This window comes from Oryctolagus cuniculus, chromosome 13 (genome assembly GCF_964237555.1).
Source record: "Oryctolagus cuniculus chromosome 13, mOryCun1.1, whole genome shotgun sequence".
Classification (NCBI taxonomy): domain Eukaryota; kingdom Metazoa; phylum Chordata; class Mammalia; order Lagomorpha; family Leporidae; genus Oryctolagus; species Oryctolagus cuniculus.
Window position 1 is genome coordinate 71,410,877 of NC_091444.1, and position 288,358 is coordinate 71,699,234.

At 44.5% G+C, this 288,358-nt stretch overlaps 2 protein-coding genes across 6 annotated transcripts; one reads left to right on the top strand and one right to left on the bottom strand.

Moving 5' to 3' along the window:
- The first annotated feature begins 5,689 nt into the window (after nucleotides 1-5,689).
- Nucleotides 5,690-195,984, top strand: USP6NL (USP6 N-terminal like). 5 transcript variants are annotated; one of them, XM_051821561.2, is made up of 15 exons: nucleotides 5,690-5,997; nucleotides 31,771-31,854; nucleotides 116,677-116,744; nucleotides 119,118-119,200; nucleotides 126,683-126,722; nucleotides 138,734-138,814; nucleotides 147,334-147,441; nucleotides 154,236-154,345; nucleotides 156,844-156,892; nucleotides 158,278-158,398; nucleotides 162,111-162,205; nucleotides 163,351-163,416; nucleotides 163,515-163,614; nucleotides 167,045-167,197; nucleotides 192,298-195,984. In XM_051821561.2, the coding sequence occupies exons 2-15, from the start codon at nucleotides 31,851-31,853 to the stop codon at nucleotides 193,716-193,718; spliced, it is 2,499 nt and encodes an 832-aa protein (XP_051677521.2). In that variant the 5' UTR covers nucleotides 5,690-5,997; nucleotides 31,771-31,850; the 3' UTR covers nucleotides 193,719-195,984. The 5 variants fall into 5 exon arrangements, with proteins under 5 accessions (XP_051677521.2, XP_069911828.1, XP_051677520.2 ...); XM_051821560.2 differs by lacking the exons at nucleotides 5,690-5,997; nucleotides 31,771-31,854 and adding an exon at nucleotides 62,909-64,633; XM_017347673.3 differs by lacking the exons at nucleotides 5,690-5,997; nucleotides 31,771-31,854 and adding an exon at nucleotides 108,744-109,195.
- Nucleotides 112,569-112,844, bottom strand: LOC138845005 (cytochrome c-like). Its single transcript, XM_070055730.1, has one exon. The coding sequence runs from the start codon at nucleotides 112,842-112,844 to the stop codon at nucleotides 112,569-112,571; it is 276 nt and encodes a 91-aa protein (XP_069911831.1).
- Nucleotides 195,985-288,358: the final 92,374 nt, after the last annotated feature.

The following is a 288,358-nucleotide window of genomic DNA, read 5'->3' on the forward strand; positions in this document are numbered from 1 at the left end:
ATCACAACTGTTGGTTAAACAGGCAGAAGAAATTCTCCAAAGCTGTAAACATGTAGTGAGATATTTTTTTTCAAATGGTGTGGCATCATTATAGATTTCTGGTAAACCATGATAACCACTTTGGTATGTAATCAGGCACTGGGTGGTTTGTGAGTGAAAGAGCAGAGAGGCAGCCTTTATAGAGGAAAACCAGTAAGCAAGTCAGAGTCAGTTCTGTTTTTTCTTCACTTTTTTTTTTTTTTTTTTTTTTTTTTTGCGGGGGGAGTCACGGATCCCTTTTGCATATGCAAAATGTTAGGAACTTTCTGCCCAAATGCATATCTTATTCCTTCCTTCTCTCAGTCCTTTCCCCCTGCTCTCCTTTCCTGCTTTTTTTTCCTACTCTGCTCCTCTGCTCCCTCCCTCCCTTCTTCCCTTCATTCCCTTTACAATTATTTAAGAGCAATGATTCTTTTTTTTCCAACTTTTATTTAATAAATATAAATTTCCAAGGTACAACTTTTGGATTATAGCAGCTCCCCCCCCCCCCATAACCTCCCTCCCACCCACACAACCATCCCATCTCCCACTCCCTCTCCCAACCCATTCTTCATCAAGATTCATTTTCAATTATCTTTATATACAGAAGATCAACTTAGTATTTACTAAGTAAAGATTTCAACAGACTGCACCGACACAGACACACAAAGTATAGAGTACAGTTTGAGTAGTAGTTTTATAAAGGCAATGATTCTGTATCAGACACTCACCAATGAATAGGATAGAGCAGAAGACAGGTAAGTTCCCCAAGGACATGGCATGTATATTCTGAAGATGGAGAGCTAGGAAAACAAAACAAAACAAAACAAAACAAAACAAAACAAAACAAAACAAAACAAAACACCCTAAGCCCAGTGCAAAATAAGACAATCTCAAAGTCAGTAACAAACTCTCACATAGAATTTAATGGAGTTCGCTGAACTTCCATGGACTCTGCTCTGCAATCAAAAACTTCTCTTTTAAGCCAAAGGATACTTTTTTAAAAAAGATTATTTATTTATTTATTTGAAAGTCAGAGTTACATAGAGAGAAGGAGAGGCAGAGAGTGAGGTCTTCTGTCATCTGCTGGTTCACTCCCCAAATGGCAGCAATGGCCAGAGCTGTGCCCAGCTGAAGCCAGGAGCCAGGAGCTTCTTCCAAGTCTCCCACGTAGGTGCAGGGGCCCAGGGACTATGGGCCATCCTCTACTGTTTTCCCAGGCCATAACAAAGAGCTGGATTGGAAGTGGAGCAGGACCTATATGGGACACCAGCACTGCAAGTGACGGCTTTACCTGCTACGCTACAGCGCCGGCCCCAGGATAACTTCTTTATATTGCAGTGTGCACCTGATTGGTGATCAACACATCACATTTTCACCTGCACTGCACACATAGATGTTGATTGATGGAGTATGTTTTTACAGTAATGGAAAACAGACTAATACAAGCATTTCTCATCAACTCATTTCAGGAATCTGCAGATGTGTAAGAAACCACACTAAACTCAGTCGCTTAAGACAAGCAATCTATGTTGCTCTCATGGTTCACCGGGTTGACCAGGCATGTTTCAATAGCTCACAATGGCTTTCTTATCAACAGAAGGGCACTGGCTTCTTATCAAACTTCACAAGTTACTTGACTTGTGAGTATGTGTATGCGCCCTGCAAGGTTTTCCATAGCCTCACCTGCTTCCCTCCCCGACCTCAGGGAACTATCAAGTTATCCCTCTTAAAAAAAATTAAGTGGATCAGATAGCCATGGATTCACATTTCAAAGTCTCAGTTTACAGGAGATTCTAGGAACCAACCCTTTCATCTGTATTTTGAAGATGGATAATTTGCTTTGGGAGGTTTCTTTTTTTTCCCCCTCTGTGTTCTATATTCTTATGTTCCCACCACAAATTGTACTTCTGGCCTTCGTTAGTCCAGGATTCTGTACTTTCACTTTTGGCAACGTTTTAAGTGCTGTCATTAGCATTGCACATGACTTTTGCATAAATGAAGCGCAAGTGTGCATCTCTCTTATTCCATTGATAGGAAACGTGGGTTTTCAACCTTTGGTATTTGTGAGATATTTTAATTAGTACTGCAAATTGTGAGCCCTACCTCCTTTAACTTTTTGGTGATTCATTAAGCTTTTATCCTTTCTTCAACTGGAACAGCACTTTAGTATCACAATATGATGTCGGAACAAATATATTCATGGAGGGAATATAATCTAAATGTAATTATTAATTAAAATTACTAGCCTTTTAATCAAAATTATTAAGTGCAATTATTTAGAGCAGAGATTGGTAAACTATGGCCTTATGGGTTAAGTTCACCTATTTCCATAAGTAAAGTCTTTTTTTCCTAATATTTATTTATTTATTTTTATTTGAGAGGCAGAGATGGAAAGAGAGAAAGACAGGCCTTTGACCCACTGGTTCACTCCCCAGATGGCCGCAATAGCCAGAGCTGCGCTGATCTGAAGCCAGGAGCTTCTCCTGGGTCTCCCATGCGGGTGTGGGGGCCCAAGGACTTGGGCCATCTTCTACTGCTTTCCCAGCCCATAGCAGAGAGCTGGATGGGAAGATAAGCAGCAGGGACTTGAACAGGTGCCCATATGGAATGCTGGCGCCACAGGCAGAGGCTTAATGAAACCCAGCCACTCTTATTCTTGTACATATCGTCCATGGCTGCTTTCCAATGTATTATCTTCCCCGCTAAGAAAAAGTCTGTGCATCCCTTGTTTAGAGAAAAGGTGATTCTACCTGTATTTCTTCGATAATCATTGACATAGATACCATAGTACATTGACATATTGCCAATTATGCCATAGGCAGATGGCACAGGCATACTGCAGACCTGCCATATGTCAAGCACTGTGCTAGGGATGTGTAGTAAAAATTCTTTCATTCTTAATTTCTAATGGTATTTCCAAGGTGCTTAATAATGAAAATGATGGCAAATTCTTAAAGTTACAGTACTTAAGAACAGTACAGGATGTATACTGAGGCGACTGGCTGTCGACATTTGTTAATATATGGGGATTTCTGAATTTTAATAGCACGATAGAATCAGAGTGAGTGCTATTATTGAAGCATAAGATTGAGCCAATGAACTCACGATGGAGCCCCAAAGAAAGTGTTTTTTAAAGTGACTCATAATTAACAGCAAAGCATCTAAAATTTCCACCTCATTGTGCCAAATAAGACTGTGGCCGGGGTTGTCTCTCCAAAATCTCTTTCAGTCCGTTCACCAGTTACGGGGTTTTCTCTAGGCTCTTTGCAGTGAAGTCCCTTGAGTGATGCCTCTTGTCTCTGTGGTTCCCCAGGTCTCACTAAGTGATAGACGCTCAGCCACAAACATGGTTTTTTTTTTTTTTTTTTAAGTTTTTTTTAAAGATTTATTTTATTTATTTGAAAGTCAGAGTTACACAGAGAGAGAAGGAGAGGCGGGGGGGGGGGGTCTTCCATCCTCTGGTTCATCCCCCAATTGGCTGCAACAGCCAGAGTTGTGCTGATCCGAAGCCAGGATCCAGGAGCTTCCTCTGGTCTCCCACATGGGTTCAGGAGTCCAAGGGCTTGGACCATCTTCTACTTCTTTCCCAGCCCATAGCAGAGAGCTGTGTGGGAAGTGGAGCAGCTGGGACTTGAACCTGCGCCCATATGGGATGCCGGCACTGCAGGTGGCGGCTTTACCCAGTATGCCACAGTGCCAGCCCCAAATGTAGACATTTAATTCAGTAAATCTTTACTCAAGTTTTTCCATGTGCAAAGCAATCTGCTGGGTCCAGTGAGGGCCCCTAATGCAACACCAGTGAGAGTACAAAAAGTTGGTAGAAAAGCAGAATGAAAAGATACATTTTTTTGGTGTGTAAAGATAAAGGCTTATTGGGGCCAGTGCTGTGGTGCAGTATGTTAATCCTCTGCCTGCAGCACTGGCATCCCATATGGGCACCGGTTCTAGTCCGGGCTGCTCCTCTTCCAATCCAGCTCTCTGCTACGACCTGGGAAAGCAGTGGAAGATGGCCCAAGTGCTTGGGCCCCTGCGCCCACGTGGAGATCGGGAAGAAGCTCCTGGCTCGTGGCTCCTGGAGATCAGCGCAGCTGTGGCTGTTGTGGCCCTTTGGGGAGTGAACCAACAGAAGGAAGACCTCTCTCTCTCTCTCTCAGTCTGTAACTCTACCTCTCAAATAAATAAATAAAATCTTTTTTTTTTTTTAAAGATAAAGGCTTACTCATTTGATGGTAAGGGTGGGATAAGCTGCCTTGAGTATATTGTTGATCCTCAGTTGCGGGCACTGTAGAGGAAGACACCTTTTGTGTGTTATGTGCATCTTGTGTGAACATTCTTAAGTCCCCATGGAGTTCGGGCTTTTGGCTGCTGGAAATGGAGCATATCCCAATTTATGTGATCACTCATCTGAGACTTCAATAACTTTGGCACAAGTATTTGGGAGTTGAAAAAATGTCCCCTGTCCTTCAAATTCCTGGTCTGCTTTTACTCCATTTATGAAATTAGTTATACCATTTTTTTTTGTACCAGGATCATAAAAAATACACTAGTTTTCATAAACCTGGTTCAGAAGAAAGGCAGGTGTAAGTCTGTATTTTCTTAAGAAGTGTTCACATGAGATTAGAAGACTGGAGAGCTACAAGGAGCCGAGTCCTAACCTCACTCACTTCTTCAAGTCTGTGTTCTGGGGAAGAACCCGGGACTCCGCCTCCTCCTTCCCAGCCCTCCTGAGGAACACCGTGCACAGCACCCACCCAGCACCCAGTTTCTTCGTGTCAGTTTTCACCAGCTGGAGAAGAGAGATAGTAGCAACAGCACAGACCTGCCGGCTTTAGTAATTCTAGTTCAGGAAGCCTTTTAGTTATGTGCACACCCTAACTTTTCTAGTGTCTACTGAATAAATCATTTAACTGTCAGCTAATTACAGCGTTGGAAAGTTTACATCATTCATCTTTTTATGGCACCTCTTAATGGAAGACTGTGGAGATGGAGTCTCTTGACAATTTCCACGATATAAAAAAGGAAAGCTGACCTACAGAAAGATGGGACAAAGATGAACACTGAGGCACCCTGAAGCAGCAATGGGATCGGACACAGTAGCCTACTTAATGCCGCGATCTGTGCGCGTGGAGCCAGTTCCTGAGAAGCGACCCAAGTGTGACTTGTGTCACAAGCAATGCCATTTCACCGACTAGATTATCTCCAACTTGCCACCAAGCACTCCGCTTGCTCCGGCAACTACCCCTAAGAGCAGATACTATTAGTCCACTGTACAGAAGAAGATCTGACAGCAGATAAGCTCTGGAGCCAGAGAGGAAGAAACCAGCCAGTCTGGCTCCAGGAACCACGCTCTTGTCCCCTACTCTGCTGACAGCCCGCCAGGTCTCAGCCATTCTTTTTGACACATCAAGTCGCACACGCCAAGTGTCGGTCATTCCCGTTCAAACGCCTCGAAGCCCTGCTGTAGATGTTGGGCCTTCCCTGAACTCGCGCCTAGCGCTCAAGGAAGCCGGCTTTGCGCCCAGGGATTCCAGGGGGACCCCGCGCCTCCACCTGCAGCCCCGGGCCCGCGCCCCCGCGCCCAGCGGGAGCGCGCACGACGGGAGCGCGGGAGTGGCGCGCACGTGCCGCCGGGAAGGGGCCGCCCGGGCCGCGCCAAGATGGCGGCGGCCGCGGCCGCAGCGGCGACGGTTGGCGGCGGCCCGTGAAGCGGGCGGGGCCGGCGGCGTGGAGGCGGGGTCCCGGGCGAGCCGCCCTGGGAGGCGGGGGCCGTTTCCATAGCGGCGGCAGGAGGTGTCGCGCCGGGGAACTTCCTGGTTCGCGGGCTCGGCTTTGCCGGGATCCTCTTGGAAGGGAAACAATGGGGCGGAGGGCACTGCGGTAGCCGCCGCCGCCGCCGCCGCGCCGGACCAGCTTGGCCGCCGGGGACTGCCCGCCCTGCCCGCTGCCCACTGCTCTCGCCGACGGGACCGTCCGGAGGTAAGTTCCTTTTCTCATCCCTCGCCACAACCGGCCGGCAGCGGCGGCTTCCCGGGGCGACCTCCCGGGCGGGGATTCGGAGTTGGCCCCAGGGAGCCGGACGCCGCCATTCCCGGACCCGGGAGGAGGGGACGCAGCTGCGGCTCGCGGGCACAGCCCTGGAAGCGGACAGGCTGCGGAAACGTGCGCGGGGTGCCCTCGCCGGCTTCTCCCCCGCTTTGCGTGTTGGGGGGTCTACGGGGTGATTGGCAGGTTGGCGGGCGCCAGGCTGGGGGCCTCGCGGAGGGGGCCCAGGCAGGGGCTGCGGCTGCCCAGCTCCCGGGTTGGGGGGTGGGTGGAGCCCGCTGCCCTCTCCCCCGGTGCAAGTTTCGGTCCCGGGGGAGACGAGTCTCCCTTGCAAGTTTCGCTGGCGTCCTGCAGAGTGCGAGCGGGCAGAAGTGAGGCAAACTTCGTGCTCTGAAATGACTGCCTTGGTGCGGCGGAACTGTCTCTCCCTGCGGCGGGGCGAGCATGGGGGTGAATGAGGGGTGTGGGAGAAGCCTGGGAATCTGTGCACCTTGGCAAAGTTTTGCACAATAGTTTGGAGCTCACGAGTGTGGGGCGGCGCGGCGTTTGCAGTGCGGGAGCACGGTTCCTCGCAGGTGTTTGAAAGCTGGAAAACGCTGGAAGCCTGCGGACGTTTCTGTACTTTGGAGATTCTGTCTCTCCTCCTGCCTCTTTTCCACGCAGATGAGGGAGACTGTAGACTTGAGCACGCCTGTCCCGTACGGGACTCGGAAGGCTTGTTGAGTTGGAAAATACCCCATCTTTGGACATAATGCGACACGAATGGAGAAAATAAAAGTGGGGATACTGTCTTAAGTATTTTACTTTCTGGAAGAAAATGATTTCAGTCCTACATTAATCCTTTTAAAAAAGAAAAATCTTTGGGGGGTAAATATGGTTTTCTGGCTCAACTTTGAGAAGTTGCACAGAAGTTTATGATAGATCACCCTGGCTAAGTTGCTCCTATCCTATATTGAGTCTCTGGGACGAAGGCAAGGTGGTTTTTCCTTTCCTGAAGTCATCTTAATAAGAATCAATAAATTAGCCAGCATCAAACGAGTAGAAGTTTATTTGCTTTTAGTTTTTATTCAGCCAAACCCTAAAATTAACAGAAGTTATTTCTACATTTTGCCATTATTTTATAATTGAATTTGTAAAGTTGGTATAGTTCTTTACTTAAAATGGGTTTGGATTCTGTATTCCAATTAAAGTATGGCAAAGCAGAAAAGAAATATATTACACTCAGAAAAGTAAAAATTAACTTGCAAAGAAAAAACAGCCCTAATTGCAAATACAGGTATCCCGAGTCAACAGAAATTCCTTTGCAGATTGTGTAAAGTAATGAGTTGTCACACAAGCATTCACAGCGTGATTTGCCAAATAGTAAGAATTTGAGTCCTGAGACTTAAGTGTATATGCCTACTTACTGTTTTTAGCTGGGCTGTGTTTCAGGTAAGGATAGTTCATTGCCAGTTTTTTTTTTTTTTTTTTTAATAGATATATTCATTTATTTGAAAGGCAGAGTGACAGAGAGGGAGAAGCTGGGAGCCCACAATTCCGACCTGTTTTCCCATGTTGGTAACGGGGGCCCAAGTACGTTCCCAGGCACATTAACAGGAAGCTGGATCAGAAGCCGAGCAACCTAGGCTAGAACTGGCAATCTCAGTAAGCAGAGGCTGAACCCTCTGTGCCATAACTACTCCTCCCCTACCCCCCATTACTAGTTTTAAGAATGTTTTGAGATGCACATACCTCCTAGGGAGGACTCTGGTTAAACAAAGCGGTGAGCAGTAGTGGCTGGTTGGGTGCTGTCCGTTAATGGACTGACAACCCTCAAGTATTATAGGGCACCAAGAGAGACCTATCCGCCACAGCAGATGCAAGCTGGCTGGCTGGTCTGTCTTTGCTGTCTGTATCAAGTTACTCTTACATTTTGTAGCCAGTGAAGATGAGTGAAAAAGAGGCCACTAAGTTCAAGCTAGTAGCAAATGGAAAACAAAAACACCTGCTTTGGGTAAAAAGTGCCAGGAGTGTTAAGGCAGTTTGAAGTTGGAATACGCAAGCTTTTGGAATTGTTGCTTCAGCTAGAGAGAAGGAGACAAGTGATTATGTTTTCTGGTCTATCTTTGCAGTTTCACTGTAACCATTCTTGTATAACTAGTGCCGTTGAGACCATTAATTATCAGAAAGTTACTGTTTGTCCCTGTATCCCTCTGTGATTTTTGAAAAGGTATATTCCGTTCTCAGATGTGATTTAATTATATTTGTTGATTCATTTTTCCCTTGCATCTTTACAGTGGAAGTCAATATAGAAGTAATACTTTGAAAGAAATCTGATTTCTAGTGCACTTTTGGTTAGTATTTGGGGATTAGCGAATGGGACCCAGAGTTACGAAGACATGGATTCTCAGCTGGCTTATCTCATTTCCAGGCTCATGCACGTTCTTAATTTTTTTTAAATTTTTTTTTTTTAAAGCTTTCATGTACTTATTTGAGAGGTAGGGTTACGGATAGAGAAAGAGAGAGACACAGAGAAAGGTCTTACATCCGATGGTTCACTCTCTGAATGGCTGCCACTGCTGAAGCTGTGCTGATCAGAAGCCAGGAGTCAGGAGCTTCTTCTGGGTCTCCCACGAGGGTGCAGGGGCCCAAGCGCTTGGGTCAACTTCCACTGCTGTCCAGGCTATAGCAGAGAGCTGGATCAGAAGTAGAGCAGCCGGGACACAAACCAGTGCCCATATGGCATATGGGGGGTTGGGGTGGGGAGTGGGGTGCTTAGCCTGCTACGCAGGTCCCTCCATAATTTTTTTTTTTTTTTTGACAGGCAGAGTGGACAGTGAGAGAGAGAGACAGAGAAAGGTCTTCCTTTGCCATTGGTTCACCCTCCAATGGCCGCCGCGGCTGGCGCGCTGCGGCCGGCGCACCGCGCTGATCCGATGGCAGGAGCCAGGAGCCAGGAGCCAGGTGCTTCTCCTGGTCTCCCATGGGGTGCAGGGCCCAAGCACCTGGGCCATCCTCCACTGCACTCCCTGGCCACAGCAGAGTCCCTCCATAATTTTTAAAAGCTTATTTCTTTGTAAAATTGGGGAGAATTGTAAATTCTAATTTATTTGATGAATATTTCAACAGCGCCTTCTGTGCACCTGGGAACCTTGTGTTGAGTACTTGTTTTCAGCCATGTGGGATGAGTCCTTTGAAGTAGAGCACAGGAGGCTATAAAATCTGTAGCTTGGGAACCTAACTTGATTTTGGGGGAGTCAGGGCACGTTTTCCTGAGGAAGTGACTTGGAAGACCTGAAGGGTGTGGAGATCATAGGAGAAACGGAGAGTTGGGTGGGTGGGAAGCCGGGAGAAGAACATGTATACAAGTCAATGAAGAGGTGGTTGTGAGGTTAAGTAAGTCAGAATGCTTGTATGTTAATTCCCTACAGGGCTCGTAACTGATTACTAGTACTTATGCACATAAGACTCTTGGCACCATTCTCTAACCATCTGAATGAAGTGGCTCAGTTTTGTTCCAAAGCCATTATAGAAAGGGAGTCAGCGCAGGTGACTAACCACATTAGACCTGGCGTCTAAAGTCTGTTGGTTCATTTGCTTGCTAGTTTCTATAGCTGTGAAACTGGCATTAAATATTAAATAAAATATTCTTTGATTTCTTTACAGGGATATTTTATGGTATCTGTGTAGTTTTTGATTGCATTCTTCCTTTGAAGAGCTTAGACTACCTTATTTAAAATGCCTACTTCTCATTAAAGTAATCCATCCTAAAATAAGTAGCAGGTAGTTCATTTGCATCCAGAAGGGTCAGGAATGATTTTGGAGTTTCACACCTTACTTTTTAAATTGTTTTTGGATCTAAAGAGATTACATATGATTTAGCTATTCTGCAAGAGGTACATATTACACCTATGCACCTTGCTGAAATTGATAGGAGAATAAAAAAGTTATAATTTTATCCTAGAGTTTTCCTTTTACTGAGTTCACATGAATTAAAAACATTAATTTTCGCATAAAATAAGTGAAAGTGCCATTTAAAAGCTTCTTAATATATTAATTTTGTAAGGTTGTTACATAGATCACTGATGGCAAATTAATATTTTATTATGGATTAATATTATTTATCAGTCACTTGGCTCTCTTATGCTTTTAAAAGTTTGTATTTGTTTCCATTTTTATTCGAAAGGCAGACACACCCACATACACACAGAGACACACACATATAGAGATCTTCCATCTGCTGGCTCACTCTCCACATCTCTGCAACAACCGTTGCTGGGCTGGGTCAGAGCCAGGACCCTGGAACTCCATCTGGGTCTCCACTTGGGTGGCAGAGATCCAGCTGCTTGAACCATCATCTTTGCCTCCCAGGGTTTCCATTAAGCAGGAAGTGTGAATGGAAGTGGAAGAGTCAGGCTTTGATTTGGAACGTTGGCATGCCAAGCATCAGTGTAACCTTTGCACCTAATGCCTACCCAAGGCTTCTTGTTATTTCTTTTTTTTGATATCTTAATGTTTATTTGCATATCCATGATAATGGGAGAAAAGACAAGGTAAAGTATGATTTTGAGTCAGTTACAGGGGCCTGCACTGTGGCACAGTGGGTAACGCCCTGGCCTGAAGTGCCGGCATCCCACATGGGCGTTGGTTCGAGACCCGGCTGCTCCACTTCCGATCCAGCTCTCTGCTGTGGCCTGGGAAAGCAGCAGAAGATGGCCCAAGTCCGTTGGCCCCTGCACCCATGTGGGAGACCGGGAGGAGGCTCCTGGCTCCTGGCTTCGGATCAGCGCTGCTCCTGCTGTTGTGGCCAATTGGGGAGTGAACCAACGGGTAGAGGACCTCTCTCTTTCTGCCTCTCCTCTCTCTGTGTGACTCTGACTTTCAAATAAATAAATAAATCTTAAATAAAAAAAGAAAGTTACAGTGAAAAAAAATGGACTAGATGGGGAGGCTAAAGTGTAGAAAAGTTAGAGGTGTGTGTGTGTGTGTGTGTATGTGTGTGTTGGGGGTGCTGGATATTTTTGTGTATTTCCCTAAGGCATATATTAAAAAATAATGAATTGGTATGTAATAACTCTTTATTGACAATAATATTAAAGCTAATTTTAGGGGCCAGCGCTGTGGCTCACTTGGTTAATCCTCCGCTTGTGGTGCTGACATCCCATATGGGCGCTGGGTTCTAGTCCCAGTTGCTCCTCTTCCAGTCCAGCTCTCTGCTGTGGCCCGGGAGGGCAGTGGAGGATGGCTCAAGTGCTTGGGCCCTGCACCCGCATGGGAGATCAGGAGGAAGCACCTGGTTCCTGGCCTCAGATTGGCATAGCTCTGGCCGTAGCAGCCATTTGGGGGGGGGGGGGTGAACCAATGGAAGAAAGACCTTTCTCTCTGTCTCTCTCTCTCTCTCACTGTCTAACTCTAGCTGTCAAATTTAAAAATAAATAAATAAATAAAAAAGCTAATTTTAAGAACCTGTTTGTCTCATCTGTTCTGTGTTCATTTTTTTCTCTTTCATTGTTTTGGGTTGATTCTTCAAAAAGTTCATGGAAAATACAAATTATGGAATAACTGTGCATGGCTATAAAAACTTTGACGGTTGGGGCTGGTGTTGTGTGATATTTGGTAAAGATATCGCCTGCAACACTGGCATCCCGTATGGGCACTGGTTCGAGTCCCAGCTGCTCCAGTTCTGATCCAGCTCCCTGCTAATGGCCTGGGAAAGCAGCGGGAGATGGCCCAAGTACTTAGACTCCCGCCACCCATGTGGGAGACCCGGATGAAGCTCCTGGCTCCTGCTTCAGCTTGGCCCAGCCCCAGCTGTTGGGGAGTGAATCAGCAGATGGGGAATCTCTGTTTCTCAAACTCTTCCCCCACCCCCGTAACTACACCTTTCAGATAAATGAAATAAATCTTTAAAAAATTTTTTTACAGCTAAATGGATATGTCGATTTTGTTTCCATGAACTTTTTGAAGTATTCTTGTAATCTTATCAAAGTTTAGTGTTAATTGAGTTTTTTTCTGGACAATGCAGGACCTTTAAAACATTTAATTTCTTCCTTTCCTTAATTCATTATGGCCATGTTTAAAAATGCATATATGTCGGGGTGGGTGTTTGGTGCAGCGATTAAGCTGTGCTTGGGATGCCTACATCACCAGAGTACTGGCGTTCGAGTCCCAGCACCACTCTCTCTTCCGCCTTCCTGCTAATGTACATCCTGGGAAGCAGCTGATGATGGCTCAAATACTTGGATTCTGGCCATGCTTGTGGAAAACTCAGTTTGGGCTCCTGGCTCCTGGCCTTGTCCTGTCCTGGTTCCTATGGTTATTTGGGAAGTTGAACCAGTGGATGGAAATCTCTCTCTCTCAAGTAAATAGACTTATGTATAAAAAAGTAAATCTACTTAAAATTGCAGTGGCATATTTTTGTTGTTTATGCTGTTACTGTTCAGTAAGACTTGTTGCATTACTGACCTTCCATCTGGAACAATTTTCTTTCTGCCTGAAGAATACCTTTCAGGATTTTTCTCAGAGTGGATCTAGTTTTGAAAAATTTTCTAACCTTTTATCTGAGAAAAGAATTAGCATTCATCCTTGAATTATATTCATCCTTGAAGTATATCTTTTCCTGGGTATAGAATTCTGGAATGGAGGGGCTCGCGCTGTGGCAGAGTAGGTTAAGCCTCTGCCTGCTGTGCCGGAATCCCATAAGGGTGCCAGTTCGAGTCCCGGCTACTCCATTTCTGATCCAGCTCTCTGCTAAGGGCCTGGCAAAGCAGTGGAGGATGGCCCAAGTGCTTGGGCCCCTGTATCCATGTGGGAGACCCAGATGAAGCTCCTGGTTCCTGGCTTCAGATCAATCTAGCTCAGCTCTGCTCTGACCATTGTGGACATTTAGGGAGAGAACCAACAGATGGAAGATCTCTCTCTGTCTCCCTCTCTCTGTGTAACTCTGCCTCTCAAATAAATAAGAAAATCTTAAAAAAAAAAAAAAATTCTGGATCAGAACATACACTGGTTTATGTTAGTTTTTTGGAGAGATTATTCTATAAAGTTTTGGCATCCTTATTTCTATTCAGAAGTTAGCTGTGGTTTTTGCTTCTTTTTTTGGTTATTTGTTTCTTGGGCCATTTTTTTTTTTTTTTGACAGGCAGAGTGGACAGTGAGAGAGAGACAGAGAGAGAAAGGTCTTCCTTTGCCGTTGGTTCACCCTCCAATGGCCGCCGCTGCAGCCGGCGCACCGCGCTGATCCGATGGCAGGAGTCAGGATCCAGGTGCTTTTTCCTGGTCTCCCATGGGGTGCAGGGCCCAAGCACCTGGGCCATCCTCCACTGCACTCCCTGGCCATAGCAGAGAGCTGGCCTGGAAGAGGGGCAACCGGGACAGAATCCGGCGCCCCGACCGGGACTAGAACCCGGTGTGCCGGCGCCGCAAGGTGGAGGATTAGCCTATTGAGCCACGGCGCCGGCCTCTTGGGCCATTTTTAATATTTTCTTTTTGACTTTGAATTTAAGATGATTTTCTCTCCGTCTCTATTTCTGTCTCTGTCTTTTTGCCTTTTCTCTCTCGGTCTGTTTCTTGTTTGGAGTATCCAGACTGTTTTGATGCTATGACTTGATGTGTTTCATCAGTTTTAGAAAATTCTCAACCATCATCTCTTTAAATGTTGCTTTTCTCCATTCTCTTGCTTTGTTGCCATTCTCTTGCTTTGAGCTCTGTTGCACCGTGTTAACCCTACTCACTGAATCCTCTGTGTATTTTACCGCTCCTTTTGTTTTTTCATACTTTTGTTGCTTTTTTGTTTTGGATATTTTCTTTTGATCTGCCTTCTAGTTTACTAATTTTCATCTCTGTCTAATATGCTATTAAGTATATTCTCTGGGTTTTAAATTTTGGCTGTTATATTTTTCATTTCTAGAATTTTATTTATTTTTCAAATGTGCTGCGACTTTTTAAAAATAGCTTTTGGTTTCCTATCAAAAATTTCAAACTTTACACATTTCTTTTTGGACGGAGTAAGCATGGTAACTCTACTCCAGGGTCCTATGAATTTTTCCTTATATTTTCTGTATTTCTAAAGGAGTTTTGTCTCCTGTATACTTGCTTGTCTTTGATTGTGTGCTGCTCATTGTGCTTGAAAAAGTATTCTAGAAGTAATCCCAGGTGTAGGTAAGGATTTTTCCATTGCTCTTTTTTAACAAATTGAAATTTAAAAAATTATTTATTTTCACTTTATTTGAAAGAGAGAGAGAGGAAGAGAGAGAGAAGGGTATTGCCCATCCTCTGACCTACTTCCCAGATGCCTGCAACAGCTGGGACTAGGCCAGGCTGAAGTGAGGAATCAGGAACTCTGGGTCCCCACCTGAGTGGCAGGGTCCCCAATACTTGAGCCATTACCTGCTGCTTTGCAAGGTGCGTATTGGCAGGAAGCTGAATTGGAAGTGGGAGGTCCAGGACTTGAACCACTCCTCCACATGGAATGTGGGCATCACAAATGGCTTCCTAACTGGTACACCAATTGCCTACCCTGGAGGTTTTTTTTTGTTTTTGTTTTTTTTTCAGTAATGCAAGACTTGGTTTAACTGACTTCTACCTTTTCTTTTGTGAGTCAGTTTCTTGAGATTTTTATTCCAAAGCAAAGGATGGCTCTCCCTTGGGGCTTCTTACACTCTTGACAATTTTGTTCTTGGCCATTTGGAGAGTGAACCAGCGGATAGAAGACTTTTCTATCACTCCCCTTCTCTGTCTGTAACTCTACGATTCAAATGACTAAATAAGTAAATAAAAATAGCAAAAAAAAAAAAAAAAAGTTTTGTTCTGTATCCCTCAATACTACCTGATTGCTGTTTAGCCTCTTGGATACCATTTTGACCAGGCATGCTTTTTCATTGTAGATCCTTTACTTTCTTGGACTGTGGCTAATGTGTGAGAGAGAGAGAGGCAATATGAGAAAGAAAGAGAGAGCGCGAGTGAGCGAGCTCTCCCATTTGCTGGTTCACTCCCTAAATTCCCACAGCAGCTGGGGCTGGGTCAGGCTTAAGCCAGAAGCCAGGAACTCAGTGTGTGTCTCCCATGAGAGCAGCAGCTATCCAAGTGACTAAGTCGTCACCTGCTGCCTCGCAGGGTGTACATTAACAGGAAGCTGGGGTTGGGAAAACAGCTGAGATCTGAAGCCGGGCACTCTGATATGGGATATGGGCTTTCTAACTGGCATCTCAACTGCTATACTGAGTGCTGCCCCACTCCTTCCTTTTTTCAAAATAATTAAGTATAATGTACATACAGTAACACGTACTAATCTTAAGCACATACCTCAAAGAATTTTTAAAATTAGTTAAATTTAAAGGCATAGCATCAGAGAGAGGGGGAAGCTGCTCAGCTTCCATTCTGGCTCCCTGCTAATGTGTCTGGAAAGGCAGCAGATGATGGCTCAGGTGCTTGGGCCCCTGCCACTCATGGGCAGCCCCAAGCTCCTGGCTTTGGCCTGGTCCACTTGTGGCTATTGTGACCATTTGTGGAGCAAACCAGCAAATGGAAGACTTACCTGTCTCTCCTTCTGTCCCTGTCGCTCTGCGTTTCAAATAAATACATAAGTAAATCTTTAAAAAAAGTTTCTGTGAATGTTATTAGTTGTGTCACTATAGGCAGTTCATTATATAGAACATTTTTTTTTTTTTTTTTTGACAGGCAGAGTGGACAGTGAGAGAGAGAGACAGAGAGAAAGGTCTTCCTTTGCCGTTGGTTCACCCTCCAATGGCCGCCGCGGCCGGCGCGCTGCGGCCTGCACACCGCACCGCGCTGATCTGATGGCAGGAGCCAGGAGCCAGGTGCTTTTCCTGGTCTCCCATGGGGTGCAGGGCCCAAGCACCTGGGCCATCCTCCACTGCACTCCCTGGCCACAGCAGAGGGCTGGCCTGGAAGAGGGGCAACCGGGACAGAATCCGGAGCCCCGACCGGGACTAGAACCCGGTGTGCCGGCGCCGCTAGGCGGAGGATTAGCCTAGTGAGCCGCGGCGCCGGCCGAGAACATTTTTGACACCCCAGAAGCTTCTGTCACACTCCTTTCCAGTTGGTATTCCTGCCATCCTTACCTTAGATAGCAAGTTCTGAGTTTTCTGTCCCCACAATTTTGAGTTTTCTAGTTTTTCATAAAAATGATATCTTACAGTTTGGACTTTTGAAAACATGGCTTCTTTAATTCTATGTTGTGTTGTATCAGTGAATTTCAGTGATATTGTCTGTAGCGATGGTGTTCCTTTTTTTTGCCTTATAAGTATTCTGACTACTGTGACTGCCTAAATGTTGCCTGAAAACTTAGTGGCTTGAAAAGAAAAGAATGATGTTCGTTTTGCTCACGGATTTGTGATTTGTGAAGCTTCTCCGTGTCACCTGGTTTCAGCGAGGGCTGCTGGGAGGCTGGACCTTGTCTGAAGGCCGGCTTCCATGTGTGCTGGCTGACGACAGGACACCTAGGTGATGCCTAACTGTGTGGCCTCCGCTTGTCCACAACACGGTGGCCGTGTTCCCAGGGAGAGGGAAGATGGAGAGGGGGAGACAAGGTGAGGCACGCAGAAGTTACAGCGCCTCTTACGGCTTTGCCTTCGCGCTTGTGCAGTGTTACTTCCCCTGTGTTCTCTTCTTCATGGAGGTAGAAACCTACCCAGGTTTAAAGAAGAATGGGACACAGACTGTGCTTCGTGATGGGGAGAGAAGCTTCTGGAAGAGTGTGTGCAACCAGAAATATTGCAATTGAATGTTATTAGAAAATACAGTCTGCTGTAGTGGTAGCCTAATACTGTAATACATTACAGTATATGTATCCATTCTACTTTTAATAGACACTTGGGTTGTTTCCAGTTTTTCACTTTCAGGATAAAGTTGCTGTGAACATTCACATGCATCTATTTTGTTGGGACATCTGAATTCCTTGTATTTGAATATAATCCCTAGCAATGGAATTGCTGATTAATAGGTAGACATATACTTAGTCTTAGTAGTTACTATCAGTTTGCCAGAGTGTTTGTACCAATGATATTTTTAACAGTTTAAAACTCTACTCAGTATATTTTTTGTCCAGCTCTTTGTTTTTAAGCAAGAGGGTTGGTGTGTAACACCTGGTCTGCCCTTGCTGGAGATGCGGGTCCCTTGTTGTGTTTTATGTGTAACTTTCCATGTGCATGTGCTTTAGTTTCCCAGCCAGGTATTTGGATATTGAGAATAGGGAGGAGGTAGAAGGACCTAATTGTGAAGTAATAGAGTGATTTTGAATGCAGCATCTTAGAATATTAAATTAGTGCAAAGGATTCTAAGAATGCTAATAGTATTTTATTGTATAGTATTATAATTAAATACTAAATTAGCATTCTTAGAATTCAAATTAGTGCTGAAAGTAGTTAACTAATTTTCAGGCTATGTACATTAATCCCAGAAAAGAAATTTCTAGGTTTTTTAAAAAAGAGTATTGGAGATAAAATACCATTTCTTTTCACTTTATGTCACATTTTGATTCAGTGTTTTATTATCAATTTGGATTCTAAGAATTTATTTATTTGAGAGGTAGATTACAGACAGAGGAAGAGATAAAGAGAAAGTTCTTCCATCCAGTGGTTCATTCTCCAAATGGCTACAACGGCTGGAGCTGGCTGGGAGCTGGGAGCTTCTTCCGGGTCTCCCACGTGGGTGCAGGGGCACAGGCACTTGGGCCATCCTCTACTGCATTCCCAGGCCATAGCAGAGAGCTGGAACGGCAGAGGAACAGCCGGGACTTGAATTGGCGCCCGTATGGGATGCTGCTGCTGCAGGCACATGCTTAGCCAACTGTACCACAGCGCTGGTCTCTTGGTTTGAATTCTAAGCTTATCCACTTAGCTTGTTTGAACAATAGTTTTCTGTTAAAAAATGCCCTGGCCTGAAGTGCCAGCATCCCATATGGTGCCAGTTCTAGTCCTGGCTGCTCCTCTTCTGGTTCAGCTCTCTGCTATGGCCTGGGAAAGCAGTAGAGGATGGCCCAAGTCCTTGGGCCCCTGCACCCATGTGGGAGACCTGAAAGAAGTTTCTGGCTCCTGGGGTTCGGATCCACTCAGCTCTGGCCATTGCAGCCATTTGGGAAGTGAGCCAGCAGACGGAAGACTTGTCTCTCTCTTTCTCTACCTCTCTCTGTAACTCTTTAAAATAAATAAAATATGTCTTTAAAAAAAACACACTTCAGAAAAGACACATAAATACTGAAAGTGATTGTTGAAAAAGATATTCCATGCAAATGGAAGCCAAAAGTGAGCAGGAGTAGCTATACTTATATCAGACAAAATAGAATTTAAGACAAAAATGTTCAAAGAGACAAAGGTCACTGTATAATGATCAAGGGATCAGTTGAATAAGAAAGGATGATGATTTTGAATGCATGTGCACCTAATACTGGAGTACCCAATAAAACAAACATTATTAGATCTAAGGGGAGGTATGAGCTTCAATATAATAGCAATGGGGAACTTTAAAATCCTGTTTGCATCATAGGATAGATCACACAGACACACACACACACACACAAATCCACTGAGAAATAGAGTAAAACTGTGTTCTAGGCCCAGGATGTTCTATCCAATAGCTGCAGAGTACACATGCTTTTCATCAGCACAGGGAATGTTGTCTAGGAAAGACTATATGTTAGGCCACAAACAGGTCTCAACAAAATCTAAAAAAATCAAAATCAGATCATGTATTAGACCATAGTGAGATAAAACTGGGAGTCAACAACACAAGAAACTCTAGAAGTTGTACAAATACAGGGAGACTGAACAACATTTCCCTGAATGAACAATGGGTCATGGAGGAAATCAAAAGCAAAATTAAATTTCTTTAAGCCAATGAAAATGGAAATGCTTCATCCCAGACTTAGGAGATAGAACAAAAACAGTATTAAGAATTAAGGTTGTAGAAACAAGCACCTACAATGAAAGATACAAAGATATCAAATGAACAATTGTATTTCAAGGATCTGGAAAAACAAGTGCAAACCAGCCCCAAAGTGATTAGAAGGAAGGAAGTAATAAAGATCAGGCCAAGAACCAGTGAAATACAAACTAATAAAACATAAAAGATCAGTGAAATTGAGTTGATTTTTTGAAAAGAAACAAAGTTGATAAAACTTCAGCTAAGTCAATTAAGAAAAAACAAAAGGTAGAGATAAAAGGGAGATATTATAACCGATACCACAAAAATACAGAGTATCATTAGGGACTTTTATGAGCAAATATATGCCAGCAGATTGAAAAACCTTGAAGAAATGAATAAGTTTCTAGATACATGTAATTTACTAAGGCTGAATTGTGAAGACATAGAAAACACAATAGACCAATAAAGAGTAATGAGATTGAATCACCAATGAGTCTCCTAATAAAGAAAATCCCAGGACCAGCTAGCTTCACTCTTTAGTTCTACCATATTTATATGGAAGAACCAACACCAGTTCTTTTTTTTTTTTTTTTTTAAGATTTATTTATTTATTTGAAAGTCAGAATTACACACAGAGAGAGGAGAGGCAGAGAGAGAGAGGTCTTCCATCCAATGGTTCACTCCCCCAGTTGGCCATAACGGCTGGAGCTGCGCCAATCCGAAGCCAGGAGCCAGGAGCTCCCTCTGGGTCTCCCATGTGAGTGCAGGGGCCCAAGGACTTGAGCTATCTACTTCTGTTTTCCCAGGCCATAGCAGAGAGCTGGATCGGAAGAGGAGCAGCTAGGACTAGAACCGGCGCCCATATGGGATGCCGGTGCTTCAGGCCAGGGCGTTAACCTGCTCTGCCACAGTGCCAGGCCAGCCAACACCAGTTCTCAGAATAGTCCAGAAAATTGAAATGGAAGGAATTCTTTTAAGTGCATTCTATGAGGCCAGCATTGCTTTGATTCCAAAACCAGATTAAGGATACAGAACAAAAAACCATAGACCAATTTTCTTGATGAGCATAGATGCAGAAATTCTTAATGCAGTGTGGATAAATTGAATCCAAAAAACATCAGAAAGATCATGTGGGATTTATCCCAGGGATGCAGATTTCAGCATTTGCAAATTTTTACCCTTCATTCCACTGATATAACAAATTATGTTTATATCAGTGGAATGAAGGGTAGAAATCATATGATCATATCAATAGCTGCAGAAAAGGCATCCATTCATGTTAAAGAATATTGAGTAAAATCGTACAGAATGAACATACCTCAACGTAATAAAGGCCACATTTGACAAATTATAGCCAGTATCATATTGAATAGGGAAAAGCTGAATGTGTTTCCTCTAAAATTTGGAACCAGATAAGGATGTCTGCTCTCATTGCTCTTATTCAGTATAGTACTGGAAGTTTTAGCTAGAGAAATTAGAAAAGAGGAAGAAATCAAAGGCATACAAATATAAAAGGAGAAAGTCAAATTATCACTGTTTGATGATGTAATGATTCTGCATATAGAGAATCCAAAGATACCACCAAGAGGCTTAATGTAGTACAGTTATAGGATATGAAATCACCACACAAAAATTATTTGGACTTTTATATACTAAAGAAGAACTTGCTGAGAAACAAATTGTAAAAGCAATCTTATTTGCAATAGTCCACCTTCCCCTATACAATATGTTGGAATAAATTTAACCAAGAATGTGAAGGACCTCTGTGATGAAAATTACAAAACAGTAATGAAAGAAATTGAAGAATACACCAAAAATTGGAAAGATCTCTCTTAGAAGAATTAATATTTAAAATGCCTATATTACCTAAAGTGATTTATAGATTTAGTATAATCTCTGTTAAAATATAAATGACCTCATAGCATTAGAACAGTCCTGAAATTCATATGGAGTCACAAAATCCTTCGAACAGTTAAAGCAGTCTTGAACAAATACAACAAAGCTGGAGACATCACACAATACCAGATTTCAAGATACGCTACAGATCTATTGTAACCAGAACATCATGATACTGGCATAAAAAGGGACACATACCTCAGTGGAACAGAATAGAGATTAAGAAATGAGTCCATGTGGCTACAACCAGCTGATCTTTGACAAAGATGCCAAAAATATGTACCAGGTTAAGGACAGTCTCTTTAATAAATGGTGCAGCTAAAACTGGGTATCCATATGCAGGAGATTGAGAATTGATCCCTACAGCTTATCTCATATAAAAATGATTTCAAAATGGATGAAAGATCTAATTATAAGACTCCAAACTATGAAACTGCTAGAGAAAAACATAGGGGAGAATTCTCCAAAACATTGGCATGGGGAATGATTTTTTGGATAAGCTCCCAAAAGTACAGGCAACAAAAGCAAAAATAGACAAAGGGGATTATATCAAACCAAGAAGCTTCTACACAGCAAAGGAAACAACTAGTAGAGTGATAGAAGGAGAGAAAATATTTTCAAACTATTCATCCAACAAAGAATTAATATCCAGAATCTATAAGAAACTCAGAAAACTCAACAATAAAAAACCAAACACTGCAGTTAAGAGATGGGCAAGCAATCTGAATAAACCTTTCTTGGAAGAAATACAAATGGCCAACATTTACATGGAAAAATGCTCAGTATCACTAGCCATCTGATAAATGTAAATCAAAACCATGATGAGATATTATTTCATTCCAGTTAGAATGACTATTATCAAAAAGACAAATGCTATTGAGGCTGTGGAGAAAAGGGAACCTTTTCATACTGTTGGTGGGAATGCAGATTATTACAGCTATTATGGAGAAAAGTATGAAGGTTCCTCAAAAGACTTAAAATAGATATACCATATGATTCAGCTAGCCCACTTCTGGGTATGTATCGAAAGGAAATGCAATAAGCATATGAAACATATACCTGTATTATGTTGCTGTGCTATTCACAATAGCCAAAATATGGAATCAGTCTACATGTCCATCAGTGGATGAATATATATATATATACACGTACACACATCTTTTTTTATATATATAGATACACATACACACACACAAATTGAATATTAATCAACCGTAAAATAATCACATTTTCTCATTGCAGCAAAATAAGTAGGAGCAGAGATCATGATGTTAAGTGAAATAAGCCAGTTATGGACAAATACCATATGTTCTCTCTCATATGAGGAAGTTAAAAATATAGTAAATCTGAACTTAGAATAGCAGTAATTAGAGACTAAGGAGTGGTGAGGAGCTGTTGAGGGAGATTGGGTTACAAGTAGTAGAACACAATCAAAAGCAATAAATTCAGGTGTTCCATAGTATACAATAGGCTGACTCTAGTTCACAGTGATGTATTCTATACTGTATAAAAACTTGAATTGAGGAGCTGATAAGCTCCAAAAACAAGGAAATATAAGAAAGTGTGAAATGCTAGTTGCCCATATAGCAGCTGAAAAATTGTACTGTACCTAGAGAAATGTACAAGTATTTTATTTGTTAAATAGTGATTAAATAGGGCCGATGCTGTAGTGCAGTAGGTTAATCCTCTGCCTATGGTGCCAGTATCCCATATGGGCTCAGGTTCTAGTCCCTGCTCTTCCGATACAGCTCTCAGCTATGGCCTGGGAAAATAGTAGAAGATGGCCCAAGCACTTGGGCCCCTGCACCTGCATGGGAGACCTGGAAGAAGCTCCTGGCTCCTGGCGTCTGATCAGCCCTGCTCTGGCTGTTGGCAGCCATTTGGGGAGTGAACCAGCGGATGGAAGACCTTTCTTTCTGTCTCTCCCTCTCACTGTCTGTAATTATACTTCTCAAATAAATAAATAAACAAATATTTAAAATAAGAAATAATGATTAATGATTTAAATAATGATTCAAAAAGAAAAAAAAAGAAACGGTGACAGTGTGACTGATACAAGTAAAGAAGAAGTTGACATGCTGACCAGTGTAAAGCTACTAGCAATTGATAAATTCGCTGGAAACCTGACTTAAATTGTACCTGTAGCAGGGGAATTAGACCTCCTCCTTATCTCACACTTCATTAACATACACATGTAAACAAACCAATGAAACCAAAAGGCTTTTCCCTTTGCTCTCAGGCCCAACACAGCCTTTGATCTTATTAGCAGGAAGTACAGTGTTGATTTAGTGAACAGGAGAAAGAAGCCTCCTTTCACTCTAGTGGTGATAGAAGATTTGCTATACTTATGCTGGGAAAATAAGTTTCAGAAATTAAGCAATTTTTTAAAAAAGATTATTTATTTATTTGAAAGGCAAAGTTACAGAGAGGCAGAGGCAGAGAGGTCTTCCATCCGCTGGTTCACTCCCTAGATGACTTCAATGACCCGAGCTGCACCAGTCCAAAGCCAGGAGCCAGGAGCCTCTTCCAAGTCTCCCATGTGGGTACAGGGTCCCAAGGACTTGGGCCATCTTTTAGTGCTTTCCCAGGCCATAGTAGAGAGCTAGATTGGAAGAGGAGCAGCCAGGACTTGAACCAGCGCGCATATGGCATGCCGGCACTGGAGGTGGCAGCTTTACCCACTATGCCACAGTTCCTACCCCCAGCATTGTGTTTTTTTTTTTTTTTTTTGACAGGCAGAGTTAGTGAGAGAGAGAGACAGAGAGAAAGGTCTTCCTTCTGTTGGTTCACCCCCCAAATGGCCGCTGGCGCGCTGTGGCCGGCATGCTGTGCCGATCGAAGCCAGGAGCCAGGTGCTTCTTCCTGGTCTCCCATGCAGGTGCAGGGCCCAAACACTTGGGCCATCCTCCACTGCCTTCCTGGGCCACAGCAGAGAGCAGGACTGGAAGAGGAGCAACCGGGACAGAATCCGGCACCCCAATTGGGACAAGAACCCGGAGTGCCAGCGCTGCAGGCAAAGGAATAGCCAAGTGAGCCGCGGTGCCGGCCCCCCAGCATTGTGTTTTAAAGAATGTAAGTTGCAGCTAGAACATTATTTATGGAAAGCCCAAGATTTGTGAAGGTACATTAGTGAAACCTTCTGTGTGAATGAATCATAACTTTAATATTAACTGAAATCTTTTTAAAAAGATTTTTTCTGGGGCCAGTGCTGTGGCAGAGCGGGTAAAGCCACTACCTGCAGTGCCAGCACTCCATTTGGGTGAAGGTTCAAGTCCCAGCTGTTCCTCTTGCGATCCAGCTCTCTGCTATGGCCTGGGAAATCAGTGGAAGATGTCTCATGTACTTGGGCCCCTGCACCCGCATGGGAGACCTTGAAGAAGTTCCTGGCTCCTGGCTTCAGATCAGTGTAGCTCCAGTCTTTGTGGCTATTGAGGAGTGAACCACTGGATGTAAGACCTCTCTTTGTCTTTCTCTCTACCTCTGCCTCTCTGTAACTCTGCTTTTCAAATAAATAAACAATTAAAAAAATTTTTTTTTCTATTTATTTGAAAGGCAGGGTTGAAAGAGAGAGAGATATATATGTTGGTTCTTGCCCCAAATGAGCAATGGCCAGGACTGAAGCCAGAAGCCAGAGATTCCATCCTTGTCAGGGTATAGAGGCCAAAGTGCTTGGGGCCATCCTTCTGCTGCTTTCCTGGGCGCATTAGCAGCGAGCTGGATTTGAAGTAGAGCAGCCGGGACTCAACCAACGCCCATATGGGATGTGGGTGTTGTGGGCAACATCCAGCCTACAACAATGCAGCCCCCTATAATTAATCTTTATTATGAGAAGATATTACCTAGGAAACTTCCCTGACAATCATAGTCGAACCAGTCAACTTTGAATCTAAATTAAGAGCGGAAGAGACTAGAGAGATCATAATGTCAAATCCATAGGATGGACTTGTCTCTGTAGGCAGTGCCTAGAACACTGCCTGGCTTAGAAAAGCTGCTAGGTGAATGATTACTGAGTGAATAATTAGCTTGTATATTTTCTATTTTAAATTTAAAAACAGAACATTAATCATTTATTTATTGATTTATAAGCCTTTGAGGAAATAAATTTTTTTGATTGAGGCATCATTTCTGATACTTCTTTCTTGCTGACTGAGAAAGTTGCATAAAACACATGGCAGGGTATTCATTCATTGTCATGTTTCTTCAAGACATATTTAATGAGCATAAGAGAGTCCATTACATGTAAATTAACAATTCATTTAGTCAGTTGCTTATTCTTGGACATTTAAACTGTTTATAATGTTTGTGCTATTACAAATAAAGCTTCAATGAAGGAACTTTGCTTAAGCTGTTTTTTTTTTTTTTTTTTTTGTGGGGGTGGGAGTGGTGATGATAGTTCAACAAATAGCAGTTTAGAAAAGAGGATCTAGGAATTTGCTAGAAAATGAACTGGGATTATACAACTGTGAAGGTGAGATCAGAAGCCTCTGTGGTCAGACAGCTGGGATTCGTCAGCACAAATCATTCAACTCCTTGGGTATCCAGCTGCTTCTACATGTAGATAATATATAATCATGCATCTTTTCACATAAAGCCATCTTGCAATTTATGGTGGAACTGGCCATCATTTGTATTTGTCTTTTACTTTTAAGGATTCAGAGTCACTACAAGTGTTTCTGCCTCTTAATTGTGGCTTGAAGATTGTAAATGCATTTAAATCTTTACATGTGATTGGATTTATTTATGTTATTTTTATTCATGATTATTTCCTTCGAAACTTTTGGGTTTTTGCTTCTTCCTTTTCTTTTCTTTTCTTTTCTTTTCTTTTCTTTTCTTTTCTTTTCTTTTCTTTTCTTTTCTTTTCTTTTCTTTTCTTTCTTTCTTTCTTTCTTTCTTTCCTTCTTTCTTTCTTGTGTTTTTTTTTTTTTTTTGACAGGCAGAGTGGACAGTGAGATAGAGAGAGAGAGAGAGAGAGAGAAGGGTCTTCCTTTGCCGGTGGTTCACCCTCCAATGGCCGGTGCGCTGCGGCTGGCGCACCGCGCTGATTTGATGGCAGGAGCCAGGTGCTTTTCCTGGTCTCCCATGGGGTGCAGGGCCCAAGGACTTGGGCCACCCTCCACTGCACTCCCGGGCCACAGCAGAGAGCTGGCCTGGAAGAGGGGCAACCGGGACAGAATCTGGCGCCCTGACCGGGACTAGAACCCGGTGTGCCTGCGCCGCAAGGCGGAGGATTAGCCTAGTGGGCCGCAGCGACGGCAGGGCTTTTTCATTTTCAAAACTGTATACTACTACTTTCATACAATAGACTAATGTTACATAAGGACTAGCACAGTGCTGTCCATCCCATCTCCTTAAGTCACCGAGCGTTACCAGTGCACTCCTGAATCCCCTCTGCCATCCTCTCCTGATGCTGGCTTGAGGAAATCATCAGCCACAAAGTGGAATCTAGTGTTCCCTTGCTTCTCTTTGACAGTGCACTGCATGTGAATCTATCTCCAAACAGGATCTCATTAAGTTTACATATGCTGGGGCATTTGTCAGTAGTATCAGTTTGTATGTAAATATTACATCGGTCAACTCTTGGATTTATTAATTTTTTAAAAACTTTATTCCAGAATAATTTTAAATTTACAAAACAAAAATTGTGAAGTAGTACAGTTCGCACATAATCCACACCCAGAGTCCCCTACTGACACCATCTTTTATCAGTAGGGTATGGATGTCACAATTTTTAAGCCACACACAGTTTTCACTATTATTAACATCTCGTGTTAGTATAACATGTCTCACAATTAATGAACCACACCCAGCTTCCTCTAATTTTTTTTTTTTTTTTTGACAGGCAGAGTGGACAGTGAGAGAGAGAGACAGAGAGAAAGGTCTTCCTTTGCCGTTGGTTCACCCTCCAATGGCCTTCGTGGCCAGCGTGCTGCGGCCGGTGCACCGCGCTGATCCGATGGCAGGAGCCAGGTGCTTCTCCTGGTCTCCCATGGGGTGCAGGGCCCAAGCACTTGGGCCATCCTCCACTGCACTCCCAGGCCACAGCAGAGAGCTGGCCTGGAAGAGGGGTAACTGGGACAGAATCCGGAGCCCCGACCGGGACTAGAACTCTGTGTGCCAGAGCCGCAAGGCGGAGGATTAGCCTAGTGAGCCACAGAGCTGGCCTCCTCTAATTTTTTAATCCAAACTGCCTCTATCTCTCTCACCCTCCAGCCTCTAGTATTCAACATTTCTATTCACTTTTTTTTTTTTTAGCTCCGATGTGAGGGAGAACATGTGGTATTTGTCTTTTTGTGTCTGACTTATTTCACTTAACATGATATCTTCTAGCTCTATCTATTTTGCTGCAAATGACAGGACTTCATTCTTTTTTATGGCTGGATAGTACTCCATTGTGTATATATACCCCATTTTCTTTATCCGTTGATTTATCTTTTTTTATTTTTATTTATTTTATTATTTTTTTATTTTTATTTTTATTTTTTTGACAGGCAGAGTGGACAGTGAGAGAGAGAGACAGAGAGAAAGGTCTTCCTTTGCCGTTGGTTCACCCTCCAATGGCCGCCGCGGCCGGCGCGCTGCGGCCAGCGCACCGCGCTGATCCGATGGCAGGAGCCAGGAGCCAGGTGCTTTTCCTGGTCTCCCATGGGGTGCAGGGCCCAAGCACCTGGGCCATCCTCCACTGCACTCCCTGGCCACAGCAGAGAGCTGGCCTGGAAGAGGGGCAACCGGGACAGAATCCGGCGCCCCAACCGAGACTAGAACCCGGTGTGCCGGCGCCGCTAGGCAGAGGATTAGCCTAGTGAGCCGCGGCGCCAGCCCCGTTGATTTATCTTTTGATTTGCCTACCCATGGTTCGTTTGTTTCATTACTTCATAATACTTGATTATGTAATGATAACATAATTACTCTTTTGCTGATGAGAATTCCAGTTTTTGTTTGTGCTTTTACAAACAACCTTGCTATGAACATTTTTCTGGACATATCTTAGCATATGTGTAAAAGAGTATAGCCACACATCTCTCTTTTGCTTAGTGTTTACCTGGTCCACATTTTTAATGCTTTTAGTCCCAGGGTATCTGTGTTCTAATGATTTCTTATAAGTAACAAATGCTTAGACTTTTTAAAATACCATCTTTTTAACTTGAAAGTGTAGTTTTTTTGCACTTAAAGTTAATATATTTTCTCTCGTTAGTCAATTTTGGCTGCAGTGATGCTGTGTAACATGTGCAGATTTTCAGCGCCATGCAACCACAGACATTTATTTCTGGATCACAGGTCTGTAGTCTGCTGAGTTTGGCTGGATTTGGCTGTAAGCTGTTGGTTGGCCTCAGTTGTGTGTCAGATGTCTACTCAGTCTGGGCCCACAGCTGTCTGGGGCACGAGTGTGCAGGAGGGTGCGGGCACACTCAGTGCTCTTAAAACCCCCTCTCAGAACTCTCTTCCACCTACAATCCAACAAGGTGTATGACTACACCAAATCCACAGTGCCTGGGAAATGAGATTCAAGCCAGATCTGACAGGAATATTCCAGTGTATCTTATATATGAAATTGTGGGTTTATATATATTATACATACATATGTATTGTACGTAGACAAATTAATTTTTCTCTTGGGTGCTATGAAAACTAGAAAATAGGATTCTTCTCCTCCTCTTCCTCTTCTTCTACTATCCCCCCCCCCCCCACGCCTCCTTCCTTGGATTAGGGGAAGAGAAGGGGCATCTGAACATTTGGTCTTGTGTGTTACTGGACTGCCTTGTTGCTTGAAGGGTTTGGTAGACTACTTTGAAATTAGGTGGGAGGATCGACATTTTAAAACTGTGATGAGCATAAATTTTTTTTAAGATTCATTTTTCATTTATTTGAAAGAGTTAAAGAGGAAGAGGGACAGAGAGAAATCTTCCATCCATTGGTTTTACTCGCAAATGGACACATGGCTTGGGCTGGGCTAGGCTCAGAGCCAGGAGTCTGGAGCTTCTTCTGCTTGGGCCATCCTCTGCTGCTTTCCCAGGCACATTTGCAGGGTGCTGGATCAGAAGTAGAGCAGCCGGGTCTCGAACCAGCACCCATATGGGATGCCGGCATCGCAGGCAGGGGCTTAAGCTGCTATGCCACAGTGCTGGCCCCCATAAATAATCTTAAATGACTAAAGTTGTAAGTAGTTCATTGTTGTTTTTAAGAACTAATCCATGCCATTTTATGTTAATTGTAATACATGTATTGTTGCACATTTGTAAACTGTAAAATTTATACGCATTTATTACCTCAGATAGTAAGATATAAGTTCATATGTATAAGTTTGTTTTCCTAGTGTTTTTGAGGTTACTGTTTTTAGTGCTGAGAAAACTCTTGCTGTCTTAACTCCACTCCTTGAAAAGTATTTATTAGACTTCTTACGGTTATGGATAGAAGGGCATTCCGTAGTATGAGGTGCTTTGATATTACCATTTAGGAGTTTTAAATTTAAGGTAAAATTTATTTTGGTATAAATATGAACAAGGAAAACAGTCTTGGTCAGAGATCAGACAAGTACAGATCAGTGCCCTCCTAGGTCATCTGTGAGCATTCAATCTGTTTTGTGTATTTGCAACACAGGACTGCCTTTCCTTGTCATCATCTAGTGCACGCCAGGTCTGCATGTTCTACCTCAGATCCCAGGGAGGGGAAACACATCTAACAGACTCCCTCAAGCACCAGCAAGAAAGTGTACTTATCCTGAGTTACTTTCATCATATATTCCAAAACTGACATGCGGATTATATGTTGTTTTAGATTTCCCATAGAACTCATTTCCTTTGGGATAATTATGTTATCTGGAAATAGAATTCGTTTGCTAGTGTACAGATAAAGCAAGCATGTGGGATGGAGGTCAGGTGATAACGTGGCAGTGCTGTGATTATATGCTGCTGCTAATTACAGTGTGTGTACCATGCTGTGCATGCAAATGCTGATGCAGTCTGTTTTCACTTTGCAAATGTCCAGTTCTCGTGGATATTATACTACACTAGTAAAGTGTCCAGATGGGGCAAGCATTATTTTTCCAAACAACATTGCCTTAACTTTGATTCAAAAATAGAAGTCTTAGTATTATTCTCTTTTCTTAATTGGTTAAGAAAATAAAGAAACCTGGGCCAGTGTTGTGGCACAGTAGGTAAAGCTGCCGCGTGTGACTCTGGCATCCCATATGGGCACTGGTTTGTGTCCTTGCTGCTCCACTTCTGACCCACCTCCTGCTAATGGGCTGGCAAAAGCAATGGAAGATGGCCCAGATGTTTGGGCCCATGCTCCCCACTAGGGAGACCAGGGTGAAGTTCCTGGCTCCTGGCTTTAGCCTGGCCCAGCCCTGGCTCTGTGGCCATCTGGGAAGCGAACCAGTCAATGGAAGATCTCTTTGTCTCTGTAGCTCTGACTTTCAAATAAATAAATATTAAAAAAAAAAAAAAAACACACACCAAGAAAACAATCATTACTTGTGATTACAAGGAGTAGCCTGTTAGTTTGTAAAGCATGAGATAGCATGAAGTAATACAAGTGTAAATTTTGTACCTGATCTTAATTTATCTCTGGAATTTTTTTTTAAAGATTTATTTTATTTATTTGAAAGTCAGAGTTACACAGAGAGAGGAGAGGCACAGAGAGAGAGATCTTCCATCTGCTGGTTCACTCCCCAATTGGCTACAACGGCTGGAGCTGCACCGATCTGATCCGATCCGATCTGAAGCCAGGAGCCAGGAGCCTCCTCCAGGTCTTCCCATGTGGGTGCAGGGGCCCAAGGACTTGGGCCATCTTCTGCTCTCCTGGGCCATAGCAGAGAGCTGGATTGGAAGTGGAGCACCTGGGACTCAAATCGGTGCCCACATGGGATGCTGGCACTGCAGATGGTGACTTTACCTGCTACGCCACAGTGCCGGCCTTTGGAATTTTATATTTTAGATTTAGGCAGGCATTTGTGCATCTATGATTATGTTCAAATATATTTATGCTTCATTCCAATAGGAAGATTTGTAATGTAAATCTCAGCAAAGGGTTACTTTTATGTTAATAATATAAGGTGGTATTTTATGTTACACTCTGAACTGTTGAACAAACACAGAATTTTACATGAAGTGTTTACCAAGCATATTTTTAAAATATATAGAAAAGAGTGCCTTAAAACGAAACCTACCTGAAATGATTGGGTAAGGCTAGTGTGTTGTGAGACTGTTTTTCTTTCTACTTTGTCGTTGTTAACCATGTTTTTTTCCACAATGAATCTGTTTTATTCTTATGATAGATAAAGTGGCCATTATTAGAGAAAGACTATAGCAATAACTTTAGTGATCTTTATTTGCTGACTTACATAAGTCATTTATATGCAGTCAAAAGAGATTGAGCAGATGTGATGTGCTGTATTTGCCCTAGATGGAGTGCTTTCTAAGATTTTGTTTAGCAGTGGAGAAGACTCATGAATAAGTTTCTGTGTGATAATTACTTTATCCATGTTATTTCCTGTTTTTTTTTTTTTTAATTTATTTATTTATTTGAGTGTCAGAGTTACACACAGAGAGGAGAGGCAGAGAGAAAGAGAAGTCTTCCATCTGATGGTTCACTCCCCAGTTGGCCACAAGGTCCAGAGCTGTGCTGATCCAAAGCCTGAAGCCAGGAACTTCCTCCCTGTCTCCCACACAGGTGCAGGGACCCAAGGACTTGGGCCATCTTCTACTACTTTCCCAGGCCACAGCAGAGAGGTGTATTGGCATCCCATATGAGCACTGGTTCAAGTCCCAGCTGCTCCACTTCCAATACAGCTCTCTGCTGTGGCTTCAGACTTCCTTCTGGAAGTAGTGGAAAAGTTTTGAGGCAAAATTATTCCTCACTTCTTTTTAGAGAACTTTATTTTAAAGGTAGGGTTTTTTTTTTTGTTTTTTTTTTTTTTTTTAAATACTGTTTTTTTCTCTGTTTCCTGACTAGGACATGTATTCCTCTGAGAAACCTTGTACAGATTTTGGTGTAATATCTGATTGGGACAGCATCTGGAGACATTTCCAGTCATGAGTGAGTATGCTTTTTTGTTTCATTTCAGTTATCTCGGAGCATTTGCAGTGTTGTGCTTACAAAAAGAAAAGATGTGTTACTGGGCAAATTGGAATTACGTTATTTCTTCAGAGGCTGACTCTAATCTGATGTCACCCGATACTGTGCACTTGTCTCTATGGAAAAAAAGAGTTAAGTTCCAGTTGTTCTAAGACGGTAGATGTGGTTGATGAAATCTGCCGTTAGTTTTTTGGTTGATTTTGTTCTGTTACCTAAAATTTTCTGTTGTCTACCCATTGGAGGATGACTCTTTAAAAGTAGGAGCAGGGAACATTGCATGTGACCATAGTTAGAGGTTTCACTGTGTGAAATTTAGTAATTGTGTAACATGGGTTAATGTTATATTTAATTAAAAGAATTCCAGTGTTTTTATTAATGTCTTTGATAGAACGAAGAATGCAGGCTCTTTTGGACTTAACCAAATTTGATGCAGATTTTTTCTTAGTTCATAAAGGCATCTTATATGTAATATTTTCTATCCATTCCTTTCTACTTCTGCTTGTAAATGGAGAATGAGATTTTACTATTTTGTGTTAACTGTTTATTTTTAGAGGGTAAGGAAGGAATTGAAATTTCACCCAAACTAGTATCTTACAGCAGTTTTGAAATACAGATTTGCTGATTATGGAAAGTTTGGGATGGAATGAACATTTCCACAATGGAATAGAATGTTAGAAGACTTAAAATTTTTCACATAATATTTATATTGATTGTATTTACCTTAATATGAAGTAGGGCAGCTTTGCTCATCACTTTAAGTAAGTAGGTAGTTGATAATGGAAATGAAGCTGTTTAAAACCTTTGAGTGCGTTCTACTGAGAGTAGTATTGCAAATGATCTTTAATTTTTCAGTGGTATACTCTTGTGATTCACTTTGAATAAACAAAGATGGTTGCTACATGGGTTCAAATACAGATTAAGAAAGAAGCAGCTTTGTTGTTTCTGCTCCATTCATATGAAATTTTGTGATACTATTTGTTTACTGTAAAGTGCTCACTACTGAAGGTGGTGATGAGTTCATGAAAATTATGAGAATGTTTAAATCTGGAAAATTAACAAAATTTTATTTTATTTATATATATTTTAAAGATTTATTTTTTTTTTCGGAAGGAAGAGTTACAGAGAGGCAAAAGGCAGAGAGACAGAGAGAGAGAGAGAGAGATCCAGAGGTCTTCCATCCACTGTTTCACTCCCCAAATAGCCGCAGCTACTGGAGCTGGGCCATTTCGAAGCCTGGGTCTCCCACATGGGGCCCAAAGACTGGGGCTGTCTTTCACTGCTTTCCCAGGCTGTAGCAGAGAGATAGATCCTAAGTGGAGCAGCCAGGACTTGAACCAGTGCCCATATGAAATGCTGGCACTGCAGGTGGTGGCTTTACCTACTATGCCACAGAGCCGACCCCCAAAATTTTATTTTGTAATTTTGGTAGAAATTACACTTATACAGATGTGAGTTCTTTAAAGACAGGTGCCCTGTCCAATGTCTTTCATGAACTTTTGTGTTTGATAAAATTTATTCTGTGTTGCTGCCCTTGAAAAGTCAGCCCTGCCAGTTAAGCAGTTAATACCTTGTGAACCACATGGCATTTCTTATGTTTAAATTACAGTGGTTGTATTCTATTTGCAAGATTTTTAATTGGTTCTTCTCTGTATCAGTTTTTTTTCATTTCTGCTTATTTATAGTTATTTGGCCCCTTTTTATTATTTTACCTCTGTGAATCTTTTAAATGCTTATTTTAACGTGTTCTTCAGATCATTTGATAATTTAAAAATTTGTCTATAATGAATTTATGTTGTGATGGTTGATATTGTGTTTTCGTAATGTTCTGTAAATTTGCAGGCACATTCCAATAGAGGCTTTTTTTTTTCCTTTGTCCTGTGTCTCCCTCTGTATTTATTTTTGTGATTTTCCCTGCTGGTCTAGCAGATTTGTAGTTGTTTCTGCCTGGCTTTGGTGATCACAGATCAGAATCAGGTCTGTGTTGGTGGATCAGAGCCCCAGCCCCATGGGGACGCTGGGGACATCACAGATTTAGTCACTGAGTCAGCTGGCATTAGGTCAGCACCTTTCTATAAGCTGAAGTCTCAGTGCAGTTAGCAGAAGTCTTTTTCAATCTACTTTCATAACTGAAGACTGCCATCTCAGCCACTGGTTTTAAGCAAAGAGCTTGGCTACCCACCCTGCTTCATCTGACACAGTTTTAGGGGTAACTGTGCTTCTTCCAGATAAGGGCCTGAGTCCAGTCAGCTTTTGGGTTCAGCTTGCCTCATGCTTTGTGTTACTGTTAGATCTATGGAAATGTTTAACATGTTTTAGGGGCATAGCTATGTCACTTTAGTGATTTGTTTTCACATTTTGTCTGTTATTTTGCTGTGTTTGTTGTGAAGAAAGGAGAGCAGTGCCAGAGGTGGGGGTGTGTTAACTGCTGGTATTAGAAGAGCATCCAGACTCCTTATTTTATATTTAAGATTCTGTTTTTACAGCTTCTGCTCAGTTCCCCAGTTCCTAAAGCTCTTCAGTGTCATCTGTGTACCACTTCTGTGCCGGGTGAGCCCCGCTGTACTTCTGTGTAGCACTCTGCTTGCCTCATTCTAGTTCCTTGCTATTATACTATGCAGCATCTGCTTATATGTTTTTAAGGGCAAAGACTACTTTATTGCTTGTATCAAACACTGCTCCTGGTACTTAATAGGTGCTAAATATTGCAGAGCCATGGGTGTTCCCAAGTAATTTTCATAGTATGTGGTTAAAAGAATTGAAAACTATTCTATATGTCATTATTTTTAGGTGAAATGTGAGCTGTTTCATGAGAATGTATGTGTGTATAGAGGGTGGCATAGGATAATGTGTTCCAGGGGGTGGAGCAGTGTGGGAAAAGCATGAAGGTCTGACTTCACGTAGGTGTTTCTAAGTAGACATCCTGGATTCTAGAAATGGGAAGGGAGATTGAAAAAGCTGGAGGAGACCAAATCAGGACCCAAGTCATTTATATCCTAGGAAGTTTGGACCGTATCCTGTAGGGATTAAGGAGCTAGTATTAGAAGATTTCAGTTAGGGGAACACCTTACTAAGATTTTACTCTGAAAAAATTATTCTGACAGACATTTTGGTTAGATGTCAATTAAAAAGACGGATTACACATGCAGTATTTGCTTCTTTTAACTTTGTCTTAGTTTTCACTTCTTTTCATGTTCCCTTTAAATCAGATTGAGTTACAGTTTCTTTTTCTTGCCAATCTGATGATTTTCTTTAGCACAATAAATTGTTTTTAAGCAGACCACTGTAATAATAGGTTAGTGAGTATTGTAACAGACCTGTATGCAGCAGTTCCTAGGGAATTATAAGTCCTCCTCCTCCCCGCCCCTGAAAGTGGGAACTTAGTATATGCAGAATTCCTGTTTTGGGAAAGAAAATAGAAGTACAGTTAAACAGTGGGATTATATGTCATTAAAGTTAAGACAGAGTTTACAAATCTAAAATTTGGGTGAGAATAATGGGTTACTAATTTTTTTTCCTTAGTATTTCTCTGTAGATTAAAAGATTAGATACTTATGTGTATGAATGGATTTACCTATGAGGATTTCTCAGCTCTTTGCAGGTAATGAAACACAGAACTTGGTAGTAGTTGTTCAGCGCGTGGGAGAAACTGGTGAAGCTTGGAGGTGTCTGGCTCTGATATCTACTTTGAAAGCTGAGGGAATCAGTTTTTCTGCTTACCCAGACCATTCTTGAACCAGTAGATAAGTTGTCCCAACTATAAGGCCTATGAAATTTATAAATGCTTATGTTTTTCAGTTTCTATTCTAGCTGATATTTAGCCTTTCAAATTCTGAGGTTGAATATGTATTTTGTACAAAGTGTGTTTAGATGATGCTACTATGTTCTTGCATCTTTTATTTGGGGATGGTTTGCTACAATCCACAGAATATCTTTTGGTTTTCAATAAACTGTTCTTATTTTCCTACATGTGCATACTTTGCAGTGTTTCACACTTACCAGATTCATTCATTTTATTTATGAGATAGTAACAAAGATGAAATAAAGTCGTTATACTTGAAGTGTGGTCGTAATTTGAAATCAATCTCTTAGATCTTTAGTGGAGATTGTAATAACAAGGGAAGTTTATGTGAAAAGGAAATGTTAAACTAAATAATGATTATTTTGATGTAATATGTTTTCAAAAAGCCAAGAAAAAAAAAGTGATTAATGAAGATGCTACTTTATTTTCTTTTTGTCAGGGTGGACTGATCCTTTTGGGATTTACAGTTAAAGTTATCTTTGCAAAATTATTATAGTTAATTCATCATGCAAAAGTTATAAGAATCTAACTTTGCTTTCTTTTTTTTAATATTTTTTTTACCAGAAACCTTTTATTTAAGGAATACAAATTTGCTGCATTTCATAAATACCACCTTAGGAACATAGGATTCTTCCCTTCCGTCCCTGCCCTCCCACTCTTTGAATATTCTTTCATTGGTTCCGTTTCCCCAATACCAGGGAAGTTTTGCTCTGTAACGAGGCCTGTGATGTTATTCCTAAGGGGGCCTTTCTGGATGTGAATTGTCTTCTTCCAAGTGGACAATTTAGGAGTGAATCTGGTAAGTTGCAGTGTTTGATCCTGCCCTTTGGCCTAAATAATGGAATGAATTTTTTGAGGTCACATGTGGGTATGAAGCATTTCTCACTCAGCTGCAGAAAAGTAACTGGCAGTGAGTAATGTGGGATGTGGTATAACAGAATAGCAGTAGAGATCTTGACGCACTGGAGCAGTGCACTAAAAGTCCATGCAGCAGTGAAGAACAATTTGCTTCAACATTTGTTAGAGCAGGTAATATAAATGATTGAATAGATTACTGAGTCCCACCGTGGTGGCATAAAGTTTCTTCTAAATCTTAGGTAAAAAAAATCCTCCTGTAAGTAATAGGAGATTTTTACTAAGTATTGGCTAAAAATTCTCTCTAGGAAATAGCCTATATATATATTTGTTTATTTTACAAACCCTCGTGTCGAGGGCTGACTTTCAATAGGTCTCAGCTAGGGAGCTGCTCTGCTACGTACAAAACCCTGACCAGAAGCAGGTTGTCTATGAATGGTTTAGCGCCAGGTTCCCCACAAGTGAGCATTGTGTGATTGCATGACGGATGAGATGGTGCCCCGTCTCTCCCAGGATGAAGGGCTCTCAGCACCTGACCCTGGTCCTCACATGCAACGTGGGGCTCGGTGGGCTGCTGGCAGGAACTGCTGAGGACCAGGAAATAGCCTATTTAGATATATATCCTGTTTTATGGAAATAACTATATACCTCAGAAGTTGGCTGAAACAAAGCAAATTTAAGTTGAGCTGAATATTAAATACAGCTATATTGTTGCTGGTGTTGTGGTGTAGTTGGTAAAGCTGCCGTCTGTTACACCGGCATCCCTTGTGGGCCCTGGTTTGTGTCACTGCTGCTCTACTTCCAATCCAGCTCCCTGATAATGGCCTGTGAAAAGCTGTAGAAGGTGGCCCAACATTTAGGCCCCTGGCACCCACATGGGAGACTTAGATGAAGCTCCTGGCTCCTGGTTTTGTCTTGGGTTAGCCCTGGCTGTTGGCGGCTATCTGGGGAGTGAAACAGTGGATGAAAGATTGCTCTCTCTGTAGCTCTTTTAAATAAATAAATAAGAAGCCTTTTTAAGAAAAATACACTGTGTCATTTAATGGAATCTTAAAAGAAATGTGTAAGTGTATTTAGTATTCCTTTGTTATATTGAGACTTATGTTTGAGAAATTTAAATTTTTCAGTGTCAAACATTCTTTTTTTTTTTTTTTTTTCTTTAAAGATTTATTTATTTGAAAGGCAGAGTTAGAGAGAGGGAGAGATCATCCCTCTGCTAGTTCACTCCCCAGGATTGCTTCAGTGGCCCGGGCTGGATCAGGCTGAAGCCAGGAGCATCATGCTGGTCTCCCACTTCGGGTGGCAGGGTCCCAGGCACTTGGACCATCTTTGGATAATTTCCCAGGCACATTAGAGGGAGCTGGATTCCAGGTGAATCAGCTGAGACTGGAACCTGTGTCCATATAGGGTGCCAGCACTGCAGGCAGTGATTTAACCTGCTGTGCCACAGTGCTGGCACCTCTAGCATTCTTTTTTAAAAACTGTATTTCTTTATTTGAGAGACAGAAAGAGAGCTACCATCTGCTGGTTCAGTAAACAAATGCCTGCAACAGCCAGGACTGGCCCAGGACAAACCTGAGTGCCAGGAATGCAATTTAGGTGTCCTACATGGGTGACAGGGATCCTGTTATTTGGGCTGTCACCGGCTGCCTTCCACAGTGTGCATGCCCTAGCAGGAAGCTGGAGTTGAGAGTGGAGCTGGGAGAGAGTGGGACTAGCACTGCAGGTGGCCTATTGAGTGCTGGGCCAGACGCCTGCCCAGAGTAAGATTTTAATCCCCATGCCAGACACCCACCCTGTAATTTTCTAAATTCTGAATTGAAGTAAGAGTACCCTAAATTACCAAATGCCTTTTGCTCAGATTTACCAGTTGTTTGTATCTTGTTAGTTTGTCTTTCTCTTTCCTTCACACGTATACCTCTAAACCTCTGCTGTTGGTGAACAAAATGGGTCTGTTTGAGGTATTGCCATATAATCAACCTCAAGTGGGAGTTGCTTGGAGATGGACTTTATTTACTTGTGACATGTAAGGAGACAGTGGGAAGATGTATCTCTGGGAAAGCAACTGCCTTCCTGAGAAGCACTTTGCCCAGGTGTTTACAGTAAGGATTAGGGGAATGTCTCGGATTAGAAAAAGGGACGGGGGTGGGCCCTTCCTTCTTGTAGTATACATCTTCATACATTGTGAGTTCAGAAATCTGACTCAAATTGTTTTCCTCAGCTCTCTGTATTTGTGTGGCCTGGCCTTCTTAGTACAGTGGTGCAAGATAAACTTCCCTGGAATGTACTTTGAAAATCATGCTCAAGTTTAAATTGTTTCATACCCTTTGCTCACATTCCTATATATCCTTTAGACCCAAATCCTACATGCTTGGTTATAGTATCTATAAAATATTGGTTTGTTAGTGAAACATTTTCTGTGAAAATCTTGTTTCCTTTTATTAGAAGTCCCTTAAATTTTTAGCATAAATGTGTTTACTATAGTAGTATATGCTTAGCAGATCTTTTAAATTATTTGTACTAATTATATCTTAAAGTTTCAAACTGGTTAGTATTATAATACTATTATTGTTCAAATCTGTGTAATTTACCTAATTTTTGTAAGCCTATCAGCACAAGTTTTCTTGTAGAGCTACAGTCTGTTGCGTAATATAAATGCCTTTGGTATATAAATCAACTTCTATTAGAATTTTTCATTACAGTACTAGCCAATGCGCTCCAAATGATGTCTTTATACTAGTTTTAAGATCTGCATTCTTAAGGGAACTCTTTAAAATTCTCTCCTTAAATACTAGGTTTTCTGGTGGCAGTACTCTTCAAGTTACCACAGTTGCAGAGACTTGGGTTCATACACGGGTTTTACTGATAACTAGCCGTGTTTGGATGATGTGTAGCTTGATTTCTTTAACATCCTTCTCCCTTATAAATGGGAGGACTGGACTAGATTACACTAGATTAGAAAGAGAAGCCTTCTTCTAGCTCTAAAATTTATGATTAAGTCCTTGAGAATGTTACTGTTTCCAGTTTTGCCTTATAAGAGCGCATCTATTGGCTCAAACAAGAGTATACCCATATTAAGCTAAACTAAGAAAAAACACATGATTTGGGGCCTATTCCTGTTTCTCAGAGTTGGAGTTTGTGTCTTGGTTGCTTTCTGGAGTAATTGTTGCAAATGCAGTCCCACATTCTCTGTTCACTCTATGTGTTCTTGTTATTTACCCCCTGTCCAACTGGTTGGAGGAATTGTTACTGGATTCCCAAAACTGGGCCCACTTGCCCGGTGCACAGTAAGCCAGTTGTTGACACGGTGGTGGTGGACTGAGTAGATACATATTGCGAAAGAATAAAGGAGCTAGGCAGCTATCTCTTAGTTCCTGGGCTCCTTGAGGATTTTGAAGTTGGGATTGAGAGGCACGTGTTCCATTTCTGTCCAGGTCCCTGCTTGGTCTGCAGTGCTCGTGGTCCCCTTGGGTTGCTCAGTGATGTTAGGTTCTTTGGGGGAATTTTGATGATGGCAGAGTAGGCTCCAGTCAGGCAGGTTGTGCTTACTTCCTGGAAAAGAAACTCAAGACAAGACGGAACATCAAGATGTTATCTATAGGCAAAATAAATGACCTCATGGGTCTTGTCTTCAGGGACCTTGTAGAGCTGGCCTCACTACTCCCTCAGTTTAGTGAGTTTATCTCAGTAAAAACAGGGCAAGGAAACTTGAAGCGAAGGGAGGGAGGCCAGGAAACTATGGGAGACTAGGACCTGACAGTATCTGGCAGCTGCGTCAGAGTCACTGTGCACTGGTCTCGTTTCATTCTCTTTGGAATTAAAATTCAGAAAGGAATATATGAGGGGCTGGCACTATGGCATAGTGGGTAAGGTTGCCACCTGGGGTGCTGGCATCCCACATGGGTGCTGACTTGAGTCCCGGCTGCTCCATTTCTGATCCAGCTCCCTGATAATGTGGCTGGGAAAGCAGTGGAAGATGGCTCAAGTCTTTGGGCCCCTGCATCCACGTGGGAGAAGCAGAAGAAGCTCCTGGCTCCTAACTTCTGTCTTCTGACCATTTGGGGAGTGAGCCGGCGGATGGAAGATCTCTTTCTCTGTCTCTTCTCTGTAGCTCTGTGTTTCAAATAAAATGAATAGATTTATTTTTTTAAAGAGGGGCTGGAACTGTGGCAAGTTAAGTTGCTGCCTGGGGTGTGGACATCCCATATGGGTGCTGGTTCGATCCTTGGCTACTCTACTTCCGATCCAGCTCTCTGCTATGGCCTGGGAAAGCAGTAGAAGATGGCCCAGGTGCTTTGGCCCCTGCACCCTCGTGGGAGACCCAGGAGACATGCTTGACTCCTGGCTTCGGATTGGCCCAGCTCTGGCCATTGTGGCCATTTGGGGAGTGAACCAGTGGGTGGAAGATCTCTCTCTCTCTCCCTGTCTTTCCCTCTCTCTGTAACTCTGCCTCTCAAATAAATACATCTTTTTTTTAATGAAGGAAATATATGAATTCATGAAAAAATGGAATAAAAGATGTTTGTTTTTCCATAGGTTTTTTTTTTTTTGCAGTACCTTTGATTATGTCAAATCAATTTTCTTAAATATTCATCTTTTATCTTTTTCCATTACTTTCAAAAAATGGAGTTTGGTTTGATTTTTTACAGTTCTTTTCTTTGTTCTGTACTATTAGAACTGATGTACTGGTTGGGAAAAAAAATCCCTATCTCTTTTCCATGAACTTATTTAAAGCTAGATTTCTATTTATATTTCTCACTTATCAGAAGATGTAATGGAAAGCAGAGTTTGGTAAGTTATATTTCTTAATATCAACCTGAGTTTTTTAAAAAAATAATGTTTGGACAGATATATATTTTTGGCATTCAATACAAATAGGCATTTTAAAAAAAGAGTTATTTATTTGTGAGGCAGAGTTACAGAGAGAGGTAGAGACAGAGAGAAAGAGCGAGGTCGTCCATCTGCTGGTTCACTCCTCAGATGGCTTCAATGGCTGGAGCTGCACTGATCTGAAGCCAGGAATCAGGAACTTCTTCTGGGCTTTTCATCTGGGTATAGAGGCCCAAGTACTTGGGCCAACTTCCTCTGCTTCCCCAGGCCATTAGCAGGGAGCTAGATTGGAAGAGGAACAGCTGGGACTCGAACCAGCACCAATACGGGATGCCAGTGCCACAGGCAGAGGCTTAACTTTGTCACATTTTCTAGGCATTTTCTGCTAAGGAATTCACATTTTAGGCATTTTCTGATAAGGAATTGGAGGTTTTTGTAAAGGATTCTTCTTGTTTCCCAGAAGTATGAGATTAATATTAAAAATTTAAACTCTTTCTTCATCAAAGTTTATCTAAAGAAGTATTTTGGTCCTTTTTTTTCCTTCTTGGAAGTAGGCAAGGTGACTGACAGTAATTCTCGCTTCTTAACACTGGAGGTTAGAAAGAGTCAGGAATAAAGTGAAAACATCTTCCCAGTTCTTCCCTTTACTCCAGTCTGCCATCACCACTGCAAGCTGTTAGGCTTTTTTTTTTTTTTAATATGATTTATTTGAAAGGCAGAGTGACAGAGAACGAGAGAGCATTTCCATCTGTTGGCTCACTCCCCAGATGGCCACAATGGCCAGGCCTGGGCCAAGCTGAAGCCATGAGCTTCATGTGGGTCTCCCACCCACACGGGTGGCAGAGACCCAAGTGCTTGGACCATCCTGGTGCTGCCTTCCAAGCACATTAACAGAGAGCTGGGTTGGACTTAGACTGACACTGTAGCACGGGCTGCCTGTGTTGTAAGCATTGGCTCAACCCATCCTGTCACAACATCTGCCCCGAAGCACTGAGTTTGATCTCTTCACTGGTCAGCCTTATGTTCTAATAGATGCAAGGTAGAGGCTAATAGATTTGCTTGATTATAATGTAAAATGTTTGTGAAAAACAAATATGTATATGTGTATTGAGTTTTTGATGTGAATTTTGAATTATTATAATTGTGTATTATTGTCAATGATAGTAGATATAGATGAAATGTTTTGGTTTAAGAGAGGAGGAACTAGGTATTACAGTGTTGGTAGAGCATTATGAACGTATTTATTTTTGACAGTTATGGTACAACAAAGTTTGTATTTAATTTTCAAACCTGCATGAATTTGTTGTTTTAACTGCCACAACTTCAGTTTACATGCTGAGTGATTGATTCAGTCCATTCTAATAGGACCTCTGAGGTATAATTCATTGGTATGCTTTGTTATAAAAAATGTTTCTGGTAGCAGAAGTAACCTGGACGCTATGTAAGAGAGGATTTCCTTACTGCTCAGGGAAATCTTTGGGTACCATTAGAGGCACTCCTGTGGATAAGGAACTGTTTGTCTTTATTGCCATGCAGGTTGCTCATGGTCTCCTCCAGGTTGCTATAAGTGGAGACAATAGAGCCATTGTAGCTTTTTAAAAAAGGTATCTGCCATAGAAATTTTATGGGACCTTTATACTATGTACTTGTGGTATAATATGTACATGGATATGCGAGGAACTTAACACAGGACGGGAGAGAAACCCCACCCTACTCCTGAGTACCCAAACAACTTTGTGCTTCCCAAATGATTCCTTAGCAGGAAGTTATTTCTGCACTTAAAAAAATAAAAGTTACTTTAAAAAGTTAACTTGGTATTACAAAATTTAGTTCTGACTCTCTGATAACTAGAATATGATAGCAAAGTTGTTTGCCGTTAGAGATTTTAACTGAAAATACAGGCTTTTCCAGCTCAGTGATGAGTTGCTTTCTCATGGAAATTAGCAAAATCTAGAGCCACAAAATTTTCCTTTTCCTTTTTAGCTTTCATTAGTATGTGTCTTTTCCAAGCAGGTCAGCTTCTAACATCTATTGCCTTACCAATCAATTCAGTTTTATTTTTTTAGCAGGATCAGTTATTTGTTTTTCAGTTTTGTTTTTGAAAAATATATCTCGTTAATTGTTAAACCATTTGAGAGTTGGTTGTACCAGTCATTCCCCTCAGCCATTTATGTTTTAGCTTGTAGTTCTGGAAATCCAAGGACATTCTCTTGCATAGCCACAGTAAAGTGATCACATATAATTAAATTGATCTAATTCACGACCAGTATTGCCTTGTTGAAAATTTCCCCAATAATGTCCTTTATGTCATTTCCCTCCTGTAGTACAGGATCCAGCTGAGTGTTATTCATACATTGCATTTGATTTTCACATCTCTTTAGTCTCCTCTCATTGGGACCAGTTCTGCAGATTTTCTTCATGCTGTTTATGTTTCTGAAGACTGCAGACCAGTTCTGTTTTAGAATATCTCAGTAGAGGGCTGTCTGGGGAACAGACATGTTATGTTAGGTTTTCCATAACATTTGTGACTGGTTCGGCGGAAGCCTTCCTTGAAGAGAAAGGAGGACTGCTGATGATCTCGATATATTCTGCTGTTTTTGCTCTGTGGTAGAAAAATGGGCTGTTTCTTCTTTAATTGAAATAGGATTTAAGTATCTTACATTATAATGGGGCTTATTGTTCTGCTTTACTAGTTTTTGTTTTGCTTTTATTAGAAAGGCTTGAGGAAAATGGTAATGTTTTCTAGAATATGAGATGACTATTTTGAAAGGAGACAACACTTGACTTTATCAAGAAAGATGCCTTTTAGCAGAATTCTTCCTTTGAATTATGTTAACACAATCTCAAGATGCTACTGAACAAATATTATAAAGCTAAAAAATATTGCAGTATTGAGTGTAATTTTTTTTACCAATAAAATACTGTGGTTTTTCTTAAAAACATTGACATTGTTTCCATAAGTATGAGCTGTTCTGTTAACCTGATCTTTGTCCTGATTAACGTTCTTCAGCCAAAAATAGATTAAATGAACATCTCAGACTTCTGATTTTCAATTTCTAGAGATTTATAGGTCATATTAGATTTTAATGTGAAATGTCAAGATACTTACCGTCTATAGTTTAATAATTGTAAGGTGTGGTGAAAGAAAGTAAAGTTGCAAAGGATGGGAAATTCAAAATCAGAGTTAGACAACCCGGCTGCTCCACTTCTGATCTAGCTCTCTGCTACAGCCTGGGAAGGCAGTGGAGGATGGCCCAAGTCCTGGGGCTCCTGCACCTACATGGGAGACCTGGAGGAGGCCTCTGGCTCCTGGCTTCAGATCAGCTCAGCTCATATTAACTGGGAGACACATCATAGCATAAACTAATTGTTAAAAATATTTTGGCCGGCGCTGTGGCTCAATAGGCTAATCCTCTGCCTGTGGTGCCAGCACTCCGGGTTCTAGTCCTGGTTGGGGTGCTGGATTCTGTCCTGGTTGCCCTCTTCCAGGCCAGCTCTCTGCTATGGCCCGGGAGTGCAGTGGAGGATGGCCCAAGTCCTTGGGCCCTGCACCCGCATGGGAGACCAGGAGAAGCACCTGGCTCCTGGCTTCGGATCAGCGTGATGCGCCAGCCGTGGCAGCCACTGGAGGGTGAACCAATGGCAAAAGGAAGACCTTTCTCTCTGTCTCTCTCTCTCTCACTGTCCCCTCTGACTGTCAAAAATTTAAAAAAAAAATTAAAATATTTTAAAAGTCATGGTGTTTGAATCTTTGATTTTAAAACATTTCAGTGAAGAGAATTATGGTTTTGAATACATAATAATTATGTTTTTTGGTATAAGCAGAAATTTAATGAACTCTTACATGTGTATTGCTTCTGTGTGGTCTTTTGCTGAGAATAAAATAGACAAGGTCCTTTGCCTCATAGAGCATACAGTTAGAGGGGAAGACATCTATTAAAGGAGTGGCACCACATTGTTAATAGGAAAAAGGGAATTCAGGAGTCTGTGGGAGCAAGGAATCCTATTCTCAGGGATAGAGGGAAGTCCACCTTGAGGACATTGTGCTCCACCTGAGACCTGTCCATCTGAGGAGGCAGGAGAGCATTCTAAACAGAGAGAACAGCATGGAGGAGTGTGGGGAGCAACTCGGACTAGACTAAGTTACTGGAATTAAGACTTATTCTATGCATCTGCTCTCCCACAATATGGCGCTGGGAGAGGAGTAAACAACTTCTACACAGCTGCCTCCAGTTCGACCAATAACCTGCAGGAGCTGATCCTGCTCCTGATTGGAGGAGAGCAGCGTACTCGGCGTGTGGGTAGCAGAGTTGGGATTGGTGGAAGAGGACTATAAAGGAGGAGAGAGACAACATGCACCAGGAACTTCTATCTGAAGGAACACCTGAGCAGCCCCCGAGAGAGCCGGCTGGCGGTGTGCCGCTCCCCCGCGGAAGTGGGGAAAGTGGCAGGGGGAGCCGCCCTTCCACGCCCTTCCACGCCCTTCCACGCCCTTCCACGGAGGTGGAAGGATGGCAGCCAACCCGGGAAGGACCAGCAGCAAACCCGGGAAGGGCCGAGCAGACAAAAGAACAATGCAGGGTTTAGTGTTGTTCCTCCGCGAAGAGGGGGAGCGACAGAGGAGGTCTGGTGTTTCGAGATGGGAATAGGATTAAGAAGTGAAGGACAGATTCAGTATTGATAGAAGTACGTGGTTTAGAGGAGAGTATGTTTGTAAATTTAGTTCAGATAAAGACTCTACTTTTGCCTTCATGTTATACTATTTCTAGTCTGATTTGAAATAATCTGTTTTGTCTTCCCAAACTTTTTGTCTTTAGAATTATAATCGTAACATTGAAACAAATACATTCTGAAAATTAGGGGACGAGGTCATTGGTTACTGTACTATGTTAAAGAAGCTATTTGCATTTTTGCATATGACCTTCTGGTATTGTACAGATAGTATGTATTTTTATATAATTGCACTTACAGTTTGCATGCATCTTATATTCAGATTTCTAACACTGACTAGTGTTTAAATAGTTGTCTTTCTGTAGTTATTTTAATAATTTGAATTCATAATTATCATATTCTGTAAAAGTAATGATAATCATAGCTTATTTAGCCATTTCCCTAATTTTTGGTTGTTTAGGGAGTCTCAGTTTAAAAAAAAGTTATTTGAGAAGCAGAGAGCGAGAGAGACACACACACACAGACAGCAGAGACAGAGTGTGTGTCCACTGGTTCACTCCCCAGATGCCTGCAATAGTTGGGCGAGGCCAGGCTGAAGCCAGGACTCAATCCAGGTCTCCTGTGTGGACAGCAGGAGCTCCCACTTGAGCCATCAGGTGATATTGCCCTGGGTGCACACCAGCAAGAAGCCGGCGTTTAGAGTGCAGCTGAGGCACTCCGGTATGGGAGGTTGGTATACCATCTGGCATTTTTTATTTTATTTCTAGTAAGATTTATTTGTTTGAAAATCATAGCGTCAGAGAGTTGGCATATTAACTGCTAGGCCACATAACTCACTCTGTGGTTCAGTTTTTAAAAAGTATTTACGGGGGCTGGTGCTGTGGTGCAACAGGTTAACGCTCTGGCCTGAAGCGCCAGCATCCCATATGGGCGCAAGTTCGAGACCCGGCTGCTCCACTTCTGATCTAGCTCTCTGCTACGGCCTGGGAAGGCAGTGGAGGATAGCCCAAGTCCTGGGGCCCCTGCACCTGCATGGGAGACCTGGAGGAGGCCTCTGGCTCCTGGCTTCGGATCAGCTCAGCTCCGGCTGTTGCAGCAATTTGGGGAGTAGACCAGTGGATGGAAGACCTACCTCTCTCTCTCTGTGCCTCTCCTTTCTCTGTGTAAGTCTGACTTTCAAATAAATAAATCTTTAAAAAAGTATTTACAGAAAGAAAAACACTATTGAATTTGCTTTTTTTCCTTTACACTGGAATTAATTCCATAATCGAGATTTACATTATTAAAATCTGTTTTGCCTATGTCTATTCCCTTTCTAAGAATAATTGTACCCATTTATAATTTCTCTGGTAATTGGTATACAAAGATATCATTATGTAGCCTACTCAAAATGACATTATATAGCTTTCTATGCGATTTTTAGATAGGGTAAGTTTTTAAAAAATTGTAATAAAATCCAAATGACAAAATTTACCATCTTAATAATTGTAAAGTATATAGTTCAGTGGTGTTAAATACATTCACAGTTTTCCAGCCAGCCTGTGGGGGCAAAGCATAGGCTGCTATAAGATACAGAAAAATTCCTCTGGACAGACCCATTGTATAAGACATGGCTGGTGCAACCCTTTGGAACTGGCTCCAGTTTCTCAGAGCCATCTCGGTCAGACCTACAGACAGCAGCAAGTTCAATATTATCATTAGTCTAAATGGAATAGGGTGACATGGTGCCCCTGATTCCCAGTTGTCCCCTGTTGAATTTTCCAGGCTTCCGCTGTGTGCTGACCCGTCGGCTCCCAGGTGTGAGACTGGAGCAGGGCTGTATGTTCCTCAAGCCTCAGCCATGTGTGGATTGACCAGCTTCCGGTGTGGTCACAGCAGGGCAGTGGGCTCAGAGGGTGACTCTGAAGGGTTTTCGGGATCTGCGGTCACTGTCCACTTGGCAGCAGCCTCTACTGGACACTGATGCCCCCAGGCGTCTGTACCTTTAAGGCTGTGGGAGTGGTTAGAAGCACAAGGTAGGCTCCCTTCCTGTGTGCCTAAGGGGTGCCCTGTGCCAGTCTTTTCCCCATACAAGGTCTCCTGGCCTGTGAGGGTGCACTGGATTACTTAGGTGCAATGGGAAGTGTAACTCCCACTGGGGTAACTGGGCTATTGTGGCCAGGAGCTGTAGCTGGGCATGGGTTTCTAAATTTTCCAGTTTTCTCCTGTCTCCGGGAATCTTTATAAGGGGAGGGGCCTGCCAGACAGAATCTCATAGCTGAGAGCTTGGTTCCTGTCCAGGGTGAGCATCTCCCTCTGCGGAGAACTGGAAGCAGTACTGAAGTCCAGGGTAATTGGGCCTCCTGACAACTTTCTCACGGCGTGTTTCAGGCTCCGGTTCATGCGCTCAGCTTTCCCTGACCTCCGAGGCCGGGAAGCTGTATGTAAGTTCGATTCCATTGGTACGGCCTTTGCCCGTCCTGTGTGACCTCAGCCATGAAGCAGGCCCATTATCTGACCCAGCCGAGGGAGGCGTCCGATGCCTGGGTAAAATCTCAGTCGGCAGAACCCTCTAACATCTCTGGCTCTCCCAGTTCTGGTGGGGAGTGAGTGCCTCCACCCAGCCCGAGGTACAGGCAGTACCCAGCAGGTGTCCATGGCCCCTGCTGGGCAGTCATTCAGCAAAGCCTACCTCTGGGTCTTCAAACAGGTTTTGTCCGTTTTTTTTGTATTCCTGGCGGCTGGGAGGGCCGCTGTTTGGCATGGTTGCGGGCACAAGTGTAGCATCTCTGGGTTATGTTTTTGCAAAGCGTGGGGAGTTTGGCCACATAATAAGAGCAGTTTACCAGAGCTTCTAATGCTGTTTTTCCCATGTGAGTGTTTTCATGAAGCTGATGAAGCAGGGGGTGGGCCAGGTGATCTGGGACAAAAAGGCTTCTGTCAGGAAGAAACCACCGTCCGTCCACACTGTCGATACCCTTTTCTCTCACCCAGTTCTCTTCCTCTGGGGGCACACTTTGGGTGTTCAGGCAAAGCCGAGACAATATCTCATCAGGTGGGGTCTGGGGAGTCATCGTGATGGCTGTCTGTTTTGCCTCTAAGTAACAACTGTGGGCTCCCAGACAGCTTCCAGGAGCTGTAGGATCTCAATTCGGTTTTAATGGCCTCTCCTGCACTGAGAAGTCCTCGTTCCCTGTACAGAGCTCCTTGTACGTGGATGGTGCTGAAAGCATATCTTGAGTCCGTGTAGATGTTTACTTGCTCCATTTCCAGGGCTCTGATTAAGGCTGGCAGCTCTGCCCGTTGTGCTGACCAGCCCACTGGGAGGGCCCCTGATTCTCTTGTTTCTGTTTCTGTTACCACCGCATATCCTGTCAAACGCTTACCATCCAGCAGGAATCTGCTTCCATCAGAAGCCAAGGAGGGTGCGGTCAGGAGAAGGCAGAGACTGGTCTGGGAGTAAACTTTCCCGGTTGTTTCAATGCGGTCATGGTCTGGAGGACCTGGCAGAGCAGGTAGAAAGGTGGCCCGGTTCAGCGTTTTGACAGTTTGCAGACGCACCCTGGGGTTCTCACAGAGGAGGCCCTAACAGTGGCTCATACGTGGGTTGGTGAGCTAGTGGTGCCCTCGTGATCCATCCGGACTGTGACTGCATGTGGGAGCTTAGTGTTTAGGGTTTGTCCCGTACTTGGTTTGTCTGCCTCTTGTGCCAGGAGAGCAGTAGCAGCTAGAGCTCGCAGGCAAGCTGACCACCCAGCCGCCCCTGTGTCTAACTGTATGGACAGATAGGCCAGAGGTCACAGCCAGGTACCTCTGTTTTGGGCTAGGACATGCAGAGCCATTCCCTTTTTCTCGTGTACGAACAAATTGAATTCGTGGGTCACATCAGGGAATCCTAAGGCAAGTGCCTCTAGTAGAGCCTTTTCAAGAGCAAGAAAGGCCTCTTGCTGTTGCCCCCATTCAAATCCTTCTTTTTCTCCTTCCTTTGTAGCTTTATAGTGGTGCCTATCCGTGAGTAGTTGGGGATCCAAATGCGACAGGAGCTGGCTGCCCCTGGAAATTCTCAGACCTGTCTCCGGGTTTTCAGAGTTGGGAGGGCCCAGACTTTTCCATTGAGTAATCAGTGGTAGAGAATGATAATAAAATCAGTTGTCCCCCTTGTATAGTGCTGTGATGCTGGCCTCTCTGGGAGAGGAGGGGCTCCTGGCCTCATGGGGAGTTGGGGGGAGATGGGGAGGCGATAGCAGTGGAGAATCGGTGGAGAGACTGTGGGAGTCTTGGAGGGCCCTGGGCCTTTTGACTGGGGCTGAGTCCTAGCCACAAGAATTTTGCTGTGTCCCTGTCTGCCAGTGCAGAACCATATCCAAGGGGTTGCATTAATGCACAATTTGTACGGGAACTAGCCTGGGTGGTCTGCCTGTCTGGTTATCGCCAGGCGCACCTTCATTGTGACCTCTTGAACTCCTGTGCTGGACTCCCGCAGCGTGGCAGCCCAGCAGACAGAGCAGCAACTCATCTCACCTCTCACACTGATGGGCAGGGGGCTCAGCTCTCAGGTGGGTGGAGGGAGCATCACAGAAGACACACCTCCCTCCACAATGCCTGGCTTAGAGCGTGTCAGCCTTGGCCCGCCATCTAATTGGCCTGGCCCTGCAGCCCATGGCAGCCCCCTCCTCTGCACCCACTCCCCGTGGCTGCTGCCGTGGTGACCTCCACCCTTATCCTAGATAGGGAGTGGCCTCTGGCAGCTGTTTTACCTTACAAGTCATCTCTTCCACTTACACACACTTTTTTTTTTTTTTTTAAGTTAAACCGATTTTTTTCTAACTTTGTATGATCTACCTTAGAGGCCAGCATAATAAAGCTCTGGTTAACTAGTAGCAAATCAAGCCTGGCAGATTCCACAGAAAAAAATTTTCTTTTAAAGCAGTGATCTTTCTAGATTCAAAAGAGAAATATGTTGATACTCAACATCCAGTTACATTTGAACAAAATTAGCACAGAAACCATTACTGTGGCAGTTTTATGCATGAGATTGTTATTTATCAACTCTGTCTCCCTAGATTTTAAATTGAATTTGAGCCCAGTCTTTCACCAAACAAATGCCCCAGGACGACACCTGGTCAGCATTCAGATACCTGAGACCATCTCCGAAACAAACCTGTTCAGGCAGCTGCAAGATGGGTCCCAAGGGTGACTATGGGCCAGGGCCTGGGGTGCCCCGGGGGAAAAGCTCACTGGAGATTGTTAACTTAATTCAGGGAACTTTCGAGTATCGCTGCTCCATGCTGACAGAGTGCTGACCTTTCCTCCCCACTCCCAGCCAAGGAGTGGAGTTAACAAATCGCAAACCGGAGAGAGGAAAAAAGTCTAAAATGCACCCCCCCCCCCCCTTCTCAGAACACATTTTTATGCTTGCGATCCTTCTTAAAGTTTTGATCATACAGTCTAGGACAGTTGTTTAGAATGGGATTCTCCCATAATGTGCCACCCCTGATCGGTGTCACAAAACATCCGGACTGTGATCGCTTCGCCCACCTCGCTGCTCTCCTTGTGGGGAACATGGAGCTGCAGATTAGGGCTCAATCAGACTCCGCAGAGGCAGGCCCCCCCCCCCCCACTTCTGTTACAGACACCAGACAGGTATCTCCCTGTGAGGACCAGCGGGAGCAGTCACAGGGATTGCCGTTTCAAGGACCAGGTGGGTGCCTCCTTGTGAGGACCCAACAGGAGCAATCGCAAGGGTTGCCGGGGGTGGGGGTGGGGATGATCAGTCACCCGCTTCCACACAAAGGCGGGCCTCCTACCGCGTCCTGAAGTCCAGGAGGATCTTTCCACTTGTCCTGTTCAATCAACCGTGGGGAGTCAGTTTGTGGGGAGCGGGCTGTGGCTCAGGGAGTTAGGATCCTGGAGCGTCTGGAGGCACCTTCCAGTTCTCCTTGGGGCTGTTCCCTGGACCCAGCTGAGTCCTGCAGGTGGAGGCTCATAGGGCCAGCCTTGTTTGTTTCTACACAGCAGGGAGTCTCCCAGCACTTGTGTCCCAGCCCCTGCACCTAACTGTTACAGAAGTCAGGGGTGGGAAGATTCCCTTTGCTCAAACAGGCACCAGAGACAGGAGAGGATCCAGAGCAGTTACACCAGGGGACGCATCTAGAATCATTTCCTGAGAACTGAGCCACATCCCCAGGTTTCTTACAATATTTATAGGTTCATCAGCATCATGCCTTAGCTGTTACAGCATTGGTGGGTTTAAATTGCATCTTGTGTGACTCAGGACTGCTTAGGGGGAATTAGCCTATGTGACTTAAGACCAGACTTTCAATGGTCTTAATGATGGGTCTGGTATGTTTATAAAAGAGACACCTGGGAAGATGTATAGGACAGATTTATGACTGGAGTTACAGAGAGCAGAACTTAGGACATCTTCCCTCTGTAGACAAGATAACAGGGAGAGCTGCTTCACTAGCAGCCACTTTTCAAGGTTTATGTTTAGGGGCGGGGATCCACTTTCCTTCCTTTGTCTCTGGGACCTTATTTCCTCTACACTATTGCATGTATATACCACAATTTGTTTATCTGTCGATGAGTACATGGTCACTTCCACCTTTTGGCTGTTGTGAATATTGCTGCCATAAACATGGATATGCAAGTATATGCAAATATGACTATCATAATCATGAATATGCAAGTATATGCAAATGTTGCTGCCATAATCATGGTTATGCAAAGATATACCTACTTTTACTTCTTCTGTTTTTCATTTTTTGAACTACCTTACTGTATTGCACAGTGCCGCACCAATTTATGTTGTGTAAGAGTTTTACTTTCTCTGTATCCTTGTCAATACTTTCTGTTCTGCTGATTATTTTTTTTTAATATCCATCCTAGTTAGGTGATATCTCCTTGTTAGGCAAGGTAACTTTTTTTATGTGTCACTATTTACATTTTTTTGCATGATATAGTTCTTTTTTTTAAGATTATTTATTTATTTATTTGAAAGGCAGAGTTACACAGAGAGAGGAGAGGCAGAGAGAGAGAGAGAGAGAGGTCTTCCATCTGCTGGTCCACTCCCTAGATGGCCGCAACAGCCAGAGCTGTGCCGATCCGAAGCAAGAAGCCAGGAGCTTCCTCCGGGTCCCCCACGTGGGTTCAGGGGCCCATCTTCTACTGCTTTCCCAGGCCATAGCAGAGAGCTGGATTGGAAGAGGAGCAGCCGGGTCTCGAACCAGCACCAACATGGGATGCCGGCGCTTCAGGACAGGGCTTTAACCCGCTGTGCCACAGCGCCGGCCCCTGCATGATATAGTTCTTAAATTGTCTTTTCTACCAAAATAATTAATGGAAATTTTGATTTTAAACTTTGGATACTGCTTTTATATCTCCAAGAATGTATTAGGAAGCAATATAGCTCTTCTGTATTTGTTGGAATTTTGTGTTTCCTTTGGGATCTGGGTCATTGTGTAATGGTTGGAGGAGAGAGAATTCATAATACCCAGAAAAGGCAGAGGTGGAAGCAGGTTTCACAAAGGGTGGGAGAGCGGAGCATAGTAAGTACCAAAGATGAGTGATATGTTCTGTCACGGATGTGTTGCTGGTCTTCCTTTCCTTTTGAAATTAATGCTTTAGGATGATTACGAATTTCATATTGGAGAAACTCTGCAACCATCTCTTTGAATAATGTTAGAGAACTTTTGTGTTTATATTTTCAGGCACTTTAGTGAAGTCTGTGCAAGTACCTTTTATATATATTTTTTTTGTGTATGTGTATAGATGGATGTTTGATCTTAAATGTGATGTTATATCAAATTATGATTTATTCCAAGGCCATAAACATAGACCTAAATGCTTTTTTTTTTTTTTGAAAGGCAGAGTTAGAGAGAGAGAGAGAGAGAGAGAAAGGTCTTCCTTCTGTTGGTTCACCCCCCAAATGGCAGGTACGGCTGGCACGCTGCCGATCGGAAGCCAGGAGCCAGGTGCTTCCTCCTGGTCTCCCGTGTGGGTACAGGGCCCAAGCACTTGGGCCATCCTCCACTGCCTTCCTGGGCCACAGCAGAGAGCTGGACTGGAAGAGGAGCAACCGGGACAGAATCTGGCGCTCCAACTGGGACTAGAACTCAGGGTGCCAGCGCCGCAGGCAGAGGATTAGCCTGGTGAGCCGCGGCACTGGCCCATAAATGCTTTTTAATATGTGTTTTTTATGGTAGTCAAGTTTTAAAAACTAAAAAATGTCATTTGATAGCTTTGTTGGAATTCAGAGCAGGTCCAGATTGTCTGAATGCTGTGTTTCCTCTGAGCTTTTGATTTTGAAAATGACATCATACTTAAATTTCCTTATTATGACTAGGAAGTCCGTTTTCCTTCTTTATTTGTGTGTTCATCTGCATGTGGCTTTGGAAAGTTAAAAGAGAAGTCAGTTCTACACAAAGGAGGCATTTCCTTTAAAAATTCAAAGTGTAGTAATTAGGAAGTTAGAATATGTTCAGTTATAGTATATTCTCTATGACCTAATTTAATGCACACTGTTTTTCCATTTAAGGGCACGCTCTCCCGTCATCCTGTACTTTCAGGAGTCATCTCAGTTGTAATTCAGTAATTGGTTTTGTAATTATGCGTTTAATGCTCATTTCTCACAGTCAGATGGAAGGATCACCACCGTAATGTAGCAGTTGACATGGCGCTTCATATAGTAGGTGCTTACGTCTCGTATAAATTAGCAAGATTTTATTGCCTTCAAATTGCATTTAGGGTGTACAGTCAGTGCCTTGGAAATTTCTCAATGTTAAGATAAGTTGGAGGTATACACACACACACACACACACACACACATACATACATGCAGATATATACATATCTATATGTATATGTGTATGTATGTGTATACATATCTATGTATAGGTTTGTGTATGATTTTTGTTTCTTTAAGTGGCTGAAAGAGATAGAAAGACAGAGGTCTTATCTGCTGGTTCACTCCCCAAATGCCTGCATCAACTAGGAACTCAATGCAAGTCTCCCATGTGGTGTCAGGAACCCAATTACTTTAGCTATCACTGTTGCCTCCTGGGGCCACAGCAGCAGGAAGCTGGATCAGGAGCTGGAGCCCAGTATTGAACCCAGGTACTCTGATTTGTGACATGGGCATTTTAATTGATGTCTTAACTGCTAGGTCAAAGGCCAACTCCGTAGAATATATTTTTATTTCTCATGTTTGTGGGTCTTACTTTGCATATATTTATGACAGTTTCCACTGAATTTCTTTTCTCCCTTTAACAAGCAAAAAAACTGCCCTTTGGTAAAATATTTTTAAAGACCGACTTTAAAAGAACTGTTAATTAAATCAGTACAGGTACTTTTATTCATGGGCAATGACTATCATATAATCTACTCAGTTTATGTGACAAAAGAAGTATTGTCATCCACAAACACGTAATCTATGGCTCTTTCTAGATCCAATATTTTCAGGTTATTTTCTTTTGTTTTAATTTTTTTTCTATTAAAAATCCCATGAAGATAGTTGATTAGCTTTTTTTTTATTTTTTAAAGATTTTATTTATTTATTTGAGAGGTAGAGTTACAGATAGTGAGAAGGAGAGACAAAGAGAGAGGTCTTCCATCCACTGGTTCACTCCCCAAATGGCCCCAATGGCTGGGGCTGGGCCGATCCAGAGCCAGGAGCCAGGAGCTTCCTCTGGGTCTTCCACATGGGTGCAGGGGCCCAAGCATTTGGGCCATCTTCTACTGCTTTCCCAGGCCATAGCAGAGACCTGGGTCGGAAGAGGAGCAACCAGGACTCTAACTGGAGCCCATACGGGAAGCCAGCACTGCAGGCAGAGGATTAACCTAATGTGCCACAGACCCATTGATTAGCTTTTGACAGTGTTAATTTTTACATCGATTATTAAGATTGGCTGTAAAAAAATCTGAATGCTATTTAGAGATTATTATAGGCTTTTAAGTATAGAAAAGATAAAAAAAGCTAACAAATTTTCTTTTTTATAATTGTTATATTTTATATTGTTGAATTTGAAATTTTAGAACAAAGTGATTAAATCCTACTTTTAGAATTTAAGTAGAGTGACAAAGAAATGAAGTATATTAACTGATTTATCAACCCAAAGTAGAGACCTGTTACAAACAGGTTTGTAATTTAATATTCAGTGGTATTTTTCTCTTTGGAGGCCAATTGAAATCTTTAATATTTAGATTATTTTTATCTTTAGAAATGTAGTCTTTCACAATTTCCCCTCCTCATTTATCTACATGTTCTGAAAAAATGACAGTAATTCTAAAATGTATTTCCAGGAAAGCCAAGAAAATCTTCTGAAGTGGGTTAAAAAAATCTGAATCATTGCCAAAAATGAGAAGATGCTAGGTTGTTATTCATATGGTCAAAATAATTTGTATACATAGAGCACAGTCTGTGTTTATTACATAAAAAATGTTGATGAAATAAATATCTGAAGGTGTTAACTTACATTAGTTTTTCAAGAATATGAATAATTTTACCTAATTTTTGTAAAATCCATACCAGAAAAGTACTTGAAGAAGTAAAAAAGATTGTTAGTGCTATCTCTGTATGGTGAGCCTAGATTTTTATTTTTCTTTGGTCTACGTTTGAATTCTTACTTTTCTTTAGTGAACATGTATTGTTTTTAAAATAAGATCAACTCTTAAAGATATGTACTGACGAAAAGAAAATAGGGAGCTAATAATTACCTTCTGGTTCTTTAAGATTCTAGAAAATTGGTGTGAATTGTTTACATTATTTTCTATGAATAATAATGTACTTTTGCTTCAGAAAGATATTCTCTTTATAATTTAGGATTACAATGAGTCTCTTTTACTTAAATCCAAACAAAATGCTCCAAACAAAATTCTCCAGTGCATTTTCTCATGGTTTATTAAATGAATGCGAGAAAGAATACAGATGAGATGAATCTGATTCTTTCCTTCTCTCTGGTGTTTTTTTTTTTTTTTTTTTCTTTTGGTGAAGGGAGTTCAGAGAGATTTCTTTCCTTTGCCTAGCTGTTTTTCTTTACACCTTCTGCTGTAGGTTATTTCCTGCTGTTGATCTCTTTTTATCTGAAAGAAGTTGAGTTTCACCTTGTATTGTCTCTTCTTTTTTAAAATGTTAATTAATTTATTTGAGAGGAAGGTGGGGAGAGAAAAATAGAGGGGGAGAAGGGAGGGAGGGAAGGAGAGAGAGAGAGAGAGAGAGAGAGAGAGAGAGAGAGAGACTGAGAGAGACTGAGAGAGACTGAGACTAAAGCCTGGAGCTGGAACTCAATGCAAATCCCCTGTGTAGGCAGCAAGAGCTCAGTTACTTGAGTTGACATCACTGCCTCCCAGAGGAGTAGGAAGCTGGAATCAGGAGTTGGAGCTAGAACTAAACCCAGGTATTCCAGTGTGGGTTGTTAGCATCTTAATGGTGTCTTAGCTACTAGGCTAAACGCTCAGCCCCAGCTTTGTATTTTCATTTAGAAAAGGAAAATGAAGTTGGAAAGTACAAATAGTTTAGAATAGGTAGTGATTACATTTATAGTGATGGCATTTGTCCCTCCTTGTTGTCTCCTTGTTCTCTCACGTTCTTCTTCATATCTCCATCTGGGAATACTGGATTTGCAAGTGATGAGGAGGAAAAGCAGGTCAGCAGTTTTTCAAATTAGTCAAAAGTTAGTGATTTTGGGTGTGAGTATGTTACCAGTTTTGTATTACCAAAATGAAGTATCTAAGGCAGGCTGGCTTTGTAAAAAGATGTTTATTTAGCTCACGGTTTTGGGGTGCTGGCAGTTCGTGATCAGGCTACCTATTGATTCAACAGAGACTTGTTGAGGGCCTAATGTTGGATGGCATCATGGTGGGAGCACATGAGGGATGGGGAAAGGAAGGAGGGGAAGGAGAGAGAGAGAGAGAGAGAGATCGATCTTTGATTCACTGGTTCACTCCCCTAAATGACCTCCCACGTAGGATGGCAAAGGCCCAAGGCCCAAGTACTTGCTCCATCTTTGGCTGCTTTCCCAGCCTCAGTAGCAAGAAGCTGGATTGGAAGTGTCAGGACTCGAACTGGCACTCTGATATGGGATGCTGGTGTTGCAAGCAGAGGCATAACACCTCAGATACATGGAACGTGCATAGAAAGTGACTTGTAAGAAGTTAAAATTGTTTGGGAAAAATGTACTAGACTCATATATCCAGGGGTTGTAGGTATCAGGAGAGGAGGAATAGCTAATTAATGTCATGAGGAAATTAGGAGGGCTTCTCTAAGGAGAGGACAAAAACTAGAGCTTGATGATCTGAGTAGAGGAAATGGGAAAGTCCCTGTAGGTAGAGGACATGGCATGCACAAAGGCAGTGGCACCCTCAGGGCCTGGAGCGAAGCTGTCCTGGCAGGAACTCCAAGAGGTGTGTCTGCGGCGATAGATGGAGACCAAATTCTGTGTTTAGGAGTTTGCAGATAGGAAGCCATTAAGGTTTCAAACAGGGGAGTGATAGCAATTTGTGGTTTGAAAGAGTTTTCCGTATGGTCCTCTTCCAGTACTCTCTGTGCTACAGTTTCCCTGATTGTCTTTTGAAAACTGTGCTGTGACCTCAAAACTGGATTCACAGCTACTGTGCTACGTATCACATTCTTCTTGCTTAGGAGCTCCTTGAGTCTCTAATTCTCATCGCCTACCTTTCGTATAGTAAGAACTCAAATGGCTGCTTGTTGAGTGCAGTAAACATTACTTATGTGATCTTATTTATTTATTTATTTATTGATAGGCAGAGTTAGACAGTGAGAGAGATAGAGAAAGGTCTTCCTTTTCTGTTGGTTCACCCCCCAAATGGCCTCTATGGCCGGCATGCTGTGCCTATCCGAAGCCAGGAGCCAAGTGCTTCCTCCTGGTCTCCCATGCGGGTGCAGGGCCCAAGCACTTGGGCCATCTTCCACTGCCCTCCCTGGCCACAGCAGAGAGTTGGACTGGAAGAGGAGCAACCAGGACAGAATCCGGTTCCCCAATCGAGAACTAGAACCCCGGGTGCCGGCGCCACAGGTGGAGGATTAGCCAAGTAAGCCATGGTGTGACACTTATGTGATCTTAAACTTGCCACGCCCCTCACCCCCGGTGTGGTGTTGTGGTAATAAACTTTGAGCAGCTGGCTTTTTTGTCCCAGCGAGAAAGGAGGAGGGAAGACCCTGATATGCAGAATTTACTCATTTTTGTGGGATATAAAACCACCCATGACGGGCAGTGTTAAGCTGCCAGTCAGTGGCTTAATGGCCAGCTTGCAGCAACTCTCTAAAAATTGTCTTATGAGAGCTATCATCACCACATGTACTCAGGAAGTAGTTTAAAAAAATAAGCTAACCTAATCCCTCATATTTTTAGGTTACAAGTAAATATTTTCATTATATCTTTCAGTTCTGCAGTTAAAAAGCATAATATTTTGTTAAATATTGATATTTATGTATTTATTTTATAAAGATTTATTTATATATTTGAAAGTCAGAGGTCTTCCATCCGCTGGTTCACTCGCACTTGGCCACAATGACCGGAGCTGTGCCAATCCGAAGCCAGGAGCCAGGAGCTTCTTCTGGGTCTCCCACGCGGGTGCAGGGCCCAAGCACTTGGGCCATCTTCTATTGCTTTCCCAGCCCATAGCAGAGAGCTGGATCTGAAGTGGAGCAGCCGGGTCTCAAACTGGCACCCATATGGGATGCTGGCGCTTCACGCCAGCGCATCAACCCGCTGCGCCACAGCATCGGCCCCAAATATTGATATTTAAAAGTAACACTCTACCACTATTCTTCTAAATTGAAAGAAGGGAATTTTCTCAACTTTTTTTTTATAAAAAGATTTATTTATTTATTTGAAAGATAGAATTGCAGAAGAGATACAGATTTTCTTTTTTTTTTTTTAAGATATATTTATTTATTTGAAAGTCGGAGTTACACAGAGAGAAGGGGAGAGAGAGAGGGAGAGGGAGGAGGGAGGAATGGAAAGAGGGAGGGAGAGAGAGGGGTCTTCCATTCGCCGTTTCATTCCCCAGATGGCTGTAATGGTTGGAGCTAAGCAGATTGGAAGCCAGGAGCCAGGAGCTTCTTCCTGGTCTCACATGGGGGCAGGGGCCCAAGCACTTGGGCCATCTTCTACTGCTTTCCCAGGCCATAGCAGAGAGCTGGATCGGAAGTGGAGCAGCTGGGACTCGAATCGGTGCCCATATGGGATGCTGGCATTGCAGGCAGTGGGTGGCTTCACCCACGATGCCACAATGCCAGCCCCATTTTTTTTTTTTGACAGGCAGAGTGGACAGTGAGAGAGACAGACAGAGAAAGGTCTTCCTTTGCCGTTGGTTCACCCTCCAATGGCCACCGTGGCCGGCGCACCGCACTGATCCAATGGCAGGAGCCAGGTACTTATCCTGGTCTCCCATGGGGTGCAGGGCACAAGTACTTGGGCCATCCTCCACTGCACTCCCTGGCCACAGCAGAGAGCTGGCCTGGAAGAGGGGCAACCGGGACAGAATCCAGCGCCCTGACCCGGACTAGAACCCGGTGTGCCGGCGCCGCAAGGCGGAGGATTAGCCTATTGAGCCATGGCGCCGGCCCCCATTTTTTTTTTTTTTTAAGATTTATTTATTTACTTGAAAGAGTTACACAAAGAGAGAAGGAGAGACAGAGAGAGAGGTCTTCCATCCCCTGGTTCACTCCCCAATTGGCTGCAATGGCCAGAGCTGTGCCAATCCAAGGCAAGGCCAGGAGCTTCTTCTGGGTCTCCCACACAGGTGCAGGGACCCAAGGACTTGGGCCATCTACTACTGCTTTCCCAGTCCATAGCAGAGAGCTGGATCACAAGTGGAGCATCCAGTACTGAAATTGGCACCCATATGCGGAAGACCCAAATGAAACTCCTAGCTTAGGCTTGGCCCAGCCCTGGCTGTTTTGGGCCATTTGGGGAGTGAACTCGTGGATAGAAGATCTCTTTTTCTGTGTCTCTGTCTCTCCCTCTGTCTTTGTAACTTTGCCTTTTAAATAAATAAACAAATATTTAAAAATAAGATTTTAACAGTGTACTTTCTGAATGAAGCTAACATACAGAAAAGTCATTTGTATATTTACATATCAGCAGCGAAGAAACCTTTTCAAGAGAGACTCTTATTTTCAATGTGTCAAGAAAAATCAAATGAGTAGAAATAAATTTAATGAAATATATTTGAAATTATAAGGAAAAATAATAAAACTTTAGAGATATTAATAAAAGAGACCAAAAATGGGGAAATAAATATACTATGTTTTGTACTGAAAGCCTTTTATCATAAAAATATAATTCCTTTCCAGTTGACATACAGACCATTGAAATTCAAAATAAAAACTACCATCATTTATGGGGAACTTACTGGAAGTGGTGGAAAGGTAAAGATGTCACAGTGGCTGGGATACTTCTGAGTAACATCAAAGAGGGAGGATTTTCTCCACTGAGAGTGGGACTCACTAACTTGTTTATGGTCACAGTGACTATGGGACATGGGGTGTAATATGAGGGTACTTAACAAGTTTTGGAAAAATGAAATTAAAAGATATGCTTTTTTTGGTGCAAAAAACTTTGAAATCAGTGCATAGTTTTTTCATTAATATACATTTCCCATGAACTTTTTGAAGATCTCCCGGCTATATAGTTAGAATTTAACTTTCTAATTTGTGATAATTTCAGATTTTGGAAAATGCTGCAAGAACAGCATAGATAATCCTCATATACTCTTATCCAGGTTTCCTAAATGTTAACATTTTACCATACTTTCTCACTGTATGTTAGCATTCTTTTTTTTTTTTTTCAACACTGAACAAGTGGAAGTATTCCCTTAAATTAATCAGGGTGTATATCCTAAAGTCCATTATGTTCTATTTAATCTTTATAATGCAATGGTCACAGAAAATTAACACTGATAGCCCACGGACTGTACTCATTTTCATGTATCACCAATTGTCCCAAACTGTCACAAATTTCCCTTCATATGGTCTGGAATCATGTCTTGCATTTAACTGTCCTGATTCTTATTCTTCTCTAATTTTTTTTTTTAAGATTTATTTACTTATTTGAAAGTCAGAGTTACACTAAGAGAGAAGGAGAGGCAGAAAGAGAGAGAGAGAGAGAGAGAGAGAATGTCTTCCATCTGCTGGTTCACTCCCCAATTGGCTGCAATGGCTGGAGCTGCGCCTATCCGGAGCTTCGTCGATCCGAAGCCAGGAGCCAGGAGCTTCCTCTGGATCTTCCCATGTGTGTGCAGGGACCCAAGGACTTGGGCCATTTTCCACTGCTTTCCCAGGCCATAGCAGAGAGCTGGGATCGGAAGTGGAGCAGCCAGGACTTCAACCAGTGCCCATATGGGATGCCGGCACTGGGGGTGATGGGTTTACCTGCTATGCCACAGCGCTGGCTCCTCTTCTCTAATCTTAACACTTCTCATTTTGTCCTTGTTGTTCGTGATCTTGGCTTTTTAAAGTGTACAGCTCACTTATATGTATCAGATGCATTGTGTGCTTTTTAAAAAAATGAGAAAATGAGAGAAACAAGAAAAGGCTGTCAGCTTCTTAGTGGAAAACTAAGGATTGACAGAGTGAACTAGAAAGTTCAATTGGTTGCTGTGTGATTTTCATTTTCAAAGCCAATGCTAACACTACTGAAAGGATGCTATAATTGACATTTTTGGAAACATGAATCCAGAAATTCAGATATTTCTCTTCACTGAGCAGATATGCAGCATAGAGTTGATTGAAAGCATCATGTCCGACATATTCCATGTCCCCTACTCCCCCCCCCCTCCCCCGAAATAGAACAGTACTGGGAAAGAGCAAAGCTAACAGAAAGTCAGCTCTCAGAAATCTTTCTCAGGAGGAAAGATGTTTAACACCTATGGGATGTTCAGAACTGCCCCAGAAAATGGGAAGAATAGAAGGAATTAGGGAAATTTGAATTGAGTTCAGTTTACATGTTTATCTGGTTTTAAAGAATTCATTAAGGACCACAATTTTGATTTGAAGTTGCAAGCTTGGCCTTTGGTCCATCTGAATTCTTACTTTAATTTCAAGTACAGGCATGCTCATTAGAGAGAATAGATATTTCAGATATTTGTCCTGTTTTGTTCTCTATTTGCCAAGTATTTTCTTAGTGTCATGGGTTTGTAGCACTGATCTCTTAAGTTAGCACCCATATGTAGAATACATTATGGATGGATATATATGTACATGGTGTGACACCTCTTCCTTGTAGAGCTGAAAACTTCACCCTGAATTTTAAAACTACATTTTTACAGAGGAGGTTTGATGGCAAAGAAAGGAGGACTTGTGAGTTTTGGATTCTGAGTTTAATCTTGATTTGCAACCTAGCTGTCCAACTGAAAAATGGGAAAATAACATATAAGCCTTCACTATCTGAAGGCAAAGGAATTGCTTTTGACTTGCTTTGGGTGGGATCGATTATTTTATGGTATATTAGAAATATCAATAAATGAGAAGGAAAGAAAAATAGGAGAGGACAGTAGGCAGTCTATTAGAGGATAAAATAGCTGGTGAAGAATCCTATTAATAAATGGAACAGTACACCACAGTGAGCCCAATGTCACTTTTCATTTTTAATTAAATCTATAGATTGACTTCGAGAAGGATCTCCATGTGATAAATAGAACATATAACAAAAACATTAACTATTAATTGAGCATTTGTTGCAACATGGCTGTTAAAATTTATCTGACAGAGTAGTGGTTGTACTTTTCTGAAATTTTCTGGTCCATGCCTCTGGTGTTGAGAGCAGTGAATTTACAAACTCTTTAGGGAATATATGTACATGTGAACTTAAACTTGTATTCATGTACAAGGATGTCAGAGGTATGTGAGTGTGTTTGTGTGTGTGGGGAAGGCGGAGGAGTAGGAGGAAGATGACAAGGAATTTATAAAATGGTTTTAGGAACCATATCTTTTATGCAAATCTGGGAGCTTAGAGTTAGCAAGATAGATTTTTATTTTTATCCACATTTTTTCCATTTCAAATATGATATTTTTGAGAAATTGCAAAATAGTATTAAGACTTTAAACAGTGCCGGGTATTTCAGTTGGCTACTTAAAAACTTCATGTAGCATCTGTGATCCACTATATGAGAATTTATGGTATAGCACTTTATTTTTCCTGCATGACTTTTTGTGAGACTATATTTTCATTCTGCTTACTGATTTATGGAAGATTACCTGCAGTTTGTTTTGTTTTGTTGCTAACCAGTTAATGCTTTGCAGGGTAATATGTTTTGGACTTTACAGATGGGTTTTCACATGTGCTGAAATCATTTTGCATCCATCGTTGTAAGAAGATACAGCGATCCTTTCGTTGTTTCTTATGCACTGCTTCAGAGCATTCATGGATAGCTAGGCAAAGCATTTATTTCTCTGAAGTTGAACTGTGTTCCTGCTTGAGCTTTCTGAAAGCAGAAATGCAATGAGCTCTTGATGATGAAACCTGTTGGATTTCTGTAGGAAGCAGCTGGAGGCTTTGGCTTGTTAACTAGCAATGATTCAAGTCTTACAGATTGTAAAAGAGCTGGTGACACCGTCAAGGCAAAAAACAGCCACAGTGAAGAAAGGTAGGAATCTCATATAATGAACACTTTACGGCACTCAGATTTTGATAAATGCTGATAAATGCTAACCTAGAGAACAGCTATGAAGGAGTTTTGAGTTTTTATATGTGCTTTTGCTCTTCTGATATATTTCTGTATTTGATAAGGACCAGGTAATGGCATAATTGTTAGCATACATCATTGTTTCTGGTTTTAAACAACCGATTAGGAGCTTATTTTATTTAAAGGTACAAAGAATAAGGGAATATTCTAACATTGCTACTGCAACAGTATTTTTTACATTGTAACTATCTTCTGGCATGATGTATTTTGGTGACAGAAGAATAATTTCTATAATTTTTAATATTAAAATATAAATATGCATGACAAAAATCAGAACAAGCTAGGATTCTTCCAATAGCAGGGAAAAAGAATAGATGGTTATTTGTGTGAGTGATTATAGTTATAAATATGAATTTAGCCGATGAATGGTAGGTTTATTGTGCTTTTTAGTCTATAATTGCCTTCTTCTATTTATGATTAAATATTTAGTGTTGTTTATATTAATACTAGTCCTGTGTATAAAACATGTTCCTGGGACATACCGAGGTACATTTTCAAAAATTTTTAATTGTATATCTGATTCACAGGTCTCAAAATGAGGTAATGTAGATACGTTTTTGAAGGAACACTTGTATTGCTTGTTAAACATTTCAAATAGTAAATCTCTAAAATAATAATTAGGAATTGATTTTTAAAAAATACATGCCATAAGCTAGATTGTTAATACCGACAGTTTCACTGATCTGTGGTATAAAGTTAGTTGATAAATTTACCTATCAGTTATTTTACATGTGAGATGTTTTGTGCCATTCTGTCATTATATAAAGATTTGAATAGTATAAGTATACCTTAGATGATGTAAAATATCAGCTATTTTAGATTTTCTTTCTTTAACATGATATGGGCTGTACTTTAAAGTAAAGCTTGAGGTTCCTTTTGTCCTATGTAAAATGATTTATGGTGGTGGTATGCAATAACACTGTGACATACAATATGGTCAACCATACACAGATTATTTGGGACTGAAATAAACCTTAGAAATTTTGTTGTATTATCTCTTATTTTATAGAAGAACATGGTATTTAAGTGATTGAACAAAAATACATCTCAAAAACAGAAACTATGATCATTTACCTTTGGAAATGTGGTAATGTTATTTAGGATACTTTCCAATTATTTGCTTCCTATATTCTACTTTATTTCTCTTCCACTTTCTTTTGAAATAGACTACATTCTGATTTTTAAAAACTTAATGCTTTTACTCTGGGAAAATATAAATTAGTTAATTTTTCTAAATCTCTGAAAATGTCAAGATTCATGCAGTTTGGCCTTTACAGTCAGGTTTTTTTTTTTATTGCACTGTATCTTGTAGCTTTGTTTCTAGTCACAATTATAGCTGTATGGGATGTACCCAGGGAAAAGAAAAATAGTGTTTTTCTTGACTTTCAAAGTGTGTGTGTGTGGGGGGGGGGGTTGAAAAGTTCATGGAAAATGCATATAATGAAAAAACCTTGCATTGATTTAAATTTTTTTGCACCAGAAATTAACATCTTAAAAATAATTTTTTAAAAAGTGTTTGAGGGGCTGGCGCCATGGCTCACTTGGTTAATCCTCCACCTGCAGTGCCGGCATCCCATATGGGCACTGGGTTCTAGTCCCGGTTGCTCCTCTTCCAGTCCAGCTCTCTGCTGTGGCCCGGGAGGGCAGTGGAGGATGGCCCATGTGCTTGGGCCCTGTACCTGCATGGGAGACCAGGAGGAAGCACCTGGCTCCTGGCTTCGGATTGGTGTAGCATGCCAGCTGTGACGGCCATTTGGGGAGTGAACCAATGGAAGAAAGACCTTTCTCTCTGTCGCTCTCTCTCACTGTCTAACTCTAATAATAATAATAAAAAAGTTTTTGAGAGGCAGACAAACAGAACTCCCCTCATCTGGTTCACTTCCCAGATGCACACATGTCTGGGGCTAAGCTGGGGCCAGAGCCAGGAACCAGGAACCAGGAACCAGGAACCAGGAACCAGGAATTCAACCCTGGTCTCCCATGTGAGTGGTAGGAACTCAGTGACATGAGCCATCACTGCTGCCTTCCCAGGCCTGCATCACTGGGAAGCTGGATCCAGGAGCTGAAGTTGAGAATGAAACCCAGGCCCTCTGATGTGGGATGTGGGTATCTTTAACTGCCGGACCAAACACCTGCCCCAGCAAACTTGCCTTTTATTCTGCTTTTCCATGAACTTTTTGAAGTTCCTTCAAACGCTCTGAGAATTAATGCTGTCAGGTGAGCCAGGTCTTAAAGGATACAGAAAGGCTGGGTAAGTGGGGGATGAGTGAAGAGAACATGTGTAAGTTAAGAGAGGACCAAATATGTTACAGAAAAAAGGCAAGTTATTAAGTGTGATAAAAAAGTAGGTTAAAGGAGGAGGCTTTTAGCTTAGCACCTGTGTCTCCCATCAGAGTACCTGGATTTGATTCCTGGCTCTGGCTCCTGCCTCCAGCTTCCTTGCCTCCCTGGGAAGCATGGTGAGGTTCCTGCAACCCACGTGGGAGACCTGGATTATGTTCCCTGCTTCTGGCCTTGCCCCTGGCTGTTGTAGGCAATTGGGATCTCTCTTGATTTCTCTTTCTTTTTCTCGGCCTCTCAAATAAATAAAAGATATATGAAAAAATTGTTAAAAGGTCACAGAATAGTGGAGATGAGGATGGAGGTGCCCATACATGAAGAGACCATGTGTAGACCATATGAAGAAATTTGAAAATACTCTTAAGGTGTTAGTGGGAGAAAGTAACTGGTCATTTAATCTGTGCTCCATCCTTCCATTGCTGCCTGAAGTGGCTTTCTGAAGCACTTCATCGTAAGACCTGGAGTTTGGACTTAACCTGCATTTCTGGCTGTGCCACTAGAGTCCCCCTCACAGCCCCAGCCTGCACCCTCTGTGCCAGCTCCGGCGGAATACTTGGAGTTTCCTAAACATGCTGCTCCACCTGGATGGCAAGTTTTTGAGCTCCTGTCTCCAACATTGCATTCCTTCTCAGATCAGATACCACCCCCTCCAAAATGCAGGTTCCCTGACCTTTTCTTCTGTCACCCATCTAAGAATCCTTTTTCTATATATCCTCTTAGCAGTTCACTTTCACTTCTATTACCTATATCTTTTAAATTCTGTATGTGATGGTTATGTTTATTAAATCAGTAGATGTTACTCAAAATACATGTTTTACCTTAATGAACATTTTTGCTTCCATGCTGTGATAGATAATTTAGATAGATAATTTAGGTTGTTGTCACGATATTAGATTAAGTTACATATTAAAGTTAATTACTTCAACAGTGGACAGAGACTATGTAAATAACCACTTTGTGATAGTTTGTAACAGTCAGATGAGTATTTTCAGCTTATATTTAAAATGTGCTTATAGTTTGTTACTTGTGTTGACACTTTAAACTCAAAAAACTGAAGATATAACATTTAGTATACTTAGTTGTAGGTTTGTAGTTCATTATGATTGACAAAGAGCTTTTTGCTCTTGACTAAAAAAGAGTATAACATGATAACAATTACTAAAGGAGAATTTGAGAAATGGATACTTGTGGCAAACACTGTTCACTGCCCACTCAACTGCCATTCTCTCTTAAATCTTTATTAATAACAAAATTTTGTTTTTGTTTGGAATAGTATTTTGCTCAATTAAAAAAAACAACAACAAATGAATTGTACTACCAGCAGCCTGTAGGGGATTTCTGGGAGTTGTGCCTTCTGAGACGGTTGTCACCTTTGCTTCTTTTTACCTTTGCTTTCTTTGGCAATTCTTGCAACTGTAGCAACCATAATGTGAGCATGAGGACAAAAACACCAGTGGTGTTAATATACATTTATACTAACGCTGAATTACCTTTAGCCTTCTTGGTTAGAGCAGCAAACCTGCCTATTTATGGCAACCAGTGTGATGAAGAATAACTCCAGAAACAAATGTGTGTCGTTTAAATATAAATTTTTGTAGTAAACAGTCTAAACACTGTTAAAGAGGACTTTGTTTTCTGCTGGGTTTGGGTGGTGTCAATGAGATTTCCTTACTGCATGTCCTAAGGTGAAACATGGAGCAGGGCTGTTAGTAATGTGGTGAGAGGGGTCCCGACACGTCAGAGGCCATGATCTAGCTTGACCACTGTGGGGTTTCCGGCAAGTTCGTGAATGGCCCTGTGCCGTGGTGTTGGCCAGCCAGTACGTAATAAGATGTTTTCTGGGATCTCAGAGGACACTGACATGCTCTGTTCCTTAAAGCCACTTTTTGGTGTGTATGTGGTAACCTCTTGGATTACAGTAACAATTTATAATGCTTCCCTATGTTTATTCTTGCCATATACACTCATAGTAATTAATTGAGTTACAGTAGTCTTAACAAAGTTTTACATTTGGCTTGGTTATGAATAGCTTTTAGAGCTTCTCAGTTTATTGCTAAGTTGATACACAGTTATGTGAGTGATTTAATGAAGGAAGAAGGCAGCACAGAGGAGGGTAGTGAGTGTGGACTCTTTGGGGGCAGTTCGGAGACTCGGTCCTGGATTCCTGGATTTGTTTGTTGATTAGCTGTGTGTCCCTTAACTTCCCTGTGCCTCAGATTGGTTTTCTGAATAGCAGGAATGATAATAGTCTGTACTTCACTAGGGTGTCAAAGATCGAATAAGACAATGCATAGAAAGGACTTAATTGTAAGATCAAATATAACCGACTGTTAATATTTTTATTGATTTTGCTACTTTTATCATTGTTCTTAATTACTGTTGTTGCGCTCCTGATCTCTTAGATGACCAATAGTCGTTCATGTCTAAGACAGAATACATGGCTCTATGGACAATGATTCAGTATGGTGATGTTTATTAATCTTTTTTTTCAATAATTACATATTTGATAGAGAGAGAGAGCAAGCTCACTTGTGCATGCATGTGTGAGAGCTCCCATTGCTGGTTCACTCCCCCAGATACCCACAAGGGCCAGAGGTGGGCCATGCTGAAGCTGGGAGCCATGAACCCAATCCACTGACTTCAGCCATCGCTGCTGTTTCACAGAATCTTTATGAGCAAGAAGCTGGAACTAACCCAGGTACTCCAATGTGCAGGCATTCTAACTGGCATCTTAACTGCTAGGCTATATTCCTGCCTCTAGAAATCTTTAGAATAGTGTCAGTTCTTCTATACTTAGAAAACTTTAAGCAACTTATTCTTTACATTTAGAAATGTAATACTTAAATAAAAATTGTGTTTATGTTGTGGGCAAAGTTAGCTGAAGAAAGTTTTATCAAGGCTTTACTTGATTTAATAGAGATCTTGATTAGTAGCCTTTTTGGATTGATTGATTTGAAAGGCAGAGTTACAAAGAGAGAGGAAGAGACAGAGATAGAGATCTTCCATCCTCTGGTTCACTCCCCAAATGACTGCTATAGTCAGCGCTGGGCTGGGTTGGGCTAAAGTGAGGAGCCAGGAGCTTCTGGGTCTCCCACGTGGTTGCGGGGGCCCAAGCACTTGGGCCATATTCTGGTGCTTCCCCAGATGCATTAGCAGGGAGCTGGATGGAAAGTGGAACAACCAGGACTCAAACCAGTGCCCATATGGGATGGCAGCATTGCAGGCAGCAGCTAAGCCCATTATATCACAATGCTAGCCCCAGTAGCCTATTTTTAAAAAGCACCATTATAAGGAAATGAGCCAATTTTATTTTGCTCATTGCCCAACGTATCATTGTCTTAACTATGGTAAAGAGATTTTGAAGTAACTGTGCATTTTTCAGTCATGCTTGAAGTTCCTTTGTTATTTGAAGGATTTTCTTTGAATTGTTTAGCTTCTAAAATTGATGGCTACCTGGGCAACATTCCTCTCTTGCTTGTTATTGAGGCTATCAGGCAATCCTGTAGGGAAGAGTGTTGTCGGAACTTTCCAACATGGTAGCCACTAACCATATGTGGCTACTTAAACTTAAGAGTTAATATGAAGTAAAATGAAAACTCCAGTTCCTTAGCTGTAGTACTCAGGAGACCATTGCAGAAAGTCCTGTTGGATACATTATATAGCTAGACTGCCTGGGTTCAGGACTTCAATTCCCTCCTTACTACTCATGCAGCCTTGGGCAAGTTGTTGAGTTTCTCTGTGCCTCAGTTTCCTCATGTGTAGAATTGGACTAATAGTAAGGAACAGACATTCTCATAAGGTTATTAATTGTGTATTAAATGAGTCAACTTTTGTGAAGTGCTTAGAATAGCCTAGAACATAGTAGATATGTGTTATTTGTTAAATGTGCATGATGTTCAGGTTTAGAGTGCTTTGTAATTTATTGATGTACATTGATTATCTTTTTTGTTCTTCCTGTATTTTTGTTGCCTTTTTGAGAAAAAATTATTTATACACCAACTACTTTATATATTTAAAATTTTTTATATACATATAAGATTTATTTATGTATTTGAAAGGCAGAGTGACACAGAGAGAAAGATCTTCTGTCCATTGGTTCACTTCCCAAATGGCTGCAATAGCTAGGGCTGGGCCAGGCTGAAGCCAGGAGCCAGGAACTCCAGCTGGGTCTCCCATACAGGTGGCAGGGCCAAGTACTTGGATATGTCCACTGTTTTCCCAGGTACATTAGCAGACAATTGGATTAGAAGTGGAGCAGCCAGGACTTGAACTGGCACTGAGACATGGAATATTGGCATCATAAGTGGTGGCTTACCCTGCTGCACCGCAGCACGGACCTTATATTTATATTTTGTATTTTTCCATTTTTTAAATTTAAAAATTGATTTTGAGTGCTCACTGCTTTCAGGATGAAGTACAGACCTCTTTTTCAGCCATTTTAGGAGCTCTAGCCTGCCTTTTTCAACTCATCTTTCACTATCCCATTCTGACTAGTTGTTCCATTTCTCAGTTAACCATTGCCTCTGTTGAAAATGTTTAATGGTAATGGCTTCATCTCCTCAACATCATCTCCCAGGATGTGTAGCATTATAATCTGTATATAGTAAATGTTCAGCATATGCTTGTTGGATAAAAGTGTTTTCAGTTTTTGAAATGGAATCAGTATTTCTATTAATATCGAAGCTGCATTTGTTCAAGTAATCTCTGCAGTAAAGGGAATCTGAAACCCATTCTGCCATCTGTGATGTCAGCATGAGCAATGTGCCTTTTCTCTCAAGCCTCTACTTCGTTCTGTCCTTGTGTGTCAGTGCTGAGGGGCAGGACGACAGTGTGGTCGCTGCCGTTCACTGGCCTACAACATGGTGACCCTCCTTTCTGGATGACCCTTCTTAGAGGATGCTGATTTTATCTTGTTTCTCATTTCTTTAAATTATCGCCTGTCTTTTGTGGTCTGCTACCTGTCGCTTCTTTCCACGTTCTTCCTGATTACACTCAAATGTGTATCACAGGAATGCAACAAAGGAAAAGCGGGGTCATCAAGAAAGAAAAGAGGTAGTCAGCATTTAGCCTAGTGGTTGGGATGCCCATATTCCACATCTGAACGACTAGGTTCCATTCTCAGCTCTGCTTCTGGCTTCTGATCCTGACTTCCTGTTTATACAGATCCTGGGAGGTAGCAGTGATGCCTCACATAATTGGGTTCCTGCCACCTTTGTGGGAGATCTGGATTGTGTTCCCAACTCCTTGCTGAGGCCCCAGCCTTTATAGGTATTTGCGAGTGAACCAGATGGGCTCAGTCAGTGTAAGTCAGTTCCATTTCTTAGTTAATCACTGTTTTTGTTATTGAGCTCCAGATGGAAGCTCTTCATTAGGTAGTCTCCCCTCCACCCCACCCCCACCAGTTTGTCAAATAAATTAAAACACACACACACACACCTAGTTTAACAAGTAAAATGTAGTTTTTATGTTTCTTTTTTCAAAAACATTTACTTGAAAGACGGCTTACGGAGAAGATGAGACAGAGAGAGAGAGAGAATCTTCTAAATGTTGGTTCAGTCTCCAAATGACTGTAAGAGCCAGGGTGGGCCAGGCTGAAGACAGAAGCCTGGGACTCTGTTTGGGTCTCCCATGTGGGTGGCAGGTGCCCAAGCACTCAAGCCATCTTTCACTGCTTTCCCAGGTAAGTAAGAGCATCCAAGACTCCAACCAGCACTCACATGGTATGGTGGCATTGCAGGCAGTGGAGTAACCTGCTGCACCACAGCACCAGCCCCTTTATGTTTTTATAATAATGACTTCTAGGTATGATTTGGATTATTTTTCACTTTTTTTAAAAAAGATTTATTTATTTATTTGAAAGGCAGAGTTACAGAGAGGCAGAGGCAGAGAGGGAGGTCTTCCATCCGCTGGTTCACTCCCCAGATGGCCGCAATGGCCAGAGCTGTGCTGATCTGAAGCCAGGAGCCAGGAGTTCCTGGTCTCTGGGTCTCCCACGTGGGTGCAGGGGCCCAAGGGCTTGGGCCAGCTTCCACTGCTTTCCCAGGCTGTAGCAGAGAGCTGAATTGGAAGAGGAACAGCCGAAACTAGAACCAATGCCGATAGGGGATGCTGACACTGCAGGCATCAATTTTACTGGTAAAATGCTGCAGTCTTACCTGTGGTGCGATCTACATTCCGGACAGCATCCTAGGCTCTAGATCCTGCCGCCATTGCTGGAAGCAGGTGACCACATGGCCCAACCACAGATGTCAGCTCCACCCCACCCTAATGGGATTCGCTGCTCTTTCCTGCCCATCCCCGGCAAAGTTTTAAGAGGACCTGTTCTGAACATGTGGCTTGCTCGCTCTCTGTCTCTTGATCTCTTTCTCTTACTCTCTCCTTCTGTCTCTTTTCCTTCTTCACCCCTTCCCTCCGATCTGTCTGGTTTCCCCCACCAATAAACTCTTTCCCTTGCTCTGGTGTTTGCTGTGTTTTGTGGCGACCTTATAAACTTTGCCCGCTACTTCACTGCACTAGCCCTGTATTTCTCACTTTTTTTTTTTAATGATTTATTTATTTATTTGAAAGGCAGAGCTACAGGTAGAGTGGTATAGACAGACAGAGGGACAGAAAGAGAGCTCTTCTGTGTGCTGCTGGCCAGTTTCAGTCCAGGAGTTGGGACTTGCATTTGGATCTCCCATGTGAGTGGCAAGGGTCCAGGTAGTTTGGCCATCATCTGTTCCTTTCCAGGTGCATTAACAAGAAGCTGGAATGAAAGTGGAGGAGCCAGTGTTGTGGGCTAAATTAGGCCAAAATTAATATTTCAGGCTCTTTCCTTTTACTTAGAGAAGAATTCTAAGCACAGGCCCAAGCAAGACATGCAGCATGGTAAGGTTTAGAATTTATTTAGAGAGTGAGGGGAAAACACAGGACCACGAGGGCCTTATTAAGGGAGAGTGGGCCAAGAAGGGTAAACGGGGAGCTCCATAGCAGTCGTTTCCAGGGGTCTGCGAGGAGAGAGGGAGCAGGCCAGAGAGTGCAAGCAAGTCATGTGGGGGAAAGAACTGGGGAGAGCAGCATCAAGTCAAGGGTGCAGGTGGGCCCAGAGCTCTCCAGGCCTCTTACTCACTTCCAAAAGGGCAGCGGTTACAGTCTGATTGACAAGTGAGTGGATACAGGTGAGATTGTGGGGATCAGGGTTGTGGCCTCCAGCTCTTGAACCTAATCCATCTCCTTGACCAGTCTCATATCACCAGCACTCTGATATGGGATGCCAGTGTCACAGGCTGCAGCTTAGCCTACTGTGCCACAACACAAGCCCCATGAATAATGTTTGTAGCTGAAGACACTAAGACATCATATGAAGTACTGCTTCAATATCTTGTGTTGTTTTCTTGGGTGTTTTAGAGGTGGCATAGGGGATAGCTGGGAACTGATAGAGCAGGGGTACCAAGTTTCCTTTAGAAACGATTTAGAATAGTTTATTATTATTGTTATTATTATTATTTTAAAGATTTGTTTGGTTATTTCAGAGGTAGAGTTGTAGACAGAGGGTTCACTCCCCAAATGGCTGCAACTGAGCCAATCTGAATCCAGGACCCAGGAGCTTCTTCCAGATGTCCCTATGGAGATTTCCCATGTGGGTGCAGGAGCCCAAGCACTTGGGCCATCTTCTAGGACGTAAGCAGGGAGCTAGATCAGAAGAGGAGCAGCTGGGACATGAATAGGCAGAGGCTAAGCCTACTATGCCATAGCACCAGCCCCTAGAATAACTTTTTTAATATACCTGTACATATTACCTTATAGAATATGTATTTGTGATTATTATTATTATTTTTTAAGCTGTCATATTTATTAAACTATGAGCTTCCAGAGGCCGAGGACTGCAACTCATTGTTCAGAAGAAAAGTAATTCTGGGCCGGCGCCGTGGCTCAATAGGCTAATCCTCCACCTGCGGCGCCAGCACACCAGGTTTTAGTCCCAGTCGGGGCGTTGGATTCTGTCCCGGTTGCCCCTTTTCCAGGCCAGCTCTCTGTTGTGGCCAGGGAGTGCAGTGGAGGATGGCCCAGGTCCTTGGGTCCTGTACCCCATGGGAGACCAGGAGAAGCACCCGGCTCCTGGCTTCAGATCAGCATGATTCACCTGCTGCGGCGGCCATTGAAGGGTGAACCAACGGTAAAGGAAGACCTTTCTCTCTGTATCTCTCTCTCACTATCCACTCTGCCTGTCAAAAAAAAAAAAAAAAAAAAAAGTAATTCTGAAGTGGTTCATGAGCTTGCCTGGTATTTATTTCTGGAGAGCTTATCATTGAAGTGATGAATGTGTGCATGTATAATGGCTAATTGATAAATTTAATCAGTTGACTAATTACTGAGAGGATTCAATTCTTACATTATTTTATTTTATTACTGAAACAGACTGCCCAGTAGGCATTATGAACATCCTCTTGAGAACAATTAGGTTTGCTGGGAGTTATTTTACTTAGAGTACTTCTTGGAATTAAATGTTTGGTTGCATGATTCTCTTGATGTAATTTAAATGTCATTTAAATGTGCTGCAGTGCCTGCATTCAGATAACTTGTTACCCTTCAGACATCGAGTGTGGTTTCTCTCCCATTTGGCAGACACCAGATGCAGTGATTACTAAAGGTCATTGTGCTGCTCCCTCGTGGAGAGTTTCTAATGATTGTTACCTGAACAGCTGCTGGTTCCGAAACAGCCAACAAAATGTCGATGCTCCATTTGGAAAATGTGGCTTAAGCTCATCTATATTCCTACTTAGGAACAGCTGAATATTCCTTTAGGTTTTAAATGATTGTGAGAAAGCCTTTTGTCTTCCCAGAGTGAAGTGCCAGTCTAAAATGTCAGTGAAAGGCTTTTTGGAATGACCTTCTTTGATAAGACTGGCTTCCTGCAGGCTCCATTCTCAGTGACTGCCAGTTGTCTGTGTGCAGAGCCGGGGTAGAAACAGTGGCTTTCTCTCTTGTGAATTCTGATTGTCCTGTGAAAGCTTGACATTAATATGTGAGGTTTGGAGTTAAGCTGAAAAGAAGAAAAAACTTTACCCAGACTCTGCTGAAAATTGAAAAGCAAAGAATTGGCTTGTTATGGGATTTTTGAAAACAGCTCTAAGTACTTCAGAAAACTTTTATTTTGGCTGTTTTATTTTATTTTATTTTTTTATTTGACAGGTAGAGTTATAGACAGTGAGAGAGAAAGGTCTTTCTTCCGTTGGTTCACTCCCCTGATGGCCGGCGCTGATCTGCTCTGCCAGGTGCTTCCTCCTGGTCTCCCATGTGGGTACAGGGACTGAAGCACTTGGGCCATCCTCCACTGCCCTCCCAGGCCACAGCTGGACTAGAAGAGGAGCAACCAGGACTAGTATCCGGCACCCCAACTGGGACTAGAACCCGGGGTACCGGCACCGCAGGAGGAGGATTAGCCAAGTGAGCCGCGGCGCCGGCCCAGAAAACTTTTATTTTGAAATAATTATGGATTCGTAGGAAGTTTTGTAAAACACAGTACAGAGAGGTCCCATGTACCCTTTTCTTGAATTTCCCCTGTGGTCACATTTTTACATAATAGTTAAATATTAATAACTAAGATTCTGGCATTGGTGCAGTTCACAGACTTTGTTCATATCTTTGACATGCATGTGTCATGTGTGCGTATGTGTGTAGTTCTTTGCAGTTTTATTCTATGTAGATTTGTGTAACCGCTGTCAGGGTCAAGATTACAGGGCTGCCCCCCACCATAGATTTTCCTGGTTCTACTGCTTTCTAGGCTTATGTACTCTCCTTGACCTTCTCTAACCCCCTGGAGCCACTAATATGTTCTCCATCTCTATGATTTTGTCTTTTTGAAAATGTTATATAGATGGAATTATATATTATGTTACTTTGGGAGATTGGCTTTTTACTCAATAAATGCAAATTTTTTTTATATATGGATTGTCTTTTTTTTTAGCCCTGGTGATATTCCATAATAGGATGTACCAGAGTTTGTTTAACCATTTACACACTGAAGTATATTTGTATTATTTCAAGTTTTTGACTCTGATAATTAAAGCTCCTAATGACATTCACAGACAAGTTTGTGTGGACATGAATTTCACTTCTCTGGGACAAATAACCAGGAATGTGATTGGTGAATCATTTGATAAGCTGATGTCTAGGTTTTTTTTTTAATTTTTATTTTTCAAAGATTTTATTTATTTGAGAGGCAGAGTTACAGAGAGAGAGAGAGAGAGAGAGAGAGAGAGAGAGAGAGAGAGGGGGGTCTTTCATCCACTGGTTCACTCCCCAAATAGCTGCATTTGGATAGGCTGGATCTGAGCCTATTCAAAGCTAGGAACCTGGAGCTTTTTCTGGGTCTCCCATGTGGGTGGAGGGGCCCAAGCACTTGGATCATCTTCTGCTGCTTTCCCAAGCCATAAACAGAGAGCTAGATTGGAAGGGGAGCAGCTGGGACTTGAACTGTTGACAGTATGGTATGGGGGTGCCATAGGCGGAGGCTTAGCCTACTACACCACAGTATCAGCCTCAATGTCTAGTTTTTCAAGAAACGACCAAGAGACCAGTACTATTATTTCTTCCAAAACTTATCCATTAATGCCTAATAAAACTCAGACACTGACAGATTAGCCATTTCACTGAAGATCATGCTCTTCAGAACAATTATGAATCAAGAGACAAACAAATGAAAATTTGATATAACAGACAAATTGCAGTACAAGTACACATGGCCAATAACTCATGAAAAGATGTTAAATGTCACAGATAATCAGAGGACTGTTTAGTGTTAAGGTTACATTTAGATGCAAGAAATTAAAAATCTGGCTAAGGGACAGAAACAGTCCAGGGTGGGTAGACTCAGGAGGGCAGTTACAGTGGCTGAGAATGCCTTTAATTCCCAGCTCTTTTTGCTTTCCTCTTCAGCTACATGTCATCTTCCATTTGTCCTCCTGGTTGCAAGATGGCTGCTGCATCTCTGTCCCTAGGTTCAAAAGCCAGTCTAGAAGGAAAAGGAAAGGGGGAAATCCAGAATGGATATCATTTGAATCAGAAAAACAAAAACTTTTCCTCAAGCCATCAGCCAGAAGTGTATCACATAGCTGCTACTAGCTAGCAGGGAGCTGGGGAAACAAGCATTTTTTTCCCCCTAAATTGGTGAATTGTTGCTGAAAAGATTGTGGTTCTGTTGGTAAGGGAGATGTGAGAATGTTGAATAAGAAATAGCAGTGTTGGAGAATGAAGATATAAATGATACTGAAATAGCTTTTACCTATGACTGGCTAAAATTTAAAAAAATGAATAATGTCTAATGTGATGTAATAGGTACTCACATGATCGGTATACTTTTTTGGTGAATATCTTGGTATTCTTTATCAAAATTAAAAACCGTATTTCCTCTATCAGTGCCTATCAATGCTAGCCTGTGACTCGGTATCTGCAGAGATGCTGTTCCTGTGCGTGTACACAGAGATAAACAGCATGCCTGAAGATCTTCACTGTAACGTTGTTGACACAGCACCAAATCATTATTTCCTGCCATCCGTAGAAGAAGGGTTAATACTTGATGGTATATTCCTACGGTGGAGTACAATACAGTCAGCCATTAAAAGAATAAGCTTGATTTATCTGTAAAAATATTTGTGAAATATATTTGAGGGGCTGGTGCTGTGGTGTAGCTGGTTATAGCCCTAGCCTGCAGCACCAGCATCCCATAAAGGTAACAATTTGAGTCCCGGCTGTTCCACTTCCGATCTAGCTCCCTGCTAATGTGCCTGGGAAAGCAGTAGAAAATGGCCCAAGCCCTTGGGCCCCTGCACCCATATGAGAGACCCAAAAGCTGCTGGTTTCTGGCTTCAGATTGGCTCAGCTCTGGCTGTTGCAGCTATCTGGGGAGACACCCCCACCCTTTCTTTCTCTCTCTTTCTCTCTCTCTCTCCCTCCCTCCCCCCTCCTTTCAAATAAATAAAATAAATATTTAATAAAAGGAAAGAAATACATTTGAGTCAGAAGAAAATGCAGAGAAGAACGCATGGCAGATTTATCTTGCCTGCTCTCCTATTTGTAGGTACGTATTTATGTATGTTTTTGTGGATGCATGTGTGTGGTATTGGGGATACATCCTGTTTTGGAATGTGCAGGAGACAAAAACATTACCGAAACCACCCAAACCAGTTAACACTTGTTGTGAGGGAATTGATTTTATTATACATTTCTGTACTGTTTGAATATTTTCCAAGCATGTTTTAACTCTTGAATTAGAAGATAAAACAATTTGTAATAGCTTTTTTTTTTTTTTTTTTTTTTTTTTTAAGGTGCTTGCAGCACAAACAGTATTTTAAACCATTCTGGATGAAACTATTTAAAAGTTTCATTATACCATCTTATGGCAGAGAATATACTAAATACTTTTTTTTTCTTAGTAATTCAGAGCCTGCTGAGATATTAGGGCTGCTTGAATACAAGATTTAGATGAGGTACTTTAAAATTCTTCCTTGTAGTATTTTTTTCTTTCTAACTCCTTTAGGCAGGCAGTTATTTCTTATACATTATTAATGTATATGTCTATAATCGTTCTTCCTATTTCTAATTTTCTACTTCTGGCTTTGTTGAGAAGGAAGCAGCTATCATCTTGGTTTCAATTTTGTCTAAAAGTTGTTCTGAGTAAAAAGAGAGTAAGTTCTGGTGAAGGTTTTAAGAGACTTGTTTATGAGTGAGGTAGTGAACTTTATTGTTATTTGAATACCTGTTTGTAAAAAAAAATATTTATTTGAAAGGCAGAGTGATGGAGACAGAAAAGGAGAGAGAGGGATATAATCATCCATGCACTGGTTTGCCTCCTAAATGCCCACAACAGCTGTGGCTGGGCCAAGCTGAAGCCAGGAGTTGGGAGCCAGAAACCCCATCCTGGTTTGCACATTAGCAAGAAGCTGCATTAGAAGTGGAGGTGGGGCTTGATCCCAGGCAGTCTCTTTTGGGATGTGGATGTCCAAAGCAGAAGCTAAACCTGCTGTACTGCAGTGCCCACCCCTGAATACCTTTTAGTTCAGTTTTGCTTCTGGTATTTAGCACCCCCCCACCCCCCACCCCCCACACACTTTTTTGCTTACCTTTGAGTCTCAGCTGTGTTATAGCTTGTTGAGATGGTTTTATAAGAGAAGTGTTGCTAAACTTAGAAATCGTTTAAAAACAGATAAGCTCAGCAGTGTTGGTTCCTCTTTCAGAGAACATTATTACAGTACTAAGGAAAGGGAGTAGTGTGTTTTAGGGCAGAGTTACATAAGAAAAAAAAATCCCCTGAACCTTAACTTTTGCATATTCTTTGTGTTATTAATAGTGAAATGATTCTTGCCTTTGGTGACCAGTAAATAGTTAACTTTTTATAATTTGGTGTGTGAAGCTTAAAAATTAAACTGGACTTGAATCCTTGGCACTGTACTAGCTGTGCGACCTTTCTGACTCTGAGCTGTCTTACATTTAAAAGCTGAATTTGGGGCCCATGCTGTGGTGCAGCAAGTTAAGCCATTGCCTGCAGTGCTGGCATCCCATATGGACCCTGGTTGTTCCACTTTCCATCCAGCTACCTGCTAATATCCCTGGGAAAGCAGCAGAGGATGGCCCAAGTCCTTGGGCCCCTGCGCCCACGTGGAAGGCCCAAATGAAACTCTGGCTCCTAACTTTGGCCTGTTCTAGCCCTAGTCACTGCTGCCATTTAGAGAGTGAAGCAGTGGATGGAAGATTGCTCTCTCTCTCCCCCTCTCTATCTAGCTCTTCCTTTCAAATAAATAAATCTTTTTTAAAAAAGCTAATTTTGTTTAATATTAGTATGTGTTTTGTAATTGCCTAGATGGCACATTCAGAGAGCACAGTGAGTAGTAAGTGGAGTTAGTTTATGTAATGTATCCAGCATGGGAAATTACCTAATAATTATTATTATAAAAAGGTAATGGGAGTTTTGAGATTTGCATAATGCATTGTATTTTTTAAAACAAGACCATGTTAATTTTTTATCTCATTTAAATTTTTTTTTTTTAATTTGACAGAGTTAGACAGTGAAAGAGAGAGACAGAGAGAAAGGTCTTCTTCCATTGGTTCATTCCCCAAATGGCCGCAACAGCCAGAGCTACGCTAATCCGAAGCCAGGAGCCAGGCGCCTCCTCCTGGTCTCCCATGCGGGTGCAGGGGCCCAAGCACTTGGGCCATCCTCCACTGCCTTCCAGGGCCACAGCAGGGAGCTGGACTGAAAGAGGAGCAACAGAGACTAGAACCCAGTACCCATATGAGATGCCAGCGCCGCAGGCGGAGGATTAACCAAGTGAGCCACGGTGCCGGCCCCTTATCTCATTTTTAAAGAATAATTCTAACCAGTGCAGAAAACACAGACAACATAGAATATAAAAGTAGAAACTTAAAAAAAATTTCTCTGAAATAGCCTTACTCTGTTACTATTTTCTTCTCCATTATTCCAGTGTTTTTTTCCATCTGTAAATATCACTTAATTTATACATATGATTCCATATCGCTATAATGACCTAGTATGATGTGGTGGTGCCCCAGTTTTGCAAATAAGGAAAGTGAGGCTGTGAGAGGCCAAGATCAAAGAGCTAAGAAGTGGCCGGCACCACGGCTCACTAGGCTAATCCTCCGCCTGCGGTGCTAGCACCCCGGGTTCTAGTCCTGGTTGGGGCGCCGGATTCTGTCCCGGTTGCTCCTCTTCCAGTCTAGCTCTCTGCTGTGGCAGGGGAGGGCAGTGGAGGATGGCCCAAGTGCTTGGGCCCTGCACCTGCATGGGAGACCAGGAGGAAGCACCTGGCTCCTGGTTTCAGATTGGTGCATTGCGCCGGTTGTGGCAGCCATCAGGGGAGTGAACCAATGGAAGAAAGACCTTTCTGTCTGTTTCCCTCTCTCTCTCTCTCACTGTCTAACTCTGCCTGTCAAAAAATAAAAATAAAAAAATAAAAAAAAGAGCTAGGAAGTGGTATAGCTATACTCATACTCAGTACTGATGCATTGTTAGATTAAAGTAGGACTCCCTTTTCTTGGAGTTGGAAGAAGTTGTCTGTCAGTTTCTGACAATTTATGTCTATTAAAGGTTAAACTGAGGTTTAGGTTGTACCTTCTGATTGTTTAAGAAAGTGAAGTAGAGGCTGGCATTTGGAAAAGTAGATTAAGCTGCCCCTTGAGATGCCAGCATTCTGGCTGTTCCACTTCTGATCCAGCTCCCTACTAATGTGCCTGGGAAACCATTGGATGATGGCCCAAGTTCTTGGGCCCCTGTACACGTGTGGGAAACCCAGATGGAGTTCCTGGCTCCTGGCTTTGCCCTTGCCCGGCTCCAGTTGTTGTGGCCATTTAAGCAGTGAACCCGTGTATATGTAACTGTGCCTTTCCAAATAAAGTAAATAAATAAAAAAAAAAGTGAAATAGGTTTAAGCTTAATTTATTGTTTTTTTTTTTTTTTTTTTTTTTTGCATATTACTGTAGTGCAATGTTACTTAGATGACATGTGTATGTTTGGAGCCCTATACATGTTGAATTGCAATTTTAGAGATCTAAACGAGACTTTATACTACCTCAAAGTGATTATTACACTCCAAACTGTACTGAGTCATATTGTTATCCTTGGGATGTACTATGTGTATATGCTGGATGATGGATTACTGAATGGCTTGAAAAATTAAATATCCTGAGTATTTACATATTGATTTATAATGTAGCAGTTTTTATTTGGGACAGTGTTACTGTTTTCCCACGTGCACCTGCCTCTCTTGTCAGTCATCTTTTTTTCATTTTTACTGTCTATAATACAGCTGTGACAACAGAGTTACAATAACCCTCTTGGGACCATGAATTGCTTTAAAGATGGCAGTTTTAAAGGGGATGGAGGAAAGAGGGGTTGAAGGAGCCTGGTTTCCTGTTGACTACAGTCTCTCTATTAAACCGTGATGACTTATGTCTGGATTTTTTAGACATCAGGAGACAAATTAACATTTTGTCTTCTTTTTGCCTTACTTTAGGAGTTTTGTGTTATATCAAGATAAATCTGAAACTAATGAATAAAGTTTCAGTGACTGGGTATGAATATATATTCCCAAAACATAGTAAAGGTCATTAGATTCTGGCACACATAACAGCTAACATCTACCTGAACAAGCAGTCTCATGAGTGCATTATCTGTTATTTTTGGTTTCCTTTCCCAAATACTGTGTCTCTGATTACCATCTCTAATTGCCACATATGTAAACATGGAAATTCAAGGTTGTGAGAGAAATGTTATTTTAGTGAAAGACTTGAGCTCAAGTGTTGTTTATTAGTTGTTCTTGTTATTGGTTGATTACTTATGGCATGCCTACCAAATAAACGTGATAGGCCACAGTTAAGGATTACTGTATACTGCTTTGAAACAACTTTTTCTTTGTGTTGAATAAATATTGCAATTCTGTGGCCAAAAATGTAGTTGTGGAATAATGTGCTAGTAGGGCAAATGAAAAAAAGCTAGGGATGATTGAAAAGAATATGAAACAAAAAATGAGATGATATGTAGAAGAGGGAAGGAAAAATGTTAAAAATGATGCTGAGAATTTGAATTTAAGACCTAGAGTGATAATGTTCTTTCTATGGTAATAGGCAAATTAGAAATGGGTCCCTGCAGTGAAACAAATATTTCATTACTTAATGTTAAAAATGTTTTTAACTGACGATGTTTCCTATCAACATGTATGGATTTCTGGTACAGTATGAATAGTGTTACACCAATATGAAAGACTTTTCTTAATATTATTCCACCTATAGGATACTCACCAAACCTGTGATTGCAGTTTTACTCCTATGAGTTCCATAGCCACCTGTGTCTGTAGACTGTATTTCAGACTAGTCTTAAAACCACTTAATTGTTATGCTTCTGGCAAAACTGTGACCACATTGAAAATAAGAATTCAACATAAAGCAGCATTATTTCTTTATCTTAAAAAGAATTAAGACTAACATCTTAGGATTATAGTAGTGTCTCCACATTTTTGAGCTATGCATTTCAGGATGACTCACTGTCATGACTCATTTGTTTAAGTTCACTGTCATTCAAAAGCTCTTTCATTCTGCCTTTCTTTTTCTGGTTTTTATTTTTTTCTCAATGAATAGAATTATTGTAGAAAGTCTCACATTGATGAATATAACCTTTGTTTTTTCTTAAGTGGTGTGTATATGCCATGCCTTTAGGCACATTGAAAGCTTTTATTAATGGGTAGCACTTTGAGTTTAGTTTTGGCAGGAAATAAAGTTTAGTGAGTTAGTAGTGTGCTAGGATAGTGGGACAGCAGACTCTTGTTAATAGAATGAATGTGTAAATACTATATTATTTACTTTAGTGAGAATATGTATTTATTACATAAAACTATGCTATAAATTTAGTTGTAACGAATTGAAGTTATTCCAGGAAGCACTTTTAGGCCTAGTCAGTATCTTTGATAACAAAGTAATTGAGCTGACTCAATTATTTCAAAGAGTATTTAACCAAACCAAATCCAGGGATAATTTGAGTAGTCATTAGAGTTTATGATGGGATCTGATCCGTTACTCAAGATCCTAGGTGAATAAAAGTAAACAATTTTATAGAAACTCAGAGGGTTTTGCTGTGCTATGTGTAGACGTTAACACACAGTTGAATGAATAGGACACTGTAAGAGAGGCCTGAGTTTGATTCATGGCCCCAATCTTGGGCCAATATTAATTTCCTTAAGTATCAGTTTTGTTCTCTCTCCAGTGACTTAAATGAGAAATTACTTCTTTTAGTTTGATTTTTAAAATTTACTTGAGGCCGGCGCTGCGGCTCAATAGTCTAATCCTCCACCTGCGGCGCCGGCACCGCAGGTTCTAGTCCCGGTCGGGGCGCCGGATTCTGTCCTGGATGCTCTTCTTCCAGTCCAGCTCTCTGCTGTGGCCCGGGAAGGCAGTGGAGGATGGCCAGTGCTTGGGCCCTGCACCTGCATGGGAGACCAGGAGAAGCACCTGGCTCCTGGCTTCAGATCAGCGCAGTGCGCTGGCCGTAGCACGCCAGCCACAGTGGCCGCTGGGGGGTGAACCAACGGAAAAGGAAGACCTTTCTCTCTGTCTTTCTCTCTCACTGTCTAACTCTGCCTGTCAAAAAAAAAAAAAAAATCCATTTTCCATCCACTGGTTCACTCCCCAAATGGCTACAAGTGCCGAGGCTGGGCCAGGCTGAAACCTGGAGCCTGGAACAACATCCTGGTCTCCCACATGAGTACACAGGCCCAAGTACTTGGGCCATCTTCTGCTTTCCCAGGCATGTTAGCAGGGATCTGAGTTGTAAGTGGAACATTCGGGACTCAAGCTGGCCCTCATATGCGATGCCAGCATTGTAGGTGGCAGCTTGACCCACTGTGCACAACACAGGCCTCAAAACGAGGCATTTTCTTTCTTTTTTTTTTTTTTTAATTTTTTGACAGGCAGAGTGGACAGTGAGAGAGAGAGAGAGACAGAGAGAAAGGTCTTCCTTTGTCGTTGGTTCACCCTCCAATGGCCGCTGCAGCCGGCGTGTTGCGGCCAGCGCACCGCGCTGATCTGAAGTCAGGAACCAGGTGCTTCTCCTGGTCTCCCATGGGGTGCAGTGCCCAAGCACTTGGGCCATCCTCCACTGCACTCCCTGGCCATGGCAGAGAGCTGGCTTGGAAGAGGGGCAACCAGGACAGAATCTGGCGCCCCGACCGGGACTAGAACCCGGTGTGCCGGCGCCGCTAGGCGGAGGATTAGCCTATTGAGCCGCGGTGCCGGCCAAGACGATTCATTTTCATTGATGTAGTCATCCAGTCATTTTACTGAGCACTAGTTTGGCCTTAGACACTGTATTAGGCACTGGTTACAGCAGTAAATAAAATAGCATAGACTGATATGAAGGCCCAGTGGAGAATACTAGAAAAAGCAAATAAGCAAATTAATTACAAATTTTGTATTTTCTGTAAATAAAAATACCAGTCCCATAAAATAGAACAACACAGGGAAAATCTTGCTGAAGATCTGCTTCGTAGATTGAAATGGGAAGAGTGGTAGGAGACAGTTACGCAGAGTGGAGAGAGTTGGAGGGAGTTACAGTGAGGTGGCTCTGAGGCAGGAATGAAGTCACTTTATGAGCCTTGAGGGAAGCAAATAGCTTCCAAAGCAGATGCCATAAAGTCAGTGCATTAAAACTATTGTATTTCATACTGTTCACCTCGAAGTTCAGTTACCTGATTTTGATAGCAGCCTATAAGTGACTAATTGGGGCATAAATTTAGTCTTTCTGTTTTCACAGAAAGATGTTTCAGAGCAATGAAATTTACGGTGATTAGTGATTATTCAAAATGTGAGATCTTTTTTTTTTTTCAGATTTACTGAGGTACAATTACATGCAATAAAATTCATTCATTGGAAGCACACAGCTTGATGAATTTTGGTAATTATATATAGTCACAAAACCACTACCACATCCTGACATAGAAGAATCCTAAGAAATCTTGTTTTCTTGTGTCAGTTTGCCCTAGTCACCAGCCTTAGGCAACCACTGATCTGCTTTCTGTCACTCTTTGTGTTTTCTAGAATTTCATGTAACTGGAGTTGTGGTGGTCTGACTTCTTCGTTAGTTTTGTGGTATGTTATCAGCAGTGTTTTCCTACAAGTAGTATTCTGAAGTATGGATTAGAAACAACTTGCTTATCTTTTCACCAATTGATAGATACTTGGGTTGTTGCTAGTTTTAGGCTGTGTTCATATTTTGAGAAATACCTAGGAATGAGATGACTGATTAGTGTGGTCAAGTTTATGTTTAACTCAGTAAGACACTTCTTTTCTTTTCTAGTATGACTGTACCATTTTGTATTCTCGCTTATACTGTCTGAGAGTTCTAGATGCTCTGAACCCTTGTCAGCCTTGGTAGTGTCTGTGTTTTCAACTTTGTTCATTGGTACCTTAGTAGTGATAGCTCAGTGTGATTTTAATTTGCATATCTCTAATGACTAATGGTACTGAGCACATTTTTATAAATTACATTCATATATCTTGTGAAGTATCTGTTAAAATATTTTACCTATTTAAAAATGGGATTATTATTTTAAGAATTGTTTATTCTGAATGTAAATCTGTTGTCAGACACTGTTTTACAAGTTATTTTCTTCCAGTATGTGTTTTAATCTTTCATTTTCTGTATATATCTCTTGAAGAACAAGAGCTTTTACTTTCAGTGAAATGTACTTTTATCATGTTTTCTTTTATACTTCGTGCTTATTTAGTTAAGTCTTTGCCTAACCCAGTATTATAAAGATTTTCTTCTAGAAATTCAGTGCTCTTACATAAGTCTATGACTTACTTCAGGTTAGTTTCTGTGTACTGTAGAAATAAAGCCCACGGTTCATTCCCCACTGCTCTCACATAGGTACCTAGTTATCCCAGCACTTTGTTGAGAAGATTTTCTTTTCTTCATTGAAATGCTCTGACATTTTTGAGCATAGAGGTCTTGCTATCATGCATAACCATCTTTTGTCAGTAAGATTTTAAGCCAGACAACAGAACTTCTCAAAATATAAATGAACTATTTTATGATCTTACTGGTGAGTATATATTGTAAGAGGTTGTGGGAAAAATCAAGGGGGAACTATATTTTGGGGCTAATTCTACTAAGGAGGTACTTATTAGAAAGATAGAAGTGATATTAGTATTTTAGAATCTGTACTTAGAGAGGAATAAAATTTTGTACCTAATTAGTGATAGATGATTATCTTTAGGAAAGTAAATTAGAAACATTATTTATTTACTTATTTATTTTAGCTACAGAGAATCCCCATTCACAGATTTGCTCTCCAGATCCCTGCCATATACTCTTCTTCCTTACTGATTGTGAGCCTTTTCTTACACCTTTCATTCGAACTTTTTTGGAATATAAACTTAGGGAACCCTTGTAGTTACTTTATTTTGGGGATAATCCTTTGTTTTTTTCTTTCTCACTAGAGAAAGTAATCACTGTAGGTTTTTCTTCTGTTTCCCTTTAGTTTGTGAATGTAATCAAGCCCACATTCTGATTTATTTCTGGGGTGGACACTTGGCCTAACATGCCATATTGGAGTACTTGAGTTCAAATCCTGGGTCCAACTCCTGACTCTTACTTCCTGCTAATGTAGAGAAAACCTGGGCGACAGGGGTGATGACGATACAGTTTAATTACTTATACCCACATGGGAGACCTGGGGGTTGTGTTCCTGGCTCAGGCATTTGGAGAATAAACCAACAGATGAGAGCTCTTCTGCTGTCTGTGTTTCTCTGTAGCTCTGTAAAAAGAGAACCCAGGTAGATTCTGGTAACTGGAAACTGCGTACTTCATGCTAATTCCAATCAGAATTCTAGTTTGGTTTTATTAAATAATGGTTATGCATAAACTTAAAAGAAATGGTGATATTTAGGAGCTTTTCTGGAATACTAAATCTTTGTTTCCACCAAAAAGACAACCCAAGGAAATGTTGGAAATAAGGGTTTTCTGGGTATTAGAAAGGTGTAGTCATCTATGATCATACCACAGAGTAGAAAAAGGTGACTGAGGAGTAGGTTGTCAAAAGATTTTATAATTGATTGATACACAGTATTTAAATTAATTTATATATTTTTAAAAGATTTCATATATTTATTTGAGAGGTAGAGTTACAGACAGAGGGAGAGACAGAGAGAAAGGTTTTCCATCTGCTGGTTCACTGCCCAAATGGCTGCAATGGCTATCCGAAGCCAGGAGAGAGGAGCTTACACACACACATGCAGGGGCCCAAGCACTAGGGCCATCTCCTACTGCTTTCTCAGGATTTAACAAAGAGCTGGATTGGAAGAGGAGCAGCTGGGACATGAACTGGGGCTCACATGGGATGCTGGCATTGCAGTCAGAGGCCTAGCCTACTATGCCATGGCACTGGCCCCTTAAATTAAGTATTGATACTGGTCAGAATGATGGTCTTAGTGTGCCCTGGAGTCTTCGCTTATCCAGCAATTTTTCAGTGTTAGGATGAAAATTTAGTTGTGATTATTGGATTTATGAAGGGGAAGATGGGAGGGTATGGAGTTGAAGGAGATAGCTAAAATAAGGTTATGAAATTAGGCTAGATTCATGGACCAAAATAAAAAAAATTAATTAACAATGATAAAATGTCAAGTTCTACACTGAGACTGAGAAGACCGCTAGGAGAGGATGGAGATATGTTAATTAAGTGCACACTGTTGCAAACCCATTAAATTGACTTGGCAGGGGAAAAAAGTGAATGCCTGTTTGCAGACCCATACAGGTAATTTTGCAGTCCTTCTCTTCAGATAAGCCCTTTTTTGGGATTATCATGTTGAATTTTGGGAGTTGAATTTCAAGGGGGATTTAATAAGTGTCATATATTAAACCATGTCAGTATATCAAAGATTTGTATGTGGAGAAGACCAATTTTGTTTAGAACTAAAAGGAAAACATTTCTAATAAAAAATTAAAACATTTCAAGGTGGAATGGGCTGACTTGTGATTTAAACTTTTTGCTTCTGGAAGTGTTAAAGGAGATTTTATAGAGGGGTAATAGAGGGGTAAAATCATTTGTGGGGGGTTAACTTTAAGATTATTTCCAATTGTTTTAACTTTAAAAAGCATTTTAACTTTTGCTTACTTAGATACTCCATACTCATTTTAATGGTCAAATTTGTCTTTAAGTCTTTATTTCTAATAAATGCCTTATGTTTATCTAGTACTTAAAAGTTTTAAAAATGTTTTTGTGAGCCTGATTTAATGTAATCCTCACCAGAATTTTATGAGTTGGGCAGGAAATATTTTCTAATTAGTAGGCAGCTGTAGCTTAATGATTGCTTGGATAGGTTCTGGATTCCAACTGTCTGTGTTCAGATCCTGCTGTGCCACTGGCTGTGAGACATTTGGAAACTTCAGAGTAGCTCCCTTTCCTCATCTATAATTTGGTTATAATAATAGTGCCTGCAGCATAGAGTTGCTTCAGTTTACAGGTAAGTGTAATGTGCTTGAGAAAATAGGCTTCAAACATTATGATATGCTTTAGACACTACTGGACACACAGTGGGCATGTAGTAAGTATTAGTTCGTGCTGTTGCTGACTTTTTGTTTTTAGATGAAGAGACTTAAGCTCATACAAGTTACAACTTGTCTGAGTTGTCACGCACTAAGTGATAGAGCAGTTGTTAAGAATTCCTTTGACTGGGACAGTACTAGAATAAGAAATTGAATAAAATTACTGGGATGTGGACTGATGTTGTCAGACTGTTGTGAAACTAGCGATTGTAGGTTTTGGGAAAGCCAGAGTTTGCATGTGTTTGCAGATATTCGCATATTCCAGACATAATTCAGTAAGAAAGCCCTTTCTAAAGCTTGTTATAAGATAATCACATTTTTCAAAAGATTTATGTTATTTGATAGTGATTAAAGGGAAGTAGGCAATTATTTTTAGTTTCTGTTGATATTACCAATTTGAACTCTTGGTTTCTAGATGTGCTTAGACTTCTACCATTACATGAGCCAAACTGAAGGCATCTCCTGGAAGATCCAAATTGACTCTTCTTTTTAATGTAAAACTGAATGATTTCACGGAATTTCTGTTCTAATTCAGTCTTTAACCAATGTGTTGTTTTCTGTTCATCTTAGAGACAACATTGTATTATGATAACATAGTTGTCCCCTGTAGATTGTATGGTATTCTTTTTCTTTTTTTTTTTTTAAAGATTTACTTATTTATTTGAGAGGCAGAGTTACTGGTTAGAGAGAGAGAGAGAGAGAGAGAGAAACAAAGAGAGAAACAAAGGTCTTCCATCCACTGATTCACTCCCCAAATGGCCACAGCTGCCAGAGCTGGGTGGATCCGAAGCCAGGAGCCAGGAGCTTCCTCCTGGTCTCCCTTGTGGATGCAGGGGCTCAAGCACTTGGGCCATCCTCCACTGCTTTCTCAGGCCATTAGCAGAGAGCTGGATCAGAAAAGGGGTAGCCTGGACACAGCCTGATGCCCATATGGGAGGCTGGCACAGCAGGCGGAGGCTTACCAAAGTCTGCCACAGTTTTTGAAGCTGAACCTTAGCCTTTCTCTCATTGCTGCTAAGGTCCTGTGGTGAATACATCTTTCATAGTAAGAGTTCTTTTATTCATTTGCCAGGTTAGAAGCATCTTGTCTTGATAATCTGTTTCTCAGTACTTATTTTTAAGTATTTATTTGTAAGCTTTGCACATAGGGAGTTGTGAAATTGTCAAGCATTGATAGTTTTATTGGAAGCAAAAGAGCCTATCAGATTAGCTCTATTAAAAATGGTCAATTGAAGTAATTTACCATTAACAATGATAGTAATATAATATGTCAGCAAGTTCATTAAAGTCTTGAGTATTAATTCCTTCTCAACCTTGAAGGTTATGTTTTTGAGAAAGACTGTTGATGGCAAAATTATGGTTGGCAAGGTCAGTGTCATATGAGAAATACAAGGTTAAAGAAAAAAATATCTAAAAAGCTTTAAGGTGTTTTTGATAGGACAGTAAATGAAATTTCAAAATGACCTAGATTCGTTAGCATTGAAAAAAATCTCCTCTGGTAGATGGATTGATCAGAAGAGTTTTAGTGTGATCCATTGTGACAGATTTATCCTGTGAATTTACTTGGTTTGTATTTATTTTTAAAATATTAGAACCAGCCCTTATTGACATAAAATGTGTTGGATTTAGCATTTGTATTATCCTTTGGGATTTGTAGTTCCTGGGACTAGCTTTGTGGCCTGTGGGTAAACTTGCCTTTTGTGACACCAGTATCCCATATGGGTGCTGGTTTGAATCCCGGCTGCTTTGCTTCCCATCCAGCTCCCTTCTAATGTACCTGGGAAAGCAGCAGCAGATGGCCCAAGTTCCTGGCCCCCTGCTATCCATGTGGGAGACTTGGAAGGAGCTCCAGCCCTGGCTGTTGCAGCAATTTGAGGAGTAAACTAGTGGATGGAAAATTCTGTTTCTCTCTCCCTCTGCTTGTGTTGCCCTCCCCAACTCTGCCTTTCAAATAAATAAATAAAATATTTTTTTTTTTTTTTTAAATTTGTAGTTCTCAGCAGAAAGTTTACCTTTTTATTGTTGCAATTGAAGATATACTTTTCTGGGTGTGGTTTTCTGTTCATAATCAGTAAAGCTGAGACATAGATTCTTAATCCCTATCTGCTCATTTCATCTTCCAGTGGGTATGCCTGAAATCACAGGTAGTACTGACCCCTGTCAGTACCATGTTTTCTCCTGTACATGTATGCCTGTGATAGAATTTAATTTATATTTTGGGCATGATGAGAGATTACTACCAATAGCTATAAAAAAGGGGATAACAACATTATACAAAAAGTTATGTGAATTTGGCCTCTCTTCCCCCTCAGAATATCTTATTGCACTGTACTCACCCATCTTCTTCTTCTTCTTCTTCTTTTTTTTTAATTTATTTGACAGATAGAGCTAGACAGTGAGAGGGAGAGAGAGAGAGAGAGAGAGAGAGAGAAAGGTCTTCCTTCCATTGGTTCACTCCCCAAATAGCCGCCATGGCCAGTGCTGTGCCGATCTGAAGCCAGGAGCCAGGTGCTTCTTCCTGGTCTCCCATGTGGGTGCAGGGGCCCAAGCACCTGGGCCATCCTCCACTGCCCTCCCGGGCCACAGCAGAGAGCTGGACTGGAAGAGGAGCAACCGGGACTAGAACCTGGTGCCCATATGGGATGCCGGTGCTGCAGGAGGAGGATTAACCAAGTGAGCCATGGCGCCGGCCCTCACCCATCTTCTTGTGGTGATGTGAAATGATCCAATACCCGTATGGTGAGAAGTCAGTTGAAGAACTCAGGCATTGTGAAGTAAGAGTACACTGTGTGTCGCTTGAACATAATAAACACTGCCATTTTGTGACAGTCGATCTGATAACCGCCATGGCTAAGTGACTAACGTGTGGGAACTGTACGCAACGTGGATCCGCTGGACATGTTCATGTCCCAGGCAGAACAGAGTGGGATGACATGAGCTTTCATCATGCTGCCGAGAATACTGTGCCATTTAAAACTTACAGATTGTTTATTTCTGGGATTTTCCATTTAATATTTTCAGACTGTGATTGACTGCTGGTAACTGAACCTGCAGAGTAGAACTGCAGATAAGGGGAGATTGCAATAAATGCTTTAGGTCTGGGGGTGGGTTGCCCAGCTGTAGTGGGTGGGATATTGAGCAAAAGGAAAATGAAGAAGAAATAATAAGTTTGAAGACCTGTCTTTGCTGCACAGCGTTCCTGTTGTGATAACTGCTAATGAAATGGCTGTACTCATTGCTGTGAGTCTAGCTTTTTATTGTGGTACCATGGTTTTGTCTCCTTGTGCTAAGGGTGAGTTTCTACCATTCTTGAAGGTCTGAATCAAATGTCCCTTGTAGGCAAACCTTTTCTCTAATGTTTTTTCCCTATCAGTTTCCTTATAGCATTTTTAAAAAAGATTTATTTATTTATTTATTTATTTATTTATTTATTTGAAAGTCAGAGTTACAGAGAGCAGAGGCAGAAAGAGAATGGAGAGGTCTTCTATCCGCTGGTTCACTCCCCAGGTAGCTGCAACAGCCAGAGCTGTGCCGATCCAAAGCCAGGAGCCAGGATCTTCTTCTGGGTCTCCCACGCTGGTGCAGGGGTCCAAGCACTTAAGCCATTGTCTACTGCTTTCCCAGGCCATAGCAGAGAGATCAGAAGTGGAGCAGCCTGGACTCAAACTGGTGCCCATGTAGGATGCCAGCACTGCAGACGGTGGCTTTAACCCACTACTCTGGCCCCTCCTTGTAGCATTTTTTTTAAAAAGGAACTTATTAATGAGTGTTTTTTATATTATTTACAGTTGATTCCTTTTGTATCTGATTCCCTCGGGAGACTCTGATCTTTTTGAGGCACTGTGTTCTATCCATATTTGTATTCATTAAATTTATGAACAGCATTTATTACCACTCTATTCATGAAGATTGGTAAGCTTAATCCATTTTGTTTTTCTGATGGAGAGCTGGCCTTTCTATTTTTTTATCTGATTTTCATTTACTTGTGTGATTGGCTACCAGGTATTATATATGGATTTTTTAGGTTTCTATAGAGATAGGGCAGAATGATTTCTTCCAAAATTAATTTTATACCTTTCCATTTAAAATTTCCTAAGAAAACTGGTGAGCAAGTTTTATATCCCAGTTAGCAAAGTGTTTTGTTAAAAAGATTAAAATGTCTTTGGAAAAATAAATTTCTAACTTAGGGTATCAGTGTGATTGGTTTTTGTATCTCTAAAACATATTTATTATTTAAGGATTTATTTATTTGAAAGGCAGAGATACAGAGAGAAAGAGAAAGAGATATTTTCAGTCTGCTGGTTCACTCTCCAAATAGCTGCAATGGCTGGGCTGGGCCAGGCTGGAGCCAAGAGCCAGGAGCTAGGACTCAGGCCATTTTCCGCTGCTCTCCCAGGTGTATTAGCAGGGAGCTGATTTGGAAGTGGGCTTGACCTGGTGCCCATATGGGATGCCGGCACTGCAGGCAGAGATTTAAACTTCTATGCCACAGTGTCTGCCCCTAAAACATATTTTATAATGCTGACAATAATTTAGAAAGTGCAAAGATATAAAGAAGGAAGTAAAATTATTTTTTCCTTCTCTTAGAAGTATATATATATATATATTTTTTTTTTTTTTTTTTGGACAGGCAGAGTGGACAGTGAGAGAGAGAGAGACAGAGAGAGAAAGGTCTTCCTTTATTGTTGGTTCACCCTCCAACGGCCGCTGCGGCGGTGCGCTGCAGCCGCTGCACCGCACTGATCTGAAGCCAGGAGCCAGGTGCTTCTCCTGGTCTCCCATGCTGGTGCAGGGCCCAAGCACTTGGGCCATCCTCCACTGCCCTCCCGGGCCACAGCAGAGAGCTGGACTGGAAGAGGAGCGACCCGACCGGGACTAGAACTCCATGTGCTGGTGCTGCAGGTGGAGGATTAGCCTAGTGAGCTGCGGTGCCGGCCAGAAGTATCCATTTCTTAATGGTGCATTTGATTCCAGTGTTTCTCTTTGTAGGTTGTTTTGGTTTTAGTTTTTGGATTTCTTTTGTTTGACTTTCCATAGTAAGCTAATGATAAATTGTTTTCTATTGGTATAACTAGACTTCAGATGACATAGATTTTGATAACATTATTTTTCAGTAGATTGATTTATTTGAAAGGGTGGGTGTGTTTTGGAGATCACTTGGGTTTTCATCTGCTGTCTTATTCCCCAAATGGCTGCAGTGGCCAGGGCTGGGCCAAGCCAAAGCCAGGAGCTGGGAATTCTGATTGAGTCTCCCATGTGGGTGACAAGGGCCCAAGTACTTGGGTCATCTTCTGCTGCCTTCCTAGGTGATTTAGTAGGAAGCTGGGTAGGAAGCGGAATAACCAGGACTCCAGCTGGCCCTCTGATGGGGGATGCCGGTGTTGCAGATATACATTAACTGATGGCTGGATAAAGAAAATGTGGTTTATATACACAATGGGATACTGCTGAGCCATCGAAAAGAATGAAATATGGTCTTTTGCCACAAAATGTATTAATCTGAAGATCATTAAGCTTAGTGAAATAAGCCAGACCCAAGAAGACAAGTATCACATGTTTTCTCTGATTTGTGGAAGCTCGTATATGGAGTCCAAAAATACCTTGAATGTATAAGAGTAAAATTGACATTCTGTGATTTGATTATTGTTTATAGCCCTAGCCTATATTTCTATGGAACAGTGGTCTTTCTACTTTTTGCTTATTGTTCACTATATTTAGTTGGACATTAGGCCTTTTGTTATAAAATAAATTGAAAGTATGTTATCACAAAAAGTAAAAGAAAAGGAAGGAGGATGGAGGGGAGAGAAGCAGGGAGGGAAGTATCATTATGTTCTTAAAACTGTATCTGTGAAATACGTGAAGTCTGTTCTCTTTATATTAATAAAGTAACTTTTAAAAAGACTGGCAGCTTTATAGAATCAGTGGAGTAAAACTTTGGAATGTTAGATATCAACATATCAAATACATACTATTAAAAGTCATTGTTTTCAGATCTAGGAAGATTTTTCTTTTTATTGGAATAGGATACTAGTTTGCAATAACACAACCAGGGCACACTGAAATCACCTTACCCACTTCCTGGTTACTGCGCACTAAGTAGTTTGTCGCTAACTTCCAGTGTGTTAATTTGGACACACACAAATACATTCTCATTGTCCACCTCGCCCTCTCCTCTCTCTCCCTGCCCTCTCCCCGCCTCCTTCTTGTTTAGCTCCTTCCCTTCCTTTCCTCTTTTTCTTCCTAAACTTTTGGTTATACATGGGCAGGAGCTAGCCCTAGGAGATGTGTTTTTGGACTGAGTGTCTGACACTTATGTAGCCTTAGAACAAACTGCTTAACATCCAAGTTTCATTTGTTTTATTTGCAGACTGCATAAATGATGATTTCTGTAAAATTTAGATGATAATGGAGCTGTTTTAATATTAAACTAGCTAACATATGTACCTACCACAATACCTGGTAGATAGTAAAAGCACATTATATGGAAGCTGTGACAAAGCAATTCTTCTTCCTGCATCATCTTCAGTTTTGCTACAGCTTTTCTCGCCTTTTTTCTATTCAGAAATATCTTTTTTTGTTTCCTGTTAAGAGCAGTTCCCACCTCTTGCCCTTATTTGACACTATTTTGAGAATTCCCATTAACAGATCCTGTTGATAAACCTTTGTTCATTTGCTTGACATTTTATTTATTCAAAGATCACGTGAAACCATTATGAGCTGCCTGGAGTCTTACAGCCTTGCTCTGAGTGTCCCTTCTAGAACTTAAAAAGCTGTGTGATCTTTGCAAGTTAATTAACCTAATAGTTATTTGATCTGTTTAATGCATAGCAGTGATACCTTCTTAAAATTTATGTGTGAGATTTACTGAGATACTATGCATAAATCATATAGATTGTATAGAATAAATGCTAGCTATTATTTATGAACCAGGCTCTTAGTTGCTACTTATCTAAGCTCCTGATGAGTGACTCCATATATGTGGCACTTTTGATGTTCATTATATCAAATAACTCTTACAAGTCACCCTAACATCCTGTTTACTGGCAGAATGTAAGGAATTCATATCGTAGTAAACATACTGAGATATTTATACATAATGTTACTTAGGATTTGTTAGTTGTGTTGAATCCAGTTGTATATTGTGAGAATTACATGGTACTATGTCGCTCCCCCTCTTCACGGAGGAACGACACAGGACCCTGCGCTGTTCTTTTGTCTGCTCGGCCCTTCCTGGGTTTGCTGCTGGTCCTTCCCGGGTTGGCTGCCAATCCTTCCACCTCCGTGGAAGGGCGGCTCCCCTGCCACTTTCCCCACTTCCGCGGGGGAGCGGCACACCGCTGGCCGGCTCTCTCGGGGGCTGCTCAGATGTTATCCGGATGTTCCCCTTAGATGTTCCTGGTGCATGTTGTCTCTCTCCTCCTTTATAGTCCTCTTCCACCAATCCCAACTCTGCTACCCACACGCCGAGTACGCTGCTCTCCTCCAATCAGGAGCAGGATCAGCTCCTGCAGGTCATCACTCAGGTTGGCGAGAGGCAGCTGCGTAGAAGTTGTTTACTCCCTTCTCAGCGCCATATTGTGGGAGAGCAGATGCATAGAATAAGTCTTAATTCCAGTAACTTAGTCTAGTCCGAGTTGCTCCCCACAGTACTATGATTGGAGCTTAAGGTACTTTAAAAAATGATTGACTGAGAGTTTCCACCTGATATGAACACTTAGAATTATTATATCCCATTTTGTGTTACTAAATTGCATATCTGGTCTATTAGAATTTTCTGTAATTGCATCATTTCTTCTTAGTACCCATTGAGTCAAAGTTGACAAACTTCTGTAATATTGAGTATAACTGCATATGCTTATGGTTTTGAATGAGCTGGGGAAAGAGTTGTGAAGCTTATGTAAATGAAGCATATTCCATAGAACCCTATGGTTGTTGAAGTTAATTACGAAGGCACTTCATTTTTTATCAACTCGAAGTGTGAAGTATTTCAGTGCAGGGGCCAACATGATGGCACAGTGGTCATGCCACTACTTGCAATGCCAGCATTCCGTATTAAGGTGCTAGTTCCAATCCCAGCTGATCTGCTTCTGATTCAGTTCCCTGCTGATGTGTTGGGGGAGGCAGAGGAGGATGGCCTAAGTGCTTGGGCTCCTGCCACCCATATGGGAGACCCACGATGGAGTTCCTGGCTCCTGGCTTTGGCCTGAGCCAAACCCAGCTGTTGTACCCATTTTTGAAAATAAAGCAGTAGGTAGAAGGACTTGCTTACACACTCATGCTTGCTTGTTCTCCCTCCCGGCCTCCCCTACTCTCTCTAGTCCTCTTCCTTTCTGTTGCTCTGCTTTTTAAATAAATAAATAATAAATAAATAAATAATCTTTTTAATTAATTTCACTGCAGTTAATCTCAATATCCATTTGGTGATTATTGTGTCACTTTTTTTGCATGTTTCTTGATCATTCATTTCCTTTTATTCTAAAATACACAACTGAAAATATAAAGAAAGGATACAGTTGCTTTTGATCCAACAGCTTCATTTACATTGTTTTTCAATTCTTCAGACACCATTCATCACCACTTTGCACAAACAATTGGCAATTTCAAATGGTGATAATGGAAAACTACTGGAATCCAGGAAATACAGGTGTTGAGAGTTCATAGGAACCGCAGAAAGATTTGTTTCTAAAGAAAGAAATGTAAGACTAGCAGAGGTGAGAAGAAATGTAACAGAATGACCTGCTTATACTTCAAAAAAGAGCCTGTGCTTAGAAATATGGCTTTGAATTCCTGCTCTGCCATTTACTTCCCATGTGACCTGAGTTACTTAAATCTCCCCGCCTCAGTCTCCCCATAAGTAAATTGGTGATAGCTATAAAGCTGACATGGTTGATTGTGAGGGTTAAGTGAAATCATGACAGTTAAATTCCCAGTTCCATGTCTGGCACATAGTAAACTCAACAGCTTATAAGATGTTCACAAACAAGAACTTATTACAAACCGCTCCTGTGTCATCTACTAAAACGATTGTAGTGCTGGAAAAGCAACTAAGGTATAATCTTGGGTTTGTCAGCAGCTGTAGGCGGGTTTAAATGGGTAAAATGACTCATATGTTGGTCATGGTTCTAAGTATCTGTTGTTGGCAATTTTGTCATTCAACCCTGCCTCCAAATGTGGGAATTACATACATACAAGCATTTAGCAGTTAGTAATTATGTTTCTCATCAGTAGTAATGATATTTAAATATTGTTACATCACTCCATATCTTTTCTCTCTGTGAATCATCTTACACATAGGTGTAGGAGTGACTAGTGTGATTTGGGGGGTTGTGGGGAGTCAGTCATGATGCTTTTCATTCTCCTTGAGATGTAAGACATAGGCGATGGACCAGCAGAGATCAGAAGGGCTGTGCAGGGTGATACCAGGGCTTATCAGACTGGTCCACTTGAGTGGACATACCACATGACTAACACAGCTGGCCAATCCCAGACCCCATCCCGACCCCTCCCGCCGACACCCCTCCCCCAATTCATCCCTGCCTGGAGAGCAGTGGGGGAGAGCATGCACACAGCAACAGGCACTGAGAGACAAAGCAGGAGCTGAACCTGCCTTTCTCAGGGGCTTCTTTCAGACCCCAGAAGTCCTTCTGCCCCCTTGGACAGGGGGAAGGAGGAGAGAAGAGAGTCCTGGAGAGTTGCCGTGGCCAAAGTCCCTTCACATGGACTTAGATGGAGTGATGACAGCACACACAGCCAGGTGAACAGAAGCTTTGAGTAGAACAAGTGAGACTGTGAGTAGGTGGAAAGCAAGTGGAAGAGTAGGCTGGAATGCAAATATAATAGACAAGTCTCTGGTGTCCTTCATCTTCCAAGAGCCCTCTACACCATCGAAAATAGGAACGAAGGGCTTGTAAAAAGTCAGAAGTACTAATGTAGAGATGGTAGTGAATTCTTGGATCTGAATTTTAAAGTCCTAATCAAATTTGAAGTACCACCTTGAACTACAACTTAAAAATTGAATAAATAGAGAAAGCCAAGCATCTTTTGCAGAAGTGTACTTTTTACAGTGAAGATAGCTTCTAAGTCTAATTTTAAACATAAATTGATAAAGTAAATGTCTAGTTGAATAATTCATGTTAATAATATTTTAGATGATTATTTTGATCCTAAGAAATATTTAGTGAGCAGCTACCATGTACTAAGTGCTGTGATAGATACTAGAGGTATCGCGATTGATGAGTTGCTATCATTGTATTCATGATGATTATACTTTAGTAGGAGAAGCAAGAAAATAAATATATCCAATAAAATATTATAGTTGCTATAAGAGATACAATAAGTCAAAAGAAACAATGGTCAATTTTCCCTTACTGCAATGAGTAGAGAGCAGATTGGACAATGGGTAGGGGCCAGACTTAGCCTACAATTACATTTTTTTTTTTCAGAAACAAACTTGTATAATAACCAGTCTGAAAGAATTATATTATATATTTTATTATAAAATTGTATTTTATGGGGCCGGCGCCGTGGCTCACTTGGTTAATCCTCCACCTGCAGCACTGGCATCCCATATGGCAACAGTTCTAGTCCCAGTTGCTCCTCTTCCAGTCCAGCTCTCTGCTGTGGCCTGGGAAGGCAGTAAGGATGGACCAAGTGCTTGGGCCCCTGCACCCACATGGGCGACCAGGAGGAAGCACCTGGCTCCTGGCTTCAGATTGGCGTAGCTCCGGCCATGGTGGCCATTTGGGGAGTGAACCAACGGAAGGAAGACCTTTCTATCTCTCTCTTTCTCTCTCTCTCTCTCTCTCTCACTCTGTCAAATAAATAAAAAAATGAAGGTGAAAGGTTTTTATAAAAATAGTATTTTATAATGAGCCTTTGCAGGCAGTTGATATTAGGAATTTAAAGAAATTTTTTTCTCATCTTTCTAGAAACTAGGAAGCAAAAAAATAGAATAACTGCTCAGGAGTTATGTTAAAACTATAAATATTTTCCTAGCCATAGAAATTTTAAATACCTATCTAATAGGTGCTCTGTTTTTAATTTTTTAAAATATTTTTATTTATTTATCTGAGAGGTAGAGTTACAGACAGTGAGAGAGAGACAAAGAGATCTTCCATTCATTGGTTCACTCCCCAAATGGCCGCAACAGCCAGAGCCGATCAGGAGCCAGGAACTAGGAGCTTCTTCTGGGTCTGCCACACGGTTGCAGGGGCCCAAGCACTTGGGCCATCTTCTGCTTTCCCAGGCCATAACAGAGAGCTGTGTCGGAAGAGGAGCAGCCAGGACTAGGATCGGTGCCCATATGGGAAGCTGGTGCTGCAGGCAAGTGGAGGAATAACCTACTGCACCATAGCATACGCCCCATCTCTGTGTTAGATATTGGTGATACTTGACCGGCGCTGTGGCTCAATAGGTTAATCCTCCGCCTTGCGGTGCTGGCACACCAGGTTCTAGTCCCGGTCGTGGTGCCGGATTCCATCCCGTTTGCCCCTCTTCCAGGCCGGCTCTCTGCTATGGCCCGGGAGTACAGTGGAGGATGGCCCAAGTGCTTGGGCCCTGCACCCGCATGGGAGACCAGGAGAAGCACCTGGCTCCTGGCTTCGGATCAGCGTGATGCGCCAGCCTCAGCGCACCGGCCGCGGCGGCCATTGGAGGGTGAACCAACGGCAAAAAGGAAGACCTTTCTCTCTGTCTCTCTCTCTCACTGTCCACTCTGCCTGTCAAAAATTAAAAAAAAAAAAAAAATATATATATATATATATATATATATATATTGGTGGTGCGTCCTCTACTTAATGATCTTAAAAATACATGCTTACGGGCCGGCGCTGCGGCTCACTAGGCCAATCCTCTGCCTAGCGGCGCTGGCACACCGGGTTCTAGTCCCGGTCAGGGCGCCGGATTCTGTCCCGGTTGCCCCTCTTCCAGGCCAGCTCTCTGCTGTGGCCAGGGAGTGCAGTGGAGGATGGCCCAAGTGCTTGGGCCCTGCACCCGCATGGGAGACCAGGAGAAGCACCTGGCTCCTGGCTTCGGATCAGCGCGGTGTGCTGGCCGCGGCAGCCATTGGAGAGTGAACCAATGGCAAAAGGAAGACCTTTCTCTCTGTCTCTCTCTCACTGTCCACTCTGCCTGTCAAAAACAAAAACAAAAACAAAAACAAAAAAACAAACAAAAAACATGCTTACGAACAAAACAGACCACCAGTTATCTATCATTGATCTTTTTGCTTGCAGAAGGAAGTATGGGACACAGAGGATTATGAGTACTTTATAAAAGGGAGGCTGAGGTGGCATCTGGGAAGCTGGAAGGGAAATCATTTGAGCAGTAGCATTTATTACAAACACACTGACAGATGTAGTTAACTTGATTGTCTTACAGACCTGCCAGTGTTGCAAGGTCTTGAGGTCATCCCAGCACCCCACATACTACTTGCTTGGCAATTGGACTGCTATGTCAGAAGACCTCTGGTTGAAGAGATGTATTCTGTAACTTTAATGAAAAATTTAAAACTATCAATTGAAAACATGATATAATGGAAGAACCAATAATGCTGATAGTGACCAACTAGAAATATTTAAATAGAAAGGTATAAATCTATTTATGCTAGAAAACAAAAATATAAGTTAAAATTGAAGAGCATTTAAGCTTTTATTATTTATCAAGCAATGCATTTAAAAATATATTAGGACTTGGGAGGAGGGGAGAGTGAGACAGAGAGAGATGGAGAGAGAGGGAGAGACTAGCTTCCATCTACTAGGTCACTTCCCACATACCTGCAACAGCCAGAGCTAGGTTGGGCCTGAAGTTGGGAGCTGGGAATTCAGTCCAGTCTCCCTGTGGGTGGTCCAAACCCTGTTACTTGAGCCATCACTGCTACAGTCTGCATTAGTTGGAAACGTGAGTCCAGAGCTGGAACTGAGTATCAAACCCAGGCACTCCAGTATGTGACACTGGCATGTTAACCTCTAGGCCGAATGCTCACCTCAGACAATGCAAGTTAAACTAGAGGAATATGAAAATATATCTGAAAACTTGGGGGGCTCTTTTGAAGAGGATATCTGGATATGATGGCGCTGGCTCTTTCATGTATCTCACTTTCATTGGCTGTCCCCCTCCTTTGTCATGATATTTATACTGTTTCTGTAATTGCAGTTAGGGTCAGGATCCTTTGTTGTCCCCAGGTGAACATAAGAAAGAGAGAAGGAAGCCAAATTATTTTTCCAAGATTATTTCGCTAGTGGGATAAAGAATGAGTCAAATAGATTTTTGAGGCTGTATATTTTTTAAAAAGATTTATTTATTTATTTGAAAATTAGAGTTATGCAGAGAGAGGAGAGGCAGAGAGAGAGAGAGAGGTCTTCCATCTGATGGTTCACTCCCCAATTGGCCACAACGGCAAGGAGCTGCGCCGATCCAAAGGCAGGCGCCAGGAGCTTCCTCCGGGTCTCCCACACGGGTGCAGGGACTTGGGCCATCTTCTACTGATTTCCCAAGCCATAGCAGAGAGCTGGATTGGAAGTGGAGCAGCCATGTCTTGAACGGGCACCCATATGGGATGCCAGTGCTTCAGGGCAGGGCATTAACCCGCTGTTCCACAGCGCTGGCCCCCGAGGCTGTATATTTTTTAAGGACATTTGTTTAACATAAAATGAATGGGAGGAGGACCGGGCTGGAGTGTAGGGAGTATGGGATTGGATTATGGATGACATCCCGTTGGAGGAGGGTAGAGGGGCAGGAGGAGATACTGGACCAGCTTTTCTCATAGGACCAGTGCCATAACAGACTATCTAAAATGCTGCTTTAGGCAGACTGTCTCAGGCAGAGGGCAAATATGGGTATATAAAGCATTCGGGTCTCCATATTTCACTTCATCTTGCACAGAACTACCAGTCAATCTAAGTGGTATTTCAGATATTTTGTTGCTGTTTCTTTACTTTTTTAGTTGTGCTTTGATGCTGACCTGCTTAATTCTGCTTATTCTTCCTCTGAGCATTCTTTAGATCCACAGCATGGCAAAATAAATGCCAAAGTTTTTAACAATGATATCCATAAGATCTTAACATTTAAAATAACTTTTATTATTAGAATATCTTAGACCATGGGGCAGTAACATAGTGATCATAAATAAATACAACCATTACTTAGAGACATTTGGTTTTTGTTGAAAGGTAAGATGGAATTAAGGAACGCAAGGTGTAGAAACAAGTAATTGAATTTTTTCAGGAAAATAAAAGAGCATTTTCTGTTTGAATCTATTGAACAGGAAATGAAAGCCATTAAGAACTGAAGCGTGGAGCAGCTTCAGGGGTGGGCTATTTATTTTTCTTACCTTAAAGGTCTCTGGAGTGCTGTCTTCTGTGATTGTCTGTGTCAGGTACTGTTTTTCTCTCTGCAACTATACTTTGTCTTGGCTTGCTGGTAGTATTTTATTTATCTGAAAAGCAGAATTGCAAAGGGAGAGGGAAAGACAGAGAGAGAGAGAGATCAATCTTCCACCAACTGGTTCATTCTCCAAATGGCTGCCATGCCCAGGTCTGGGCCAGGCCTAAGCTAGGATCCTGGAACTGCATCTGTGTCTCCCACATGAATAGTAGGAACCCAAGTGTGTGGGCTGTCTTCTGCTGCTTTCCCAGGAGCATTGGTAGGGAGCTGGATCTGAAGTAGAGTAGCTGGGGCTTGAACCAGAATTCATATGGGATGCTGTTGTTGTGGATGGTTGCTTAACACACTATACCACAATGCTGGCCCCTACTGGTAGTTTCTGATTCCTTATTTTTTCAACTTTGGTCAGCATTTCCTGTTAAGCTCTTTACCTCCTGATGCTTCATTTTTTAACTTCCATTGCAAATTGATTGATTCTCTGTTTCTCAGGAGAGGATTGGTTGAATAAATTAGGTTAGTACTTTAGGATACTTCACAGTTGTGAAAGAGCTTGAGGTGGAACCCTTGGTGTACTGGAGCCAGTCCCATTGTAAGCTTGGGAGTATTTGCAACATGGAAATTAGCAGGTGCCAAAAACCAGAGCTCATCACCTCTGCTGGCACTGTGGCACAGTAGGCTAAAGCATCCGCCTGCAGTGCTGGCATCCCATATAGGTGCTGGCTGTGTCCCAGATGCTCCACTTCTTCTTCTTCTTCTTCTTTTTTTTTTTTTTTTTTTTTTTTTTTGACAGGCAGAGCTGCGGCTGGTGCGCTGCGGCCGTTGCACTGCGCTGATCCGATGGCAGGAGCCAGGTACTTCTCCTGGTCTCCCATGGGGTGCAGGGCCCAAGCACTTGGGCCATCCTCCACTGCACTCCCTGGCCACAGCAGAGAGCTGGCCTGGACGAGGGACAACCGGGACAGAATCCGGCACCCTGACCGGGACTAGAACCCGGTGTGCCAGTGCCGCAAGGCGGAGGATTAGCGTAGTGAGCCACAGCGCCGGCACGATGCTCCACTTCTGATCCAGCTGTCTGCTAATGGCCTGGGAAAGCAGCAGAAAATGACCCAAGTGCTTGAGCCTCTGCACTCAAGTGAGAGACCCGGAAGAAGCTCCTGGCTTCTGATCAGCCATTGTTGCCATTTGGGGAGTGAACTAGCGGGTGGAAGAGCCTTCTCTCTGTCTCTTCCTCTTTCTGTCTGTAACTCTTTCTTTCAAGTAAATTAATTTTAAAAATTCTTTAAAAAATGCTGAGGTCAAATAAATGCACTTTTCGTTTGTACCCTCAGATCCCAGCCATACCCCTTTGTACTTTACTTCATGTTTGGGCTATGACTTTCATCACTCTGTTTCTTGTTTGCCCTGAGATTTCTAGTAGTCCCCTCATTCTCTTTTTGGAATATTTATATATGCTTACATTTATATATACTTATATTGCTAATAATATTCATGATCTGTATGTGGCTTGGAATTCACTTTCTTCTTGAAGACATTTGTAGTGTCTTCTAATGTGGACTGGTTACTTTCTAGGCAGTTACACATTTGGCATCTGGAAATGTGTAAATATAGTCTCCTGTGGTTTCATAGATCCTGTGTTTGCTTCTCTTTTTGACTCAGTTAAATAAAATTATTCTGACAGTTAAAAAATTAAGGCAGACTTTATTCAGGACTATTGTGATAGGTGTCAAGACTGTCAAAATATAGAGGAGAGATAGATTTCAACTCTCAATGCAGTAAGGACAAGTGGGAATTCATAAGCAGTGAGCAGTCAGGCAGGTGTGAGGTCAGTGGATGAAAAATTACTAAGAGGAGACATCAAGGGTAGGAGGATTGTTGCTTAAGGCTGGCAGGTGATCAGGTATCAAGGGTGGGGAATGAGGAATCTGACCAGATGTCGAGGATGATCAAGTATCAAGGGTTGGGGGATTCTTGCCAAACTGAACAGAATTTGTACTATAACTGGCCAGGGTAGAATGATGATTGGACAAGGCCAAGGCGGAGAATTGTCAAGAAGAGGGCTCAAAAGAACCTCACTGAAGTTTGGTCAAAGAGGGAGTCTTCCCCAGTTCCTTTTGTTATTGGTTTGTTTTCTATAATAGGTATTCTCAAGTTCTTTTTTCAAAGAAACATTGCATGGACTGTAAACTTTGAATCATGCATTCATGTTATTGTAACAAAGTACCGCAAATGTGGTGGCTTAAAGAGCACAAATTTATTTTCTTCAAGATCTGGAGGTCCAGAGTCTTTTTGTTTTTTAAGATTTTATTTATTTATTTGAGAGGTAAAGTTACAGACAGTGAGAGGGAGAGATAGAAAGGTCTTCCTTCTGTTGGTTCACTCCCCAGATGGCCGCACTGCCAGAGCTGCGCCGATCTGAAGCCAGGAGCCAGGAGCGTCTTCCCAGTCTCCCATGTAGGTGCAGGGGCCCAATCACTGGGGCCATCTTCTGCTTTCCCAGGCCATAGCAGGGAGCTGAATTGGAAGAGGGTCAGCCAGGACTAGAACCAGCACCCGTATGGGATCCTGGCACCACAGGCAGAGGATTAACCTGCTCACCATGGCGCCAGGCCCAAGGTCCAGAGTCTTAACTCAGTGTAATTAAGTTTAAGATGTCAGCATGTCTAGTTCCTTCTGGAGCCTCCAGGGAAGAATGCGTTTCCTTGACTTTTCTAGATTTTAGAAGCTGCCTCCTTTCCTTGCCTGGTGACCGACCTTCCTGGAATCACTGCAACTTCTTGCTTTCCGTTTCACTCATCCTACTTCCTTCTTGACCTTCTCATCTCCCGTTCATGGATTCTGTGATCACATTGAGTCCAGCCACGCAATCCAGAACAGTCTAGATCAAGATTCTTAATTAATTACATCTGCAAATCCTTTTGCCGTATGGACTAACATTTAACAGTGCCAAAGGATCAGGCTGTGGCTACTATATATATACTATATATATGTGTGTGTGTGTGTATATATATATATATAGGTGTGTGTGTATATATATGTATATGAGGCGGGGAAGTGTCTTTTTTTCAACTTACTGCACTTTATACTATCTAAAATGTTTTTATTTTCCTCATATTTGATACAGAATGTCCTGTTCGTAATAGTTTTTTTCCCCAGAACTTCAAAAATAGTGCTTTAGTATCTTCCTAGCTAGTAAGTGCGATGCCAGTCTGGCTCTTGTTTCTCAGAAGATGACTTGAAATTTTACTCTCCTCTAAACTTCAAAGATTTGTTTGCCCTGGGTAACTTTTAGAACTGGCATAAGCTGAGCACAATCTTAAATTTGTTACTGTCCAGTTATGTAATTAATGTTTATAGGCATGCCTTTAGCAGGGCTGTTGGTTCTGTAGAGGTTTCCAAATTGTAGGCCCGTGACCATTTAACAGAAAGAAACAATGAAGGAAAGAAAGAACGGCAGATTTCACAGTAACAGCCTGTAGTATTTACACATGTTGTCTCATGTTATATGTGGTGTTAGCTTTAAATGCTCAAAAGTGGGGCTGGCACTGTGGCGCAAATACTGGCAACACATATTCAAGTCGTGACTGCTCTGCTTCCAGCTACCTGTTAATGTGCCTGGGGAAGCAGCAGAAGATGGATGGTTCAAGTCTTGGGCCCTTGCACCCATGTGGGAGAACCTGATGGAATTCCAGGTCCAAAACTTGCCTTTGCTGCCATTTGGGAAGTGAACCAGTGGATGGAAGATCTCTCCTCCCCATCCTCGTCTCCTTCCCCTTCCATCCCCTTTTCTCCTTCCTCTCTTTCTCCCTGTCACTGCACCTTTCAAACGAAATAAATCTTTTTTTAAAAAAGTTCAAAACCACTTCTTTAGCATATATTTGCTTACTCTCTGAAACAGCAACTTTCTGATACCCCAGGAGGTAGCAGTTGATGGCTCAAATCCTTGAGTCCCTGTCACCCTTGTGAGAGACACAGATGGAGTTCCTGGCTGCTGCCTTTGGCCTTGCCCATCTATCCACCCTTCCCCTTTGCTTTGTCCCTCTTCCTTTCAAATAAATAAAAAAAATTAATGAATAAATATTTAAGAAATTTAAGAATTACAGATTACATTGTTATAAATATATTTGAGGAAACAGCATTTTTATGTGGCTTTAGTTTAATGTTTAACAATTTAATTTTCCTTTGTTGCTCCATGACAGCTTTAGTAAAAGGACTGAGAATGCAGCTAATTTTGAAGCAGAAGGGAAGACTGCTTGTTTAAAACCCCTGATTGTTAATTGATGGAATGTGGGGTGTAGGCTGTTGTGGTTCATAGCTGGGATCTAGCCTGAAAGACATGTTTCACTCTCAATAAATATCTTCTTTGTTTGAATATCTGTAGTCTGTGGAACTACAGTGAAATCTTTCTTCCCCCTTTGAAAAAGATAGAATGTATCTCAAACTTATTCTTTCCTGTGCTTGTTTCACAAAAGTTTCAAGTAGAACTGCCTTCCACTTTTCCTTGTTTCCTTATTAGTTGCAGAATGTGTAAGGTAGCACCTGATGCTCTTGGTATGCTCCAGAACTGTAAAGTACTAATGAAGTCTCGGAATAGTTAAATTATTCTATGAGGACTGAAGCTGTTCATTCCCGAGGCCAGAGTGATTATCTCACAAAGGGTAAAGTACTTTTCCAATCTTTAATTGTTGATACATTTTACACTTACCTGCCAAAATGCAAACTAGGAAAAATGGTATGCTGTTAATTTTGTTTTACTGGATTAAATTTGAAATTTGGTAACTTTATCTGAATTGTTAGTGACACTCAGATACAATGCTTGATTTTAAAGAATTCTATTTCAGTAAGATATTTGATTCTTAAAGGTTCTTGGGTTTTAGATGGAATTTTGAGCACTTCAAATCTTTTTAAAAAGCTTGTTAAAATCTGAGTTGTCACTTTCCATGAATTTGTGCCCGTTTCCCCGTGTGGTTGAGTGTTTCGTGTGTACTTGAGGATTCCCATCTGCCTTGCAGCTTACCTCTCACACTTGGAAACTGTGTTCTAGCAGAGCTAAAGTCAGTAAACATAATTCATTAAATTTGATTTGGATGATTTTGTTTTTTTAAACTAAAAGCCTGGTGAAGTAAACGGGCTGATATTTAAAGTAAGTTGATACGTATATTTTTCCACATTTTTATTTTTAATGATGGGAGCTTTTCCTTCAGCTACCTTTATTATGACAACCATATTGAGTTATACTTTACTTACCATGGTATTTTGGCAACAAATGGCACTGTATTTCAAACCAAGTTTTCCCAAATAAACTTATTAATCGTAGATTTATCATGTAAGGAGGGCATGCATTTATCATATGAATTGATGGGATTAAGCTCTGATTAAATGTTTATTTGATAATGACTTGTGAAGTACCAGTGAACATAGCTGTCAGTGTTTAATAGGTGCCTGGAACTTGGTGCACACTTGCACACAGATACAAGACAGCTGTTTATGTCGCTTGTGTTCAGTGTTTTGGGGTAAACTCTGTTCTTTTGGTGGAATTTCTAAATAAACAATCATGTCAGAACCAAAGGAAGCATTTTAGTATAATTCTTAATAATCTTGTCAACTACAAGCCATGTAATACGAAACATGATTTAAATATAGCAAACCTTGCATAACAATAACTACTTACTCTATGGAGATGATTGCCTTTCAGTGTGGCTTATTAAATAATGTCTTTAAACTCAGGATTGGGAAAGATTAGCATTTTCGTTTAGTCTCCTCAAGGTTTTAAAAAAAATTTTTTTTAAAGATATTTACGTGAAAGAGTTAGAGAAAGAGGGGGAGAGACAGAGACAGAAAATCTTCCATCTACTAGGTCACTCCCCAGATGGCCGCAATGACCAGAGCTGGGCCAATCTGAAGCTGGGAGCCAGGAGTTTGGTCTTCCAGGTCTCCCATGTGGGTGCAGGGGCCAAGCACTTGGGCCATCCTTCCGCTTCTGCTTTTCCCAGACCATTAACAGGGATCTGGATTGGAAGTGGAGCATCTGGGACACAAACCGGTGCCTGTGTGGAATGCCGCTGTCCTAGGCGGCAGCTTTACTGACTATGCCACAATGCCGGCCCCTATTCAAGGATATTTGGCTACATGTTTTTAAGTTTTTAAAAATTACTTTTTGAGAGGCAGAAAGAGAAGTGAGGGGGGCGAGCACACTTGCTCTCCTATTTGTTGGTTTGTGTTGCCAGGAATCAAACCCAGGCAGAGTGGGATGTGGGCATCTTAACTGCAGAGTTAAATTCCTGTCCCAGATTTAGCTGTATTTTATGAAATTAGTTGGACTTAAATTCCACTTTATTTTTAGAATGCATTCATTAATATTATAGAAATTTCTCCCCATGTAGAAATACAAGGATAAGAAATTTTTAAGGAAATTTAGAGATCTAGAATTTTGTTTGGTTTTGTTTTTTTCATGATCTGTAATTTTATTTTTAATTCCAAGTCTTGTGATCACATAATTAGAAATTTTGTACTGATGGTGTATCTCATCTACCTTGGTCCTTCTAATGAGTTGGCAAAAGCGCCATTACTAAACACAAATACACAGTAGTTCCTCAGTTTTATGTGTTTTCAAACAGCTGCTTATAGACAATCCTGAATTTTAATTTAGTCTAAGGTAGTAAGGAATTCAAAAGTGGAGTTTAACTTGTTACTTCACCTGGTCGTGCTGACTTTCAAAGCACCTGACCTTAAAGATCATCTACAGGGGCTGGCGCTGTGGCACAGTAGGTTAATCCTCTATCTGCAGTGTTGGCATCCTATATGGGTGCCAGTTCTAGTCCTGGTTGCTCCTCTTCTGGTTCAGCTCTCTGCTGTGGCCTGGGAAAGCAGTACAAAATGGCCCACATTTTTGGGCCCCTGCACCCACGTGGAAGACCCAGAAGAAGCTCCTGGCTCCTGCCTTCAGATTGGTGCAGCTCCAGCTGTTGTGGACATTTGGTGAGTGAACCAGTGGAAGGAAGACCTTTCTCTCTGTCTCTCCCTCTCACTGTCTGTAACTATACCTCTCAAATAAATAAGTAAAATCTTTTTTTTAAAAAAAAAAACTTTATTTGGTATATGTAAGCCATACTAAAATGCCTTTCAGTAAGTAAAAGGCAGCAGTTTAGATACAGGAAATTCTAATTAGATTGACATAGTTAAGACCAGAAATACAAATTAGACATTTCTATCTTCAGCTCTTGCCTTTAGTGGGTAGAGAACACAAGTGAGTCTTCCTTGGTCCTGGGACAGTGAAGTAATTTCCCCAGCTTTTTTTTTTTTTAAAGATCTATTTATTTATTTGAGAGTCAGAGTTACACAGAGAGAGGAGAGGCAGAGAGAGAGAGAGAGAGAGAGAGAGAGAGAGAGAGAGAGGTCTTCCATCCGATGGTTCACTCCTCAGATGGCCGCAACTGCCGGAGCTGTGCTGATCTGAAGCCAGGAGCCAGGAGCTTCTTCCGGGTCTCCCTTGCGGGTGCAGGGGCCCAAGCACTTGGGCCATCCTCCACTGCCTTCCCAGACCACAGCAGAGAGCTGGACTGGAAGAGGAGCAACTGGGACTAGAACCAGCACCTATATGGGATGCCGGTGCTTCAGGCCAGGGCGTTAACCCACTGCACCACAGCACCAGCCCCTCCCCAGCATTTAAATATAAATCCAGTCTCCCAAAAGGTTTTGGGATGGCATTCACAATTTTTGTGAAAAGTTGAACATTATTAAGTCCAATCATATCCTTAGAAGGGGAAAACAGTAGGGGCATTTACTGAACTGGAATTATACCAGAATTTCAGTAAACCCAATCCTATTTATTTAACCACACAAGGCAATCTTAGACTGATGAACAAAAATATTCTGTCAGCCATTCATGGTCTGAATTCTGGTGTATGAGAATTAAATTATGTTGTAGATATAAAAAAAGTCATGGGACATTCCTGTTTTGTAATAAATAAGGCAGTGGCCAACTATTACTCATTAGTAGCTTTTTTGAGATAAGCTGTCAAGTCTGCCCTTTCATTCAGTCTTAATGCTAGCAAAGATCATTTTGGTTCCAGGGATGTATTTCTTGGGCTTTTCCAAAGACTCCATCAGAGTGTCCCCCCCCCCCCCCCCCGAGGTGTTGCCTTTGTTCTTGTTGGCGTCTCTGTTGGAGAATCCAACAGCCTGACCTGTCTTCTGTGCAGACAGACCGTGGAGATTTGGTCCAGTCTTGTGCTTGCCTCCCTTTTCCGAGATGTGGCACTGGGCACATTTCTGAACAAAAATCTTGCCTTTCTCAGCATCACCCATTTTTAACTCGCTCATTTGTTGCTCGTGCTTCACGGCCCCAACAGGGAAGCTGGATGTCCCGCTCTCTCTAGAATCTTTTGTTTTGACTTAGAACAACTGTTCTGATTACGTTAAAGTACATCATCTTTCTCCTGGAAAGTCAGTATGTAATTTTACCTGCTTCCAGTTAAGACCTCTGGTAAATGGTTAAGTTCATTTCTGGAAGTCTCTAGACTGAAAATGTGTAAAGGTCTGCTTCTTGAACTTTGTCACAATGAAGTTTTTTGGAGGATACTTTGCAATTTCATTACTAACTCCATCCTGTTTATTAATTGTTCTGTTAGAAATATAGTTGAGACCCCTATAACTGGTATGAAAAATGAAGGACTGTTGTAGAATACATTCCAAGAAAGCCTTCAGCTGACCCATTTGTCCTCATCACTAAAGAATTCACGTTGAGTCTCTCTGATAATAGAAACGTAGTTTAATAAGTAGTCACACTCCCTTGTTTGAGTTAAATGTCTAATAATATATTTTCCCTATCCTTTGGTAGGAGTATGAGTTTAATGTTTTAGAGCTGAGAACCAGAAGAGGGGAAAAAGGAATTGACAGGCTTGTAAGTCTAAAGTAGGATAATGAATATGTATATAATTGTGTTGATAATCTCAGACTTCTGTTTGCATTATTATGAACCTCTAAGCAATCAGTCTGTATTTTTATTGTACTGAACTATTTTTTAAAGGGTTTATTTTTTATTTATTCAAAAGAGAGAGAGGTAAAGCAACAGACAGAATCTTCGGCCTGCTAATTCACTCCCCAAATAGCTGTAATGGCCTGGGCTGGGCCAGGCCAAAGCCAGGAGCATGGAGCTTCTTCTGAGTTTCCCACATGGTTGCAGGGGCCCAAACACACGGGCCATCCTCTCCTGCACTGCTTTCTCAGGCACATTAGCAGGGAGCTGGATTGGAAGAGGAACAGCTGGATCTCCAACCAGTGCCAATGTGGGATGCCAACGTTGCAGGCTTAACAATGCTGGCCCCTCTTTTCTATTAGTTATTCACACTTTCCCTAAAGAGTTACAAATTGACTTTTTGTAGTCAAGATGAGAAAAGCAGTAATATAAACATTTCCCTAGGTAAATTTTTAAAAATTTACCAATTCTTGTATTGCTATTTTTACTATTACATACAACTTTGTGCTTGTTTGATTATCTCATTGACATAAATCCCTAGAAGTGGAATTGATGGATAAGTGATATGCCCATTTTTAAGATTTCTGTTACATGTTACCCCGTTACTTTCTAGAAAGATTGTATACATTTATATGTTTTCCTGAGAGTAAGCAGCTGCAGACTTCCCCACACTGTTGTCAACATTGAGTAAGTTCAGTGCATTTTTTGGTTGGTTTGGAATATGTTCAAACTGATATTTTAAAGCTTGTTATTTCTTTCGTTGCTAATGAAGTTGAGTTTTTCCATGTTTTGGCTTTTAAATTTAGATTTTCCTTTTATCAGAGCTGTACTTGACTTAAGAGATTCAGTAGTATATAAGACTTGTTTTGCAAATAGCTGACTTCCGTACTCTTCCATCTTTACTTGTGGCTCCATCCGGGTAACCCTAGCCACAACCCTGGCTGACTCCTTTTGTGTTTCCTCTCATAGTGCTGGGTAACATGCCTGTGTTGCCACTTCCTGCCTCCTCAGTGTTGGTCTTGTCGGTTGATCTCTGTCTTTGGAGAATGAAGATTTGATTGTGTGCTCTGTACCCACTTTCATGCACATCCCTTCAGCTCTCAGGGAATTGACTCTCTTTAATCAACTGTCTTCCTTTCAACCACCCATACCTCTCCTCAAGAATCCTTTGCTGGACCTTTTGGGGAAGGAGTTTCTAGAATCCCAATGTTGTCAGTTTAGTGGGGTTTTAGTGGAAATGGATGTAAAAGTATGTGTTCCATTTGCCATTTCTAACTGCAAATTTTTCTGTGTTTGTACTAATCATTTTTATAGAGTAATAGTTAAAATTGGAGGCCTTGGGATCAAGACTGTCTGAATTTGAATACTGGCTTAGCCTTTGTTAGATTTGTGACATTGGACAAGTTGCCTAAAATCTCTAAATGTCAATATTGTTAGTGTAGGATTTATAATGATAGCCACCATAGAATGTTGTAAGGATGAGGTATGATAAGGCATGGTAAAGTGCTGAGCACAATTTCTGCTGCCTGACAGTATCTTTGTATGTGCAAGTACTTAGTAAGAATACAAACTATACCTGTAGTTGTTGGTACTGTTGTTAACTTTTGTGAATTTCTTGCTTAGGGCCTTTGTCTAGTTTTCTGCTGGAATACCATCTTTTTCTTCTTGATCAAAGATGTCTTTTGTATGATCTGTCTTTGGTTTTTTTAAAAACAATTTTATTTATGATACTTGGGATATGTAATCATAACCATTTTATTTCATGTTGTGATCTCAGCTTTTGTTGTCAGATTTGTGTGTGTGTGTGTTTAAAATTTATTTATTTGAATGACAGAGTGAGACACAAACAGGGAAGGAGAGACAGAGACAAATCCTCCATTCAGTGGTTCACACCCCAATTGGCCACAATGGTTAGGGGCTGGGGCTGGGCCTGGCTGAAGCCAGGGACCTGAAACTCCATCCGGGTTTCCCACCTGGGTGGCAGGAGCCCAAGGCCATTAGCAGGGAATTGGATTGGAAGTAGAATAGCCAGGACTATTTGAAACTGGGCTCGCGTGGGATGCTGGCATCTCTGGTATCGGCTTAACCTCCTGCACCACAATGCCAGCTCCAAGAAACTAGGTATTGATAAGTAAGAAGTATATGTATACATGTATATGCTGTAAAGCTGGAGGCACATAGATCAGTGAGGAGATTCTTACAATATTTGAGGCATTTGATAAAGAGAAGTGAAAGCTAAAGGAAGACATGAATTTTTTTTTTATTATTTGAGACATATATTTTGTAACTCCTTCAGTTGTGTCTGTGGTAGTTCATTTCATTGAGAAATTAATTTTTTTAAATGAAGTGGCAACACACTTTTTTTTTTCTTTGAGATTTATTTTATTTATTTGAGAGGTAGAATTACAGACACAGAAAGGGAGAGACAGAGAGAGGTCTTCCATCCACTGGTTCACTCAACAAATGGCCGCAACCGCTGGAGCTGGACCAGTCTGCAGCCAGGAGCCAGTAGCTTGTTCTGGGTCTCCCATGTGGGTGCAGGGGCCCAAGCACTTGGACCATCTTCTGCTGCTTTCCCAAGTGCATTAGCAGGGAGCTGGATCAGAAGAGGAGCAGCCAAGGCATGATCCGGCATCCATATGGGATACCTGCACCGCAAGAGGAGGCTTAGCCTACCACACCACAGCCCTGGACCCTTAAATTAATTTTTAAAAGCCTGTTTGAATTGTCATTGCCTTTCTAAGTAGGTTTCATTTGAACACTTAGAGCTTTCAGTTTCTACCTTAGTCCCCCTTTCTGTGAAGTTTTAGATCCAAATTTGACTCTTGAGTTATCAGATTTATCATGTCCCTAAGTTTATGCTGCATTAATGAATTTGCTTTCTTTTGAATATCTTAGATGATGTTGATATGTTGATATTCCCAAGTTGGATATCAATATGTCAATTTATATTCCAGAGTTGAATATCTAATACATTCTTGATATGTTGATATTCCAAAGTTCTAGTTATAGACACTCCATTCATTCACTAGTTGATTTTGCTGACTTGTCATTTTAGGTAGTATTGATTTTCTGTTTCCTTTTTATACATTTTGTCTTAGTTCCATAATTAACTTTATGATTCTTCAAATAACAGTTCCTCTAAATTTGATGTCTCTACAGATTCAGACCAGGATGTAGCACTCAAACTTGCCCAGGAGCGAGCTGAAATAGTTGCTAAATACGACAGAGTAAGTATCCATATTTACTCTTTGAGCGAGTTTTATTAGAAATATCGTATAAATAGAAATAGATTTGCTTTTTGGAGAACTTAAATTACAGAAACAATTTGTTTACTTCATAGAAACATTTAGCTTCATTTTCATATTCCCTTCACTCTGTTCCTCCAATTCATCCAGTCTAGTCTCTTAACTGTTCCTCCAGTACACCAGGCTTGCACTGCCTAGAACACTTGTAAGCTGGCTGTCCTCATGCCTCATCGCCTCACATTTTTCACATCTTTATCCGAGGACTACCTTCCTGTAAAATCTTCTCTGACTTTCCTCTGTGTTCAGTACCCCCAGTATACACCCTGGCACTCTGCAAGCCTTCATTTTTCACCATAACATTTATGTACATTCTATATGTTTTTCTTTATTTATTGTCTGCTCTCTCTCATAGAATGTAAACTCTCTGAGGGCAGGAATTTCTTTCTTTAATATACTCTCACGTCCTAAATAATTAGAACTGTTCTTAATTCATACTAGATACTGAATAAACACTTCAGTAAGTGAATCTGTAGAATTAAATACCCATTGTATTCATAATTTATGTGTACTATTCTAAAATTATCATAAATCTTAGATTTTGTCTTCATTATGTATAAATGATTTTCATTAGCACTTTACCCTTACATTAATATGGAATTTGGCTTTTGATGTCCTGAAAAGTCACAATTGTTTATGATTTACATGTCTTTATTTTTCTACCTCCTGAGTTCTATAATGAGTCGTAGCAGTGATTTATAAATGTCACTAGCATGTAATTATATTATCTGTTAATGTTTATTATTTGTGAGAATAAAGGGGCATGAAATTGTAGGAAGCCATCTGGACCATGCCCTGATTCCAGGGAGACATACAGACGGCACTCAGCTTAGCTGTTGTGATCGCAGGGTTCGTTTTTCAGTTGGTTGTTTAGAACATCAGCCAGAGTTTCCTATTATTCTAATTAGCTTTTAATGTGGTCTGTGAAAAACCTAATTAATTTCTTTCAACTGCTTAACTAATATAAAAACCAAAGTACCATCATTCATTGATGCTTCTGTGCCTCCCCCCGCCCCCGCCCCAGTTAACCAAGATGACCATTGTGTTAAGATTTGGGGATTTGTAACAGAAATGATATCCAGCAGTCTTTGACCACAAAATGCTGAAAATTTACTCAGAGGCAAAAATGAACAGACAGTTACAAAATATATTCACTTATTTGAAAGTATTCATAAGACGTTTGGATGTTTGAGTCTAAAATTTGAGAGAGTTACATTTGAGATTCCTACAATGATCAGTGTTAGTCAGCAACCTAAGAGTAAGTGATATCTGGGTGAGAATAGTGGGCTCAGAACAGAATTCTGGGTAGACAAGCAATTAATTACTCATGAAGGGCATGTGTTTGGTCTAGCAGTTAAGATGCCATTTGGATACACACACACACCATATCAGAGTGCCTGGATTTGAGTTCCGGCTGCACTTCTGATCCCAGCTTCCTACTAATGTGCACCCTGGGAGGCAGTGGCTGATAACTCAAGTACTTGAGTCCCTGCCACTCACGTGGGAGACCTGGATTGAGTTTCAGGCTGTGGTTTTGTCTTGACCTCGCCCCGGCTGTTGGAGACATTTAGGGAGTGAAGCAGTGAATGGAAGTGTGTGTTCATTCTCTCTTGAATAATTAAATAAATAAATAAATAAATAACAAAATCAATTAGTTGAATAATTTTTAAAAGTTATCCTTGGGAAAAAACCATCAAAAGATGAGTTTTAGAGGCATAAGAGGAACCAGTAGAGGACGGTATTGGAGAAGAGAGTGAGCAACCTTTAATACACTTCAGAGATTGATTAGATAAGGGCTGGGGAGTTCCACTGGGTCTGATAACTAGAGGGTCAGCTTGGGCCCTGGCAAGAGTAGTTTCAGGGCCAGTGTAGCCGTGAAGTAAACGTGAGAGGAGACAATGTGAAAGGCCTACTTGCAGGAGAAGTTTGGATGCCAAGGCAAAAAATGCTTTTTCCCAAGACATATTCACTGTAAAATGTTTAAGTTTGGTTGTTCATCCTTGAGTGGCATTCTCAGCCTCTATGGCTCCTCTTTCTTTGCCAGCTTCCCCCAGGAACCCTAGACTGATGCAGCCTCAGCTACCTGTGAACCTAACTTACATTGTTTGTAAATAGGAAAATAGTGATTACGTTGCCAGAAACTTAAGTTTAGAGAAAAAATGGTAAGGCTGATAATGTCTCATTTCTAACTCTTATTATAATACGTAAAAATAGCCCTTGTGTTTTGGTCTTTTATCTTCAAGAAAATATTCAATTTTATAAACTTGCAGCAGCACCCATTTTTGTCCTTTATTTCAGGGACGAGAAGGTGCAGAGATTGAACCTTGGGAAGATGCTGATTACCTTGTTTACAAAGTTACGGATAGATTTGGCTTTTTACAGTAAGTCCCAGAGATTGAAAGCTGGCTGTTTTTTTTTCATAGTTTCTATAATCACTTATTATATTGATTTTCTATAATTTTAATAGAATTGGTGTGACTAAGATTCCAGGATTGGTCCTGCAGTTTGATTTTTGGTACTAAATTCCTGGCATTTTCAACTTCTATGATTAAAATTGAAATACAGTTAAGAATATAATCTACTATTCTTTGTATTTTAGTAAGAATTTTAATTGCAGTAAATGAGTTATATTAATAATTTAGCAGAATTGAATACAAATGGGAAATAATTGGCATTTTTAAGAGTAATTATAAAACATTTCATTTTATATAAATGCATTTTAAAAATAATTAGCAATTAGAACTTCAGTGTTAGGCAGCCTAAACATGAGAAATGAAGGGAAATGCCGTGATCTTCCTTATAGTTGTTAATGTATTCATGATATTGCATCCTAAAATTGATTCCATTTATCCTGAGGAAGCTGCATAAACAGATGGGAGAGGTCTAGTTACAGTTATTAGTTATTTGGTTATTAGTTACCTGGTAATTAGTTATTAGTTATCTGGTTAAAGTGATTTTGACTCTAAGAAACATCCTGCAAATGGGGGCAGCCATTTTGTGCAGCACTTATGATACTTCTCTGGATGCCTCTGTCACGTATCAGAGTGCCTTGGCTCTGCTTCGTTTCCAGCTTCCTGCTAATGCACACACTGAGAGACAGCAGTGATGGCTCAGGTACTTGAGTCCCTGCCACCCACGTGGGAGACCTGGATGGAGTTCACAACTCCTGGCTTCAGCCTGGCCCAGTCCTGGCTTTTGGGGGGAGTTGGGGGAGTAAACTAATGGGTCAGTATCTCTCCCCTTGCCTTGGTCTTCCAAATAAAAATTAAAGGAAAAAAGCACGCTGCAAATGATGTGAATCTGGCATTGTTTCATGGCGTTCTCACAGGCTGGGGACATCTATTCATCTGCATATTTTGGTTGTGTACAATTTAAGAATTAATTTTCACTCATATATACTCTTGTAGTTGCATTTCTTGTAAACGAGAAAAAACCAATAATTTTATTTTATAATATCACTGAATTTTAAAGGAAAAGCACAATTTCTTGTGTGGTTCATAGCAATAACTTATAATGTTCAGGCTTTGTTTTTCTCCTGTTTCATTTTTTATTGTGATTATTTCATTTTGAAATATTTTGTTTCATACTTTTCTCAAATTAAAACAATCCAGACAAGCAAACAAACAGAAACCATTCTAGGAGTTAGAGAATGTCTGTTCTGGAGTCTGCTGTTATCTGGTCAGTTAACCTTTTCATGCTTCAGCTGTAAGACAGGAAACAGTAGCTGCTTTACACATGAGAGGATGTCAGAAAGTTTGTGGAAAGCTGGAAATAAAAAATAAGTTTATTTTGGTGTAAAAATTTGGAAATTTATTGTACATTTTTAGAATATGCATTTTTAATGAACTTTTTGAATATCCTAAAACTTAAGAGTATTGAGGCCTTGAAGAAATGAAATGTAAGAATATTTTATAAATTTCTAAACAAATATAAGATGTTATTACTGTATCATGACATTAGAGTATCTGAAACATTCTCCAGAGGAATTAGAATTGGAACACTTTGAACTTTTATAGACTGAGAGCAGTATTTAACTGAGATGAAAATACTGTTCTCAAATTAAACCACCACCCCCACTTTATTTTTAAAATCAGACTTAGCCACAAATGTGACAGGAAATGATTGCACAGTTGTTTAGGTTCATCAGCAGATCTAGAGTATGTGAATAACATTTTGAAGGACAATTTGAACATGAAGATTTTTGAAATGTATTGGGTCTCAAACTTGCCTGCATGTTAGGATCAGCTAGGAAATAAAAAAATGTTTTGCTTCTGTTCTGGATTTTGAATCAGAAGGTAGACTCTCTGCTATTTTTATCTTTCCAAAGTATTTCTGATGGGAGTGAACCGTTGTAACAGATAATATTTTTATTGTAAAATGGTCTGATTTAGTATGAAGTATATATGAAAAAGTTGTGCATTTCCAAAAGATCTGCTAATTACCTAAATTTTTTTTCTTGATGCATGAAACATGGGCTGGGCCTTAGAAACAAGTAGTTCTGGCTCAAGAGCAAAACTTATATTTGGCAGTCTAAAAATTATAGTTAGTTATTTCATATTTATTTTTTGTTCTTCATGCTGAGTTCCACTTGGCTCTAGTGGAAAAATGTTAGTAACTTATCTTAATTATATTAGCTAATGTTTGTGGAGCACTTATTGTGGCAGGTGCTGTTCTAAGCCTTTTACATTGATTAGCTCATTTATCCTTTGGGAAACTCCTTGGGGAAGGTGTACTTTTTAATCTTTTTATTCTTAAAATTTTATTTTTTATTTATTTGGAAGGTAGAGTTACAGAGAGAGGAGGAGAGACAGAAAGAGAGATCTTCCATCTGCTGGCTCACTCCCTAAATGGCTGCAATTGGCTGAGCCTGGGCCAGGCTGAAGCCAGGAGCCCAGAGCTGCTTCTGGGACTTCCACGTGGGTGCTGTCTTTCACTGCTTTCCCAGGCCTTTAGCAGTTAGCTGGATCAGAAGTGGAGCAACCAGGACTTGCACCGTTGCCCTTTTGGGTTGCTGGTGTTGCAGGCGGAGGTTTAACCTGATAGGCCAAGAAGCTGTCCTCTTTTTTGCCTTTTAAATAGACTGAATCACAAAGAGATGAGGTGACTTGCCCAAGCTAAACTGTGGCTAATGTTAGATCTAGGATCTGGCGCCATCTTGGTAGTCTTCCTGCAGAGTCCCTATTTGGGACAACTAGTGCATACTGCCTGTTATTGCTTTCTCGTACTTTGCATAAGAGAAATATGGAATAGGTGCTTTTGTCACCATTGGTCACCATTGGCTGCTGGCTTGCCTGGGTTCCTTTCAGGATAATTACAGTTTGGAGAGATGAAACTAAGCAAAAATTTAATGAAGTGCCTTCCAAGGCAGGACCAGGGCAGTTGTAAGACCATGTGGCAGCCTTTCTTCCTGGTTTGGGGCTTTTATCCCTAAAATATGAGGGGCATTGACTAGTGATGTGGCTGTGATGCTCATGATTGGGATTTGTGATTGACAGCTGGGAGTTGCATACTTTTAGTCTCTCTGCATCTGAGGTTACAAACTAGACTTTTCTAGTTTGTCATTTAAACCTCAGAGTGGATGTTCTTGAGTGGGTTCCAGCAGATAGCAGAGTTCCTGGTCCCCCTCCCCCTAGGATGAGGGTTTTGTGGCCCCTCCCTAGTCAGTCATGTCAAGTTATCTACCAGACACTTAGAAATGCCTAGCAAAAAAATTGAAGGGGAAAATAGAGTACCTTGAGGAAAGATACTGTTTGAAATGATTGAAGCTCACTGCTTTTTTCTGAACATGAGTACAGTGCAGTTCTCATACTATTACACTGATTTTTTAATTTATTCTATAAATAAAATTCTAAAGCAGGCAAAGTGAAATAATAAGGCAGAGAATTGGATTTTAGTGTAATGTTAGGTCTTGTTAAATTTCACCTAAGTCATTGAATTTTGTTAGAATGCCTAATATGAGTGAAAACTTCTGCCAGAGGTTGCTTTTGGTGACTTTTATGTCGTTGTAGACTGGATTTTTTTTACATGTACTTGGATATTAAACTTCCTGTGACACCTTGATATAGAGAACATTTCCTTCTGTTTTCATAGTTCTTTGTAATTTTTATTGATTCTGCAAAGAAATTGGGGTTTAACTGTCAGTGTCAATACAGTAAAGTGGCCAAAAAAATTACTTAGTAGCCTTTTCTGAAGGTTGCTGAGTTCATATCTGAGTATAGTTTTAGAAACTGTACTTAATTGTTATGATATATGAAGAAGTAAAAATAATTAACAATGATAGTGAAGGACTAACCTGATTTTATAATAGATTTTACAGTGAATCTTAAAACTACTGCCAAAGCAGCCTGGCTTGGTGGTAGAACAGCACTGTCTTTGCTGTGTATCCAGCAGTGAGTGGGGTGTCATCCCCAGTCTGTGTGGCTGTGATCGAGTTACGGCTGGAGAATGGAGAGACAGAGCCTGTGAAAGAAGTTGGGGGAACTTTAACATTTTAGTCAAAAATAGTCACTGCTAGTCAGCTTAAGAAAGAATGCTTGGTATTTGGACAGATAATGCTTTTAGTCATAAGTTATTAATAGAAGAAATTAAAGAAACTGTACCAAAAATAGGGGAGATAAAATTAATGTCAAGGATCAGATTTTCAACTCCTTATCAAAATATGTATACTTATAAAATTCAGCAGACTATATGTAGTTTACTGTGACTGTATAACAGGATGAAAACCAGGATATAAGGTATTTTTTAATTATTATTATAAAGAGTATCTGTTTGGTTACGGCATCTGAGAATTGTTTCTGCCAGGCTTATAAATTTTGACTAGAGTGAATCTAACCTTGGATAAAATTTATTTTAAAACTAAAGTGAAATTTAGCCAATATATTCAATACTTATGGATTTTTTTTAAAGATTTATTTTATTTATTTGAAAGAGTTACAGAGAGAGGTAGAAATAGAGAGGTCTTCCATCCACTGTTTCACTCCCCAGATGGCCGCAACGGCCAGAGCTGCGCCTATCTGAAGCCAGGAGCCAGGAGCTTCTTCCCTGTCTCCCACAGGGGTGCAGGGGCCCAAGCACTTGGGCCATCTTCTACTGCTTTCCCAGGCTGTAGCAGAGAGCTGGATTGGAAGAGGAGCAGCCATATGGGATGCCGGCGCGGTAGGCGGAGGATTAACCTACTGCGCCGGCCCCTACTTACTGATTTTAACAAGTTAAATTTTAAGTTTCCAAATGAAAGTTGTTCTCATAGTTACAGACTACTCTCTGTGACCTGTTGGAAGTTTATAGACACACACATGCTAATTAGTAAATGTATTTAAAGTTGCATTGTAGGTGAAACATGTATCCAGTTAAGGCCCCTCTCCTTCCAGTGATGACTGTGTTGTTGTCTTAATGCATTTTTCTCTGAAGTACAGCTATGTGCTGTCAGCCCAGTGTTTGCTCTAAGTGGCCTTTAGGTGCCCTTAGACCCTTGTTCTCAATAGCAGGAATTGGCAAGCACTTTCTTTAAAGAACCAATATTTTTGGCTTTGTGGTCCCGAGGGTCTTTGACACAACTATGCAACTGTTATGTTTGTACCATGAAATCAACTCTAGGCAATATATAAATGAATGAACATGGCAGTGTTCTCTTAGAATTTATTTACAAAGACAAGCAGCGAGCTAGTTTTGACCCATGGACCCTAGTTTGCTGACATAAAGGAGCACTCATTCACCCAGATTGTGGTCCTTCCTGTTTTCTACTTGAAAGATAGGTGACAAGATAAAAATCTGTCATCCGTGCATGCAGGCCTGTGTTCATCCTTCCATTCATTCATTCATTCAGCAACATCTTTTTTTAAAAAAATGTATTTATTTACTTATTTGAAAGGTAGAGTTACAGACTGATGGAGAGACAGAGAGAAAGGTCTTTCATCTGCTGTTTCACTCCTCAAATGGCCACAATGGCCAGAGCTGAGCCAATCCAAAGCCAGGAGCTTCTTCTAGGTCTCTCACGCAGGTGCAGAGGCTCAAGGACTTGGGCCATCTTTTTTTTTTTTTTTTAAACATTTCTTTCTTTCTTTTTTTTTTTTTTTAAAGATTTATTTATTTATTTGAAAGTCAAGAGTTACACAGAGAGAGGAGAGTCAGAGAGAGAGAGAGAGAGGTCTTCCCTCCGATGTTTCACTCTCCACTTGGCCGCAAAGGCCAGAGCTATGCCAATCTGAAGCCAGGAGCTTCTTCTGGGTCTCCCATGTGGGTGCAGGGGCCCAAGCAAGCACTTGGGCCATCTTCTACGACTTTCCCAGGCCACAGCAGAGAGCTGGATTGGAAGTGGAACAGCCAGGACTAGAACTGGTACCCATATGGGATCCCAGCGTGGTAGGCGGCAGCTTTACCCACTATACCACAGTGCCGTCCCTAGCAATTCCTTATTATTATTATTATTATTATTATTATTATTATTATTATTTTGAAAGGCAGAGTTAGACAGTGAGAGAAAGAGACAGAGAGAGTTATAGACAGTGACAGAGAGACAGAGAGAAAGGTCTTCCTTCCATTGGTTCACTCCCCAAATGGCCGCTATGGCTGGCGCTGCGCCGATCTGAAGCCAGGAGCTGGGTGCTTCCTCCTGGTCTCTCACATGGGTGCAGGGACCCAAGCACTTGGACCATCCTCCACTGCCCTTCCGGGCCACAGCAGAGAGCTGGACTGGAAGAAGAGCAACCGGGATTAGTTACCTGGCACCCCAACTGGGACTAGAACCCCGGGGTGCCAGCGCCGCAGGCGGAGGATTAGCCAAATGAGAGACAGCACCAGCCAGCAATTCCTCATTTTACAGAGTTTTATTTAGTTCATAAATCCTGGGGACAGTTTTTCCTTAGTCTGATTTTTTTTTTTTTTTGAAGATTTATTTCTTCATTTGAAAGTGAGAGCTATGGAGAGAGAATGAGAGACACATCTTCCATCTGCTTGGTCACTCCCTAGATGGCCACAACAGCCAGGGCTGGGCCAGGCTGAAGCCAGGAGCCTGTAGCTCCATCTGGATCTCCAGTGAGGATTCAGGGACCCAAGCTCTTGGGCCATTTTCTGCAGCTTTTTCCAGGCCAATAGTAGGGAGCTGGCTTGGAAGTGAAGCAGTAGAACCACACTAGCACCTATATTGCAGATGGTGGCTTTACCTGCTACCCCACAATGCCAGCCCCGACTTATTCTGATTTTTAACAGTCATTTATTTGAGCCAGGAGTGGGAGTGGTGGTTTGGAGTGGAGGCTGGCAAACCATGACCTGCAGGCCTAGTCCAGTGTACCACCTGTTTTTGTGAAAGCTTGGTAGGAACAAAGCCACACTCGATTTACATGTTGTCTGTGGTTGCTTTTGCATTACAACATCAGAGTTCAGTAGTTGTGGACAAGAACGTATGGTCCCCAGAGCCTATACTATTTATTATTAGATATTGACCCTGACAGAAGTTTGCTTTACTGTGTCCTGATCTAGGATAGTGTTGTCCAGTAGAACTTTGTGTAGTTACAGAAGTGTTCAATATGGCAACCTCTAATTACTCAACCTTCATGCACTTGAACTGAAACAGATGAAACTGAGTAATACCATGTTAAATTTTAATTTCTTATAAATAGCCACATGTGGCTGCTGTACTGGACAATATAGGTCTGGAGATTTGAAGATAGAGACTGTTGTAATTATAGAAGTTATTGTTTTATATTGCACCCAGTGGAATGTAAGCTTATATAATTCCTGTAGTAACTAATAAATACTGATTATCGTGTGTGTGTGTGTGTGTGTGTGTGTGTGTATTTATATAGCCTTACAGTTGTGACAGGTCTGCTATGAGCTCACTGATAACATACATTACCTTCCTTCTGCAGTGAGGAGGAGCTCCCGTATCATAATGCAGCTGTGGAACGGGTAAGTCCAGCTCTTCTTGTATTCATAGTTACCGGTGAGTTGTCAGCCTACCACTGTTGTGATCTGAGTGCCTGATTGCTCATGTCACTGTCAGAAAGCAAACTAATGATGATAAAAGTGTGGGGGACTTGATGCGACTCTGATAGATATGGGAGAGGAAGGAAAGGTAACAGTTACCAGAGAAGATGTGCATTTTAGACTGGTGTGTCCCAGTCTAGACTTAGAATGGGGGGCCTTTGAAGAACCCAGTGGCTCAAGCCCTACCTCCATCTGTGAAAATCAGCCTGTCTGTGCCACAGGCCCAGCTTTCCAAGTGATTCTCATACCCTCTGGCTAATCACGTGTGCCATTCTAGACCAATAGTTCTTTGGAATGTAACTGTTCGATGCCAATTAATAAAGTTCCTACCCTCAACAGCAAATGTTTTCTGTAGTCAAATAAGTAAACTTGTCAGCAGTTTGTAACTTTCCCTCATTACACTCGCAGTGGTGCCATACCTGGGTGTGCATGAGAAGTAGGCACTGAATGTTTCAAGGCTGCTCAGAATCTCTCTTCCCCTCATTTATTTCTGTACCAAAAGATGAACTGTAGAATCAAAGTGAAGGCTTGGATCGGAATTTCCTCATTTTGTGCATGTTTGATTAGAGAAAGGAGCTGAATTTCGGTTAATAGAGGAGAAATTAGAAATGAAATTTGAAAATATTTTAGAAAAATCTTTGTGAATTCAAAGCTTTCTGAAAATAAAATTTGTATAAAAACCTTTATATGTAGACAGAATTGCCATTTCCATATACGAGGAAGCTTCAAATAGTTTGTAGAAAATGCACATTATACCATTTTTTCAGGAACTCTTTGAAGCTGCCTCATATAGAGATCCCAGTAGGAACTTGCTACAATTGAGTGGTCTTGTCATGACCTGGTTCTTTGTTAGCATGGAACCCTAAAGGTTTTGGCAAATGAATTTGTTTCTTTTAGTAGTTATGTTATTGACTAGCAACCGTGTATCAATCAGTAGACTAACCGCTCCCTCCAACAGTAGGATTAAAAAAGAAATAGATTCTGCCTTTGAGAAGCTCACTGTCCAACATCTAAAGGAAGATCAAGTGATAGAAGAGGTCAGAGAGTACTGGGAGAGCATATTATGAGTGAAATGGAATGGCGTTGTTGGTCTTGGGGAAAGCAGGTTCTTTCTAGTTGTGGAATGAATGAGAAGGAAGTGACAATAATGATGGGTACATTAGGTGAATTCTGCCACTGGTGAACTGTGTATCTGCCCATTTGGAATGAGGACTTAAGGATTCATTGGACCTCTGACCATCACCCTCTTGTTCAGTGCCCTGACTTCACTGTTCCTCTGGCCCACTGATTACACTACTATATTGTGTCTTCATTTGTATCTTCTATGCCAGCTCAAATTCTGTTGTAAGCCATTACAAATGATCCCTCACTTGCCATGGTTCAATGGTTCTGCCCTCAGTATTTTTTATGTTATGATTTTGTGAAAGCAGTACATGTTCAGTAGAAACTGAGTTTTGCGTGTGATATCTTCCCAGGCCCAGCACCATGTATGATGGTCTCTCCCAGCATTTCCAGTCAGCCCCACGGTCATGAGAAACAACCCACACTCCACAGTGTAGTAGGTTTCTAAGCTAGGATGTTCTATAGGTGGGTTCAGTGCATTTTCAATTTAAAGTAGCTTTATCAAGATGTAACCTTATTGTAATTCGAGGAGCATCTGTGTTATCACTCAGCTATAGCCTCAACTCTTTGCCTGCGTTCTTGATTTTAAGCTAAAGTGCAATGCTAGGTGAAGCCAGCTTTCTCCTGCTCCTCGTGCCTGGAGTTGTTCGGCTAAGTATGCCTGGAAACATCCAGCTGGCTGACTGGTTGTTATTTAAATCCATGATCAACTGGACCACGAGAGCGTTGCCTGGAGTCCTCCTCTTTCTGTAGTCTCCCTTCCGCACTGTTTGAACCTGCTCTCCTCAAATCTCCAGTGTCTCCATTTCCGTCTCCGTCCTTTCTCAGCTGCTGCTCTTCCTTCAGATTTCTTAGAAGGAAGTCCTCCCAGAAGCAGCCAGAAGAGAGCATCCACAGGCTGCCCCCATCCCTGTGAGTGCCTTTCTGCTCTCCCAAGAGTGCAGAGTTGCTTCTTCAGGAACCCAGATCCAGCGTTCTTTTGTCTGCCTCCTGAATTCTTTCTTGTTTTCCATCACAGTGTGCTGTTACTACTCTCATTAAGAGAAGTCTTTTGACCTAATTTCCTCCTCAGCCATAGCTCTGATTCTGTTTCTCTTAATAGCAAAACTCATTTAAAGAGGTATCTCTACATTTTCTCTTTTCCATTTTTCCTTACACTTCTTTCTTGTGTCCATCTAATCAGATTTGAACCCTGCCCGGTGACCCTTATCGGGCTCTCTGATTACATCTCTTCGGTTACATCGAGCAGTCAGTTCTCAATCTTTGTCTTGCCTTACTCCCAGAGCATTTGATGTTGATTCCTGTCTGTCTGAATACATTCTCTTTCTTGGATTTCAGAACCCAGACTCCTCATATTCTTTGTTCTAAATGGCTCTTTCTTATTCTCTGTCTTGTTCCTTCTCCCAGCTCTCTACCCTTTGGGATGCCACATGTCTCAGGCTCTTCTGTCTCCTTTTATCTTTTTCCCTTGGGATCTTTTGGCTTTAAATGCCAACTATATGTTGATGACTTAGCTCCGTGTACCCCAGACTTATATATCCTGCTATATGCACTTCAGTGTCTAGGCTTAAATGTCTTGACTTGCATATGTACTTAGATGTCTGATAAATGTCTGAACTGCAGTTTCTGTCATTCTCTTGAAATCCATTCCATGAACAAACTTCCCCATCTCAGCAAATAGGAGCTCCAGTCTTCTTGTTCACTGTGAAATCTTCTGAGTTATCTTTGACTTTCCTTCACACCTGAGGTCTCTGATGGCGTCTCACTGCCTCTGCTTCTGCTGCTCTGGTCCACTTTGGTCTCTCTTTTGGAGCTTCCTGTCTTCCTGATTTGATCATTGCCTTTTCCCCGCAGTCTCTCTGTTCATTTAACAGTGAGAATGATCCTGTTAAAATAAGTAGCATGTCACTCTCTGACTGGAACTTGATGGTGGCTGCCCGTCTGCCCCAGAGGAAAGGGCAGGAGCCTACATGACCTTACAAAGCCCCGTGTGATGAGGCTGCTGTGAATTCTGGCCTCTCCTTCCCCCTTCGCTTGCTTATCGCTTGCTGGCTCCTTAGATCTCATGAGCATGCCACTAGATTGCTTCTTTTAGGCATTTTCTACTGCTGCTTCCTTTCTTGGGGTGCCCTGTCCCTGACCCATAGCTACAAGGCTGAGTCCCTCATCCCTGTGACATATTACTCCCATCTAAAATTGGAAACCGTCTCTCCCCTCAGTGGTAATTAGCCTCCTCATTTATTTTTATTCTTATATTTAGCACTTAACACTTTTTCACATGCTATATATTTTTTCTTATTTCTTTATTTTGTCTGTTTTCCCCACCAAGGGGTGACCTATATGAGGGTAGGTTTATTTTCTTCAAAATGCTTTGTTCATTGCTGCATCCACAGAATATAGAGCAGTACTTAGCACACAGTCTATGTCCAGTAAGTGTGGGCTAAATGAATGACTTAACAAAATGTAATGACTTCTCTGTAACATCAAGTACATTGATTTAAACACCGTCAGAGATGACCCCTTCAAATGTTGCAAAGTCCTGCATTTAAAAAATTAGGTAAGAGTTGCAAGAAAATAACATATATCTACATTTGGCAAAATAAAATCTGGCAACTCAATATTACTGCTTTTCCCAGTGTCCCCCTCCCTCTTTGCGTAACTTACTGGTTCAGAAAACCCAAAAGTGTTCACACTGGTAATTTAGATGACTCAAGAAATATGACAATGAAGAAAAAGAAGAAACGTAAGACAGAGCTAGCAGAGGATGTGTGCTGGAGGAAGTTTGTTTTTAAATTTTTGTTTTTTAATAGACATGCTTCTACAATAAAACTTCTTACCAATGGAATTAGGCTTACGATTTATTGATTGTTTAGAATTTAATATGAGGGTACTCCAAAAAGTTCATGAAAAATGGAATGAAAAGATTTATTTTGGTATAAAAAGTTTTGACATCCATGCATAATTTTTTCATAAATACATTTTTCACAGACTTTTTGAAAACCCTTCATATGCATAGATTTCAATTTTTTTGCACCAGATCAGCATCTTTCAGCTGCATTTTCCATGAACTTTTTGAAGTACCCTCATAATAGGGAATTGATAAAAAGTGATCTCTGCCTTCATAATTTTTTCAAAAATAAGACATAATTTTGTATTTAGTTGTGTTAATCTTTGTGCTTTGGGAGAAGGACAGGGTTCTGAGGCTGCTGATGGAGGTTCCCCATGGCCTTTCCTACATACGCTGCACTGAGACTGTCTGACCTGCCTTTTACAATTTTGGTTTCTTTGGAGTAGAGTGGAAACATTTTAGTTCATCATATCCTCCTCACCCCAGAGTTTTTCTGGCTTAAGTTAATATATTCTGTGGTGACTGCCTAGTCCTAGTGGCCAAGCTCTGCTAATTTAAGGAAACTAATACAAAAGTATTTTACTTAGGTTTTTTGATTGTATGGAATCAGTGGTGATGATAGCCTGCTGCAGTGTACAGTTTTACAAAACACCCACGAAGCTGTACTTCTTGCCGTTTGGGAAGACTAATACGTTAGTTCATCATCAGGTAATCATGGTTTTACTTCCAGCTTTGCCAGTGTATTATTTTACATAAGGCACCCTCTGTTTAAAATAGGGATGGTAATCCTCCCTCCTAAGAGGATTAATGTTGGTGTTTGCAAAGTGCTCTGAATTCCCCCAAACAGACACTGAAACCAACACACGCACTTATTATATTTAGTCTGTAGAGAACAATATTAATAATGGATTATATTGTTTCATCCAGCTTATTGATGTTTTTAATAAGGAGGAAAGGAAGTATAAAGCTATGAATTTTCATTGATTCGGCTTTTCGTGTAGTGCAACATTTTGCATTGCATATAGAATATTGGAGTCTATTTTTCCTTTAAACATGGTATCTTAATTTTACATGATGTGAAGTCTTACTCAAAATACATGGCTGATACTTTTAATGTTGAGGCATTCTGTAAAAACAGACCTGTCCTTCTTAGACTTCTTGTCCTCTCCTGACCTCTGCTGGTGAGATCCTGGCATGCGTGACTCCCATCAGTTTCTTTGGTGTTGATGCATCCTAGTTGTAAAGAGATGGGGGAAAAAAAAACAACTCTAAAGGTGGGAAAAATTGTTTTTCCTATTCTAACACTCAGCATAGCACACCACAATTCTGGTCATCAAGATATGTATGATTTTTGTTTGTTTGTTTGTTTGTTTTCCACACACTAAACAATTCTCCAGTGGATACTGAATGGGTATCCTACAATGTAGCTCAGTCTCTTAACTAACCAAAGCTAGCCCTGACCTCACTGACCTACATTTGACAAAATAAAATCTGGCAACGCAGTATTTACTACTTTTCCCACAAGACTATCCCTCATGTCAGATACCAATTGAAAGCCCAAGTTGTCACCTGTGCTTCTGACCAACAGGCTGTAAATCAGAGGTTTCAGTGACTGGCCCCTGCCCCCCTCTTCAGGCTCAGTCATTTACAGAATTCAAGGAAGTGTTTCGCTTACTATCTATTATAAAAGGATGCAGTTCAGAAATAACCAAATGGAAGATGTCAAACACTAGATATGGGAAATGGTCACAGAGCTTCTCCCCTGTCCAGTGTGCCACCCTCCCAGGACCTGTATGTGTTCACCAACCTGAAGCTCTCTGAACCCCATAGTTTAGGAATGTTTTTATGGGGGCTTCAGCATATAGCATGATTGATTAGTAACTCAATCTCCAGTCCCTTTCCCACTCCAGGAGAGTAGGGATGTGCTGCTGATCCAGGAACCCACCAAGAGTTAAATCATTAGAACAAAAGAAGCACTTATCACTCAGGAAATGTCAAGAGTTTCAGGAACCAGGAACTTGAGGGCAGATACCAAAAAATTAATTTCCTATGTTACAGTATCACACTAGTATTCAAATAGGAGTCATAAAACATCTGAAGACTTCGATTTGAACAAAGTGCTAAGAGTTTTTTATTCCAGAAGACAAAAGCTGTTTGTAATTCTTTTTTTTTTTTAATTTATTTTTATTTGTTTGAAAGGCAGCGAGACACAGAGAGAAGTATTTATTCACTTCTCAAGTGCCTGCAACAGCCAGGCCTGGGCCAGGCCAAAGCCAGGAGCTGGAAATCAGTCTCGGTCTCCTATATGCATGGTAGAGACCCAGGCACTTGAGCCATCACCTCCTGCCTCTGAAGGTGTCCATTAGCAGGAGCCTGGAATCAGAAGTAGAACTAGAACTCAAACCTATGCATTCCAATATGGGATATGGGCATGTTAAGTGATGTTTTAGCTGCTGGGTCAAATGCCCACCCCCAGAAAAGCTGTTTCATACCCATCCATGCATTGTGTTTATCTTTAGCTTTTACTATCCAGATTATTAGTCATATTAATAGTGGGAGGAACCTTGGACCAGACAGAAGACAAGCTTTGTGGAGTATTTAACGAATAATTGTAAAATACTTAACTGTTTAACTGGTCCTACATAGGATTAAGAATATAGTCTCAGATCTTTGGAGGTTGAGAGGTAACAAGGAAGATACTGGTTCTAACTTTATTCCTTGTATCTTCCTTGCCCCAATAAGAGAAACCAATTTTGACTTGGCAAAACTTAAGGTGATAAGATATTGTATCTGAGGCTGGTGCTGTGGCATAGTAGGTTAAACCTCCATGTGTGGCATTGGCATCCCATATAGCACCAGTTCAAGTTCCAGCTGCTCCACTTCAGATCCAGCTTCATGCTAATGGCCTGGGAAAGTGGTGCAAGATGGCCCAAGTACTTGGGCCCTTGTACCCACATGGGAGACCTGGATGAAGCTCCTGGCTCCTGGCTTTGGATCAGCCCAGCTCTGGCCGTTGTGGCCATTTGGGGAGTGAACCAGAGGATGGAAGACCTCTCTGTCTGTCTGTAACTGTGCCTCTCAAATAAATAAAATAAATTTTTTTTTTTAAAGATACTGTAGCATAAGCTTTAAACAGAGGTTTAATTCTTCCTTATAAACAGCCCATGGGAAGCAAAGTTCACAACAGCATACTGTTTTTTTTTTGCCAGTGGAAGAATGGCGAGATTGCACAGGGAGTATACGATGGACATAAAGATCTCTGCATTATGTTCCTTTGGATATATGTTCTGATATTCTGAGAGGAGTAGGATTTCCTTATGTCAGATCTCCATAGAATTTAGTATATTGCAGTGATGAGCACATCTAGTACCAAGATCTTAATATTTTATACCATTTTCCATTAAAGAGAAACATGGTTTCTTAAAGTAGTGGCAGACTGTAGGTCTGAGATCAGGAAAGTATCATAAGGTGGACTAGAATATGCCAGAAAATAAAGAAGTGGTAAAAGACTAGTAGGGCGTTTCACAAGGACCAGTTTTAAAGTGGAGAAATGGATCAGCTAGGGAGCAGTCCAGCCCAGTTTGGGACAATTTGAGATTCAAAAACAATCATGATGGTAACAGACAATATGTTGAATAAAATAATCCTTTAGACCATAGTGGTATTTAAAGGGAAAAGGGCCTGGAGAGAAAAACTTCTCAGTGTCAAAAATTATTATCTAAAACTGTATCCTGTAGATTATTAATAACAAAAGGGAATTTCTTTTTCAGTTAATGGAGAAACTAAGCAAATACTACCTTAACAAGTACTCAAATTATGGTATCATTTGATAATGTTGTAGATTGGCACTTGGTGGCCCTGATGAGTGACAGAAAAGATACAGCACCATCAGGTAATAATCCTGCTAAATTTTTTTAAAAGATTTATTTTATTTATTTGAATGGCAAGTTACAGAGAGAGAGTGGGAGAGAGAGAGCTTCCATCCACTGGTTCACTCCCCAAAATAGCCACAACAACCAGGGCTGAAGCCTGGAGCCAGGAACCAGGAGCTTCATCCAGGTTCCTATGCAGGTGCAGGAGTCCAAGTATTTGGGCCGTTTTCTACTGCGTTCCCAGGCACATTAGCAGGGAGCTGGATTGGAAGTGGAGCGGCCAGGACTGGTGCCCACATGGGATGCCGGTGCTGCAGACAGTGATTTAACCTGCTATGCCACAGCATTGGCCCGTAACAGAATTATTTAATACCAATTTTGTATAGGCTTCAGACATCAGTAGTTCTGCCTTTTGACAGCATTTTGAAAAACATTACCAACATGATGGAGTTACAGCATTTCTACCATTATGCTACATAAAAGATAGCATTATAATTTACTTTTCATTACTACCATATTATAGTGATCAAACTGCTGTCAAAATAATACTCTGATTTTGGTCTCTGTATTTGTATTCATTTTCCTTTCCACCCTTTCACCTAAGTTACTTCAGAGTGCTATTAATTCATTACTTCATAGTGTTATTTAATGATCTTTTCTTATGCAAGTTCTGTTCAGTTTAAATGCTATTGTAACACCACTTCTTTAGATGAGCATATGTCATGGTCATTGTAGTCAAGGAGTTCATACTATAATAATGATGTGATTTGGAAATTTACATCACTTAGAATAGAAGTGTCAGAATAATCATAACTCATTTTTATAGATGAGACACCTGAAGTGCAAGAATGTATTAGGCTGGCGCCATGGCTCACTAGGCTAATCCTCCGCCTGTGGCGCCAGCATCCCGATTGGGGCACCAGATTCTGTCCCGGTTGCCCCTCTTCCAGTCCAGCTCTCTGCTGTGGCCCGGGAAGGCAGAGGAGGATGGCCCAAGTGTTTGGGCCCTGCACCTGCATGGGAGACCAGGAGGAAGCACCTGGCTCCTGGCTTCAGATCGGCGCAGCGTGATCATTAGCAGCCATTTGTGGGGTGAACCAATGGAAGGAAGACATTTCTCTCTGTCTCTCTCTCTCACTGTCTAACTCTGCCTGTCAAAAAGAAAAATGTATTAGTCAGATTTTTGTTACTGCAATGAAATACCTGAGGAAACTAACTTTAGAAAGAGAAAAGGTCCATTTGGCTCACCGTTCTGGAGGTTCAAGTCCAAGATCCGGTGGCCCCATTGGTCTGGCCTCTGGGAGGGTGGTAGATAGGAATGGCAGAGTGTGTGTGGAGGAGTGAGTGTATGAGGAGCCAGGAAGCCGAGAGAGCCAGTGTGCCCAAACTCTTTATAATCACCCTCTTCAGAGAGTTAGAAACTAAGGACCTCCTATCAGGCCCTACCTTCTGAAGCAAGGGTGGGGAATGTCCGGCCCATGGGCTCTATATGACCTGTGAAATCATTTGGTCTGACACTGCCAAGGCAACCGCAGGCAAAACTCAAGATCCAATAAACCTAGCAAGCTAATTTATAAGTCGGTCGTTTTGTAGGGCCTGAGACTGATGATATAGATATCCAAATGGCCCTTGGCAGAAAAAAGGTTCCCCACCCCGTTCCTGGAAATCTGCAACCTGGAACATATCCAAGGTTTATCCTTTTCTTTTTTGTTGCTGTAGGGGAAAGAAAAGCATGCACAATAGTTCATAAGATTGTACTTGTGTATGTATGTGTTTTGCCCTTGTAGTATGAGAATGTATAGAATTCAACATAATCTACATACAAAAGCATGTTTTTAAGAAAATAAAGAATGACTACTTTCTTAGTGATTCACTGATAACATGAAGGATAGCAACAGACCTGCTGGATCTTGACGGGGTTGTTGCTGGCAAACTGTATGTTATTTTACTCTTGGGTTGACTTTCCTGTTGGTGGGAAAAAAGGATTATGATTGAAGGAGTCAAGGAAGGAAATGCAGAACAAAAACAAAAAATACCAAGTGGCAGTAAACATCAATCTTGATTTTTATCAGTTTGCTCTTTTCTATATCACATGTAGCAGAAATATTGACTGGGTTTCAGTGCCCCACTAAGTTGTTGTTGTTGTGTTGTTTTTTTTTTTTTTTTTTTTTTTTTAGGATTTATTCATTTATTCAAAAGGCAGAATTAGAGAGAGATAGGTCCTTCATTCACTGGCCCACTCCCCAAGTGGCCACAACTGGCGGAGCTGTGCCTGCCCAAAGCCAGGAGCCTCCTCTGGGTCGCCTGCATGGGTGCAGGGACCAAGCACTTGCGCCATCTTCCACTGCCTTCCCGGGCCATAACAGAGAGCTGGATCGGAAGTGGAGCAGCCAGACCGAACCGGTGCGCCCACTTGGGATGCTGGCACTGCAGGCAGTGGCCCCACCCCCCATGCCACAGTGCTGGCCCCTAAGTTTTGAAATTAAACATTGCTGTACTCATTTGTAGCATTTTATCACTAATAATATAATGAAGAATATGCTTAACCTTTTGAAAAATGGGATTTATAACCAAGTAATCTTTTCTTAAAAAAGTCCATCAAAAATTTTAAAAAAGCATTGAAAGGTAAAGTTTAAGAATATCCTAAAGATAAAATTCTGTAAAAATATTCTGATTGCTGAGAATATTTTTCCTCAATTCAGGATTTTCTTTGGATTTTATGCTTCTTTTAGATCTAAAAATACTGGTGGTGGGTGTATACCATCTGCCAATATAATGACTGCCTGCTTGGGGCTGGATTAAAGCCAGTCTGTAAGGAGCGATTGCTTTCATCCAGGAGCTGTGGTTGCCTGTGCTAGGGCAGAGGACCTGATGGAAGCAGGGTGTGCCTGCTGAGAGTGTAGTCCTGGCTTTGCAGCTTACTAGACACCCTTGGTGCCTCAGTTGCTTTACCGGGTAGTGGAGATGATCAGAAAGAACTACCTCCCGGGGATGCAGTGAACATACATGCATCTTCAAGCATGAAGTGTTTTCTTAGAACTCTCCTGTGTGTTCTTCTATTTCAGTTGTTTTTTATTCATATGCTGATTACACTTGCAGGTGGAGCCCCTGAGGAGGGGGGGAATCTGTGCTCCTGGAAACTCAGGAAGTGAGGAGCAAGTGCTTTTTGTCACCTTCTCTGTTCCCCACCTTTGCCCCAAATCTCAGTTTAGCATAACACACAAGATCCCTGTCTACTTTGACAGCCTCATCTCCTGATGCTTCCTTTATTCAACACTTTGGAAAAATTGTGAGCCTCCCCCCACTTCCCATGGTGCTGAATTGTCTCAGAAATAAACCTATTCCCATGTTGTCTAGAGTGTTCTTTCCCGCATTGTACTTTTAGATATAAACCCTAATAATCTTTCAGTTCTTTCATTAGGGATCATTTTCTCTGACATCCCTGGTGGATTTGACTTCCTCCATCGTGACCTTGCCACTACTTTTCCTGTCTGTGTCACAGCACCTGGCATAGTACTGTATATTTCCAAGTCAGTTGCCCTTGGCATACAGTGAACTTGTCTTAGGACAGCATGTATACATGTATGTATGTATATTTTTCCTAGCACAGTGCTAGTTATGTGTTATTCACTCGATAAATAAGTATCCAGTTTTCCTTTAAGAAACCAGCTCTTTCACCAAAAACATTAATGTGCTTAAATTCAGTAAAATGAAAAAGAAGAGAATTGAATTTTCAAGTTGTATTTTCATTGTTTCATAAAAGATATTTCAAAATATTTTTAAAATTTCTTTTTTGTTTAAATATGTAGAATACACAGATTTCTGAGATAAATTTTAAAGTGTTGGAAAATTTAATCATTTATCTTCTTAATCTTTTTTCCTAAGTGTAGCATTGCCTATGAATCTTAATTTGAACTATGGAATATTATTGAGACAGCTCTAACATCCAGATTAATAAAAGCTAAATAAGATATTTGCTATCTATTAACATCTTTTAATAGTCCTTTTTAGCAAAATTTTCTCTTTTTTGTAATTTTCAAGTCAAAAAATCTTGAACAAGCAGTAACAATAAATTTGATGTTTTATTTTAGCAAAAGCATCTCGAAATTGAAAGAACTGCCAAATGGCTGAAAATGCTAAAAGGATGGGAAAAATACAAGAACACCGAAAAGGTAATTTAAAATAATTTTATTTCCATATGAAACAAAATCAATTTCAAGTAGATCTTCCCAGTGAAAGTTTTCCTGTAGTGATAAGGCTGTTTTATTTATATTTGTTTTTGACATTTTAATTCAATTTAGCAGAATGCCTTTGTTAGGAGTCTTTGTGTTGTAATACCCAGTTCAAATTGCTTTCAGCAATTAGGAGACTATTGGATGGCCCAGAAGTAGGGTGGATTTCCGTAGTGCTTTAATTCAGCTGTTCCATGATGTTGCTGGCAATTTAGTTTCTTCCATCTACCCTGCCTTATGCAGTGTCAACTTCCTCTTGAGCTCAGTTTGTTTCCCTTTGGGGTCAAAAATCACGGGGGCAGTTCCAGGCTTCCTATGGAAATGTCACACTGCCAGAAGGAGACAGGGCTGGCCTCCGAGTGCTTCCTGAAGCAGGAGCAGCATCCAGAGGCTTCTGCCAAACTTCCTTTTGTGTAAGTCTTTTTGTTCCGCATAGTTGTGCTAGATTTTAAACCAGTTAAAGAAAAACGCGTACATCCATTGTTACCACCACCAGGCTCATCGTGAAAGTCTTTAGTGGGAAAGTGAAAGCTTCTGGCAATTTTCCAACGTTCTAATTTTTGCTTTAAAGGTCAAATGTTGTCAGTGTCAGCAGATAGAGTGTGAGTTACTTCCTTGATGTGATAGGCTCACTTCCTTTACTTTTGAGAAAATGCCTGCTAGATACTCCCCCAGATCAGACAACAGTAGTTGGCTAGTTAGCTGTTCTTCAGGTAGTAGCAGTGTTTCCCTGGCAGGTGGGGAACAAGTTGGTTTAGATGATGGTTCAAACCACTTAATAATTGCTTTTTTTGAGACACTCATCGTACTTTAGTATGCGGCAAAAACTCCACACACACACACACACACACACACACACACACACACTCTTCCCATTTTGTCTGCAACATTTAATAAGATATGTATTTGAGATTTACTGTTTGATTCAGGTCTTTTTTTTTTTTTTTTTTTTTGATTAATTTATTTATTTGAAAGAGCCACACAGAGCGAAGGAGAGGCAGAGAGAGAGGTCTTCCATCCACTGGTTCACTCCCTAGTTGGCCACAATGGCTGGAACTGTGCCGATCCAAAGCCAGGAGCCAGGAGCTTCTTCTGGGTCTCCCATGTGGGTGCAGAGACCCAAGGACTTGGGCCATCTTCTGCTGCTTTTCCCAGGCCACAGCAGAGAGCCGGATCAGAAGTGGAGCAGCTGAGACTTGAACTAGAGCCCATATGGGATTCTGGCACTGTAGGTGGTGGCTTTACTTGATGAACCACAGCGCTGGTCATTCTTTTTTTTTTTTTTTTTTTTTTTGACAGGCAGAGTGGACAGTGAGAGAGAGAGAGAGAAAGGTCTTTCTTTTGCCGTTGGTTCACCCTCCAATGGCCGCCGCAGCAGACGCACTGTGGCCGGTGCATCGCGCTGATCCGAAGCCAGGAGCCAGGTACTTCTCCTGGTCTCCCATGGGGTGCAGGGCCCAAGCACTTGGGCCATCCTCCACTGCACTCCCTGGCCACAGCAGAGAGCTGGCCTGGAAGAGGGGCAACCGGGACAGAATCTGGTGTCTCAACCGGGACTAGAACCCAGTGTGCCAGCGCCGCAGGCAGAGGATTAGCCTATTGAGCTGCGGCGCCGGCCATCCCTAGATCATTCTTAAATGAATTTTTTTTCTGTAAGTGTGGGGAAGGAATCTGATGATTCCTAAGTATGGTGCAACTACAGCCTTGATTTGTGCCAACATGTAGTAGTTTTAACACCATTGCTTTTCTGTTGGCGTGTGCAAAAGTCAGCACAGTGGAGATGCAAAATAGTCTGTTGTCCTTATTACAAAAAGAATTGTGACCTTATGGATTGTACTTTGAGAACCATTGACATCTCAGCATCAGCTCCTTTATCTGAATTGAGACAATAGTACTTATTTCAAAAGGTTGAAGCTTTAATGGTTTAATGAACATAGAGCACTTTTGTTGTACCCTGCATATCCTGAACATTCAGTGGATGTTAACTGCCACTATTAGTTTTTAGAGGGCAAGCTGTACAAAAAAAACATTTTAAAGGTTAGAAAGACATCTTCTATAGTGTTTAAAAACCCAATTGAGTCAACTGTTGGGATTTTTGTATATTTCCTCATATTTTTTCCCATGTAATTCTTTCCCCCCATTTTGTGTAGACATAAATCATATATCAGTATTTGCCAATAAGAATTCCAGAGTACATCAGTTCCTTGAATTTCATTAGGTTGTACATAGAAGCAGTGTAGCCCCATGGTTAAGAGATACTGGATCCAGACTCTCCTGGGTTCTAGCTGCAGCTCTGCCATTTACTAGCTGTGTGAACTTGGAGGAAGATATTTAACTGGCCTCTGCTGTGGGTTGTTCATCTGTAAAATGGGAATAGAAATGGTACCTGCCTCACAGTGGTGTTGTGAGGACTGAGTGATTAATTTAGTGAAATACTTAGAAAGTGCCTGACACTTAATTGTGCAGTCAATAAGTGTATGTATTATTAAATGAGAAAAGGCCTCTCTGGTTAAATAAAGTAAGGAAATCAGAGCTAAGCAAAATTATGCAGTTTCTTTAGTATAGGGATCTAGCGTTCTTTAGTAGTCTTTTTAAAAATTATTTATTTATTTGAAAGATAGAGTGAGAGAGGCAGAGGCAGAAAGAGAGAGAGAGAGAGAGAGAGAGAGAGAGAGAGAGAGGTCTTCCATCTGCTGGTTCATTCCTCAAATAGCTACAATGGCCAGAGTTGTGCTGATCCGAAGCCAGGAGCCAGGAGCTTCTTCTGGGTCTCCCATGTGGGTGCAGAGGCCCAAGCACTTGGGCCATATTCCGCTGCTTTCTCAGGCTACAGCAGAGAGCTGCATCCTACAGAAGTGGAGCAGCCAGGACTTGAACCTATGCCCATATGAGATGCTGGCACTGCAGGTGGCAGCTTTACCTGCTGTACCACAGCGCCAGCCCCACTAGTCCTTAATATTAATATAAGGGATTAATTTTTAAGAGCAGACTCTATGTGAAAATTAACTATGGAAAAATTTTTGTCTTGGGGTACCTTGAAGGGCTAATGTCATTTTTCATTTTGAACATCCTTAATATTTTATTTTCATCAAGAGTGAGTTCATTTTGGGTTGTTGATTTTTAACTATCTGTTTTAGTACGTTAGGTTTAGAACTCATGGTGTTTTTAAGAGGAATCACTTCAAAATAGAATGTTAGTTATACCACCTTGCTTTTGTTTAATATTATGGAGCCTCTTGTATTGGCTTAACAATTGACAACTACTTTACCGTAGGTCTTTGTGGAAAGATTACTCAAGTGGCAATTACAGAATAAAGTTCAATAAATTGCATCTTCACTTTGTTCTCACATTCAGTCTAATAAAATATTTGTAGAATTTTATGGCTTTATGTGCTTCTTTCTCCATATGTAAGTATGTATGATATGTATAATCTATGAAAATAGTAAGACTCTGTTAAAATGAATAATTCTTCTGGGTCATTATTCTGACAGTAACTTTAGCTAATGCAGTTTCCATTAGGAGAGATTTTAACAGTGATTTCTTTGATGTAAAATTTTAAAGCACTCTGCATAGCTATAATGTTGAAATCATTTGATGATACACATGGTCCAATTTGGTGTGAAACAATGCATCTTCTAAAAGAGTTACTGTTTTCAATTCATATCTTGTTTTAAATAAGTAAAAAGTAGCATGGATTTTTGTCTTTTCTAAGGGAAGGTATGTTTTCTCTCCATGGATTCCTTACTTACATAATAGTGATATAAGTAAATTATTGAAATATCTTGAGATAAAAATATACCTTTGGTAGAAATATTTGGATTTTTAAAAATATTCTGTTTTTTATTTGAGAGGCAGAGCTATAGAAGAGAGAGGGAGAGACAGAGAGAGAGGTCTTTCATCTGCTGGTTCATCCCCAAATGGCCACAACTGCTGGAGCTGAGCTGATCTGAAGCCAGGATCCAGGAGCTTCTTCTAGTTCTTCCACAAGGGTGCAGGGGTCCAACCACTTGAGCCATCTTCTACTTCTTTTAAATAGTTAGGAAACATTTGGGCCATAGGCAGATATCTGGATCGGAAGAGGAGCAGCCAGGACACCAAGTGGCACCCATATGGGATGCTGGTGACACAAATGGAGGCTTAGCCTTCTACCCACAGCCCTGGCTCCAAGAATATTTGGATTTTTAGAACCCAGATATTTATGTTAAAGAAAAAAAGTTTCCATTAAGATTCTGTTGTCTGTGTGTTGGTACCTAGATACATCCCTAAGTACCAATAGTACTGTGTTTTTAAAATATAGTCTATTAACGGGGGCTGCATTATGGCTTAGCAGGTTAATCCTCTGCTTGCAATGCTAGCATCCCATATGGGCGCTGGTTGGAGTCCTGGCTGTTCCACTACTGATCTAGCTCCCTGGTAATGCAACTGGGAAAGCAGCAGAAGGTGGCTCAAGTGCTTGTGCCTCTGCCACCCATACGGGAGACCTGCATGAAGCTCCTGGCTTTGACCGAGTCCAGCCCTGGCCGTTACGGCCATTTTGGGAGTAACCAGCAGATGGAAATTCTCTGTGTCTCCCTCTCTTTCTCTGTGGTTCTGCCTTTCAAATAAATTAAATATATTTGTGTGTGTGTGTGTGTGTGTGTGTGTGTGTTTGTGTGTGGTCTGTTAAATTGAAGTTATCTTTGTTAATGAAGATCATTGTGATTTTACTGGTCACAATATCATTTTCTCTAAGCTGTGTCACGGCAGAGTTCCCCACCACCATGTTTTGGTCAAATAACTGAATGGGCCTGTGAGACCATATTACTCTGCATTTTATTTTACTAACCATGTAAAAGTAAATTTCTCAAGATCACACAGCTTGTTGGCAGCAAGCTAGAGATTCTGTGTCCAGACTCTAGAGTTCATTTAATTGCACCATCTTTTTTGCTTACTTTCCCTTTTGGTATTTGTCAGTGGCAGTTGGGAAGGAAATAGAATTTAGTTATGAAAGGCAGTAGGACCTTGTGAATGGTTAAAGGGTTTTTTAGATCCAGATTTGGAAGACTGGTTCTGTTTTGAGGCAGAGACAAAGGAGCCATTGGAGCAGGGTAATTAATGAAAATGGAGAGTTAATAAGGGCTCGGAGTGTGAACTTTTGTTTCCTGGGGTACACTTGGAGCCTTGTGGTCCCACAGAATTACATCAGCCTTGCTGTGCTAAAACGTTTACTTACTAGTAGCCAAATTTCATGGTTTGGCATTTATTACTGTTTTAAGATCACTGAAATTAGAACAAAGTATTGGAAATATTAGCCACTTGATGGAAATTTTTTTAGGTCATAGATTTTTATTCTTTTTTAAAGATTTTTATTTATGTATTTGAAAGGCAGAGTTGCAGAGAAAGGGAGAGACAGCTATCTTCCATCCACTGGTTCACTCCCCAGGTTGCCACAGTGGCCAAGGCCGAGCCAGGCTGAAGCCAGGAGCCAGGTGCTCTATCCAGATCTCCCATATGGCTGGCAGGGCCCACCTTCTCCTCCCTTCCCAGGCACATTAGCAGGGAGCTGGATAGGAAGTGGAATAGCCGAGACTTGAACAGGCACCCATGTGGGATGTTGATATCACAGTCTGGGGCCCAACCCATTACACTACAACACTGGCGCCAGTTGATAGATTTTTTTTGCAGGCAGAGTGGACAGGGAGAGAGAGAGAGACAGAGAGAAAGGTCTTCCTTTGCCGTTGGTTCACCCTCTAATGGCCGCCGCAGCGCACCACGCTGATCCGATGGCAGGAGCCAGGTGCTTCTCCTGGTCTCCCATGGGGTGCAGGGCCCAAGCACTTGGGTCATCCTCCACTGCACTCCCTGGCCACAGCAGAGAGCTGGCCTGGAAGAGGGGCAACCGGGACAGGATCCGGCATCCCGACTGGGACTAGAACCCAGTGTGCCGGCGCCGCAAGGCGGAGGATTAGCCTATTGAGCCACAGCGCTGGTCCCCCAGTTGATAGATTTTTAAATGTAGCTGTAGGACTGAAATATATAGCTTGATTTTATTGGCAAATGAACAGAGATACTGAAAACAAAAGGTAAATTTTAGGCAAATTTTTTTTTCAAGATTATTTGTTTAAAAGAGTTACAGAGAAGGAGAGAGAGATTGATTAATCTTCTGTCTGCTGGTTCACTCTCCAAATGGCTGCAATGGCCAGGGATAGGCCAGACTGAAGCCAGGAGCCAGGAGTTTCCACTAGGTCTCCCACGTGGGTGCAAAGTTGGGCCATCGTCCACCACTTTCCAAGGCACCTTAGCAGGCAACTGGTCAGGCAGCAGTTTAACCTGGCACACCACAGGGCTGCCCCTCAAGATTATATATATATATATATATATATATATATATATATATATATATATATATATCAAATCTGTGAAATAAATTTGTGTTACTTTTCAAATTGGGTACTAAAATGTTGTTTAAGTCCAGCAATAAAAATTCTGCATCATGGTTGTTAATTATGAATATTCTGAAGTCAGACTACTTGAATTTGAATTCTTATTCCACAGTTTCTTTTGAAATATTTACTTAACTTTTGTTAATTTCCTCACATGTAAAATGACTATGGTAGTAATAGTACCTACCTCTTCAGGGATATAGTAGTAGTAAAAATCGTAAGTTGATTTAGAGACACAAAGCACTGTCCATAACTATAACACATAGCATAATGTTGGATCATAATAAATAATCAGAAAACATTAGTGTAATTATTATTACTAATGCCATTATTATGACTTGAACCATCATTATTCTCACATATAACCCCACCTTCACTCTCTTTCCCTGACACATTCCTATAAATCCTTCAGGACTGAGTTATTTTCATTTTCTCTAAAGGAAATGTTTCCTAACTCCCTCATACAGAATCACTTCCTCCCCTCCCTAGTGTCTGGATGAGAGCCACCATGCTGAACCAATAAGAAGTGTCAACTATAGCAGACTTTCTTTAAATATTTATTTATCAATGGACATGAATTTTGAATACACAGGAAATTTTGCAAGTCTAGTTTACAGTCAATCCACGGCCTTTCTGTATATGTTCTTCTGGTTAGAGTTTTTTACGAGTTAAAACTTTTATGATTCTTGTCTATTGAAATTTCAAATTTGAGGCATACTGTATTCATACTAAAAGAATAAAATGGAAATATTATATTATATAATGATCTAACTGACTCAACTTCATGGTATTCAAGTAGAAGTTACTGTAAATTGTCACTTACTTTCGTCCACACAGGTTCCTGAAACTGCACTGTGACTTGTTTACTAAAGCTTTAGTTTAAAAAAATCTTAAGTAGTGCAGTAGTATTCAGTGAAGCTCTACCTGTTGATTGTCATAGCTCTTCAGTATATCGCTTACTAGAACTTACTCCTCCTTTTCTTAGCCATAGTGTTCAGATATATTGTCTTGCTCACCAAGATAGTTATGTACCTGTTCCTAACCTTGCTCTTAAGGGCTTGTGTTTGTTTAGTCATGTCCTGGTCTGGACACCTAGTTTTAATTTTGAAAGTGTTACTAAGTACATCATAATGACTGTAATAATTTTTATGTTATTTTGAATAGAGTTGAGGGAAAAATAGAAATACAAAGAGATGGAGAGTATACTGAAGCTTAAGGTTCTTAGGGCAATAGCAATGACCTCTCAAGGACCCAACGAGTTGATAGTGTTAATGATTTATGCCTAATTTTATTTAAAAGTGACGTCTTTCTTTAATGGAGATTGATCAGTATTTTTGTCTGATCAGATAGGATTGATGTCATTTAAGACAATGATAAAGATTTTCCTGAAGAAATTCCAAGATTTGAAAAGAGGAAAAGAATGAGAGGGGAGAATGGGAGTGTGTGTGTGTGTGTGTGTGTGTGTGTGTGTGTGTGAGAGAGAGAGAGAGAGAGAGAGAGAGAGAGAGAGAGAGACACGAAGCTTGCCAGTGGAATTAGCTGACGTGTGAGGGTGGTGGGAATGAGTCTGATCAGTAGGAAGATGACTGGGGGTTCCATAGCTTACTCTATCCCCTGTGAAGACACTTCTGGCCAAAGCATCCTGTTTACTATTTGGAGCACCTGTCTGATGTTTGGGGATAAGAGAAGAAAGTAGGTATCAAGCAAATTATACCAACAGAAAATGTGGAAATCAAATTGTATAACTTAGGGAAAAGTACTGTCTGTGGTACCCCTAGAGAGGCACTTCTGTGATGGTGTGAGCATTCCGACATGCTGGACGTTCTTGATGTCTTCTTGTTGGTCTCCCCTTCTGTGTCTCTGTCTCTTTATTGGGATCTGATAAACAGACAGTACTTCAGTGTATCAATTAATCGAAAGGTATCTGTTAATTATCACGGAAACTTCAAAAATAAATAATGTATATTCTGTCATTTGAAAAGATTAGTACAAGCTCTGGTCATTTTGTAACTTCCAGTTTTCTTTTCTTTTAATAAGTTTCACAGGAGAATTTACAAAGGAATCCCACTCCAGCTCAGAGGTGAAGTCTGGGCTCTCCTTCTTGAGATCCCTAAAATGAAAGAAGAAACAAGAGACCTTTACAGTGTGAGTAAATAAAGCTAGCTTGTTATTTTGAAATTAAAAAGCAAAATCCACTTCTTTTAGCTTTCAAGGTAGTGTAAGATATTCATATCATAACTTAAAAATTATTCTAAAACTATATTACATTGGGTAATGGAGGCCTATTGGTTTTGTGGATGGCAGTCTAATTTTCAAACAAAAGCTTTAATAAGAATTCTATTGTTGATGTCACTTATTGGTAAATATCAAATGCTTTTTAAATATATACATGATCAATCAGTATTGGATCATTTTTGTGGGGAAAACTGACTAAAATAGTTGCTTGCAACGTAATGTTAATACAGAGATCTGCAGTGACACATTTAGAGTTTATGGAAAATAACACCAGAAATTTATCTAACACCTGCCTATATGTGATTCTTTTCTTAAAGGGTGAAAAAGTAAGAATTTGCCTATAAGATTATTATGGTTTTTCTATTAATAAAAAGTTAAACTTTTGTCTGAGTAATTAGTAATGCTTTCCTTGAATTAGGTAATACATTAAATTTGCCTCCTTGTCATCTCAGCTGTATGCTTTCTTTTATTTTTAAATATGACTTCTCCAAGGCAGAGAGGGAGAGACAGAGATAGAGAGACAGAGCTTCCATCGCTGACTCACGAGTCAAATGCCCCCTACAGTTGGGAATGGGCCTGGCAGAAGCTGAGAACTGGGAATGCAGTCCAGGTCTCCCATGGGAGTAGCAGGAGCCCAGTCACTTGGGCCATTACCACTGCTGCTTCCCAGGGTCTGCATTAGCAAGCAGCTGGAGTCAGGAGTCAGAGCCAGGTATCAAACCCAGGCACTCTGATATGGGATTGTGGTGTCTCACCCACCAGGCCAATCACCTGCCCCTTTCTCTCTTCTTTAAGATTTATGTATTTATTTGAAAGGCAGAGTTGCAGAGAAAGAGAATCTTCTTCCGCTGGCTCGCTGACCACATGGCTGCAATAGCTGGGACTGGGAGGCTAAAACCAGGAGCCAGGAGCTTATTCTGGGTCTCCTACACGGGTGCAAGGCCCAAGGACTTCGGCCATCTTCTACTGCTTTTCCAGGTGCATTAGCAGGGAGCTGGATTGAAGTGGAGCAGGCACTTGTACTGGCACCCTACAGCATACTGGCACTGTGGGCTGCAGCTTAACCCACCACACCACAGCTCTGGCCCCAACAGGCCCCTTTCTAAACCTAAATTTTATGTTAACCTTTGAAAGGCATAAGAAGTTTATTATCTAAGAATCTTTGACCCATAGATAATGAAATATGTTCCTTAGAAGAAATTAAAACAAAATAAACAAAATTTTATAGTTTAAATCTAGGCTGAAGTTGGGAGTTGAGAACTCACTTGAACTGAAAATGCCAGTTATTAAAGGCATGTTAGTGTTCCCTTTTTAAAATTAAAAAAAAAAAAAAAATGGGGCTGATACTATGGTGTAGCAGGTAAAGCTACAGCCTACAGTGCTGGCATCCCTTATGGTACCGGTTCAAGTCCTGGCTGCTCCACTTCTGATCCAGCCCTCCTCTATGGCCTGGGAAAGCATAAAAAATGGCCCAAGTGCTAGGGCCCCTATACCTGCAAGGGAGACATGGAGGAAGCTCCTGGCTCCTGGCTTCAGATCAGCACAACTCAGGCTGTTGCGGCCAATTGGGGAGTGAACCAGCAGGTGGAAGACCTCCCTCTCTCTCTCTCTCTCTCTCTCTCTCTGCCTCTCCTTTTCTGTGTAACTCTGACTTTCAAATAAATTTTTTTTAGAAAATTAAAAAAAAAATTAATTGACACGTGATTCATATTTATGGAATACATTGTGGTAATTCAATGCATGTATAGAATTAGAAAAATCAAATCAGGGTAATTAGCATTTTCATCTCCTTAAAAGTTTATCACTTTAGGCCGGCGCCACGGCTCACCAGGCTAATCCTCCGCCTGCGGCGCCGGCACACCGGATTCTGGTCCTGGTTGGGGCACTGGATTCTGTCCCGGTTGCTCCTCTTCCAGGCTAGCTCTCTGCTGTGTCCTGGGAGGGCAGTGGAGGATGGCCCAAGTGCTTGGGCCCTGCACCTGCATGGGAGACCAGGAGGAAGCACCTGGCTCCTGGCTTCAGATCGGCGCAGTACGTCAGCTGTAATGGCCATTTGTGGGGTGAACAAATGGAAGGAAGACCTTTCTCTCTGTCTGTCTCTCTCTCTCTGTCTAACTCTACCTGTCAAAAAAAAAAAAAAAAAAAGTTGATCACTTCAGTGTGTTGGGGACCTTTTTAAGTTCTTTAGAAGATACATGATAGATCATGGTAACCATAGTCACTGTGTTGTGCTGAAGCACTCCTGAGCTTCTTCCTGCTGACTGCGGCTGTGTTTCGGTTCTTGTTTTTCCAATCCCTTTATTCAGCCTCCTTTCTACCCTCTATAGCCTCTGCTGACCACTCTTCTACACTGTTCAATGACATCCCCTTTTTTAGCTTCCTCATAAGAGCAAGAACTTGTAGTATTTGTCATTCTGTGGCTCTCTTACTTTACTTGGCTTTGCTGCTCTCTGGATATTTTTTTCTTTTTTGAATATTCATATATATGTATTATATATATATAGGTATAATTTCATCAAGATGAAGGGTAATAAGTGCTGGTTAATTTAAAGAATCTCTCATTTTGTGTGAACAAAACATTTTTTGGAGGCCGACACTGTGGCATAGCGGGTAAAGCAGCCACTTGCAGTGCTGGCATCCCATATGGATACTGGTTCAAGTTCCGGCTGCTCCTATTCCAATCTAGCTCTCTGCTATGGCCTGGGAAAGCAGTAGAAGATGGCCCAAGTCCTTGGGCCCCTGCACCCACGTGGGAGACATGGAAGAAGCTCCTGGCCTTGCCTTCATATCGGCACAGTTCCTGCTATTGCAGTCAATTGAGGAGTGAACCAGTGGATGGAAGACCTCTCTCTCTCTCTCTCTCTCTCTCTCTCTCTCTCTCTCTCTCTCTGCCTCTACCTCTACCTCTACCTCTACCTCTACCTCTACCTCTACCTCTGTAACTCTTTCAAGTAAATAAATAAATCTTTAAAAATAAAAACACTTTTTTATTTAGTTGCTTGACTTTACACATGCCATCTGTTTATGTCCCAGGATTTTAGACTATTAGTTACTTTAGACTGTTGATTAGATATTTATTTTTAGTGTCACAGTTCTAGAGCCAGTGTTCAAAACGAAATATGTAAACCATAGAACCCCAGCATTTAGTACAGTACCCCAGTACCAGGTGTGTGGTATGTGCTCAGTAAATATGTGTTTCATTGATGAAAAATAGAAACTAACAAAAGTAGAAAGTCCTCTGTGGACCCTCAGATGTGACTCAGCTGTAGCCACACCCCACCAGCCCAGTGGCTTGAGCAGCGGGAACTGTGTCCTCCAGAGCACACAGTTTTACAGGACATGAGGCTTTAAGTTAAGGAGTGTGCAGGGCCAGCTCTCTCCCCAGTCTCAAGGGAAGAACAGCTCTTGTCTCATTTTAGCTAATGGTCTTTAGCTGTCCTTAGCTTGCAGCCGCACCGTTGCGTCTGACTTCGCCTCTTTTGCCACGTGACATTTTTCTTTCTGTATCTCTACCTGTTCTGACAAGACCGCCTTAATCCAGTTTGACCTCATCTTAAATTGATTACATCTGCAGAAACTGATTCCACATAGGTCATATTCAAAGGTTCTAGACTGACATGAATTTTGGGAAAAGACTATTCAAATCCAGTACACCTCAATACAGTGGTAATTTTCCTTTATACATAAAGGTTTTTCTACATGCAATAGAATTATCCAATGACCAGTTAATATGAGAGAAGGATTTAGTGAAAATGTATAACGAAAACAAAAATGCTTTCAAGTCCATAATTTTCAACACTATCACAAATGTCACTTTTGTTTATTTATAAGTTGGAATTACAGAGAGAGGGGGAGAAACAGAGTCAGGGGAGAAGGGGAGAGAGGGATTAATTGATTTTCCATCTGCTGGTTCACTTCCCAAATGGCTGCAACAGCAGGGGCTAGGCCAGGCCAAAGCCAGGTACCTGGAGCTTCTTCCGGGTCTCCCATGTAGGTACTGGAGGCCAAGCACTTAGGCCATCCTCCACTGCTTCCCCAGGTGCATTAGCCGAAACGCCACCTGGCGCCCATATGGGATGCCATCGCTGCAGATGGTAGCTTAACCAGGTGTGCCACAGCACGCTGGCCCCCCCCTAGATGTTATTTTTACTGTTTGATTTTCTCCCAACATTATTTATTGCTTTACCAAGTCTTTCTTTTCTGGCCACTCTTACTGTCTTTCTACAAAAGTGGTACACTTTGTTCTGTACACATGCTCTACTACCTGGGACTTCAAGTTGGAGTAAAACTACCTTTTAAAAATCTATAGGAGCCTGGAATATATGAGCATTCAGCCCTTGAAGTTCCCCCAATGACCTGTTTATGCTTTCTTGGAGCAAAGCTCTGTACAAGGTGCTGAGGAGCATACCAAGAAGAATAGATGCAATGTCAAGAAATTTTTCTTCTCTGTTGGGGGAAGGCATGATTGTGTCAAAGTGTAGCATTAGTTATTATGGATAAATACAACAGTAAAATTAAAACTTGGCTGTGTTGGGAAGAGGGGATGAAATCACCTTCATGGTTCATGCCAACTCATGGAATGGGTGGTGCCTAAAGAGGGGCTTTGTTTCCAAAGGAAGGAGAAAGAGGGGATGCATTTTCAAGGCACATTATGAGACCTCTCCTGATCCCTTCCCTTTGATTGGATGTGATAAGTTTTCACCTGGAGCTTCGTGTTACTGTCGTTTAAAGATGTATCTAGGGGCTGGTGCTTTTGCCTAGTGGATAAAGCTGCTGCCTGCAGTGCCAGCCTTCCATAACTCCCAGCACCCCTAACATCCCTCCCAGTCCTGGCCTGAGACTGGAGGTTTGTTATTTGGTGAGGATGAAGCAGAAAACTCTGGACTGGGGAAGACACAGACGTTGCTGAGGGTGGGGCAGCTGAGAGGAAAGCAAGAGAGTGGAGATCCTGGGTTCTGGATGGTCTAGCCTCTTCCCTCAGCTGAACTCCAAGAACATGGTCAGCCAGGAGTTTTCCTCCTGACAGGAGACTGGAAGAGCCTTCTCTAGGCACATGATCAGTGTAAGGAAATAAATCCAAGATACTGACTACATAGGACCCACTGTATCTGGCTGACCACGTCATTCCACAGTGAAGACCACAGTATGGAAGGGCCACCTGGGCACCCCGCTTTGTACCAGCTCACTTTTCAGTAAAAACTATTTATTTCAGGAAAAGGGGACTAACATAAAAGACAAATGAAGGGAAATGGCAAAAAGCAACTTGTAGGAGACAGATATAGAGCAAGAAGAGATAGTTTTAAACTATTGTTAATCTGTTCAGAGAAATAAAATCGATATTACAGCCATAAAACAAGCACAGGATGCTATTAAAAGGAACACTGGAGAACAACAAAGAGTTTATAGGTATTTTAAAAAATGATAGCAATGGAAAACTAAAGAGAAATGAAATATTTAATTGGAAAATAATGATTGAGAGAATTTCCCAGAGGGTAAATTATAAAGGCAAAAACTAGAAAATAATAGAAAAAAAAATGTAAGAGAAGTAGATGACAACTTAGAAGATTTCACATTTGTAGTAATCAGAATTCCAGAAAGAGAAAATAGGAGAAGAGAGTAAAGAAATTAACAAAGAATTATTGAAGAAAGTTTCTCAGACCTGAGAGATGTGAGTATTGAGTTTTTAAGATTGAAGGGATCCATCCAATGCCCAATCTTGTGGATAAAAGTACGTCAGAAGCAAGTCCAGATGTGTGAAGCTCTTGAGCATTACAGGAAAAGTCTGTACACTTCTCGGGAGAAAAACAGATTGCATGTAAAGAAACAAGTATTAGAATGGCAGCACCGGAGGCCAGGAGGTAGTGAAGCAGTGCCTTTTGAGCAAAAATATTTTCCAACTTAGAATTACAAAACAGCCAAAAAGTTGAATGCAGAGTTATCAGGCATTCAAAATTTCAAAAACTCCAACTTCTATACATCCCTTCACAAGAGCTAGTAGAGAATGTGTTCCCCCTGAGCAAGGGAATAAACCAAGAAAGAAGAGATGTGAGATCCAGGAAATAGGGGACCTCACACAACAGAAAAGCCAAGGGAGGACCCACAGGCAGTGAAAGGAGATGCTGAGTCCCACGCTGTGCAGAAGGCCTGGAGAGCGGCCACGCAGGTGGGAGCAGCCGCGCAGCTCTGGGAGAGAGGTCTTCCAAGAAGAGTAAGCTGGTGGAATACCTTTCTGTGGGGACATCAGAGGAGACCATTGATCGCGAGTTTGGGATTGAATGTAGAATGTAGGAAACAAAGCAAATCAACAATCAAGGCAGTAGTTAGCTGCAAAGAAAACCAAAAAGTCACGCTGCAATGGATGAAAAATCAGTAGATTGCAAGGCTTGGCCATGATGAGCTTTCACATCATAGTGCAAACTCTGGAAAGTTCTCCATCCTAAATTAAAATCTTACTGTGTTAGCAGGATGGAGGGGAGGTTAGGGGAAGTGAGGGAAGAGTGAGAGGATGGGAATAGGATAGATGGAGCCCTGAAGAGAAGAAGGGGAACTTTTGTCTACCTTTTTATATTGTTTCGATTCTTTAACCATGAGAATAATTTCCTATACCCAAAACCAATTTTTATTGAGTTATTTTACTATTTGTCATAGAATTTTCAACAAGTGATTTCTGTAAAAATGTACATTCTTCTCTTTTTCTTCTTCAGAAATTAAAACACAGAGCACGGGGTTGTTCACCTGATATCAGACAAATAGACCTTGATGTCAACCGCACATTTAGGGACCATATTATGTTTAGAGACAGATATGGTGTTAAGTAAGTAAACTTTAATATTATGAAATGGAAATGGCATTTATAAATAGTCTTTATCAAAATCTTTATTAGCTTAAAATGTGGTTAGGATGCAGTTTTGAATGAGAGCCTAAAGATTTAAGCCTTTACAGATCCTTTCAATCCACTTGTGAATCTTAGAATCTAATTTGACCTCAGTTTTCTAACATTTGATATAGTAAGTGCTGTACAAGTGGTAAATAATCATTTTATAATCTGGAAACATAGGTATTTTCATTGAAAATCATAGAAAAATGAAAGATTCTTTATGTGAAAACTCTGTCAATGATCAGTGTATCTGTAACCTTGACTCCCTCATCATTTATGAATAAATGAAACCAAAATAGAGAGAAATGAGTGAAATAAAGTGAGAAATGAAAAAACTGCGTATAACAGAACAATACTAGCACTACACATTGAAACATCATTGCTGTGACAATTTATGAATGAAAGGTATAGGTTGCTAACTTATGTGTCAATCAGGGTCCGATGTGGTGAAACAGAAACCGATGGGAAATACATAGAGATGTGTTGCACATGTTGGCTCGTCTGCTTGTGTGGGCTCACTAGGAAAATGCAGAATCCGTAGAGCAGTCCTTCGAAAGGAAGGCCGGACTCTTGAGCACAAGCTGAAACTTCTGTCCATAGGCAGATTTTTTTTTTTTAATTTTTTAAGATCTTTTTATTTGAGGCAGAGAGAGAAAGGCAGACAGAATTCCTATTTGCAGGTTCATCCCCCAAGTGTCTGCAGTGTCTGGGGCTGAAGCTAAGAGTTGGAAACATTGTCTGGGTCTCCTGTGTGGGTGGCAAGAATCCAACTATTTGAGCCATCACCACTGCATTCCAGGGTCAGTATTGACAGGAAGCTGGAGGAAGGAGCTAGAGTTGGGAACTGAACCCAGGTGCTCCAACATGGAATGTGATGTCTTAACTGCTAGGCTGTCTGCTCCTAAAGACAGACATTCTTCGAGGAAGCCTCAGAGTGCCTTTGTGGTCTTTTAATTGAATCAGGCATACCTAGATTATCTAGAATTTTCCCCTCTACTTAAAGTCAGTGGTTTGTGGATTTTAATCACATCTACAGAATACCTTTACAGCAACACCTAAATCAATGTTTGAATAATGAATGAGGAATCATAGCTTAGACAAGCTGACACACAAAGCCAGCCATCACAGTCCATTCTTGTCAACTTGGTACTTATACAGATCTCTTAAATCATTCTTAATTTCCAAATAAGACTATAACAGAATCATACTTCTGCCACAAGTAAAACAGCTATTATGCTTATAACGAAATAGGTTAATCATTGCCCCACAAGAAGATGCCAGGTCCTTGGGTTATATTTATACTTCTGTTTTGATAATCTTAAATACTGTAACTATTAATAGTATATTTTGTTTTACTATGGGAGAAGCTAAGAAAGAAAAAATAAATGTTTATACAAACATATTCTTACCAAATTAAGAAAGAAATACTTGTGACAGTTACAGTCATCATTTCTGTGACTGGCCATGTGGTTATAGTTGTCTTCTTCCACTGCCCATTCCCTGTATCCTTTGCCCTTAGCAAGTTACTTCAGCTGGCAATGGTGACTGAAACTTTGATTCCTAAAAATTCTGTGAGTTGTGTTTTTCCATCGACTTTAATCACAGTGCCAAGTAATATTAAGAGATGCCCAAATATTCTGTACTCCACACATACTCCTCCTCTGTCCATTGTGTAGCAGCAACCGATTTTCTCCTTGGCAGTCAGGATCTATCTCCCTAGCCAGCACAGTTAACCTCCTTCATTGCCTGGATTGAGAGGTCCAAGAAGCGCAAAGTAGTTGCTTGGCAGTTTCAGCGTTCAGTTCAGTAGAATCATTGTTATGCCTCCGGGTGGAAGCATTCTTCCTTGTGGACCAAAAATCCCTAGACCAGCAGAGCCTAAGGTTGTAGGGTTGGGAAGCACAAACTTTGTTGGTGAGTCAGTAGGGGTAATAGTGAGTTTAGCTGCTCCTATCCACTCCTTTTCAATCCTTGGATCCCCAAATCCCAGCTCTTTACATTGGAGGCTGATGTAGAGCATATCTAGTTTCCTGGGGAACGTTGCCCAGGCCTGCAGGGTTTTGCAGCTAGCTGGGACTGCACCTGAGTCTTTAAAGGGCCACCCATTCTGTTAAGCCAGCTGCTGCTGTTGGATGGTTTAAGAGAGAGGGAGGGACAGAGAGAGAGAAATTCAATGCAAATGAACAACCAATTTAAGAAACTTTGAAATTCTTTGTGATTTTTGATATAAATTACATCAGACTGAATGTAATCTACTGTCAGATTTAGACCGTTTCCAGTATTGTTTTGGTTTGAACTCAGGATAATTGCTTTATTACAGTAGTAATTTTATGTAAACTATTTGTTTTCAGTCTGTTTGTTTCTTAATTTTATAATTTAAAAAAATTCAAATTTTATAATTTGTGAAACTATGTTTAATGTTTTTTTTTCTCTAGGCAACAATCTTTATTTCATGTGCTTGCTGCATATTCTATTTATAATACGGTAAGTTGGAGCCGGCCTGGTGGTGGTTCTCTGAGAAGTGCTCCTAGGAGGTGGAGGTAGTCTTTGGGTCCTGCGTACCTCGAAGGGCCCTTCTAGGTGCGTGACTCCATCTCAGCACTAGACGGGCCCTACAGTTGGTTTAGCTCTCTGGTTCTCTTTATCAGGTAGCCCTGAGGTCTCAGAGCAGAGATGATCTAGAAGTGGAAAAACCTAGCTGTGACCACAGTACCCCAGTGAATGCCACTTTCCCTCTCCCTCCATACTATTTTGTTTTGTTGCTAGTTTTGATTTGCTTTTTAAGCAAGGAAGACTGGGAATAGGCAGGATAGAAGGATAGACATCAGCGGCTAGAGTAATTTTACTTGACTCTTGTCAACTTCTCATTATTCCTGGGTGGTCACCTTTCAGTATCATGTTTTATCTGTTAAGTACTGCCCGTGTAGGATCACACATATGCTAACTGGGAGTAGCTAACCAGGAGTAGGCTACAACCAAACAGTCCGGTGGTGGACATGCTGTTCTTGAGGCTTTGACTACATTGTGGGGCAGAAGATACTGTGGGGAATGACCTAATATGTGTGTTAAACACATACCCGTGTGACTTGGTTCCAGGGGGAATAGCCTTTGAACCTTCAGAGGTATCGTTTCTGTTAATAATTAAGGCCTTTAAGTTATAGGAACAAAAATTCACTCCAACGAGGGAACATTAAAGAAGAGTTTGTGGAAGGGACTTGTCATGGAAAGGGGCCCTAGTTGGACCTCAGAGAAGCTGAGACTCGAAAGTGAGGAGCAGGTGGTGAGAAGGATAGCTACATTTTCTGTCTCCCACCCCGGGACCACATGTCTCTCTCCGATTATTTCTCTGAACTATTTATTCCATTGTTTTCCTCTCCAGATTGCTTCCTTTGCGTACTTGCCAGTTGTCCCATGGCTGCAATTGCACACACAGGCTCAGTGTTACTGTTCTGTTAAAGTCTGTAACCCCATCTGGTGACATTTGCTCTGGCAGCATCCACTCTGGCTGTGTTCACGTATCCTGGAGAACTTGGCCAGCAGCTAAGCAAAAAAGGAAGAGCAAGCTGAGACCTGTACATAAAATGAAATAAATGTTAGTGTTCTTTAAAGGAAGTGTAACATTATTGATCAGAGGACAGTAAAAAAATTATATATATGTAGATTTGGACTGTGTCTATACCGGTACATTTATTCTTGAGCAGTTTTATTCTTTCATATTATGTGACATAATACTGCGAAGATTATCTGCAGATTTCCCATTAAATAATATGCCTAGATGTATTCTGATTTTTATTTAGATTAGGATTTCCTATGTGCATATCTATGTAATTTGAATGTAAAGTCCCCAGTTTCTGTGTTGTTTGCTCTAGGAAGTCGGGTACTGTCAGGGGATGAGCCAGATCACAGCTCTGCTCCTCATGTATATGAACGAGGAAGATGCCTTCTGGGCCCTTGTCAAACTCTTCTCAGGCCCCAAGCACGCCATGCATGGTAAGAAAGCCCCATGCTTTATCATAAGGAAACAGAGACAGGAAGAAACAGATTCAAACAAAAATCTGAGATGCTTGGTAGAGTTACATAAAACAATCTGAATGTTTCAGGGCTTATTAGTTAATTAGGATTTGTTACCTATTTCAAGTTTCTTCATTGAACTTTTCTAAACTTCTCATTCACATTGATTTTTCCTTTGTCTTTTCCTCCAGAGCATATTATTGTCATTTAGCAATTCTTTCCTTACTTACTCTCAGTCAGATGAAACTAATGTAGATTGGGAGGAATTTAGAAAAAGTCCTATTTTGGGGGGGAAATAAAAGATGTCTTTTGACTAAAACTTTCAGACAGTCATGCAGTTACCATTTTAGTGAAATGCTCCATTGACTGGATGTTGTGATGTATAATCCTTGTGAAAGACTATTAATTGAGGAATTATTTTTAGGAATTTGAAGGAAAGGTATATAGTAGTTTTATATTTCAAGTGTGGGTTTTAGCTCTTTCATCTGTAAAACACTCCATTTTGAATAAAAGGCAGTAATGTGTTGTAGGTACTTGATCATTTAGTATTTCAGACGTCAGTGCTCTCATGGTTTTAAAGTTAGTGTGTTGTTTTTAATAACCTTTTCCTTGAGAGGATGAACAGTGAACTTTAATTCAGAGAGTTTTGATTGCAACTTATCTTGGAAATAAAAGTCATACTTGTCCATATAATGCAAAAATTATTTTCTTAGTGCCATCCATATGATAATATTGAATTCTAAATGATTTTAATACTGGTTACTCTAATAACAGATTTTAAAGTGCTGTTTTAATATTTTTAAAATTATGAACTTCCATAGTCCATTGTTTATTAAACTCCACAGTCTTAGTATGTGATTTTTATGGGGGTTTTAGGGCTGTTGCAGCATGTGGGTGTTTGCTGTTATCTGTCTCCCTTCATGTCCATTGCTAATTATTTTAACAATATTATTTGCTTTATAGCAATTTCTGGGCACTTCTCATCCCATAAGTAATTCTAAAAATTAAGAATGTGTTATTATGTCGGGTTGCCATCCCATAGGCAATATCATTTAAAAAGCTAGCTTGAAGGAAAAGAATTCTTCCTGAGGAGCCTTCACTTGGCTTTCCTGTGAGATGGTGTTGCTGATCTATCTTGAAATACAGTGGAATGTTACAGCTTAAGTGGTGTGTAACTGTGTGGAAAGCAGTCCAATTTTAAACCTGTTTGATAGCTTACCTCAGCAGTTATTGCCAGCAGTTAATTTATAAAGCAATATTAATTCTATCCTAACATTTACACTTAAATATACTTGGAGATACCTGTTTATATGTATGCCTATGAAATTTTATAATAAAAAGTTACTCAGTTTTTTCTATTTCCTATATAAAAGTAGTATCACTTATAAATGTCTGGACTCAAAGCTAGGACTGAAAAAGATGTGATTTGAAATATCAAGACTGGGACAAAACTGAAAAGTGAAGAAATATTAAATATCTTAAGTATCCTTGAATTAGTTGTTCCTGAAGTACACTGATTCTTTACAAAATATTTATTCATTTGCAAGGTAGAGTTGCAGAGAGGAAGAGACACACAAGAGAGAGAGAGAGCAGAGCTTCTGTCTGCTGATTCACTCCTGCACAACAGCCAGGGCTGAGGCAGGCTGAAGCTAGGAGCCAGGAGCTTCTACCAGGTCTGCCAGAGAGCAGGGATCAAACACCTGCGCCATCCTCCATTGCTCTTCCCAGGCTATTAGCAGGGAGCTGCATCGAAAGTGAAGCAGACAGGGCGTGGCATCCATCTGGGATGCCTGCATTGTAGTCAGCCCCTTTACTCCTGCTCCACAAAAAAGCAGGCCCCTGCTTTGACTTTTGCAAAGCCAGACTTTTGCTGAAATTTTTATAACTCCCAGTACTATCAAATTGACCATGAAAGTGGGACTGATAGAGGATTATAGATTTTTTTTATGAAGTAGTTTCAGTGGAAAATATCACCAAGAGAGAAACAGAGTCTGTATCTCTGGAAATTTTTACACACACCTTGGAAAACTGAACACTAGCTAAGAAATAGTTCTGCCCAGTAAATTGTAAAGCAGTGTTTCCCAATGGCATGTTCCTCAGGTTTTTGGAGGAACGTAGTTTCTTTTCTTGGAAACAGATGTTCTGTGGGGGGAACAATGAACTCCTCTTTCAAATAGGTCTACGAGATTGAGTTAAAGAAAAATAAATTTTAATGAGTCTGAAAGACAGCTTAGAACATTAATAATTTAATGTACATCATGAATATACAAGATAGATATATAACATAAACATGTCCCCCTGGATTCTTTTTTAAAAACATAGGACTGTCTATTAGCATCTTTCAAAGTTGCATACAACTCAGGTCAGAAAACACCAGTATGAAGAAATCATAAAGTTCATAGAGTACATATATTTTTTAATAAATTGTATAAGTACCTACCTGAAAGGGAGCTTGTGAATAAAAATAGCTGTAAAGTTCAATCAGTTAAATATACAAACTTAATATTAGCTTCTATCGTTTACAAGTAGTTGCCTCCTAGAAATCTCAAAGATTATATTGTATAGTTGGGATAAAATATGATTTTTGATATAGCATTCATCACATAATACCTGTAAGTTTTAACTGATGTTAAATATAGCTTAGACAAAATATTTTAGAAGTGATAAAAACTTTAGATATGTGATACTGATGAACGTGTTTGAGTAAACTTGCAAAAAGTAATGCAATATTTGTTATATAATGTACTAACAGTAAAACAAAGTAATAAAAAGATTAGGGCAGCCTATAAAAAGATTTAGGCATTTGAGATACAGGTGTTTTTGTTTTTGTTTATTTGCTTAAAGATTTATTTTATTTATTTGAAAAGCAGAGTTAGAGAGAGTTATCCTCCAACCATTGGTTCATTCCCCCAAAAGACTGCAACTGCCAATGCTGGGCCAGGCCGAGGCCAGGATCCTGGAACTCCAACCAGGTTCCCCTCGTGGGTGGCAGGGGCTTAGGTACTTGGGCCATCCTCTACTGCTTTCCCACAGTGTCAGCCTGTTTTTGTTTTTACTTGAAAGGCAGATTGACACAGAGAAAGGGATAGACAGAGGGAAGGAAATCTTTAAGCCATTGGTTGACTCCCCAAATTCCCACATGAGCCGGGGCAGTGCCAGGCTGAAGCCAGATGCCAGGAACTCCTTTCAGGTCTCCCATGTGAGTGACAGGAACCCAAGTACCTAAGCCATCATGTGCCACCATCTCAGGTACATTAGGGAGAAGCAGGATCAGGTACAAAGTAGCCAGGTCTGGAGTCAGACACTCTGATAAGGGATATGGGCTCCCAAGCTGTAGCTTAAACCAGGGCACCACTGTCCCTTCGTGTCTTAAAAGAATAGATAATCTTCATAAATGGCTTCAGTTTCATTTTTTTTAGCATCTTAGTGTCCTTTTTAGTTCAGAAATATTCAGTCCTCTTTAATTATTTTACAAATTTTAGTAGGTCCTTAGCAAATACTAAGCTATAAGTTTTATTATCCAAAGCTTATATGTAAGTATTAATTTGATGGGAGTGAGAAATATTTTGGTAACCAATGGATGTTTCTTTTCATTTTGACAGTTACAGATGAAAGAAGTATGTTGTACTTTTAAATTGGAAATTTTTCTTCATATTGTTTATGAAGTATTGTGTTTATGTTTGTATTCTAGGCTTTTTTGTCCAAGGTTTTCCTAAACTCTTGAGGTTTCAAGAACATCATGAAAAAATATTGAGTAAATTTCTGTCCAAGCTTAAGCAGCACTTGGTAGGTAGATACGCTGTTGACCCAGTACCCAACAGTAGTAAGATAAAGCTAGACTAATTAAATTCCGTCTTTGATTCCAGTTACCTTACTAACATGGTAAATTTCAGTTACTATGCAGATATAATTTCCAGTTATTTGAAGAACATCAGATATGTAAAATATACTATCGATGGACTTTCATAGTCCTAATTCATAGATCCAGACAGACAATAAAGTTTTAGAGAACACAAACTTTCTTAATTATTTTGGAGGCTTTTTTAATAGCATGAAAGGATTTTAAGGGTCATACAGACTCCTAGTGAATTGTATATATGTTCATTATTAAGCAGTAGTTTAGTAAAACAGATAATTTACAGTACAATATGAGCATACTTCAAAAAGCTCATGGAGAATTGTATTAAAAGATAAGTTTTATTTTGGTGCAAAAAATTTTGAAATCCATACGTACAAGAGGTCTTCAGAAAGTTCATGGAAAGTGGGAAAATGTGTATTATGAAAAAACTGTTGATGAATTTCAAAATTTTTTACACCAAAATTTATCCCCTTTTTTTAAAAAGATTTATTTTATTTATTTGAAATGCAAATGACAGAGAGAGAGAGAGAGAGGTATTCCATCTGCTGACTCACTCTCCAAAAGACTGCACCAGCTGCTGCTGGGCCAGGCTGGAGCCAGGAACCTCGAACTCCATCCAGGTCTTCCACAAGTGTGGCAGGGGCCTCGTGCTTGGGCGATCAGTGATCCGCTGTCTTCCCAGGCACATTGGCAGGAAGCTGGATTGGACTCAGAGAAGTATTCCAATATGGGATACCAGCATCACCAACAGCGGCGCACACTGCTGCTCCAGGATGACAGTCTCCAAAACTGATCTTTTAATTCACTTTCCCATGAGTTTTTTGAAGTGCCCTTTTATACTCAAGAAAAGATATGTGTTGTATTACTACCCTATGTGAAATTTAGTCTTGGGGTGATTTTGAGAAGTCACATTTTGGGATAAAAAGTAAAAATAGAAAAAAAATCATGGAAAATATTTTTAATGAGATGATTACATGATTTGCTCTAACAGAATAGCCCTCCTAATATTTAGTATTAGATTGTTATATTTGTTTGCTACAGTCCCAAAATTGTGAGGTCTTTGTTGTTTCAGGATTCCCAAGAAATCTACACCAGTTTTTATACAATGAAATGGTTTTTTCAATGTTTCCTTGATCGTGTGAGTATTTATTTACAAAACTCAATCATAAAATTATAATCGTAAGGTCAGGGAAAGCTGTTAACCTTGTTTCTGTTTTGTTTTGCCTTTAATTATAGACTCCCTTTACCCTAAACCTCAGGATTTGGGATATCTACATCTTTGAAGGAGAACGAGTTCTTACTGCTATGTCTTACACAATCTTAAAGTTACACAAAAGTAAGAAAAACTCCATTTCTCAATCCCCACTCTTACTTCTTATTCACTGTCTTTTAGTAATGGTTTAAAAAAAATTCTTGAAAATCAGTGGAAAAATCATCATCATTTGAAAATTTACTTTTGTTGGTTCTTTTTCATATTAGGAGCTCACTATATTGTAGAGATCTTTGATTATTTCCTCTTCATATCAGTTTCATTTTTACGCTTAGACAGTAGAATGCAATTTGATAGTTTGATAAAAGTAATCTTAGTAGGTGTTGGTTTCCATTGGGACCACTGAATTTTTTCATTGATGTGATCTCAAGTTTGTAACAGGAGAACAGGGAGACACCAGAGTGAAAAGGGCCCGGGAGAACATTTCTGTTGCTGTTTCCTCCAGGAGAAAAAGCATCCAGCTCCGAGTTGCGGATGGGGACCTTGCATGTGGACGGGGACCTTGCAGATCTGTCTCTGCCCGACTGCTCTGTGGCCTCCGGGGCAGGCACAGGCAGTGCCTGTAGCTCATAAATGCAGCAAGGCAGTACTGGCTTTTCGTTTTTACAGCTGATGGCTTTGGTCTTCAGTTGTAGTATTTCAAGGATTCTGTGAATTTGATATGCTGTGTGTTACCTTAGAATCAAGGGAAGAGGTTTTATTTTCGTTGGTATGAAGAATCTTGTTCATCTTTCAAGTCTCAATTCAACCTTAAAACTTATGTGACTCCTCTTGTAGCTCAGCAGAAAAGGGAATCATTGAACACTTAAGAACCTGATATATTACTTCTAGGCCTTACGACAGTTTCACATGCCTCATATACTCTGCTCTCGTACGTTATTCTGGAATAGTCTGTTCAGTCTCCTGAGTAAATCATAAGCTCACGAGTGTGTGGGGTGGTGTTTGTGGTTTTTCTCTGTGCTGTGCTTGGCATTGTTCTAAGTGCATGTTAGGTGTTTTAGTGTAAGATTGTTTACTTGTTTACTTGAAAAGAATGGACTTCAGGAGGGCCAGACCAGCCATACCCTAGATAGGAATGAAGAATCCCTTTAAAAGCACTTTTGTATCGCGTATTCTTTTCAAGAAAAGCATTCGGCAGCGTTGTGGTTTATCTCCCCAACACACAGACGTGAGCTCCAGAACAAAATGATGATGGAGACGGTTGTCCTGCAGACTCGGGCTTCTGTTGTGAACCGTTTGCAATCCTCCCCATCCCACCCTGCCTCCCCCTTTACTGCCTTTCTCTCTGGTTTATGAATGGCTCCAAATAGAGAACAAAGATGCAATTTTTATTAAGGGATTTGTAATGTTTCCCAAACAGTGAAAAAATACAAGCATAATATTCTATTTCTTTATAACTCTGTTTTCCCTCTTAAATTGTTTTTCTTATATGATGCTGGATTAATTTTGAAAAGTAAAAAATGTCTGTACCTTTAGTAAGTCAGCTTTAAGTGTAACAGTTACTTTATATGCCACCCTATCATTAGACTATATAAACTGTGGAAAATCTCTCTGCTAATAGGTTTTCCTTATCTAGGGCCACAGCTCAAAGACTGAAGTTCCTTCAAAACCACAGAAAGTTTCCAAAACCAGAAGGCGGCTGGGGAGAGTAGCTGGTCAGGGAGGCAGCGTTTCAGGGAGGCAGAGAGGGAGTTGTGGAACATGGAGCGCTGTCAGGCAGTGTGGTGGCTGCAGTTCATGAGTCACGTGCAGTGTACCTGCCAGTTGTCGAGAGGGGAGATTTTACTATTCTCATTCCAAAAATTAGTATGTGAGGTAATGGACATGTCAGCTTGCAACATAAACCTGTATCCAAACATACTCTACACCATAAGTATGTGTAGTTTGTTATTGGCTAATTTAAAAAAAATGAAAACAAAACAAATCTGTCTCTGGACTCTGTAACCAGTGGTTAGCTGGAGCTTGTAGGTTGTAGGAGATATTCATTTCTTTTACTCACTTTTGTTTTCTTCCTTATTGCCTTAAAAATATTTGGAGAGGTTGTCACTGTAGGTTCTTCACACAGTAATTGGAAACAGGCTGGTGTTTGGCGAGCAGTTGACACCGCTTGGGATGCCCACATCCCATATTGGAGTGCCTGGGTTTGAGTCCTGCCTCTGCTTCTGATTCCAGCTTCTTGTTAATGTGCACCCTGTGAGCAGTGAGTGATGGCTCAAACACTTTAGTCCCTGCCGCTCATGTCAGAGCCTCAGATCAAAGTCCTTGGCTCAGTCCTGGCTGTTGCAGGGACTTGGAGAGTGAACCAGTGGATGAAAGATCTCTGTCTGTCTGTTTCTCTTTCTCTGTCTCTCTCTCTCCATCTCTGCATTTGAAATAAATAAAAATGAATAAATTTAAAAAATTTTAAAAATCAGAACCTAAATACCTATTATTAGAAGGCTAAATAAATTATGATGCACATGTGCAGTGTATTCTTAGATAGTTATTAATGATGATGTAAAATCATTTGTTGAGGTGAGGGATATCAGTGATACACTATTGAATGGGAAAAAGCAAGGAAGTGAATAATTAGTATAATTTAGTTTTGTGAATTGAGGTTCATATATACACAGAATTATATGTGTACTGGTAGGAGATTGGGATCTTAGTTTTACTTTGTGCTTTTTGTCAATATTTGAATATTTTTCTAATAAAACTAATTTTATAAGTAGAAATAAAACTTGCAAATAAATTCTTTTTTTTTTTTTGAAATTTGAAACACTAATAAATGCAGTCTTAAAAGTGGATTCGCGGCCGGCGCTGTGGCTCACTAGGCTAATCCTCCGCCTGCAGCGCCGGCACCCCGGGTTCTAGTCCCAGTCAGGGTACCAGATTCTGTCCCGGTTGCTCCTCTTCCAGTCCAGCTCTCTGCTGTGGCCCGGGAGGGCAGTGGAGGATGGCCCAAGTGCTTGGGCCCTGCACCCCATGGGAGACCAGGAGAAGCACCTGGCTCCTGGCTTTGGATCGTTGCGGTGCGCCGGCCGCAGCGCGCTGGCCACAGCGGCCATTGGGGAATGAATCAATGGAAAAGGAAGACTTTTCTCCCTGTCTCTCTCTCTCTCACTGTCCACTCTGCCTGTCCAAAAAAAAAAAAAAAAAAGTGGATTTGCCTATGAGGGCTGGAGTTGCTTCACATTTTGTAGGTGATCTTTCTGTGTCTCTCGACTCCCAGAAGCTTAATATGAATGCCCAGATGTGGTTGTTCTTAAACCAGTGAGAAAATGTTCGGCAGTGTTCTCCTACCTTGTCTCCCCAGTGAGGTTATCTACTTTCTCTGTGACTGCTTTAATAGCAGAGAGTATTTTTGTCTTACATCTATAATACCAGGTACAAATTGTGTACATGGCCTTTTAAATGTCCTGTTTAAAAACACACTGCACTTCAATAGAATATATTATCTTCTCCATCTGGAGTAAACTGCTGACTCAGCATTGTTATTTCTCTCATCCTCTCTTAGAACATCTAATGAAACTGTCTATGGAAGAACTTGTAGAATTTCTTCAGGAGACCTTGGCAAAGGACTTTTTCTTTGAAGATGATTTTGTAATAGAGCAACTTCAGATTTCTATGGCAGAGCTAAAGCGGGCAAAATTAGATCTTCCAGAACCTGGTAAGAGATAACTAACTACCCACAGATATTTTATATATAAATTACAATTAAGATTGGTTAATGTAGGCCACTTCTTTTTCAAAGTGTAAACATTAGACTTGTAATGACATAATGTATATCAGTATTTTGACATTGCTTATGACTTCTTCCCTTGTTTTTAAGGAAAAAAAGGGGCAATCATATTAATTAAATCTGTTTCTCCTATTAGAATATCTCCATTGTTCTTACTTAAATTTAGAAATCTGATTGACAAACACTATGGTTTTTTTAAGAAACAACCGTGGACCAGCGCCACGGCTCACTTGGCTAATCCTCCGCCTGCGGTGCCGGCACCCCTGGTTCTAGTCCCCTTTGGGGCACCGGATTCTGTCCTGGTTGCTCCTCTTCCAGTCCAGCTCTCTGCTGTGGCCCGGGAAGGCAGTGGAGGATGGCCTAAGTGCTTGGGCCCCTGCACCTGCATGGGAAACCAGGAGAAGCACCTGGCTCCTGGCTTCAGATCAGCACAGTGCTGGCCGTAGTGGCCACTTTGGGGGTGAACCAATGGAAGGAAGACCTTTCTCTCTCTCTCTCTCTCACTGTCTGACTGCCTGTCGGGGAAAAAAAAAGAAAGAAGTAACCATGAAAGCAGTATAATAAGTACTTTTAACTTCCATCATCTCATTTTGTGAAACTGTATGCAGCAGTAGAGCAAGTAATAGCCACATTTTTTAAAAAACAGATTTATTTATTTATTTGAAAGGCAGAGTTATAGAGAGGCAGAGGCAGAGAGAAAGAGAGAACTCCTCCATCCACTGGTCCACACCCCAAATGGCCCCAATGGCTGAAGCTGGGCCTATCCAAAGCTAGGAGCCAGGAGCTTCCTCTGGGTCTCCCATGTGGGTGCAGGGTCTCAAACACTTGAGCCATCTAATACTGCCTTCCCAGGTCAATTGCAGAGAGCTGGATCAGAAGTGGAGCAGCCGAGACTCGAACTGGCACCCACATGGAATGCTGACATCACAGGCGTTGGCTTTCTCAGCTAATGCCACAGAGCTGGCCCTGATAGCCATGCTTTTAGGAGACTTAAAATTAAGCAAAATAAGCCAGACCTAGAAACTACTACTGCATATTCTAGCACTTATACGTGGAAGCTAAAAAAGTCGACTTCATGGAAGAGGAGAGTAGGATAGTGGTCACTAGAGGTTAGGGAGGGTAGGGTGGTGGATGGAGAAAGAAGTTGCATAGGGAGTACCAGAATATAGGTAGTATAGGGGAATAAATTTATAATTTACAACAATTTACTGTACATTTTATAAAGAATGAGGAGTTTGACGGTTCCTAATACAAAAAATGATAAATGTTTAAGGAGATGGAAATGGCCTAATTTGGCCATTATACATTGTATGTATGTTATATCAAGTTATAACACTACCCCGTAACATGCACAATTATTATATTTCACTTTAAAAAACTACTGGGGCCTGCATTGTGCCATAGCAAGTAAAGCTGCTGCCTGCAGTGCCAGCATCCTTTATGGGTGCTGGCCTTGAGTTCTGGCTGTTCTACCTCTTATCTGGCTCCCTGCTAATAGGCCTGGGAAAAGGAACAAGAGATGGCCCAATAGCTTGGGTCCATGCTACCCATGTGCGAGCCCTGGAAGAAGCTCCTGGGTCCTGGCTTTTACTTGGCTCACACCTAGCTGTTGTGGCCATCCAGGGAGTGGACCAACAGGTGGACCATCCCCGCCCCCACCCCGTAGTTCTGACTTTCGAATAAATAAATCTTAAAAAACAAATGTCTAAAAGGAAAAGGCCCATTTTATAAATAAAGAAGCTAATACTTGATACTTAAATATGAAGCTGCAGAACCATCAAATGGTTTTACTTTGGTAAAGATTCCAGTTTTTCTGAAGATTAATCCAGGGCTCTGCAATATGCTACAGTGTAGATAATAACATTTTATTCACTTATTTCAAAACACTTTTTAGTACCTACTGTTAGGTTTTCTGCTAGGTGCTGTGGGAACATTTAGAAACTGAAAGGAAAGCTGCACATTTTGCTCTCAGGGTATGTACAGGAGACAGAATTTACACAACAAACAAGCGTGAATGGGACAGTTACAGAGCCAGAAACAAGGTAAGTGGAGGGAAGAGTAGTGGAGCATAAGAGGGAAAAAATAAAGAAAATGTAGGCCGGTGCCGCGGCTCACTAGGCTAATCCTCTGCCTGCGACGCCGGCACCCCGGGTTCTAGTCCCGGTCAGGGCGCCGGATTCTGTCCCGGTTGCCCCTCTTCCAGGCCAGCTCTCTGCGGTGGCCCGGGAGGGCAGTGGAGGATGGCCCAAGTGCTTGGGCCCTGCACCCCATGGGAAACCAGGATAAGTACCTGGCTCCTGCCTTCGGATCAGCACGGTGCGCCAGCCGCAGCGGCCATTGGGGGTGAACCAACTGAAGGAAGACCTTTCTCTCTGTGTCTCTCTCTTTCTCTGTCCACTCTGCCTGTCATAAAAAAAAAGTGTAGAAAGGTTGCAGTAGGGATTACTTTTAAGAGTTTTGAGTAGGTATTCACAGTGTGTGATTCCTGGGGAAAAAGTTGTTTTTGCCTTTTTCCTTTCTTACCATTTTCAGTGGGTGCATGTGGAAGGGACTACGGAAGTGTGGAGTTGGATGAGAGATGCATAGTAACGAGAGTAGTGATCTAAGCCTTCAGGCAGAAGTGGATTGGCATTTCTCTATCATTGTGTCAGATGTGTCTCTACGGAAGAAATGCAGGATTTCTTTCTATGGGAAATACGCTTTTCTCTTTAGTGGAATAAAATCCAAGATACTTTGCTTTAATTTATTTGAGAGGGGCTCTTCTCTGAGGTTTGTTCAAGGTCATTGAGATTCACTAGAAAACAAACCCTCAGCAGTAATTGAGGGTGGGCATAGGCCTTGTGAAAGCATCGCCTTTGCTAAGTGAGGTCAGCCCTCCCTTGTTCAGTACAATATGTCCATTTTCCACTAATTTTTTTCTGTAGCAGGAAATGCACTTGGAATAGCAATTACTAGACTGTTGACACTTTCACATTTATTTTTAAGTATCTTGGTTACTTTTAAAGAGTTTAAGGTAAGTTTTAGTGAAAGACACATACAAAGAAAATAATACATACTATACAGCAATGTAAACATAAGATTAAAGTTCAGAACCTGTGTGTCTGATGGGATGAAAGATGTTGATGATTTTTCTAATCAGCAGCCAATGCTTGCTGTTGACTATGTGACACATCCTGTGGGTACTTTCTTACTTCATCCCTACAGATAGCTGTGCTTATTTTGCAGATGAGGAAACTTAGTAAGTCTGTAGGATCTTTGTACTAGGAAATGATCAGTTGGTGGTGGAGAGTAGGGCAGGGGATAAAGGGAGAGCAAGGGGCTGCTGCTGTGGCGTAGTGGGTAAAGCCACTGCCTGCAGTGCTGGCATTCCATATGGACGCCGGTTTGAGTCCTGGCTGCTCCATTTCTGATCCGGCTTTCTGCTATGGCCTGGGAAAGCAGTAGAAGATGGCCCAAGTCTTAGGGATGCTGCTCCTGTGTGGGAGACCCAGAAGAAGCTCCTGGCTCCTGGCTTCAGATCTGCGTAGCTTCAGCTGTTGTGGCCATCTGGGGAGTGAACCAACTCTCTGTCTCTCTCTCTCTGCCTCTCTGTAACTCTGCCTTTCAAATAAATAAAATAAATATTTTTTGAAAAAAGGTGGAGAGCAATAGGTACCCAAAACTGTAAGGTCGGATGTTGTTGCTCTGATCATACTGACGGTTAAGATAGAATGTGATATGTTGACTGCATTTTTTGTCACAGTCATCTTGTGTCCATATTTCTACTAGTGCAGCAGTTACTTTAGAGACCTTTTTGCCCCCTTTCATCCGCTCATTGTTTTCCTCTAATTTCTTATGAACTCTATATGGAGCGTAAGGTGATTAAATGAAAATGATACAAAGAAATTCTAAAGTCAAGCCTGTCCTTTTAAAAACTTGCATGAGGGGGTGGTTTTTGGCTCAGTGGTTAAGACATTACTTGGGATGCGCACATCCCTTATCAGAACGCCAGGGTTTGAGTCCTGGCTCTGCTCCCAATTCCAGCTTCCTGTTAGGACCGTGGGAGGCAGCAGGTGATGGCTTAAGCATTGGGATCCCTGGTGCTCACTTGGACACCCAGATTGAGTTCCTGGCTCCTGACTTCAACCTGATCCAGTCCCAGCTGTTGTAGGTATTTGAGTTACTAAACTAGATGATGGGAGATCTCTGTCTGTTGCTGTCTCCCTGCCTTTCACATTTACAAAAATCTTAAAAAAAAAAAAAAAGTCTAAGATTAAAAAAACCCATGAATATGTTACTTCTTTTTGGCTCTTTGTATACTGCATCAGTTTGTGCACTCACCAGTAATGTATGTAAAGTTGAATATATTTTATATATTTTGTTGGGCATTTTTCTTTCTTTTTCTGTGAACTTCCCTGCTCATCATTTTTGTATTAATCTATTCATTTTTCTATTAGCCTATGCATACATATTCTTGGCAAATTAAGGAGATTGACCTGCTTATTATATATTACATAATACATAATTATGCATACATATTTTCTCCCTGTGTTTTGTTTTTTTAAAGGTTTTCTTCATTTATTTGAGAGTGGAGTTACAGACAGAGAGAGAGACCGAGAGAAAGGTCTTCCATCCGCTGGTTCATTCCCTAAATGGTCGCAATAGCTGGAGCTGGGCAAATCCGAAGCCAGGAGCCAGGAATTTCTGCTAGGTCTCTCACACAGGTTCAAGGGCCCAAGCACTTGGGCCATCTTTTGCTGCTTTCTCAGACCATAGTAGAGAGCTGGATTGGAAGAGGAGCAGCTGGGACACGAACCGGCATCCATATAGGGTACTGGTGCCACAGGTGAAGGCTTAGCCTCCTACACCTCAGGGCTGGCTCCTCCCTACGGCTTCTTGCTTCTGTGACTTATATAAAGAATTTTACATATGCTGGTTGAGGTTTTTTTTTTTTGCCTATGTTTCTTATAATTCTTATTATTTTATGTTTAAATCTTTTTCTAACAGCTTTATTGAGGCATAATTGTATACAATTAAGTCTTTAGCTCATCTGGAATTACTTTTTTGTTTATGAGGTAGGAACTTAGGTTTGCTTATTTTCCAACCAGCGAACCAAGGGGATTAATGGCATTTATTAAATTATAATTTTGGTGTTTTATACTATCCCATTAATCTCCACTTTAAAAATTACAAATAGTTTTAATATCCATTAAGGCTTATTTCCCTTCAGTGTTTTGTATTTTATATTGTCAAGTTACAGAAAAGAATCCACTAGAATTTTAATTGTGGTTGTATTGAATTTAAAGACTTTCGAGAGAAAAAACAATACTTAAAATGGTATTTTTCAAAGTAAAAGCTTTTAACTTTCAGTTTACTTTTTAAAGTTTTTATTATTTGTTACTTATTTATTTGAGAGGCAAAGAGACAGGTAGAGATAGTGTTCCTGCCCACTGTTTCACTCCCCAAATGCTTGCAGTGGCCCAAAGCCAGGTGCCAATAATTGAATCCAAATCTCTCACATGAATGGCAGTGACCTAGGTACTTGAACCTTCACTGCTGCCTCCCAGGGTAGCAGGAAGCTGGAGTCAGGTGGGTATCCATGCACTCCAATGGGGGACTGTAAGTTTGTTATACTAGGCCAGGGCCAGTGCTGTGGCGCAGTGGGTTAAAGCCCTGGCCTGAAGTGCCGGCATCCCATACGGGTGCCAGTTCTAGTCCTGGCTGCTCCTCTTCCAATCCAGCTGTCTGCTGTGGCCTGGGATGGCAGTAGAGGATGGCTCAGGTCCTTGGACCCCTGCACTCGTGTGGGAAACCTGGAGGAGGCTCCTGGCTTCAGATCAGCATAGCTCTGGCCGTTGCGGCCATCTGGAGACTGAACCAACGGATGGAAGACCTCTCTCTCTGTCTCTACCTTTCTCTGTAACTCTTTCAAATAAATAAAATAAATCTTTAACAAAAAAAAGCACTAGTCCAAACACCTACCTCTAAATTTGTTTTTTTTTTTTAATGGCCCTGAGTAGTTTGTTTTCTTCATGTGACTGTTGCAAATTTGTCTATCTGACCCAGCCTCTGTCACACGCCATATAAAACCTGGCCATCGGCAGATGATTGTTAGCCAGCCCAGGTATAATACAGACTTGCCAGTTTGCCATAGACAAGTAACAGGCAGTTCTCCACTGCAGCTGCCGTCAAGTGGGGCTTCACAGAGGAGAGCACAAGCAGAGAGAAGGTGGGGGCTCCTGAGTCTCATGGGGATAATCTCTTTGTTATTACTGTTGTAAATTGAATCTTTGTGTGTTTTTTTTTTTTTTTTCCTAACTGGCTAGGAAAATCTGGCATGTTTTTATTTTTCTAGACACTGTATTTGGTCGACTTGTGATTGTATATCTGAAATCTTAGAAAATCTAATCTTCAAGAAATACTGTTTTTCTCTTCCTTTTAAGTATTCATGGTCATTCCTTTTTCATCGTAAAGTATTCAGCTTTTGCTTTCTCTCTCTTGTTTTTAATCAGAGTAGATGTTCAAGTTTTGTGAATGCTTTTTGGGCACAAATGTGTTAATTTTTTTCTTCTTTAAAACCTTTTAATATGGTGAATATTGGAAGTGGTGAACTATTGTTGTACTTCTTCAATAAACTGCACTTACTTGTAATAAAGTATTCCTTTGTAGCATTATTAGTTTATACCCACTAGTATTTTACTTAACATTTGAAATTATTCCTAAATGAGATTTCATTGCAGTTAATTAAAATGTCTATGTAATTGTTAGGCTATGCTAGCTTCATAATTTGGTAGCTTTCCTTCCTTCTGTTCTGAAATATTTCTTGTTTTATTAAAATTGTTTCTTAACAGTTCAGAAATACACTTGTGAAATTGCTTTGGTCTAATATAATTGTTTAGGAAGAGTCACTCTTTGGTAACATTTTTCTTTTTTAGTTATTGCTTTTTGTTTGTCTTCCAAGTCAATTATACATGATTTGTATTTTCCTAGAAAGTTGTTCATTTCTAGTTTCTAAATTTATTTGTGTAGTGTTTTGCAAAGTAATGTTACATGGTGCTTTTATCTTTATATCTGTACCTATTTTACCTTTGCGCCTCTAATTTTCTACCTACTTACTCCTTCTCCTTCATTAAATTATCCAGAATTTAATCTTCATTGACATGTATCAAGAATCAGCTCTTGAATTTATTTCTGATTTCCTTAGCTTATTTCCTTTTTCCTGGAAAGTCAACTGCCTAATTCATCTTTGTGTAATTCATTTTATCTATCTATGTTTTGTAGTTGTTGTTGAACCATTTTAAAAACTTCATTTAAAAGTTTTATTTAGGCCGGCGCCGCGGCCTAGCGGCGCCGGCACACCGGGTTCTAGTCCCGGTCGGGGCGCCGGATTCTGTCCCGGTTGCCCCTCTTCCAGGCCAGCCCTCTGCTGTGGCCAGGGAGTGCAGTGGAGGATGGCCCAGGTGCTTGGGCCCTGCACCCCATGGGAGACCAGGAAAAGCACCTGGCTCCTGGCTCCTGCCACCGGATCAGCGCGGTGCGCTGGCCGCAGCGCGCCGGCCGCGGCAGCCACTGGAGGGTGAACCAACGGCAAAAGGAAGACCTTTCTCTCTGTCTCTCTCTCTCACTGTCCACTCTGCCTGTCAAAAAAAAAAAAAAAAAAAAAAAAGCTTTATTTATTTACTTGAGAGACAAAGAGAGACAGACAGAAACCTCATCTGCTGACTTACTTCCCAAATGCCTGCAACAGACAGACTGGGCCAGGCTAACGCTGGGACCGGGAGCCAGGAGCTCAATCCAGATCTCCCACACAGGGGGCAAGAACACGATTATTGGAGCCATCACCACTGCCTGTTAGAATTTACAGCAACAGGAGGCTGGAGCCAGGGTCCAGAGCTGGCAGTTGAACCCAGGCACTCCGATGCAGGCTTTGGGCATCCTGACTGCCAGGCCAAATGCCTGCTCTGCGGACTTTGTGGTGAAACTTTTCAAACTTGTGGGAAAGTAGGGAAGCTGGGCCACATGTCTGGCCCAGGGTTTAAGATGCCATGTGGGATGCCTGCAGCCCATATTGGAGTGCCTGGAGTCCCCGCTGACCTTCCAGTTCCAGCTTCGTGCTAATGCACACCCTGGGAGGCAGCAGTGATAGTTCACGTAGTTGAATTCCAGGATCCTGACTTCATTCTGGCCCAGCCCCTGCTATTGCAGGCATTGAGGAGTGAACCAGCAGGTGGAAGCTCTCTCTATCTCTGTCAGTCTTAAAAATAAATAAATAATTGTTTTTAAAAATAGAGAAATTTATAATAACAACCCTCCCACTAGTGGTCCCACCCCCATCGCCGCTGTTTACCCATCACCAAGCTTACTGAATAATTTTACACTGAAAATAAAGACATCAAGATACTTGACACCAACTACTTCAGTATCTGTGTCCAAGAAACAAGGACCTCCTCTGGCCAGCTGTGCTATTGTCACATCACCAAAAGTAGCAGCCTAATTCCCCAGTGTTATGCCAAGTACATGTTGGAATGTATCCACTTGTCCTCTAGATGGTCTTTATTTTTTTTTTGTTTTTCAAATGGCACAGATTTGCCAGAGATCACTGTGTCACGTGGAGTGTCCCACATGATGGAGTTGTATAGTTTTCTTTCCTTGTGTCATTGAACTGGTCTGTTAGCCTCTATATTTTCTGCAAACTGGAAGTTAGATGTAGCAGTTTAATTAGATTCAGATTAAATAGGAGGCATGTAGTGATTGCTTTTATTACTATTAGTGATCCTGGGTTTGTTAGTGATAATTATATCTCTGTTTTAAAGCTAGAAGTTTTTGTTTAATTAAGAAAGAAATTTTGGTTAGTGAGAAATCTGTGTAAAATGTCTCGACACCGAACAGATACCAGGTTTCCTTTTAACCCCTCCTCTGATGATTTTTAGCTTCCTTTGATAATCTGTGTCTGAACCAAAATTTTCTTTAGAGGTTACAAAATAGTGATTTTTCAGATTCATTTATTCTACATTTTTTGGCATACTTTTCTGTCTCAGCGTTTTCCATCTCAGCAGCAGCAGTGCTTTGGTTGCCTTAAAATGTAGCTCCTGCTGAAAAGGAAGAATAAATGCTTAATTTTTTTTCTCTTTGCCAACTTTCTCTTCCATTATCTTGTGTTCAGATGAAACCATTTGACAGAGCTTTTGTCAGTTATTGCAAGTTGTTCTGGTTAGAAGGTCAGTGTTGAGAGGCTGGCACTGTGGCGTACTGGGTAAACCCACTGCCTGCAGCTCCAGCATGCCATATATGGGCGTCGGTTCGAGATCGCTGCTCCACTTTCAGTCCAGCTCTCTGTGTGCCCTGAGAGGGCAGTGTACATACTTGGGCCCCTGCTCCTGTGTGGCAGACCTGGAGGAGCCTCCGGGCTTCGGATTGGCCCATCTCTGGCCGTTGTGGTCATCTGGGGAGTGAACCAGCAGATGGAAGACTCTCTCTCTCTCTCTCTCTCTCTCTCTCTCTCTCTCTGCCTCTGCCTCTGCCTCTGCCTCTGCCTCTCTGTAACTCTGCCTTCTAAATAAATAAATAAATCTTTTAAAAAAAAGTCAGTGTTAATCCACGGTGACAGCCAGTTTGAAGAATCTGGAGATTATTTTTCTTCAGCTAATTGAGAGACCAGTTTATCTTTTATTTTAATTCTGAAAATATGAAACCAAAGGAACCTTTTTAAGAAAGTATTTTGGCTCTCGTGCATCTTTCTTCCCTAACGAAATTTGGAATTTTTATTTTGTTTATAGAAAGTAAACTTTGCCAGCTCTGTATTGCATTTTCACCTTTGCATGGCAGTTTGTGCTGGCGGTGACAATTTTAACCTGGAGCAGAAGAAGGAAACGTTCACTTGCGCTTGTTTGCAGCACTGCCTCTCATGCATCTCAGTTGGGAATTATCGTATGCTCCGTCCCGCAGAAGTGTTCTGTGCCAGTCTCGTTTCCACCTCTGCCTCTCCAACACTTCCTCCCTTCCCCTTTTTGGTCACTGGTTCCTTCTCTCTAACTCACCTGTAAAATAAGCTGTATGAAGTTATGCGTTCTCCACACAATCCCTGCAGCTCAGACTTCCCAAGGTCACAGCAGTGGCCTCAGAGGCTTCCAGACACCTTCTTCCGTCCTTGACCTTCCCGGGAGCCGCAAGTTCCAGACCTGTTTGGCCCATCTCTTCAGTGAGCTTCTTAACCTGCTTGCCCCTCGGGCAGTGCAAACTGGATGTCTTAAACTGAGTCCATTCTCTTCCTACCCAGCCCCCAAACCATTTCCTATTTCTCCTCGGTATTTCCTGTTACAGTAAGACGTTCCGCTCCCTTCCCCCTGCCATACAGTTCAGTTGATAACAGCTACAATATTTGTAAAGTTAGTGAATTTTAACATTCTAAAGGAGCTTCAGTTAATATTTGTTTTACAGAATTCTACAAATTTCATTGTATTTTTAAAGAAACAGAGACAATGGAGCTAGAACAGAAGTTTAAAATCAGAAGTTCATGGGTAGTAAAACCACTGCTTGGCATGCCCACGTTTCATGGCTGAATGCCTGGGTTTGGGTCCCAGTGCTGTTCCTAATTGTAGTTTCCTGATAATGAGCACCCTGGGGGAGGCAGCATTGATGGCTCAAGTGGTTGGTTCCCTGCCACCCATGTTGGAGACTCCAGTTGATTTAGGGACTCCTGGCTTTGGCCTGCACAGCCCCAGCTGTTGGGGTGTTTGGGGGGTAAACTGGCAGATGGGAATGCTCGCCCTCTTTTTCTCTGCCTCTCAAAGAAATAAATTTTGAAACCAAAGGTTCAAATCAATGACTCGTTTAAATATTTTAAATTGATATGAAAAGGCCAACTTGTCCAGTTTCTAAAAATAGATATGTAAAGTACTTAAAATACTAACTACAAAGGATTCCTTGGTATTAAAATTGGTGTTCATGGAACACACCCAGGTGTGTGCCCATAAGCATGATACCAGTGATTTTTATTTTTTAATTATTGTGAAGCTTCAAACAAGCTTTATAACTTCTATGACTATGAATTCCTTTCCTTTAATTACTTCTGTAACACTCCACACTGATGTTTGGAAACTCTCCCTTATTTAAAAAAAAAATAGAGTTTGTTACTCTGTTGTATGTTACAAAAGAACTGTAGACTTCGGAATGCAGTTTAAAGATGACATATGCCATGCCAACAAATGCCTTGTATCCTATGGCACTGCCGTAATTCAGATTTGTCTTTATTTTGGAAATAAAAGTTCACTGTAATTTTTTTCATTCACATTGTTACATATTTTTTTCTGAAAAAGAAAAGAAAATGTGAAACACAATTTAGCCCTCATTATTTATTTGTAGATCCTGCAGCATCATGTTGCAATTAATTTTTTGGAAGTTTCTGTTAAATGTAATATTGCTTCTCTTGTTACCATACCGATTCTTTCTATTTATAAATGTATTTTGATGGGCAGTAAAAAAAAGTGTCCTAACAGTTTAAATAGAGAAAATGTGCGTTAGACAATTGCCTATAAAAAGTGCTCTGTGTTATCCAAACAATTTATACTATGAACTTCACTCTTACTGTTGTATGCAGTTCTCACTATTATGCAAATAAGGTTAGATAAATAAAACCAATAGATTACCATAAAAAATACTAAATACAAACAGATTTTTTAGCAGGAAAAAAAATACGGAATAAGTGGTGTTTGATTTTTTTTAACTGTTCCAGACTTGGTTTTCCAGATCTTCAGGACTTGTCTAGAACTCTAGAAATGTTGTTCTTTTTCCAGATAAATTTTGGGGGTACTTTGAGTCCGTTGAAATGTGAGCTAGGACTCCAGTTGAATTCCTACCAGTGTCCATAGCTGTCAGGCTGCCCCTCTTTCTGTATCTCTAGGTTGGTGCCCATTGGATGGTTTCATCAATAGTCTGAACACTCTGGATTATAGCTGGGTGTCACTAACTGCTTTCTCAGGGAAGCCTGCGTTCCCTCCTGGGAGGCTGGAGTTTGCATTTCTTTGGCCTTTCTCCTTTGCTTCATTGTTTTAGAGACCTTGAACCTGGTAGAATTCTGTTTTCTTCTCAGGTTTACTTCTAATATGGTAGGGCCGTAGTTCTTACATTAAATGACATTTAGCTTAATTCTGAATAGTTTTCATGGGTGTTCTCCCATCAGTATAATTCTTACAGCTTATGGATGAGGTTAAGTATGGACTCAAGGTCACACAGCTTGTAAGTGATAGCCCTTTCGTTTGACCGCAGACCTGATTCCAAAGACAGTGCTGTCCATTATGCCATGCTAGCTACTGCTACTTACAGGTCCCAGTGTAATGGGAGGGGGATAGGGCTGCACTTTTACATGAGTGTACCTTTGACTCTGCTTCTTCAAGAATGCCCCTAGCAATTCTATGTGTGCCATCCATTCTGCATAGTTTTCTTTCTTTTTTGCTTTTAAGGCTTATGTATTTATTTCAAAGTGTTAAAGAGAGAGGAGAGACAGAGAGACAGATCTTCCATCCACTGGTTTACTCCCCAGATGGCCACAACAACCGGGGCTGGGCCAGGCTGAGGCCAGGATCCAGGAGCTTCATCCAAGTCTCCCACATGGGTGGCAGGGGCCCAAGTACTTGGGCCATGCTCCGCTGCATTCCCCAGGCCTTTAGCGGGGAATTGGGTGCTGGCAATGCACGTGGCGGCTTTACCTGCCACATCACAGCCCTGGCCCCATTCTACCTAATTTTCACAACTTGACTTAAGCATCACCACCTTCCTGGTGCCTTCTCAGCTAGTGTCAGACCCCAGAACCATAGAATCTGATCACCTGTATTTGGGTATTTTGTGCCTGTGCATGTTTTCACCCTCACACTTCCAGTGTTTGACCACTCCGGTTGGTCTGTATGCCTCAATTAGACAAGTAAGTTCCTTGAGGAAAGTGACATTGCCTGTGTATCACCAGCACAAATATAGTGCCTGGCATAGAGTAGGCATTTAGTCAACATTCTTTTAGTAAATAAGTAAGTTCTAATATGTTTTTTAGATTAAAAATTCCTCCTAACTATAAAAAGCTAGCACAATGCAGGTTTCTGGGGTGGTGGGTCATTCTGTATTGTGATTACCCCCACACACATAAAGAAGTCCATTTTATCATGTATTGTTTTTTAAAGAAAATGGCACTACTTTTTAAGGATTTAAGTGGGTTTTTCTCTTTTTTTCTTTTTGAGAGACAGGAAGAAAGAGATCTTCCATCTGCTGGTTCACTCCTTAAATGCCCACAGTGGGTAAGGCTAGGCCAGGCTGAAGCTGGGAACCGGGAACTCAGCCTGGGTCTCCGTGGGAGGCAGCAGCTCCCTGCTTGAGCAGTTACTGACTGCCTCCCAGGGTGAGTGTTAGCAGGAAGCTGGGACTGGGAGTGGACAGGGCACTTGACCCAGGCTCTTTGATATGGGCACAGGAGTTCTGACCACTGTATTTTTGTTTGTTGTTTGTCTTAAGATCTATTTATTTATTTATTTGAAAGTTGGAGTTACAGAGACAGAGAGGGAGAGAAAGACTCGATCTTCTATCCTCTGGTTTCACTCCTGTGAGGGCCCTGGATAGAGTTCCCTGTTCCTGGTGTAGACTTGGCCCAGTCCCAGCTGTTGTGGGGCACTTGGGGAGTAAACCAGCAGATCTTGCCACCTCTTTCTTTCTGCCTTTAAAAATAAATAATTAAGAAAAGAACTTGCTATTTGATCCAGTAGCAGATGATAGAACAATAGAATAATAGAATGATTTGCCTTACCGAGGTCTCCCACTACTTCTTACTGAAAACAGCCAGGGCAGTCAGAGTACATGCATTCTGTTGTGGAAATTTAAAAGTAGGATGCTGCTCACAAGGGAACACTTTACTGTAATTATATATCTTGTTGGATGCAAAAAAGCTGCTCATGCCCCCAAGGCAATTCTTCTGCAAGTCATGTAGTTGAGTGCGATGGCCACTGGGTGGTGACAGAGACCAGAGTAGGATTCAAGATTGACAAGCCTGAAGGGACTTAAGAGGGACTCTTTCCCTATTTAGGGACAGTTGACTTTTGTAGTGGTGGTGCTGGTGGTGTTTTAAAGAAAAACATGTTAAAAAAAATCAAAAATTTTTCTCTTTATTCTAAAATGTGTCCAGTTACATGTTTTTGAAGCAGATTATTGTCATTATTAGCACTGCTGTAAAATTCTCACCACTGCAGATAATCACACATCAGTGAAAAACATCCCCGATGAGTTATTTTGATGAAAAACATTGTATGTTATATCTGATAGGAAATGTGGTGTTTCCTACCTCTTTATTTTTATTATTTTTTAAATATTTATTTTATTTATTTGAAAGAGTTACAGGGAGAAGTAGAGCCACAGAGAGAGGTCTTCCATCTGCTGGTTCACTCCCTAAATGGCCGTAATGGCTGGAGCTGAGCCAATGCAAAGCTGGGAGCTAGAAGCTTCTTTGGGTCTCCCACATGGGTACAGGGGCCCAAGGACTTGGGCCATCTTCCACTGCTTTTCCAGGCCATAGCAGAGAGCTGAATTGAAAGTGGAGCAGCCGACACTTGAACCAGTGCCTATATGGGATGCTGGCACTGCAGGTCAGGGCCTGAATGCACTGTATCACAGCACCAGCCCAACTTCCTACCTTTTAAGGGGGAAATCAGTAAACTTTCATTTTACTGAAGAGGAAAAAAGCATTGCTGTGTCTTGAAAAGAAGCCTTGTACAAAAGCATAGATAGTAAATAGTAATACTTACTGCCTACATTTAGCTGAATGTTTTGACGTCAGGCTTGAATCTGTTAGTTACAATAAGTTGCTTAAATGTGAAAGTAAATCTGTAAACCAAAGGCCATGTATACAGTGTGTGTGGTAGGGTGGGTGGGGTAGTTCAAGGTTGAAATAGTTCTAAAAAAGATTGTACTAAAATGCTTCATGTTTTGCTTGGATCTATTTTTGTGAGAGAGAAAACAAGTAGAGAGTATTTAGCGTCTTATGAAAATATTAGTGATGGTGGCATTTGCCCTTCCATGCAAGTTGAGTAGCTAATCAAAAATCGCCTTCCCAAGGCAGTCAGATATGTTAACGACCTTAGTTAACGACCGCAGAGATGAGCTGGCCCAGGGACAGAGGCCTTGTGTTTGAGAGGCTTTTACCCTGGTCTGGTTTGAGCTCACCAGCATGTCCCTGCTCGTCCTAGGTTGTCTGTGGCACCTCTGTCTTGGGCTTCACTGTTCCTGTCACCTCTGCTCCCCTCTTTCTGGTCCACTCCGTTATTTGCCTCCCGGGACCTGTCCCCCTCCTCCCTGTCCCCCATCCTTCTCTCCCCACTTCTTCCCCGGATGTCTGCTTGCTCCTCTCACTCCTGCTCTCACCCTGCTCATACTCCTGCTCCTGGAAGGCACAGCTTTCCTCTGCAGGCGGTGCTGGCTTGGGCGCCCCATAGAGCCTCCTCCCAGAGAGGTGAACAGCATTACTGCCAATTTCACACTATCCAGAGGTTTGGGGTGAGTTAGGGAAGTGACTTGTGTGGGGCCTAATCCTGCAGTGTCATCTGGCAACAGGTATTTATGGTAGAAGTTGATCCTAGCTTCATGGGCCGTCTGTTGGTTAGGCGTGTTAGCACTCAGCACGCATCCTGGTCACAGATCACCACGAAGCAGGCGAGTGAGCTGATACTGAAATTAAGCAAAGCGCAACCCTGCAGCCTGGCCCTGGCACCGGTACGGGTGCCTCTCCACCGAGCAGTGCCTCCTAGCCTAGCTTCCTTCACTGCCCTTGAAACTGGGGCTTTTAAACTATGTATATTAGTTAACTCTGTATTTCTCTCTTCCTTATTGAAAATCTTTATGGAGGCAAAGAAGCCGTATCCTTTAAATGGTTTTATACCTTTGAAGTAGTTACCATGTGCTTCTGGTTCCCAATGAACAGTTGTCATTCAGGAACTAATTAGCTAGAGTGTTAATTTGTCTGTACTGGATTCCCTGCCACCACCACTCCCAAGCCCTGTGACACATGGACCATGGGTATTGATAACCAGTGTGTTTATGACCTGCCTATAAGGACAGTGTGCCATTCTCTAATTCACATGAATTATGCATGAATGAGTGTGTATTTTGTCAGCACCTTCCCTGTCATTCTATTACTATTTCAGATATTGTGGGAAGAAGTACGGTAGAAGTAGAACTCACGGTGGTCCACAGAGGGAAGGGAAGTGTACTGTGGGCTACCATGAAGAAACTTTCAGATGCTGCTTTTGAATTTTTGGGAGTAGCCTGAGATGTTTTTCCTCTTAGGGTGCAATTTGACCTCTTACCCACTCAAATAATGGGGCATGTTGAATTTGTTGTTAATTCTAACATGACTTAAATATAGGCCAGTGTTAAGGTAAATGTTTTCTTGCCCTTTATATTGCAAAATTAAATCTCCTCTGTACATGAAGACGCATTCCCTTGCCTGATCTCCTCTGTCACTCCGTTCCTTCTCAGGTTTTTCCTCCTCCTGAGAAATACATGACTTACATCTGTAACACACAGGTTACCGCGTGTCCCGATGAATCTTCAATGCATTTAAAGGGCATTGGATTGAGCATCTGAGGATATTGCACCGTAGTGTAGTCTGCGAGGCAGTCTTTGCTCCAGAGGTGCTCAGCTGTCTCTTTCAGTTTTCTTTCTTCTCCGGCCACCTTCTTCCCCCTCCGCTCTAGAGTTGTGGTTGTTACTGTAATCTCACCCACCACATTTTCCCTTTATCAAACCCTCTGGTGGCTCCCTTCTTCACTCTCTCCCCTACCCCGACAGTGTAACTTATTCCAGGAAAGTGACTCCTTCTTTTGGGAAGAGAATAACTAGTGAACTGAGGGGCCACTGGGATCCATTTTGAAGGCAGACATTATTCTTGATATGTGTTACTTCCATGTTTTCAGCAAAAAAAAAAAAAAAAAAAAAAAGAATTTTAGAATGGGAAAAATTTGTAGAAGTATTGGTAAGAGCACTATGAAGCCTAATGAAGCTGAACTATGACTAAAAGGCCAGCTATTTGTTGCGAGTGAGCATGTCCTGGAACAGCCCTCTGATAGAGGAACTTACAGATGAGGTCCGGTGGTTGTCAGTCATCTTTGAAAACTGTGGAGCCAGATGAGTGTTTGAGAAAAATACGTTTAACCTGTTTAGAAGACATAGAAGTTGTATAATATAAATCACAGATCAGTAAATGTGAGGTCTATCTGAAGCAAGAATCAATAGATAGATTAGTTGGAAAATGGATTTTTGAGTGCTTGGAAAGCAAAGAATGTGATCATTAATCATGGCCACATTGGGAATGTCATATCTGATTAATATGATTTTGTGTTTTATTAAGATTGCTCATTTAGTGAATCAATGCTATTGACGTAGTGTATTCAGATAGAAATAAAGCATTTCACAAAGTCCTTTGGGTAATCAGTTAAAAATGTTGTTTTACAAATCATACACCAAAACTACAGATTAGTATTCTATTAATATTCTACTTATTAAAGAGTATTATTTACTTTTAAACTTTATACTTTTTTATTGAGCAAGCAATGCATGTTTGTAGTAGACAGATTATGTAGTAGTTAAGCAAAAATAATTATTATTTGATCTAAAAGTGCTTTCTGGTGTTAACCACTATTAGTATTATTCCTTATAGCCACTTGTATAGACAAATAGAAGTTTATACCTATATATCATTCATAATACATGAGATGATACTATACATACTGTTTATAACTTGCTTTTCTACTGGTTAATGTAAGCAAAAGGCATTAACATGACAATAGACTTATACAGGTTTGTTTTATCTTCCATAACTTACTTTACCAGATTTTTTATCTGAAATTGTCACTTAATTTCACCTTTATTTATCTGGAAGACAGCATTAGAGAGAGAGGGAGAGTCAGGGAGGGAAATCTTCTATCCGCTGGTTTACTCCCCAAATGGTTGCAATGACCAGGCTAAAGCCAAGAGCCCAGGACTCCATCTGGGGCTCCCATGTAGGTAGCAGGGGCCCAAGTTCTTTTTTTTTTTTAATAGAAAGCTTTTATTTAATAAGTATAAATTTCGTAAGTACAACTTTCGGATTATAGCAGTTCTTCCCCCCATACCCGCCCTCCCACCCTCAAACCATCTCACCTCCTACTCCCTCTCCCATCCCATTCTTGATTAAGATTCATTTTTAATTATTTTTATATAGTAAGTAAATATTTCATCAGTTTGCACCCACATAGACACACAAAGTATAAAGTACCGTTTGAAGACTAGTTGTACTGTTAATTCTCATAGTACAACACATTAAGGACAGAGGTCCTACATGGGGAGCAAGTGCACAGTGACTTCTGTTGTTGATTTAACAATTGACACTCTTATGTATGATGTCAGTGATCACCCAAGGCTCTTGTCATGAGTTGCCAAAGCTATGGAAATCTCTTGAGTCCACAAACTTCGTCATTGTTTAGGCAGAAGCCCAAGTTCTTAGACTGTCTTCCACTGCTTTCTCAGCTGTATTAGCAGAGAGCTGGATTGGAAGTGGAGTGAATAAGACTCGAAACGTAGCTCATATGGGATACTGGCATCACGAGTGGTGGTTTAACCTGCTTTGCCACAATACTGGCCTCAAGCAGTTTTTAAAATAATACAGTTTTGAACATCCATATAGGAGATATTTTGTATATTTTTAATTATTGTTTTAGAGTAAATTCCTAGAGGTGGAATTGCTAGATCAAAAACCCAAGTGTGCCTTGTCAAATTGGATAACTTTTTTTTTTAAACTGCAGCACTTTTATTTCTCCATGCATGAGTGTTGCTGGGGCCTAATGTTCTCACATAACAGTAGAAAACCAAGATTTGTTGTCATCTCTTAAAGGATCAAAAATTGTGTACAAAAACTGAGTAAATTAAAGGATGAATAAATTTCACGTCCATTATTTAGTTTTCTGTTTATCTGCTCTGTTTATTCCGTGAATTTCCTGACCATGTCTGTAATTTATTTTTTTTTCTACATGGTGTGCTTCATTTTATTATTGATTTTTTAAGAGTTCTTTTACATTTCAGAGAAGTTGAAGGTGCTTTAGCTTTGGTCCTTCCTTTTTCAGTATTTGCTATCAATCACTTGGATAAAAGCATTGATAGCATGATGTTTAGATTTGTGGATAACATTGCAGAGGGAGTTAAAAGTAACATTGAGTTCCATGGAGAGCTCAGGTTGAAATGGAGAGTCAGAGTAAAACAAATGGGTGAGAATCAACACAAAGCACCTCATTGAACTTGTTCAAAAACAACTATATATAAAGGTGTAATAATAAAAACCAGTTACCAAGCATCCAGGATATGCTGGGAAATACACTAGATTTTTTATATAATGACTCCAATTTTCCCAGCAATTCTATAAAATATATATTACCATCTTCATTTGTAAATGAGAAATGGGAAACTCAGAAAGATTACATAAACTTGTCTAAGTTCACACAGCCTGTTAGGGACAGAGGTGGGATCTGAACTTGGGTTAGCTTGTTGCTGTGGACTAGGCCTTGGAAATACTCAGGTTAACAACATTTCGGGAGCAGTGTCTGTGAAAAGGGCCAGCAGAGCCAAAGGACTGCCAGCATAGCTGATCCATTTTCTACTGCAGTGTTCCAGATAAGAGAAGTAGTCATCCATTTTTCTCTGGTTCAATTACCTAGAATATTGCTAAATTCTGGGTTGCTACACTTAAAAGGGTATAATTTCATCTTCTTCATTGTCAGTAAGTAACTGTAGCTGAGTGTGTCTGGAAAGTACATATGGAAGCCAACCTCAAATTGACCATTCCCAAAAGTAAGTTGGTGAGCATTAACACTTAGGAAATGGCATACAGGAATCTGCCAAGTGCCGGAAGCCTAGATGTGCCTACAGATTTGTTACTGCCTGTGTCTACTTCCATGTTTGTTATGTTCACTTCGCATTTTTGCCATGGTTATGTAATTTTGAATTACCGTTTTGGTTTCATTGCATTGTTGGCATGGACAGTGTGCTGGGACCATATGAGCAATGATCATATGTAGTGAAGTGTGTGACTCTTTGCTGGCAGAGAAAGGCAGCCCTAACATTTGTTTTTAGTCAACCAAAGCAGTTTTGAGATTTAGAATGTAGTCCTTAGGAAGCTCCCCTTTGAAACACCTGATTTCAGATGAATGGTGTTTTATGACTTGTGGATTCATACACAGTGAAGACGGAACCTGAGCATCTGCATTCTGAGATGAGACAAGCATCTGGAGCTTTCACCTCTGTTCAGGGAGAGCAGGGGCAGTGGTGGTGCCAGGTGAAATCCATTCCTTCTAAAAACATGTTAAATTATTTCATATGAACTAACGAAGTTAATGATTCTTCATGCTGGCTGCCGGAAGCCGGGTGTGGCAGGGAGGGGAGTGGCTCCGAGGCTCTGAACGGGTAACTGCGTGGAATCTGATCTCGTCCCTGTGACAGCACGTCTTGAAGGCACTCTTTCATGCCGCAGTTTTGCTTTGCTTTCTAACAGTTATGCTTTTTGTAAGATTCCCACTTGCCAACCTGATAAGGGTGTTCTGGTGACTGGCTGATATATATATTAAGATTTATTTATTTTATTTGAAAGGCAGAGTTTCAGAGACAGGGAGAGACACAGAGAGAGAGGTCTTTCATTTGTTGGTTCACTCCACAAATGGCCGCAACGGCGAGGGCTGAGCCAGGCTGAAGCCAGGAGCTTCTTCCAGGTCTCCCACATCGGTGCAGGGGCCCAAAGACTTGGGTGATACTCCACTGCTTTCCCAGGCCATTAGAGGGGAGCTGAATTGGAAGTGGAGCAGCCAGGAATCAAACTGGCCCCCATATGGGATGCCGCCACTGCAGGCAGCAATTTAACTTGCTATGCCACAGAGCCGGCCCCAGCTGATATATTCTGATGAAATTGCAACTCGCCATTAAATTAGCCAATCACATTACTATATTCTGCCCTTAGAAAGTTGTCAGAAAGTGAGGACTAAAACAAAGGACATAATTATTTTTATTACCTTGATCTTCATATCTGCTTTATGATTTGTTTGCTGGTGTTTATTTGCTTCAAGAGTGGGGAAACTTTTTTTCTGCCAGTGGCTATTTGGATATGTATAACCTCATTTACGGGCCATACAAAATTATCACCTTAAAAATTAGCCTGCTGTAGATGTATTGAACTTTGAGTCCCGCCTGTAGTTGCCTTGGAAAGGCCAGCTGAAATTATTTCACGGATGTTCCCCACCCCTGGACAGGGAAGATTGAATTCATATGCTTAGATGGGACTAAATGGATAGCTGTTTATAAGCTGATAACAAATTCTGAGGGCTACTAGACAGATCTCATTTCTTGTTTATAACCTAATCAGCTGAATAGCTGCTTGTGAATATTCTTGACTTGGGCTATATTTAAGTCAGCTTTCTGAATTCCATATATATATATATATTAAATATTTTATTTATTCATTTGAGAGGTAGAGTTACAGACAGAGAGAGAGACAGAGAGAGAAGTCTTTCATCCGATGGTTCACTCCTCAAATAGCCACAACGGCTGGAGCTGCACCGATCCAAAACCAGGAGCCAGGAGCTTCTTCCTGGTCTCCCACGTGGGTGCAGAGGCCCAAGGACTTGGGCCTTCTGCTGTTGCTTTCCCAGATCAGAGCACAGAGCTAGATTGGAAAAGGAGCAGCCGGGACTAGAACCGGCACCCATATAGGATGCCACGCCACAGGTGGAGGGTTAACCCACTGCGCCAAAGTGCCGGCCCCAATTCCATATATTTTAATTGACTAGTCAGAAACTAACGTGAAGTGTGTCAGGTCATTTCACGTATAACATTCATAAAAAATGTTGAAAAGTTTTCTCATTGACAAGCGTTTTAAAGTTTGACTTTTCACTTAAAATAGTTTGTTCACATGTCATAAAATATCTTTATCACAAAAAGATACAAGGACAGTGTTGGTCTTGCCAGCTGCTTTGCCTGTTTTTGAGTCAGAAGTGAGCCTTCGCTCTGCTCATCCTCTCGCAGTTCCTGTCTAACGCACTGAGCACACATGTAGACTCCACTTTAAATATCCACCTGAGAAGCACGGTACAGTTTAGGAGTAAATAGCCAAGGCCTGGAATGTGCTCTGGGTTTCAGTTCTGGGCTGGCCACCTTAGCTGTAGGCCCTTGAGCGTGTTAATCTCTGCCTTAGTTTTCTCATCGGTGAAGTAAGGAAAATAGTACTGACTGCAGCTTTGCCTGTGAGTCCTTTGGTGTTAGCTGTTGGTGGTGGTGTCATGATCATTACTTACTCCCGCAGTCTGCCTTTGTAAGTGAACCTTCCATGACAGACAGCTGCTCACATAACTCTCTTGCTGAAAAGCCTGTGTTAAGGTGCATCTAACTCAGAACAAAGTTGGAGGGCCTCACCATAGTCTCCAGGGCCCTGTGTGATGTGACTCTGCCTGTCCTTGGACCTTACCCTGGCCATTCTCTGGTTCCCTGCTCTGTGCCACCCTCATTATTTTAAATATATATTTTATTTACTTGAAAGGCAGAGTGATAGAGAGAGGTCTTCCATTTGCTGGTTCACACCCCGGTTGCTTGCAACAGCCAGGGCTGGGCTGTTTTGGCCTCTGTTGTGGTGACAGGGACCCACATACTTGAACCATCACCTGTTGGCTCCCAGAGTGTGTATTAGCAGCAGCTGGATTGGAAATGGAGCTGGGACTCAGACCAGGCACTCTGACATGGGATATGGGCACCAAAAGTGGCATTTTTTAAAAGATTTTATTTATTTATTTACTTACTTATTTGAGAGTTAGAGTTACAGACAGAGGGAGAGACACAGAGAGAGGTCTTCCATCCACTGGTTCACTCTCCAAATGGCTGAAACAGCCACAGCTGGGCTGATCCAAAGCCAGGAGCCAGGAGCTTCCTCCAGGTCTCCCACACAGGTGCAGGGGCCCAAGGACTTGGGCCATCTTCTACCGCTTTCCCAGGCAGAGAGCTGGATTGAAAGAGGAACAGCCAAGACTAGAACTGGCACCCATATGGGATGCTGGTGCCGCAGAAGGAGGCTTTTTACCTGGTTCACCATAGTGCTGGCACTAAAGAGGCATCTTAACCTGTGCACCAAATGCTCATCCCACCCACGATGGTTTTCATTACTTTTCACACTTGTCTTCACAGCACTATGCACAGTAAGAATATGAGGTCTGGAAGAACAGAGACTTCACCTGTCTCGTAATGTCCTTGTGTAGCCAGTACCTAATAGTTACATTATGCTTTGTTGAATGGATGAATGAATGCAATAAACTGTCATTGCCCCCAATACTGGTGCATCTGTGCTTTCAAATATATAAAATAGTTTGTGTAGATATTTTCGAAGTAAAATTAAATTCAGGTAAAACTCATCGGAAGTTTCTCTGGGGCTTGATGAAAATGGCACAGTAGGAGACAACAGTGAACTGGGGTAGCGGTGCAGGTGTTCATTCAGTTCCTGCCACCGTGACCTCTGAGACACTGCCTGCCCTTCTAGAAAACACAAGGAGAAACGAGATCTGTCTGGAGCCCATGGACTCCAAGGAGCTGCACCTGACGGAAGAGCAGAAGGGGGCCTGAGAGGAGCCAGGGGCCTTCCCACCTTGACTAGAGTGGCTTTGTTTATATTTGCTTTGTAGTATGGGGTTTCACGGCTTGAAAAAAAAAGCCTGCTTTTTTTCCCCTACAAGTTTTAGTGCTGTGGAATTGGAAGAGTATTAAGGTTATTTTTAGCTCAGTTACTCTGACAGTAGTGTAATCATTCAGAAGCTAGTGTTTCTTCCTCAATCTCTGTTTCCTCCCCACCCCACAAAAGACCATTGAATTTCTTTTCCAGGAGAATTGTGTGAGGATAAATAAGGAAACTTTTGTCACCGACACTGTGAGCAGTAGCAACACAAAGACCATGTCTATGTGCTTGTCACTAACGTCCCGTTGTTTGGCACAATGCCTGAAGCAGTGCAGTGGACAAATGGGGGATTTGAGGAGAACAAAACTGGTTTTTAAGTGGCAATATATTCTTTTATAATAACAGGTGAAAAACATGGAATTCCTATAAGTGAATCTTCCTTTTTTCAAGGTGATGGTTACTGGATATATATATATATATATATATATATATATATAGTAATGAACAATTTTTTTACACTCTATTTACTAAGTGACCAATTTGTTATGCCATTCTTCAATTCCTCATGAATATTCTGTTAATTATTTGAAACCTAAAGCTACCCAATTTGATTGTCTTTTTAAAATTCTTTTTCTTATTATTACATTTAAATTAGGATTTTTTAGAATGTCAGCTTTCAGACAAAAAGCACATTTTTCTTTTTATCAGAAAATTGTACTGTGGGAGACAGTTAAGATGAGGATGATAATAATCTATTTATGGGACAACTTTGAGACCGTAGTTGGTCAGCAGTTGACGTTTATGTTTGGCAGAATGCTTAAAAAAGTTTTACTGAGATTCTAAAACCATTTCAGTTGAGGTGTGTTAAAGTGAGAACTACTTAAACTGCTGATGATGTTAGAGATAAAAATAGGAGTATCAGTTTTGCATTATTGAAAAAGCTTGTACCATATGCTTTTACAAAATGCATGGCATATGATAGAGTTCCATGAACCTTACCTGTAAGTTTTCACGCACACACTGGCTATGAGATTTTGAGATTTAATATCAGTATCTCTAAAAAAATACTTCTCATCAGCTCTAAAATTGTGTAGTATAGAGATATGTGGTGTAAAAGGCACTTGAAAGAGGTTGTGGGGAAAATGGAATGAAAAGCAAATTTATTTTGGTGTAAAGAATTTTTGAAATCTATGCATAGTTTTCCATAAAACACATTTCTATAAAGTTTTAAAGGCAGCCTGTGTGTGTTCTTCAGTGCATGTGTGAAAAGTGTGCAGTTACTAATAATGGGCTTCTTAGGTTGGATGCAATCTGCTCTTGCCTTTGATTTACGTGTGCACGTATCTTTCCTTAGGTAAAGAGGATGAATATCCAAAGAAGCCTCTGGGGCAGCTTCCGCCGGAAGTTCAGTCTGGCGGCCTGACTCAGCTGAGTAATGGACAGAGGAGTGTCGGCAGGCCCAGTCCCCACACGAGCGGCAGGAGAGAAAGTGGAGCGTCGCCCTCCAAGAAGCACGAGCACTCCCCGCACCACCCGAGCAGAACCGGGACGCCGGAAAGAGGCAGGCAGCTGAGGCGGAAGTCGGTAGACGAGGACAGCAAAAAGCTGAAAGATGAGGCCGAGTTTCCAAAAAAGCTTTCTTCGGGTCTGCAGGACAGTTCCAAGCAATATAACCACGCGACTGCTAACCAGAATAGCAATGCCACTTCGAATGTCAGGAAGGAGTTTGTGCCCAAATGGAAGAAGCCGTCAGACACGGGCGCCCTGGAAAGAACTGCCCAGTACGCCTTGGAAGGACACAGCAGGGCAGTGCACCCCACCCTCCCGGTCACCGCGCCAGGCTCTGCTGACGGTCGCGCGCCCAACGGGAGGCAGAAGATCAAGGTCTTGGACGCGGACGACGGGAAGCGCGGCTCCACCGCCTCGCAGTATGATAATGTCCCTGAGACGGAAAATGAGGTGGGAACTGCTGTGGAGGGTGCTCTAGAGAGAGCTTACTCTCAGAGCCCCCGGGACGCCGGGTACCCCAGCAGTCCGAGAAAGCACGCCGAGGCCAGCCCTAGCCCCTCCAAAGTAGCCAGCAGGTTTACTTTTACAGTGCCGCCTCCCGGGCACGCCAGGTACCCGTCCCAGCTGGAAGGGGAGGAGCGCGGGCCGGTGCTCCCGCCGTCTTACAGCAACCCCCCTGTCTACCACGGGAGTTCTCCAAAGCACACGCCCGCTGCTCAGAGCAGCTTCGCGTCCCCACCGTTCAGCCCCGGGGCTCAGGGGAACCCTTCCCGGAGGCCGTACGGCTCCACTCTGTCCGTGGGGTTTTCCCCTGAGAAGGCCTACGGCCGGCCCGCGCCCATCGTCCTGCCGTCTAGTCGCATTGAAGTCCTTCCTGCTGAGACTGGTGCCGGGGGCTACTCGGGCAATGCAGGGTCACCAAAGAACGGAAAATTCATCATTCCTCCCGTGGATTATTTGCCAGACCACAGAAAGTGGTCCGAAGTGAGTTACAGGTACAAACCTGAGATGCACGGCCCATCGTGGCCTCCAGACGCCAGCCGTGGCCACGTGAGCGGTTTCCCGAAATACCCCGCCTTTCAGCACGTGCCCTTCCAGGCCCACGACCTGCCCGCAGTCTCCGTCGACAGTCCAGTGCGGTACAGAACCTCGCCAGCTGTCGAGGGTGCCAGCCCGTCCAGGTGTCAGTATTCAGGGCCCTCGCCGCCAGCCTACCACTACAGAAACCGGGACGGGCTTTCGGTTCAAGAGTCAGTGTTGCTGTGAGACCGCTGTGCGCCCTCGCTCACGCCAAGTGAACAGAAACCGTATGGAATACAGTTGCTATGTCGATGATTGCCAAAGCAGTATTTTCTACTATTGTAAACAACTCGCACAGTTCTGCTGTATGTTAGTAACAAAAAATCTACGGAGATGTTTTCATCCCCATGTAGATGTGCTTAAGAGGAGCATTTTGAATCGCATCACCACTGAACCTGGAAACATAGCAATAGCGTTTAGGGGTGCACGCACAATGATCTCTCGTTCCTCAGCTCCATTGGTATCTTCCCCCAAAACCTGAGCGGTTTTACTCTTATTGGCCCATTCTATTTTGACTAATGTTACGAAGCACTGAACAACTAGAATATTTTTTAAGCTCTATGTAGTAAAACATCTTTTACTAGTTATAGGCATCGATGCATACGTATTTGGACACAGAACTGAAGAAACATTTTTAAAATGTGCTTTTAATCGAGATCCCTGGAATAAGCCGTTGTTCGTCTTTTCGTTAAATTGTCTGTTAGTCCAGTCTCCCCCATTTCCTCAGTCCAGGTCCTGACCTGACTGTAGAGTCTATGCTGACTTGTTTAGTGCAGCAGCTCACAGAATGCTTATCATTCGCCTTCAGTGGCCGCCCTTTTCTTTATCAGTCTGAAAATTAAAGACTTCGGAGTGAAAGGATAGCCATTTAATGGTGCTTAAAATTAAGGCAGTTAACGTAAGTTTATGGCCAAAGGTGCAACGCTCAGAGCATCCACTTCCCGAGGCGAGTCGTCGCGCGTGTGTGCCCCTTGGCTCTGGTCTGACTCCTGCAAAGCTCTGAGCAGACTCCGGAGCTCCCCTGGGGACGCCTCCACCAGGTCATCCTTTACTGATGACCCGGCACCCACACGGACAGCAGGATAGCAGCTAGGTTCCTTCTCGCCTCTGCCCCTTCACTCCATGCAGGGGCTCATGTCAGGGGGCCCTCACGGTGGTCCTGCACGAGATCTTTCTCTGCCAGTCTTTCTGTATAGAAGTGGATATCACTGGACGTATCCATGTTCAAATTGTTTTTCAAAAATCCTAATTATTAGGAGCCTAGAATTTTGATCTTTAAAAAAATATGACTTTCATACTTTCAAAATTCTTTTTTCTGCTTCAGAGAAAACAAATTCAAGTTCATGGAGCGTAGGAAGCAGGGATGTTTTTAAAAATATTGTTACACTAAAGTTACCAAGATACTGGCAAAGTTTTGGGGATTCCCACAAGGCACGGCCTTGTGTTTAATCAGAGAGCTTGTTTTCCACATTTCTTTGCTCACATTTGAATAGTAGAGAATTAGAAAACATAACATTGCTGGTTCTTCCTGTTGCAAGCTGGGGCTTTAAGCTTTCAAGGTACAAAAATATGTCTTTTAAAATCAAAGTAATATTGGTTTAGCTAGTGAATGTGACAGTGATTTTTATGTATATAATGAGTCTAATGTAATTTTAATCAACTTAGTAATAATGTTATTAAATGTCAAAACAAATTCAAGTGTATTAAAGCTAAACACTACACTGATGCTAAACAAAATCCCGAGAAAATGATGGGGCTCTTGATTTAGATCATGTGGAAGCTGAGAAATAAATGTATATAAAGATGTAGCTGAGGATATTACTTCCAGTGTTTAACCTCTGGTTCTGTGATGTGTAATAAAACCAAGCTGTACAATTTAGTTGATGATGGCGGCATCTGAGCTGCTCCAAAAATATATATATCAACAGTGGTAAATACTGTAGATTTATATATATATATGCCAAATATATATATATATACACACACGCACTATTTTCCTATGTTATCTATGACATTTTTTATCTGTATACTTTTTGGATGTGATTGTTTTTAACATGCTAAAAGTAATAAGTGCATTTTGTCTTGTGTCTTTGCATTTTTTTTAAATTATAGCAGAAGTGTAGAGTCCCTGATGCTTCTGAGGCTAATTCTCTTCTAATTTAGTAGACGTTGCTTGGTGTTGACCTGCGTTACTTTACCTGTTACGTGTTTATTAATTATCTATGTTACGTGTTTATTAATTATCAGTAAGATTGTAATTAGAACTACACACCTTTGTTTTATTTAATATGAGATTATTGTTAGCACTAAGATATTATTTCCAGTCCTTCCCATTATAAAATGTAGCCCTCGTTTTTTAAGTAAGAAACTTTAATTTGAAATTATTTTGCCAGAATACAATTTATTCTTTCAAATTTATTTTTTAATAAAGGGTAATGAAATTATGATAAAAGAGGAAATAATATTGGTAAAGCGGATCAAAATATATGAAAACCGTAGTTAGTAACGATTTCGATGGCATGGAGACTACTCTAGCCGCGTGTGCTTGGTGTAGATATTTTGCTATGATTCACCATAGTTTTGTGTAACAAATACTTTGATATAGTTTTTATTTTGTTTTTTATATTTAACTTAAAAAGTTAAAGAAAAGAGACCCAGAGTCTCAACAGGTTTTAAAATGTTGACTGCTTTTCAGGTGTTTATGTTTTTTAAAGTTTTTTTTTTTTATGGATGGCTTTTTTAAAAATTCAGATATCTCAAAATATCAGTGGCAGAATGTTTCTTGAAAGAATGAAGAGAATCAATAGCAGCTTTCTGGAGAAGAGTAATAGATGTTTACAGACGTGTGGTTTAACCGTATTTTCCCATTTTAAGAATGGCCAATGCTAAATGCTGTCGCACGCTGTGTGTCTGTTAAGCGGGCCTCTGCAGTTATGTTGCAAACACAGGAACCAGAAACCATACCTAGTCAGTACTTTGCTGAGGTCCCATTTGCTTTTCACTTTTTTTTTTCCCTTAAGATTTATTTATTATTTATTCGAAGGTCAGTGAGAAAGAGGGAGAAAGATATCTCCCTTCTGCTGGTGCAGTAGCCAAATGGCCACAACAGCCTGGGCTGGGCCAAGCCAAAGCCAGGAGCCAGGATCTCTGTCAGGTTCTCCTACGTGGGTGCAGGGGCCCGAGTGCGTGGGTCATCTGCTGCTGCCTGCCCAGGCGCGTCAACAGGGAGCTGGATCAGAAGTGGAGCAGCCGGGGAGTGGCGCTCCCATAGGGGATGCCGGTGTGGGCTTAACCTGCTGCGCCACAAGGCCAGCCACTGTGTCCTCTTCACTTTGATGATTCGAGAAAAACGTGCCATGTCTGCAAGTGGGGATTTGTTCACAGCCGGCCTAAGCTGTGTCTTCTAGAAATAAGGTGATTCTGGTTGCCTTTTAGAATCACAACTTTTATTTGGTGTGTACTTGACTGTGGTTGTACATCTTAATCTTACTCAAATTATGATTTGGGGACTTTTAAACAAATTTTAATAACTTTTAATTGTGTTTATTTAATAAGAATAATGCATATTGATCAGATGAATTCCCCAAACTTTTAAGACCCAAAGTATCCATTTCGGTTTTTCAAGCATTTATGCATTTCACTTTCAGGAGGATTTCTAGTTGTCTATAAATCACAGCATAACTGCCACCGTTCTATATGAGAAAAAGGGAACTCATTTAGGATTTCCCAAGAGTGGGTCTTGCCTTTTAGCTGTTCTTTAGAAATATCTGGTGAACTTCTGCTGGTGTACCCACCCCAGACCGCTTAAATCAGCACACCTGGGATGGAACCTGGGCATAGGGTGATTGTGCTATTCCCCTGTAAACTAGAGGTGGGTCACTAAGCTCTTACAAAAAAGAATTCCCCTGAGAGTGATTGTTCCGTGTTCCCCCTGTGGGCTATCGGAAATGCTGAACAGATCGGGAGTTTCGGAATTGAGAAACACTGATGTCCCGAAGGTTCGAAGAAATCCCACTGCAAAGATGAAGGTTGCCGGCCGGCTCTCTAAGTGTCGAGGACCACTGGTGGTGAGGACTCTCTGAATGACTTCCTGGGGGGGAAGTGACGTCACCCATGTATTTTCTCTTTGGCTACCTAAAGTAGCCCTTCAAATTACAGCCTTGTTAAGATTTCCATTTTCCCAGGCTACCTGTGTCTCATTTTCTTAACTGATAAGCTTAAAAACATCCCGACTGTTTAGAAGGCTAAGCGCATTTTAGGACCTGAGAAAATGCTGACTAGTCCATATTTGGCTTAGTCAGCATTTTATTGAGCATCTGGCATGGAGGACTGTGCTGAGTTCTGGCTTCAAGATGCGCGGCAGGTTTTGTAATCAGCACGTCTCCGTGCAGTGTTGGAGCTAGGCACAGGCTGTCCCTGGAGGCACACTAAGGCAAACTGAACCGACCGTGAGGGACTTGGGGAAGCTTTGTGAGGCTCACTGACCATGAAAGAATTAGTGTAGTGGACAGACGAAAGGGACCATTGGGGGCGGTGATTCTCCACTCTGATGTGGGGGGTGGGGTAGAGGGCTGAGAGAGGTTCCAAATCGGGAGGGTCTTGATCCTCATCCTAGGCGGGTTCTGCGGGGGGCTTTGTTTCCGTTTCCTGTGTGGCCCCTCCAGGCTGTGGAGGTCCAATGTGAGGAAGAAGCCTGGAAGTGGTTGGAAAGACAGGAGGCTGTGGCAAGTGTTTGGGCAAAAGGTGGTACAGCCCTGAAGGCCAGGGAGGAAGTCTTGGAAGGAAAGATGTTTAATTAGGGAACTAACTACTACATGAAATTGTCTTAACAGTTACGTGAGCGTAAGCCTAATAACCCTAATAAGAAAACTAGCTAACACTTAATGATCGCTGTGTGGCTGGCACTGTTCACGGAATCCTCACAATTACAAAGTATCTGCTCATGTAATGCCCACTTTACAGATGAGAAAACTAACACACAAAGTTGAATACTTCCTGAGTGAAGCAGCTGGTATGAGGACTCGAATCCAGAGCCTGTTCTTGCCTCCCTTTCCCTGTATGGAGTTAAGGAGGTGTGAATTTGTCTGTCGTTGTAAAATTGATCTGTACTGAGTTTATACTGAGTTGATTTTTTAGTGAATTTCAGAGCTGTGCAAACCGTCCCGAGCAATTTGAGAATACCTCTGTCAGAGCGAGAGAGCTTGTATCCAATTTGCTGTCAAACCCGTTCCCCCTCCCAGCCTCAAGCAGCCAACAGTCCGCATTCTGTCCTGGGGTTTCTTTTTCTGGACTTCTCACACGGACAGCATTACACAGGGTTCCGTGTTTTACATCTGGCTTCTTTTTGTTCAGCAGCAGAGCTCTTTGAGGCTTGTCCATCTTGTGGCCTGTGTCAGTAATTCCCTTTTTCTTGCTGAGTAGTATTCCAGGGTATGGTTAGGCCACGTTTTGTGTATTCATTTCACCAGTGGATAGCCATGTGGATGGTTTTCTTGTGGCTCTGATTGACACTGCCCTGACAGCCGATGATGCTGAACATCTTTTCATGTGCTTGTAAGCAATGTGTGTATCTTCTCTGGTGAAATATCGATTTAAATACTCTGCTTACTTTTATTGACGAGTAAGAGGTCTTAGTATAATCTGGGTACAGACATAAGACATGGTCTGTGAGTGTTTTCTCCCAATCTGTGACTTGCCTTTTCAGTTTCTTAATCCTGTCTTTTGAAGTGCAAATTTTGAATCTTAATGAAGCCCAATTTAATAGTTTGTTGTTGTCACATGGATTGTCCTTTGAATACTGTCTTTCTGCCTAACCCGAGACCATAAAGATTTTCTCGTAGGTTTTACTCTGGAAATTTTTTCATGGTTCTCACTCTAAGTTTGCGCCTGTAAGCCATTTTGAATGAATTTTTATACGTCTTACAAGGTAAATGTGTGTGAATTCCTGTGTGTATGCCCTCAGCACCATGTATTACAATGTTTTTTCTCTATTGTGCTTCTGTCAAGTCATTGGAACATACTTGTATACGGTGAGAGGTTATTTAGGTTTTGAAACTGGGCACTGTGTGTTTCCCAATGGTGTCAGTTTTCAGGATTGTTCTGACTGCTCGGGGTTCTTCACGCTTCTGTGTAGACAGTAGGATCTGCTTAGCAGTTTCTGCAAAAAGAAAGCAGAATCTGTATCACTAGTTCAGGAAGAACTGCTTTCTTCCCCCAACTGACGCCAATCTGTCAACACAGAACAGCTCTTTTTTTATTTTTATTTTTTTTAAGATTTATTTGTTTATTGAGAGGCAGAGTTAGAGAGAGGGAGAGACAGACAGAGATGTTCCATCCACTGGTTCACTCCCCCCAGATGGCCGCAACAGCCAGAGCTGAGCCAATCGGGAGCCAGGAACTTCTTCTGGGTCTCCCATGTGGATGCAGGGGCCCAGGGACTTGGGCCATCTTCTACTGCTATCCCAGGCCATAGCAGGGAGCAGGACCGGAGGTGGAGCAGTGGGGCCTGGAATCTGTGCCACAGGCAGGAGCTTAGCTTACTACGCCACAGCGCTGGCCCCAGCTCTGTTTATTTTAATCCTTATTTATTTATTTATTTATTTTTTAGTTTCAGTGTGTGCCTTGCACTTCGTTTGTTAAACTCCTTCCTGTGTTATGCTCTCGGTGACCAGGCTGCTTGCTTCGATGCCTGTGCTCTGAAATGTGGAGTCTGCTGTCCAGGGCAGACAGAGTCAAGGTGGATCTCCCTGGCCCCCAGCCCGGGCCGGAGGGTGGGGGCCGGGGCCGCTGCCGGGTCAGATGCATTCTGGAGAAGGAGCTGGTGTAGCGTCAGCAGGAAAGCGATTGCTGTTTTGACGTGGGGATTGACAGATGGTGCTGTCAGACAGGCAGTTGGCCGTGCCGCAGAGGGATCTGGGAGTTGCCAGCGTGAAGGAGTTGAGTGAAGCCTCGAGACGCCTGGCCCGGGGAGGTGAGCAAGCCGAGCGCCCAGGGGACTGCTGCTGAGAGCAGAAATTGCCTGAAACTGGTAAAGATGGTTTGCAGTTATCAGCCAGATGTGCATCTGCGAGTAATTTCAGTCAGTGGAGTTTTTGGAAGGAGAGTGACAACAGTGTCCCCGTACATTTGTCAGTCTGGTACAGTGGACTGGGGGCTGTTAAATCTGCCGTTAGCAGAGTGACCCCCTTCTGGGGCTCACACTCCTCAGCTGTAAATACATTTAAGAGGTGCCAGAGGGGCTGGCATTGGGGCGAGCTGAGTTAATGAACCACCACCTGTCGTGCTGGCATCCCATACGGGTGCTGGTTCAAGTCCCGGCTGCTCCACTTCCCATCCAGCTCCTTGCTAATGTGCCTGGGAAAGCAGCAGAGCACGGACCAAGTGCTTGGGCCCCTGCACCCACGTGGGAGACCTGGATGGAGTTTCTCACTTCTAGCTTTGGCCTGGTCCAGCTCTGGGTGTTTTAGCCATTTGAGGAGTGAACCAGCAGATGCAAAACTCTCTCTGTCTCTGTCTTTCTCTCGTTGCTCTGCCTTTCAAGTTAATAAAAATAAATGTTTAAATGAAAACAGAGGTGCCAGAGGGAAGGAACCTAGGCAGCCCTGGCAGCCATGGATGGAATCTGGGCTGTTCGAGTGCCCGGTGCTTGGGTTAGAACTCTGGCCTTGAACTTCGCACCTGCAGCCAAGCCCTGTTCTAGGTCCTGGCGAAACCGCGCTCCCCTTTATGAGGCTTATTGCATGGGGTGCGAGGAGTGAATGAGCTGGTGTGTGTGTGTGTGTGTGTGTGTATGGTGCTCAGCGCAGCGTCATCCCCACAGCCAGGTTGAATGTCATCTGTTAGCCACATGCCACCCCAGTGCCAGGTCTCAGTGGCCGAGAAGGATGTGGCCCTGTCCTCATGGAGCAGAAGGAGGGTGGTGAAGAGGTGAGAGTGTGCAGGGGACGTGCAGGAGAGACAGCGCGGTTGGGATGGTTCGGGAAGACAGTTGGTGCCGTGGCTGAGGGAGGGGTCAGCGGCGCGAAACACTGCAGGTACCGGCCGAAGCCTCGGTTTGAATTTGGCAGTCGGGAGCTTTGCCGTCATCTGGTGTCATTCCTGGGGCCACTGCGAGATGGGCGCAGCGGGAAGGGACGATCAGCTGTTGAGCAGTGGCTGCAGGGAGGCAAGGGGCCAGTGAGGGCTTGGGAGGAGGGTGCGTGTATCTGGGAAGATAATGTTAGAGAAACCCACCTGACTGCAGAGTTCTCCAGTGCTTCTACGTCATCCCTTGCTTGTGCTGGTTTGTTACTTTCTGTTTCTGTAAGTATTAAAACACCAATTATTAAACTTTGTGTAATGCAGACTTTTCACTTTATGAGGAAGCAGATGACGGTAATCAGAACATAAAGTAGGCAGCGTGGAGACGATCGTACCAACCTTGCTACACAGATATTTCAATTTTGCCACCGCACACACACACACAGATGTGATTGAGAAATAGCATGGCTGCAGGGATGCAGAGGCGAGCGTTTCTGTAAGCTCAACCTGAGTCAGCAGTGGACTGTGGCTGCCAGCACAGCCAAGTCCACCCCAGTGAGTGCCGCGGCTCAGATCCTGGCCAGGCCTCTGTGGCAGAGCCGTGGCAGAGCCCACTGGGGCTGGGTCTCTGATGGGTGCCCTGGACGTCCGAGGAGAGCAGAGTTGGAACAGGGTTCTGCTCCCAAGACAACGGAGACCGCATCCCTACCCATGATGCCCTGTGCTGGGAGCACGCTGGGCCCTGTGCTCCTGGAGCAGACAGTCTGGTGGGGAAAGTGGACAGCATCGTAGTGGCCCAGGTCTCTGGCGGGACCCGAGTGCGAAGCCTGGAGATGACTCTGGAGAAGAAGGATGTGGCTTGAAGTGGACATGCTGGGGGGTGCAGCCGTGAGAATGAACAGGGACACTGGTCACCCTGACCGATGGGGCAGCTGTTGGAGGACCGCACAGGGCAAGGAGCAGAGCAGCAGGGGCTGACACGGCCAAATTTGCACCCATGGAAAACGCCACTGAGGAGAGTGACCCTGGGAAAGGAAGAACAATGGCGGTCCTGTACCTTGTCGGTTTGGTAGAGCCAACTGGGCAGTGCAGCCTGCACTTGGCTCTGACCTTGCTACTTGGTAGCAGTGTGACCTTGGGCAAAGCATATCCCCTTTGCAGGCCTCACCTTTCTTAGGTATATATTATGGTGGGTATGAGAGAAAGCAGAGTGGGAATGATAGAAGTGGGGCATCTCGGCCATGGTGCCAATGAGAATCATGTGGGCAGCTTCGGGAAACACTGACATCCAGGCCACACCAGACCACCAAAACCAAAATCTCTCAGGTTAAGGCCCGGAATTGGGTTGGGTTGGTTTTTGAAGCTGGACACCGATACAGCCCAACATTTCATGGTTCACTGATCTGATCCTTCCCTAGAATGCACCTGTGTAGGAATCTACTGTGGGCTGTCAGAGCCCCGGGCTCCGAACCCTGGCTGAGACCACCGAGGGGCAGCCTCTGCTAGAGGCAGTGTTCTGACCCACACAGAAGGAGACAGTGTCGCTCCGCGTTTGTCCTTTTAGCTCCCACATCCATTTCCAGCAACTACCAAGAAGCCACTGTGATTTTGTTTGGGGGTTCTCATGTCGGAATGAACACAGACTAGGAAAAGAACTTAGAAGGGAACCTCAGCTTTTGCACTAACCTTGCTGGACCTGTCTCATGAACAAGACGCAGGAGTCAGGCCTTCCCTGCAGGGTGGTTTTCTGTTTTGTTTTTGAAAGGGGGAAAGACAAACAGGTCTGCCAGCCACTAGTTTGTTCCCCAAGTGCCCTCAGTAGCCCAGGCTGGGCTGGACCAAAACCAGGAGCCTAGAATTCAGTCTGGGTCTCCCATGTGGGTGGCAGGGACAGAACTGCCTTGAGCCATCACCTGCTGCCTCCCAGGGTGCTCATTAGCAGGAAGCGGGGGTGCGGCGTGGGGGGCAGAGCTGGGATTATAATCCAGGTTCTCCACCATGGGGGGCGGGCCTCCCAGGCTGTGGCTCAACCACTGCACCAAACAGCCGCCCCTCTACACTGGGGTTTTCCAACAGGCCCTGGAACACAGACACTCAACAAACCTAAGTGAGGAATCTAGATGTCTGCATAGCGAGAAGGCTGATGGCATTCACAGCTTAGAGGGGATTTTGTGCCCCATTAGACTTGAAAAGTGCCCCCAGATGTAGCCTAGGCTGAGGATACTGAAAGAAGGGCACAGATAAGCACACAGTTGATAAGCCTGTCCTCTGTTCCCATTAAGTAGAGAAATTGACACGGTGATTGACAGAGGCCATTGGCAAAAAGAATAGCGTGCGTGCCCGGCTAGGGAAAGGAAAATTACTTTCTAGCAAGGGACCGCTATACCAGGATCAGACTGTATGGCGTGTCCTCTTTGGCCCAACAAGATTGCTTTTACAACCAGAAAGTAAAAAAAAAAAAAAAAAATTCTGTAAGAGGGTGTCTGTTGCCCCGTTGTTTGTTATACAGAAAAGCTGGAAACAGCCCGAATGTCTATCCTTGGAGGCCAGGTTAAATCACAGCACACCCAACACAGAAGAAGGCTGTTTGCCCTCTCCAAACACAGAGGTAGCTTGTTTGCTTGCTTGTTTTTTTTTTCTTTTTAAGATTTATTCATTACTTGAGAGGCATAGTTACACACACAGAGAGAGAGAGAGAGCTTGCATCTGCTGGTTCACTCCCCAAATGACCGCAACAGCCAGAGCTGCACTGATCCGAAGCCAGGAGCTTCTTCCTAGTCTCCCACACAGGTGCAGGGGCCCAAGCACTTGGGCCATCTACTGCTTTCCCAGGCCATAGCAGAGAGCTGGATCGGAAGTGGAGCAGCCAGGACTTGAACCAGTGCCGGTATGGGATGCTGACGCCACAGGTGGATGCTTAATCTATATCGCAGCGCCAGCCTCAGAGGTGGCTCTCTGAGTGCTTTCAAGGAGAGTGATGCTTGCTAAGGAAAGAAGCTACAGAGCATCAGGCATAGTGTCCTTGGCAGACATCTCCACCTCCCAGCCTTGCCTCGGACCAGCGGGAAAGCATGGTGGTGGCAAAGGTCATGGTGGGTTGGAGGTGGGAGTTGCTGACCGTGAGCTTGAGAACCACGGGCTGTCAGGATGATGGTGAGAAGTTGTTTGCATGAAGTCTCTGAGGCCTTTTAGGACAAAGATTTTGGAGCTGATGGTCCCTGGGATGTGAGAAGCAGCCACAGTGAAAACACCAGGGGCCACCATTTAGGCGGCAAGCAAGCATCCGAGGCACTTTGGGACTTCAGTAAAGGCTGATCCTCGGGGAGGGGCTCACACCTGGCCCCCTCCCCTGATAGTCTGACTCCATTACTGCTCTTTCTCCATCACATGGTAGGGGGAGGAAGCAGGGCCAAGAAACACAGGAGAGGTTCCTGGGGTCGGCCTTGGAAGATGAGAAGTCTTGTGGCTCTGAGACCCCATGCAGAAGGGTGCTCTGTTGTTTTGGCCATTGAAGCTGAAGGTCAAAACGATGCCATGAGTGAAGCCTTGAGAAACAACAATAATTCTCAAAGCCAAGAACCTCAGGAAGTCCAAGACCTCGAAATACCAAGGGGGGCCTCAGATCAGATGCTTCATACTCTCTTCCTGCAGAATAAACCGACGTTGGGCTCCAAGGCTGCTTTTTCAAAGGCTGTCGGGGATGCGGCTCCACGCACTAGCATTTAAAGGAACCCTGGAGAAGTGTTCGTGTCAATACCAGCTCGATTGTGTGATTTCTAGAAAATTAAATTCTCCAGCCAAACCAGATGCTAAGTCTCTGCCCAGGATCGATATACTACTAGATGCCCTGAAACTAATCAGCATCCGATAGCTATTCATTTCTGGATAGGATTTGGGAGATAACTTCAGAGAAGGAGTGCAGGCTTCGGAAAGCTTTCGTGACACAAGATGGAATGTGTGAGTCACCGGAGACCTGGAACGGGAACTGTACAATATATTAAAAATCCGCTGTCCTCTGTACGTTAAGTCTGAGATAAGCTGGGGGAAGTGTAAGAAACAGGAACTTAATTAAAGCTGATATAAGAAATTATGACCAAAGCAAAGAAACCCAGCAGTTCTTTTACCATTAAGGAGTTAGTGGAAAGCAGGGGCAATGTTGCTATGCAGAATCCGGTCACCTGGCACCTGTACTGAGGACAAGGAGGCAAAAAAGACTCTGGCCTAACCAGACAAGTGCCCCCACATCGGGGCTGGGCGTCCAGGGCCCCCCAGGACATCCTGGGTCACAGCCAGTGCCAGTTCTTATTGGCATTGGACAGGAGAAGGAACAAGCCCAGGGTCGTCAAGAGACTTGCCCAAGTGCTCCCATGTTGGCAGGGACCAGAGCTGCCTTTCCCAACGCCTGCTCTGTCCCCTGGCAAGCTGAAGGCAGCAAACAGGAAGGAAGGAGTGGACCCTGCATGGGGTGCACCTGCCCGCAGCTGTGGCCCCAGCCCCAGTGCCCCCAAAGACGATAGTGAACTGGGGAGAGTTAAAAGCAGCCAGTAAACGTAGCTGCCTGTACACAAGCAACGGTGTTTGCGCCAGGTTCGTATGTCCGCCCTGGACTCCCGCGTAGCCTGCTCCATATCACTGTGTCTAAGGCCCTCATTGGACAGGAGTGTTATTGACCATCTACTAAGTGCCCGTAAGTGTCCATCAGAGCAAAATTAAGTGCTGTTCACCGCACTCTTAATAAGGAAACACCGGCTACCATCAGGGAAGCCTCAGTGACACTTGCTTGCGTTCTTGCAGTCACTTTTTTTTTTTTAAGATTTATTTATTTGAGAGGCAGAGAGGTCTTCCATCAGCTGGTTCACTCCCCTAATGGCTCCAACAGCCGGAGCTGCGCCCATCCAAAGCAAGGAGCTTCTTCCAGGTCTCCCCCGCGGGTGCAGGGGCCCAAGGACTTGGGCCATTTTCTACTGCTTTCCCAGGCCACAGCAGAGAGCTGGATCAGAAGAGGAGCAGCCGGGATTTGAACCAGCTACTCATATGGGATGCTGGCGCCATAGACGGAAGCTTAGCCTGCTATACCACAGTGCCTAAGCCTCTAGCAGTAACTTTTTACTCAATCTCTCTCAAATCTTACCCTTGGAAGCCCAATTTGGATGTCATTTGTCCTGTTTCCTGAACTTCAGTGGCTCTCCCTGATGTCACGTTAGATCCATAGCACTTGTGTGGCCTCGTTTTCAAGGCTGTCTGTGATACACGCCTGGAGCCCCCTTTGCAACAGGGGGTGGGGGGCTTCTGTCTCTGCTGGCAGGGGTCCCAGGCCTTCTTTGGCAATGATGCAGCTCGGGGTGGGCTGGGGGTATTTGTGTGCAAATATAAAGGTACTCTCAAAGCTGGAGTCAATGAAAGTAAAAGATAGGCTTCTTGGGCGTGAAAACATTTTAAAATCTGTTCATATGAGGAGATCTTCAAAAAGTTTGTGGAAAATAAGTATTTTAGGGGGCTGGCACTGTGGTGTAGCAGGTAAAGCCATCACCTGCCATGCCAGCATCCTATATGGGCTCTGGTTTGAGTCTCAGCTGCTCCACTTCCAATCCAGCTCTCTGCTATGGCCTGGGAAAGCAGTAGAAGATGGCCCAAGTAGTTGGGCCCCTACACCCAGGTGGGAGACCAGGAAGAAGTTCCTGGCTCCTGGCTTCAGATCAGCTCAGCTCCGGCCATTGTGGCCACTTGGGGAGTAAACCAGTAAATGAAAGACCTCTCTCTCTCTCTCTCTCTCTCTCTCTCTCTCTCTGCCTCTCCTCTCCGTGTGTAACTCTGACTTTCAAATAAATAAATACATATTTTTTTAAAAAAAGTATTATGAAAAAACCATACAATAATTTCAAATTGGGGAACACCAAAACAACCTTTAGATTCTATTTTTCCACAAATTGATGTTTATTTTTATTTAAGAGAGAGAGAGAGACCGGCCTTCCATCTATTGCTTCCCTTTCCAAATGCTCGTAACAGCTGGGGCTGTGTCAGGCCGCGCCAGGAGCCAGGGACTCCATCCAGGTCTCTCCACAGGGGTGGCAGGAACCCAGGTGCTTGAGCCATCCTCTGCCTTCCCAGGCCCATCAGCAGGAAGCAGGCTCAGAAGGCAGAGGTGGGACTGGATCCCGAGCACTCTGAGATGGACGCAGGCTGCAGGCGTCCCAGGTTGCGGCTTAACCCGCTGCGCCACGGCATCCTCCCCCAGAGAACTTCCGGAGTGCTCTGGTAAGCAAGGGGCTTTACTGAGGGGAGAGATCACCAAGGAAGGACCGCTGGACTTGGCGCTTTGTGGGTTGCAGGCTTCTCGCTTGCTCCTGCAGGAGCCCGTGACGTGTGTTAACCCCCTCCCCAGCCTACTGGCAAAATCACACGGTATGGCATGGTTTTCCACTAGTACCCTACATGCTTTCTGTCTCTGTTCTCTGTCACTTTGTCCCCTCCTGCAGCTAAGTCTCTCTTCACCTCGAATCACTTTTTGCAAAGCCCCATATCGTATTCATAGGTCAGACTTCAGTTAGAGATCTCCATTCGATGGCCTAGATTTCTCAAATAGCTCTTCTTACACAGCTTCCAGCTACACAGAATGCTTTAGGGAATCTTTTACCTTAACTAGAAGCTGCTTTGTAAAGCCTGTTGCCCAGGTCCCTGACTGTAAAACTTCCATGTTCACGCAGATCCCCTGTGCCTCCTGCTCAGATGCAGCTTCTGATCCCGTGCGTCTGCAATGTGCTCTGAGAGTCTGTGTTCCTCATAAGCTTCCGCCTGAGGTCGATGCTAGTTCCAGGGACCACGCTGCAAGTAACAAGGATTGAAGAGCAATCAGGAGGGAGTTCAAGTTCCCCAGCCCCAGCCCACACACTGCAGCCTGAAGAGGCAGCTGTGCCAATGGCTCATGGAACACCTGCTAGTTTCCTTTATAGAAATGAGAGCATGCTTGTCTTCTTCCACGTTTCTAGATTCCCTTCCTTCCTTCCCTTATTTATTTACTAGAAAGAGAGTGAGTGAGAAACAGATATCTTCCATCTGCTGGTTTACTCCCCAGACGGCCACAGTGCAATGGCCAGGCGAAAGCCAGAAGCCTGGAACTCCATCCGGGTCTCCCACGTAGGTGGCAGGGGCCCAAGCACTTGGGGCATCTTCTGCTGGTTTCCCAGGCACGTTCGCAGGGAGCTGGACCGGAAGTGGAGCAGCCAGGACTCCAACAGGCGCCCATATGGGATGCCGGGATTGCAGGCAGTAGCTTCAACACAGAGTCACAAAAGCCAGCCCCTGTGTATTTCACCGGCTTAGAACCCTGAGGGCTGCTGCCTGGCTCTCGGAGATGGCGTTTCTCATTTCCAGAAGGCAGTTCAGCCGACTCGAGGGAAGAGGGTAAGCTGTGGCTTTCTGGGGTTTCCTGTTGGCACTTTCTGCCTACCCGTGTCGCAGGCAGGTAGGCCACACTCATGTAGCACCAGTTCTTGGGTGGCCGACACGCACCCCTTGTTTGCTCCAGTTTGTGTGTGTCTACAAGAAAGGGAGATAATGAAATTTAGCTTAACCAAGCTGTAGGTTGGAAGTTATAACCTACCTAATTCCTTAATTAAGCTATCAATTAAGGCTGTGTCTGTGCCGCCTGCTATGCCTGGGCCTTGTGCCATGTGGAAGTGCCAGCTCCCGCGGCCCGTCCCTGCAGAACCCAGAGCGCCCAACAGTCCATCTTCAGCTGCGGCTCTCCTGCCTTCCCTGTGGCTTTCTCATAAGGGATTTTCAAAGGTGCCCCATGGAGGCCCAGCGCCCAGCTCATTTGCCCAGGGGACGGGGCTGCCGCGTGTTTGGGCTGGCCAGCAGTCTTCAGCTGGGCCTCTTGAGGCTCCTGACCGCCCCAGTGAACGTCTGTGTTGACCGTTGGCTCAGGGACCAACCACTCTTCTCGCCTTTGGGGCCCCGAGTTTCACCCCAGGCAGCAGCACAAGGCACAGACCTCAGGGAGAATGAAAAACCGAAGCCAAAGACAGAAGAGAGGAAGAAGGCTCCCTAAGGTAAGATACATCTTGGTAACCCACACAGTGGTCAGCAGCGCTTAGTGAGTGACAACAGGAAAGAGCTCTCGTGTGTGTGAAACACAGCGTCAGCACCCACGGCCTTCGTGGCTTCAAGCTCTTGCCTTCGCCACGCCGGGGGCCCGGCAGAACATCTGTGAAGTTCCCTGCCGAGGTCCTGAAGATGAACTCATTTCCTCTCCCAGAACATTGGCTTCCTTTGGGTCACTGAGCTCCTGGTCCCGGGCTGCTGCCAGAACCTGAACTAAAACCAATGTCCTGGGGTCTCCAGCTCCGGATGCTTCTCAGCTACAAACTCCAGGGCAGGTGCAGCCCCATGTGTACCCACTGGGAGCCGGCAGGTGGCGGTAAGTCAGGTGGACGACTTGCCACTGGCCATGCCCAACAGCCTTTCCAAGAGCTGGCATTCCAGAGAGAAGGTTTGACCTCTAAGCTGGTTCTATTCTGCACCCTCGGCTAATATATTTATTCAGAGCGGGTGGCTGTGTCCCCATTCACCAATGAGAATGATGCCACCTGCTAACTGTGGCCCCACTGTGCCGCCCCTGAAGGGAAGACACCCAACAAGCCACCGGTCTCCCCTCCCCCACTGAGGAGGTACCAAAGGTTTCTTTTTTTTCATTTAATTCTTATTTGTTTTTGTTTATTTGAAAGAGAGATGTAGGGGCAGGTGTGAGGGGGAGGTGGAGAGAGATCCCATCCCCTGGTTCACTCCCCAAGTGCTGGTGACAGCTGGGGCTGAGCCAGGCTGAAGCCAGGAACCTAGAACTCCATGCAGCTCCAGGTGGGTGGCGGGGACCCGGGTATCTGAAACATCACTGCTGCTTCCCAGGGTGCCCATCAGTAGGAAGCTGGATTCAGGTGCAAAGTTGGACTTGAACCCAGGCCGGGGTTTAACTGCTGTGCCAAGTGCCCACTCTTCCAATTTAGTTCTGAAGCTAAGCACAGATCAGCTTGGGTTTGGAGTTCCTGGCTTTGGCTTGGCTCAGCCCTGGCCATTGCAGCCATTTGGGGGGAGTGAACCAACACATAGAGGATTCTCTCCCCCTCTCTCCTCCCTTCTCCCTCTAAGTCCACCATTCAAATGAATAAAATAAGTTTTTTTTTTAATGGAATAAGAGTAAGAATAGCCTGCGGTTAGTAAGATCTTCCCATATCCAGGCACTGTGCTAAGTATTTTGCATAGATTGCCCTGTTCAATCCTTGTAGCTGCATTATTCTCTGTTTCAGAGATAAGCAAATTAGTAGTTGTGCCCATTCACAGCCTAAAGAAGCCTCATGCAACACCGTAATCGATCTTGCTTGTTTGATTTTTCTGTCCTGAGCACACAGTTCCCTGGCAGGCACTGGCTTCCCACGCTGCGAGTGAAGATAGGTGCTTGCCCTTCTCTGGGAAGGAGAAGGTGGAGCCCAGCAGCTGGACCGGTGAGGAGCACCTGGAGCCATCACAGGGTGCAGGTCTCCCAGGGCAACCAGAGCCATGAGCTCTGCCACATAAGGAGCCACTCAGGAACCACCTCAGCCCAGGGAACAGGTGCCCCTTCTCTCCTGGTTATCAGTCCTGCTCTGCTCTGTGCCTGTGAGGGGGGGAGGCAAAGAATGAGGTCTCTGGGGTGCCCGGGGTGGGGGACTCCATCTGTCCAGTGCCTGGCACAACAGAGTGTTGAACTTGAGAAGCCAGGAGAATGGACTTGCCCAAGGTTAACAACAGTGACCCATTGGGCTTTTAAACCAGAACCTTCTAGAAGAAGTCATCGAGGAGGTGAGGAATGGGAAGGCAGGTATGAGGCGGCGAGGCCAGGAGTGCACTGGGTTCCTTCGTGTGTGCTTGAGGCCGGGAAAGCATCAAAAGCCCATGGCTGCACCCATGTGGGAGACCCAGATGGAGTTCCTGGCTTTGACTTGGTTCAGCCCTGGCCATGCAGCCATTTGGGAAGTGAACCAGCAGATGGAAGATTCTCTCCTGAAGAGGAGTGGAGGGGACTGCCGATGGCATCCCACTTCTGGGGGCGTGTTATCCCCTGCTGAGTAACAGAGCACCCCAAAACAAGTGGCTTAAAGCACCCTGCTTCATCACCTCTCACAGCTCAGGGGCAGCACAGCTGCGTGAGCCCACACTGGCAATGTCTCTGAGGGTCCTTCTCTATGATCTGGTACCCGGGCAGGGGTTCGAGGTGGGGGGAGGGGGACTGGATGGGGGGCTCCTGGGGGCGGAGGGAGATTTTGTTCATGGTCTTCCTAGCGCAGTGGCTCCCACATAGGGACACTTGCTACCTGGTGGCTCAGGCTTGCAAGCTGCATGTCGCTAAAGAGACAGAGAGAGCGCACCAGGTGGAAGCCGCGGCCCCTCCTCTAGCCGACAAAGATGGGCAGGTGCCTCTTTCACTGAGGTCTTAGACACAGGCGCCTGCAGCTGGCCCTCATTCAAAATCGGAGGACTCACCTTTGCCTGCAAGGCGAATCACAGAATTTGCTGGCTTATTTTAGCCCACACACGGGCCAGTGAGCAAGTCGGGGGTCTCGTCGTGGTGCTGCATGTCCAGGGCGAGTTTCGGGATGCCCGTAGCAGCTGCTTGTCTGTGTGAGCTGTGTGCGGGGGCGGATGCCTGCAGACAAAGTAGCCTTGACTGTTAAAACGGAGCAAGCCAGGCCCTAGCAGGGCAGGCTCCCATTGTACTGACCATGGCACGGATGGTTTGTGGAGTGCCTGGAGCAGAAATCAGCCTGCTGCCGGCTAATTAGGAAAACCCAAGTGGGGGTCTGGCTTGGGGGAGCCCAGGGTAGAGTACACAGGGCCGCTACTACTGGTGTGTGGGAGTTCCCCGCTCCCCCCAGTAACCCAGAGACTCCCTATATTCAGCTGAGTTTATGCTGTGCACAGGTTTTTGTTCAAGGCCACCACGGCCCAATCTGCTAAGCCGTTGTCAAAATGTAGCAGCAGTAACAGCTGGGGCTCTTGTTCAGTGCAGCTAGACAATTAAGAGGCACCTGAGTCGTGCTGCAGGCGGGTCCCTGCCCTGGTTGGTGCGGTCTGCCCACCGCGCTGTCTTGGGGCTTTCCCGGGCTGACCCAGCCTCGCCCAGTGAGCCTGGGGAATTTTCCACTTTGGGTTCCAGCATCAATGACCTCCTCCTGCCAGGCTGGGCAGGTTGCCCGGAGGCCAGACCTCAGACAAGCCTGTCTTGGCAGGCAACTCGGGAGTGTAGTTTGACAAATGCTGCAGGTGTTATATATAAATAAATCCATGGGGCCGATGTTGTGGCTTAATGAGTTAAGCTGCCACCACCATGTGGGTGTGGGTTCAAGTCCTGGTTGTTCAACTTCTGACCCAGCTCTCTGCTAATGCACCTGGGAAAGCAGCAGAGGATGGCCCAGGTCCTTGGGCCTATGTACCCACATGGGAGACTTGGAAGAAGCTCCTGGCTTTAGCCTGGCCCAGCCCTGGCCATTGCAGCCATTTGGGGAGTAAGCCAGTAGATGGATGATTGTCTCTCTCTCCAATTTGCCTTTCAAATACATAAATGAATCTTTTTCAAAAATAATAAGAAAAGCAAGAGAAGGGCAAATAAATTCGGAAAACTGAGTTCAGTGAGGGTACGCAGGTGTTTTTTTTTTTTTTTGAACAAGATCTCTCTGAGCCTTTGCTGTGCCACCAAGCCCTGTGCACATCTGGAAGGATCCGTGGCATCTTTCACACCTTGTTAGCCCCGGCACGCCAACATCACCTGTCAGCTCTGCTGATGACTTTGGGTTAAGTCGTCCTAGGTGAGGGTTACTCAGCGTGTGGCCCATGGGCTGGAGCCTCCAGGATCCCTTGTTTCCTGGCCGCAGCCAGACATTGAGAGTGAGCTTTCAGATCCTTAACTGAAACTTGCCAGAGTAACTCTTTTTTTTTTTTAAATATTTATTTTTGGGGCGGGCACTGTGGTGTAGTGGGTAAAGCTGCCACCTGCAGTGTCGGCATCCCATATGGGTGCCAGTTCAAGTCCCAGCTGATCTACTTCCGGTCCAGCTCTCTGCTGTGGCCTGGGAAAGCAGTAGAAGATGGCCCAGGTCCGTGGGCCCCTGCACCCACATAGGAGACCCTGAGGAAGCTCCTTGCTCCTGGCTTCGGATCAGCACAGCTCCGGCTGTTGCAGCCAATTGGGGAGTGAACCAGGGGATGGAAAACCTCTCTTTCTCTCTCTCTCTCTCTCTCTCTCTCTCTCTCTCTCTCTCTCTCTCTCCCTCTCCTCTCTCTGTGTAACTCTACCTTTCAAATAAATAAATAAATCTTTAATTATTTGAAAGGCAGAGTTACAGAGAGGCAGAGGTGGAGAGGGAGAGGGAGGTGCCTTCCATCTGCTGCTTCATTCACCAGATGGCCACAATCACCAGAGCTGCACCAATCCGAAGCCAAGAGCCAGGAGCGGCCGGTGCCACGGCTCACTAGGCTAATCCTCTGCCTGCAGCACCAGCACACTGGGTTCTAGTCCTGGTTGGGGCGCCGGATTCTGTCCCGGTTGTCCCTCTTCCAGGCCAGCTCTCTGCTGTGGCCAGGGAGTGCAGTGGAGGATGGCCCAGGTGCTTGGGCCCTGCACCCCATGGGAGACCAGGAGAAGCACCTGGCTCCTGGCTTTGGATCAGCACGATGTGCTGGCTGCAGCGGCCATTGGAGGGTGAACCAACAGAAAAAGGAAGACCTTTCTCTCTTTCTCTCTCACTGTCCACTCTGCCTGTAAAAGAAAAAAAAAAAAAAAAGAAAAGTATCAAAACAAAGTTGAGAGGGCCTGGGACTCTAGTGGGCCTGTTTCTCTTGCTATTTTTCCTCACCCTTCTTCCTACCTACCTTTCTTTTCTTTTTAAGATTTTTTTTTTTTAAGCAGAGTGACACGCAGAGAGAGGGATCTTCCATCCACTGCTTCACTCCCCAGATGGCCACAACAGCCAGAACTACACCAATCTGAAGGCAGGAGCCAGGAGCTTCCTCTGGGTCTCCCATGTGGGTGCAGGGGCCATCCTTTACTGCTTTCCCAGGCCCTAGCAGAGAGCTGGATCAGAAGTGGAGCAGCTGAGACTTGGACCAGTGCCCATATGGGATGCTGGCACTGCAGGCAGTGGCTTAACCTGCTACTCCACAGCGCCAGCCCCCTTTCTTTCGCCGCTCAGCTGTTCTTCCAGGTTCCAGGTTCAGCTGTTCTTCCATGTTGGTAACCTTCGGGAGCTGCGTGGCCCCGTGCTCAGCTCCACTCTCCACACTCGCTCTCCCCCACCATTGTTTCTGTCTCCCACAAGCTGAGGGGACAGAGGTCGCCCTGCAGGTTCAATGTGAGCTGGGATGGCAGCAGCTGCAGGGACATCACAGGTCATGCGGTGGGGCTTCCTTTCTGATCTTGTGGCCCACGTGCATGCATTCAGAAGAAGTACAAGGTACTGTCTCTGTGTCTCTGCCTTTTAAATAAAGAAATGGGATGGGCATTTGGGTGCCGCTTGGGATGCCCGCGTTCCATATGGGAGTGCCTGGGTTCAAGTCCTGGCTTCGCTTTGGTTGCCAGCTCCTTGCTAATTGCACCCTGGAAGACAGCGGTGATGGCTCCAGTGATTGAGTTCCTACCACCCTTGTGAGGGGCCTGGATGGAGTTCCCTGCTCCTGGTTTAGGCTTGGCCCAGCCCCGGCTGTTGTGGGGCATTTGGGGAGTCAATCAGCAGGTAGATCTCTCTGTCTCTCTGTCTCTCTCTCTCTCTCTGCCTTTATTTTTTTAAGATTTTATTTATTTATTCAAAAGTTAGAGAGTCACACAGAGAGAAGAGAGGCAGAAAGAGAGAGAGAGAGAGAGGTCTTCCATCCGCTGGTTCACTCCCCAATTGGCCGCAATGGCCGGAGCTGTGCTGATCTGAAGCCAGGAGCCGGGAGCTTCCTCCAGGTCTTCCTCCAGGTCTCCCATGTGGGCGCAGGGGCCCAAGGACTTTGGCCATCCTCTACTGCTTTCCCAGGCCATAGCGGAGAGATGGATCAGAAGAGGAGCAGGCAGGACTAGAACTGGCACCCATATGGGATGTCGGTGCTTCAGGCCAGGGCATTAACACGCTTCACCATAGTGCCGGCCCCTCTCTCTGCCTTTCAAAATAAACAAACAATTAATAAGGAACTTGATATTTGATGTGGTAGTGAACAACAGAATAATCTGCCTTACCATGATACCCCTCCCCCCAACCAATTCTTACTGAAAACTGTTAGGACGGTCACAGAACACACATTCTGTTGTTGAGATTTAAAAATAGGAGGCAGCAGGTGGTAGCTTAAGTACTTGGATTCCTGCCACCCACGTGGAAGACCTAGACTGAGTTCTAGGCTTCTGACTTCAGCCTGGCCCGGGCCCAATTGTCATGGGCATTTATGGAGTGGACCAGTCGATGAAAGAGTAAGATTTCTTTCTCTCTCACCCCCTTTCTCTGCACTTCAAACAAATAACTTCTTTTTTTCAAAGAACAAGAAGGAGGGGAAAATGTAGATGGTCTAGTATTTCATTGTCAAAATGGGCGTTGAGGGGGAGGTGCTGTGTCATAGCAGGTAAAGCCACCACCTGTAGTGTTGGCATCCATATGGGTGCTGGTTCAAGTCCCAGCTGCTCCACTTCCTATCCAGCTCTATGCTATGGCCTGGGAAAGCAGAAGAAGATGGCCCAAGCCCTTGGGCTCCTGCACCTGCACATGGGAGACCCAGAAGAAACTCCTGGTTCCTGGCTTTGGATCAGCCCAGCTCAGCTTTTGTGGCCATTTGGGGAGTAAACCAGCAGATGGAAGATGTCTTTCTCTCTGCCTCTACCTCTCTGTAACTCTGCCTTTCAAATAAACAAACCCTTAAAAACAATGGACATTGATGAGCAAGCAGGTCTTCTGGAAGATTGCCTTGTTATCAATGGCAGTAGTCCTCAATTCTGGGGCCCCAGAGGACATTTGCGATGGTAGGAGTCCCACAGGAGTGCTGCTGACAACCAGCGGGTAGAGGCGGGGACTCGGCCACATGCCCTGCGGCACACAGGACAGCCGCCCACAACACAGAACAGGGCCATGAAGCTCTTAACAGGCTCTGTGTGAACTCTATTTGGGCTGGTGGAGATGAAAGTCATTTCTGTCCAGTTGAAAAGATAACCTGAAAGTTTACAGCTTATTCCTCTGTAGGAAACTAACCAGCTTTGCATCATTCAGTACTAACTTGGCACTCCAATTGCAGCAGTTCTTCGTTAAGTTCATGAAAGATATCCATTTCCTAAAGTACTCTTGGTACCGTCTTCCTGTTCCCACCATTGACTCGTGAATTCAGTAGCATACCTGGCAGGTGCTCGTTCTGATACCCTAACAGTTATCTATTGTTGTGGAGTGGGATACCCCAGAAACTTCACACAGTTTCTATGGGTAGCGTGGTCTGGCGTGGACCATGTCCTGAGGTTCTCCCAGAGCGATCCAAGAGAAACTGAAGAAAAGGCACTGGGTCTCTGAAGACTTAGAATTAAAAGCACATGCTTCAGTCCTGCTGCACTCTGTTGGTGAGTCTGGTTCAGGGTGGGCCCCCTCCCCCAGGAGTGAGGACATCAGAAGGTGGGATCTTAAGGGGTTGTCTCGAGGCTGGTAGCCCCAGTCCTCCCTCTGGGCTTGACTGGCGTGCTTCCCATGTGCAAAATGTGCTCAGCCTCTCGGGTCCGCCGCAGCCTCACCCTAATAACGCGTCAGTGGGAAGTCCAGAATCTTGTATCCAAATCAGACATATGTGTTAATGTGGCTCTGTAGGTTTAGTTCTTTTTCTTTTCCTTTTTCTAAAGACTTATTCATTTATTTGAGAGGCAGAGAGAGTGCACGAGGTTTTCCATCCGCCGCTTCACTCCCCAGATGGCTGCAATGGCTGGAGCTGGGCCAATCTGTAGCCAGGAGCTTCTTCTGGTTCTCCCATGCAGGTGCAGGGGCCCAAGGACTTGGGCCATCTTCTGCTGCTTTCCTAGGCCATAGCAGAGAGCTGGATTGGAAATGGAACAGCCGGGACATGAACAGGCGCCCCATGGGATGTTAGCACTGCAGACGGTAGCTGTACCCACTACACCACAGCGCCGGCCCCAGGTTTAGTTCTTTGAGTATGGATCCTCAAGTCTGGTTGCTTTTTATCTGCAGTTTGAGAATTTTAACCAGTTGTCTGCTCGCTGTCCCTAGCACACACCTCCAACCACATACAGCTGGACAAGCATAGGATCATTGCTACAGCCCTTTTGTTCGAAGTGAGTGAACTTTGAGAAACACAGAAATCACTGGTTCTTAGCAGTTCTGAAATCCAGTAGGGTGCACAGGAACAGCTCCTGGGAGTAACTTTCCATGGCTCTTGGCTTCACGCTCTCCAGGTGTATTTTTCAGATTTATTTATTTGAAAGAGTTAGAAAAGGAGAGACAGAGATCTTCTGTCCCCTGGTTCATTTCCCAGATGGCTGATGGAGGTGGGCCAGGCCAAAGCCAGGAGCCAGGGGCTTCATCCAGGTCTCCCATGTGGGTGGCAGGGGCCCAAGCACTTGAGTCATCTTCCATTGCTTTTCCCAGCCCATGAACAGGGAGCTGGATGGGAAGTGGAGTAGCAGAGATTTGGACCAGCGCCCATATGGGATGCTGGTGTCACTGGTGGCAGCTTTACTGACTGGCCACAACACCAGCCACTCTCTAGGATTTCAGTTGCAACATCTGATTCTCTCTCTCTTTCTCTCATTTTTTTTTTTTTTTTTGACTGTGCTTGAGTAGTTTTCCCGGCCTGCTTCCTACATGTTGAAGTTTCAGATCTGGGGGCATCTTTGCAGTTTGTTCTATTTCTATCCTGTGCTAAGAGGACAGTGTTTCTTCCAATACAATTCTCTTAGAAACTTTGTGGATATTTTTGTATGTTACTGGGGCTCTATCTGTTGGTTAAAAAAAGTAGCCTGTCCCACAGATATCTTTTTTTTTTTTTTGAGATTTATTTATTTATTTGAAAGGCAGAGTTACAGAGAGGCAGAGGCAAAGATAGAGAGACATCTCCCATCCACTGGTTCACGCCCTAGATGGCCACATGGCCGGAGCTGCACCAATCCGAAGCCAGGAGCCAGGAGCTTTCTCTGGGTCTCCCACACAGGTACAGGAACCCAAGCACTTGGGCCATCTTCCATTGCTTTCCCAGGTCACAGCAGAGAGCTGGATCAGAAGTGGAGCAGCCGGGACTGGAACCTGCAGCCACATGGGATGCTGGTGGCTTTACCCACTACGCCACAGCACCAGCCCCCACAGATATCTTTAAAGCCCTTTTTCTACCCTGGTTTTCTTCTTTCGTTCGTTCGTTCTTTCTTTCTTTCTTTCTTTCTTTCTTTCTTTCTTTCTTTCTTTCTTTCTTTCTTTCTTTCTTTCTCTTTCTTTCTTTCTTCCTTTCTTTCTTTCTTCCTTTCTTTCTTTCTTTCTTCCTTTCTTCCTTTCTTTCTCTTTCTTTCTTTCTTCCTTTCTTCCTTTCTTTCTCTTTCTTTCTTTCTTCCTTTCTTTCTTTCTTTCTTCCTTTCTTTCTCTTTCTTTCTTTCTCTTTCTTTCTTTCTTCCTTTCTTTCTCTTCCTTTCTTCCTTTCTTCCTTTCTTCCTTTCTTCCTTTCTTCCTTTCTTCCTTTCTTTCTTTCTTCCTTTCTTCCTTTCTTTCTTTCTTTCTTTCTTTCGACAGGCAGAGTGGACAGTGAGAGAGAGACAAAGAAAGGTCTTCCTTTTTCTGTTGGTTCACCCCACAATGGCCGCTGCGGCCGGTGCACTGCACTGATCCGAAGCCAGGAGCCAGGTGCTTCCTCCTGGTCTCCCATGGGGTGCAGGGCCCAAGCACTTGGGCCATCCTCTACTGCACTCCCAGGCCACAGCAGAGAGCTGGACTGGAAGAGGAGCAACCGGGACAGAATTCGGCGCCCCGACCGGTACTAGAACCCAGGGTGCCGGCGCCGCAGGCGGAGGATTAACCTAGTGAGCCATGGCGCCAGCTCTACCCTGGTTTTCTACTGATAGGACCAAGGGACAATATTCACAAGTATCCTAGAATCCCTGTGATTTTAACAGTTCTGTGAGGCACTGCCTTGGATCTGGCTTAGGTCTGAACAAAGGATTCTAGAATCTGTTAGGGACTGAGCTGTGTCCCATAGCAAATTGCTCTGTTGAAGCCCTAATCCCCAACATGAATGTATTTGGAGATGTGATTTTTTTAATTTATTTCACAGGTAGAGTTAGAGAGAGAGACAGAGAGAAAGGTCTTCCTTCCGTTGGTTCACCCCCCAAATGGCTGCTATGGCTGGTGCTGCGCCTATCCGAAGCCAGGAGCCAGGTGCTTCTGGTCTCCCATGCGGGTACAGGGGCCCAAGAACTTGGGCCATCCTCCACTGCACTCCCAGGCCACAGCAGAGAGCTGGACTGAAAGAGGAGCAACTGGGACTAGAACCTGGCGCCCAAAAGGGATGCCGGCACTGCAGGCGGAGGATTAGTCAAGTGAGCCACGGCCCCAGCCCTGGAGATATGACTTTTAAGGATTTAATTACGGTACAATAAGGTATAGAATGGCAGCACTCCTGCCTCAGAATCAACCCTGGGGACTTTCAGATCTGGCTAAAAGGTCCATGAGAGTCTCACAGGCATGGAAAGCCATGACACGGTGGCAAAAAACAATCTAAATGAAAGATCCTGGTGAACAAGACCCCAGCAGAAGGAACAGGCCATCAAGGAGAGAGGCGCCTTTCTCTGAAGGGAGGAAGGAACCGCCACTGTGATACGGCCTTGACTAAACAAGTTCAGAGCTGGTGAACTCAAGGGGCTTCCATAGCCTAGACAGCTCATAGCAAGAGTCTCGGGTGATTGCTGACGTCATAAATAAGAGTGCCAATTGGTAAATCAACAACGGGAGTCACTGGGTACATGCTCCCCACGTAGGATCTCTGTCCTTAATGTGTTTTACTATGAAACCTAAAAACAACACTACTAGTCGAACAATACCCTATACCTTGTGCGGTTGTGTGAGTGCAGCCTGTTGAAATCCTTGCTTAGTATATACTAAGTTGATCTTCAGTATATGAAGGTAATTGAAAATGAAACTCGATGAAGGGCGGGATGGGAGAGGGAGTGGGAGGGGGAGGGCCACAGGAGGGAGGGAGGTTGGGGGGGGGCCACAACAATACAAAAGTTGCACTTTGTAAATTCATATTTATTAAATAAAAAAAACAACTATATAACAAACAAAAAAAGAAAAAGAAAAAAAAGAACTTAATACTTTACCTTTTTAGTATTTTTTATGTTCTACTTAAAACTATTGGTTGAACTCTGTAATTAATACACAATTACTCTTAGGTGTTTAATTAATGCTATAACTAGTACTTGAATAGTATTTTGCACTTTGTGTTTCTGTGTGGGTGGAAACTGTTGAAATCTTTACTTAATATATGCTAAATTGATCTTCTGTATATAAAGATAATTGAAAATTAATCTTGATGTGAATGGAAGGGGAGAGGGAGTGGGAGAGGGGAGTGTTGTGGGTGGGAGGGAAGTTATGGGGGGGGGGGAGCTATTGTAATCCATAAGCTGTACTTTGGAAATTTATGTTCATTAAATAAAATAAAATATATATATATATATATAAAAGGTACAATGAGGTGATGAAAATAGGCCCTAACTCAATAGGGCTGGCGTCCTTTTGAGAGGGGGAGAGACAGGGCCATCTTCTACTGCTTTCCCAGGCCATAGCAGAGAGCTGGATCAGATGTGAAGCAGCTGGGGCTTGAACCGGCGCCCCCTATGGGATGCTGCAGGCTATGGACTGCTATGCCACAACATTGGCTCCAGGGGAAATGTTTTAAATTCAGATTTAATGTCAGATTTCCCAGAGGAAAGCACTCCCACAGATGCACTGAGTGCAGAGCCCAGACTGGCGGTTCTGTCTGCCCCAAAGCCCTGCGCTTGGTGGCTGAACGTGAACTTGGTGCGGAGGGCATGGCGAGTCTCACCCAGGACTCACAGCTGCCTTCTCCCTCCTCAGGGGCGTGTCCACGGGCCTGCAGGTCCTTCAGCGGGGCCGCAGCTTGCTTTGCCGGGGAGTGGCATCAACTTTGTGTCTCAGTGTGCCTTGCCTTTCTGCTGCCTTGCGTGGGGCTTCTGGGAGCCGGTGGTGGGGGTGGGGTGTTGCGGCATGCCTCATGGGGCACTCTGGGGCTGGAGTGCTCTCTGTTTCTTTCCTCAGCGTGTCTGTTGCTGTCTGGCCTTCCAGATGCAACCAGGTCTCGGCGGCAGCTCTTGGATTTATTTACCCGCGCGTGTGTTCCCGGAGCTCTGTGTCGTTGCCAAAGGGTTTATGGCCTCTTAAAGTTTCCAAGCATTTGCTTTGATGGGCACAGTTTGTTGAAGAGAAGTGCCATTTGGGGAAATGACTGGTTCACTGCGACCGGATGACGGATGAGGGATGAGACTTCCCTCTTGCATTCGGAGTCATCACGCCGCCTGGGCACCTGCCTCCCGCACAGGGGTGCACTCGTGAGTCCCTGCCTCGCTTCCCCCACGGCCCCGCTGTGTGCTGCCCCCAGTGCTAGGCTCTAGCCTGTGTCCGCTGGCTGCAAAACTCCTCCAAGAAAAAAAAAAAAAAAAAAAAAAAACAAAAAACTCCTCCAAGAACTCCCAGCCGCAATGCAGAGTGGCAGCCAGCGTAGGCATTGTTCAAGTTAGGAGACAAGTGTCGTCTGCACTGGCCGAGCCAGGCTCTGACACTCCACGTTGCCTATGTTGGCAGCACCTCTGCTGAATGCGCCCGGTTAGCCCAGCTCCTGTAATAAAACACTGTGGACTGATGGCTTCTACACAGCAGGAATCTGTCTCCCACAGGCCTGGAGGCATTGTCAGATTCTGGTGAGGGCCCACTAGCTCTCTCTGTGCCTCACATGGAGGCAGGAGAGAATTCTGGTCTCTTGAGCCTCTGGAAAGGGCGCTGCTGCTTATTATGGGGGAGGGATGATGCTGGTGCTGCGCCTATCCGAAGCCAGGAGCCAGGTGCTTCTGGTCTCCCAGCAGCACCATGATCAAACCTCCTAATACCATCCATCACCCTGAGGCTTGGGATGCAGCATATGGGTCTGGGAGGACAAAGATTCAGTCCAGGGGCTGGCGCTGTGGCATAGCAGGTAAAGCCGCCGCCTGCAGTGTCGGCATCCCATATGGGCACCAGTTCAAGTCCTGGCTGCTCCACTTCTGATCCAGCTCTCTGCTGTGGCCTGGGAAAGCAGTAGAAGATGGCCCAAGTCCTTGGGTCCCTGCACCCACATGGGAGACCTGGAAGAAGCTCCTGGCTCCTGGCTTCAGATCAACGCAGCTCTGGCTGTTGAGCCCAATTGGGGATTGAACCAGCTGATGGAAGACCTCTCTCTCTCTCTCTGCCTCTCCCTGCTGGCCCTCAATCACAGACTTCCAGCCTCCAGAATCGGGAGAGAGGAAATGGATTTTTACTGCAGTCTGTAGCACTTTGCTAATGGCAGCCAGAGCAAACTAATAGGTCCCCAATTCACCTTTTCATCTTGGTTTCCATCTTAAAAACGGGAAGAAAAAAAAAGAGCCAGTTAAAAATGTAGGATGCGAGCTGCCAAGGCTGCATGTGGTGCAGGGCTTGCTTTCTCCTGAACCACAGTGGAGGGGCAAGAGGCCAGCTGCGGCCAGGACCCAGGGTCTCCTGCAGCCCCAGCAGACCTGAACACGCCTTGCAAGGGGCCACTGCTGCCTGCAGGAGGTGCTCTCTCTTTGCACCAAGGACCAGCTCCTGCTGGCTCAGTTTGCCTACCGAATAAAGTGGGTCGACTTGTCTGCACCTGCTCCCTGCTGCTGTGTTGGCGCTCAGGGGTCGGAGCACCGGGCCAGCCTGTACGGCCCACGTGACGCTGTCTCTCGCACGTAACATCTGAGCCAACACTCCCTCTGCTCCTGCAGCACTCGCCCAGTGCACTACATGGGACACGGGACAGTCAGGGTTTGAGGGACAGACCACGTGGGCAGGAGATAGAAGTATGCGTGCCGATGTGCTGCAGGAAGTGGCTCACCTGGTCGTGGAGGTTCACGAATCCTGTACAAGCAGGAGGCCCAGGCAAGCTGGTAGCATAACTCAGTCCCAGCCCGAAGGCCCGAGACCCAAGGGTGCCAGCAGGGTGAGTCCCAGTCTGGGGGCAGGAGGAGATGAGCTGAGCTGTGTACCAGCTGGGGCAAGCAGGCAGGCAGGCATCTAAAGGGGTCCCAGCCTCTTGGGTGCAGTCTGCAGACCTCAGGGGGCTGCATGAGATCCACCCCCACTGGGGAGAGGCCGTTTCTCTTCTCAACCAGTAACACCTCCCCTCTCCATCTCCCCCCAGGCACACCCAGATGCTGTGTTTGACCAGGCTGCTCCATATCCGGTTACAGGGACATGCAGGGGTGAGCCCATCACCCCGGCCACCTTCCCCACCTGCCTCCTGGGGAAGTGGGAGAGGTCGGGGAGCCCAAGACAGCTGTGTGAGAGGAAGGGCACAGCGGGCACAGGTGATGGGAAGCCATGTGTGTTACAGCAGTAACCCTGCCCCGTGAGGAGCCGGGCTCAGTCGCCACCTGTAGTCTGGAGCGTGGGCCACGTGCCCCGTTCCAGCGGTGCAGGGGGGTCTGGAGGAGTGTGCCGAGGATGGGGGGGGGGACTTGGGGGACCTTCTGGGGCAAGGGATGTCATCAGCCTCATTTTTTTTAAAGATTTATTTATTTGAAAGAGTTACACAGAGAGAGGAGAAGCAGAGAGAGAGAGAAAGAGAGAGAGAGGGAGAGGTCTTTCATCCTTTGGTTTACTCTCCAATTGGCCGAAAGAGCTGGAGCTACTCCGATCCGAAGCCAGGAGCCAGGCGCTTCGTCCAGGTCTCCCACGTGGGTGCAGGGGCCCAAGCACTTGGGCCATCCTCCACTGCACTCCCGGGCCACAGCAGAGAGCTGGCCTGGAAGAGGAGCAGCCGGGACTAGAACTGGCGTTCATATGGGAATCAGGCACTGCAGGCGGTGGCTTTACCCACTACGCCACAGCGCCGGCCACCAGCATCATTTTTAAAAAATAACTTAGGTGGCACTAGCAATAATCTCAACATACTCCTATCTGGGGGAATTATTTTCAAAACCGTCACATTTGTGAATGATGTTACCGATACCATGAGTCAGGTCGGTGCCCCCAACACCCCCTTTTCCGAGTGCTCTGAGGGCCCGAGCAGCTTTGGTCTGTGACACTGGCAGACAGCTGGGTGCGGCAGGGGCAGCCCTGGTTCGGGTAACGTCCTGGCCCCAGCACAGGCTGGCCCTTTGACGTCTGTGACATGAGGTCCAGTGGCTCACAGGTAGCAGCAATCGGGCACATGGCTTGAACACAAACTCTCGTAAAACCAGATGTTCAGAGGTTGCCGTTTGCTGTCTTCCCCTGGTTCCTTGGATCCTCGCTATTTGCTGCTGTGGAGTGAATGTGCCCACCCCCAACACACACGCACATAAGACAAGTGTTGCAACCGTGTCATCAACGTGGTGGTATTAGGAGATCGGGCCTTGAGAGGTGGTTAGGTCGTCAGGACAGGGTCCTCCTGACTAGGGGTAAGTACCTTCATAAAGACCCCACAGGCAGCTCCCTCTCCCTGTCCTGTGTGAGGAGAGCTGGAAGGCAGCTGTCTATAAGCCAGGAAACAGGTCCTCATCCTTCAAGAGCTATGCTCATGTTTTGATCTTGGACCTCTGAGTGAAATACATTTCTGTTGTTTACCTATAAGCTACTCCATGTGTGCTATTTTGTGAAATAACCCAAATCACTAGGTCTTTGCCTCCTGGTTGCAAAATAGATGCTACAGCTCCAGACATCAAGTCTGTGTTCAAAACAAAGGATGTGGAGAATAGAACCAGCTGTGTTTATCTTTTTAGTAAAAACAAACAAAAAACAGCAAAAGATTTCCTATAAGTATTGTTGACCAACTGCCATTTAGATTTCCATAGCTAGAAGTGGGTTGCATGGCTATCCCTAGGTAGGTGTTTGCAAGAGCAGTTGGGAAACTGGTCACTGCCTACAAAGACAGAATAGACATCATGTAGGCAACTGACAGGTGGTGGCTTGTTGGGGCTTAGTTTTGAGGATCATATCTCCATGTAGAATAGCCCAGATGGAGATTTATTTATGATATCATCTTTAGAATAGTTTTCTTACTGTCTGTCTAACATCAACAAAACTGCTGCTACAAGTGACATTAGTCACATCCCGGCTGAACAACCCTGGGGTGGGACCTTGGCCAGTTTAGACGAGACTGCTGAATACCGTGTATCTCCCTGCTGCTCTGTTCAAAACGCTGGAGTTTGGCCAAAGAAAATCAAGCAGGTGGATGTGAGTGTTCATGAAGTGAAGGGGTGAGGAGAGAACCCCTTTGACAAAAGAGACCCTTTCCGTACCAGGGGCTGGTTTGTTTGCAAGAAGGTGGGAGGGCACAGGGAGGAGTGGTTGCCCGTGGTTACCGAAGCGCTCCACGTTCCTGATTGGCCGGCTCCCTCCTGGAGAGGCAGTGCCAGCCTGCTGCTAGGCTGCTGGAGATTTCACTTATGCAAATGAAGGCAAAGCTAGGGGCGGGGCTTGGGAGCCCAGTGCAAAAGGGATTTTTTTCTTTTTGTTTTTCTCTGCCAATTGTTGGCTAAGGAGATCTCTTTGATATAGTGGAGGGAGACCTGATACAGAGCGAGTGTTGGTCCTGATATTTCTGACAATAAAAAAAAAAGACAACTTATTTTTCAACTCAAAGTCAGATAGCGGTTTGTAAGAGGTAGCATTTTGAGTGCTTTAGTACCACATTGTTCTTATAACTACAACCTACGATAAGCTTAAAATAATCTGTGTGCTTGTTGGGTGGGCATTTGGTCCAGTGATTACGGCACCCACTGGGATACATGCTGTGTCAGGTTCGAGTCCCAACTCCGGCTCCTGATTCCAGCTTCCTGCTGATGTATATCCTGGGATGCAGCAGGTGAGGGCTCAAGGACGCGAGCCCCTGCCATCCAGGTGGGAGACTCAGATTGAGCTTTGGGCTCTCAGCAGTTGCAGACATTTGGGCTGTGTACCAGCTGGGAACGTGCTCGCCGGCTCCCAAATAAATAGAAAAAAATTGCATCTATGTTTATGTAGATGATTATATTGTAAAAAGAGCTGCTGCCTGACCTGTGGCTCCTCCCATTCTCCCAGCTGTGCTGTGGCTTCTGCACACACACACACACACACACACACAGGTCTCGTCAGGTCCAGAGGAGGCAGGTTTTCCCCCCAGGGGGACCGTGACAAATGCAGATCTCTCTCAGTGACAGGAAGAGCGCCACCAGCCCCCGTGCCACCCCCGAGCCGCCAGGCTGGCTCGCCCAGCTCTGCTCGCTGGCGAGCTGTTGCTTCGCGCCTTCCAAGCGCTTGGCAGGTGCCCGAGCCTGTCTCCCTGACAGCCCGGGATGTGCCGCTTCACTGGAGAGCTGGCAGCGTGGAGGACCCTTGAGGACCACTCCTGCCTCCGCTGAGAGCTGGTGGGAAGCGGAGCTCAAGAAGATAAAGCAAATCCCGCGATCGAGGGGAGGTAGCACCACAAGTGAAGTGCCGTTTGTGAAGATGGCTCTGCGATGGCTGGATTGCGTCCCTCTCAGCTCGCCGGGGAGGCTGTCTGCTCTCTCCCCTGAGGGCCGTGCGGACGCGCAGACGTTGGCCAAGGACCCAGAGGAAGCCCTGCTCGCCTGTGCGTTCAGGTCCTTGACCTGCGCTTGTGAGAACCTGAGCTGGCTCTGCTTCCCGGATGTGCGGTGTGCCTTCTGTGCCAACTGCGGGCTGCATCTCCCTGCAGGCTTCAGGCATGAGGTCCTGCTGGCCTCCTGTGACAGAGCCGCCTCGAGTCCCTGCCCCCTACGTGGGAGACCCAGGTTGAGGGCTGGCTTCTGCCTGGCCCAGCCCTGAGTGCTGCGGGCATTTGGGGAATGAACTAGCAGGTGGAAGATCTCTCTCTCTTTCAAATAAAGTGGGGGGAAAATTATGAGAATCAGAGCTCACGCTGGCCTGCGTCCAACTCGTCAGTGTCCCACGGATGGAGGAATCCACGGGGCTGGGGGCTGTGGAGCCCGCTCCCCACCCCTCCTGCTCCTAGGTCATGGGTACTCTGGCGTTCCCAAGTCCGATGCTAGCGGTTGGCCAGGCCTTGGCACTGGGCTCTTCCTTCTAGCTGTGCCCAGCCCTGGACCCGAGGGCTTTCCAGGGAGCTGAGACATCGCCATCTGTGTGTGCAGCGTTTCTGGCGTCATAGGAAGATGTGAGGGGTGGGAAGAGCAGAGAGGGAGAAATAAGCAGTCTCTCCCAGGCTGTCGTGTTCCCGTGTGTGTCAGCGTGGACTCCAAGCAGGAGGGGAGGGCCTCCGTAACAGCTTGGCTTCTGACTTCAAATAGAAATGGTCTTCAGAAAGCTCGGGGGAAATGGGCGTGGTGAGAAATTTACATAGGGATGTCAAAAAATGTTTGCGCTAAAATAAACTTTTTAATGCTGTTTGGCAGTTGTTTTTTTCTTTCTCAGCTGCTTCTTTGTTATTGGAAAGTCGTTGCTCTTTAGCTGGAAATGATCAATGCAAGAATACCTCTTCTATGCTCTGTCTTTTTTTTTTTTTTTAAGGAACTTAGTTATATATAAGGATCAGGGTCAAAGTGAATGCATGATAATTACTACAGCACAGTCCTCATTCATCCTCGTGTTAACACGATATTAATACAAGGAGAATGGATTCCATATAGTTCATGGGTACAGTTCCAAGAATATGGTGATACTTCCTCCCGCCTCCCTTTCTCTTCATACACATGTGGGCCTCTCTCTGGAATCTTGTCTCAAGAACCACAGACATCAAGGCCCATCTATACTTGGTTCTCATTGCTTTGGCCATTTGATTTTAGAATTATACAATTTTAACAATTATTAAATCTAATTTTTTAAAAGGATTCCCATTCCCTAGGGGCCGGCATTATGGCGTGGCAGGTAAAGCCACTGCCTGTGCTGCTGGCCTTCCCTGTGGGCGCCAGCTCATGTACTGGCTGCTCCACTTCCAATCCAGCTCCCTGCTAATGTGCCTGGGAATCCAGCGGAAGATGGCCCAAGAGCTTAGGCCCCTGCTACCTTCGTGGGAGACCCAGATGAAGCTTCTGGCTTTGGTCTGGCCCAGGCCTGGCTGTTGCAGCCATCTGGGGAGTGAACCAACAGATGGAAGATCTCTCTGTCTCTCCCTCTCTCTGTCTCTGTCTGTAGTTATGATTTCAAATAAATAGATTACTTTTTAAAAAAAGTAATTCTGAAATATCAAAAGCACAATGAAATAGGTTGAACTGGGTGTTGAGTTGGTGAATAAAACCACCCAGAAAGGACCTGATTCCCGTGACTGACTATAGGACCCAACAGTTTGATGCTGCAGACCTAGTCGGGCAGTATTCTCAGGACAAAAAGAACTATGAAAGAGTGTATGCTGTATTCAATAATAATAGTGTTTGTGTTAGGCATGTGGGTCTGAAACGGAGTCTATTGTAGGATAAAGCAGATGACTGTGGTGGTGTCACTGGGAACTACTTGGCATGGCAGGAAGTTCAGGTGTATAATTAATGAAATAAATAGAAACCCTGTAGTACTGAGTTTTAATTGGAGGTTTTAACATGGATTAAGCATGCCTTTAAAAAGAGAAAATATCTCATGACTTTATCCAATAAAGTGATTTAGAAATAATGACTAACTCAGTAGTGATAAATACCCCCTAGAACCTAATTTGATGCATCTGAATATCTGAATCCATTTCCTTGAAAGAGAATCAGCACTGAACCCTCATTTGGGCAGAAATATCTTTAGGATGAGCCCAGACTATCCTGTCATAACAGTAACCGAAGTGTCAGAGATGCTGGTACTCGGGACCAAGGCAAAAGAGGCTTGCCCTGGGCAGAGATTAAAAAATCTTTTGAGCATCGCTAAGGATCACAATGTCACTTAAAAAAAATTCTTATTTCTGCCTATGCATTATTATGAGATCTGTGAAATAAAAGATGAGAAGAACAGAGGGAAAGTTCGTCTCGGTTTTCCTGTATCAGCTGCGTGGCAGGGCAACCCCATAACTGGTAAAGAACGTGCCACTCTGTAGAAGTCCTGCAGCTGGTGAAGAGGAGTCACACAGTCAGCCACCACACCTGGCAGCGTTGGATCCGTGTAGACGATGATCGATGCTTATCAGCAGCAGGTGATGTCACAGAGCGACGCATCACCAATGAAATCCTTTTCCCGAAAAGTCCAAATATAGATGTGATCAAGCTGCGGCCAGCACTGTGGCGTAGTATGTTAAGCCTCCACCTGCGGCACCGGCATTCCTCACAGGCGCCAGTTCTAGTCCCGGCTGCTCCTCTTCCATTCCAGCTCTCTGCCATGGCCTGGGAAAACAGTGGAAGATGGCCAAGTCCTTGGGCCCCTGCACTTGTGTAGGAGACCCAGAAGAACTCCTGGCTCCTGAGTTCAGATCAGCCCAGCCCCAGTCAATGTAGCCATCTGGGGAGAGAACCAGTGGATGGAAGCCCTCTCCCTTTGTCTCTCCCTCTCTCTGTAACTCTGCCTCTCAAGTAAATAAACAAAATCTTAAAAAAAAATGTGATCAAGCCTTCGGATCTCACCACAGTGTACAGGAGATGGGAGAGGAGCATGCACAGTAACTGGCGCCTTGGACAGGCACTGTGAAATCTGGGCTGCAAAATCATCTACAGAACAGGTGACCTGGTTTCTTCCGTGAGTAAGTGGCAAAGACAAAACAGACAAACAAACAAACAAACAAAGAAAACACGAGAGCACAGAAACTTACAGCCAAGAAGAGACGAGATTGACTAATTGTCATCGTGAACTTCATGCGGATTCTGATTCAAACGGACAAACAGCACACGTGCAAAGGTTATTTCACGATTGCACGGCTTACAATGTGAAGAAATTCTTGCTTGTTAAGGAGTACCACTAGTTTCACCATTGAGTTTTATGGATGAAATGGGATCTGTGTTGAAATAATTGTGGGGTAGGAGAGGGAGAGAGTACACAGGAAAAACAAGATTGGCGGTGAGTTGATGGTTACTGAAGTTATAGGACAGTCATCCTTTTGATTGTGCTTGAAGTTTTCCATAATCAAAAGTTTAAAAAGATCTATCTTTTTTAACTTTCAGTTTTTAAAATAATAGATTTTATTTTTCAGAGCAGTTTTCAGTTCCCAGTAAAATTTGAGAGGAAAGGACCAATGATTTCCTGATACTCCCTCCCTCTCTGTCCAGCCTCTCCCCTCCTCGTCATGCCCCTGACTGCTGGAGGGATGCCTTGCTACAACGGGTGAGCTTACTTTGACACACCATGGCCCAAAGTCCACAGTCTGTTAGGGTTCTCCTTGGTGTTGTGTGTTCTTTGGGCTTGGATTTTTCCTCTCTGGGGTTTTGCTGTCTCCAGAATGCCAGGTGGTTGGATTCACACCCTGTGTAGCCTTTTCAGATTGGCTAGTTTCCTGCAGGAACACATCTAATTTCCTCCCTGTCACCACAGCCTGTTTCTATTTAGTGCTGAATGGTATTCCATCGGAGGGACCAGAGTCTATCCGTTCACCCACCAAAGTACAACTGCAAATAAGTGATTGCGTCTGCAGGTTTGTGTAGATAGAAGTTTTTTTTGGGTAAATCACAGGAAGCATGATGACTGGGTTGTGTGTGCAGAGTTTGTTTTGCTGTGTAAGAAACTACAAACTGTCTTCCAAGGCGACCGTATCGGTCTGCATTCTCACCACCAACGAGAGCGCTTCTGTTGCTGCACGCCCTTACTAGCGTTTGGTGAGTGACTTCTATGTCCTTTTTCTGCTGCTGTAACAGGATGACCCAGGCTGGTAAATTATCAGGAACAGATATTTAGATCTCATAGTTCCGGAGGAGGGAAAGTCCAAGATCGGAGGGCTGCATGGGAGCAGCCCCTTCTTACCACGTGACAACCTTGCCATGGAAGGCATCACAGGGAGAGCGCAGGAGAGGGCATGCTCACAAGAGCACGTGTGTGCGAGAGAAAGCCAGGTTTCTGTAGCTAACAGGCTCCCATGGTACTGGCCTGAACCCCTCCCGCCAAGAGAGGCGAACCCTGGTGACCTACCATCTCTTGACGGTCTCTGCTCCCATTCCATCAGTGACAACTCCGAGTCAACGTGAGCCGTGGAGCGAATGCTCAAGCCACAGCAGTCATTCTACGAGTTCTGTAGTGGGCTCTCATTGTTTCCACTCTGCATTTCCCTGATGACATGTGATGGCAGACATCTTGTTTTTTTTTTTCTTCTCAATACAAAGTGATGGCAGTATTTATTTTATTAAAGTCAATGTTAAGTCTTTCCGGCTTTGTTGGGGGTACAGTGGACAAATAAACAGTTGTATAAAATTAAGGTTATAAGATGCTGTTTTGATATGTGCATGTATTATGCAAGGATTGCCCAATCAAGCTAATGAACATAGGTTTTTTTTTTTTTTTACATGCTTATTACCATGTGGAATGCCTTTCATGTGCTTGCTTTCCATTTTCTTTGGTGAGGTGTTGGTTGAAGTCTTTGGCCCATTTTTGAGTTGGGTTGTTTGTTTTCCTGTTATTGACTTCTAACAGTCCTTTGTATGTTTTGGATAATAAGCCTTTTATCAGATAAGTCTTTCATAAAATTTTCTCCCAGTCTGTGACTTGTCTTTTCCCTCTCTTGACAGTGTCTTTTTGCAGAGCAGAAATTTCAAATTTTAAGTCACTGCATCTTATCAATTCTTTCTTTCATGCGCTGTGCCTTTGGTGTTAGATCTAAGATGTCATTGTCAAATCCAAGATCACCTAGATTTTCTCCTATGTTATCTCCCAGCAGCTTTATAGTTTTGAATTCTACATTTAGGTCTGTAATCCATTTGAGAATAATTTTTGTGAAGAATGTAATAGCTGTTTCTTGATTGATTTAATTGCATGTGAATGTGCAGTTCTTGTAGCACAAGCTGTTGAAAACAGTCTTTTTTCTTCACTGTAATACTTCTGTACCTTTGTCACAGATCATTTGGACATATTAACATGGGCCCATTTCTGGATTCCCTGTTCCGTGCCATTGATCTACTGCATGTTCTTTTTGCCAACACCATGCTCTCTTATTTATAGTAAGTGTCATAGTAAGTGTTAAGAGTCTGGTAGAGTTAGTCCTCCAACTTTGTTCTTTGATACCATGTTGGCCAGGCTGGTTCTTTTGCCTCTCCCTAGAAACCTTTGACTCAATTGTCAATATTTGCCTAACAACTCATGGGGATTTTGATGGGGATCATGGTGCACCTACAGATCAGGTTGGAAAGAACTGACATCTTTTTTTTTTTTTTTTTTTGACAGGCAGAGTGGACAGTGAGAGAGAGAGACAGAGAGAAAGGTCTTCCTTTTGCCGTTGGTTCACCCTCCAATGGCCACTGCAGCTGGCATACCACGCTGATCCGAAGGCAGGAGCCAGGTGCTTCTCCTGGTCTCCCATGGGGTGCAGGGCCCAAGCACTTGGGCCATCCTCCACTGCACTCCCTGGCCACAGCAGAGAGCTGGACTGGAAGAGGGGCAACTGGGAAAGAATCTGGCGCCCCGACAGAACTGACATCTTGATGATATTGCATCTTCCAATCTATGATTATGGCACATTCCCCCATTTATTTAGTTCCTTGATTTCTTTTATCAGAGTATTATAGTATTTCTCATGTAGATCTTGTACATATCTTGTTTGATGGGTACCTAAATAGTTAATTTTGAGAGGTGCTAATATAAAAGCTAATGTGTTTTAAACTTCAAATTTCACTTGTTTGTTGCTGATGCGCAGGAAAACAATAGACTTCTCTATATTGGCCTTGTATTCTGCCACCTTGTGTAATCTCGTGTCAGTTCCAGGAGGTTTTTGTGTTGACTCTTCTAGGTTTTCTCATAGATGGCTATGTCATCTGTGAACAAAGACAATTCTAGTTCTTCCTTCCCAAGTGTATCCTTGTCATTCCCTTTCCTTATCGTGAAGCATTGGCCAGGACTTCCAGCGTGATGTTAACAGGAGCACTGAGAGGGTGACATCCTTGCCTTTCTTGCTGATCTGACTGGGAAAGCCTTGGTTTTCTCACCTCAGTACCAGCTATCAGTTTTTTGTTGATATTCTTTGTCAAGTTGAGCAAGTTGTCCTTTTCCTAGTTTACTTAGAATTTTATCATAAATGGGTATAGACTCCTGTCAGATACTTGCTCTGTGTCGGTATGATCATGGGACTTTCCTCCTTGAGCTTGTTGACTGGTGGATTATAATTGGTTTTTGGATATTCAACCAGCCTTGCATGCCTGGGACAAATCTTACTTGGCTGGTATATCATTAAGTTTATATATATCATTGGATTTAATATGCTAGTATATTTTTGGGAATTTGTGCATTTATATTTATGAGAAGTAGAAGTCCATAGTTTTCTTTTTGTTTAAAGACTTCATCTTTTTGTTAAAGACTTGTTAATTTATTTGAATAAGCAGAGTGACAGGGAGGAAGAGACAGAGAAAGAGAAAGGGTTATTCCATATGCTGGTTCACTCCCCAAATGACTGCAACAGCAGGGCCAGGCTGAAGCAAAGAGACTGGAACTCAATCCAGGCCTTCAATGTGGAAAGAAGGAGCCCAAGCACCTGGGCCACCCCCCACTGCCCTCCCAAGCACACCAGCAGGGAGCTGGGTCAGAAGCAGAGCAGCCAGGACTCAAACTAGAGTTCACTGATACAGGAATACAGGATGCCAGTGTTGTAGGAGGTAGTCCAACTCACTGTGCCACAGTGCCAGCCCGTATGGTTTTCTTGTTATATCTTTGATTTAATGCTGGCCTCAAGGAATGAGGAAATATTTGCTGTTTCTATCTTTTGAAAGATGTCATAGAGAATCACTGTAGTTTCTTAAATGTTAAGTAGAATTCACCAGAGGAACCCATCTGGGCCTGGTTCTTTCTGTTTTGGTTGTTAACTATTGACTCAATTTCTCTAATAGATAGACACCTATTAGGCTTGTCTATATATTCTTATATGAATTTGGGCAGATTATGTCTTTTTGTGTGTGTGTGTTTGTGTTATATAGTTATCAGATTATGTCTTTAAGGAATTGATCTATTTCACCTAGTTTATGAAACTGGACAGTTGGGCAATAATTGTTCACACTCTGCCTCCATTATCCTTTTGATGCCTTTGGGACCCCTAGAGAGGCCCCATCTTTCATTTCTGATATTACTCATTTGAGTCCTCTTTTTGTTTCTTATCCTGGCTAGAGACTTACAGACTTCATTGTTCTTTTCAAAGAACTGGTCTTTCATTTTGTTGATTTTTCTCCATTGATTTCCTATTTTCAAGATCATTGATTTCTGCTCTTTCATCACTTATTTTATTCTGCTTATGTTGGATTTCAATTTTCTCTTCTCTTTTTCAGGTTTCCTAAAGTGAAAGCTTAGATAATCAATGTCAGCTCTTTCTTCCTTTGTAATCCATGCATACGATGTCATAAATGTTCTTCTAAGCCATGCTTTCTCTGTGTCCTACAAATTTTGACGTTATATCTTCATGTTCATTTAGTTCAAAATACTTTTAAACTTTCTTTGGGGTTTCTTCTTTTGCCTATGTGTTATTTATAAGTATGTTGTTTAATCTCTAAGCATTTTGCTATTTTTGTAGCTATATTTCCCGTATTGACTTCTGTTTTGATTCCACTTTGTTCTGAGAACATTCTATTTATTTATTTTTAAATTTGTTTATTCATTTGAAAGGTAGAGAGAGACACAGAGAAAGACAGACCCTCTACCTGCTGATTCACTCCCCAAAACCCAGCCACAGCTGGGACCGAGACAGGCCAAAGCCGTGAGCCTGGCACTCAGTCCAGGTCTCCCACCTCAGTGGCAGAGAATCAAATACTTGAGCCATTACCTGCTGCCTCCAGGGTGTGCATTAGCAGGAAGCTGGATCAGAAGCAGAGCTGGTCAAACCTAGGGACTCCAGGATGGATGCGGACATCCCAAGTGGCGTCTTAACCACTGTGCCACATAGCCCCCCACCCCGTTCTTTTACATTTATTCTTTTATGTATATTATGGTGTGTTTTATGGCCCAGCGTATGGTCTTTCTTGGTGAATGTTCCTCAGAAACTTCACGAAACAAAGCGTGCACCTGTCTCTGGATGAGGTGCCCTGTAGACAGACATTCTATCCAGCTGATTGATGTTGTTGAACCTACTACGTCTTTATTGATTTTCTGCCTGCTGGATCCGTCCAGTTCCGGAAGAAAGGTGTTGAAGTCTCTAAGTGTACTACTGAATTCGTCTGGTTCTCCTTGTACTTGTGTTAACTTTTTGTTTCATGCACAATGACCCTCTGTTGTCAGGCCCAAACACATTGAGGATGGCTGTGTCTTCTCGGGAACTGTCCCCTGCCCCATCACTACGTCATGTGCCCCGCAGTCCTGGCCTCTTCATTCCTGGTAACTGTGCTCTGGCTCCTTTGATGAGTATTAATGTGGTATACCTTCCTCCATCTGTTTACTTTCAATCCTAGGTGTCTTTTTTTTTTTTTTGAAGTAGGTTTTTAACAGATGCGATAAAGCTCAGTCTAGTTTTTTGACCCACTCTGACAATCTTTGCCTATAATTCATGTGTTTTGACCTTTGCTCTTTAGTGTGGCTGCAGATCAGTTGGGTTGATATCTCCCACGTCTGTTCCTGTTTTCTACTTGGTGCCCTTGGTTTTTGCTTCTATTTTTTCTTCTACTCCTTCTCTGCCTTTTGTGCTTTTGACTGAACATTTTATGATTCTGTTTTTTTCTCCTCTCTTAGCGTTTCACATGTATTTTTTTTTTTTTTTTTGACAGGCAGAGTTAGACAGTGAGAGAGAGAAGCAGAGAGAAAGGTCTTCCTTTACCGTTGGTTCACTCCCCCAATGGCCACTACGGCCAGCGCTGCGCCGATCTGAAGCCAGGAGCCAGGTGCTTCTCCTGGTCTCCCATGCGGGTGCAGGGTCCAAGCACTTGGGCCATCCTCCACTGCACTCCCTGGCCACAGCAGAGAGCTGGCCTGGAAGAGGGGCAACCGGGACTAGAACCTGGCGCCCATATGGGATGCTGGCGCTGAAGGTGGAGGATTAGCCAAGTGAGCCACGGCACCAGCCTCACATGTATTTTTTTAAAAGGCAAAAAACAAAAACAACCCTATTTTTAGTGGTTGCCCCAACAGTTGCAACATACATTTACAATTCATCCATGTCTACTCGCCTCATAGGCACCTAGGTAGCTTACAATAAAATGATCCTAAATTAAATAAGCCAAACACAGAAAGACAAATACTGCATGCTCTCCCTCACATGTGGGAACTAAAACAAACAAACACAACTCATTCTGAACACAGACTGTTGTTATTAGAATGTAAGAGGGGTGGGGGAGACAGACTGACCAAAGTAAACTAGGAGAAGATGAGTGTGGTTAATTGCTTGTGATGAATAAATTATACTAATATGAAATATTAATAAGGGAAGCAGGGAGTGGTTTATGGTTTTTGACAAATATTGTTAACAGTTAGGGATGTTGGGTGTGAGCTGGATATAGGAGCTCTGCACTATTTCACAATATTGTTTTTTGTAAATTTAAAACTATTGTGAAATAAAAAGTTAAAGTAATCCTAACTTGTCCCCGCCATCCTCGGTATGATTGTTGGTGTGCTGATATTTCATTTATACATAAACACACACATACACAGGCACAAAATTACCAGGGCACTTCAGAAAGCTTGTGAGAAATAGGAATTAAAACATAAACTTATTTTGGTGCAAAATTGTTTGAAAACCAGGTATATATTTTTCTTGTCACACATTTCCCATGAATTTCTTGAAGATCCTCATACAGAGCATACATAATTGGCCATGTTGTAGCTATGATTATTCTATTTATTTAAGATTTATTTTATTTATTTGAAAGACAGAGTTACAGAGAGGGGGAGAGAGAGAGAGAGAGAGAGAGAGAGAGAGAGAGAGAGAGAGGAAGAGAGGGAGAGGTCTTCCATCTGCTGGTTCACTCCCCAAATGGCTGTAAGGGCAGGAGCTGAGCCAGTCCAAAGCCAGGAGCCAGGAGCTTCTTCCAGGTCTCTCAAATGGATGCAGAGGTCCAAGGACTTAGGCCATCTTCCACTGCTTTCCCAGGCACATCAGCAGGGAGCTGAATCAGAAGTGGAGCAGCCAGGACTCGAACCAGGGCCCATGTGGGATGCTAGCACTGCTAGGCCAGGGCTTTAACCCACTGTGCCACAGCGCTGGCCCCTGCTATGATTATTTTAAACACACTGCTAACAGCTAGGTCAGTTAAAGATCAGGAAAAGCAAAGTGTTGTACCCTCCCTTGCTCACTGCTTATCTTAGGAGCCTCCTTTTTTTGTGTAGATCTGAGTTTCTCACCCGTATCATCCTCTCTCACCCTTAAGAACTTCTAACCTGTTTGGCAAGGCAGGTATATTGGCAACAGATTCCCTCAAATTTTGTTTATCTGATCAAGTCTTTATTTCTCCTTTGTTTTGGAGAATGCCTTTGTGTGGCGCGTGGAGGGGGGGAGGGTGTCCTTTCTCAGACTTCTCTGTCTCTGTTTTCATTGCCCATTGCCCGCCTGTTCTTCCATGCTAGCATCTTTATGCACTAGAGCTCTCAGCATGTGAACCATGGCTGTCTTTAAGTTCCTGGTCTGATCATCCCAACGTTCCCGCTATACCTGAGTCTGGTTCCGATGCCGGCTTGGTCTTTTCAAACTGTGGTTTTGTTTTGTTGGGGATGATTGGTTTCTGTTTGTTTGCCTTTTAGATGTTGTTATTATTATTATTGTTGTTGTTGTTGTTCTTTTTGGATAGCAGGTGGATGTGCTGTGCTGGCCAAAGGAACTTTGGTCACATGGTGTGCTGTGGTGGGAAGGAGGTGTGCTGGAGCCCTGTGATGGGGTCTCTGTCTTCTGTGGAGCCTGTGCCCTTAGACTGAACCTCACACATGCTTCCCTGTCCTACCTTATCCCACCCAGCGACCAGGGTCTCTGGGTGCTGCACCATCCCCCCAAACATAAGGCCTGCATGAGGTCCCCGGCCTGGTGTCCCCTACAGTGAGAGAGAAGTACACAGCCCTGCTCCTCCTATACTGAGTCCACTGTCATCGGTGCAGTGGGCCCTGGGTAGGATGGTGCACAGGAGGTCAGGTAGGGTCCGCAGGGACTCCCGGCCTCACCCGCTGTCACCCTTGCTGTCCTGAGGGTGTTTTTTCTGCCTGCAGGGTTGAGCTGGCCTCATTCCGTCACACCCACGTTCCGGTCCTGGTGGAGGCAGAATAAGAAGAAAAGGAAGGTAAGGAATTCTTGTTTATTTTTTCCTACTATTACACAATTATGCTAATATTTTATTCATTCAAAAGCACTCTGCAAGAAAATATACGTATGGCCTCCAGTAGGAATGAGCCTGGTACCAAACTCACAGATTTGAGTTTACAAAGAAAAAAAAAATGGGTTCTCAAGTTCAACAATGAGAGTTTTCTTAGGAAAACCACCTGCAGCTTGACGAAATCACTATTGCTCTCAGACCATGGACCAAAATTCAGCCAAATAGTGACATCTAAACGCAGAGGAGCTGGGAAGTGTAGCTCCTTACTGGGATGTTGTGTGCACAGCGACCACTCGAGAAGTTCTGTTACTACCAGGAAGAAGGGAAGAATAGAGACGGGGCCTCAGTTCACTGCCCGTGCCACACCTCGCCCGTCTGTGGGGTCAGAGCCTCCCTCCTCCGGGAGACTGTTCCTTAAATCTCCTCTGTGTGGAAAATTAGAGACTTTCTGTTCGTGGAATCCCTTCACCCAGCTCATGATTCAAGTCAGAGCAAACATGAGGGTGGTCATGAGAGCCGTGGTCTTTCTTTGGTTTGGCCGTGCCAAACAGGGCTCCTCACTGCACTGGTCCTGGTGTGATTGTGACAACTGGCCACCCACCATGTACTGCAATATCCATTTTGCACTGGTAATACCTGTAGGGAGTTACATGCGTTATTTCATCGACCCTCCACACAGCCTTAGGAGGCAGGCATTAAAATCTCTGTTTTCTGTCATAAGAGCCTCTGCCCAAGACTGTCACTTAAAGTGCTTTCTCACCAAGCTTGGGGGCTCAGAGGTCCCCGTGGACAGAGGCTCCTAAAAGGCAGCATACGACTTGCAGATTGTGACATTGCAACAATACCCCCTGGGGCCCGCCAAATAACTCAATTAACCTGGAGTTTGCTGTGGGACCTGGACCTGTATAGCTGAGACACTCGCTGTCTCCAGGGAGGGAGCTGCGCCTCCCAGGGAGCTCAGGGATTCCTTGGGATGCTGTAGGACAAGCACTGGAGCTTCCGCCCAAGTCTGCTTTGACCCTTTATACATTCTGTTGGGTATGTGACAAGTTATGCACACTCGAATCAGCACAGTCCTAAATACATTTTGTGTATAAATAAATACACACACGGAAGTGCAGGCTCGGCTGTTCACATGGCACAGTGTACAGTCCACAAGGTGGGGAAGCAGATGCTCCTTCCCCCGCCCCCACGCAGCCCCCCAGTACCCTGGAAGGAGCAGCATCTTGCGCCTGGTGTATGATTCCAGCTGCTGGGAAGGCGGCGAGCTGGTTGGGTGCAACTCTGGTTGCACGGGTTTCTCATGGCCAGTGACGAATGCTCACGGAGCTCAGAGAAGGTGCCGACCACATCGAGGGTTCCGGGGCTCTCCTTTGCAGGGTACAATGTGCCCTCCCGAGGTTCTCTCCTTCCCCTGATCTCTCTGGAGTTTCAACCCATGCCCCCAACCCCCTTGACCTGGGCCCCAGATTCTTCCGGCGGGCACCCAGCGAGTAGACCCCTTTCTTGTTAAAATGGGTTCTTGCTCTATGCCTCAGCAACTACCACTGCCAAATGCCACAGGCTGGGCGACTTCAGACGTTTGTAGGTCACAGTCATGCAGGGTGCAAAGGTCAAGGTCAAGGCACCTGCCACTTCCTGGCTGTTGGCTGGCTGCCTTCTCAGGTGGTGGAGACCAAGAGGTCTCTCTCCCTCTCATAAGGCCACCGGTTCCAACAGACGAGGAACCCCATTTCCGACCCCTGCTTGAGGTCTTCCATCTGCTGGTTCACTCCCCAGTTGGCCGCAATGGTTGGAGCTGCGCTGATCCAAAGCCAGGAGCCAGGAGCTCCTTCTGGGTCTCCCACGTGGGGCAGGGGCCCAAGGACTTGGGCCATCTTCTACTGCTTTCCCAGGCCATAGCAGAGAACTGGATTGGAAGTGGAGCAGCTGGGACTCGAACCGGCACCCATATGGGATGCTGGCACTGCAGGCAGCAGCTTTACCCGCTATGCCACAGCATTGGCCCCCTGAATCCTTTCTTTTTTTTCTCCACACCTGTTACAGCATAGAATTCCAGCTGTCACTGATGAAGAAAAGGCATTGGCAATTTCCATATATGGAAACTGGGAGGAATAATGGAACTCCTGTCTGGCTTTGGTGAGGCAGGGTCAGTGTGAGTTTGGTAAGGCACCGTCCCTTTCCTACTGTGGGACCTTGTGCACTACCCTCTCTGGGTATCTGTCAAATGGGGGCGGTGACAGTGCCTGACTGTGGGGCTGTTGTGATGGTTAAGTGGGTTAGTTCTCGTAACAGGTGTTTGTTAAAGATGATGGTGATGGTATTAAGATGATTGTTACAATTGCCTGGCTGTGGCCATAGTGCAGCTCCTCAGTCAGTCTCTGCCATTGAACACGGATGTGCACCACTCCATCCTTTCCTTCAGCCCAACCTCACATTAAAACCCTTCGGAGATCAGGCTTGGGGCTACACTGTGGCGGAGTATTCTCAACTGCTATTGAGAATACTAGACACTCACATGCAAATGAATGAACTTGGACCCCTATCGCTTTCCATACACAAAAGTCAGTTCAAAATGGATCAAAAAAAATTTTTATATATATATATATATATATTTTTTTTTGACAGGCAGAGTGGACAGTGAGAGAGAGAGAGACAGAGAGAAAGGTCTTCCTTTGCCGTTGGTTCACCCTCCAATGGCCGCCGCGGCCGGCGCACCGCGCTGATCCGATGGCAGGAGCCAGGAGCCAGGTGCTTTTCCTGGTCTCCCATGGGGTGCAGGGCCCAAGCACCTGGGCCATCCTCCACTGCACTCCCTGGCCACAGCAGAGAGCTGGCCTGGAAGAGGGGCAACCGGGACAGAATCCGGCGCCCCGACCGGGACTAGAACCCGGTGTGCCCGTGCAGCTAGGCGGAGGATTAGCCTAGTGAGCCACGGCGCCGGCCGGATTAAAAATTTAAGCACAAGATCCACAACTATAAAACCTCTAAAAGAAAACATAAGGGAGACACCTCTGGATGTTGATCTTGACAAGAACTGTGGATATGACAACAAAACTGCAGATGAGAAAGCCAAAACGGACAAGTGAACTCAATCAAACTTACAAGCTTCTACACAGCATTGGAAGCAGGCAGAGGAGTCAAAAGACAACCTATGGAATGGGAGAAAATGTTTTCAACCATTCATCTGCTATATAGGGTTAACAATCAAGGAGCTACTATGATTCAGTAGGAAAAAATTCTTTATTTGAAAAATGGGCAAAGAGGAGTCGGTGTTGTGTACTGTGGCATAGCAAGCAAAGCCACATCCTATATGGCCATGAGTTTACACCTAGCCACTCCACTTCCGATCCAGCTCCCCGCTAATGGCCTGAGAGAGCAGCAGAGGATGGCCGAAGTGTTTGTGCCCCTGCCACCCATGTGGGAGACCCAGGTGAAGCTCCTGACTCCTGGCTTTGGCCTGGCCCAGACCTGACCATTGCAGCCATCTGGGGAGTGAACCAGTGAATGGAAGATCTCTCTCTCTCTCTCTCTTTCAAATAAATAAGCAATCTTTTTTTTAATTATAAAAATTGGCAATGGACTTGCATAGACATTTCTCCAAGGACAAAATACAGGAGTATGAAAAAGTATTCAACATCACTAAACACCAGGAAAATGCCAATTAAATCGACTACCAAAGCATACTCTTTAATAACTTCGTGCTATGCTATCTTGCAGACAAACACGTGCAAATTTCCTATGCGCTCCAAATCCACCCCTCAGTACGTGCTGCACAGTGACAAACGCACAGGTTGGTCGCCTTCAGCATCCCCCTTCCAGTGAGTCCCATGCTAAGCTTGGTCAAGAGGGGGCATGAGAGGAACACTGCAAGGGGAGGTGGTCTTCTGTTCCCTTTTCTTTTTTAGCCAGTATTGCCTAGCTGGTCAGTGCTACATGCATGGGAGGGCACCCAACATCCAGGGGTACCCCGTCCTAGCACACGGGCAGCTTGGGAGTCCTGGGCCCCCAGACTGCCACCTCCCCAGCGGTCCCCCAATCCATGCTCCAGGCCTCACAGCAGCAGCAGTGGCTGATGCCTATGTATTCTCACCCTTGCTCACCTGTGTCCTGTGGGGCTTTTGTAGCCGCCCAGTGGCACAGACCAGTGCTGGCAGAGGCAACCCAGGGGACGGCCACGCCATCCAGGGATCTATAGCCACACTCCCCCAAGGCTCCCCTTCCTCGGCAGCCCTCCCTGGTCCCTAGAGTACCTAGCAGCATTCTCTCTCTGTCTTCAGAGTTGTTCTCCTACCCCTGCCTAGTCATGCCGTATACTTCATCTTCCCCGGTCAGATTATTGTGTGGTTCCTGTCTCCTGATTGGCCCCAGACTGAACCAGTCACAGAGGAGAGTGTGTTAAGCCTGATTTTTTAAAAAAGATTTATTTATTTATTTGAAAGTCAGAGTTACCTAGGGAAGGAGAGGCAGAGAGAGAGAGAGAGAGATCTTCCATCTGCTGATTCATTCCCCAAGTGGCCACAAAACCAGCTGTGGGTCAGTCTGAAGCTGGGAGCTAGGAATCCCATCCAGGTCTCCCACATGGGTGGCAGGGGCCCAAGGACTTGGATTGTATTCTGCTGCCACCCCAGGTGCATTAGCAGGAATGCTGGATTAGGAGTAGAACAGCTAGGCCTTGACTGGTGCTCATATGGGGTGCCGGCGTCACAGCCAGTGGCCCAATTCACTGTACCACATCACCTGCCCCTGGGCTTGGTTTGTTGATTTTCTTTTTGGACAATTCATTGTTAGTATGCAGAGATACAACTGGGATGTTGATTTTTGTATTCTAGGATGTTCTTGAATTTTTAAATTAGTTCTAACAGGTTTTTGATGTAGTTACCAAAGATGTGTGTGTGTATCATGTCATTTGCAAGTAGACAGTTTTACTTCTTCCATTATAATTTAGATCTTTTTATTTCTTCTTCTTGCCTATTGCTCTGGTGGGGCTTCCAGAACTGTGAGGATGGCTATTATAAAGTATACATACAACAAGTGTTGGCGAGGCTGTAGGAGAAATTGAAACCCTTGTGCACTTTAGCGGGAATGTAAGGTAGCGTAACCACTATGAGAAACAGAATGGAGGCTACTCAGAAAGCAAACAGTAGAACTACAATATAATCCAGCAATCTCACCTCTGGGTATATATCCAAAAGCACAGCAATCGGATTCTCTGAAGGGCTGTCTCTGTTTGCATGATCTGGAGTCAACCCAGATGTCCACCGACAAGTGAATGGAGAAAGAAAATGTCATAGACACATAGGAAGGGACCCTACTCAGCCTTAAAGCAGGGGATCCTGCCGTGTGTGACATCATGACGAATCCAGAGAGCATTGTGCCAAGTACATCAAGCCTGTCCTGGACGGACAAGCACTGCATTGACCTGCTTCTGGGAGGAACCTAAACCAGCAGAAGCAGAGTGCTGGCTTCCAAGGCCTGGGGGAGGGGCAGTGGAAAGTTCTTGCTCAGTGGGCATAAAATTTGTTATGCAAGATGAAAGATATTTAGAGATCTGCTTGCAACAGTTTGCAGATAGTTAACAACATGGCACTAGCAGGTTAAACATTTGTTAAGAGGGTATTTCTGGGGCCAGTGTTGTTGTGGGCATAGCAGGTTAAGCCACTGCCTGCTGACATTCCATATGGGCGCTGGTTCAGGTCCTGGCTGCTCCACTTCCAATCCACTTTCCTGCTAATGACCTGGGAAAATCTGCAGAAGATGGCCCAAGTGCTTGGCCCCTGCAACCCACATGGAAAACTGGAAAGAAGCTCCCAGCTCCTGGCTTCAGCCTGGCCTGGTACTGACCATAGCAGCCATGTGGGGAGTGAACTAGTGGATGGAAGATTTCTCTCTCTCTCCCTGCCTCCCTCTCTCCTTCTCCAACTCTGACTTCCAAATAAATAAATAAATCTTTATTTTTTGAAAAAGGGTAAATCTCATGTGAAGTGTTCTTACCACAAAAGCTAAAAATAAAAATAGCAAATAAAATAACAGCAAACCCAGAAAGGAACAGAGGGAGACGTGGAGGTAAGGGCCATGTCAGCTACCACATCTCACGTGCATGCAAGTGTCCAAGCTCATCAAATTATATACACTAAACTGGTGCAGGATTTCTTTGTCTGTCAATTACATATCAGTAATGCTGTATTTATTTATTTATTTTTAAATTTTTTAAAGATTTATTTATTTGTTTGAAAGTCAGAGTTATACAGAGAGAGGAGAAGCAGAGAGAGAGAGAGAGAGAGGGAGAGAGAGATCTTCCATCTGCTGGTTCACTCCCCAATTGGCCACAACCATTGGAGCCAGGAGCCTCTTCTGGGTCTTCCACACGGGTGTAGGGGCCCAAGGACTTGGGCCATCCTCTACTGCTTCCCCAGGCCATAGCAGAGAGCTGGATTGGAAGTGGAGCAGCCGGGACTAGAACTGGCACCCATATAGGATGCCGGCACTTCAGGCCAGGGTGTTAACCCGCTGCGCCACAGCACCGGCCCCAGTAATATTGCTTTTTAAAAAAGGAAAAAGACCACTTGATGCTTGAGAAGATCTTCATGATAAATGAAAACAAATTACAAACCAGATCAGTACAAAATAATCCTGATTTTATAAAAACAGCAAAGCTCTTCATAAAAAGAGAGATAGATAGAGAGAGATGATAGAGAGAGAGAGAGAGAGAGATTCCTGAATGGCCTCCGCTTACTCCCCACTGCCTGTCACTGGATCTCCTCCTTTTCCAGTATTTGATAAGGGTGTGGAGGTTGGGAGGGAGCCATTTTCCAGCTCAGAGAACCAATGATTCCACTTCTTTTCTGGCATCTGAGCCATCACATACCCAGGAAGAGGACAAAGTAGGGGTAGGGTAATTAAAAAAAAAAAGATTTATTTATTTATTTGAAAGTCATAGTTAGGGAGAAGGAGTAGGGGAGGGAGGGAGAGAGAGAGATTTTCTATCTGCTGGCTCACTCCTCAGATGGCCACGATGGCCAGGTCAGGGCCAGACCAGAAGCTTCTTCCCGGTCCAACACACTTGGGCCATCTTCTGCTTTCCCAGGCCATTTTCCCAGGGAGCTGGACAGGAAGTGGAGCAGCTGGGACTCGAACCAGTGTCCATCTGGGATGCTAATGTCACAGGCAGCAGCTTTACTTACTATACCACAACACTGACCCCTATTTTTATTTTTTAAAGATTAAAGAGAGAACTTTTTAAACATGTTTACTTATTTTATTTATTTATTTTCATCTACTTGAAAGAGAAGAGAGAGAAAAGAGGAAAGAGAGATCACCCACATGCTGGTTCACTCTACAAATGCCTGCATAACCAGGGCTTGGCCAGCCTGAAGCTGGAAGCCAGGAGCTTCACCCCACACGAGTGGCAGGGGTCCAAGCACTTGGGCCATCTTCTGCTGCTTCCCAGGTGCATTGGCAGGGAGCTGGATCAGAAGTGGAGCAGCCAGACTCAAATGGTGCCTGTGTGGGATGCAGGCACTGCCGACGGCAGCTTTACCCACTGCACCACAGCGCCAGCTCTCGCTGCTGGATTATTTGCTGCAAATCTGTACAGTCTGTAGTGTTTCTCAGCTTTCACTTTAATTCGTGTGTGTGTGTGTGTGTGGACTACAATTTGGAAAGTGCTGCTAGAGAGAGACAAGGCCAACACTATGGCTCGCTAGGTTAATCCTCTGCCTGCGGCACTGGCACCCCGGGTTCTAGTCCTGGTTGGGACGCCGGATTCTGTCCCGGTTGCCCCTCTTCCGGTCCAGCTCTCTGCTGTGGCCTGGGAAGGCAATGGAGGATGGCCCAAGTGCTTGGGCCCTGCACCTGCATGGGAGACCAGGAGGAAGCACCTGGCTCCTGGCTTCAGATCAGCACAGTGCGCTGGCCACAGCGGCCATTTGGGGGGTGAACCAACAGAAGGAAGACCTTTCTCTCTGTCTCTCTGTCTCTCTCACTGTCTAACTCTGCCTGTCAAAAGAAAAAAAAAGAGAGAGACGAGAGATACCTAAAAACGAACTATGAACAGGCCCTTGATCTCGCAGCATCTTTTTCCCTAGTGGTGGCTGAGTTGTGTCGTGGAAGGGTTTTCTCATGAGGAGCCCATATGGTTTTTTTTTTTTTAATTATTATTATTATTTGACAGGTAGAGTTAGACAGTGAGAGAGACAGAAAGGTCTTCCTTCCGTTGGTTCACTCCCTAAATGGCTGCTACAGCCGGTGCTGCGCCGATCCGAAGCCAGGAGCCAGGTGCTTCCTCCTGGTCTCCCATTCTCCACTTCCCTCCCGGGCCACAGCAGAGAGCTGGACTGGAAGAGGAGCAACTGGGACAGAATCCAGTGCCCATATGGGATGCCGGTGCCGCAGGCGGAGGATTAACCACGTGAGCCACGGCGCCAGCCTAGAAGCCCGTAGGTGACATGCGCAGTGTTATGTGACATGGCTGGTGCACACCTGTGCCCCAACTCAGGCAGGACCTCGTGGGCGACTGGTTCTGTCTGTGCGCTTTGCTGTCATCTCCAAACTCTCTGATTGTTCTTTTTGTATTCAGACAAAAATTATTGTGATGTGTCTTTATTGTCATTACAGTTATTAGTCTGGCATTTAAAGCCACGTGCCAAGCGGCGCTCCGCAGGAGGGCTGGGCGCCACCGCTCCCCCCATCAAGGTGACCGCACAGGGGTGTCCCCCAGGTTGAGTTTCTGGAAGAGACAGCCGCGGCGCAAATGTCAGCCGGGGAAGGTTTCCTGACCTGCTAATGGGCAGGTCCTGCTTCCCCGCGCTGGGGGCGCTCCGTGCTCCCTCAGCCGCTGAGCCCTGACCCCCCTTCTGACAATTATTGCTTGATGTCGAAAAGGCTGTAGTGTGGAACCATCCAAATCCAACAGCGGAAGATGGAGCAGCCACCACCCCACCCCACCCTCCCGTACCGCACATGAAACTCAGGGCCACAAGGCTGTGGCAGGGGTGGGGGAGTGGGGGGTGGGGACATGGGAGGTTGCAGAGATTTCTGCGGAAGGACATAACAGCGTCTTGCCAGCCGCCTTAACTCTCTCCATGCCGGGGCAGAGGTTTTCAGGAACCAGCTCCCCCGGGGGACCCTGGCCACGCATGCGTACACTGTAACCTCAAAGGCAGGGGGCTGGCCAGTCCCCTCCAGGATGCAGCGGCTTCCTCTCCTGGAATCTGATCAAAGAGCATCAGAAACAGCTTCTCTCCCTGTCCCGACAAATGCCCCATGTAAACCCCGGGCTTTACTGCAGGCATACAAAAGAGGGCTGGGGGGGGGGGGGAGCGGGGGTTCGTCGCTGTTCGCTGGCCACCCCCGCTGTCACTCATTCAGTTCTCAAGGCCCGCTCCACACTGCGCTTGGCCTTCTTGGAAGGGCTGGCTCCTCTGGGAAGAAAGTTGAGTGTCCCCAGGTAAGGCCCAGGGTACCCAGGATGGGAGGGACCAGCCTGGCTGCAAGATGTGGCTCCCCAGGATGAAGCTACTGGAACTTCCAAGATACAAGCTTCAAAGGCAACAGTGACATTCAATTTGACCTTGTGACTTCTCCCACCCAGCTCAGTGCTCCGGGCACGTGGAGGCGGCTGGGACAAAACGCAGCTGCTTCCGGGCAGGACTGAGACCTGCTGTCTGCGGGTGGTGGGTCACCCTGATATTCGTGGGTTTGGAACACTGCAGGGAGACTGTTTCATGTGCACCCTTTTAGCGCCTGTCCCGATGACTGCTGGGTGCTGGCACTGCCCTGGGTGCTGCCTCACAGCATCAGACAGAGAAGAGAGGTGGGTTAGATCAACACTTTCTGGCATATCATTCAGCCTTAAAGGGGGTGGGGGCAGGTGCTGTGGCACAGCGGGTAAAGCTGAAGACTGCAGTGCCACATCCCATATGGGCGCCAGATCGAGACCCGGCTGCTCCACTTCCCATGCAGCTCTCTGCCACAGCCTGGGAAAGCAGTAGAAGATGGCCCAAGCGCTTGGGCCCTTGCACCTGCATGGGAAGACTCGGACGAAGTTCCTGGCTCCTGGCTTCAGATCGGTGCAGCTCCAGACATTGTGGCCAACTGGGGAGTGAACCATCGGATGGAAGACCTCTCTCTCTCTCTCTCTCTCTCTCTCTCTCTCTCTCTGCCTCTCCTTCTCTCTCTGTGTAACTCTTTCAAATAAATAAATAAATCTTAAAAAAAAAAAAGGAAACTCTAATACAGGCTACAGAAGCCCATCACAAAAGGACAAATATTGTATAATTCCACCTATCAGAGGTCCTTATAACAGTCGAACTCACAGAGATAGGAAACTCAGTGTGTTACCAGGAGCTGGGAGGAGACACACTGGCGAGTTCAGCATTGAATGCATGCAGAGTTTGAGAGGGAGAAGTTGTGCAAGTGGATGCTGGAGATGGTTGCGCGACCACCAAGCCGTATGCTTTAATACGGTTAATGTGGCAAATTTTATGTTACGTGTATTTTCACAATTAAGAAAAAAGAGACGAGGTTCCCGTTTTCAAGGGGTGTAAGTCCTGGCAGGCTTGTTTGTGGTCCAGTGGGTGACATTTAATTTAGAACTTAGAGTGGTGATTTAATGCTCACAATTCAAAGAAACTTTAAGAAGTTCTTGGAAAACGGAATTGAAAGATGGGGGGCGGGGTTTTGGGGTGCAAACATTTTGACTTCCGGGGTCTACATTGTGGTGCAGCTGGATGAACTGCCACTTGCAACACTGTTATCCCATATCGGAGTCCCAGCTGCTCCACTTCTGATCCAGCTCCCTGCTAATGAGCCTGGGAAAGCAGAAGATGGCGCAAATGCTTGGGCCCCTGCAACCCACGTGGGAGACCTGGGTGGAGTTCAGGCTTCTGACTTTGGCCTGGCTCAGCCCTGGCTGTTGTGGCCATTTGGGGAGTGAACCAGCACAGGGAACCACCCACACGGTGTCATTTCCTGCTCTCCCGTGGCCAGATAGATGGACCTGGTGGGAGAGGACTCGGGAAGCGATGCTGCTTTTTGAGCCTGTCTTGGAATCCCCAGGGTATAGACGTCTTAATCACCAGCTCTCCTCTCCCTCCCTCCCACCACACCGCTCTCTGCCCCTTTCTGTAACACAGAGACAGGTGCGGCAGATACTGAGAAAGACACAGGGCTCAGGGCTGCCTGGGGATTTGAAAACGTTGATGCACCGTTCCCTTCTTCCTGGGCTTTTTGTTTTGTGTGTGTGTGTGTGTGTGTGTGTGTGTGTGTTTGAACTCCTCGGATTATTTTGTTGGGCTGCTGGGAATGAAAATCATTGATTTCTAACCTTGCCCACACACTTGAATGAACTGGGAGCTTGGAAAACACACAGAGGTCTCGCCCTCATCCCCTGAGGTTGTGGCATCATGGTTTGAGGGCCGCTCGGGATGCAAGTTTTCTAAAAGTTCCCCAGGACATGCTTCTGTGCGGCCAGGGCTGCCAGCTCTGCACCCACTGTAGCCAGACTGGCAGCGCCACTGTGAGGGGGCCCCGATCGGCCAGGGTGTGGTGACGTCCGCCAGCAGTGCACGGGAGCTGTGACCCCTGGAGTGGCTCTCGGAAGCATTTCGATCTTCATCTGCTTTAAAATCGGAAGAAAAATATAGAGATCTTTTTTAGGTTGAAGAAATTGTTGTCATAGATAATACATTCGCCTCTGCACCAGCCCAGTCATTAAACCTACTCTTTAGCACTGGAAGAGACTAAGAGCCCGTGAAGGTCTCCATGTGGCCACTTTCTGCTTTGCTCTAGGTGCATCCTCAGCACCTGAGCCAGTAGGCCTGGGACAAGGGCAGGGTTGCTCCTAGGAAAATAAAATGCCTTAGGAGACAGGCGGTGCTGGCGGGGGGGGCCTCCTGAACTAACCCCTGGGCCGGAGCTTAGAAGACCTGGAGCATCCAGGCTGCAGATTCTAAGGAGTGGACATAGAGGAGGAGAAAGCTGCCTCGATGCCAGGGCACCTTGAGGGCATGTGGGGGTGCATCTGACTCCCCACCCATACCCCAACAAAAACCACAAACTTGATGCACTTGGTAGCAGAAGAATGGAAGGTGGGATCTTAACGAAAACTTCCAGGACCTACAAATTATCCCAGAAAGGATTATTTCTGACCAGTGCTTGGTCTAGGGTGAGGCAAGCGAGGTGCCCGGGTCACAAGACCTACAGAGATGCACCTGCGCCTCTGGGAGTCAGCAACACTCAGGGTCGCACCTGGGAATCTCACTCGCGTGACATCAGCGGCAGCTCTGTGTTCAGGGGTCGGGGTGGCCTGCCCTGGTTCAGATCTGATAAATATGTGATAACCTCCAACCCCACTGCCAAGGACAGCCTGCTGCTGGCATGTCATTCAAGTTCATTACAAGCTGACCCTAGAGAGTTTCCTGGGGCCATGGAAGAATTGCCCTGCACTGGCCATTCCGAGTGTTCATTTCCACGCTGTCAGTGGAAGGAAAAGCTCCAAGAACTCTGCAGACAGAGCTTCCCCGCAGGGTGCTGGGTGCTGCTCGGGTGCCCTGGCTGAGAAGCTCCTGCAGGCTGAGCATCCGCGGGAGGAGAGGCCCCCCACAGATGTGACTTGCTCCTCAGCACAAACGCACAGGCCCTTTATATGTTAGGAATAGCATGCGGTTTGCATGTGTCTTCCAGGCACCAGCACAGATCCATCCTCATTAGGCCTGTTCCCTGGTGGCTGCAGGGAGGGTTCCGTCTCCCCAGTACGGCGGGGCCTTGCATTTGCAAAGGGATGTGACGGTGTGTGGTGCATCAGTGATTGAAGTCAGCGCTGAACCACAGTGAGCAGGTGCCAAGCAGCCTCCACCCCACCCCCCACTTTCCAGCCAGTTCCTTTAATCAGCAAACACCTGCAACCCTGGGATGGCCCCAGTGCCCCACCCACTTGGGGACACAGGGATGTTATTCCTTTAGCAGCCCACAGAGCGCCCATTTACCATCACTTGTAGAAAGCACGCCTCCTGCCCACCTCTTCCAAGGATCTGCTCCTCCAAAATAATTGGGAGTGGTGGGGGGATGGTCTCACTGCTGCTGCAGCCACAGGCTACCTTGCAGCCTGCTCTTGGTCTTGCCTCGTGTCTCGAGCTGCCAGGGCCCTGGGGTGCACCCTCCATCCCCCAGAGCACATCAGCCCAGGACCCCTCCCTGCTGATCTGGGAGAGCAGAGGGTGAGTGACAGCTGAAAATACGGCCAGCCCTGCCCTCAGCAGCCCTTACCAGACCCCTGGGGACTTCCCTTCTTAGAGAAAGGCACTGCTGACTCCTTCATTCCCACCCCACCCCTCCAATCCTGCAGGGGTGAGGTCGAGGTTGATGGGCTGCTTGGCCTTGAATTCCTGCTCTTGATCTTGCTGAGTGTTTAAGTCTGCTTTGCCCACACCCTTTTGTCTGGGTTGGGGGACCACATGCCTTTCTTTTGAATCCCAAAGACCAAGAAAGTTTGCTCAGAGTGTTTTTTCTTCCAAAACACAGGTCATCTACTCAGAAGCCCAATTTCATCACTGCCCCAGAAGGCCAAAGAGCCTGAAGTTGGGCTCTGGGTTGGGTCTTTGTACATGGCAGGAATTGGGAACTGCCAGAGCCTGGGGCCCCGGGAGGGTCATAGGAGCCTCGGGTGGGTTATGAAGTCGCCAGCAGGGTGCTCCGGGCTTGGTGAGCAGAGGCCGGCCTGAGTACTTATTCTCAATGCTGCCTGCGGGGCTGTTCGTCCCTGGAAAAGTTCCGCATTGAGTTCATCTTTGGACTTGGATCTGGCTGCCACATCTGGGTGGGGACACTCTCTAGTCACTTACGACTCTTTGTTCCAGATGGGGGTCACATCTGGTTTAGAAAACTGAGACCCCCCAAGGGGACCATCATGGGATCTCCATAAAGAGCGGGGTCCAGGTGTCCTCCCACATGCTGGCTGAAGTCTCAGGGATGGGCAGAGGCTCAGGGACTGAGTGGTTCCGACTCGGGACCGGGGAACTGGCTTCCTGCAGCGTGTTGACCATATGTGCACGCACGCACACACACATGTGCACACGTGCAGACAGGTTCATAGGCAGGCACACTCAGTGCACAGATACACACATGTGTGCTGTATATGCACATTGATACATACATGTACATCAATGTACACAAGGATGCACACCTACGTGCACACACACACACACAGACAGGCCCTGAAGTTGGCTCTGCCCCACTCATGGTCACACTCATAGGTGGATGCCCAGGAATCTGTGCCGACCAGCCCAGCTTCAGAAAGAGCAGGGCCTGAGATATGCTATCACTGCAACAGAGCACGCATGCCTCAGGGAGAAGAGGTTGACAAAGGAGAGGACTTGATCTTGCTCTTGACATTGAGCTAGGGTTGGAATCAATAGAGGAAACATGGGGCTTTTACCATTAAGAGGGCAGCATATGGGGAGGTGGGTGAGGGAGTAACTCTGGCTGAGCTAGGATGGCAGGTGCATGGGGAGAACAGTACAGAATTTAGATTCAGACTCTAAGCAAGATGTTTTATATCTATTTCATCTTTCCACCATCCTGTAAGGTAAAAATCTGATCAGTCCTATTTTTACAAATGAAATAACCGAGGCTCAGAGGGGTGATACGACCAGCCCAGGGCTACCTAACTTGCAATCGATGAGCTGTTCAAACCCGGCTCTCCCTAGTTCCGAAGCTCCAACTTGCTCCTCTGACTCCTCCTGCCTCCCAAGAAGAGGAACAGAGTTAAAATTAATTTAAGGAAAGATTAGTCAAGCTGCAGTGAGGACGCAGACAGATTGGAGGCTGGGGTCAAGGGAACTGCTGTTGAAATAAACAAGAGCGAGATGAGTGTCCTGGAGGAGCCTGGAACATCTTGTCACAGCAGAGAGCAAGGAGACTTATTGGAAGGGACATGGGAGTCAAGACATTTCCTCCTGGCCTAGGGCGAGGCCAGACAGCCATCAGGGCAGTGGCTGCGAGGGATTGACCGCAGTAGAATAAAATGCATTGCGTTTGTTGAAATCCAAATCTGGATGACGGTGCTAAAAATAATACCCACCTTGGGAGGAAGTTGGGGAAACAATTCATCCCTTGGGAAACTGATGTAAGGAAGAGGAGGAATAGGACATTCAGTCTGCTTTTCCCATCTGCAGTTTCTCTTTTGAAGAAACAGCCTGGCTACTAGATGAGAAACGAATCACACTATCTGGCAGCCTCTAAGGAGTGCACAGCGCTGAGCAGTGATCCCTGGCGCCTGCTAACATCCCGGCTGGAGCCGCCCCGAGACTGGGCTTCCCAGAGGAAGGAACCCCAGCACCTGTATATCCCCCCCCCCCAGAATCCTACACCTGAATCAGATGCAGCCTCTGGATCTGGGCATCAATTTATGGGGAATTTAATAGCCGAGGAACATAGTCAATGACATCCTAGGGATGCAGTCAGGGTTATTGACTGGATATTGGGTCATATTCAGAAATTGACATTATTGGGGCTGGCATTGTGGCATAACAGGTTAAGTCATTGCCTACAACGCTGGCATCCCATATGGGCACCGGTTCAAGTCCTGGCTGCTCCACTTCCGATCCAGCTCCTTGCAAATGTGCCTGGGAAAGCAGCAAAGGATGGTCCAAGCGCTTTGGCCCCTGCACCTTCATGGGAGACCCGGATGGAGTTCCTGGCTTCTGGCTTCGGTCTAGCCAAGCCCTGGCCGTGTCACCCGATTGGGGAATGAACCGATAGATGGAAGATCTATCGCTCCCTCTCTCTGTAACTCTGCCTTTCAAATAAAATAAATCTTCCAAAAGCGAGATAAATTGACATCGTCTTTTAAAGGAACGATCACGGTGTGGTGCATTTGTGTTACAAAACCCTGAGCAAGTTGAGGTGCATTAGGAAATGCTTATGGGTGAAGCGACGTGATGCCTGAATGAAAACGAAACTGGCCACGAGTTGAGAATTGTGTTTAGGTGAGAGAGGTTCATTAAATTCCCCTCTCTATTCTTGTGTGTGTTTCAGAAGGTGCATGGGGTGGGGGGCGTGATCATGTGGCTGCGCTGAGGTTGAGAAGGCGGTGCTTGAAGAGAAAGACTGACCAACCAGAGCTGGGGCCAGGCCGCGGTGAGGGAGAGGGCGGGGCGCAGCTGAGGCTCTGCCCGCCCTGGACTCCCGCCCCTCGGAGGGTCCTGTGCTGCCGGCCACGTGGCCCGGCCTGACCCTTACCGCAGGCAAGCTCCTCTGCCCTCGGGGAACTGAGAGAGGTCCTCAGCCCAGCTGGGAAAGTAGTTAACGATGTGCTCACTACTCCCGGCTCCCACGTCACCGCCTGAGACCTCTGAGGTCCCTGTGCAGAAGCAGCCGTTCCCTCCTCAGCGCTCCCGCTCCCACGATGCTTCCTTCAGAGCTCTTGCCACCACCGCGGTCCGGCAGGTGATTCAGGGAGCGGTGCTGCGGCTGTTCCCGCCGCCCTCCGGCAGGACCCGCGCGCGCGAGGACTGTTGCTTGTGAAACACGTTCTCTTGGCAGGTGAGGCTGGCCAGGCACCACTCATAATACGAAACAGAGCAGAGCAGCGGATGTGGTGGGAAACTTTGCCCACCCTGAGGTCTGAGGCTCACTTTCGTCAGCTGTAGCCAAGGAGCGACTGAGCCAGAATGGGATCCTCAGTTGTCTCCACGGTGCCCTGAATCCCTTCCTCAAAGTCAAGTACATGAAGGACCCAGGACCAAAATGATCCTGAAGCTCTCCCACCAAGGCATTTCTGGCTTTGCACCCTGCTTTGGGGCTTCCAGAGATGAGCACCTCTGTGACAAGCCCCTGGCTGCGGCCAGTCTCTGGCCAGGAATCCGATGGCTGAGATCACCTTGCCCCAGGAACCCGTGGCATAGGTGTGGCTGATGGAGAGCTGAGGCAGACCCAGTGCACCCAGCAGGGAGAGACACGTGGTCACACACCGCTTCCTAAACCCCCTCTGCCTGGCGCTTGGGAAGCTGGGCTGTCTCCGGTGCCATTTTGCACCTTGGCAACTGAGACCAAGTGGTGTCCCTGGGAGCCCCAAAGTCTTGGACACATTCCAAGCTGAGTAATTGCCTTCTGCCTGTTAAACTCCCTCTGCAGTCACGATTGGATACTGTTTCCATTGAATTTGCTTTTTCAATTTCCACAGGCAAGGTGACATCTGCAGGCAGCATGGTTCTGGAAACTGTGTGTCGGAGCATGGATTCACAGAGCAGAGCCCTAGGCCTTTGTGGGGGGTTTCAAAGCCTTCTGGCCAATCCTCACTGCTGGGGGCCAGGAACCCCCGGGGGACGACGGCTGGTGGGCAGGGCAAGGAGGTTCTGGGAGTGTCTCCCTATCTGCATGTCCCACCCATTCAACTCAGGGCAGGATGGCTCAGAGGGGTCAGAGCAGGCAGGGCCCTACTTCTAGGCGTCAGATTGTGATGTGGGTCCTGCAGGGCTGTAGCCCACCGGAAGTCCCACCTGGTTCTGCTCATGCTGGCTGTGTGCCTTTGGGCAGGGCATGCTGTCCGAATTGCCTAATTCTGAGGTCTCTTCTAATTTTACTGTGATGCTATTCAGAGTCTTGGAATTGTCTCGGGACTGTGAAATCAGGCAGCTCAGCCCCAGGCTTGTGGAGGCTCCCCTGCTCCATGGCAGGTGGGGGTTGGGGGATGTGGGGGGACTGGATAAGCCAAGCAGAGGCCTCCTGCTCGGTAGGACCCAGAGAGCATCCAGCCCAGTAGCAACCAAAGCTTCCAGACCCTTCTCAAAACCGTAGGTCACACAGAAAAAATGAGCTGCCTGGTGGAATCTGCTTCCTCCCTCTGCCCCCCACCCCCTGTTGCTCCACCCACCCTCGTGGGCAGCTGATTTCAGGCCTCACGCACTGTTACCTCTAGGACAGTCCAGTTGGGCTGTGAGCATTGGAGCAACCTGGTCAGCTTTGCACCCCCAGACATGTAGAGTCATCTGGGAATCCCTGGAGTCCTCAGGGCACAGCTCGACCCCGCGGATGTAGTCTAACCCCTCTCCTACAACTGGGAGGCGTAGGCTTGAGGTCACGTAGCTTGGCCGGCTAGGGCTTGAACACAGTTCCTAAAGATCTGTCCCAGGTTCTTCCCAAAGCACAGCCTATCTGTTCTGCAGACTCTGAACCCTGAATAGGGTGTGAGTCTATGTGTGTGGCTGTGGGGGGGTGGGGCTTCTTCCACCCCCTCCAACGCCTGCTGTCTCAGGTGCCCACACAGAAGACTGATGGAGTGAAACGGAGCCACACCAGTGTGTGTGGAATCATGGCCATATGGGAAGGCCATGAGAGGCCAGGAGAGGTCGGTCCCACATTTGTGCCACGAGACACCATATGTCCCTGGGTTCTTGCAGGCAGCTGGCTGGCTGGAAGGACTATTGGCTCCTGCTGGCCTAGTTGGGCACCTGGGCCGGTGGCCTGGCTGTCCGCTGTCCTGGGAGACAAGTTTCCCCCCAGATACGACTGTACTTGATTATCCATCTCTGGCATCAAGGCAGCTCCTTCACAGGGCCTGGCGCTGTTGTCTGGCCAACACGTGGGGTGAGTACGGTGGGCTTCAAGCTCAGAACACACCTTTGTGTCAGTGACCTGTGCAGAATTCCTCTGGATGAAGGCACCGGAGTAGGCATTACCCACCTCCTAAATTCTCAAAGTTAGCCCCTCGGTGTTCCTGGGAGTTGTATTGAAGACAGAGGCTAAGGGTACAAAGGGCAGAGGGCAGAGAGCATGGTGTTATTAACTTGAGATTTCCTGAGTCTGCCACACGCTACCTGTAATCCTAGATGGGCTACTTTTCGGACGGGCTACTCGTCGTCCATCAAGTGGGAGTAATGGCAGTGTCTGGGTCGCTGGGCTTTCTGGAGCATGAAGTGAGATTGTCTGTGTGGCACAGCACAGCACCCATGCTGCAGCGTATTGATCGGGGGACCCTCCTCTAAGGCGAGAGTGCTGAGGTCCCAGGAGTTCTCCAGTGCCCGGGAGAAGTGGGGTGCGTGGGAGGCAGGAGCAGGATAGAGAGGACCCAGAAGGTGTGTGTGTTGGGGGCGGGGAGCAGGGGCAGAGGAAGACGGGCTTGCGCTGGATTCTCTTGGGTGAACTCCTGCCCCTTTGCCCATCCTGGTGGTTTTCAGGGTGACGCACTCACAGGGGCCTCCCAAGCCCTTCTGGGTTCTACTGGGTATCTGTGGTGATGGCTCCCTCCTGGTTCCCCATCAAGTGATGGAACTGAGCCAGCCAAGGCCGCAGCTCATGAAGCTTTGCTGGCCCACTCGCCACCTGTCACCTAACACATCCCTTTGGGATGCTCCCGTGGCAGGTGGGTTTTGTGACAGATGGGAAGGGACTTGGACTGCACTGCTCCTTGTCCTGAACAGGCCCCAAAGAACAGCTGTAGCAACCTCAAGCACTTATTAGGGCTGCCATGGCCTTGGGTTAGAACACCCCATTCCATTTCCTTGCCGTCACTTGCCTGTGGGGAGAGGAGCCACAGAGCAGCTTCATGGGCCCAGGTGGAAGCCGTTCATCTTATGTGTGCCTGGCCCTCAACAGCAAGCTCATTGACAGTAATGCCTGCTGTTGTCCTTCAGGGAGAGGTTTGCCAGTGGGCCCACAATCAGGGCTGCCCTTGACTTTCTGTGTCATCTCGGACCCCAGATGCAACTCCTTTTCTTTATGAGCTAACACTTTCTTAAGGGGATCTAATTTCTAAGTAAGTAAACCTGATTGGCAAGGGTCAGGTGGGCCCTAAGGGGCATCCCCTTCTCTCCATGGTTTGTGGTGTGGTCCCTGGGGGAGGCACCACGGGAATCCTAACCCAGGAAGTACTCTGAGGCCAGGATGGTTCTCATTTTCTAGTAGCTGTGCATCCATGGGGGCCAAGCCCTGACCAGGGGCTGGATGCCAGAAGCATGTTGGCAGGCTTCCATGTTTCCAGTTGTCTCCATACTGTCAGAATACATCCCTGGAGATGAACCTGTGGTTCACGCTGTCCGAGTCCACACACACACACACTGGCCTGGCAAGCAACCTCCCCAGCTTCTGCAAGCCTCTTCTGGCTCCAGAGAGCTCACGTGGCCCCTGCCCACAGATGGGATTAGCAATGGAACTTTCTGTAATGGTGAATTCCAGAACTCTGGCCGTCAGTCACTGGCCTGCACAAACGAATGTCGACTCTGTAAGCACTTATTGGTGAAGCCATTCTTCACGCTCCAGATCTCCCATAGTCAAGAGAAAGTTCTTCCCAAACACTGAAAACTTTGGCGCTTGACTTTTCTCCTCAGTTCTCTTTGGTGAAGTGGTAGAGGGGCCGCTTTGTCTCCTTCCCTCGCTCGTGGGCCATTAGCAGGAGGAGCCGTGCCATTATCTGAGCCGTAATGAGCCCACTGACTGGAAAAAGGAGGGCCTGTGGGGGCGATTTAATTTGAAACCCAATGGCCCAGTTATTCCAGTGGCCTCTCATCGGGGTGTCCCGCCACAGTCGGACACGGTCCCTGCACTGGTGCTGGGGAGGGCGGGGGGAGAGGCAGGCCGGAAGGAGGTGGGTGCTAAGCGCAGCCGAGGAGGCCCTGTCTTTGCCCACGATGCTACCCCGTCAGCGACCCAGGCCCAGCCTGCAGCCCCCAGCGTGCTCTGTGGTCCTCAGCCCCAGGGGCTAGCATTGCCCTCCTCCAGCTCTTAGGCTTAGTTCAAAATGTTCTGGAGACAAACTGTGTCTGGCTTGTGGGTGGGTCGATGGCCTGCTTCCCTGTGCTGATGGCGATGCTGTCTGCCGCTCCAGAAACCCAACAGCCAAAGGGGTGGGGGGTCCAGGAGGCATCTCAGGGCAAAGCTTATCAAAAAAAAAAAAAAAAAGCACTTGATGTGTATGCCTCTTGCTAGACATGTTGGCTATTTATCGATTGGTTCATTCCTTCATTAACTCATTCTTTCAACCCACATTCGTGATATGCATAAACAGCCCTCCATTCCAGCGAGTCCCCCTATGCGCACCCCTTAACTGGGGTTCCGTTGCTTTGATGATTGGCTCTGATTGTCCTTGTTAAAGGAAGAACCGTCCGTTCTCTTTGCCGAGCCCCTAGGATGGCTCAAGGATGGCTCATGCGTTCCCTGGGCATTTCTGTGTGCTCACGTCTTTTCCCTCACGAGTCACTCCTTGACCAAATCCAGCCTCCTCCTACCCCACGTGGTGACCCCTCCCCTCCTCACCCCCTTACCATGCTTGTTCCTCCTCTTCCCGTGAAAACCCGGAGTTCTACTCCGTGTACCCCACAACTGCTTTTTCGAAGGCCACCTGTGACCTAGATGGAGGCTTCCAGCTGCTGCAGCCCACTTCCTCCCATGTGAGGCCGTGGCTCCTCCTGGGGACACCCCGGGGACCTGGCTCCAGATGCCACACAACTGCTGGTTTCCTTCCTGAAACTCCCAGGGCCCTTCTCGCTCCCTAGCCCGTGGTGTCTGCATTCACAACCCCGCAGCTCCCCAAGCTCTATCCTCTCCCTAGGTTCTGATGTTTCCATTTGCATAGCCTCAAGCACATCGGGTTTCCCTTTTCCGTTGTCGTCTCCAAAACTCAGCATCTCACTCACTGTTTCCTATCTTCCCTCACTGCCTCTGACCTTTCTCTCTCCAATGCCCATTCTTCACACCCATCCAATAACCCCGTGTAAAAGACTCTGGTTCTGGGCCGATGCTGTGGCTCAGTTGGCTTATCCCAGGCGCCAGCATCCTGGGTTCTAGTCCCACTTGGGGCACCGGGTACTAGTCTTGGTTGCTCCTCTTCCAGTCCAGCTCTCTGTTGTGGCCCAGGAGGGCAGTGGAGGATGGCCCAAGTGCTTGGGCCCTGCACCCCATGGGAGACCAGGAGGAAGCACCTGGCTCCTGGCTTCGGATCAGCACAGCGCCGGCCGTAGCAGCCATTTGGGGAGTGAACCAATGGAAGGAAGACCTTTTTCTCTGTATATAACTCTACCTGTCCAAAAAAAAAAAAAAAAAAAAAAAAAAAGGCTCTCTCCCTTCTGCCTACCTGCGACTCCCCACGCTTAGGGTTCTTGCCAGCCCACTTTCACCTGCCGCCTGGATTCCCTGCACTCCCCTCAGGCCCCTCTGATGCCTTTTCCACAACGTCACCGGAATGACCTTTCTCAAATACAAAGCTTGTCATCAAATCTTTGGCTTGACAACCTTCAACAGTCTTAGACCTTAGACCTCTAAGATAAACATCTAAACCACTTCACCTGATGGAAAAGACCCTTCACGGTCACATCTTGCTCTTTTCTAGCTAATTTTTTTTCTTTCTAGAACATTCTTTCTAGGATTGTTCTCCTGGGCTGGTATCAAATAGGCTTTACAGACCACGTTGTGTCCTCTCAGAGTTCACAGATCGAAATCCGAACACCCAGTTCCTCAAAATGTGCCTCTCCTTGGAGGGAGGGTAGCCTACCTAGCCCCCAGAACTGTGAGGAAGTACACTTCCGTTGGCTGTGGTCCTCTGCGGATGAGTCCACAGACCCACTCAATTTCTGCTTAAATTGCTCCTGCTTAAGGAGACCTTTTACGCGCCAGCCCTGCCCCCCACAATTCTCTCCATACCTCCGGCTCCCTTTGCTGTAACACGTCTTACATATGGCCTCCTTTCCTCGTGACGCTGTTCCTCGCCAGTCTTTGAGGTTCCGTGAAGGCAGAAGCTTGTCTTTGTCCTGTTCATGGCTGAAGCTCCCTTGCTCAGTACGTTGTCTGTTACCTGGACGACACATGCGTGGCTGACTCAGCAAGTGAACAACTTGAAAGTATTAATAGGAGGGGGCTCTGAGCCGGAAGACTGCCCACTTCTGTGCAAGCTGTGTTGACCATGGAATTGCAGGGCAGCCGTTGGGTGACCGAGAAAGGCGACGGGAATCTTGATTCCTTGATCTCCTCCATGTCATTTCGCACTATTCGCTGTTTAGCAGTACATTGAAATGGCAGCAAGATCTGCAAGTGTTCCGAAAGACACTGGTAGCATGGATTCATTTGGCCTCTTTGCAAGGAGCCTCCTGGAAGACAAAGGGCAAGAGGAAAGTGTTAATGGCAGACAGGGAGGTGAAGTTTGGGGAAGTGAGAGAGACCTCCAGGAGGGAAGGTGTGGCCACTCTCACTGTCTTCACCCAAGGTTCCTGAAAGGAGGAGAGACCCAGAGGCTGCTCCTGCTTGGTGACTGCTGAGTCGGGCAAAGCTGTGTTCGCGGTGTGGGAGGGAGGATTCCGTAAGCCTTGGTGCATGGCTGCAGAGACCAGATTTCTCCTGGTAACACTGTCTTCAAATCCAGGAAGAGGCGGACACGGAGCTTCCTCGGGGCAGAAAGGTCATGAGGTTCCCCCTATTCTTCCTTGCCCGCCTCTGCACTTTGCTTTTCCCTTGTCCTTGTCTTTTGTGTTTTCCCTCCCTCTGTCTCCAGGGATGGGCTGTGGCCCAGGCTTTCACAACGCACCTCCTGCCTACCAGCGGTAGACTGAGGCGGGCCTGGGGAGCCAGCCTAATCGTCGCATTCCTGGAAAGCTGGACCAGCGATTCAGCAACGGCCAGCTAGCTTCTGCCGGCAGCTGATGATGGGGAGGATACAGGTCGATGGTGCTCAGAACAGTGGGGTCTCCGTGGGCATCCACGGGGGCTGAGAAGTAGAGAGAGGGGAAAGAGACAGAAAAGGTGCTTGGGGAGGTACGATGGGGAGAGGGTAGGCAGAGGCCACACGTGGCCTGGGGTTCTGAAGATTTTCAGGCTCCTTGTTCTGGAACTTTCCTGAGGCCCACCTGCGTGGACTTCGAGACTCTGCTTCTCTCCTTTATGACCCTGCCCCATCCTCTCACCCTGACCTGTGCTGCTTTCGCGTATGTGTGGCCCAAAGCCCTTGGCCTTCCCCCAGCCCCTGCCCTAACTCCTAGCTTCGTCCCTCCCTTCCCTCTGCTTTCCCTGCCTTGAACCCAACATGCTGCAGGGAGCAAGTGCCGTGAGCTGCAAACCTCAGCTGTCCTCCCTTGGGTCCCCCACCCCCAAGCCCTGGGGCTCCGCCTCCTCCCACGGTGAACCATTTGGAGAGGCGCCTCCCCAACAGACGTGGCAGGTGGCCTGCTTTTTACCTCTGAGTCACCGTCCCTAGCCTGGCTCTGCTTCCTTGAGCTACTCAGTGCGTTTTTTTTTTCCTTGTGTTCCCAGGTTCAAAAAACCCACCCCTCAGAAGCATAAAGAGTGCTTGTTTATGTGTATATTTATGTGTGGGGCCGTTCTCAGAGATATTTTTATAGGGATGGGTTTCCTCCAACAGAGCCTAAAAGGGGCATCCACCCCACAGAGGGCCTCCGAGCAGGAGTGACCCAGCGTGCGTGCGTGCCTCTGTGCCGTACGCAGGATGGAACCACAGTAGTGCAATTTTAATGAAAGACAGAGGGCAGAAAGCCCTTTAAACGCTTTGCTTGATCAAAATTCCTGGGCCCTATGCTTCATATTTGTTAATCCTCCTGGAAGAAAAGTGCTACTGTAATGACTGCAGCCCGCTGAGCTTAGCGTCTCTTTATTGAAAATGTTTTTTTTTTCTTTCCGAGGAGTTTAATTTGAACAGCAGCATCAGCAGTCTCACTTTAATTACAGTCTTCCGTTTCTATTGCTGGTTGTATCAAGCTCAGGAGAGACACAGGGCGATGTGGAGGCTGGGGACACGCAGGGGAAGCCTGCTGTATTGGGGGGGATTTCAATTGCTTTTCTGTAGATACATTTTTCTTTTTCCTCTTCTTCTTCTTCTTTTTTTTTTTTTTTTTTTTTTTTAGTGAGCCGCCACTTAACATCCAGGGCGAGCGGCTGGGTTTCCTGAGCCAGACTTGGCGTGAAAGGCTGTTAGTATTTATTTTGTGCAGACACGTTCCCCGCCCCCACCCCCCACCCCAGGCTTTTGTTGCGTTGGTTCCCTGCCCTCCCCCTGCTCCTGCTGGCCCGCTGAGGTCTGAGAATCAAAGCTCCCTACCCAGGCGACGCAAACAGGCATGTGAGCAGGTGCTGGCTTTGGTGGGTCACGGATTCACCTGCTGCCTTCCGGGCCGTCCCCAGGAACGTGATTGTCAAATCAGCCACCCTGCCTCTCTCTGCAGTCATGCGCCCACCTGAGGGGTGTCCACAGGCTGCGTTAGGCCATGGTCAGCACTCAGCGAGTCTGTGACCTATCTGCTGCTACCTGGCAGAACCTGTCCCTTGTCCTCTGGCCTAGCACTGGGTCCGGGGCGGGGGGGGGGGTTCCCTTCTCTTTATCCTGCAGCATGTTGGGGATAGAACCAAAAAAGGGCCGGCGCCGCGGCTCAATAGGCTAATCCTCCGCCTAGCGGCGCCGGCACACCAGGTTCTAGTCCCGGTCGGGGCGCCGGATTCTGTCCCGGTTGCCCCTCTTCCAGGCCAGCCCTCTGCTGTGGCCAGGGAGTGCAGTGGAGGATGGCCCAGGTGCTTGGGCCCTGCACCCCATGGGAGACCAGGAAAAGCACCTGGCTCCTGGCTCCTGCCATCGGATCAGCGTGGTGCGCCGGCCACAGCGCGCTGGCCGCGGCGGCCATTGGAGGGTGAACCAACGGCAAAGGAAGACCTTTCTCTCTGTCTCTCTCTCTCACTCTCTCACTGTCCACTCTGCCTGTCAAAAAATAAAAAAATTAAAATTAAAATTAAAAAAAATAAAAAAGAACCAAAAAAATAATTTCCTCGTACAGTAGTCTTAATGAGCCAAGTAGAGCTTACAGCTGATCTTGTTTGTATTTGAAAGGTAGAGTTACAGAGAGGCAGAGGCAAAGAGAGAGAGGTCTTCCATATGCTGGTTCGCTCCCCAGATGACCACAACGGCCGGAGCTGTGCTGATCCGAAGCCAAGAGCCAGGAGCTTCTTCCCGGTCTCCCATGCAAGTGCAGGAGCCCAAGGACATAGCCTACCTTCTACTGCTTTCCCAGGCCATCACAAAAATGGGTGGCACTTGAGCCCAGCCCAAAACTCTGCCCCCTTTTGAATATTTAATTGGTCTCCACCCCCTATGCCTCTGGGGATCATCAAGGGAAGACCTAACCTCATGCAAATGGGCTTTTTCTTGGTTTGGGGACTTTTTCCTTTGTGAAAAGCTCTTCAATGGGGAAGGTTTTTTCTCAGTAAAGAGTTTTTCTCTGGGACTTTTTTTGCATTGCTGGCTATTTTGCCATGCACTACTTGGTTCTTGAGTTTGCACTTTTGTTTTGTTCTGAATAAATCCTGCTCGTCCCAATCCATTCTCTAACTCTCCAGACGCCAGCGGGGCATCCTATAATTCGTTGCTGACTCTCCCAAGAAGGAGTGCAGACCCCATGGTCAAGAGCTTAGTCCTGCACTGCTCCCACTTCGGTTGCCAACTGCGGGCTGTGGATTCTCCAGAACCCCACCTTTGGTGTTTATTTTTTTTCCGATTCGATTGAGTGATTTGAAAGGCAGAGTTACAGAGGAAGAGAGAGATTGAGACCTTCCATCCAATGTTTTATTCCCCCAAATGGCCACAACAGCTGGGGCTGGGACAGGCTGAAGCCAGGAACCTGAAACTCCAAGGAGTCTCCCATGCGAGTGGCAGGGGCGCAAACACTTGGGCTGCCCTCTGCTGCTTTTCCCATGTGCACTGGCAGGGAGCTGGATTGGAAGAGGAGCAGCCAGGACTTGAACTGGTGCTCATATGGGATGGTGATGTCGCAAGCGGTGGCTTAACCCATTGCACCACAGTGCCAACCCCACACAACTCATATTTTAGTCTGACTTGGTTCCAATCAGGGGTTCCACGACCCCCTCCTTAGGTTGCATGGTTTGCAGAGCTCAGGGAAGCACTGGGGTTTCCTGGTTTATTATGAAGGATACGATGAATGGCCCAATGCAGAGGAGGGCAAGGCGAGGTCCAGAAAGGGCCCAGGTACGGCAGCTTCTGTCTCTACCCAGCTGGGGTGCTCCTCACTCCTGGCACAGGCATGGGTCCACCCACTTGGAAACTCTCCACACGTCATCTTTTGGGGATTTTTATGGGGGCTTCGTCATGTTGGCCTGATGCATTGTTAACTCAGTCTCCAGCCCCTTTCGTATCTCCGCAAAGCATGGGGGATGGGACTGACCTTTCTGGACCAGCCCCCAGCCAGGAGCCCACCAAGAGTCACCTCCTTAGAACAAATGATGCTACTGCCACACGGGACATTCAAAGGGATTTAGGAGCTCCAGCTCTGTGTCAAGTGTGGAGACTGTAGACAAACCTAGCCCCCGAAATCTCAGGGAGTGACGAGGGCTGTCGGAGTTCCCAGTCATAGATACCATGTCACGCCTTCTCCCTCCATTTGTGGGACTGAGATCCAGCTGTTGTGTGCTGGGTCCAGACTACCCCGGATCACATGAGTCCCCTTGGCGGCCACACTGCCCTCTGCTTTCTGCCCACCCAAGCACAGTGAGCAGAGAAGGAGGCCACACTGCTTGGGAGTTCAGCCAGGCAGGCAGGCAGCAGAGCAGGTGCCGCGGCTGGAAGCAGAGGGCTGGCTGTGGCTGGGCTGGGCGTCGGGGACGGCAGCTCAGCCAGCCGGGCTCCCAGGAGGACGTAGGGCGGGGGATGGCTCCTGCGGCGACAGATAAAGAGGTCACGAGTGGGACGCTCTGCGTGGCAATTAACAAGTGGAGATGGCACCAAGTGACAGTTTCAGTCGTGTGGCCGGGACACTCTGCCATCTGGGGCTTGGGCTCCAACGAGGCCAGCAGCACAGTTCCCACAAAAGGTGGAGCGGTTGGCATTTTGGCTGAAAAGCCCGTTTTGGAAGGCTGACTTCTTGGCTCCCCTCATTAGCAAGAAGCAGAAATTGCGCGTTGGCAAGTGGAGCTCCCTCTGGCCGGTTGTACACTGTCCTACTCGCTTGCTTCAGATATGCCTTTGAAAATATACTCGAAGAAAAAGGCCTGCAGGTGGGCTCCAAGGTTTTTAACTTAATGGGAACCCAGAGGGCTGAGCAGAAAGGCTCCAAGAGGCTTGTACCCCATCCCTTCAGGGGACAAGGGGACCAGAGCCTTCTCCAGTGATTATCCTTAAACACAGGGTGGCTGGTTTCCTGGTGCTAACAGCCCCCGCGCGTCCCCAGATCCCTGGAGGACAATGCAGGTGCCCACCCTAGCATCTGGAGTCCTCCATGGGTTCCCACTCTTTCAGGTCAAAATGACCCCCACGTCTGAAGGAGCATTCACAAGGGACATGGTCTCTTTTCCTCTTTTTCTTTTTAATATTTATTTCATTTATCTGCAATGCAGAGTTCCAGAGAGTGGCAGACACACACACACACACACACAGATCTTCTATCCAGTGGTTCACTCCCCAAATGGCCAAAGCACCCAGGCTAGGCCAATCTGAAGCCAGGAGCCAGGAGCTTCTTCTGGGTCTCCCATGTGGGTGCAGGGGCCCAAGCATTTTGTGCATATTGTAAAGCTGCCCTTCTCCATGCCGTGGCCCGTGCAGGGGAGGGGCCGTGCGGGCCCCGCTGATGTTTGATGCCGCCCAGGGTTCGCAGCTTCAGCTCCTTCTCTTCCAGGGGCGAGGCATCTATGGCTGCTGCAGGGGCAGTGGGTTCTTGCTTCCATTTCCGGGGTGTACCCCCGAGGAGTTCTAACAAAAAGTGGCTTTTCCAGTCTCAGTCAAAGCAACGCATGGGAGCCAGTGAGGCCTGGGGCGGGGGTGAGGGGGTGGGGATGGAGGGGGCACCTGCAGACCCAGGATCCCAGGGAAGCAGAGTTTGTCCAAGGCTCGTGGGGTGATCTGTCTTCTCTCCTCATAACCTGTCCCTGGCTTGCTGTGTGATCTTGGCCAGGTAGGTCGACATCTCGGAGTCTCTGCTATCTCTTCTGTGAACAGTCTATGAATCTGCTCCTGGGTAAACAGGAAGCAACACGGTGGGCTCAGAGCACTGGCTCATGCAGATTCTATTTACTGGAAATGCACTATGGGCCAGACCCTTAGATGCTCGCTACAGTGCCAGGAGGCAGTGCTGTTAGTATTGTCATCGAGTAGGCAAAGAGCCCGAAGTTGGAGAGGTGCAGGGACTCCCGAACACAGAGGCAGGACAGAGAGTCAGGTCTGTCAGGGGCCACAGCCTGGATCCCAGGCCCTGGTTGGCTCTGCCTGCTCCTCAGTTTCCACACCTGTATAATGGGGCCCTAGTGCTGCTGTCTCTCCAGCCTTCCACGTGGCCTCAGGGGACTACAATGCTCTTTGGAGGCAAATTCCCCAACTACTACTGAATTCTTCGTGATGGGCTCTCCAGTGTCCACGTCCCTGGTGGTGCGGGGCATTGTGGTGGAATGAGAAGGCCATGCCAGGTGGCCACTGGCAAGCGAGCGTCAGTTACTCAGGAATGGCTTTGAAACCCACCTGGCAACGGAGCCTGCCTGGCAACAGGCTGTGATTGGATGGATTTGGAACTGCCTGGCAACAGGCTGTGATTGGTTGGGGCATAGACCGCCCCTTGACCAGATTGGCTGGTCTTGGCTATATACGATGTAGTTCCAATTGTAATAAATGAGTCTGCGGGCTGCTCGCCTGAAGCCTGCTTCCACCCGACTCCTGGGGTCTGTGTGGTGACTCCGCGCCTTTTGCCCCCACCACGCTTCTCCTCTCAGAAAGGAATCCACTGCAACATTGTTGAGAAATCAACAGCAACAGGGCGTGGCACAGAGCAGGGGGCTGGGGCTTGGTCCCTGCTGTGGTCTCCTGGTCTGTTGCTGCACAGCTCCGTCGAAAATCCTTGGAGCCTGCAGGGCTGGAGTCCTTGTCCGCCACGTCAGGAAGCTGCTGAATCAGGCCTGTGCATCTCAGGTCTGGCTGCACCTGGGGAACGCACGGACAGCTTTTCAGATATGCTGAGGCAGGCCCAGGGCCATCAGCGCGGCGGGGCCCGGTGCCCACCTCCGTGCAGACCCTGGAGGACTGTGCTGCACACAGGCTGAGAAGCTGGAACCGGGTGAGCTCCCAGATCCTGCTGAACTCCCAGGGGCCACGTCATGGTGATTTACCGAGGGTCTCCTGTCATCGCTGGGTCAAGTTAATCTGATACAGAACCTTAACTGAACATTGAATTCAGACCAACCTGGATGGAGATAGTGGGAGTGGAGTGACGTCACCACGAGGGCTGGAGTGAGCGTTTCTGTTTCAGCCCCAGCCCCTGGCCAGCTGGCTGGCCACGTGGGTGGGCAAGCAGGAGTCACCGATGTCCGTTTCTCGCTGTCAGATCGAGTGTTGCTTTGTGGACAGATGTTTGCAGACGTCAAACCTGCTCAGGAGACCACGGTCTGATTTATCAAGCGAGCAAGCTTCCCAGACTGTGCCCCTAGCACCGTGTGGTAGGGTTCTTGTGGGCTGAAATGAATTAAAAATCTGCATGAGCTTTTTTTTTTTTTTTTTTTTTTTGAAATGTGATTCATGACACCCCGTGGAGAAATGAATTCCCAGGGCCGGCACTGTGGTGAAGATGGTAAAGCTACCACCTGCTGTGCCAGCATCCCATATGGGTGCCAGTTCAAGCCCTGGCTGCTCCACTTCTGATCCAGCTCCCTGCTAATGTTCCTGGGAAAGCAGTGGAAGATGGCCACAGTGCTTGGGCCCCTACACCCACGTTAAAAGACCTAGAAGAAGTTCCTGGCTTTGGATTAGCTCAGCTCTGGTCGTTGCCACTATTTGGGAAGTGATGGGAAGATATCTCTCTCTACCTTTCTGCCTATCTGTAGCTTTGCCTTTGAAATAAATAAATAAATCTTTAAAAAAAAATAAGAAAGAGAGAAATGAATTCCTCTGGGAATATTCCATCCTCTATTTCCAGCCTGGTTCTTGGCAGGGGGTAGGGGGCATGTGCCCTAGGGCACTCAGTATCTTACAGATGGGTAGAAATGGCACAAGCAAGCTCTGGGAGCCCCACAGTCTTTGGTGGCTCAGTCCCACATGTGGCATGTGCCACATGACCAGCCACGTGACTCTGGGGAGGGTGCTTTGACCCCTGATCACTGCAATAATGGTGCTAAGATGATCGACTTGCAAGGACTTTGTGAGAAGACCAAGTGGAAGAACTCTGAACGGTGTCCAGCCATGATGACACTCGTGACAAGGAAGAGGCAGCTCGGGGGGCCCGGCCTGGGGAGGTAGAGTAGCTCTTCATCTGGCTGTCCTCCCAGAAGTGCCCAGAGAAGGTCACAGGTATGTCCTCATCTGATCCTGAAGCATCCCCGGGAGAGCACAGCAGGTGTCATGGCCAAGGCAAGTGTCACGGGCAAAGTGTTGCTCTGTCAGCAGGTTAGTGGGACTACAGAACATGGCATTGCTGCAGACTGTCTGTGTCCTCCCTGGATGATGGGATCAGGAGGTGCAGCTTTAGGGATGAAAAGTCGTGCGGTTGGAACCCCCAGAAATGAGATCAGTGCCCTCCAAAGAGAGACCCCACAGGACTCCCTGGCTCCGTGCCTGATGTGAGGACGTGGAGAGAAGATGGCCATGTATGAGCCACACCCTCGGCCTTCCGGTGACTCGCTCTGGGACCTCCCAGCTTCCAGAACCATGAGCAGTCTGTGTTGTTCATAAGCTGCCACGTTTATGGTATTTTATTAGAGGATCCCAGTCGGACTAAGACAAAGCATGATGAGAGGGGAGCGTCTCCACGTTGATTTCCTGGGTCATTTTCATGCGTTCCTTCACACGCCCAAGATTTATTGAGGATTACTTGGTACCAGGCAAATGTCTGAGTCAGGACTCTGCACACTTTCTGGAAAGTGCCACAGAGTAAATATTCATGGTGTTGCCGGCCACGTGGTCCCTGTCACTGCTACTGAGCTCTGCCCATGGAATGCAAGACAACCATCCACCATGCGTAACCAAATGAGTGTGGTTTCATTCAATCAAACTTTGTTCATAAAAATGGGCCGTGGGATTGATCTGACCCATGGTTTGCTAAACTCCTGTTTTAGGTGCTTTGTGTTCATCAGGGAAGAAAAGAGAGAAATAAATTAAAAGCCTAGCATTGGTGAGGTTCGGATTCCAGAGGGGGAAGACAGACAGGATCTGTCCTGTGTCTGTAATCAGTCAGTACCTGTCTGCGGGCAGGAGCAGGTGCAGTGGGGCTGGAAACAGCAGGGCTCAGGCGTCATGTACTGGTGGCAACCAAGTCATCTCTTCCCAGTTCTGTGTTCCATGAGCTCATGCTGGTAGCTGGAAATGAGCCACAGTGGGAGGATTCACACCACGGGCATCGGCAGGGGCCGACGATCAGGGCTCCTGGCTGTTAAACAGTTACCAGTGCACTGTGGGTGTAAGAGGATGGAGAGTGATGGGCTTTGAGGATGGAGAGTGATGGGCTTTGATTCTTTTTTTTTTTTTTAAAGTTTTATTTAATTGAAAGGCAAAATGACAGAGAGATCTTCCATCCAGTGGTTCACTCCCCCAAATGCCTGCAAGAGCCAGGGCTGGGCCAGGCTGAAGCCAGGAGCCAGGAACCCTTTCTGGGTCTTGCACGTGGGTGGCAGGGGTCCGAGCACTTGGGCCGTCTCCGTCTCCTCTAAGGTGCATTAGCAGGGAGCTGGATCAGAGGAAGAGGAACCTGGCTTCTTCAAGCAGGCACTCCGGTATTGCAGGCAGCGGTCCCGAGCAGTGGCTTACCCTGTGCCACAAGGCCTGTCCCTGGGCTTCCATTTGCAGAAGACTGGTCAGGGAAGGTCTCCATCAGAGAGTGACATTGGAGCAAAAGCTCAAAGGAGGATGGGCGGAGGGCCTGCTTCCATGGCGAGGGAGCAGCTGCGGTGTGAGGCGTGGGCGTGCTAAGGGACCAGCCGGGCAGTCAGTGTGGCCAGCAGGGAAGCGGTGAGATGGGAGGTGGTGACAGAGACAGATCAGGTAGAGAGTGGGAAGGGGAGGGCACAGACCAAGGAACGCACTGCCAGGAGTGCGGTCAGGTGGGCTAGTTAGAGGTCATGACGGACATCCAGGCATGAAATGATGGCAGTTCTCATCACAGCGCTGACAGTGGGAGCGTTAGAAGTACTAGCACCAGGGGCCGGTATTGTGGCGCCGTGGGCTAAGCTGCAGCTTGCCACACCAGCATCCCTATGGGAGCAACGGCTCGAGTCGTGGCTGCTCCACTTCTGATCCAGGTCCCTGCGAATGCAGCTGGGAAGACAGCAGAGGATGGCCCAAGTGGCTGGGCCCCTGCCACCCACGTAGCAGACCGGGATGACTTGGCTTGGGCCTGGCCCAGACTTGGCTGTTGTTGCCATTTGGGGAGTGAACCAGTAGATGGAAGACTCCTCTCTCTCTCTCTCTCTCTCTCTCTCTCTCTCTCTCCTTTCAAATAAATGAATCTAAAAAAATTAGGGACAAAAGAAGCACTGACGATTCTGGTGTCAAATGTGAGGCAAAGAGAGGCAATCAAACCCTTGGATTTTTGGCCTGAGTAATTAGAAGACTGACACTCTTACTAACTAAAGGAAAAGACCAGAGAAGCAGTTAAAGAGATCTAGCTGGGCTATGATGCCAGTTAAGATACTTAGCTTTGTATGCCAGCTTTAGCTCTGGATTCCAGCTTCCTGCTAATGCACACCCTGGAAGGCAGGAGTGATGGCTAAAGTGGGGTCCCTGCTTCCCACGTGGGAGACCTAGACTGAGCTCCCAGCTCCTAGCTTTGGACTGGCCCGGCCCTGGCACTTGAAGGCATTTGGGGAGTGAACCGGTGGATGAGCGACCTCTTTCTGTATGTCTGCCTCTCTCATATAACCACAACAATCATAAAGACCTGCTTGGAATCCCAGTGAAGATTCCAACTGGAGGAGCCATTGAGGCTGAAGATACAAAATTGGAAGTTGTCCACACATGGGTGGTGTTTAACTTGAAGCCACCAGACGAATCTAAGGCTCAGGGGAATACAGCGAGAGCCAAGGGCCAAGTTCATTCCAGTGTTAGTAAACCAAGAGGGTGCAAAGGAGCCAGAAAATGAATGCCCAACAAGAAATATAGGTAGAAATTATTTTCTTTTCCAAATAGAAATCACTGGAGGGGCCAGCGCTGTGGCGCAGTGGGTTAATGCCCTGGCCTGAAGCACTGGCATCCCATGTGGGCACCGGTTAGAGACCCGGCTGCTCCTCTTCTGATCCAGTTCTCTGCTATGGCCTGGGAAAGCAGTAGAAGACAGTCCAAGTGCTTGGGCCTCTGCACCCACATGGGAGACTAGGAAGAAGCTCCTGGCTCCTGGCTTCGGATCGGCACAGCTCTGGCTGTTGCGGCCAATTGGAGAGTGAACCATCGGACGGAAGACCTCTCTCTCTCTCTCTCTCTCTCTCTCTCTCTCTCTCTCTCTGCCTCTCCTTTCCCTGTGTAACTCTGACTTTCAAATAAATAAATAAATCTTAAAAAAAAATGGAAATCGTAGTTCGAAGTCCAGCTCAAAATCCTTGCTTAGGCCTTTTCCATCTGCAGCTCCCTGCCTTCTCCTTCACCCGAGCACCCCAGCAATGGTTACCCAGGGCTCTCCCTGCCCATGGCTGTCTGGGGTCAATGACCTGTGCCAAGAGGAAGTCTCGCTATCTAGGGCAAACTTCACGCCCTAGACTCTCTGTGTTCCTGCATGTTCTGGGGCACTTTGCACGTGAATTCATGCACACTGAGCAGCTAGTGGCTGGATGGGCTGGGAGGGATGAGATTTGGGCATCCACTGAGCAATGTCTGAGCACCCAATGTGTGCAAACCCCAGGGTGTGAGTGTGCATCTCGAAGTCGTTAGAGGAAAAGCAAATCATTTCGGAAAAATTGTCAGAACAGCAGCTCTCAGAAGGGGCTCTAGCAGGGGAAACAAATAGGGTAGCTTTGGCTTCCCTGGGGACAGTGTCAGGGAGGACCCCTAGGTTATTCCCACAGCCATTCCCAGAGCCGCTCAGAGAAGCTCTCTCAGGCTGGAGTCCCCGGGAGCCAATTCTGGTTTTCCCATAGAGTCGTGGGGCCCCTCCTCGAAGTGGGCCCCAGGAATGCAGATGAAGAGAGAAGAGATGCTTAAGCAGCTGCCCGATGGCACCACCGTGTTCTCTCTTGGCCACCCAGGGTCGTTGGCTTTCATCCTTGACCGCTCACTTCCCTGGGGAGTTCTGGCCGCAACTCGCTTTCCTTCTGCGTGCTTGCTGGGGCTGGGCGGTCCCCCTGAGAATCGCCGCTGCTGCTCTTTCCATGGTTTTGTGCTGCTTTTGATCCGTTTCCTTGCCAGTGTCTCTGCCTGTCTCCCTGTAGAGCTGCATCAAGGCCTAGACGGCGGGATCCGTGTCTTCCAGTTCTCTGTGAATGTGGGCTCTCCAGAAGGCAGCTGGGTAGCTGACCCCTCAAGGACCCATGCGTGGTCCTGGACGTCTCTGCTGCCCTGGGACCATGGGGCAAAGATGCTGGCAGAGCAGACTCAGACAGAGGTCCCTGTGCAGTTCACTCGGCTGCAAGGGAGCTGGGATGCGGGGACCCCTTGCATGTTGTCCCAGCAGATGTACAGGGGCACCTGCTGGCACCTCTCGGCAGAGTCCCCAGGGGCATCTCGCTGGCTCCAGTTTTTTTCCAGTGCTTGGTCTCGGGGTTTCTGGGTTCCTGAACATGACTTGGTTATGGCAGGCGAAGTCAGCTGTGTTCCCACTTCTGACCACCACAGCGTGCATTCCAAGCAGCTGGTTTGTGCCATTGTTTTGGTCCTCGGATGCCAAACGCCATCAGCCCTCTCCCTAACACTTGTTACTTTCGCCAGTTTTTCAAGGCTTTAACTCTGCAAACACTGCAAGTGAGAAAGCTGTAGGCCTGGAGGGGTCTCAAGTCCCACCTGAGAGATACCCACAGCAGCTCCCCGCTGGGAACAGGCTTTTCCATCCATGGAATGAGCCTGGGGCCCTGGGTGCCCCCTGTCGCGATGGAGCCTGGAGCCTGGGCCTCCCCTTTGGCATGGAGCAACCTTCTTTGACGCTCATCTTCCTTCCCCAATTGTCCTCTCCTGGGAACCCCAGCCCATCATGAGGCCCAGAGCCAGGAGGAGCCAGGCAGCACGTGACAGTGTGGTAAGTGATACAGGTGGAAGGCAAAGCCACAGGACATGCCAGGCCCCCTCATGACAACCCCTCAGTCCTGTGAACCCGGCATTAACCCCTTCTTCTTTTTTAAAAGATGTATTTATTTATTTGAAAGGCAGAGTGACACACACACACACACACACACACACAGAGAAAGAAAGAAAGAGAGAAAGAGAAAGAGGATCTTCCATCTGCTGGTTTACTCCCCAAGTGGTCACAACAGCTGGGGAGTTGAGCCAGGAACCAGGAGCCAGGAGTTCCATCCAGGTCTCCCACACGGGTGCAGGGCCCAAGCACATGGGCCGTCCTCCCCTGCTTTCCCAGGTGCAGTAGCAGGGAGCTGGACTGGCAGAGGAGCAGCCAGGCTCAGGCTCAGGTGGGAAGCTGGCAATGGCTTAACCCATGAGGTGCCACAATCCTGGGCCCTGTATTACTCCCTTCCAAGGTGCCGCCCCTTGAAGTTCTCTGGGGACGGAGCTTCCAGCACAGCACCTTTGGCGGGCACAGAGAAACCGTCCCCCTGCCACAGCACAGACCCACGCAGGATACGAAGCAGGAAGCAATGCCACTGGGGAGGTTTTCCAAGACTCGTGGGAGGCTCGTGCAGAGAAAGGAGGGCCGAGCAGGAGCCAGGTGAGGGACTGAGCTCGGAGATGCTGGCCTCTCTACAGAGGAAGAGAATCAGAGGGAAACAGAGAGGACAATTGGAGGGAGTTGAAGGTCATCAGGGAATCAGTGGTGCGAGGAGGGGAGGGAGGAGCCACACACAGTCCCCGTGCTCATTGTTAGATAAACGAGGGCTCATGTCAAACTGAGTCCCTGCTGCCAGCCCTGCCCAGAACCTCCCCAGCTCTCAGCCCCTCCCTCTACTCTGGGGTGATGAAATCCTCCAGCGGCCAGGTCCCTCCATGCGCCCCGCCTCTCCGTTTTTTTTTTTTTCCATCTGAAAATCCTGCAGATGTCACTAAGCTGTGACTCTGTAACTCCACGTAATGTGTAATTATAGCAACACAAGCATAAAATTACCAAGGACAAGGAGCTGCAGAGTAATTATATGATTCTTTGTTACTTGGAGGGTTTTTTCCCCTTTCCTTTTAAAGCTGATTCCATTAACAGCATTACTTTGGTGGGTGGGCGGGGACAGCAGGTGGCAGATGGGCCAGAGGATGAAGTGATGGGCAAGTTCAGCCCCATCAGGGCTCCAAGGTCAGGGACAGTGGCCCTGGACTGAGGTGAGACAGATCTGGGTCCCTCTCCAGTGGATGCTCCAACGTCTCTCCCAAGGTCCTTAGCAAATAGTATCCCTGCAGCTCCCAGGGAGGGGGCGGGGTCTGGGAGAGAAGGAGGGATCTGGGAAGGAGAAAGGGGCTGGGAAGGTGATGTCTGGGCAGCTGCCAATCATCACAAAGCAGTGCAATGGCGCTCACCCCACCTCACCACCACCACTTGGCCTAGCTCCCACCCCATGACCAACACCATCCCATGATCTAGCTCCCCCCACCACGCTCAGCACCACCCCGCGACAACTCCATACTCAGCACCCACCCCTCCACATGCTTTCCATGTGGACTGCTCAGCCCCTGGCCCTGCAGAGGCCTGCAAAAGTGACTGACCTCAGAAGGGCACCTTGGGCTTGCCATCCTGGTGGGGGGTCCTTACGCTGTCCGCTGCCCGCATGGAACCTGGAACCCTTGGACTTGAAGGTGGAGAGGGAGTTCTGCGTGCAGCCTTCCTGACCCAGCCTGTGCACGCCTCACACCCATAGCCGCTCCGTTACCGGGATGCTGTCCCGCCACCCTTCCTCATTGCTTCCTGGTCCTTGCCACTGCTCTGCCAGTGACAGACCCACCAGGGCCCCCATGGACACAACAGTGCCCCTTCTCTCACATGTGTAGACACCAGCCGGCCCTCTGCATCTACCAGCTCAGAGTTATGCATGTAGTAGGTGGCCAACAAAAGTTGCTTGCTTGGCGTGTTGGATGGAAGCAGGACTCTGCTCTAAGACACAGAAAAAACAGAGAAGACTGGTATCAGCCTCTTTCTGCAGTGAGTACCAGGCTGGGAGTGGTCACCTAGGGGTGCCATCCCTGGGCTTCCAGAACGCCATGCATAGGACTCCTGTCTTCACAGGTTCTCATGCCACCGTGACAGTGAAATTGTCTGCCGCCCGGTCTAGGAAGTGGAAGGAAGGCCTGGGGTCCCGAGGAGAGTTTCCTCCAGCCGTACTGGCAGCAGGCTCCCCAGGCCAGGTTTGCTGGGGCATGCAGAGGTCCCCCTGCGAGGAGAGGATAAGAATGTTTCAGGTGGTTTCAGGGTGGCATAAAGGGAGCTCTTTGAACAACCCAACTGCTTATTTGATTGGGGTCCAAGATTCCCGTTGCTAGGTTTCCGGGCACCAGTGTGGCAGCTGAAATGGGCTCCCTGCCCACACAGCCACAGGTCTGTCTCTGCAAGGGCAGCTGGACCAAGGACACCTAGAGGACAGCCCTCCGAGGTGCTGGTCATCTGTCCCTGGTCATCAAATCTAGAACTTAATGAGCAAAAGGAATGGAAACGAGCACTGTTCTTCTCCCCCAGACAGACAGAGTGAGAAGTGAGATCTTTGTGTGCCCCCAGCTGCACCACTCTCCCAGTGATCACTGGTGACTGCTGGGATACAAGGGTGCTTTGAAAGTTCATAGCAGAGGCCAGCGCTGTGGCGTAGTGGGTAAAGCCACCACCTGCAGTGCCAGCATCCCATATGAGCACCGGTTCAAGTCCTGTCTGCTCTTCTTCCAATCCAGCCCTCTGCTATGGCCTGTGAAAGCAGTGGAAGATGGCCCAAGTGCTTGGACCCCTGCACCAATGTGGGAGACCCAGCAGAAGCTCCTGGATCCTGGCTTCGGATCAGCCCAGCTCTGGCTGTTGCAGCTATTTGGGGAGTGAACCAGAGGATGGAAGATTCTCTCTCTCTCTCTGCCTCTCTGTAACTCTGCCTTTCAAATAAATAAATAAATAAATTTTTTTTTTAAAGAAAGTTCATAGGAAATGCATAACATGGAAAAGTGGTGTGTATGACTTTAGCATTTCTTTGTGATCAAACAAAACTATCTTTTAATTCCATTTGCCACCAATGCTTGAAGTCCTCTCCTGTCTAATTCTTCCATCTACATGCTCATCCTTAGATAAGTACATGCAATTAATGTACCTGCACACACATCAGTTTGGAAATCACATAAGCAGGTCCATGCTGTATATTGTCCTGGCGACTTATTTGCTTCCCCTGTCCGTAAGCCTGGTGTGGAGATCTTTCCTGGTTATCACTCAGGTGTGTGTTTACTTCTTGGTATTCCAGAGTGCACTTGACTCCGACATCAATTGTTTCCAACTTCGTGATGTTACAAACAACCCCGCAGGGTCTGGGCCTTGCCCTGCCCACTATAGATGTCTCATGACTTCCACATGCGTTAACCAAGGTTCTCTCATCTTCTCCCAGGAGAGGTGGAGGGTGGCCTGTCCCATGGCAGGGAGAGTGTGCTGATAAGCACATGTACCCTCATGAATGGGGTGGCCATTGGAGTTTGCCGAGGCCCTAGAATAGCCGTTCACCACTGCAGTAGATTGCTGTAACTCAATTTTATTTATTAACTTTTAAATGATTATTTGAAAGACAGAGACACACCCAGATAGAGAGCGTCCATCTGTTGATTCACTTCCCCAACAGCTGAAGCTGGGCCAGGCCAAAGCCAGGAGCTGGAAACCAACCTTGGGTCTCTCACAGGGATGGCAGGGACCCAACTACTTGGGTCTCCCTCACTCGCTGCTGCCTCCCAGGGTGCCCGTTAGCAGGAAGCCGGAATTGGAAATGGAGCCAGGACTTGAACGCAGGCACTCGCCTGGGGGCTGTGAGTTGCCCCAAGTGTTGTCTCCACTGTAGATCCAACTGCCTGTTCCTGAGTGTGGTAACTGGGGGTCTTGCTTCACGGGGTCAATCAGACAGCTGACTCCTAGGACTCACCAGGGAATGTGGTTATCAATGACCAGCATTTAATGCATTTCATGTGTGGCTGAGAGAAACCTTAAATTTCGGGATTAATTTTTATTGTATCGAAGGAAAGTATGCACATGGCCACGCCAAGTTAAATGGTGCCCAAAGGATGATCAGATGAAAAGAGTTGTCTCCCGGGGCCAGCGCTGTGGCACAGTGGGTTAATGCCCTGGCCTGAAGTGCCGGCATCCCATGTGGGCACCGGTTAGAGACCCGGCTGCTCTACTTCCTGCCCAGCTCTCTGCTATGGCCTGGGAAAGCAGTAGAAGATAGTCCAAGTCCTTGGGCCCCTGCACCCATGTGGGAGACCCAGAAGAAGCTCCTGGCTCCTGGCTTTGGGTCGGCATAGCTCCTGCTGTTGTGGCCATCCGGGGAGTGAACCATCGGATGGGAGACCTCTCTCTCTCTCTCTCTCTCTCTCTCTCTCTCTCTCTCTCTCTCTCTGCCTCTCCTTCTCTCTCTGTGTAACTCTGACTTTCAAATAAATAAATAAATCTTAAAAAAACAAGTAACAGGCAAAGCATGCCCGGGGGCCCTGTGTGCAGGAGTGTGGCTCATTGTCTTAAGGGCTACAGTGAAGCAAGAAGGGGTACTTTTGCCTTGGGTCCCCCTTATGCCATTGTCCTGGGCATTTTCCCCCTCTGGAGTGATTCAGTGACTCTGGGAGTGGAACCTGCATCTGGGGTGGAGCGGATGCTGAGTGTCCCCCGTGCCGGCCTTTGCTTCATCCCCCATGTCCAGGGTCACCCTCCTGGTGACTTTCTGCTTCAGTGTCTCGGCATTCCTGGGAGGTGCGGGAGAACTGGCGGCCTGACTGCGCTGGAATAGGACCTAGGAGTTTTAAGCTCTTCTTCCATCAGCTGCTTCACTTCCCAGATGGCTGCAACAGCCGGAGCTGCACTGATCTGAAGCCAGGAGCCAGGAGCTTCTTCCAATTCTCCCATGTAGGTGCAGGGGCCCAAGGACTTGGGCCATCTTCTACTGCTTTCCCAGGCCATAACAGAGAGCTGGATCAGAAGTGGAGCAGCTGGGTCTCGAACTGGCGCCCATATGGGATGCAGCACTGCAGGTGGCAGCTTTACCCATTGTGCCACAGCGCCAGCCCCCTACAGACTTTCAGTGAGTTTGCTTCCACTTCTACATTCACTGTTGCCTGCTGTCAGCGCCTTAGTGTGTATGTGTGTGCATGTGTGTCCCCCTGAAGTGCTTATGTTGAAATCTAACCCTCAATGAAATTATATTAAAAGGGAGGGGTTTGGGAGGTGACTAGATCATGAGAATAGAGCCCTCACCAAGAGGTGAGGTCTCAGGGGTGCGTTTGCCCCTGCCATGGTGTAAGGACACAGCCAGGAGCCCTCAGTGGAGCCCGAACCTCTGGCTCCTTGATCTTGGGTTGCCGCTCTCCAGAACTGTGAGCGTTACACTTCCATTGCTTTTATGTTCCCCAGCCTAAGGTGTTTGCTTAGAGCTGTGCACATGGAGCAAGACACCTGCCTTCCCGGGGCCTCTAGTCTCCGAGGATTTCGGAGATGCGTTAGGGAAGGTTTGCTTTCCTCTTGGCCCAAACCCTCACTGCAGGCTCCTCAGGCTGACCCTCCTGAATAGCCCAGCCTGCCCGTTCTCCCCTGCTTTTGGCCTTGGTTTTGTATTATTCTGAGTTATAAGTATCCTTTAGTTTCATTGACGATAGAGTCTGTATTTCTGATTTGTTTGGCTTTGTTGGGGGAATTTTAAAATGTTGGCAAGAATCACTAATCACTAGGGAAATGAAACTCAAAACCAGAGTGAGATGTTATATTACACCTGTTGGAATGGCTGTTCTGCATTGAACAAGAGATAACGGGTGTTGGGAAGGCTATGGAGAAGAGAATCCCACACACTGTGCTGATTCAGCCATTATGGAAAACAGCATAGATGTGTCTCAGAAAATTAAAAATAGGGGCTGGCAGTGTGGCATGGTGGGTTACTGCCTGCCAGTTGGCATTCCATATCAGAGCACTGGTTCCAGGTCCAGTCCCAGCTGCTCTGCTTCCAACCCAGCTCCCTGCTAACGTGCCTGGGAAAGCAAAAGAAGATGGCTCGAGTCCTTGGACCTCTGCCATCCACATGGAAGACCCAGCTGGAATTCCTGGATCCTGGCTTTGGCCTTGCACAGCCCTGGCTGTTGTGGGCATTTGGGGAATGAAACAGCAGATGGAAGTGCTCTCTCTCTCTCTCTCTCTCTCCCCCCCTCTCTCTCTCCCCCTCTAGCTTTCTCTGTCTCTTCCCCTCTCTCTATGTCACCGCCTTTAAAAAAAAAAGACAGTCAAACTCAGAGTAACAGAGCATAGCATGGTGGCTGTCAGGGACTGGGGACTGGAGGAGTGGGGGAGAGGAGGTGTTGGTCAAAGGGTATAAACTTTCAGGTTTGAGGATCAAAAGGTTCAGACTATGGTGTCGGGAATGGTGGCTATTGTTAGTAATTACGCTGCACTTGACATTGCTAAGAGAATAGATCTTAACTGTTCTCCCAGAAAGAAGATGGTAACTATAGGAGGTGATGTGTCTACTATTTCATTTCAGTGTGATAATCAGTTCACAATGTATATGTGCATTGTATGTACACTTCAAATAGAGATAATTTATTAAAAGATTTATTTATTTATTTGAAAGGCAGAGTTACAGAGAGATAGGGAGAGGCAGAGAGAGAGAGAGAGAGAGAGAGAGAGAGAGAGAGAGAGATCTTCCATCTGCTGGTTGACTCCCCAAATGGCTGCAATGTCCAGGAGTGGGGCAGGTTGAAGCCAAGAGCCAGGAGCTCCATCTGGGTCTCTCACATGGGTGGCAGGGGCCTAAATACTTGTCCAATCCTCTGCTGCTTCCTCAGGTACATTAGCAGGGAGCTGGATCAGAAGTGGAACAGAGGGGACTTGAACTCATGCCTGTATGGGATGCCAGTGTTACAGGTGGTGGCTTAACCAACTGTGCCACACTGCCAGACCCTACGTAGATATCATTTTATGCATTGAATACATTGCAATAAAGCTGAGAGAAAGAACAGTTGACAGCAGATCTTGGGAATAGTTCAAAACAATATAAAGGGAAGATGGCTGATAGTGAAAGCTAGGTAGTCCTTCTATCTGCTCAATCTAAGATATCACTTTGAAATTAGCCAGAGCCACAAATCTGAAACCCATTGCCCTGGACTCCCCAGTTTCTGACACACTCCAGGCTATGTTCACTCTCCAAGAGCTCACCTCTGTTATGCCCATCACGACAGTTAACATGGTCTGCTGTGACAACCCCAGGCAGACTTCTTCATCCTATCTTTGTGTAGAGTCTGGTTGTCTTTTTATTGAGTGGTTGATTCGATTTCATTTTTTGGTGTGAGTTTCCCTTTCCACATCAGCTTCTAGCAGGCTCAGTGCAATCTCTGGCTTGCCTTTAGCAAGCACATATAGTACTTGATTTTGTGTTCAAGTTTCATTTAAAAAATTGTTTCTTTTCTTTTCGTCAACTTGAAAGGCAGAGCACGCGTGAGAGAGAAAAGACATCTTCCATTGCTCGTTCACTCCCTAAAATGCCTGCAACAGCCAGAGCTGGAGAGGCTAAAGCCAGGAGCCAGGAGCTCCATCAGGGTCTCCCACATGGGTGGCAGGGAACCAAGTGGTTGAGCCATTACCTGTCGCTCCCCCTCTTCATGGAGGAACGACACAAGACCCTGCCTAGGCTTCATATCCGAGTCACGGCACCATTATGTCGCTCCCCCTCTTCATGGAGGAACGACACTAAACCCTGCCTAGGCTTCATATCCGAGTCACAGCACCATTATGTCGCTCCCCCTCTTCGTGGAGGAACGACACAGGACCCTGCGCTGTTCTTTTGTCTGCTCGGCCCTCCCCGGGTTTGCTGCTGGTTCTTCCCGGGTTGGCTGCCGTCCCTTCCACCTCCGTGGAAGGGCGGTTCCCCCTGCCACTTTCCCCACTTCCGCGGGGGAGCGGCACACCGCCGGTCAGCTCTCTCGGGGGCTGCACAGGTGTTCCTTCAGATAGATGTTCCTCTTAGATGTTCCTGGTGCATGCCGTCTCTCTCCTCCTTTATAGTCCTCCTCCGCCAATCCTAACTCGGCTGCCCACACGCCGAGTACGCTGCTCTCCTCCAATCAGGAGCAGGTCCTACAGTTTATTGGTTGAACTGGAGGCAGCTGTATAGAAGTTCTTACTCCCTTCTCAGCGCCATATTGTGGGAGAGCAGATGCATAGAATAAGTCCTAATTCCAGTAACTTAGTCTAGTCCGGGTTGCTCCCCACAATTACCTGCTGTCTCCCAGGATGCATTAGGAGAACATTGAATCAGAAGCAGAATTGTCAGGACTCAAAGTGGCACAGGGATATAGGAATGTGGGGGTCCCAAGTGGCAATTTAGCTCACTATGCCTTTTTTTTTTTTAAAGATTTATTTATTTGAAAGAGTTACAGAGAGACGGGGGTGGGAGTGGGGGAGGTCTTCCATCCTCTGGTTCACTCCCCAAATGGCTGCAATGCCCAGAGCTGCGCTGATCTGAAGCCAGAAATCAGGAGCTTCTTCCAAGTCTCCCACACGGAGACTCAAGGATTTGGAGCATCCCCCACTGCTTTCCCAGGCCATAGCAGAGAGCTGGATCAGAAGTGGAGCAGCCGGGTCTCGAACCGGCGCACATACGGGATGCCAGCACTGCAGGTGGTGGTTTTACCCACTACGCCACAGCTCCAGCCCCATATTCACTATGCCTGAATACCCACCCTTGAGTCTTGTCATTGATGGCATTTTATTCTCTATCCTTTTTTGTCTTTGCCTTTGTTTCTTCTTTCTCAGCCACTGCCAATTCTTGTGATACTGCTTTATTTTATCTGTTGGTTATCAACAGCTTTAAATCTTTTCCATATCAGGGAGTTATTGAGATGAATAAGTAGAAAGTTAATAGGAATTAATGAGTACATAAATATGTACAATTGATATTAATTGGAATATGCCCATGTGACTCTCAAATTCTATCATTTTTTACTTTGGGTCTAATTTAATGTTTTCCTTTTACAGATGAGGAATGTGAGGTCTAGATAAATTAAACGGTTTATTCAACATCACTCAGGAGATTAGTGACCCCTGAAGGCCAGGTACAGAGGGCTCCTTGCATGATACTGTTTGCAACCCCAAAGGAGACTGTGGAACAAAGCGTCACTCCAGCAGTAAGGACCAAGCCCTTGTCCAGTCTCCCAGTCTTGGACTTTGCTCCCTTTGTGATATAGACCCCAGAGTCTTATTTTTTTTTAAGATTTATGTATTTATTTGAAACGCAGAGTTACAGAGAGAGAGGGAAGAGACAGAGATCCTCTATCACTGGTTCACTCCCCAAATAGCCCCAGTGGGTTAGTCCAGACCCCAAAACCAGGAGCCTGAAACTCCATCCAGGTCTCCCATGTGGGTGCAGGGACCCAAGCACTTGGGCCATCTTCTGTTGTTTTCCCAGGCCATAGCAGAGAGCCGTATCGGAAGTGGAGCAGCCGGGAATGGAACTGGCGCCCATATGGGACATTGGTGTCTCAAGTGGTGGCTTGTTCCTATGTGCCCCAATGCCAGGCCTCAGACCCCAGCATATTCCAAGCTGTGTTTTCTGTGGATTTTACCACTTTATAAGTGTTGGTTTTGCGTTCATTCTTCTTCCCTGGACATCAAGTTTCTGCCTTTAGATCCAATCTGGACATATGTGCAAGGCTGGTCCACGGAGGAGTTTTTAGCAAAGCAGAGTCCCAGGAGGACAGGACTCTCTCCCTCAAAAGCAGACACACTGAGATCCATCCAACCAGTGGGCATTCACTGAACCCTACCCGTGTCTCCACCGCTGAAATACACAGCAATACAAGATGCTATTTTTGTTATGAAAGAAACAGCTTGAAACTCTGTTGTCAGAGAATGCTTGGGGCTGTCAGATTATTTTTTGCCCAAACAAAGTGAGGCTCTTTTCAGGCAGCCCAGGGAGAGAAAGGCCTCCTGGCTTCTAGATCATGGGCCACGTTGGAGCGGTTAATTCTGTGGTTCCTGCAAAGGCAGCAGTTTGCCCAATACCCCTGGTGTAAGCTGGTCTTTTTACCTTTGAAGGGGTGTTTCTTCTGAGGGCTTCCCCTCCTAACAGAGGGAGTGGCTGCTGTCATGTTACCTGCTGCTGATGGTGCTTGGAGTAGGAGTCAGAGCTGTTCTCCAATTACAATTTCAGTTACCTTTGATTCCCTTCTCAGCTGCCTGGTGCTCTCTTCCTCCCTGGGGGCATTTGCAACCTGGTGGGGGCTTTACCCAGGTCCATATCAAGCTAGGTTGTCTCACTACCCACTAAGGAGAGCATTCGTTTCCTGTTGCCACTGTAACAGATGAGCATACACCTGGTGTCTTAAAAGCATCACCAATTTAGGATGACACAATTTAGGAGAGCGGTGGTTAAAAATAGTGCTCCCTGGGCTAATACCAGGGCTGTGCTCCTTGGAAGAGGTTCCTTTGTAGAGAATCTGTGTTCTTGCCCTTTCTAGCTTCTCAGGGCATCCCACACTCATGGCCTCCTTCCATCTTCAAGCCCGACTCTTCCACCATCCACTTCCACATTTAAGGAGTCCTGGGCTGGGGCTGGGGCTGTGGCACAGAGGGTTAAAGCCCTGGCCTGAAGTGCTGGCATCCCATATGGGCGCCGGTTCTAATCCCGACTACTCTTCTTCCAGTCCAGCTCTCTGCTATGGCCTGTGATAGCAGTAGAAGTTGGACCAAGACCTAGGGCCCCAGCACCCACATGGGAGACTTGGAAGAAGCTCCTGGCTCCTGGCTTTGGATAGGCGAGCTCCAGCCATTGCAGCCTTCTGGGGAGTGAACCATGGGATGGAAGACCTCTCTCTCTCTCCCTACCTCTCCTCTCTTTGTGACTCTGTCTTTCAAATAAATAAAATAAATCTTTAAAAAAGGAATGCTGAGATTACATTGGGCTGACTCAAATAGTGCAGACTCTCCCCATTTGTGGTCAGTGGTCATCAACTTGAACTCCACCTGCAGCCTTCATTCCACTTTGCCATGTACTTACAGGTCCTGGGAAGTAGGAGACGGACATCTTTGGTGGTAGTGGTGGTGGGGGGAGGATAAGTATTTGTGGAATACAGACCAAGTGCTGAACATTGAACTGCTAAGAAACAGCCTGAAGGGTATTCCATGCAGCTTGGATCTAATATTATCTCCCCCAGCTACCCCATACCCAAAGCAATTCTTCTTCAAGAGTCTTCGTATGAAGTTGCTGACACAACAGTCTACCCAGGATCCATGTGAGAAACTGTATATCCTCCTGGACTCCTTTCTCTGTCCCACATTATCCCACTGCTGCAGCCCCACCTGTCTGTTTTCTCTAGCGTGCTTTGTATCTACCCTAAGTCAGGCTCAGTGCTCTCAGCAGGGCAACAACCTCGACCTCCCATGGGGGTTCCTGGCCCTGTGGTGCTGTGCCCAGTCTGCACCCACCCAGCAGCCAGAGTGATCTTTTCCAATTTTCATTACACTGTTTATTGTGAGATAATTGTAGCTTCCCGTGCAGTGTTAAGAAATGATGCAGAGACCTGTATGCCCTTTACCCAGTTTCCTCCAAGGGTAACATTGTGCAAAGCGGTGTAGTACAAGGTCATACCCCACGTATTGACATTGAAGAAGTCAAGGAGACACAGAATGGTTCTACCACAGGGATCCCTGTGCTGCCCTTTTTAAAAAAAATTATTTATTTATTTGAAAGTCAGAGTTACACAGAGAGAGAAAGAGAGGCAGAGAGAGAGGTCTTCCATCTGCTGGTTCACTCCCCAGTTGACTGCAATGGCCAGAGCTGCGCTGATCTGAAGCCAGGAGCCAGGAGCTTCTTCTGGGTCTCCCACATGGGTGCAGGGGCCCAAGAACTTGGGCCATCTTCCACTGCTTTCCCAGGCCACAGCAGAGAGCTGGATCGGAAGTGGAGCAGCTGGGTCTCGAACCAGTGCATATGGGATGCTGGCACTGCGGGCAGTGGCTTTACCCATTATGCCACAGCGCCGGCCCCCTGTGCTGCCCTTTTATAACAACTTCTGGCCAGCCCCACTCCCTCCTCAACCACTGGCAACCCCATTCGTGTTGACAACGTCATCCTTTCAACAGTGTTGCATAAATGACATCATGCAGTATGTATCCTTGTGGGATGGGCTGTTTCCACTCTGCTTCAGTCCCCTTAGAGTCATCAGATTCTTGCAAATGTCATGTGTGCTCAATTTCATCATTGAGTGAGAGTCACTTTTTCAAGGAAACCTTGGGTCACTCTGCTCCATGGCTTCCATTTCTCCGATAGCAGGCAGGACAGTGTCCAGCCCCCTGCCCTGACCCCCAGGGTTTTCTGGGGTTTGACTTCTGCTTGAATCTCCAGCCTCACCATCCCCATCGCTGCCTTGCTCGCTTTGTTCTGCTCACATAGGCTGCTTGCTGGAACAAGGGTTCTCAAGCTCTTCTTGGCTCATCTTTCCTCCTCCTTACCCCGTCCTCTGAGTTGACCAGTTCCTCAGCCTGGAATATAAAACAGAGCAAACATCTCTACAGCCTTTGTCGTGTGTCTGGCTTTGTTCTAGTTCATTCAAGTCACCTCATGTAATCCTCATCACAGCACTACGGAGTAGATGCCGGTATCGTGCTGTTGTGTGAGCGAAGCCGAGGCCTGGAGAAATGTCACTTGCACAGGGTTACACGCTGGTGACGTGGTGGAGCAGGATCTGTTTCCAAGCAGTCTGGCTCCAGAGCCTGTGTTCTCGAACCCCAGACTGTGCAGGGCCCTGTGCTCCTGTCCTCATCTCTGTGTTCCCAACCCTACCCCTCCACCAAGCGCTTCTGTGGGGAGCAACTCGGACTAGACTGTTACTGGAATTAAGACTTATTCTATGCATCTGCTTTCCCACAATATGGCGCTGAGAAGGGAGTAACAACTTCTACACAGCTGCCTCTCCCCAGCTTGAGTGATGACCTGCAGGAGCTGATCCTGCTCCTGATTGGAGGAGAGCAGCGTACTCGGCGTGTGGGTAGCAGAGTTGGGATTGGTGGAAGAGGACTATAAAGGAGGA

Excerpts from the sequence above, each read along its gene's own strand:
- USP6NL (XM_051821560.2), top strand. The coding sequence starts at position 64,561 with ATGATTCAAGTCTTACAGATTGTAAAAGAGCTGGTGACACCGTCAAGG. Across the intron at positions 119,201-126,682 it reads GATAGATTTGGCTTTTTACA|TGAGGAGGAGCTCCCGTATC; the intron begins GTAAGTCCCAGA and ends TTCCTTCTGCAG. Across the intron at positions 158,399-162,110 it reads CCCCAAGCACGCCATGCATG|GCTTTTTTGTCCAAGGTTTT; the intron begins GTAAGAAAGCCC and ends TTTGTATTCTAG.
- LOC138845005 (XM_070055730.1), bottom strand. The coding sequence starts at position 112,844 with ATGGGTGATGCTGAGAAAGGCAAGATTTTTGTTCAGAAATGTGCCCAG.